The following is a 232,363-nucleotide window of genomic DNA, read 5'->3' as shown; positions in this document are numbered from 1 at the left end:
CATGGGAGGGCTCTGCTCCAGGGTCCTCCCTGCCCGGCAAGGCTTCCGTACATCCTGCCCTCCCCGGTGCCTTCCTGGCCACCTGACTCCAACTTCTGCTTCCACGGTCCCTTGGCTCCCGCAGGTGGTGGGCATCTGGGCCCCCATGCGGCTCTCTCTCATGGGGACAGGAGCGTTTAACGTAGGGCCCACCACAGGCCAGTACAAACCCAGCGTAACTCACTGCACCTGATGGTGGACGTGGACTTTGGGGGCCACACCCTGCAAAGCAACAAAGGCTACGATGCCTTTTCACCTAAAGGACCAACAGACGCCAGGTCTGGAGTAGTTCAAACTCCGCCTTCCACCTCCCCGGGCTATGGAGCCTCACCACTGAGGTCCTCGATCAGCAGCGCAGAAAGAAGGCCAGAGGCCACAACAGGCTTCCAAAATTAGAGGAAGAAGGGTGCCCCCAGGGCCACCAAGTGGTCGGCTTTGCTGCCATTGCCCAACAGCCTCATGTCACAGTACGGTTCCATTATAAGGACCCTGCTGGAGCTGCTGCCCAAGGTCAAAGGTCAAGCCCTCTTGGTGGCCCTCATCAGAGGGGTCCCTATTCTGGAAAGGACCCCTGAGGCAAAATGTGGGCCACTTATTCACTCATTTTCTGTCCTTCTCATTGGGAAGCCAAGCTTTACTTACAGGGCTCTGGAGTATGTTAGACACTCCCGAGATGTAGGAGGCTCAATTTCATTCCTAGAATTGCATCACACTCTCATTATGTCTTCCTCCACACCCAGAACCTTCCCACGGAACACACCGCCAAGGAACCCCGTGGGCTGTTTCCAGCAATCCTGACCTGGACAGTTGGCCCCGCAGGTTACTTTTGTTTTTCTTTCTTTCTTTCTTTTAATTTTTTTTTCAGTTGTAGATGGACACAATATTTTTATTTATTTATTTTTATGCGGTGCTGAGGATGGAACCCAGGGCCTCGCAGGAGCTCCACCCCTGAGCCACACAGCCCATCCCTGCAGGTTACTTTCTTATCTGAAACCAGCCTTGGAAGATGTCTTCCCCACACAGACTGGATGAGTTGCCTTCACTGTAGCCAGGTGAAGCCATCATGCCCGAGGCCAGGCACTGGGCTTCAGGGAAGAGGAATGACAGTTATGGGAGAAATCAGAGCTGTGAGTTAGGTTCCAAATTTGAAATCTCCCAGGGTAATCCTAGTAAAAGAAGCTGGTGGCCGCAGTGGCCCACAGTCTTTATGTGATTGACCTGAGCTTGCAGATTGCTGCTTGCTTCTAGGCTTTTATAAATAACCAGTGTTTTTTTATAAATAGCTCATTTTTAAAAAATCACATTCCCTACTCTTGGGTCTAGCACCCACCACCCCTCAGGAAGACAGGAGGAGATCAGGGAGGGACTGACAGCAACCTCAGAAAATATAGGCGTTCACACGGGCACACACTCACACTCGCAGATGCACACCAGACTCCCCGCAACTTCCATAGTCAGAACATATCCCCGACCTGCTTCGGTGTCTGGGGGACAGGTTCCAGGGGGAGTTTGTAGTCTTGTCTTTCAATCATTCTGCTACTTCGGCGTCTTCTGTACTGTTTGACTTCAATATCTGCTCTGGACTCTTTAAAAAATATATATCTATTTATTTATTTATTTATTGGTGGCTCGTAGGCGGAATGCCTGAAGCTTGGGGGTAAATGAAATTGCTCGCCCCTGAGGGAAGGCGAGAGAATGGGTGACCATTTCAAAAAAAAATGTGTTCTTCTTTTGATTTATTTTGTTTTTCTTTCAAGCTGCCTATCCCTAGAAATTTCTCAGGCAAACTGGAAAAAATGGTTGACTAAAGGTTTGAAGTTTGTCGGCCCTGAGGAAGAGAAAATTGATACAACAATTTTTTATTCCGTTTTTGTTTCATTCAGTTTCGATTTTGTTTTGTGTTATCTTATTGGGTTGCGTTATCTTTATAGTAGATTAAAACAAACTGAAAAGATGTTAAGTAAATTGTTAGAGGTTCAGAACATGGAGAAAGACATTTTAGATCAAGCAAAAGAGAAGGTCTCTCGAGCTAGTCAGACAGAGGAAGAAAATTTAAAGGAAAAAGGGTTGTTAGGAAAAAGGCCACAACAGGAGGCTGTTACTAACTCCGTTTTATCACAAGAGGGCGTAATTCAACCAAGAGCCCCACCGATAAAGACAGCTGAGTGGCCCTCAAACCCCGTAGTTGATAATTGGGATCCTGAGATAGGACCTCAAAGATTAGCATGCCCTGTACTTGAACAGGTAGGAGGGCAGCAAATTCACCGTGCTTTAGATTTTAAAACAGTGAAGCAGTTAAAGGAGGCTGTAACAACCTATGGTCCCCAAGCTCCCTTCACGGTAAGCATGGTCGAGTCCATTACTAACTTGGACATGACGCCAGCAGATTGGGCTAGCATGTGTAAATCTGTGCTAAATGGAGGACAATATTTGTTATGGAAGGTTGCCAATGAGGAATTTTGCACAGAGACAGCTAGGCAAAATGCAGCAGCAGGTTACCCTCAAAGAAATCTAGAAATGTTGTTAGGAAAAGGACCTTATGAGGGTCAGCGGCAACAAATTGAATATGATCCTGCTATATATGCACAAATTGCTGCAGACGCAGTTAGGGCATGGAAGACTTTACAAGGACATGGAGATTTACAAGGTCAGCTATCTAAGGTAATACAGAGAGCTAATGAACCTTACGCTGACTTTGTAGATAGGCTAATTCAAATGGCTGCCAAAATTTTTGGGGATACGGAACAAGCAATGCCATTAATAAAACAACTGGCTCATGACCAAGCAAATTATTGCTGCAGAGAGGTTATTAGACCATGGAGACATGAAGATTTAAACACATATATTAAATTATGTAGAGATATTAATGAACAAGGGCAAGTCTTGGCAGCTGCAGTACAACAGGCTTTAGATGTCAGGCCAAAAACATGCTATGATTGTGAACAAACAGGACATTTTAAAAGGAGTTGCCCCATAGGAGGAGGGTTTAACAAAACTAGGTATCAAAGAAATAGAATACCGGGTATTTGCCCATGATGCCGTAGAGGGAGACATTGGGCTAATGAATGCCGTTCTCAAACCACCATAGAGGGTACTCCCTTATCAAAAAACGGACAAGGACCAGGTATTTACCCACGATATCGTGGAGAAAGGCATCAGGCTCCATTGCCAAAAAACGGACAAGGGGGCCCAATGCTCCGGGGCCCACAACCACAAATATACGGGGCAGTGGAGGAACCCAGCAACAACATCAGGGTAGTGCCCAGGACACATTGTCCATTAAATCCCTCATCAGACAAACCCGAGGGAGCACAGGGTTGGACATCTGTGCCTCTGCCAGAGCAGTACTAACTCCAGAGATGGGAGTTCAAATCATTCCCACAGGAATAAAAGGACCTCTTCCCCAAGGGACAGTAGGCTTATTATTGGGACGTAGTTCATTTACATTAAAAGGACTTATGATAAGTCCTGGGGTAATTGATCCCAATTATGTAGGTGAAATAAAAATTATAGCTAGTTCTCCAAGAGGTATATCAGTAATTTCACCTGGAGATAGAATAGCACAGTTGTTAATAATACCCAGCCTATATAATAAATTTCCTAGTCATAGTGTAAAAAGAGGTTCCAGGGGATTAGGCTCCACAGGTGTAGATTGGGCTATGTTGTCTTTAAATTTAGATTCTAGCCCAATGCTAAAACTAATTATTCAAGGACACGATTTTAATGGGCTACTGGACACAGGTGCTGACCTTAGTATCATATCTAGCCAAGAATGGCCATTACAACAAGCCACTCAAACGCTTCGAGGCCTAGGAGTGGCGACTAATCCCCATAGAAGTGCAATGGTATTAGATTGGAAGGATCTTGAAGGATGTGAAGGAACTATACAGCCATATGTATTGGATCATCTTCCTATAAATTTATGGGGACGAGATGTCCTAGATCAATTAGGTTTGACGTTAACAAATAACATCAATCCTAATGCGCCCACTACTAGGGCTAGAAAAGGTTTTAGGAAAGAAAAAAGATTAGGAAAACAAGGACAAGGTATAGCAGCATCAATTCAAATAGATCAAGGAACAGACAGACATGGGTTGGATTTTCACAAAGGGCCACTGAGACAATCAAAATTACTTGGAAATCAGAAAGACCAGTGTGGGTTCCTCAGTGGCCCCTGACTAAAGAAGAGATACAAGTAGCCCATGATCTGGTCAAACAACAATTAGCGGAAGGACATATACAACCTTCCATATCTCCCCATAATACTCCCATTTTTGTCATCAAAAAGAAATCTGGTAAATGGAGATTATTGCAAGATTTAAGAGCCATTAATAATGAGATGGTTATTATGGGACCTGCTCAATCAGGGATTCCTCAATTGTCTGCTTTGCCAAAAACCTGGCATGTTTTAGCTATAGATATTAAAGATTGTTTTTTTTCAATTCGAATTCATCCCGAGGATAGTCCACGTTTTGCATTTACTATCCCTGCATTAAATCATGAAGGTCCTGATCAGAGATATGAATGGAAAGTACTCCCTCAAGGGATGGCTAACAGTCCAACTATGTGTCAAATATATGTTAACAAAGCAATCCAGCCACTTAGAAATCAAAATCCTGAACTACAAATATTTCACTATATGGATGATGTATTATTGGCACATAAAGATAAAAACATATTGCTGGAATGTTATGCCACACTTACAAACTTATTAAAAAATTATAATCTAGAGATAGCAATAGATAAAGTACAATTAAATTTTCCAATTAATTATTTAGGAGTTCTATTATCCTCAACCATGGTCCGTCCACCAAAAATTCAAATACAAGTAGATCAACTCAAGTCACTTAACGACTTTCAAAAGTTATTGGGAGACATAAATTGGATAAGGCCTTATCTAGGCATACCAACAGGAGAGTTGGGACCTTTATTTGATATTCTAAAAGGTCCATCAGATCCAAACTCACCTCACATGTTAACTCCTAAAGCAAGAAAGGCATTGAAAATTATTGAAACATATATGGAAAATATACATTTAGATAGAATTGATATAAGTTTGCCTTTATTATTTATTGTACTACCAACAAAAAATATTCCTACAGGAGTATTTTGGCAAGAAGGTCCATTATTGTGGATACATTTATCTTATTCTCCTAACACTATTCTTACTAGGTATCCTGAGGCTGTAGGACAATTAATACTCAAAGGAATAAAAGCAGTGAAGGGAGTGTTTGGAATTTCTCCCAATAAAATTATTACTCCATATACTATGGATCAAATTGATGAGTTAGCTAATGAGTTAAATACTTGGGCAATAATCATGTGTAAATCTAATGTTTCATTTGATAATCACTTACCATCTAATCCTTTGTTGTCTTTTTGGTCTAAGCATCCTTTAGTTTTTCCAAAAATGATAAGAAAAACCCCTATCATGAATGCTCCAAATATATTCACTGATGGGTCAAATAATGGTACAGCAGCAGTAGATACCCCTGATCAAACTTTTACATTTTTAGTACCCAAACAATCAGCTCAAAAGGTAGAGCTTAATGCAGTTTTATAAGCCTTTTTGATGTTTAAAGATTCTGTATATAATTTATTTTCTGATAGTCAGTATGTAGTTAATGCTATAGTATCTCTTGAAGATACTGGTAGGATTTCCCCTTCTTCTACTGTTTTCTCTTTGTTTTCCACTATACAAAGTCTAATCTGGGACAGAAAAGATCCATTCTTTATAGGACATATTAGGGCACATACACGATTGCCTGGAGCCCTTAGTTTGGGCAATGATTTAGCAGATAAAACTACACATGACATACATATTTTCTCTACACTAGAAGAAGCTACGAATTTTCATAAAAAAATTCCATGTTAATGCTAATACTTTACAAAAGGGTTTTAAAATAACTAAGGAACAAGCCAGACATATAATAAAACAATGTCAAAATTGTGTGACCTTTTTACCACAAGTTAATCTTGGAGTCAATCCTAGAGGACTGATACCTAACCATATTTGGCAGATGGACGTCACACACTTGCCAGAATTTGGAAAATTAAAATATTTACATGTTACAGTTGATACCTCTTCTGGATTTTTGATGGGCTCCCTTCATGCCGGAGAAAAAACTAAAGATGTTATATAGCTCATTGCTTACAAAATTTTGCCACTGTGGGCGTTCCTAAACAGTTAAAAACCGATAATGGTCCTGGTTATAGTTCTACCTCTTTTAAACAATTTTGCTCATCATTTGGTATTACTCATATAACAGGAATCCCATACAATCCACAGGGACAAGGCATAGTTGAAAGAGCTCATCAAACTATTAAAACATACTTATTAAAGCAAAAAGAGGGAATTGGAAAGGGGTATATATCCCCCAAAGATAAACTTAAAATAACGCTTTTTACTCTAAACTTTTTAAATTTGGATTCATCAGGACTTAGTGCTGCAGAAAGGCATATGTATCCAAAAAATGTACATAAGCCTAAAGTACTTTGGAAAGATATTCTAACAGGACAATGGAAAGGTCCTGACCCAGTGATTGTCTGGAGTCGGGGCTCTGTTTGTGTTTTTCCACAGGGAGAACAGCAACCGATTTGGATTCCAGAAAGACTAACTAAAATGATTTCTACAGATCGAAAAGAAGATGATTTGACTCAAATCCATAACAGCTGATATCCAGAACTCCAGCTTGGCCATTCTTACATCTGTGACAGTGATTAACCAGGATGCTTTTTTCAACATCTATTTTATTATTGCATTTTTCCACATCATAAGGTTCTATTTTATTTTTTGAGCTCATACACACCTAGGTTAATGTTTTTTTGATCAGTTTTATTTTTTGACTGGAGTTTTTAAACATTGCAATGGAGATTTCACCTAGGTAAAGCTACAAGGCCTTTATTATTATCTTATGTGTTGTACGTTTGTTTGCACATTTGTGTTTTGTGTTGTATGTCTGTGTGTGCGTATGTCCATATTTCATATATGAGGAGCGCTCACGAAAAATGGATCCAAATTATTATTTTTTTATTCACGTGATTTAAATGGCTTAATTTAAATTAGGTAAACAGCTGTTAAGGATTGTTTTTAAAGGTGGTTAACAGATCTGTTTGTTTACTAATTTAAATCAGGTAAACAGCTGTTAAGGATTGTTTTTAAAGGAGGTTAACAGATCTGTTTGTTTACTTTCACCTTTCCTTTTCATTATATTTAATAATTCTTTTTAGGATAATGTCTCTTTAGCATCATTGCCAGAATTCCTATCTTCATCCCAGTGCCAGTGAAGACAAACTACAGCTTCTATGATAGCTATCACAGTAAACTGTATAAACTGATGCATCAATGAATATAACTCAACAAGTAATGCTCAATCAAGGAGTCAACTTACTTTGGGAGGAAAACGGACTTTGGGAGGAGACGGACATATTGATAGATTCCTCCACTTTGAACTGCTCACAGAACTTGCCTGGACTATGTAACTATCGTTTGGTACAGCGAATTGTGGTAATGCTGGCATATCTTTGCTGATGGTGTCACCAGTGATGCAATTTTTCCAAAGGAGCTTTCAATTGGGCTTGGTGTCGTGGCATTTCTGTATCCTCCTCCCTTCTGCTAGTGATAATCTAAAATTTGGGGGCCAATGGCTATATGCTGGACCAGTAGTCAGTGACGGGTATGATCCAGTTGCAGTGGTATCAACCTAAGACAGGAGGTTGACGCCTAAAGGTCAGTTTTCCGATGACGGGTAAGAACCATATGTTGAATTGGACAACCTACCAGGCACAGTCCTTAAGCCACATTACTTGTTGTTTAATTAATCAGAAGGGGGAGATGCTGGGAGCCATCAGCCAAGTAGGTATGACAATTTCCTTGCCAGCATACCCCCATGTTTCTTTAGTGGAAGGACTCGTGGAAATAGGACATTTTGCAGCGACATGGCATGTAAGGTGACCTTGCTCTAGGACCAGGGCGGATCCGTGTTTAGGGTGTTCCCGGTTTAGGATAATCCGAGTTTAGGGTGTTCCCCGTTTAGAATAGGGCGTATCCTGCTGCCTGAGTTCCCCTTGAGTTCTCAAGGGATTCAGAATATATTTGGGAGACAGAAGCCCAGTGGGTGTGGATTTGGGCAGAGAACGTGGATTTCCCCAGAGCGTGTTTGTAGACGGCCGGTGTGAGATCAGGAATAAAGAATTGCTGTTTGAATCTACAAAGCTGTGAGTGGCTCGTGATTTGTGCCCAGCCAGACTGTGGCAATTTATTTTGGTTGTGGTAGAACACAATACCTTTATTTATTTTTATGTGGTGCTGAGGATCGAATCCAGGGCCCCGCATGTGCTAGGCAAGTGCTCTGCAGCTGAGCCCCAGCCCCAGCCCCGCTGTGGGCTCTTTTAACCAACCCCAGTTTTATAGGTCTTTGTAGAATGAAATCCTGCTGAGTCCTTTTTTTTTAGATGTTGATGGACTTTTATTTTATTCATTTATTTAAATGCAGTGCTCAAAATTGAACCCATTGCCTCACACATGCTAGGCAAACACTCTACCACTGAGCCATGACTCCAGCCCCTGCTGAGTCTTATTAGAATATAAATTCAGTTTTCCTTATGTGCAGATGGAGCTGAGTTCCTGACCAAAGGTTCAGCCCAGCAAATACAGCTCTTGCTCCTGTTGATCAGAGGATACCTGAATGGAAGACTGGACTTTCTCTTTGGGTCCTGCCCAAGAGGCATCTCTCTGCTCTGTGAGAAGGAGAAAATGGGTGGGATTTCTGTACGTGTCCCCAGATTTGTCAAGTGCTGATGAAGGACCTGCTTCTATGCATGGCTTTTAACAAGACTAGAGAATGACTGAGTCTTCAGATGATAGAAAGTGGTCAGCTGCCGTACATGGCAGTGTGTGCCTGTAAGCCAAGCAACCCTGAGGCAGGAGGATCGTGCATTCAAGACCAACCTGGGCAATTTAGTGAAACCCTGTCCCCCCCCCCAATTTTTTTTTTTTTAATCTAAGGGCTGGGGTTGTGGCTCAGAGGTAGAGTAGAGTGCTCGCCTAACATGCACGAGGCACTGGGTTCAATCCTCAGCACCACATATATGTAAAATAAAGATATTGTGTCCACCTAAAACTTAAGAATAAATATTTTATAAAAAATATTCGCTAGTAAAGGAGGCAGGAGGGGCAGAGGAGAGTCCCCAGCACAGGGGGCTTCGTGGAGCTACGGATCAACCTCCAATACCACCTAAAAAAAAAAAAAAAGGAAATCGTCATCTGTCAAACATCATCTTTCTTCAAAAGCATTAGTGTCTCGTTTACATAACGGAACAATCTTGGTTTATCTTGAGGGTATCCGGCCTGTGTCTTCATTTGAGATGGTGCACAGAGCTGTGCTGTTTTGACTGTTAGACCATTTTATCAGATTTTAGGATAATTGACCTTCCGCTCCCTCTTGGACCTTGGGTTTCAGAGAAGAGGCTTCTGAATCTCAATGCACTCCATTCTATTCTGGAGACATAGTCAATGAGGCAAGCGATCTGGGGACGTTTTTTCCTTCTCTTTAAAAAAATTCTTTTGTTGCAATTTTCCCCACTGCTCAGAAAACTGACACCCATGCCGACAGGTTACCTGCACTCATTCATAAACTCATTCATGCTTCACCTGCTCCCCAGAGCTGGCTTGGCCTGATCCCAAGGAACTTGGGGTTGGATAGGAGGCCAGCTTCCACCTGGTGGAGGTGCCCAGGAATGCGTGTGCTTCTTGTCAGGAAAGAGCAACAGTGATAGAGCAACAGGACCTGTTCCAGTGCCACTTCCAACTTACTAACGTTTATGTTCACAAATTATCCATCACAAAAAGAATCACAGTATGTTAAGTGAGACAAACACTGCTGGTCCCCCCTGATATGGACGCTACAAACATTGCTTCCATGGAGGCAGAGGGTGGAAGAGGAGCCTAGTGGGCAGGAGGGAGAAAGATGGGTAACAGGCGCTGGAGAGGGAGACCAGGCCCCAGTGTTCTGTGGGGTGGCTGCAGCTCCAGAAGAGTGTCACACACCACCTCCCAACAAGTGGGAGGTGTCTGAGGAGAGAAAGTGCCTCTCCCCGGCTGGACCCCACACGTCTCATACATGTATAGGATTGCCGTACTGCATTACAGAACTGCGTACAAACATCACGCTCTACTGACAGACAAGCCTCCCAGGACAGTTCTGGATGTCCTTTTGTTGGAATTCTCAACAATGAAAACCCGTTCATCCCCTCAAGTGCACATGGCACATTCTTCTGCAATCCTCCTGCCTCTGTCTCCTGGGATTACAATGCACCCAACAGTCCGTTCTCCTTCTCAGAATCCGTACTTGTGAACCTGCCTACTGTTAAAATGTATTTGTGACCCAAGATTAACACTTGAGACACTTTCTTGGTCATTCTCAGACACGTGCAGAGCAATGATGAACTGGAGTCTCTCAACCCTGCTGAGGTCAAAGTGAGATGGGTGGTGGGCTCTCAGGGAGAGGAAGAGACCCTCACTAGAGGTAGGCGGGATCTATGAGCATGACCAGCCATGCTTGTCTCTTCAGTTAGCTGAACAACATCTGAGCATGTGCTTGCACCAGATCAAGCAGGACAAAAACATAATCCGGGCTGGGGATGTGGCTCAAGCGGTAGCGCGCTCGCCTGGCATGCGTGCGGCCTGGGTTCGATCCTCAGCACCACATACAAACAAAGATGTTGTGTCCGCCGAAAACTAATAAATAAATAAATATTTAAAAAAAAAAAAAAAAAAAACATAATCCATTTAAATGTCACCGAATTCAAAGAACTTTACGGTGTGCCTGCGCTGACTTACAGCTAGACTGCTTAACCAGGAAGAAACCACCTGACCCCCAATATGAAGTGGTTGACAGAGAACTGATCTTCACGAACACTTGCCTCCGAACCTGTACTCTCCATCCTGGGAAAGCCCCATATGGAGTCAGAGAGCTCAATGCTGGGCTGGATGCTCATCTCTTCTCTGAGAGGCGAGGGGCATGTGCACCCTGCCTTTGGGGTGTGTATACCTTTGCTTAGCTAAACTTGAATTCATCTTTGCTTGCCTTGCTTTTGACACATCCTGAGATTCTTTTCAGTGGCCTAAGTCAAGAGCCCTCCAGAGGCCAGGAGCAGGGGCACATCCTCGTAATCCTAGTGATTTGGCAGGCTGAGGCAGGGGAAGATCCCAACTCCAAGCTAGTCTCAGCAACTAGGTGAGACCCCGTCTCAAAATAAAAAAATAAAAAAATCTGGGGATGCGGCTCAGTGGTAGAGCACCCCTGGGTTCAACCTCCAGGACAGCAATAAAAAATAAAATAAAATAAAAGGTCCCAGGTACAGAAGTGCTGTCTGCTGCTTCTAAGTACCAGAAGGCAGTGTGCGCTGGGGGCAGCATCCATATGCAGGGAAGCTTGGTTTAGGTGGGAGTACAGTGCTCTGGCCGCACCGTGAACCAACAACACAGATTTTAAAGGCCATCTTTACACAGCTTTGGCTTTGACAAGGTTATGTATTGATTCCCTGAGACGAGACGTTGTGCCAGGAGGCTGGAAGAAAGCTGACCCTGAGCTTCCCAGGGGCACTGGTGCAGCGTTTGCTAATTCCAGGTTCCCTGTACTGCCCCGTCCTACCGCGTCCATCAACTTACCATCATGGTGGCAAATGTCTGAGAAGGAAAGGTTTATTGGGGCTCATGTTTCCAGAGGTTTCAGTCCATGGTGGGTTGGCACCTGTTGCTTTGGGGCCTGGATCAAGGCTTCAGATCATGGTGGGAACACAGTGGATCAAAACTGCTCACCTCAAGGCAACTGGGAAGCAGAGCTGAGGAGAAGCAGGAAGGGCCATCCCAACATCCCTTTCCAGGATACCTCCAGCGACCTCACTTTCTCCCATCAGGTCCCACCTCTTAAAGGCACCATCCCTTCCCAAAAGCAAGAGCGGCTGGGACCAGGTCTTTAGCACAGGAGCCTCAGGGGATATTCAATCTCCTAAGTATAGCATTAAGTAGCTGTGAATAATGAGAGCCAGCTACAGCTTTAGCACAAACTGAAGGAATAGTTCATTAAAATGGACCCAGAAGCCAGGTACAAAAATAAACAATTCCAAATGGCCAATTGCAAATTGATTTTCTTTTTGTAGTGATCTTCCCAGGCCTCCAATCCTCCCACAACACAGGACCGGAGATTAGAAGATGAATTGTCCCTGTCAGAGGATAAAGCTGAAAAAATATGGTGACAGTTCCCTGCCCTTGACACAGGCCCACCCTGGCATGATGAAGGCCTTGGGCAACACAGTGGCATTTCTGGTGTCCACAGGCCTGGATGTCAGGGAAGCACCTTCTGCTGATGGTTATTGGACCAGTTGCAGAAACGCCCAGGGCACCTGGATTGCTCTATACTGCATTTCTCTCATCAAGCCGTGATTCTCAGAGGCTAATATGCAATGGATCACACAGGAATCTTCTTTAAATGCAGGTTCTGATTGGGGGGAGCTGGGAGGAGACAGAGGTCCAGCTTTGAGAATAAGCTCCCAGGCAGGGCCAATTTTGACACCAGAAAACTAGCTTTGTCCCTGAGCCTGCATAGGCTGGGTTTTCTCAAACTTGCACCCAAAAGATCCCAGCTGTGGCATCCAGGAACATGGGTCCTGCTCTTTCCTGCCCCTCAGTGCTGCTTTCTCTCCTGTTCTTCCCTTGAGGTTTCCCCTCAGCTTAGAGTGCTCTGGGTCCCCTCTTCACTCCTCCTCCAGGAAGCCCTCCTTGATCTCCCGCTCTCTGCCCTCTAGGACTCCCAGAAACAGACTGGGGATCAAGCCTCCACCATGGCTGAAAATGAGAACTACCTGGGTGCTTTGAACTGCCACACCAGGCCACACCCAGACCCATCAGACCAGAATTTCTGGATGGGATCCAACACTGATTTCTTAAGAAGTAGGTCACGGGTGTGGATCATGCACAACATGTATGAAGTGTTAACCACCTCTGATGGCTTCCCAGGACTGTTGGTAAAGGTCAGTATAATAGTTCACATCTCATACTCTCCTGCCTTGAAAAGGAAGCACTGCTGGGCATGGTCGCACATGCCTGTAATCTCAGTGCTTCAGGAAGCTGAGGCAGGAGCATCACAATTTCAAGGCCAGCCTGGGCAGCTTAGCAAAATCCGGTCTCAAATTTTAATTTTTTTAATTATTAATTTCTTTTTCTTTTCTTTTCTTTTTTTTTTTTTTTTTTTTGTACTGAGGATTGAACCCAGGGGTGCTTAACCTCATCCCTAGCCCTTTTTTAATATATATTTTATTTGGAGCTAGAGTCTTGCTTACAGATTTGCTGAGGACCTTGCTAAGTTGCTGAGGCTGGCTTTGAACTCATAATCCTCCTGCGTCAGCCTCCTGAGTCACTGAGGTTACGGGCATGCACCACCACAACTGGCTTTGTCTCAAATTTTAAAAAATAGTAATAAAATAAGAAGGACTAGGGGTGTAGCTCTGTGGTAGAGTGCCCCTGGGTTCCATTCCCATTGCCACCACCATCAAAAGCTCTCATGACACGGTTCTCTGGTTTCCTGTACTCAGCAGCACCCTGCTATACTTTGTCAGATTTTTGTCAACAGACTCGAGTTTCCTGGTCCCAATTTCAATTACCACTGAGAATGCTCTCTGACCACACTCTCATTTCTTCAATTTGAATCTTGCATCTTCCAGGCCAGAGATCCTCAACTGTCGGGGGGTGCATCAAAGCCACTCATGAGGTTTTATAAAAACATTGATGTCTACTCCAGAATTATTGAATTTCTCCATTTTGAAGTTGTTGGTTGAAAAAGATACATATGTGTCAGGGTAACTATATGTCCTGTGTTGAGATTTTTTTTCCTTTATGAAAGTATATCCAGTGGGGCATGGTGGCACACACCTGTAATCCCAATGGCTTGGAAAGCTGAGACAGGAGGATCTTGAGTTCAAAGCCAGCCTCAACAAAAGCGAGGCACTAAGCAACTCAGTGAGACCCTGACTCTAAATAAAATACAAAATAGGGCTGGGGATGTGGCTCAGTGGTCGAGTGCCCCTGAGTTCAATTCCCAGTACCAAAAAGAAAGAAAAAGAAAAGTATATCCATACACTTTCATAAATCAAATGAATATTCAGCAACTCCCGGGAAAAACAGGCTTAATCATTATCCTTAGAGACATTTTGTCTGAAAACTTTTTCAGGATAGGTTCATCAATGGAGTTTTTAAAGCCATGGAAACAACCACAGTTCCTCACTGGCTGCATTATTCTTATTATGAATTCTCATCAGACCTTTCAGACTGGAAAATTACCAGTAATGAATTAACCAGAGCCACTAGGTCTCTGTGTTCATAGCAGTCTCTGCCTCTCCCTCATGCCTACCAGAGTCCCCACAATAAGCCCCAGGTCAGAGTTGGTGTCCTCAGCAAGGGGGAATCTCAGGCCCTGCAAAGGCCTGAGTTCTTGGAACTATTGACTCCAAACAAGAAACCCTCAAGAACAGGTTTCTAGGCTGAGACTGCCCCAGTGACTCTTGGGAGATGGCAGTGGGCCAAATCAGGGCCCCTGGTACAGTCTTCAATGTGAAGCAAAGGGCTTTGTGAGATCCAAGAGCCAGAAGAACAGGAACAAACAGCACAAGACTAAGAACTAGAGGGAGATGATGAGGGGGCTGTTTGCCTGGAATATCCTATGTACTTCTAATGCTCTGTTTTCTGCATATGTCAGGAAGCTCTTTCTCATCTTAAAACTCTGCTTTTGTGGGGCCAGGGATGTGGCCCAGTGCTAGAGTGCTTACCATGCCCAAGGCCCCATCCTTAGCCCTGCATCCTGCGTAGGGGGATCTGGGTCTATGTCAACTCTGCACTTTCTTATTTTTCACCCACCTCGCTGAGAAGCCACCTATTTGTTTTCTTGGTTTCATGCCATGGAGCAGCCAAGGAGAGTGACCTCTATTCGGCCATCTTAAAAAACCTCAGAACAATGCTCTGTATTTTCCACTCAATTTTGCCATGAACCTTAAACTGATCTAAAAAATAAGGTATGTTAAAAATAGATAAGTAAATTCATATATATAAATCTATATGTAGTGTGTGTGTGAAAGAGAGAGAAAGAGAGAGAGTCTGGATCTGGTGAGTTAATGGAGCCTGTGTTGCTGGGCTCCTGAGACCTCTTGGCTTCTAGGGTTTGATGCAAAAGGAGGAGCCTCCAGAACTCAAAAGCTTTTACTTTTTGTGGCAAAATGTCTCAGTGCACAGGTCCAGCCATGAAAGCCATGCTCCCTCACACTGTCCAGTGTCCCTCCATACCCACCTCAGCAACATCAACTAAGTCAAACAACATCCAGTTCCTCACCAGAATGCCCCCCTGAAGGTGTGCAATCTGCTGTGATGACACTCAGTGTCCCCATCTCCAGTCACTTCCTTTCTGCAGGGGAAGAATCTGCACACCTGTGCTCAGCCCATCCAGCCACCAGCGGTTCCCACCCCCAGGTCTGCCTGTGGGCTGCCCCGGCCACATAGACCACATAGGCCACTTACCACTCCCAAGGTGACCCTGAGCCAAGTGCTTCATTGACCTGGAACAGGTTCAGAGACACTTAAAGTCTCTGCTCAGCATCAGCAGGGTAAATGTGGAGCATGTCGCAGGTTCCCTGCATAGTCTGGGGTCTCAAGTGTGTTTCTCTGCCAAAGTCCCCCCATCCAGCGCATGCCAGGACTCAACTAAGCTTTCCTGACACAAACTCTAAGTCACAACCCATGTGGGGATCTGGGGACAAAGGACAAGGACACAACCTTAGGTCACTGCTGAGGGGCTGAGGAAGGAGTCTCTCCCTGCAAGACTGTTGGGGATGACCCAGACCCAGGGGAAGTTGGGAATTGGGATCAGCCTGGGTGGCCATGGCACCAGCCACACTGGGAAGTTCTGGGGTGAGGGGCCCATCTCTGAGGTGTGCTAGCAGCTAGTTGGGGGCTGCCCACCAGGCCAGTTGGCCTGTAGTTTAGCTGCCAGGACCTCATGCTGCTGTGGGCAGGAACCAGCCTCAGAGTTGACAAAGTACCAGCAACACACCGGCAACAGGACAATACCATCATTTCTTTTCTGGGCCCTGCCTTTGGCATTTTACTCCCGTGCGTGCTGTTTTTTAAAGTCTTGCATTATGTTCCAGAGAAGAGTCAGATCAAAGCAAACAGCAGCAGCAGAAGATACACCCTGGTACTCTTTACACAGCACCCAGGTACGTGGCAAAGCAAACACGGCCAGAGCACACGGGAGAGGCCCAGAGACTGACATTTCCCAAGGGCCCTGAAGGTGTAGAAAACAGGGCCTGAGAGGCACTGATGCCAAAATGATGGGCGCCAATCAATGGGAAGTGGGCTGTGCTGTGCCATCCATAGCTGACGTGCCTGTTATAATTGGTTTCCCAGCCACCCTGCCTCCTCTATTAATTGCACACATTCCTCTTGATGAAAATGACAAGCTGGTGGCAGCAACATGGGCTTGACAGCAAGAGTGCCTTTCTATCTAAAGTCACACTGTGACCAGAGCGCCGGTACAGCAGAGCCCAAATGTCACTTCCCTTTCAGGAGCATCCGGATGGGCAGTCTGTCGGAGCCCCTGGTCAGCACCATGGTTCTACCCAGACACGGCCCCATTGTGACAGCTTTCCTCAGTCCAGTGCTCCTCAGGGGCTCGAGGCTGACAGTGTGGACGAGGCTGTGCCAAGAACCTCCAGTGTTCAAACCAAATGTCCAACCCACAGGTGAAGGAAAGATCAGTGGGCGAAAGCTCAAGGAGACACAGAATGTGAGGTGACAGAAGCGTCCCCCCCCCAGAGTATTATTAATCACAAAGGGAAGCATGTTGGGTGGCAGGATGTCCACAGCAGGAACCCTGGTTAAGTCTGCAGGTAGATAGATGGTGGCCTGTGATAGATAATCATCGCTTCCACCCTGTCGCTGTGCCTTTTGGGACAAGGTCCAGTGAGAGGCTTTATGGGAAATCTCTCTGGATTTCTTCGAAAATCTTCGCTAACTGTAAAATTCCTTCACAACAAAGTTTTTAAATGTTTAAATAAATAAATAAAACGACCCTGGCTGTACCCCACCTCAGCTCCCACATGCACGCCAGGGGGCCACTATGGAGACAACACATCATCTTCAATTGTCACTTGCCTCCCGCCTTTCGTCCCCGTAACTGTGAAATCAATAGCTACACCTTCATGGTACACAATTGTGCCCGTGGTATTTTAATGGCCTCCTGCACTGGAGTTTGTCAGCAGAGCAAAACCATTGATTTCCTGCCCATCTGTCCTGGGCACACATGGATAAGCTGCCTGCAGCCCGGGATCAAGGATCAGAGCCAGAGAGACAGCCCCTGGCCCTGAGATCCCCGCCGGGGGCTGCCCCCCGGAAGGGGAGGATAAGACACCCCCCTCTGCACCTCACTGGTGTTGTTATAGTTGAACTTCCAAGAGAGAAAGGAAGGATGCTTTCAGTCCCAGAAGCCTCTGGGAGGTTCTGTTGTCCTGCATCTGCAGGCAGCAGGTGGCTGGGAGGCTGGGTGGAGGCCAGCCTGAGCAAGTGTCTTGTTGGGGCGCGCGGCCTTCTCGAGGCACCTTCCAGCTATGACAGTCCTGCCTGATGACATTCTTAATCGCTCTTGAAGTAGAGCCTGTGTTCACATGCTGGGTAGGTGAGCAGAAACCGCACCGGGGACCTGGGGGAAGGATAGGGGAGTTGGCAAGACACAGCTCTATGCCCACGGCAACCTCATGCAGCAAGGAAGGGACTTGGCAGGAGCTAGCTGGGCCAACCACAAATATTTGCACAGGTGAACACAATCTAGGGAAGGTATCTACTCAGCCTCAAGAGAGAGAGAGGAGAGGAGGACCCCCAAGGAGTTCAGGCCCTGGCAGCAGAGGGGGAGAGCCTGCTTTACAATTGATCCAGCACACCCACCAGGGTGCCCCCGAGCCAGCCATGTGAGCTCTGATCCCATTGCCTGGCTCTCTCAGAGGTGCTCAGTGGCCTTGTGCACCCAGGACCAGATGCTGCCTTGATATGCCAAACCAGGAGGGCCTCCAGCCACCTTACTGCAACTTGCTGTCCCCAGGCTGTGTCTGAGCCAAGATCCCTAGCCAGTTACCCCCTGAATCCAAGGACCTGCTTATACCTGAGGTGGGCTTCAGTGCCTATCCAGCCCACAGAATAACCACACAAGCCCATCACATCCCCTCTCAGAAACTAAGGGCACTTGTCCTCTTCTTCACACCCCTCAGGCCTGCCCCATGTAGTGTGCAGTGTCCTTCCCTGGCCCATGAGTCTATGTGACTAATAACTGCCATCAATCTCACCTGTTCAGTGTCAGGTACCAGGTGGTCCACCATCCAGCTACCCCAGGAATGGAACTCTCTGATACCAAGTGGTTAAATGAGAAGTGATTGAAACAGGGCTTCATGTTGCTAAATCCGCTTGATTCCTGTGTTCTCAACCAGGGGTGACACTTTGCAATGTCTGGAGACACTTCTAGCTGTCTTAAATGCAGCTACTACTGGACCCTAGGAGTAGCAGCCAGGGATCCTCTAAACATCCTACAATGCACAGGACAGCCCACACCAAACAACTGTGCAACCCCAACCTCAGCACCCCTCCTGAGACTCCCCCAAGTGGATGCCAGAGTAGCACTCTCCCTCTGGAGCTCCTGTGCAGCCCCATGGCTGGCTATCTTGTCCCACCTCTAAATGCTGGGCTCAGGACTCAATCCTCTTTCCTTCTCTGTCCGCTATATACATCACTCCCTGGATTTATGCCAAATGTTTCATGGCTCAAAATACTCCCGCTCACTGTGACTTCCAAATTAACATCTCTGGCCAGGGCATCTCTCCTAAACTTCTTGAAGTCTGCGTGCCCCACAGTCCACTGGATGCTTCTGCTTGCAAGTGGCGTATCAAACTTAACATGTCAGAAGCAGAGCTGATCCCCTTGCACAGGCCCCCACATGTGCTTCCACAGCTTCCTGCCAGGGTCCCTGGCTGAAAGGAAACTGGGCACAGGACTGACCACACAGACACACTGAGGACAATCAAAGGACGTTTACTGTCAGGAACCTGAGAGGCTGCCTCGCACGGAGACAGCAACAGCAGCTTCCTTCTTAGAGTTGCCTTTTGTTAGCAGGGTCATGGCTAAGGGGTGGGGGGCTCTGTTAGTGGTGGGGTTAGTCTTTCTGGAACACAGGAATAGCAAGCAAGTTCCTGTTTCTCAAGAAAAGAAACGGGCAGTTTTCTATTTTTCAAAACAGAAACAGAAACAGGTAGTTATTTCTTAATAAGATCAGCATCTATAAAATGTGGGAAAGGATGATGGCTGTAGTTGTGCCAACACTGGCAACACCGTCCTCCCAAATGCTCAGGCCCCAAACCTTGGAGCCCTCCTCACATCTCTTGCTAAACCCCAAATGCAATCTGTTGGCCAATACTGTGCATCCCCCCCATACACACTTTCTTGGCACCCCCACGGCCCGCTGCCTGTCCATCTTGCATGAAAGTGGAGTCCTCCAGGAGTGGTCACACTTCCCACTCCCCCATGACCCGTGCTGGCTCCATCTCCATGACCCCAGTGATTCCCTAGCATCTGATGGGCCCCTCTCTGGGAGGTTCTTTCCCCAGATATCAGCATGGCTTGATTCCGTTAAGATTTTGCTTAGTGAAACATTCCCTGATGACTCCTTTTTGTTTTATTTTTATTTACTTACTTAGACTGGGTCCTGCTCTGTTGCCCAGGCTAGCCTCAAACTTCTGGGCTCAAACCATCCTCCTGCCTCAGCTTTCCAAGTAGCTAAGGCTATGGGTGTGCATCACCTCACCTGGTTTTCTGATGGCTCTTTTTCAAAATGCAACTCCTCCTAACCCTTTCTATGAGGCCAGTACCCTGCTTAAAATCAAATAGAGACATGACAAGAGGGCTGGGGAATGAGGCTCAAGCGGTAAGCGCACTCGCCTGGCATGTGTGTGGCCCGGGTTCGATCCTCAGCACCACATACAAACAAAGATGTTGTGTCCACCGAAAAGTAAAAAAAAAAAAAAAAAAAAAAAAAGAGAGAGAGACATGACAAGAAATGACTAACAAGCTGAATTCAGCAATGTGTCCAAAGGGTTATATACCATAACCAAGTAAGATTTATCCCAGGAATGGAAGGTTGGTTTAACATTAAAAATTAAGGGGTCTAGGTTGTAGCTCAGTGACAAGGCACTTGCCTAGCACATGTGAGGCACTGGGTTCCATCCTCAGCACCACATAAAAATAAATAAATTAAACAAAGGTATTGTGTCCCTCTACAACTAAAAAACAAAAAAAAATTAAATCTATTGGTATACTGGGCTCTGTGGCATACAATTATAATCCCAGCAACTCAGGAGGCTGAGGCAGAAGGATCACAAGTTCAAAGTCAGCCTCAGCAACTTAGAGAGGCCCTAGGCAACTTAGGGAAACCCTGTCTCAAATTAAAAAAATAAATAAATAAATAAATTTATAAAGGACTGGGGATGTGGCTCAGTGGTTAATCACCCCTAGGTTCAATCCCCAGTACAAAAAAAAAAAAAAAAAAAAAAAGTCAGTTGGTATAAAAAAAATTGTGGCTAGGATTGTAGCTCAGTGGAATAGCACTTGCCTAGCATTTTTGGGGCGCTGGGTTTGATTCTCAGCACCACATATAAATAAATAAAATAAAGGTCCAACAACAATAAAAAAAATGAATAAAAATAAAAACATTTCATTACAACTGACATAGAAAAACCATTTTTCAAAGTTCAACAACTCTCCTGATAAAACACCCAACAGCTAGGAGTAAATGGGAACTTCCTCAGCACAATACAAGGCCGTCTAGGAAAACCATAGCTAACACCAGACTCATAGGTGAAACACGGCACTTTTCCCCCTAAGATCAGGAACAAAACAGGGACGGCCACCCTTGCCACTCTTCTTTCCACAGTACTGGGGGATCAAGCCCAGGGTGCTCTACCACTAAGCTACACTCCCAGTCCTCCTTGAATTTTATTCTGAGATGGGTCTCACTAAGCTGCATAGGCTGGCCTTGAACTTGTAATGCTCCTGCCTCAGCCTCCCCAGTGGCTGGGATCACAGCTGTGCATCATCTTGCCTGGACGGACACTCCACAAGCTTTATTCTGCATTGTACTTGAGTTTCCAGTTAGCACAAGGCAAAAAAAAAAAAAAAAAAAAAAAGAAAAGAAAAAGAAAAAGAAAGAAAGAAAAGAAAAAAGAAACAAGTTATCCAGGGCCAGGCATGGTGGCACATACCTGTAATCCCAGTGACTTAGAAGGCAGAGGCAAGAGGATCCCAAGTTCAAGACCAGTTTTGGTAGTTTAGAAAGAGAGAAGGGGAGGAGAGCAAGAGAAGAGAGGGGGAAAGCAGGGGGAGAGGAGTGGGAGGGGAAGGAAAAGAAGTAGGGGAGGGGAGAGAGGAGTGGAGGGGAAGGGAGGAGTGGAGGGGAGGGGAGGGGAGAGGAGAGCTGGGCATGGTGGTCCACACCTGTAATCCCAGCAGCTCAAGAGACTGAAGCAGGAGAATTCCAAGTTCAAGGCTAGTCTTGATAATTTTGAAAGAAAGAGAAAAGAGGGGGCGGGGAGAAGGAGAAAGAAGAAAAGGAAGAGAGGAGGAAGAAGGAAAGGAAGAGGAGCCAAGCTTTCTTTTTTTGGTGGTAGTGGTACTGGGGATGGAACTCAGGGGTATCTACCACAGAGCTACACCCCCAGACCTTTTTATTTTATTTTTAAAATTAGGCAAAACCAGGCATGATGGTGCAGCCCTGTAATCCCAGCAGCTCAGGAGACTGAGGCAGGAGAAAGATCACAGTTTCAAAACCAGCCTCAGCAGTTTAGTGAGGCCCTGAGCAACTTAGTGAGACTCTATCTCAAAATGAAAAATAAAACATGCTAGGGATGTGGCTTAATGGTTAAGTGCTCCTGGTTCAATCCCTTGTACAAAAAAGAAAGAGAGGGCTGGGGATGTGGCTCAAGTGGTAGCGCGCTCACCTGGCGTGCGTGCGGCCCGGGTTCGATCCTCAGCACCACGTACAAACAAAGATGTTGTGTCCGCCAAAAACTAAAAAATAAATATTAAAATTCTCTCTCTCTCACACTCTCTCTTAAAAAAAAAAAAGAAAAAAAAAAGAAAGAGAAAGAGAAATAAAGAAAAAAAGAAAGAAAAATACTGGGAATGTAGCTCAGTGGTAGAGGGCCCCTGGGTTCAATATCTAGTACTGTGAAAATCCTAACCAGAAGCAATGACCCATACCTCCCAACTACTTGGGAGGCTGAGGTAGAAGGTTACCATGTGCCGCTTGCTTTCTGCCAGGCCAGCAGGAGGACCGTCTACCTTCTTCTACATCTGCCCTCTAGAGACCCCTTCTGTTCTTTACACAGGTCCCAAATTAGAGGCCAGCCTGAACAACTTAATGAGACCCTCTGTCTCAAATTCTAAAAAATTTAAAAAGTGAGGGGAATGTAGCTCAGTGATAGAGCACCCCTGCATCATTCCATCCCCAGTTTAGAAGGACGAAAATCCTAAGGAATCCATTAAAAATTGATTGGAAAAACAAATTCAGCATGGTTGCAAGATACAAAATAAACAGACAAAAATTTCGTATTTCCATATGCTCTCAATGAACATCAGAAAATAAAATTAAGAAAAATCTAGGGCTGAGGAAGTGGCTCAAGCAGTAGCACGCTCGCCTGGCATGCGTGCGGCCCAGGTTCAATCCTCAGCACCACATACAAAGATGTTGTGTCTGCCAAAAAAACTAAAAATAAATATTAAAATTCTCTCTCTCTCTCTCTCTCTCTCTCTCTCTCTCGAAAAAAAAAAAAAGAAAAATTATATTTATAGTAATAATATCAAAAAGAACAAATACTTAGGAAAAATTAAAGAAGTTCAAACCAGGTGTGGTGACGCATGCCTGTAATCCCAGCAGCTTGGGAGGCTGAGACAGGAGGATTGTGAGTTCAAAGCCAGCCTCAGCAAAAGCGAGGTGCTAAGTAACTCAGTGAGACCCGGTATCTGAATAAGATACAAAATAGGGCTGGGAGTGTGGCTCTGTGGTTGAATGCCCCTGAATTCAATCCCTGGTATCAAAAAAAAAAAAAAAAAAAAGGAGAAGAAGTTCAAAACTTTTTTATGTGTGCATGTGGTGCTGGGGATGGATTCTGGGGCCCCATGCCTTCTAGGCAATGCTCTAACACTGGCTACCTCACCAGCTGAATTATGATTTTTACAATGTGAAAGCAATACACGTTCAGTAGAAACTGGATTTAGAATTGAGATCTTTTCCAGGGCTAGTTGCTTTGGTGTCTGTGGTTGGCAGAGTTGTGGCCCCCCAAAGATGTCCATGCTCTAATCCCCCTGGGATCTGTGTATAGGTAGGTACCCTGCAGAACTCTGCAGATATGATAAAGATTAAGGATGAGGGAGTGGCCTAGATTATCCAGAGGGGTTCAGTGGAATCACGAGGGTCCACCTGGAGACTTGTTTCTGGCTGCAGTTAGAGATGTGACCTGGTTACAGTGGTGTAGGGCTGTAATCACAGTTGCTTGGGATCACAGAGAGGCCTGTGCTTGAGAAGGACTCAGCTGTCTGCTGCTGACTTTGAAGATAAGGAAAGCCATAGTCAAGGAGTTTTTAGAAGCTGGGACAGCCCTTAGCTGAGAGCCTTCAGGGAATCAGGGACCTCAACTCCAAAACCAAAAGAACCTGAATTCTCCCAGCAACCCAGGGAGCAGGGAAATGGACCTCCCCTGGATCCTCCAGAAGGGGCACTACTTAGAGCACCTCAGTTTCAGCCCAGAGGCTCCACCATGGGGACAGGGCCTTCGAAGAACCTTTTAGTTCTCCCTCTTGACCCACAGACCCTGGTTTTAAAGCATTTCTGTTTATAACAGGACAGGAATTGAATGTTTGTTTCAGCAGGAATAATACCAAGCTTATGATATTTAATAAAGCTGGGCTGCACCCAGGGTCTCATCCTGAGTGGTGTCAGCCTTCCCAGTTTCTTGGGGAAGAGTGTTGGATGGAAACCACTGGTGTGAGCTGATCTACCATCCCAGAGCTTCCTAGTTCTTCTCCACACCTCGAAATCCAGAAGCCAAATGCTGCACAACCTTGTCTGAGTTCTAACCCTCTCTTCCAGAACATTCTTCTTGGCTGGCTTGCCCTGTTGTGTTGGTTTTCTATGCTGCATCAGAAATGACCACAAATTCAGCAGCTCAAGACAATACCCATTAGATTATCAGAGTGCTGTGGGTCAGGAGTCTGGGAGGGCAGAGCAGCATCCTTGCCCAGGCCTCACAAGGCTGCACCAAGGTGGCAGCACAGTGGGGGGTTCATCTAAAGTCCAGGGTCCTCCCAAACTCACGGGCCGTGGGCAGAATCCATAGGGTGTGGGTGCGTTTGAAGGCCTGGGTCTCTGTCTACTTAAAGGCCACTGACTGGGGCCACTCTCAGCTCTTCCATAGGCCTCAAAAGGTCACCTTGCAGCTGCTTGCTTTCTGCCAGGTCAACAGGAGGACCGTCTACCTTCTCCTACTTCTGCCCTCTAGAGACCCCTTCTGTTCTTTACACAGGTGGTGTTCATATCACACAGAGCCATCCTTTTGCTGGGGAACAACTCAGCGGCATTCACTATAATCAGAGCACTGAGCTTCAGCCTCAACAGGCGGGGTCTGGGGCCCTGTCAGAGTCAGGAGCTAGCTACTTGATCCGGCTGAGGGAAAGCTGAGGGGCTCCCTTGCCTGGCCTACCCAGGGCAGGCTAAGGAGAGCTATGTAAGTGTGCCTTCTGTCCCATTTTGTCCCTTTGCAGGACAACCACATCATCCTGTATGTTCACCTGCCTGCTGTTTTTGTGCCCTATGACATTCTGTGGACTGACAGGGAGAAGGTATCGAGCTGATCAAACTGCAACAAGTTTACTTTTCCTTTTTCCATCTTTTGCCTATGTCTCCTACAGGCAGACAGCCAGCCAGACCCAGCCAGCCAGCCCCTAGGCAGTCCTCCTGAGCTAGACTGCCAGTCTCAACCTCTCCTAGCTCCAGAACATTTTCATCACCCCAAGAGGAGACCTTCTGTTTAGAACCCACCTTGTTGGTCAGACCCGTCCAGGAGACCCTTCCTTATGAGGAACTCAAGTGACCATTTGCCGAATCATAGGAGTGACATCCATCCAATCCATAGGTCCCTCCCCTCAGGGCCAGGATCTTAGAGGATATGCACACCAGAGTTTGGAGGTCCTGGGAGATCTGTCCTACACCTGTCCACCTGAGGGGCATCCCTCCCTCTGCTCCACGGGAGCCCCACACCGCAGCAGAAGAACCTGTGTGTGCCTAGTATGCTTATTATGATATTTAATAAAGCTGGGCTGCACCCAGGGTCTCATTCTGACCCTGCTCAGGTCCTGGCAAGTTCCAGGGAACACCGGCCATGGGTCCCGGCCGGCACTGCCAGCAGTAACAGCGTCTACCTCCATCTCTCTCTAACTCCCGCCACTCCTGACTGAGCACACCACGAAGGGGCTGGAGAGCTCCTGGGGGCCAGAGAGTCTACCTTGTCTTTTTGTTTTCCCCGTGCCTAGCCTGCTGCCCTCCTTCCTCCCCTACTGTCCCCAGTAGGACTGGACAGCAATGAAGCGCATGGCCCCTGCACCACCCCTGCCCCCACCCCCCAATCCAAGTCCAGACAGTGAAGCTAGGGGCCAGACAGTCTCCGGATGCTTCTCTCCCAAATTGGCATGTTTGGCAGGAGGTCCCCCCCCCCCCCCCCCCCCCCCCCCCGCCACGGGGCCGCTGAGACCCTCTGTGGGAGATAGCTCTCCCTGCGGCGGTCATAGCGTTTCTCTCCAGATCAGCTTCCCATCAGATATCCCGTCCTCCCTGGTGGGAGACGGAAGAGAGATGATAGGATCTGACGGTGGGAGGCTGCTCTCCCGCTGCAAGGGGGCCCAGCCAGGAGCGGTGGGAGCTGAGAGACAGTGAGAACAAGATCTCTGATTGTTCTCGATGGCCCGGCTGGAGATCTCGTTTTCCCCTTAATCAGAAGGCTGGTGTATGAAATCCTCTGGCAACAGTTTCATATTAACTGTTTTGGTTGACTGACTGTTTTCGTAAGGTTCTTCCAACAGAAATCACACACAATATGGCTCAGATTAAGCAGTATGAAAGGAATTCTCGACCTCAAAGCCGGAAGCTTGGCTTGGAACAGGAGAGGGATCCTTGTCTTATGTCCAGAAGCCTCAGCGGTGCCTGCTGTTGGGGATGGCTTAGACAGGTCCCATCATTCCTGAAAGTGGGGACAAATGTCCCCAGGCAGTGGGCTCAGAGGCAGGGATATCTTCTGAGCCTGGCTTACCTGAAAGTCCTCTGTGGCCTTGGTGGGCTCCTGCCCATCTAGTCTCCCTGGTGGCTGTCACACCATGTGTCCCTGAAATCCAGGACTCTAGCTGGGTTCTTAGCCAGACCCTGCCCACAGCCCATCTGGAGACATAGTACTTTGTCCCCTTGCCAGAGGGTAGGATCTAGAGGCAGGACCCCAACTGGCCTCCAGGATCCCTCAAGGGCTGCCTAGCCTGCCCATCTTCAATGGCTCAGGGCCAGCAAGGACTGCGTTCCCAGCTTGTCCCACATCTCCTCTGGACTCACTGTCCTATCTGGGGAGGAGTCCAGAGAGTCTCTGAAGTGGGTCACCACAGGACTTACTGCTGTTCCAGCCCCAGCCCAAGGTACCAGCAGCCTGCGACCCAGAATGAACCAGGGTGAGACAAGTCCCCAGGATGGGGCTGCATTCCACGGCTCAGTGAGGATCTGCAGCTCCACAGTAAATGCTCCTGGCCAGGCCTTGGATAAGGGCTGGTGTTCTGTGGTTCTCTCTGGTTCTGTATTTCTCTCTCTGACATCCATTAGTCACAGGCCAAACTAACAGCCACCTGTTCCATCTGCCCTGCTACCCAGAGCCCCACGTCTGACCTGCTCCTTATCCAACTCTCAAGAGCTCCTGACCCTGACCTGAACCACTCAGGGCCAACCAGGGATGCCAGCCCCACCCAAAGCCCCAGCATTATTCACACTATCAAGACCTGGGCTCCACCTTCCTGGTGAGACTCCAAGAAAGACCCAGGCCTCAGTTTCCCCTGCTCCTTTGGCCCCTATTGGTCCCTGGTGCCTCCCCTGTGGCCTAGGTGTTGTGCCTTGCCCCTCTCTCAGGGAATGTAATAAAATCCTTGTGGCCCTCTGGATCATCACTTAGTGAGCTCCATAAAGTAAGAATCCTGGGGGTACATTTTGAGACAGCTGGTTTGCAAACTGGCTCTCTGACTGGTTTCCTAATTGCAGGCCCAGGATCTTTACAGGACCTCCCAGGAGTTGGGAGGAGGAACAATATTTAGGCAGTTTCTAGAGAGAAATCTAAGTTAGGAAAATAGAAATATCACTCCAAATCCTAGCATGCCAGTGGTTCCCAAACATATAGACAGCTATGTGCTTACACCAACAGCCCAGCAGGGCCCACATGGCCCTGCACTGGGGTCACTCTGCCACCCGGCATCGACCCTGTATCCTCACTTCCTGAACTAAAGCCTCAAGAGTCTCTTCCCAGAACTGAGCAACCCTTGCCTGTCCTTCCTCCACCTGATGGCCAGTCTGCTGGAGGCATCTTGCTTAGAACCTCTGGTCCAGGTAGGTACTGCAGGGCCTCTGAGGCCCTGAGCCAACTCCCCTGGGAGCTGTGATGGTATGCTACCTTCCGCTTTGAGCCTTCTCCTTGGTAACAAGGATCCATTTATGTCCTTCCTGCCATTAGGGAGGGGGGACAAGTAGGGGACACGTATTGGCCAATGCTGGATGCTGGGGGGGGTGGGGCAGCAGCAGTCTGGAGGACACCCAGACCCTCCCCACCTCTGGGCCAGAGTGGTTTGACTTGCCCAAGGAAGCATTTTTGGATCCTGCCCAGCTCTGTGCACCAGGGTGATGCTCAGGAGGGGACAGAGGTATATTAGTCCCACTCCCTGTGAGAGCCAGAGGAGGAAACGTGACCCCACTAGATTTCTTTCTCTCTCTCTTTTTAACATTTCTTTCTCTTTGACTTAAGAGCCTTCTCTCTACTTTGAGCAAGATGCAGTGACAAGAACTGGACCCTTCTGCCTAAAACAAGCAAAGAACAAGACAAAATATACAAAGCTGTGGATACAACCCCAGGCAGCAAAGGACAGTAGCCCAGAGACACAGGGAGCTGTGAGGCATGTCCACTCTAGATGGCGCATGGACATGGTTTCTAAGCTGCAAGGAAGGGAGGGGAACCGAGGCCAAGCTGGTGGACTCCTGCCAATGAAGAGATGGAGTTGGGCAGCAGAACACCAAGGGTGACTAGAGTTTGTGATGGAGTACCAGAGGAGAGCCACACAGAGCCCCATCCTCTGCAGAGGGTCCCCAGATCTTGCACCAGGACAGGTGGAGCAGATGTGGAGAAGGCGTTCTAGGGAAGGAGCAATCTGAAGGGTCAGAAGGAACCTGGAAGAGCACACAGTGCTGGCAGGACCCGCTGCCGCAGCGGCACAGCCAGACTCTGCCTGTACATGTCCCTGCAGCCTCTGAGGGATCTGTGCCCTGAATCCTTTCTTCTGTGGTATCTGTCCCATACAGCTGTGTGCCTCCCTCATGAATCTTTCGTGTCCTAACAGAACTAATAAAGCTCTCCCAGAATCTTCTCTCCCAACACATCCCTGTGCTTCTGAGTTTTCTATGGAGGTTTTTTTTTTGTTTTTTTTTTTTTTAATGAAGTGAAATTCACACAACAAAATCAACCATTTTAAAGTGAACAATTCAATGGCATTTAGTGAATTCCCAATGTTGTGTGACCAACGCCTCAATCAGTTCCAGAATGTTCTCATCATTTTGAGAGGAAACCTGCAGCCACTAAGCAGCCACTCCCTGTCCCTCCAGCCCTGGCCACCACCAAGCTGCTCAGACTTTATGGATTGCCTATTCTGCACATTTCATACAAATGATTATACAAGATATAACTTCCCTGGCTGGCTTATTTCACTTAGCAAGATGTTTTTGAGGTTGATCCACACAGAAGCAGGCATCAGAACATTATTCTGGGGCTGGGGTAGCTCAGGAGTACAGCACTTGCCCCACATGCATGAGGCCCTGGGTTCGATTCCCTACTTGGAAAAAATCATTACATTTTTTGTAGCTGAATAATAGCCTATTGCATGCACACATCACATGATCACATTTAGTTTACCTGATCATTTGCTGATGGGCACTCAGGCAGTTTCCACCTCTCATCTACTTAAATACAGCTGCCAGGAACACAGGTATGTGAGTATCTGTCCAAATCCCTATCCTTAAGACTTTGGGTTGTATATGCAGAACCTGTCTCATAGCCAAGAATTTTCTTTTTTCTTTGTTTTTCTTTCTTTCTTACTTTTTTTTCCCCAGTACTAGAGATTGAACACAGGGCCCTATATATGAGAGAAAAGCATCTACCACTGAGCCACAACCCCAGCCCTTAAAGTCAGGATTTCCTCACCTAGTCCTCCATCACCTAACGTGCCTGTGTGTCCCCTGCTTGAGGCACCTGCTGCCCTGCCCTAGCACAGCTGGTGCTCTCAAGGTGGTCTCCTCTCTCAGGGAACCTCCCTCTGGAATGGCCCCCTTCCCCCTTGCTCCCTGCTTCCTGGTACCTGTCACATTCTGAATTTAGTGCTCCACTCTCCTAGTTGCTTGGTGGCTCACTTGGTCTCCCTGGCCTCTTGGTGACTCCAGACGGTCAGCACTGCCTGTTCATCACAGAGTCCCCAGTACTGTGGGCTAAGAGAATAAATGAACTTGTCAGGCCCTATCAGCTGCTGTTGCTGCCTGCCTTCCATTTCTCCAGACCCCTCAGCATGTCACTGACATCCAGAACCTTGATCCTGGCCCATGGGAGCCCAGAGAGACAAGGAAGTTCAGGAGCTAACCGGGAGCATGAGGCTGACACGCAGGAAAGAGAGAAAAAGAGTCAGTTCAAAGCCCAAAGGCCTGAGGGAGGCACAGAGGGAGTCGGGCCTCAGGAGCAAGGGGCTTCCTGCAGGGCTCCTGCCCATAGTTCCTGGCTGCCCAAAGCTGCCCCTAGGACAAGGTGGGTAAAAGGAACTCACAGGGAACCTTCCTCATCCCTGAGCCCCTACCATCTGGCCTGAAGAGTCAGCCCTTGACAATTTGAGAGGAAACTTCTGGAATGGAACGAGACACCAGGTTTAGGACAGCAGCACTTTCCCAGCTTCCATCGGAACAGAGGGCAGGGGCGGCTCGGATTAAAAATGAGGCACTGCCCAGACTAAAGTGTCCAGACCTTCAAGCATCCCTGCCCTGGTGAAGCCACCACAAATGGACCCCTAGGAAACCACAGTTCACCATCTCCTCAAAGGGGACAAGGAGCCTAGGGCAGGCTGGCAAATGGGAAGGGGCTCAGGCCTGGGGAGCCAGGAAGGCATGGGGGCAGGGGCTACAAGGGGATTCAACTCTTCTGAAGTCACTCAGTCCTTCTCTCACCCGTGGCGTGGTCCCCTCCTGCAGCCAGAGAATGGCCCCTGCACGAGGCTGGAGTGTGCACCTTGGGCCATGTGGAGACCAGCCACAAGGACCAGGAAGATCAGGCCTTTCCCAAAGTACCCCTGATTCTGGGGCAAAGGAACCCACAGGTGCTGCCCAAGGCAGACTCTCCCAGTCCAAGCTGCACCCCAGGGGCCCAGCTTCCTCTCCCTCCCCAGTCCTGCCCTTCACAGTCCCCAAGGAGTCCAGTGGGAAACAAGCCTGACAGTGAACATCATGAAGATAGACTCAGCCCTCTGAAAAACTGACTCCTTGCCTCATTTAAATAACTTCTCCTCAAGCCCTTAGTCCCATCAGCTCTAACCACAGGAGGCCAGCTGAGCCCTGATCAGAGGGGTCACCCAGGACCAGTGGCCTCAGGCAGCTCTTCCTGGAGGAACAGGTGTCAGCAGGCCCAGCCCCAGCCATGCTCTGATCCCAGGTTCTGCCTTGACCTGTCCCTGAGGTCAGGCACACCAAGGCAGGCAGTATGCCTCTTGGGATGGACAGCATGGTGAGGACCATTGCAGGAGTGCCAACAGGAAGGAGGAGGACGGGAAAGCTACGGGCACTTTCTGGGTCTCCTCTTCTAGAGGGGGCTTCCCGGTTACCAATGCAGCCTCCCAGTGGAGAGTATGATCCTGTTCCTCCCTGCTTCCAAGGCCAGGGCCTGCTCAGGTTCAGCGTCTGCCATGTTCAAGGACCAGAGCGAGAACACCACCTTCACTCAGCCAGCCACCCACTCTTCCTAGGACCCACCCTGGACCACATGTGACCAGGGAGGCTGGGGCTAAGCGAGGCCCCCTCCCCAGGCCTCTCCTAGGCCCCTTCCTTAACCCCAAGGCTGTGAGGACCTCCATTCCTGCCCATTCCCATCCCAGGCCCCTCTCCTGGTCAGGACAGGAAGAAGGTAATTGAATCAGCACTTCTCACCCGTTCTGGAACGTTCCAACATGCAAACCATGGAGCAGCTGGGGAAACAATTTAAGAACTTTAATTAAAGGCCGATGACTCCCCCCAAGGAGCCCTACCACCCCCACGCAGCTTGTAGGACCCACTACATCTGCACACAGTGTGTTCTGGAACTCAGCTGGGCACCTTGCACTGGGCGTAGGCCCACAGGCTGAGTTCCCAGTGGGGGGGACAAGAGGGACATCCAACCCACCCTCTCTCTTCTCTGTTTCCAGAATCTGTCCCTTGAGCCCTGGGCCCAGGCCTCAAAGCCAGGTAAACTAGTACTCCCACAACTCTGTGTCCTAGATGGGGAAAGTGGGTCACCTGGATAAGCTCAGCAGAAGCACGGCCACCTCTACCTCCATTCACACTCTCTGTGGGGACAGGCATTTCAGGCAGAGGGAACAGCATGTGCCAGGTCTATGAGGTTGGAAAGAGCATAGCAGGTGTGAGGAACTGGCCTCGGCCAGCAAGCAGGAAAGTAGGGCTGAGGGGAGCAGGCAGATGTGGGGAGAGGCCTCAAGGGCCTTCACAGCTGCAGGCAGGCATCTGGTCTTCATCCTAGAAGCAGTGGGGGTAGGGCTGGGATTGGAACATTTTAAAATAATGGAATCTGCCTTCCTCTGAGGACATCCCTCTAGTTGCCATTCAGAGAGCTCCCTGTAGGAGAACAAAGGAGGGGGGAGATGGTGTGGGCCCAAGGCTTCCAGACACAGCAAGCTCAGCACGTTCAGGGAGAGGAGGGGACATAGACACCACACTGAGCACTCACTGCCTAGCAGGGCCTGTCCTGCTAGGGTTCTGTCCCTTCCTTACCTGGCCCCTGTAATTGCCCAGCCCTTTCCCTCACCACATCAGTCTCGAGTCTGGGGAAAGCTATGGGTTCATCTCATTCACATCTGGGCCTACATCTGCCCACCACGCTGGAACTGCACTAGCCCAGCAAGTGCCAAGAGGGGAGCCTATAACCACCCCCAACCCTGCCAGGGGTGGAGGGGCCTGGAGACAGGTCCAGCCTCTCAGCCCAGCTCCACTGAGCCCACAGAGTAATAGGAGCAGGGGTGTGGGAAACCAACCTTACACGTGACTAAGTCACACTCCCCGGCTGGGTGCTGAGGCACTCAGTCGCAGAAATGTGGCAGAGCTTTCCCCACCCTTCTTGGGTACGAGGATCGGTGTCTCGTGCATGGGTGTGTCTTGCTACAGCCCCATCGGTGAAGCTACGCTACCTGTTCCTTTGTAATATAACCCCTTGCCCTGTTTAGGATAGAATCTTCCATGGAAGTACCTTGTGTGTGTCCCCTTCTCTTACTGTGCCCTTGGGTGTGGCCTACCCAGGTGTCAGTCAACCTGCTGACAGTGAACATCATGAAGATAGACTCAGCCCTCTGAAAAAACCTGACTCCTTGCCTCATTTAAATAACTTCTCCTCAATAAAAAGGGTCAGTGCGTGCTTGCTCTCTCTCTCTCTCTCTCTCTCTCTCTCTCTCTCTCTTTCTGCGGACCCTTAAGGTCAGAGGAGCTGTCACAGCGACCCCAAAGAAAAAGGTATTGTGTCTCTTTGTGTGGTTATTTCATGCAGCCCAGTTAGCCCAGTTTAACTGAAGTAACCCCTGAGCCTTTTAGTCGCGAGAACAGGAAACCCGGCACAGGGGTCTCTGATAGCTAGAGAGAGACAAATGTCCCCATCTACCTCCCCGTTCCACTGAGCCTCTTGGAACATCAATATGAACTGACCCTGTGTCCACAACATGATGGGATCATGTGACAAAGACAGAGGATGTGGTGACTGGTGTAGCCACTAGCTCACAGTGAGTTTTGCCAGTCCGTCAGGGAGGGACAGAGGCTGACAGACTGCCCCTCAAACCATCCCTCACTGCTTGTATCCCTGGGACCCAGGACACAGTAGCCCAAGTAACTGAGAAGTAGAAAGGCCACATCAGGGCCAAGGACAGGCCATGAGATCCAAGGAGCAGCCTGGTGTGCCAAGAACACAACCAGGCCCTGTGGCAGGTCTGGGACAGCACAGGCATGCTGGGCATGGGCCCAAGCAGCCCCAAGGTCATTATCAGGGCAGCTGGTAGGCACCTGGCAGCGAGTAAACGGCCAGGAGCAAGTGAGAGTCATTACCAAGGGGGCCTCACATTCCCTGGAGAGGGGTGGACAAGCCTCCCAGTCTCCCTGGTTAGGAGTGGGCAGCTGGGCTGCAGATGGGCACTGATTCCTGTCCTGTCTTGGGGGAAGGGCACAGGATAAAAGCAGCCGATCTGGCTGGGGCAGTGAGGGCCTAGGGGAGTGGGCGGGGTCTTGTGGGCTGGGCTGCACTGGACCAGCTTGGCTGAAAGCCATCTCCACTCACCACCTGGCAGTTCCAGGAGGCTGCCAAGAGGGAGCAGCCCCAGGCACTGGGTGCAGGATCAGCTGGGGTTGTGGGTGCAGCACACAGCCGGCCAGACCCCACTTCAATCCTGTCCACCACTGAGGGGAAGCCCTGCTCTTGGAGACATGGAGACAACCTTGCTCATCCTCCCAAGATTGAGAAGAGAGGCCGACTGGAGCCTTCAGAGCCACCAGGGTTAAGCTGTGCGTCACTAGGCAAGCCTTAACCCTCTCTGAGCCTCATGTACTCATCTGTGACATGTGACCAAGTGCGTGCCACCTTCAAGAACTCTTAGGGAGCAGGTTTGGAATGACACCTGAGCAGTCAGTGCCTGTAGTTAGCTGTGTGAGCACTTCCCATCTCAAGACCAAGTGGAAGATACCCATCCAGACTTTATTCCTTAAATACTCTTCACCTAGCACGTGGAGGCATCTGACCAGATAGGCAAACATAAATACAGTTACTGAGTGTCCAGGACACGTCTGCCCGGGTCTTGCTCAGTCCCAGCCAAAGTCCTGGCTGGTCATCTGGTAGAACTTGCGGTTGAAGGGCCGGTAGAAGTCCTGCAGGCGCTGGACCACAGCCTGAGGTACACGGGGGTGGGGCCTGCCCTTGGACTTGCCCAGGCAGCGGGGGCGGCTGCTACCCTGGGCCTTCTTGAGGCAGGGGAAGCCCTTGGTGGCATTGAAGTAGAAATGCTTGTCCGTGACAACCCGTTTGAGGCCCAGGAAGTCCTGCACGCGCCCGACCTCTCCTGCCGGATCGCTGACCAGGCGCTCACCACTGACAAAAAGAAAATGGGACAAAGGGAAGTAGCGCAGCCAGTTCTCCAAGTGCTGGGCATAGAGGCCAATGCGAATGGCGCTCCAGGCCGTGTCCACGGGGCCCAGGCCATGGCGGAAGGCCAAGGCGCGGAAGCTGGGCAGGCCGGGGGTCTTGGAGAGTGTCTGGGCGTAGTCAGAGATGGCCCTGGTCACTGGGTTCCGCACCACCACGATCAGCTTCGTGTCTGGGGACATGCTGTGGATGCGGCGGGGGGCCTCCCGTGTCACAAAGTAGCTGGGGGTCTTCTCCATGGTGATCTGGCCATCTAAGGTACGTGGCATCAGGCTCCTGGGGACAATGGGAAGAGGGGTGGCCCGAGTAGGTGCTGTGAAGCCTTGTCCCCAGGTTAGACCTGAAGCTCACCCTCCCTCCCACTCAGACTCAGTTCCTGAAGAGCTGGACGGGAGGTGCACTGAGGGGGCCCAGGGAAAATAGGATGATGGTCACTGGGGAGAGGGTAGCCAAGGAACTCCTCATCAGCCATTGGCCATCCTGGGCAAGCTCTAGGACCCCTCAGCCCAAGTGTCTGCTCCTTCAAGGCCTGGCAACCCCGCCCATCAGAGCTGCTGGCCCCCACCTTGACATTGCTCTCACCCCAGACCAAGTGCCCCTGAGCTGGCCAGCCTGGCCTTGTCGCCTGCAGGCCTCTGTGCTCCAATCACTTGAGGTCACCCTTTCATTTGATGGCTGACAGCGTCCCTGAATTAGGTCATCAATTATTGTTATTGACAAGAGTCGCTGGCAGGGGGCCTCTCCCCCATGCCCTGTAGTTTAATTTTACTCTCCCCCGGCCTTCAGTCACCCACCTGGGCCCAACTCAGAATGCCAAAGAGCCACCAGCAGAAACCGAACATTTGAGAAATTAGTGACATGGCAGTGACCCCCCACCCTGGGGCTTTCCAGACCTTGCAGGGGTCCCAGAGTGCCAGGCCAAGGACTCAGCACTTCTGAGATTCCAAGATTCAGAGGGAGTCAGCTGACCACAGCCCCCAGACTTTCCCAAACCAGGGGGAGCCCATCCTAAGCCCCCAGGCTGGGCAGGCCCAGGCACCCCAAGTGGTGTCCTGAGGCAGCGCCTGCAAGCCAGGTAGTGCAGGGTGAGGTTGGGCAGGGCAGACCAGGTCAGCTCAGCAAACAGCTCAAAAGGGCGGGCTGGGAATTAGGTCAACAAAGAGTCTGTGCCAGGGAGGAGACACCTCTGCCCAGCCCTGCCCAGCCCTGCTCCCACCAAGAGTCCCGAGGACTGGTCCAGCCAGGAGGGGGACACACAGGGCCAAGTCCAGTCTCAGCCAGCCTAACTGACCCACAGACCTGTGTCCTCTCTCTCTGTTCAGATCCCTGGGGACACTGTCAGGCCGACACAGGTGCACAGAGCCCCACAATGCAGTTGCCTGGGGTGGAACAGGAGGTACGTACATGTGCCAAACAGGCAAGAGGGAGACCCAGGATGCCAGGCTCCCCAGCACCAACCATAGCCAAAGCATAGTTGCGTGTGCAGCATGCGGGGAGCCACCCCATCTCTCAAAACAAGGTCCAGGGTACAGTTAGCCAATAGAAATCACCAGGGTTTGTGAGCAAAAACCATCCTCACTCTACCCTAGTTCTATTTGATAGGCAGCACACTGAGGCTCAGAGAGAAAGCAGGACATGCTGAAGATTGCTGACCCTCAGCCCTCCTTGAGGCCCACCTGGGAAGGGGTATCTGCATGTCCTCTCCTCCCAGAGCCCCTGACTCCCACCACCTACCCTGTATGTCTGGGGATCCTTTTGGAGACAGCACCGACTTCCCCAGGGAGAGCTCCAAGAGACCCTGGCTGCAGTCTGCCAGCCAGGGCCCTCTCGCCCCAGGGGGCGGTCATAAGAAGGGGAGTGTCCCCTCACTCAGCTCACTGCGGGGAAGGGAGGACACCAGACCTCACCAGAAGTCACTGTCTGGAGCCCCATTCCTAGCTCATCCCCTCCCATCTTTGATGTGTCCTGATCACACCCCATTCCCCACACCAAGTGATTTCAGGGCCCCAGCCCTTTTGCTTCCCAGACTAGATACCTGGTTCTGAACATCTCTGACTCTTCTCCTGTGGAGGCCTGGAAGACTGCTCTCCCTCCATGCTTTCTCTTCCAGGCAGTTGGAGAAGCAGGACTTCCAAGGGGGCAGTAACTCCCAGACCCCCTGTCAAGGAAGGGAGCAGGAGGACTGGGGACAAGCACTTCCTAGACTCACTCCCACCACAAGTCAGCTCTGAGATGGGAGATCTTTGGGATCAATGATTTCTGAGGCCTCCCTGGGCCTCATGGTGGGGTAGGGGATGAGCACTTCGCGGGGTGGGGGAGGATGTGCAGAGCAGAATTCTGACCGTCCATGGCAAACTTCTGACAGGCGGTTCAGAGGACCCTCCCTCCCTGCTGAGCCCACCTCATCTGGTCTGCATTTCCCTGTGGCTTCCACCCAGCCCTGGGCCACTCTCCCTCCTCCCTTCTCAGCACCCCCACCTTTGTGTCCCATACCTCGCCTGGGAGATCTAGCAGAGTTTGGGACCCAGTGGAAACCAGTTATTGTTCTTAACCTGATGCCAGAAAGTACTGGGGGGTTTGTCCTCAGCCACAGGATAGGGAGGACTGGCCCCATAGAAGCCCCTTCCTCCCTACAAACACATACCCCCTCTGCATTCACTGCTTTTGCATCCCAAGAACTAAGGAGGTTCTCCCTGGAATCCCTCTGGCTCCTACCTGCCCCCAGATGGAGTTCCTGGGGTATCTATGTGATTCCAGCACCTGCCAAACAGTGGGTGCTCAATGATGAATGAACAGGAAGCAGATCCTGTTTGAGTTTGGGGCTCTCTGGGGCCATGGTGCTCAAGTATTCAAAAGATGAGCAAATGGAGATCCAGGAAGGGAAAACAGTGTGACCAGGGCTGGGGATGTGGCTCAAGCGGTAGCGTGCTCGCCTGGCATGCGTGCGGCCTGGGTTCGATCCTCAGCACCACATACAAACAAAGATGTTGTATCCGCCGATAACTAAAAAATAAATATTAAAATTCTCTCCTCTCTCTCTCTCTCTCCCCTCTCTCACTCTCTCTTTAAAAAAAAAAACAAAAAACAAAAAACAGTGTGACCATGGGCAACCCAGGACCCATTTACCAAGGCTAGGGGATGGCCAGGGTCACTGTTGGGGGTAAGTGTGGCTAAGTTCTCAGTGGAGCAGTGTCCCAGAAATTCAGCTGGAGGAATTGCTTCTCCTACCTCCCCCAACCTGCACCTGGAACAGGGCCCTGGGGGAACTGGGGGGCTCCACCCAGGCCTGAGTCTGGGAACACTGGGGGAAGGGTGGACGTTTTCAGAGCTTGGGGCCTCTTCATGATGGTCCAAAGAACAGACCAGCACCGAGGCTGCGGCACTCGTGAGCAGAACGGCGCCATGTTTGCACACCTCAGCACACGGCCACGCCTGAGACACTGGGACACCCCTCTGAATCAGAGGGGTCAGTGCTGGCCAACCCCGAGGGACAGCCCTGGATTAATGAGACTGTGGCCACAGGACCTGACCCCTCCACAACCTTCACTGGAGGTGGGTTTTTTTTTTTTTTTAAACAGAGAATTTTTAATATTTATTTTTTAGTTTTTGGCAGACACAACATCTTTGTTTGTATGTGGTGCTGAGGATCGAACCCAGGCCGCATGCATGCCAGGCGAGCGCGCTACCACTTGAGCCACATCCCCAACCCCTGGAGGTGGGTTTTTAAAACGAGGAAGTAAAAAGTCTCTTCTCAGCAGGGTCACACTATCCTGAATGCCCCCCACTTCTCTCCTAGACATGTCAGTCTCCCCAAGATTCCCCCTAGGGCTGAGGGTATGACCCCCACCCTGGGGCTGGTCCCTGCTGCCTCTCAGACCCCTTGCCCTCCCCAGAACTTCCCCCCAAGCAGAGCTAATGCCAGGGCACACCTGGGTGGGCCTTGGGATCCTGGCGCCTTGAGAACCTCTCAGCACCTACCCGTCCTCATCTCACCCTCTTGGCTTCTCCTCAGTTCCTCTTCACCTCACAGATCCCCTCAACTCCTGTTAAAGCTCATGGGGCCAGTGGTGGCCATGAAGTCTGTGCGTCATTAAAAGGTGCTCCCTTGACCTCTGGTCTCTCTCTCCTTTCTGCTCTTCCTCCCCTCCCTGCACCAGGAATGGGCCAGTGGTCTTTCCCTGGAGCCTGACCTGGGAGGATGCCCAGAGATGGAACACCTTCCCTCACCATGCCCAACTTCCCTAGCACCAGGCCAGCACTACCCTTCAGAGGTCAGGAGCCAGCTCCCCTGTTCTCTACCACCACCACCCCGCCCCACCTACCAGTCATCTCAGTGCAAAAGGCAAACAGCAAATGCGTGCTGGAGGGGAGGATCTAGGAACAGAGAAACTGGTGTGCATATGTGGGTCCAGACTGGGTGCTGCCATCCCCCACTAATTCTCCAGGTGACCTAGACTGGGCCTGCGCTTGGGGAAGAGGCGAGAGCCCTCTGTGAATCCTCATTATCCCACAGGAAGGGACAGGGAGAGTTCTGGACACAGCCACAGCTGCAGGAGGCAGAGGGCAGGGCCTGGCTCTAGCCTCCAGTGCCAAGCTCAGCAGCCTGCTTCAGCTGAGGCAGGGAGCTCCCCCACATTCCACTGCCGCACCCCAATTGGGGTGCAGGGCAGCTACAGAGCCCTGTGCAGGAGACCGGGTCCCAATCCCCCACCTGGACAGGTACTGGAGGGCAGCACTCTCCTTCCTACATCCAGACCTAACTTTCTCCAGACCAAAGACCAAAAAGCCCCCTAGGGTGAGAGCACTTTTTAGGAGGCCAGAGGGAACTTGGAGGCCCTTTCTAAGTTAACTGGCCAGGAGATGATTGGCCATGCATACCCAGAATAATGATTGGGGGACAGGGTGCCACTGGACTCTAAGATCCCACTGCCTGGATATGGGATCATACACCCATCTACCTATCCCCACCACAATCATGTGAGTCCCTCCACAGACTCCAATAGGGCTTTCCCGGAGTTTTCTAAGTTCCTGGGACCCGTGACCAGGTACCACCTTTTCTCTGGGAGCTGCATCCATGGGGTCAAGCTGGAGCCCCCAACAGGCTGGTCTCAGTCCCAATGTCCCAGGACTCCTCCTGTTGCGTTCCCTGTACGGCACCAGCTGGGGCGCCCATAGAAGCTGACAGGCAGATGGGTAGGAAGCTCACCGATACCAAGCGAGTCCGCGATCATAGCACCTATCGAAGAAGTGGGGCTCCGAGCCCAGAGCACGGACGTCGGGGTGCAGCCGCAGAAACTCGAGCAGGGCGCGCGTGCCACCCTTCTTCACGCCCACAATGAGCGCCTGCGGAAAGCGCCGGAGACCCGAACCGCTGGCCACCGGCAGACCTGGCGCTCCAGGGCGACGGGCAGGACTGGTCAACTCTATGCGCGCCGGGGCCAGGGCCGGGGCACGGGCGGCTGGCGGGCAGTGGCCGAGGAGGGCGCAGAGGCAGTAGGCGCCGAGCACCAGAGCCACCAGCGCCAGCAGCGCGCGGGGCGCCCTCAGTGGGGGCCCCTGCCCAGACCCGGTGCCCTGGCCGTCCCCGGACCCGCCGCCCAGGCCGCCGCTACCTGCCATAAGGCCGCGCCACACCCAGGACCGGGAGCCGGGGCCGCAGGCAGGCGCACATCCCGGCCCGCGCAGCGCTCAGCCCGCTAGCGCCCGGCTTCTGCTCCGAGCCCAGACGCGGGACAGCCGGGGCGCGGGCACAGGGCGGGACCTGGGGCGGGGCCGGGACGCCCCTCCCCTTACCCCCGGCCCGGGCTGCGCCTGGGACACATAGACACCGGTGGACTCCCGGTGCGACCGGTGGCCACCGGGGCAACCCCGACGCGCCTGCTTGGAGATCCTGGCTCTAGCAAGCTTGGCTTCACTCCTGCACTGGGGGTGGGGAGGATGCGGCGCAGGGGAGGGACGCAAGGTAGTGACAGAGCTTCTCAGTTGCTCAGGACTCATTCTTAGAAGGCCCATCCTGGCCCCTCCCGGGCAGGGGCAGCAAGTACATGAGTTGACCTCTGGGCCCCGGGAGCTGGAGCCTCATCACTGGGCCATGTGGACCAAAGAAGTGCGAGGATAGCCCGGGAGCCCACCTGCAGAAGGAGAACAAGTCAGCCAGGCAGTCTAGTGCCCGGAGGGGTTTACCAGAAGTCAAATAGCCTGCGATGCACCTCGAACTTGCAGCTGGCAGTGGGCCTAGCCATCCAGCGGGGCTGGAACCCTGCCTTCCTGAGAGGGCTAGACAAGTCAAGTTAGGGACAGGCTCAGAGAAGTCATGTGCTCTTTCCAGCAGCCTAGTGAGCTGACTCAGTCTCTTCTACCCAGTCACAAGGTCTGTCTGCCCAGCCTCATCCACCTGGTGGTCCCCAGATGTCAGTAATCCATCTGGAGAGCTGGCAGATTGGGTCCCTCTGGAGGCATGAAGAATTTGAGAAGACCTGCAACAGGGGCAAAGGGGAAGCCCAATCCTGTCCAAGGAGCTCCCTCTGAGGGTGGAGTGATCCAGGGAGCTCTCAGAGCTATGAGAACTGTTGGCCCAGACGCTGCAGAGCTTCACAACCACCACCTTCACCAACCTCAGGCTCACCATGCAAGGAAGGTGGGGGACAGGATCAAGGCTCAGAGAGGGTGAGCAACTCACCCAGGGTAGCAATGGAATTGGGCCTAGGTCCTCCTCTTGCCTCTGCTCCAACCTTCCTGGCCATAGGGTGGGCACTAGCCCCCAACTCCACCCCACCACCCAAATGCCCAGGCTCTCTCCAGTCCTTTTGGAAAGGCCCTTGTCCTGGGTTCTGCTCATTGATAAGCATCTGGACAGGCCCTAGTAGCCCAGGTAGCTTCTGAGAGGTAGAGGCCTCCATGACCTACACACATGTCCAGGGCAGCCCTGGTAAAGGGGACCACACTGAACCAATGGGCTGAAGACCACTGATTGGGCCCCCAACTCAGGTTCCAGATGCCAGGGCTGCACCTGCTTGTTAGGGCAAGCCTCGGCCAGCAGCTCCATGGGCGGGTTGTTGGCACAGCCCTGTCTGGGGAGCATGTTAGCACATGCATGATCCAAGGAAGTTCTTCTTCTGGTCTAGCTTAAAACGGGATGTGTTCCAGACTGACTGGTTCTCCTCAGAGCCCTCTTGAGAGGGCCCCACCATACCCTGCAGCAGTTACCATGCAGGACTTAATTCCCACATTTATTCTCTGGTGACCCTGTATCTCCCTTCCCAGCACTGGGTAGCCTTCCCCACTCCTGCCTTTGATTCTGTCCCTCCCCCGCCAGGATAGCTTTTCCTCAATCCCCTCACCTGCTGAGGATGGAGACGTCCAGGACGCATTTGGTCAGAAGCCAGGAGGTGGAGGTCCGGGCACCAAGGGGTTGGAAATGGACCTCTCCTTCCCCACTCCTGCTTGGCTTTCTGGTGAGGAGTGGGTACAAATCTAGGGATGCCCAGGATGGCAGCCCTGGCACGTTTGTTCAAGCTATCCCCAGCACCAACCCAGAGCCCACATCCCATGGACTCAGTAAGTGGTGTCTGAAGGCAGGTAGACAGGGAGAGGTCAGGGAAGGGTTTCTGGAGATGGTGACCAGGTGAAGAGGAGAGAGCAGGCAAAGGAAGGAGAGGGAGCTTCAGGCCTCCCTTAGAGGCCTAGAGTGCACCTGAAATTGGCCTCGGCCTGCCTTGCTCTAGCAAGGAGCCTCCAGGTCCTTCTTTGTAGAATGGAGCCTTTACTGAGTGCAGAGTGTTTTTAGTAACAGCTTTAACGAGGTGTGATCCACAGGCCACAGGATTCAGCCTCCTAAAGCATGGAAGTCAAGGGCTTCCAGTACATTCAGTGCTGTGCAATCACCACCACAGTCCATTCAGAACATTTTCATTACCTCCCAAAGAAATCCCATACCCTCTGGCAGTCACTCCCTATTCTCCCCTCCTCAAAACCCCCTGGCAACCACCCAGGTGCTTTCTGCCTCTATGATTTGCCCATTCTTTGCCAAATCTGTCCTTCCATGCCTGTCTTCTGTCACTGGGCACAAATGTTTTGCAGGCTTTGTTCCTTTTTTGTGACTAAATATTATTCCTTGGTATAGACGGATGAAATTTTGTTCATCTGCTCAGAAGTCAAAGGACATTTGGGTTGTTTCTGCTTTTGGGTTATAATGAACAATGCTAGTATAAATAGTCATGGACAAGGCTGTGTGTGGCATGGACATGTGTCCCATTCCTCATGGGTATATATGCCTAGGAGTAGAATTCCTGGGTCTTATGGGAACCCTATGCTGAACCCTTTAGGAAGAGTCCCTTTGAAGGTGAAATTGGTAATTTCAGGAACTTCCTCCCAGGGTTCCTCAGACAGGGCTCCCTCCCTCCCTTCCCCCAGGACTTCTCAGCAGGTTCTCCATTCTGTTCCTGCCCTGCATTGCTCTCAAGGCCCAGCTCCTGCTCCCTGCTGAGTCACTTCTGCATGACCTGGGATGGTGGGTCCCCCTCTCTGAGGCACAAGGCCCTGGGAGGATCGCTTACCTCCTGCTCTCTGGCTGTATCTCCTCTACCCAGAAATGCCCATCAACAAGTTCCTTCTGCCCAGCTGATCTCCCTGGGGGACCCGCATCTTTAAGAGTCCCTCATGGCCCAAACTCGTGGACCCCCTGTCAAGGTAGAATGGTCAGGCAAATGGTGGATCTGTCCGCCCTCCATACCCTGGCCCTCTGACACTGGAGGGACAGCATGCAGGTAGTCAGGCCTGGTGTGGTGGCTGGGAGGAGGGGACTTGGAAGGCGAGGGGACAAGCTGCTCAGGCTGTAGCCAGCAAACACCTTCCCTGGGGGAGATGACATGGGCCAGAGCCAAATGGAAAGTCGGGGAAGTGGAGGAAGGGGTCCTGGGGAGCAAAGTCATGCTGGAGGGAGACCCCGCTGGCCTTGCAGACCGTGGGCACCAGCTGCCCAGCTGTACCTGTGCCACCTTCAGACTGTTTATTTCTTGTGGGTGATTTTGCTCCTCGTGTGTCTCCAGCTACCCATGAGCTCGACAAGGGCAGCAATTGGTTCAGTGGTAACTCCTTTGGAGGCTCCACACCTGACCCTGGCGAGGACCATGAGCACTTGTTGAGAGACCCATTGAGTGTTTGAGGCTATATGTCGGTCTGAATCTGGTTGTGTCCCTTTCCCACACCTTTCTCTTTCCCAGTCCGTCCCTCCCCAGGGTGGACACCCCAGCCTGGGGCCCCACATCAGCAGGCCAGGCATGTAAGCATCTTGCCCCACTCCGGCATGGGATTAATGACACTGTGCCTCCCTCTGTGGGGGACCATGGGGGGGCACACAGTCAGGAGCGCCAGGAACTCCCTCCCCTAGAACCACACCCTTCACCCCCCAGACCCACTCCCGCAGTCTGCGCAACCAGAGCCTGTGAGGGGAAAGGAGGGAAGGGGCTGTGGCCAGAGGGCGGGCCCAGCTGTCCTTGATTTGTGTGGGGTTTTTCCACTTTGGATGGTGGATTGCCGGAGCACATAGAGGATGTGGTTCCCTTCTGGGAAGAGGCCCCTAAAACAGGATGATCCCCCATCCCACCCATCCCAAAGCCCCGTGTTCTCGGTTCACTGTTCTCGGTTCACTGTTCTCGGTTCACTGTTCTCGGTTCACCCTAGTGGCCTAAGCCAGGCAAGGCAGACAGGAACCGACAGGGACAGGGCACTGTTAACAGCAAGGGCTTTAGGAGCCTTCTTTGCCCCTTTCAACAGGTGATCTCACCACCCCTGAGAGCCCAGCTCCTATCAATAAGGATGCGGAGGGCAGAGGACATGTGACAGTGACCACAGCACTAGAAAGAACACCCAGAGCTGCTCCCACCCTAGGGGACCTAAGTACTTCACATCTGTCTCTCTTAGGCACCAGATCAGAAGGGAAGGGCTTCCCTGGCCTTACTTGCCAGAACCTGGTGTCTTGATCCTGCTGACTCAAGGACACTGTGAAAGAGAAGGGTCATGCCACAACAAACCAGATTCCCAGTGTCAGACGGAGATATGGAAAAAAGTCCTTTGGGCAGGAGTAGAGAGAAGTGAGAGGTCCCCGTCTCAGTAGTCACGGCCAACGGTCATGCCTGCAGGAAATCCACCCATAGCTGTAGGGTTTGCCAGAAGGAACCAGACCCCACTCCTTCAGAGGGTTGGCTCTAGCCAGCTTCCAGTGATCCTCCCTGATTTCCCTGGTTCTTTCTGGAAGAAGCATCACAGATCGAGGGCCATTTGCTACTGGTCCCTTCGTCTCTAGGGCAGGGAACAGGTGCCCACAATTCATAACTGTGTACCTACCAACCTGGCCCAGCTCAATTTATAACAATGTAGCCATCTAAAAAAAACTTTTTTTTAGTTGTATAGGAACACAATGCCTTTATTTATTATATGTGGTGCTAAGGATGGAACCTAGTGCTTCACACATGCTAGGCAAGGGCTTGGTGGCACTTTGCAGAAGAGGGGCAGATGACACTGGGAGGAGAGAGGAACAGAGCCAGTGGGTGCCAGGGCCCTGTGGCCTCAGCCTGTTGGCCCTGGGCTCCCCCACCTCAAGGTCCAGAGGCTTTCTAATCTCTTAGTCCAGGGGTTCTTTGTGGGACCTTGGAACTTGGGCCCATGGAGCCCCTGTGTGCCTGGGGAAGAGTTAGAGAGGGTAGAACCACTGGGTTAGAGAGAAGACACATGTGTGTACTACCATTCTCTCAGAAGGGGGTGATGGTCAAGTTTGAAGGGGCCAGGAAGTAGTGGGGGTTGGGCATAGGACCCTGGGTTCTGGGTTCTTCCTAAGCACAGAGCTGGACATGATTGGCCCAGTGCCTGTCTGGCTGACTGTTGGCGTGAAGATACTTCCCCAAGAGATTAAAGATGGAGTGGGGTACTCCCTAAGGGTCCTGTTCTTGGCCAGACTGGGCTTGACCTTCAGAATGGGCTCACTAGCCCTGATATTGGCATGTGGTGCAAGTCAGTGCTGGGGCTTTCCACTCTGGGGGAAGGTGACTGGGGCCTGGCTGCAGGGCTTTCCACCTGCACCCACCTGTGCCCATCTGCACTTGCACAGACACACACAGGCACACCTGCTCCTGGGTCCTCTTCAGAGCATGGGCTCCTGAGCCTGCCTCCAGGCTTCTTGCTCCTTGTGGACATGTTCACAGTAGCCTTTCAGTACATGGGGATCATCCCAAGAGCACAGCAGGACATACCTGGATATAGAGCACCGGTGGCCTGATGTGGGACCACTTGGATGATGCCCAGCCTCAGACGCACAGGTCTCGGCCTTCGTCCCTGGCACTGCCATATTGGGCGGGCGTGGACGAGGGGCCGAGACACTTGCGCAGCGACCACTGGGTGCCTCCAGGCACTCAGCCGCTGGGTCCCTGGGTGGGGCTGGGCGCTGCAATCCCGGCGAGTGATTGGAGCCATCCTGCGGCGCCCCCAGCGGCGCTAGAGAGAACTGCAGCCCGCTCCACCTCCAGTGCCTGTGCACTCAGTCCCAGTTCACGGGCCGTGCGGAGCGAGCGCGCCCCCTGCCGGTAGGCTGTAGACCTGCGCTGGATGGGAGTGGGGGATATGAAGGCCCTATCTGGTTTGGCGGTGACCTTCGCCAACACTTCCGGGTTCCTCTTCTTACCTTTCCTCCCTCTCCATGGTTAGGAGGTTCCTGCTTCCTTCCACCAGCCCCAGGCCACACCCCACCCATTTGGCGGGGAAGGAAAACCTGAGGTGTCCAAAAGTCCTAAGCACTATCACTTCACTCACTCATTGTGCAAATGTCTACTGATGCTTATCTGAGCCGACCTGGGCCCTGCTCCCGTCAGCTCCCACTGTCCCTCCCAGGCTACCCACCCACCTGGCCCAGGCCTGCGGGCTGCAGTTGCCGTGGCTGGCAGAGCACCCACCCTGACTCTAAGGCTGTTCCCCCAGGCTCTGCCTGGCAAGGAAGGGGCAGAGGTGGGGAAGAGGGCCCTGTGCTCTTGTCTCTCCAGAACTGTGGTGACTAGAGGTTGTGGTGCAACCCAGGAGGAGGAGGGGGACAGTATGAGAGTGACTCGTGATTCCTGCAGGATGCTAGAACTAGAAAGGCTGTCTTCCCTTGCCCAGCCACTCTACTGACACACTCTGCCCATGGTCAACACTGTCCTGGGTCCCGGTGTCGTCGGGCTCACTCTTGTGTCTCCTCCCTTCCAAGGATCTTACTTGCCGGCCCCCACTGAGCCTCCCCAGTCCAATCTCCCTGCTCCCTGACCCCCTTAACATAGCTGTGCAAATGAGCATGGGGCAAATGGTGTGCAGGCAACTCCCACCTTGGCTCTCCATCCCCAGCTGACAGGCCTGTGTGCCACCAGTCTGAGCATAAGGAAACAGTCCTAGGAGTTCAGCCTGGACTCACTGACCCAACTTATAGGAGGACACCCACCTGCTCTTAGGCCCAAGTCCAGTCTCAGGGACATGATGCACCAGAATGCAGAGCTGAGGGTGCTGGGGAAATTGAGCACAACCCAAGATCCACACTAGCCCTGGGGTCCAGGCATTCCTGCCAACCACTCAGCCCACTGCCTCCACCCCTGTGGGAGTCTCCTTCAACATGCCTGCTGCCCTCAGGCTGTGCACAACAGGCAGTCACAGCCTTCCTAGAGCCACTATTTCTCACATAGGGTGTAGGAGAGAGGGGAGCCACGTATCCCCAGAGGACCTGACTGGCTACCTAGCATGACACACTGACTCTACATTAGGGCAAACAGCCCTGGCCTGGGACAGAGAGGAGACTTCAGGGAGCAGAGTCCTGTCCCAGGGGCTGGGCTGAGCAGGTGGAACAGGTGAATAATGTAGGCTGGCTTCTCCCTCTTCTACCTGTGTGCACCTGCTGGTTCTGCCCCTTCCCCTGCCGGGGGGCGTGTGCCCTCTACTGATTGTGTCTATTCATACATTCCAGAACTAGAGAAATAACCACAGATGGCCCACTGTGAGAAAGACCAGAGCTTACACTCTACTGATCACCCAACCTCCTGAGCCCCTACACTGGCAGTGACATTGGGGCCTCCTAGAATTCACATCAGTTCAGAATTAGCATCAGTATTCAGTGATTCTCAAAAGGTCTGAATACTTTCTTTTCCAAAGTGCATAGACAAAAAGTTGTGGGTCCTCTTAGAGAAGGCTGAGAGAAAGATTACAGGATAAATTTGGGGGGTCCTTCCTCAAAGGGACCTAGGCTCCCCTTCAACTAAGAGGTTCTGCATCTATAAACCAGCCCCAGCCTAGAGATTGATTGACAGAGGGGCATTACTCAGTTCCAATGACTGCCATTGCACTTAAGCTTTCCCAGTCTGGAAATTTAGGCGTAATACCTGACCCAGAGAAGAGCGACCCATTCCCACATATTACCCCAGGCACCTGACAATATGAGTTAGAAAAGCCTTAGTTCTTATGGAGCATATCATCTCTCTCATGGGGGCATTTTGTACCTCAGCCTAGGACAGGTCTCAGGGCCTTTGTATGTGCTGTGCTCACTGCCCAGGAAGCAACTCTCTTTGATTCTCTCACCTGCCACTGCTGGCTGAGATGACCCCCTCCTCACAGTCCTTCTCCCTGACCACTGGGCAAAGGGGCAGGCAGTCCCCTAGTTGCCCCCTTCACACATTCTAGCGCCATTACTCTGCTTTTCTTGCCCACATGAGCACCTGCCAATTAACTTACTACCGTTTGTCTCCTGGGTTTCCGTGAGACCTTGAGAGCAGGGCCCCGTTTTCTCCTGCTCACAGCTGCATCCCCAGCACCAAGCACTAAATATTTGTGGAATAAATGAAAAAAAAACCAACTGTGCAAAAGCCTGACATCCAAGTGCTTGCATCCTTGATGTGGTTACCGAAAGCAGTGGGCTGGGGATGTAACTCAGTGGTAGAGCAAAGCCCTGGGTTTAAACCCCAGTGCTGAAGGAAAAAAAGAGACAGCAGGGCAGGTATCATTTATTTATTGATTTCTTCCTGATTACTCCAGGAAGATAGGGAGGTGGGCTTAAAAATCATCTGCCCTCTTAGATGGCAAGAGCTTTTGAATTCATACAGTAAGGTGACCACATTTGGGTCTGAACTGGAAGGACTGACTCCAGGGCCCCAGCTACACTGGTGAAGCAGTGAAACAGCAGCCCCTTTCCCAAGAACCAGTGAAGCAAGCTCTACCACAGATTGGGAAACAGGGTCCAGGCATCTCACCAGGAGATGAAGAGTCAAGAATCTGTCACATCAGCCTGCGCTCCTAGTGGGTCACAAATCATCACCACCCTGGATGGCTTAGAAGGCTTTTACCAGAGCAGATCATAGAGTCACCAGGGCTGGAGCTATAGGCCAGGGCAGCCCTTGTTTGCATTCTTCCTCCCAGGACAGCTTGGGGAAGAGGGGCACAGCTTAGGTGAGGACCAGGGCTCCACAGACATGGGTCCAGACAGCCAGGGAATGGGCAGAAGGTCAAGAAGAGAAGGTAGGGGGTACAATGACATTCAAAGACAAGATAAGCCCAGAGACTGTGAGCTGGAGGTCAAGGCAGCCAGCAGCTCAGCCCGACCCCCAAGGCCCATTCTGGCAGAAGACTGGACTGTTGCAGACAAGTGCTTTGCCCAAGGCTGTCCAGCCCAGAACTCAGGCCGTGGGTGCCTTCCTGGTGTTGGTCAGTCACTGCCACTACCTCCCTGTTGAATTTCCAGGGTTCCAATGCCAAGGTGGGATGCCAGAGTGTGCCCATGGTGCACATACATCTGGGGTAGGTGTGGCAGCTCGCCTAGTGCCCCTCAGAGGCAGCACTTTCTTTGCCTGAAAGGAAGGAGAGGATAGAAAGCCACTGTGAAACTGTGCCTCAGACACCAGCTGAGCTGGAAGGCCCAGAGGCCTGGGCCCTGAGAGTCTGTTTGACAGGGGACAAAGATGATGAAAGGACAGAAACACCACTCAGGCTAATCATGCACCAGGCCCTCAGAGGGTGCTCGTTTTACCCCATTGTGCTTGTGGTGTGGCATATGCTAAAGACAACAGCCCAATTCCACAGGGTATGAAACAGAGATGAAGGGAATGGCTTGGGTCCCGGTGACAGCCAGGGAACACTGAAATGAGAACTAGAGTGTGGGGAGGAGATGGGCAGCTGCATCTGCAGACAGACTGCTGAGGCCAAGGTTCCCTGTGAGCAGGTGAGCCGCAGACAGAGGAAGCTGAGCTGGCAGAATGCACAGCCAAGAACACCACCAGCAGTGGCACAGGTGTCCTGAACTGCACCATGTACCAGGCCCGAGGGTTCTGCATCCCATGCAGCCATTCTTTTCGACCCTGGGAAGGAGGCTCTGCCATCACAGGCACTAAACAGAGGAGGAGGCAAACTTAGAGGCTGAGAAGCAAGCCTGAGATCACTACCACAGGGACATGCAGCACATGACCCAGGTCCTCAGCTTTGCTGGCCCCAACTACTGACTATAGCTATAAGAAGGGCCAGGACTCCAGAGAAAACCCTTTGTCATACCCTCCCACAGATGCCCCCTCTGGATCACACAGAGGGAGCTAAAATTTGCAGCCACTTTTTGGGCTGACCCTGGGAAGGTTGTGAGCAGTGTGATTTGGTGTCCCTGATACTTTGCCATAGAAAGTGAACAAGCAGGGGCTGGGGATGTAGCTCAAGCGATAATGCGCTCGCCTGGCATGCATAGGGTGCTGGGTTCGATCCTTAGCACCACATAAAAATAAAATAAAGATGTTGTGTCCACCGAAAACTAAAAAATAAATATTAAAAAAAATTCTCTCTCTCTCTTAAAAAAAAAACAAAGAAGGAAAAAAAGAAAGAGCAGACCTCCGCAGTGTGTGTAGTTGTCCTCCAGCTGCAGAAGGTCAGCTTACCTTTAGGGATGAACTTCAGCGAGCTACTAAATATTCAGAATCGGGATTGCCCAGGCTTGGGGCCATCGTTCAGGAATTCATGGCCCAGACCATTGCCACATCTGCCACAGGACACCTGGGAAGCCCACAAAGTAGCCATGTCAGTTCTGGCCCATCAGACAGCCCTGGTGCAGGCCAGTCCTACTGTGGAAGGCTGACCTTCGTCCTGGGGCCTAGGTAGGGAAATTGCCCCAATGCCCACATTCCACCAGGACACTAGGCTTTCCCCAGGTATGGAGTGGCAGTCCCCTTGCTGAGACCAGAAGCCTCAAATAGTCAGCCTGGAATTCCCAAGAGTTGTGGGGAAAGCAAGGAAGGAAGGTGTGACTGGTTCTCTGGCTCTCCCTGAACATGCCCCCAACTCTGGTCACTGTCACCCACCTTCAAGGCCTGAGGTCGATTGTGCTCCACATGCTTGGCCACACTGTCAGCGTGGATGGTCTCAGTGAATGCTGGCCATGGGGATGAGTGTGCGTACTTCGCATGGCTGGAGAAGAGCTCATAGCCACACTTGGCACACACATAGATGCCTGGAGTGTGGAGAAAGTAAAGGCAGAGAAATCTCAATGGCCACATGATTTGGAATCTTTTAACATTTCCATTTTATGGATGAGGAAGTTGAGGCTTGGTACTGTGGTCATCCAGTGAGGTGTGTGGCCAGGAAGAAGCCCAAGCAATCTGAGAGGGACAGAGCACTCACCTCACCACACCCTGCAGAACCCACAGAGAGGGGCCTGAGTAGTCAGCATGACCACCTGGCCCCACTCCCATTTCAGGCAGCTATCCTACTACCCAACAAAGCCCTGAACTGGACACCCACCCACTGGCCTGCTCTCCAGGGAGGAAGAAGATAGTCCCGGAGAACAGGCCTCCAGCAGACAGGGAACTCAGAAAGATAGGGGCCGGGAGGACAGATTTCAACCCATCCCCAAAAGATCACTTTGTGGTGGAGAGGGCAGGGGCAGAGAAGTTTGCAAAACTGACTTGCAGATTATTTGAAGAACTCAAAACAGGAAACTCCATGGGTACTGAATCACTCCCCACCTATCTGGGGACAGCCTCCCCTGAAGTCTGTGAATTATTCAGCCTTTACCAGGAACTCAAGCAAGAAGCAAAGAACTAGAAGATGCTATGGAATGGAGTTTCCCTTGGCAGAAGACAAGCGGGGTCTCATAGCCAGAGGGTCTCAAGGAACAGCTTTGCCCTCATGGTCCTGTGTCACAGCTGGTCCCATAGTGCTCAGTGTCATAAGCCAGTCCCCTAGAGGATTAACACTCAACAGATCCCATACCAGGGAGGCCTGTGCCCTAGTCTTTCCTGTGGATGTGTTTTTACCAAATTAGTCCATTATCAAGAGTCCAACCAGCTAGATGAGAACTTACCAGGGCCTCTCACAGCCTGGGGCCAGGGCTGAGGTTGGGGTATGCCCCAAACTACGGCACCGATTTAGTCACTTGCCAAATTTCACTGACAGCTGCCAAAAACTTCACCCTTGGATGCCCAACCCGGAAGGCATGGGCAGGTGGGGGAGGACACAGACGGGCACATTTTTATTCAGTGCTTGCTCACTCACCAGCCGAAATGGGAACCCGAACTGCCTTGGGCTAGATAGATTTTCGATCGAGCGGTTCAGATGACCAGTATATCCCGGCCTCCTCACCACCCGCTACACAGCTGGACCCACGGCTTCCCTCAGTTCTCCCCTGGGGTCCTCCTACTCCCAGGACCTCCGGGGTTCCTCCTCCTCGACCCCCTTTGCCTTCGATCGCTTCTCATCAGCTGCCACATATGTCCCATTCCCGGACTCTGACTCCACTGCCACCCGGAGCGAGGGGACTCCCCTTCTTATGCACGCCCTCCACCCCACTCCCTCCCGGCAGGGGCGACAGGTTGGACCTGGCTCAAAGTGGTTCTGGAAAACCTCGTTCCCGAAGAAGCTGCAGAACGACATGGCACCGCCGGGACAGCCTAAAGCTTGCAGCCCGGGACAGCCTAAAAAGCAGACTGGAGGGAGCCGGCCCGCGCCCGCCTCCCCTTCCGGAGGACCATTCACTCTGCAGCCGCCCCAGCCCCGCCCCTAAAAAGGACCAATCAGAGGGGCACCAGGATTTCGCCCGGCCCGCCTCCCGATGCCCCGCCCCTTCTCGAAGACAGGCTGGATCCTGTCTTCCAGCAGGCCTCGCCCATCAGTGTCTCCTACCGACCACTCCCCACCGCTTCCCAGAAGCCCCGCCTCTGCCGCGCAAAGCCCCGCCCCGTCCCGTCCCTAAGGCCACAGGGTCACAGGGCCTCAACGGGATCTTGGGGACTCCAGGGGATCTTGGAGACTCCTGCGACCAGGCTCCAGAGTGGGATGGCGATGCACCACGGACCCGCATCCCCTCGCCATGTCTCCAGAGCTAAGCCCTGAGCCATCGACCGGCCCTTCCGGCCTTTCTCGCGCCCTCAACTTTCTGAGACACTGGGAAGAGTTGACCCCCGTCTTTATTGGACAGAAGAGGCAGGTGGGGTGTGTGCATCTCAGGCCCACGTAGCTTATAAGTCTCCCGAGGTCTCTGACTTTTCCTTTTCCAGATGCTTCTTCTGAGGGCCCTGAGGAGGACAGGAGGATTGTTAGTCACAGGAGTCTGCCCAGGGATACCGTCCAATGGCTGCCCTGCTGACCCTAAAAGCCCTCCTGTGGGTAAGGCAGGGAGATGCCCTGCCAGCTCCTTCTGCACCAGTTTCCCTGGCCCAGAGGAGGAGAAATATGGAGTCTGAGCCCCCAGAGAACATGAGGGCTGAGCTCACCATGAAGGCCCTCTTCTCCTGGGCTGTCTGAAAGCGGCCGTGGCCAAACTTAGAGGTGGTGTCAATGAACTTGAGCTCAATATTCTCCAGGGCCCTGCGGCTGTGATGCACGAGGAGGGACTGGAAATGGGTGGGAGAGGAGGGGTCAAGGCCAGAGGGTTCCCATCCCCGCCCTTCACCTTAAATGCACACCAGGAAGGTCTTGCTCACCCCACTCCAGTCAGACCCCCACTTTCAGCTCCCATCCCCCTACCCCACCTTGAGCAGGCTGGAGGATGGAACAGGCTAGCTGGGACAGCCCATGGGGGACAGGACCTCCTGTCCGCATGCTGTGCTGACCTTCCTCAGCGTGATGACCCGCTTCTTGGTACCAGCAATGCAACCCTTCAGCATGACAAAATCGTTGTTGACTTCCCCATAGTGGGGGAAACCACCCTGTGGGGGATGCAAGTCAGAGACCAGGCTAGTCAAGGGGTGCTGTATTAGGAGGTGGGTGTGGCTGGGAGTCCTAGAATTCCTACACACAGGGCTGTGATTGGAAGGAGCCCCATGCCCAGCCCCCAGGCGAGGGGGTGACATCCTCATCCTGGATCACTAATCAGGGCAGCATCTGAGGCACATGCTAAGTTGTTTTGTGTCTTAGCTCATTTAGTGGTCTGCATTTTTGTGGGGAGAACTGAAGCTCAGAAGGTTGGAGTCTCTTGCTGCAGGCTCTAGCTGCAGCCCCTTGGGCTGGGCTGGGCTCAGCTTCAGTCCACAGCAGCACTGCTGCACCTCGTCCCTGTGAAGCAGCCCGAGTGCAAGCTCCTCAGAGGAGGCTTGGAGAATGAAGGAGACTGCAGGGATGGGGGCCACCAAATGGCTGCTCCCTAGTCCACTGGGCCCACATTACTGCCCACCTGGCAGGGCCATGTGTCCCCATCTGCCCGTGGGAACAGCATCCCACTGTGGGGCACAAACCTGAGCTCCTGACTGCCCCCTACATGCTCCTTGGCCAGCCTGGCCTCCCACCTCACCAGGGGTGTGATGGACTTGTCAGTCACATCGTAGCTGGTGGATGCATTGTTCTTGACCAGCTTTCCGTCTTCCATGTGCAGCCCTCTGCCAATACGGTAGATCTGCCAGGAGAAGAGGGCAAGAAGCAGGCTCTGGAACCAGGGGCATGTCCACATCCACCAGCACACGTGCTCAGACCCAGATGGGGATTTAACCATGCAGGCAGTGTCTGGGTCACGCACTCACCCACTGAGGTCTCCCAAAGCCATGGACATACCTTCTTGTTGAGCTCAGTGCGGTGGTGGTAGCCCTTCTGTCCAGCCCGTGCAATGGAGCAGCCCACGCGGGCAGGGTGCCAGGCACCAATGCAGGCCACCTTGCGTAGCCCCTTGTGGGTCTTCCGAGGCAGTTTCTTGGTATGCCAGCGGCTTGTGACCCCTGCAGGTAGGAAGGGCTGGTGGCTGAGAAGCCAGTATGGCCCCCACCACGCAGCCTTTCCTGGAGACAATATCCCCTTTTGGCCCTACCTTTGACACCCCGGCCTTTGGTGACAGCAATGACATCAATGACCTCACTCTGGCTGAAAACACTGTGCACTGGCACCTGCTTCTCCAGCCGAGCCTGCGCCCAGGCCACCTTTTCAGCCACCGTGCCGCCGTTCAGCTGGATCTCCATGATATGGGCCTTCTTCTGCCGGAAGGGCAGCAGCTTCATCTGCAGGCATGGTGCAGCCTTCAGTTCCCAGAAAGGCACACTCCCTACCCACCTGCAGACAAGGCATGGCCAGCCAGGGACCCTAGGTCTTTCTGTGCCCGGCTATATGCTGTATGCTGTACACTGTGGGGACAGCATGGAATGAGGTCGAGTCCCACACCCAGGGAGCCACCATCTAGTTGGGAGACAGATAAGCCAAGTCAACTATTGGAGAGGGATAGGTGCTCGGATAGACTGACATACTTCAGGAGGAGTTGTCAGGTAGGGCCTCTCTGTGAAGATCATATCAATAATCTTTCCATTAGGCAAAAATCTGAAAGTTTCTGGGGCAGAGAAAATATCATGGGCAAAGGCCCTATGGCAGGAACAAGAGTTGGTGGGACAGAAAGAAGGATGTGGCCAGAAGGTGGTAAACAGGGAGGGTGGCAGGTCCACACAAGTTGAATAGGAAGGAACTCAGCCTTTCTTCCAAGTGATGCAATCAGTCAGCAGCATCGGCTGATGCTTTGTGACCCAGAGACTATGGGGACACACAGACCAGTTAAATCACAACATAGTGTTCAACAAATATTTGTAAAGCACCTACTGCATATGAGGCTCTGTGTGGGCCCTGGGGCCTGACAATAAGGCAGGTGAGGCTCCTGCCCCATGGCCTCTGCCCGAAAGAGCTCAGGTCTGTTGATGGAGATGGGCATTAACCAACAACTCACCCATGAACTGTGGGTGTGAGAGTACCTGGGGAGAGCATGTATTCAGTGGGCTGTGGGAGGCTCTGGAGTGGAAGGGCAACCTTTCTCAGGCCTAGAAGAAACTTCCTTGAAGGTAAAACACCAAGAACTATTCCAGAACAAGCCAGAGGGTGCTGGTTACCTGTCAGCCACCAAGCCAGAGCCCAGGGAAGAGCACTAATCACACACAAAGTGTCAGAACCCAGAGGGGGCAGCCAGCCCTCCTAATTGGACATTTGATGGAACACTCAGGCCCTTCAGAGAACTTTGGGGCATGGCTAATGCCCCCACAGCCCCTGGGAGGGCACTGACAGTCAGTGCCCTAGCCCTGGCTGCAGGTGTCCAGCCAGGAAGTCGGGCAGCCCTTGGCCTTGTGCCTGAGACTCTGGGTATTTTTAGGCTGACATTTGTCACAGCTCCTCAAAGCTGGAGGGGAGGGGGGCCAGGGGTGAGCTCTGCTGGGTGGGGTGGGGCTGACCTGGGAGTGGACAATGACCCGAATGACTCTGCAGTACTTCTTCATGGCGGCAAAGTCCTTCTGGAGCTGTTTCTTGCCGTCAGTATCCCGCCATCTCTTGCAGGCCTTGGTGAAGGCTTTCTTCTTGCTTTTGTGCCTGAGCCCCATACAGGAGGTGCTCAGAGGCTCCAGCCAGGGTGGCCCCCAGCAGTCCTGCCCCTACCCCACCTGCAGCTCCCCAAGTAGGAAATCTCTTCCCTGAAGCTCCTGCACTAGGTCCAGTTGGTCTGAATTTAACACAGGCTGTCCCCCTACCCCGGCCTGGCTTTCCTCCTCTCCCTGTAAAGCAGGGTAACTCCCTGCCTCCCTGTGGTCCAGGCACCTGGACGCCAACCCAGCTGCCCCACTTCTGTGCTGCTGATCCCACTTCCAAATCAGGCACCATATCCCAGCCCTGGGCAGACATCACTTCTAACCCTCAGCAGAACTCTGGAAGGTGGAAATTATCATCCCTATTCTATAGAGGAAGAACCTGGAATTCACAGAAGTTAAAACTCTTAGATTGGGGCAAATTTTTACTGGAAACAGTGAGAACAGGACAAATAGCACTTTCTGGCCACTTGCTCTGTGCTAAGCACTGGGCACATTTCATTAGCCCTGAACTCACAGCCACCCCACAACACAGGGACCACCCAGCCCCATCTTACAGCAGAGGAACTCAGAGGTCAGCCTCTCTGGTCCCACAGCCTGCACTGACCCTGGGGCCCAAGCTCATCAACTCCCACAGAGCCTCAGGGCTGGCTGGTGCCTGTGTCTCTAAGTTCTGGTGCACAGGACTTAGTGCATGGAAGATCCGAGGCCTGAGAGTACCTTTCTATGCACAGGAGCTTCTGGGTTGGCTGTACCCTTTTCACCTTGGCTGCTCCGAAGCTCAGAGCAACTCTGATATTCCATCAAGTTAGCCCTGTAATTAACCCTGGGTATTATAATATTTGCTTCCTTGTTTTCCTCAATCCTGATTTCCTCTCCAGACCTTTAAAACATACTCATCCCTTACTGTAGTGAAGCACCTGCAGTTTCCTACCTTCTACTCGATGTTGACACCTCTCCTCTTAGCCACCCACCCTCACTGTTCCAGCACAGAGCTGGGCATGGCCCTCACCAGTCCTTGTAGAAGCGGCGGCGGCACTCATCACTGAGGTGTTCTGCAAATATGGTCTTGAAGCTCCTCAGGCCTCGAGGGGTGGCCACGTAGCCTACCACGCCCACCACAACCAGGGGTGGTGTCTCCACAATCGTCACTGCCTCCACTTCCTCCCGTTTGGAAATTTCTAGATGAGACCCAGGGACAGGATGATGAAGGAGACTTCCTGAGGCCCATGGGGAAGGGAGCAGAAGAGATGGCCACACAGGGTGGGCCAGGACAGCATGTAGCCAGTGGTTAGGGCAGCTTTCCCGCAAGGTGGGGTTGGGCCTTCTTATTTTTAATAATTTAAATGTATTTTTATAAGTTCCAGCAAGACCTAGAAAAGTCCATGATTGCACAGATACCACTGTCTAGGCTACCATGCAAAAAAAAAAAAAATATATATATATATATATATATACGTTTTAAGAATATTTTAAAGGAAAGAAGGAATAGAGGGAGTGAGGAAGAGTGAGGAAGAGACCTGGGGGGGGGCATGCATTGGTACTTAATGCCACCTAAAAAAATTAAGGTACTAAGTTTTGTATTATGCATACTTTGCCAAAATAACAAATAAAAGAGGGCCAGGTGTGATAGCACACATGCCTGAAACCCCAGCAGCTCAGGAGGCTGGGGCAAGAGGATTACAAATTCAAGGCCAGCCTCAGCTAAGAATTTAGTGAGATTCTGTGTAAAATTTTTAAAAGATTAAAAAGGGCTGAGGACTTATCTCAGTGGTAAGTTGCCCTGGGTCCAATCCCTAGTACAAAAATAAATAAATAAATAAGAAGGTGGGGGATGGAAAACAGATGGGTGTTGTCAGGAAGGGGCAGGAGGAATATGACTGCACAGGCCACCCAAGGATCCCTCAGGGGAGGATTAAGTGGTGGGTGCCCAAATTTACCCAGGGGACAAAAGTGTATACTGTGTACCTGTTTGAGTGTGCTAGCACATGCAGAACCAGAGAAACCTAGTCTGTGGGTGATCATGTCCATGTCAGTATGGTTACTTCTTACCACTGCCTGTGAATCTATAATTATCTCAAAGCAAAACAAAGAACAGTCGGGCACAGTGGTGCACGCCTGTAATCCTGGCACCTGGGGAGGCTGAGGCAGGAGGATCCTGAGTTCAAACCCAGCCGAAGCAACTCAGTGAGGCCCTAAGCGATTTAGTGAGACTCTGTCTCAAAATAAGATATAAAAAGGGCTAGGGGCTGGGGTTGTGGCTCAGCGGTAGAGCGCTCATCTAGCATGTGGGAGGTCCTGGGTTCGATCCTCAGCACCACATAAAAATAAATAAATGAAATAAATGTATTGTGTACAAATAAAAAATAAATATTTTTTTTTAAAAAAAAGGGCTAGAGTTGTGGCTCAGTAGTGAAGTGCCCCAAAGTTCAATTCCCAGTATAAAAAGGAAAAAAAAAAAAAAAGAACAAAGTATACATATACACAGCTATATGAATATACTAAATAACAGTTGATAATATGGTCCACACATGGCCAAAAAAGTACAGATGTCCTGGCATGGCCTTGAGTCCAAGTTCCTTCACCTCAAGAAGACTAATTGGACCAGCTTCTTTCTTTCTTTCTTTCTTTTTTGGTGGGGGGGGGGGGGGCGGTTACTGGGGATTGAACTCAGGAGCATTTAACCACTGAGTTAATCCCCAGCCCAGGCTGGCCTGGAGCTTGTGCTCCTCCCGCCTCTGCCTCCCAGGTCTCTGGGACTACAGCCTATGCCACTGTGCCGGGCTGGACCAGGTTCTAGCGGCTCAGTGCTTCAGTGTACTCACTGTAACTGGAGGCAATGGCAGCACCCACCTGAGCACTGCCCGTGCCCAGGGCCTGATGAGGGGCAGCGTGAGCCCATCACAGTCCTGACCCTGCCTCCCTTCAGCAGGGCCTCATCTTTTCTGAGACTGTAGCCGCTCCTGGGCTGTAGGAGCAACCCCTGGCTCCCAGCCTCTGAAGGTTCCCCCCGACCCCCACCCCCACACATCCCCTGAAGTGACTCACTGAGGCCTGGCCGGTGCACCTCACGCAGGGTGTGGGTCATACCCGCCTTGTAGCCCAGGAAGGCAGTGAGGTGCACAGGCTGACTGGGGTCATCCTTTGGCCATGTCTTCACCCTGCCCCGGTGCCGCCGGCTCCTCTTATGGGGCAGGAAGCCCAGGTGTCCATGCCGAGGGGCAGAGAACTTCCGGTGGGACTAGGGGCAGCAGAGTGAAGGGTGGAGATTGAGGGATGGGGCCTCCACACCCTCATCTGCCCGCCCTGGTGGGCTCAGCCTGTTGGGATCCAGGAGGGTTGGGCAGCACTGAGGCAGAGTGCTCTGGGCACACGAGGCTACTGCCATCTCCCATCTCTTGCCCCTTCTAGGCCCAGGAGCCCAGCCTTGGCCCCTTGCTGCCTTCTCAACTGCCCATATTACAGCCCAGAGAACTCTCCATGCTTGGGGGAGATCTGGGGGACGCCCACCTGCCCCCCTCCCCAGGAATGCCTGCTTATTCTTTGTTCAGGTTCCAGCCCCAGCCCACTGACCATGGTGGCTGATTCCGGAAGGCCAGGATGGGGCGTCCCCACCAGGCGCCAGAGGTCGAGTGGCAAGGCCAGGACACGTAGCAACCAGATCCCAGATCCCAGATTTAGCCCCTGGCACCAGCTCAGTCTTCCTCTGTGGCCAGCAGGGTCTCTTGTGCCAGAAGCAGACTGGGGCGGAGTATCAGACAGGCAGCCTGTGATGGGGACACCTGGAGCCAGGGCTGGCATCCCATTCCTCCATGTCCTGGCACTGAGTCATGACGCTCCCAGGACAAGACCAACTTGGCTTGACAGGAACAACATACCTTAGTTGGGAGCTCCTCTAAGAAGAGCCTAGATTGTTGACAGTTTTTAGGTTTCCTGTCCTGAGGGCTATTAAGACTGAGCTGGACATAGGGGTGCAAGAGGTGGACAGGGAGGGTTGACCACATGCCCATCAAGATAGAGATTCCTTACCAGCTATCTGAGCATCCCTTAAACCAATCAAAAATGACACATAAAGTTAATCATGTAAACTAAGGCTGAGTACCACTTCCTTAGAGCTGTATGGAAAATCCCTAATTCCTTGTGCATAAGAAGTATTTTAATATTTAAGTATTTAAATACTTTCCTGCCACCTCCTTTCTCCTCTTTTACACCATCTGAATCTTTTTTTTAATATTTATTTTTCAGTTTTTGGCGGACACAACATCTTTGTTTGTATATATGTGGTGCTGAGGATCGAACCCAGGCTGCATGCATGCCAGGCGAGCGCACTACCGATTGAGCCACATCCCCAGCCCCCATCTGAATCTTTTTGTTCCCTGGAAAAATATCTATTGTCCCTTTCACCTTGAATAGAATGATTCCACATGAATGTTCCCAAGAGCTTACAGACTTTAACATTATATTAAATAACATGGGGGGGAAATACAGTTTTAGTCCTTATTCTCCAACTGATTAGTTTATTTCATAAGTTCTATTCATTTTCTTTATTATTTTAATGAGCAGTTTAGCTTTTATTTGTAGAACTGTAATTGATTCAAACAGCCAAAAACAGCATAGTAATTATTTACAAATTTTATTAAAATTTCAAACAAGTAATATTATATGTATTTTTAAATAAAATATGTCCATTAAAAAAAAGATAAAGTTTCCTGCTGGGGGTGATTGTGCACACCTGTGATCCTAGGGAGGCTGAGGCAGGAGGATCATAAATTAGAGGCCAGCCTGGGTAACTGAGACCTTTTCTCAAAAATATGGAAAGGGCTGGGACATAGTTCAGTGGTAGAGCACCTTGGGTACTGGGAAAAAAGAAAGTTTTGAATGAAAAGAGGTTGATATTTAAATAATTTCTTTTTTGAGGAGGTATTTTTTGTTGTTTTTTTTTCCTTTTTGAGACAGGGTCCCACTATGCTGTCAAGTGATCCTCCAGCCTAACTCCTAAGTAGTTGGGACTACAGGTGTGTGCCATTGCACCTGGCTACCTTATTTTCCAATTTCAAGATTCTATGGTCATAAAGTTCTTCTGGGAATTGAACCCAGGGGTACCTTATCCCTGAGCTACATCCCCAGTCCTTTCTACTATTTATTATGAGATAGCATCTCACTAAGTTGATGAGATTGGCCTAGAACTTTCGATCCCCCTGCCTCAATCTCCCAAATTGCTGGGATTTCAGGTATGCACACCACCATGCCTGGCTATCATTATAAAGTTCTTTTTTTAAAATATTTATTTATTTATTAGTTTTTTGGTGGATACCACATCTTTATTTTATTTTATTTTTTTATGTGGTGCTGAGGATCGAACCCAGCACCCTGTGCATGCCAGGCGAGCGTGCTACTGCTTGAGCCACATTCCCAACCCCATTATAAAGTTCTTTAGCTGCAGAATCACAAAGTTCTCTAGGTGTAAGATGTCCCTAAGAGAATGTGAATTTTGCATCACTAGATGCCAATATTCTAGCATGCTACCAAAATACAGTCTTTGGGTCGGAATGTCTGTGTTTCTAAGAGTTCATAATCTGAAGATTTAACATTTCCAATTCTAGATTCTGTGGGTCCCTAGCTGCTGGCTCCATGTCCCTGGCCCCTGCCTCTGGACAGGAGATGACTAGCACCCTGCCTGAATAGCCAGCCAGGTGTGCACATTACATATAAGGCCATGGTGGCTCTGGTCAGTGCCACCATGGTCATGGGGCACTACAGTGCTCAGAGCTGACATGGAACCAGCTGCCATAGGCCAGAGTGCCCTGTGCCCATGATGGGAGCCCCAATCTCTATGGGTTGGGCTGGGGGACAACTCATTCCTCCTGCTCTGCCCCAGGGAGATCCCCAAACTCACTGTCACCAGTCCATTCTTGAGGGACAAAGACAGCAGAGCCCAGAGAAGGTTGATAGGGACTGGGCAATCCAGAAAAGATTCCTGGAGGATCAAGACTTTTTATACTCTTTGTCGATTTCTTGAATTATTTGTTGTGTGTGTTCTACCAGTCGATGTTCTCCATAAAAGCCAGGTCGTGTTCACCTCGTTGCTAGCACCAAGTCTAGCCTGCAGTAGGTTCGGGAGAAATCATTTCTTTGAGTTTGTTGCTCTCTGCCTGCCTCGGGAGCGATGGCTCCAGACCCCACGTGGGGGCGCCCGCGGCCAACCACAACATGTGGTGCTCGTCCCGCGCAGGCGCAGTGGTCGCCCTGCGCGCAGGCGCAGCATCGTTCCACGGCGCCCCGCGCAGGCGTATTTGCCCCGACGACCTCCGCAGGGTTATCTGTACCCGGCACCCAGCTAGCGGAGTCCTGTGCGCCATGCCCGACACCTGGGACAAGGACGTGTACCCCGACCCCCCGCGCCGCACGCCGGCGCCCTCCCCGCAAACCTCGCTGCCCAACCCCATCACCTACTTCACGAAGGCCTTCGACCTCCTGGTGGACCGGCCCGTGACCCTCGTGAGAGGTACGAGCTCGGGGTTCTGCCTGCTCGCGGGGACCCCGGTGCCCCATACCCGAGGTCCCCGAGCTCCGCCGCCTCCTTTGGCTTCCCCACTACTTGGCGGACCATTCCCCGGGACCTCCCCCGCCCCCGCCCCCCGGGTCGCTCCACCTTTCCCCGGGACGCCACTCCCTTGGCTGCGCCCTGTGCCTTCTATACCAGGACCCCTCTTTGCTCTCCGCCTCCGCCGCTTGAGAGGCTCCCTTAGTCTCTGGTCTCCGTCATAAACCGGGGTGTGTGTGTGTGGGGGGGGTGCTTGCTCTCGCAATCAACTAAGTCTTTGGGCCTGTTATAATCCCAGGCCCCTGCAATGCAAGTGACAACTGGTTGTAGTGTAATGGCTGAAATGCCCAAATTCACTATCTCTGGTCCTAATTAGAAAATGTTTCATGCAACTCTTTGTGGTCCTGTTTGCCAGCCCTCTGGTCAGCAGCAAGCGCTTGCTCTGCCTTGTTACAATTAAGCAGCTCATTCGTTCAACCATAAGACATTTGAGGTACATAGCATACTCAAGTGGGTTTTCTTTTTTTTTTTTTTTTTTCCTATATCACGGTCTTCCAAGTTCTGGGGATTACTGGTTTGGGGGTTGTGTGTTTATTTGGAATTGGGGATTTAACCCAGGGGCGTTTTACCACTGAGCCACATCCCCAGCCCCTGTTTTGAGACAGAATCTTGCTAACTTGCATGGGGCCTCGCCTAGTTGATGAGGCTGGCTTTGAACTTGTGATCCTACTGCCTCCGCCTCCCAAGTCCCTGGGATTACAGGTGTGCACCACCATTCCCAGCAGGTTATTTAATTTTAAATTATATATATACATATTTTTTTAGTTGTAGTTGGACAACTACAATTTTTATGTGGTGCTAAGGATCGAACCCAGGGCCTTGCACGTGCTAGGCAGGTGCTCTAGGCTGAGCCACAACCCCAGCCCCAGGTTATTTGTTTTTAAGGCAAAGAGGTCTTGCTATGTTGCCCGTGGTTTGTTTTGGGGACTCAAGGACTGAACCCAGGGGCCCTTAACCACTGAGCTGCATTCTCAGCACTTTCTTTTTAGACAAGGTTTCACTAAGCACCTGGTGTTTTTTATTCCTGGATGCATGAACTGTTTAGTCCTGCTGGTTGAAGCTACCAGTGGAAACTTTAGGTCATTGCAGGAGTTCTGTTGGTGCCTTCTTGCCTAGAGTGGGGTTCCTGGGCTGTGGGACAGGTGGACTTGTAGAACTGGGTTCTGAATCCTGCCTTGTTCAGTCTCATTGGTGAAGACAAAGGGTTGCTCTGGTCATAACCTGTGATAATGCAACTGGAGATATCACCACTGTAAATACCTTCACCTATCTATCTAAACTGACAATTATCTGGTTTCCTTTCTACAGAGTTTATAGAGCAGCAGCATGCCAAGAACAGGTATTATTACTACCACCGGCAATACCGCCGAGTGCCAGACATCACAGAGTGCAAGGAGAAGGATATCCTGTGCATTTTTGAGGCGGAAATGCAATGGAGAAGGGACTAGTAAGTGTATAGCAGGGAATGTTGAGAAAGTACAAGACCACTTCCTACTGTCCCATCATTTCCTGGGAATTCCTTGGGATGGCCTCATCCAGTGGTAGATCTCTTGGGGTTGGCTCAGATTTTGAAGACAAGGCTTTCACTCAATCCTTTGGGTACTTGCTCCTTTTTAGCAAAGTTGATCAAGAAATTGTGAACATCATCCAGGAGAGGCTTAAGGCCTGTCAGCAGAGGGAAGGAGAGAGCTACAAACAGAACTGTGCCATGGAATTGGAACAGTTTGCCCAGGTGGCCAAGGCCTACCAGGACCGCTGTAAGTTGAGCCCTGCCCACCCTTTTTTGCTTGTTTTTTTCTTACCCAACTTATTAGCCAATCCATCCACCATCTCCTTCTCAGATCATGACCTGGGAGCCCATTATTCTGCCAGAAAGTGCCTGGCAAAGCAGAAGCAGAGAATGTTGGCAGAGAGAAAAGCTGCTAAGGAGGCTGCTGCTGCCTGAGGCCTCCTAACTTGCTTGCTGCATTGCTGAAATAAAGTGATTTAACTCTACTTCTGGTGGTGTCATTATCCCCTTCGAAATTCCAGCTACCAGTTTATATGGAAGACAGAACCATTTATTAATGGGTTTCATTCATTTTATTATTTTTGTATAAAAACCCTATGTTGTAGCCACAGCTGGAGCCTGGGTCCTCTGTACAGAGACTCTGGTATGGGTTTTCACAAGATGGTCAGTGAATTCCTACAAAGAAAAATCAACAGTTATGTAGTGGGAACACCATTCTCCTACAAAATTAAGGTGTTTCTGTCCGTCCAAAAAACCTGTTGATAAGGTGGGCCATGATGTAAGAACAGTAAAATCTCATTAGCTAGACCAGAAATACCTGATAAGGAGACTTGGTGAACACAGTCTCTTTCCAGAGATCAGGGGTCAAATAGCTGTATGTCTTGGAGATGGCATCAAAGGTGGCCTTGGCTTCAAAACAAACAACAGAAGAGGGTTAGTGGCTGATAGCAGAGAAGCCCTCCACCCCCTACAGAAGCTGTTGCACTCCTAGGAACAGAGAGGCCACTTAGGGGCAGATCTGTCGTGCATTAGGAGGGCCTTCCTCTCTCTCCCTTAAAAAACGCCAAGCACACACTGCACCTGTGATTCAGCGGAGCTGAGAGAGGGTTCACTGCTGATTCCTTTGGGGGCCACCTACCAAAATTGCCCAAGGTGGCAGTGCAGCCCCTGGCAGAAGTGTAGCAGTCATCAATACCAGCCATCATCAGTAGCTTCTTGGGTACAGGAGCTGAGACAATGCCAGTACCTCTGGGGGCAGGGATGAGCCGTACCAGCACAGAACCACAACGTCCTGTCACCTAAGAAAAGCAGAATTACGTAACAGGGCCAGAGGGAAAATATGCTCCACCCAGGCCCATCAATAACCATCACAGCTTACCTTGCAAGGGACAGTGTGAGGCTTGCCAATCTTGTTTCCCCAATAGCCTCTCCGCACAGGAACGATGGAGAGCTTGGCCAGGATGATGGCCCCTCGGATAGCAGTTGCTACCTCCTTGGAGCATTTTACTCCGAGTCCAACATGACCGTTGTAGTCCCCAATAGCTACAAATGCCTGGGAAAAAACTATGTTAGGCGGCTGGTGATTCTCCACAACATCCATACACACTACCTAGGTCCTGTTGTGCCTCTCAAGGAAGAAAAGGCTACTGTGAGGCCAATCCAAGGTCCAGAGGGGCTCTTTCCTCTCTCTCCCCTGTACGAAAGTCACACGGGCAAAACTTAGTGTGACCATGCAGAGTGGGGAGAGTTTTGCCCAACAGCCAAGTGCATGACAACCCTGATACCTTGAATCTGGTTCGCTGGCCAGCACGAGTCTGTTTCTGTACAGGCATGATCTTCAAAACCTCATCCTTGAGTGATGCCCCCAAGAAAAAGTCAATGATCTCAGACTCCTACAAAAGAACCGTTGTGCAAAAGTTGAGTGTTTAGCCCTTGATTCATCTAGATTCCAAGTCCGAGATGGCATCCTTTCCTATAAAAGCGAAGCCACCTCACCTCCGGCCATAACCCACGTCAAAGGTGGACACCCAAAGAAGCGCAACCACAGGCTCAAAGTGCAACTCTCCCAGCCCCTACCAAATTAAGCTCTGGGAGGTTGGTCATTCAGCGCAATACCTTGATGGGCAAAGAGAAAAGATAGATCTCCTCCAGGGACTTGATCTTCATGTCCTTGACCAGGCGGCCCAGCTTGGTGACCGGGATCCACTGCGAGGAAGGTGCCAGTCAACAGGGATACCTTCTCGGCGCCGTCCCCAAACGCGCCCCGCCCGCCGCCCGGGCCTACCTCCTTGTCTTCGGCCTTGCCTCCACGAGCACCGCGGCCACGGCCCCGGCCCCGTCCACGGCCGCGGCCGCGGCCTCGGAGACCGCTGCCGAAGCCTCCGCGGAAGCCGCCGCGGCCACCCATTCCGGGGCCCCCGGGACCTCCGGGACCTCCCGCTGCACCGGCGTCATCCGCCATTTGCTGCACCAAGAGACAAGAACCAGCCAATTAGCGGGGAGTTGCCTCTGTAGCGGCGTGGGAAATCCAGACACGGTGCATCGCATCTGAAGATGCGATCGTGAGGGCTCGGCCCCGGCCATCCGATGTTCGCGGATTGCCGCGTCCCGCCATAGCTAACAAAACTACTCACGTGTTTTTCCAGGGAAGAAGAAAGAACCCGTCTCGGAAGGCGCTTTTATAGCAGGCCAAAAACCGCGAGATCTCGGGAGCCTCGCCTCGAGTGGCCCTAGCACCGCGAGGCGACTACGATTGGCTCCGCGGCGCCCCGCCCTCGCCGCACTCTGCGTGCGCCTGCGCATCGGCTCTTGCCGCGACCCGGGCATGCGCGGCAGGCGGCTGGGCGGACTGGTATAAAGGCATGCGCCTCCGTCCCTCGGCCTTTCGCCGATGCCGGGAGTGTGTGCTTTCTTTCGTTTTGGTAGGTCCGATTTGCTCGCCTGTCCGCAGGTAGCCGAGAGACCGGCGTTGGTTGAAAATCACCCTCGGCGCTGGCGGTAGCCGTGGATGAGATTCGGCGCCCAGAGCCTCCAGGGGCCTCAGCTCGCCGCCCACTACTAATGTGGGAAGGCGAAACCCAGGCCCCGACATCCCCGCTGCGGCTACTCGCGCGGTTATATCCCTGGCCAATCATCCCTGACCCCAACTTCTCTCTCCGCAGGACACGGATCTCCCGGAGAACTTGAGGCCGACACCGCCAGGACCTTGGGGGGTCGTGGGAGAGATCGGTGGTCCCAGCGTTTCAAATAAAGCTGTTTAACTCGGGATGTGTGGACGTTCTTGAGGTCTCCTACCTGCCGGAAAATCGAGCCCTGGTAGTGCGTTTCTTCCCGGGCTAGCCAGACTGCTTTCGGATACCACAAATGGAGGGCTTAGGCACGTGATTCTTAAGTGTCAGCCTGATTGGGACTCCTGGTCTGTCTGCCTGTGCAGTGGAGTGAATTTATCAATCCTTAACAGTGGTGCTCAACCTACCTACATGAGCATGTATCTCTAGGTCTTTTTTCAGGTCTGCACAGATGATAAACACTGGAAGGGACCTAGCTGGTTCCCAGTGATTTAGTTCTCAATGCTATGGAGAACCAATTGATCAACATCTGAAGACCCTAAGCTTTTGGAGTTCTCAGTGCCTGGGCAGCACAATCTAAGAAAGGTGCAGCTGTCCCTGTGATCCTACTGACCTTGGGGAAACGACTCTTTTTTTTTTTTTTTTTTAAGAGAGAGGAGAGAGAATTTTTTATATTTATTTTTTAGTTATCGAACTAAACATCTTTGTTTGTACGTGGTGCTGAGAATTGAACCCAGGCCGCACGCATGCCAGGCGAGCGCGCTACCACTTGAGCCACATCCCCAGCCCGAAACAACTCTAAATTAGAGTCTAGGTTCTCTATGCAAACCTGCTCTGGGACCAGATGTCAGCCTCGACCAACATAGCGGGTCAGTGGGTGTCCACACCTGAGTTAGGGCTGCCCTAGTGTTTACATTCACTTTGGGCAGTACAGGGCTACTTGCTTTCCCAGCAGGCCCTGGACCAGAGTTGGTTTTGGGTTTTTTGTATATGTTTAGTTGTAGATGGACACAGTACCTTTATCTTACTTATTCATAATATGGTGCTGAGAATCAAACGCAGTGCCTTACATGCTAGGCAAGCGCTCTACCACTGAGCCACAGCCTCAGCTCTAGACCAGAGTTTTGATTGGCCTGAGCTGAACAATGCCACTGTGATGTCGGCCCACACCTGCTGTGAAATGGAGGCTCCCAAGCCCCGGGCATCAGTGGAGCTGCCGTCCAGATACAGATCATGGTAAGCCTAAGGCCCTCATTTTTCCAGCCCTAAGATTTATGCCAAGCTATCAGGGATTGACCCCATTCCTCAATCAGAAATGCTGGGCAGTGGGTTACAGCCCCTACAAGGAATGAGGAAACTTCTGGGTCAAACTTAGAGCCATCTCTGCTTCTCCAGCTAGGGATTGGTGGTCCTGGGGAAACCTTGACCCTCATGGCTGTCTTCTACATGAAGAGAGTTCTCATGTGGCCTACCTCCCCACCCAAACACTTGGGTATGTGGAGTGGGGGCCAGAACCTGGTGCCTGCCAGGCTCTGATACAGGTTTGACCTTTGCAGAGTGGCGGGTATGATCTCAACCTCTTTGCCAGCCCTCCCGACTGCAACTTCCTGTGCTCCGTCTGCCATGGGGTTCTCAAGAGGCCAGTAAGGTTGCCATGTAGCCACATCTTCTGCAAAAAGTGCATCCTCCGGTGGCTAGCCAGGTGCCACTGGGAACCCAAGGGACTGGGGGGGCAGGTGTGAAGCCACTCCTGTGGTCCAGAGCCCAGACTTTTCTAATTCTGCTGAACACTGGGTTCCAGTAGCCACAAGATGCTAAAATGTGTGGGTCTCCTAACCCTGTAGTGTTAACAGGTCCCAGCCTTGTGGACCCCCTTATACCTCTTCCAGCTAGAGAGACCATTTGGGTCACCCCTTGAAAATCTGTCCCTACGGTCATGTCACTCTGCTTCCTTCTCACCTCACACATACTTGCCTCTTTCCAGACAAAACACCTGTCCATGCTGCAGGAAAGAGGTGAAAAGGAAAAAGATGGTCCATGTGAATAAACTCCGGAAAACCATTGGCCGCCTAGAAGTCAAGGTAGCTCAAAGTACCCACTCCCATCACCCTTGGGTGGGGCAAAGCCAGGGCCAAACATGCCATCTTCAAAGAAAACCAAGTGCAGCCCAGGCATCAGCAGACCTGGTTAAGTTTGAGTCATATACTACTTACCTGTGTGGTCTTCGGCAATTTACTTAACTTTTCTGAGCCCTTGGAGCCTCAACTATAAAATGGGGATTCTAGAGAATTTTCAGTGAAGTGCCAGGTGTATGGGCTTTAGTCTCCAACCCCTGATTTTACAGATGAGGAAACCAAGGTTTAAAAAAAAAAAAAATGCCCCGGGTTGGGAATGTAGCTCAGTATTAGAGTGCTTCCTCAGCATATGCGAAGCCTGGGTTCAAACCCCAGCACCACTACCACCCACACAAAACAAAAAGTGTGGCAAACATACCAGACTAACCCAGCTATACAGGTCCCTGTTCAAGACTCGGGCCTATGGCCCTTCTCTAAACACCGAAGTTCTTCCCACCTACCCATCTGTTCTGGAAGCAGAAAAGCTTGGGAGGTTCCTAGTCTCCTGGTTCTTGGTCAATTGTCAGATACCAAATGGGAGGAGAGGGTGGGGGCCAGGGAAGAGCCAGCTGGCAAATTCCCAGCCTGGCCTGGTCTGGCAGGGCCCAGCTAGGTTCGCTCACATGGAGGTCTCTCATATCCCCAGTGCAAGAACGCTGAGGCTGGCTGTTTGGTGACATGCCCCCTGGCCCATCGCAAGGGGCATCAGGACTCATGCCCCTTTGAGCTGATGGCCTGCCCCAACGAGGGTTGCTCTGCGCGAGTGCCACGTGGGGACCTGGCTGAGCACCAGCAGCACTGCCAGCAAGGTGGTGAGCAGCTTTGCCTCTTGGGCTGCGGGGCCACCCTGGGCCCAGCTGAACGTGCACGCCACAATTGCTACCGAGAACTACGCGAGGCCTGGAGCGAGCGCCAGGAGCGCAGCCGGACTCTGCTGCTAAGTCTGCTGCGGCGTGTGCGCCGGGTGCACCGCACCACCAACCTCATCCGCCGGCAACTGGCCCAGCTAGGCAACTTCCTGGAGGAGGATGATGCCCTGCTCCTGGGCACTGTGCAGGAGGCTGAGACCACCCCAGTGGGCAGTACTGACGCTGAGGTGTGGGGGTCACAGGGCCAGCGTGCCTTGTAAATACAAGGGCAAATAAATGCTGAGCCCAGGCCGGGCCTATCTCACCGCCTCTGTGCCTGCTAGCCTCATACCCTGTGCCCATTCCCCAGGCCCTCTTACTCTTAGTTCGTCTATTTCTTTTCTCTAAATGTCTCTTCTCCCAATCTCAACTCCAGTTGCTTCCTATCAATTTGTTTTACCAGTTTTGTAGCCTGTAGCATGAATGGCTCAAAATGGTTAACTCAGTAAAAGCCAGTTCCTCAGTAGCTCAGGAGGACCTGCACCCTCTCTGCACTCCAGTCCTTTAAGAATATCCTCTGGGGTTGGAGATATAGCTCAGTGAACTAGCGTCGGGAGGCCCTGGATTCAATCCCTAGCACCAGTCTCCTGTGCAATGGCTCCCTTAGCCACACTGACCTCTGCACCCCTAAGCAGTGGCTGTCCCTCTGTCCGAAACACGATCTCCAAAAAAACTTCAATTGCTCCGGTGCCCCCTTCTCAATGAAGCCTTCTGCACTGCCCCCATTTAAAACTGCACTTCTGCCCTCTGCCTAATCCCTTGCTAACCTACGTTTGCAAAACCCTAGCCTTTAAACTGGTGTAATTATCCCCTTCTTCCCAGACCAGCTCTTGCCCCCACTGCGGCCCACTGGAGAGCTACTGCAGAGCAGAAAATTTTTCTTCCTGGGGTCTCCAAGGGCCTAAGGCAGTGTTTTGCATACAGAAGGTACTCAATAAATATTTGAATGTCTCTGGAATTACCCAATTAGTGCGTTTATCCGAAGCACTTATATGGATTGAGTCCACAGTGCAGAAACTGGCTCTTGGCTCTGGCTCTATCCAAAAAAAAAAGGGGAGGAAACACTTTGAAATGCCTGCCCCACTCGCTAAGTTGCTCAGGCTGGTCTCCAACTTGCGATCCTCCTGCCTCTGCCTCTGCCTGAGTCGCTGAGATTACAAGCATGTGCCACCGCGCCCACGCCATGGAAGTTTCTTAGTCCTCAATACCAAAAAATAAACTTCCATAAATAGGCAACGTCACGGGCAACCGGAGCACACTACCTATTTCCTTTGCCGGGGCTGCGCCCCTCCACACTCCACCCTTTAGACCGGAAATTCGCCGGCTTCCGTTTCCGGACGCAGCAGCAGCAGCTACTGCCCACGGCAAAGATGGCATCTGGTGCCCTGTGCTGATGGCGTCACAGTAGTCGCGGACGGTGACACCATCAGCAGCGCGACGGGAGTGAGGAGTGGCGCGCCGGTCTCCCTCACGCGGCGGCGGCGGGTCCTGGCGGCAGGGACGGCGGCGACATGGCTGAGGCCGCGTCCGGAGTGAGCCGCTTCAAGGCGAAGTAAGCCCAGCGCGGGAGACCGGTTCGCTGCCGGAGTAACGGAAGCGTCCACGGCGGGCCGAGCGCGCGTTCGGGTCGGAGAGGCACCCTGCCTGTGGAGTCGCGGGCCAGGCTGCGGTGGTAGCAGCAGGACGGTCGGCACCGCCTGCCATGGGGAAGGGCGGCAGACCCGGCGCAGCGAGCGTCGGGTATCTAAAGAGGAGCCAGTTTCAGGGGCGTGGAGTGGGGACGAGGCGCCCCGCGGGGAAGGGGCAAGCTGAGCGCCTGTCGGCGCAGGGCCGAGTGGTCACGGAAGACGGGAACCACCTGTGGTCCGGCTTCTCCCCGGAGCCGGAAGACAGGAGGTGGGTGGGTCCGCGGTGCCGGGGTCCCTGAGTCCGGTTCTCATTCAGTTCCCCAGCTTGTGCTGCACATCTGGGGAAACACAGCTTCAAGGCACAGATCATTTCCATCCGTGCCTCAGGATTGAGTTGTGACAAGCACCAGCAAAGGAAAGGCTGTGTTGGCAGCACTTCTGTTGGGGGATATCTGGGTTCAGAGAATAGGATTGGTTCCATCTTGTCAAGCTGGCTTCCCAGAAGGGAATTTAGCTGCGTGTTGGAATCTGGGGGGACCCTGGTCATATGCAAGAAGCAGAGGACCTGTCCCAAGGGCTGGGCCAGGAGAATGAGACAGCAGTGTGGACTGTGAGAGGAAAAGTTTGCAGGAGCAAGGTTTGGAAACATGTAAAGAAAAAGGTTTTAAGTAGGGCTGTGACATAATCGGTTGTTCTAAAAAATAACGTATCACCAGACACAGTGGTAGACTTGGAAGGCTGAGACAGGAGGATTGGAAGTTTGAGGCCAGCTTCAGCAACTTATCAAGGTTCTGAGCAACTTAGTGAGACCCTGTCTCAAAAATAAAAAGTGGTGGACTCTGGGTTCAATCCCCAATTCCAAAAATGATGATGATGATGATGACAACAACAACAACTGGCATCAGGGCATGGTGGCCACCAATTCAGGAGGCTGAAGCAGGAGGATCACAAGTAACTCAGGGAGACCCTGTCTCAATAAAAAGGGCTGGGGATGTAGCTTAGTGGTAGAGTGCCCCTGGGATCAGTTCTCCCAGTGCTACAGGGATGCAAGAATAACTGGCAGCATGATTGAGAGAGTAGGTAGGGTGCCCAGAAAAGAGACTGGAACTGCTATCCAGGGGAGTCTGCAATACCTTGGACCAGGGTGGAGGCCCTAGAGAGGGAGGAGGCCGTAGAGAGGGAAAGAAGAAGACAGCATGAGCGAGGTCACAGAAGTGATACCTGCCTGGAGAGTGAGATCAGGTGAGGCTGGACCTACAGGAGGGATCCAGGATGGAGAAGGGGTGTGCTGAACTTCAGGAGTGAAGACTGGAGAGGTGGCACCCTAGGTCCTACAACCCACAGGGGACCCCTAAGGCCCCTACTTAGGAGACTGGGCTGCCTAGTTGCATTCACCTGAGTCAGGCCCACCTCTCCATGCTGCAGGACCCCATATGGATCACTAATCAGCGCTGGGTCTCAACCTATCTGTAACACAGGGGTAGGAACACCCACCCACAGAAAGATGCCCAGGAGTTCCACAAGGGAAGGGGTTTGGGACAGCACCCAGCACAGGGCTAGGCACTGGGGGCTAAGGGGGTGGCAGTTCTTTACTCACCTGGTTCTCTTTCCAGCTATGCTATTGAGCGCAAGATGGAACCTTTCTACAAGGGCGGGAAAGTACAGGTACCAGCTCCAGGGACGGGTGGGGTGGTGGATGGGGCAGGCAACAGGTGCCCAGCATTGCCTTGATTGAGACCCCTGTGTCCAGCTGGACCAGCCTGGCCAGCACCTCTTCTGCATCTGTGGTACCAGAGTCAACATCCTGGATGTGGCCTCAGGGGCTGTACTAAGGAGCCTGGAGCAGGTAAGGGCAGGTAAACAGGTGGGAGGGGGAGGTAAAAGGGGCAGCCCTTTCTCATGGTGCTGTGTGCTCTTGTGCTTTCCCTCAGGAGGACCAAGAAGACATCACTGCCTTTGATCTCAGCCCGGATGATGAGGCACGTGGGGCAGGGGTGGGAAGTGAGCTCTGTGGCCTCCCTCCCACATTGCATTTGGACAGAAAGCTCACCTGCCAGCTGAACTGCACATTCCCCAGGTGCTGGTGACAGCCAGCCGGGCACTGCTGCTGGCTCAGTGGGCCTGGCGAGAGGGCAGCATTACCCGCCTATGGAAGGCAGTACACACTGCTCCTGTGGCAACCATGGCCTTTGATCCCACCTCCACACTGCTAGCCACAGGTAGGGCCTCAGCTGGGCAGGTGGGCTAGAGGGCACAGGGCAGGGGCTTTGGACACACCAGCTCCCTTACTTCAAATGTTCCTGCAGGTGGTTGCGATGGGGCTGTGCGTGTCTGGGATGTCGTACGGCACTATGGGACACACCACCTTCGGGGCTCTCCTGGAGTTGTGCAGTGAGTTGGGGCAGTGGAGAGTGGGTGGACAGAGGCACCACCTTTGGGCAGCACAGCTCACCCATCCCCCACCTGCCTGCAGTTTGGTGGCCTTCCACCCGGATCCCACTCGCCTGCTGCTCTTCTCCTCAGCCGCAGACGCTGCCATCCGCGTGTGGTCACTGCAGGACCGCTCGTGCCTGGCTGTGCTAACTGCCCACTACAGTGCTGTCACCTCACTGACCTTTAGTGCTGATGGCCATACCATGCTCAGGTCAGTGGCAGACCATGCAAGCCCTGGGAGGAAGTGAGGGCTCAAGACAGTGGGAACTGAGAATGGACTCTGGAACTAAAGGGGCTTTCTCTCCACAGCTCTGGACGTGACAAGATCTGCATTCTCTGGGACCTTCACAGCTGCAAGGCCACAAGGACTGTGCCAGTGTTTGAGGTGAGGGTACCTATAGAGAGGGCTAGTGAGTTGGACAGGGGATTGATGGGGGAATGGCAGCAGTCTTTGACCCAGCTCATCCCCAGAGTGTGGAGGCTGCTGTGCTGTTGCCTGAGGAGCCAGTTCCTACACTGGGTATGAAGAATTCAGGCCTGCATTTCCTGACTGCTGGTGACCAAGGTGTGTGGGGCTGGCCACAGGCTGACCACAAGAGCTAGGGGAGGCCTGCAAGACTGATAGCAGCCCCTCTTCCACTGCACAGGCACACTGCGCGTGTGGGAGGCCTCTTCTGGGCAGTGTGTATACACCCAACCACAGCTGCCAGGCCCTGGGCAGGAACTGACCCACTGTGCCCTGGCCCGCACTGCTGGTCTACTCCTCAGTGTCACTGCCGACCACAACCTACTACTCTATGAGGCACAGTCCCTGCAGCTGCAGAAGCAGGTGAGTGCCTGCCCCTGGAGCCCAGGGCTGGAGACACCAAGCAGCTCTCCACTCCACACAAGTCCCAGCTTAACGTTCTTGCCTCCCACAGTTTGCTGGCTATAGCGAGGAGGTATTGGATGTCCGGTTCCTTGGGCCCAAGGACTCCCACATTGTTGTAGCTTCCAATAGCCCTTGCCTAAAAGTATTTGAGCTGCAGACATCAGCCTGCCAGATCCTCCATGGCCACACAGGCAAGTGGAGCTCATGATACTGGGTTTGATTGCCTCCTCACCCTACTGCCTTTTTGCCATATTGACTTCTGACCACTCTTCCCACCAGACATTGTCCTGGCCCTGGATGTTTTCCGGAAGGGGTGGCTCTTTGCCAGCTGTGCCAAGGTAAGGCCTCCTGAAATGTGGAGGTGCAGGGGAAGCCAAAGCAATAGGACCACGGCCCAGCTTCTTTCCTCAACTCTTCCCATCCCAGGATCAAAGTGTCCGAGTCTGGAGGATGAACAAAGCTGGCCAGGTGGCCTGTGTGGCCCAGGGCTCTGGGCACACACACAGTGTGGGCACCATCTGCTGCTCCAGGTAGTGGGACAGGGCTGGATCCAGGAATATTAGAGGAGATGGAGGCTCAGGCCTACTAATGGGGTTCCATTTCAGGGAGGGGAAGGTGGTGGCTTTGACCTTACTCTGAGATTCTATGCCAGAAGTGGAATAGAGATCAGGTCCAGAGAACCCCAGGTTAGGGGCAGGGAATTCTCAGTAGTAGTCTTGGGACAAAGTGGACCAAGGAGGGAGTGAGTGGAGAATGAACGAACGAGGTTCAGGTGGAGAAAGGGATCCAGCATTTAAGACTGGGGTCCATTTGCAAGGGGAGGACTAGAGGTATTTGGGGCAATGCCCTGGGACCACCTCTACTCTGGGCCTTGGGTGTGGCAGGCCAGACCTGTGGTGTGCTGGCAGACAGTGCTGTCCAGCCTTAGGTGTCTCTCCTCTCCCTGCTGGGCTCTAGGCTGAAGGAATCCTTCCTAGTGACAGGCAGCCAGGACTGTACTGTGAAGTTATGGCCCCTCCCAGAAGCTCTGCTATCCAAGAGCATTGCCCCAGATGGTAGCTCCATCCTCCTGCAGGCCCAGGCCACCCAACGCTGCCATGACAAGGTGACCACATTGGACCCTGGGTGGAGACATGGTTGAACCCTTGCTATGGTAGAGGTCTGAGCTGCTGCCACATGCTCTCTCACCAGGACATCAACAGCGTGGCTGTCGCCCCCAATGACAAGCTGCTGGCCACAGGCTCTCAGGACCGCACAGCCAAGCTGTGGGCTCTGCCACAGTGCCAGCTACTGGGTGTATTCTCTGGCCACCGGCGTGGCCTCTGGTGTGTCCAGTTCTCACCCATGGACCAGGTGCTAGCCACAGCCTCAGCTGATGGCACCATCAAGCTCTGGGCATTGCAGGATTTTAGCTGTCTCAAGGTAAGCAGTGTCCCCTGGTAGCCTGGACCCTCCCATCTGTTGCAACCTCACATCCTTCCCGCACCTCCCCACAGACATTTGAGGGGCATGATGCTTCAGTACTGAAGGTAGCCTTTGTGAGCCGAGGCACACAGCTGCTATCTAGGTGAGACACTGGGCACAGGTGGGGTGGGGCAGGGTGGTAGGCAGACCCCTACAGTCAGCCCTTCCCAATCCCAAACCCAGTGGTTCTGACGGGCTTGTGAAGCTTTGGACTATCAAGAATAACGAGTGTGTGCAGACACTGGATGCCCATGAAGACAAGGTTTGGGGGTTGCACTGCAGCCAGCTGGATGACCGCGCCCTCACTGGGGCCAGCGACTCCTGTGTCATTCTGTGGAAGGTTGTGGGCCCTAAGGGGCAAGGGTGGGCTGGGGGCCATCTTGGGGGCTTGTCTGACCCTCATCTGATCCCAGGATGTGACTGAGGCACAACAGGCGGAAGAGCAAGCCAAGCGGGAGGAACACGTGGTTAAGTAAGTAGGGATCCAGTCCCAGCACCCCTGCTCTGTGGCACAGGGAAACAGGCTAGGTGGGTTCACTCCAGTGGGAACTCAGGCCCATGCCTATTGACTCCACCTTCAGCCCCAGCCAAGGTCCCTGAGTGGCCCTGTCCTTCCCTTCACCACCAGGCAGCAAGAGCTGGACAACCTGCTCCATGAGAAGCGGTATCTGCGGGCTCTAGGCCTGGCCATCTCCCTGGATCGGCCCCATACTGTGCTAACTGTTATCCAGGGTCAGTACCTGCTGCTTCAAGGACAGGGGGCAGGAAATGGGACTCCAATGACTATTGATTCCCTTTTTGGAACTTGAGTGTCCTCCTCCCATAGCCATCCGCAGAGACCCTGAGGCCTGTGAGAAGTTGGAAGCCACCATGCTGAGATTGAGGCGAGACCAGAAAGGTCCTGAGCAGGCAGGAAAGGGCCAGTTGGGGGTGGCCTGCTGGGCAGTGGCAGGAGCAGGGCAGGGTAGAATGGCTTGGGAGGCAGAGTGTGACTGTCCCTGATGCCCACAGAGGCCCTGCTGCGCTTCTGTGTCACCTGGAACACCAACTCCCGGCACTGCCATGAAGCCCAGGCTGTGTTGGGTATGCTACTGCAACACGAACCCCCTGAAGAGCTGCTGTCCTACCAGGGCGTACGTGCTGCACTGGAGGCCCTACTGCCCTACACTGGTATGTGGGCATGGCCAGGGCCAGGGGTGGTCTTGTGGGTGCCTGGACCTTCTGACCTCCTTCTGTCCTCCCCAGAACGGCACTTTCAGAGGCTTAGCCGGACTCTGCAGGCAGCCACCTTCTTGGACTTCCTATGGCACAACATGAAGCTATCCCCTCTCTCTGCTACCCCCACAGCCCTCTGAGACACATAAAGATGTACTTTTCTATCTTGCTTGTGGATCTGAGTTGTCATTTCCAAGGTCCCTGGTTATAACCTTGACTAACCAGGGATGCACTTTAGCCCCTGATGGCCTCAACCCATGAGCCAGATCCTCTACTTCCTCAGCAAAGAGAGACTGGATTGGGACATTCAGAAGTTTTTACTCAAAGGAAATGGGAAAGTGGACCCTCTTGACCTGCCAGATTGGGAGTCCCACCCTTACTTATCCAGTGCTGGGGAACTACTGTCAGCCACTCTGGGTCTGGATCATCGTACATGTCTCCTGGCAGGGTCATATACACACTCAAGGAGGGCCCAGGGGTCCTGGAACCCTCCCCAGTGCCCTGCGGGTAATGGTACAGCAGCGGCTCTGGATGGCACTCAATGGCGGGCGGGTGGGCACAGCAGGGGGAGTAGTAGTGGCCTCTGCGGTGTCCTCACCAAGTATCCCTGTCCCACTCAGGAGTGAACCCAGCCCTTCAGGCTGCAGCAGCACTGCTGGGAGCAGACCGGTCTTGCCACTATATCTGTGAAGGAAGACAGGGCTTGGTCAGGGAGTCCGGTATCCCTGCTACTCTGGGCCCACCAAAGTCTTTCCCCTGCACACCTGCAGAGCCACCAGCCACGGTCTGAAGTTTGTAGCACACGAACTCGTGCCCCCACAGGCACTGAGAGCTCATCATCACGGCTGCCTTCATAGGCACGGGAAGCACAGAACTGGGTCCCTGGGGATGAGTGTTATTTATGGGTCACTGAAGCTGCAGCAATCAGAGTCCTACCTTCCTGTGGGCTTAGCTGTGGGCACCAGGCACACTCTGGGCCCTCGCCACACATAGTCCATCATTGGTGGGCCTGGGGGAAGAGAATTGGGCTCATACCAATGGTTCCCAGGGTCAGGCCTGCCTCTTTGTCCTGGCCTAGGGCCACCTCCTCCAGGTAGGGAGCTGGAAACCAGGCTGTCTGTAGGTCCTCATTTTCCACCAGCCACCAACCTGCATGAGAGGTGAGGGAGGGGATCAGATCCTAATGTCCACTCAGATTCAGAAGGCCATGGGTTCCTGTTGGCCCTACCTGAGGGGTGTCGCAGCAGCACATCCAGGCTTTCCTGGGCCCCTGCAAGGAAAGGCCTGCCCTGTGTATCCTGGGTGCAAAAGGGCTGCAGGCAGCGAAGCCTCTGAGCCTCCAGGCTGTGGATGGCAAGACTGTTGGCAGGTTGTGATAAAGGCTCCTCTGGGGCAGGCAGGATCACCAGGCTGAGAAGGGTAGCCCAAAGGTTGAGTGGTGGGAATGGGCCTGACACCCTAACCAGTCAACACAGCCTCCAGGCCTGCCTCTTCAAGGACTTGCCAACATGGGTGTGTGGGGGGGGAGGGGGGAGGTTAGGCACCTTTCAGGAGGCAGCATGGGCTCCAGATCCAGGGGTTGCGGTGCAAAGAAATTGGTGAGTGCCAGGCTCCTAGATACCCGCTCAGCAGTGGCCAACAGCGCTTGTGCATAGGTATCCAGCAGCCGCAGGCGTGCTAGGCCGCGGCCTGTGCGCCCCCCTCGAATTAGCAGTGGTGTGTCTGTGGGCACAAGAAGTATACGCTGTGGTGTCCCGTCCTGCACCAGGCTCTGCCTTCCCCGCTCCCCTGGGACCCTTGCAGCCTGACCAGGAAGCCTAGGAAGAATGCGGTCAGATCTCCGCAGCAGGCCTGCCTCCACCGGAAAGGTGTCCTTGAGGGTCTTCTGCAGGGAAGAGGGAGACATGAGACTACCAGAGCACAGTCCTTGGTAAGTTGGGGGTCCCTCTCGGGGATCACAGGGCTGGAAGCCCAAAACAAGCAGGAAGGGTCTCTGGTGGTTGCCTGGAGGCCTCGTGCCCAGGTCACCTACTTGGAGCTGTCTGAACTCGCCCCAGCTCCTGCGCACAAAGGTGTTGCTGCCGTCAGACCAGCGAACGGAAAACGCGAACGTCTGGGGAGGAAAGGTGGGTACCTCGGTGGTTGGACCTGACACCCCCATCTTCTCCCCCTTAGGACTAGTGGAGACCCAATGCCGTACCTGGAGCCGCTGCACCTGCACCAGAGCCACCGCGCGCACAGACAACGGGTGCCGAGGGCTAGCCATTACTGGCCCCCCTGGCGTGATTCCGGAGTGTGGAGAGCGAGAGCAGCTGAGGATCGAGAGCAGCTGAGGATCGGAGGATCGCGCGGCCTACCTGACCTTCAGGGGGCTCCAGCAGCCGGAAGAATGGCTTGAGGGGAATTCCCGCAGGTGCTCTCAGCCTGGTCTCTGCAGAGCTGCCACGCCTCTCCCCAGGTCTTTCCGCTTTCCCGGCTGTCTCCCAAGCCCAAGGCGGGAAGGAGGGTGGCCAGGGGAGGGGACAAAACCTGAAAAAGGGCGTTGGAGGGGCTAGGACTGCCACCTGGCACCCTCCCTCCAGAGTCTGACTCATCAAAGTGCCGCCTCCCCTGGCCTCTCCCCTCCCAGGGTGTACCCAATAGCCCTCTCTTTGAGTCACCTGTGGAGCTCTGCAGTTGTAGTCTGGAACCAAGGACCCGGTGCTTAGGACTTCAAGTGCATTCTCTGGCTTAATTTTAATGTGGGAGAAGGAAGGGTCTCCATGTTCCCAAGTCAGAAGAGGAAACTTAAGATAAATGAATAATTACTATGAGTTTCTCTGAATAGGTTTAGGGAGGGACGACCTCATAAGCCAAAGCCCAGGGGTTCTGTTACAGTGGGGAGACTTGGGGCAAGATAAAGAAAGTCCATCTTTTGGTGACTTCACTTGAGTGTTGGGGAAGTGGTCACCAGGACTGTTTTGAGAGCCATCTCTGAATCCATGTCACAACTTACTGTAAATATCATCTCTGTCATCAGGCCTATTTCCCTATCAGCTGGGGTGGAGGAAGCCCTATAATCCCTGGACAGAGGGCTCACCCAGGAACCTCACCTCTCTGGGCTGCTTCCTTATTGTGGAGATTTCCGGAGCCTGACCCACTCTGAAGCACAGAGGTTCTTCCTGGTGCTGGCATCAGGATTCCCCTACTCCAGGCCCTCCAGAGATTTAGTTTCTGGGTTATCCCTCTATGAAACTATTTCGGCCTCAATAAAGGGTCTTTGTGTGTCCATCCCACTAGGGCTCTTTTTGAACCCCTGGAAACTTCCCTAGTCTTAGCCCAGGCAATGAATATGTGACAGTGGCAGAGTGCCTTGAGCTCGGCTGTCACCCTCCCTTCAACCTCAGCTGAGGGCATGCTGGCCTGGTGGGGTCCAGGGTAGGATAGCTCCTGCTCCCCTGAGTAGGATTCCAGCTTGACATGACTACAGCCATCTTGGTCATTAACTCCATCTTTCCTCCCCCACAACACTGTCATATATTCCAAATCCTACAGGATTAATGAAATCATTAAAATGGACAAAACTAGGCATGGTGGCACACATCTGTAATCCCATCTTTGGGATTATAATTCAAGGCCAGCCTAGGTAACTTAATGAGATCCTATCTCAAAAAAAATTTAAAAGCCTGTGGATGTAGCTCAGTGATAAGAATGGCTCTGGGTTCAATCCCCAGCACCAGGAAAAAAACAATCTGTTTCCTGCCAGGCACTTAGGCCTGGACTATCTCTCTCTTTTTTTTTTTTTTTTTTAAAGAGAGAGTGAGGAGAGAGAGAATTTTAATATTTTATTTCTTAGTTTTTGGCAGACACAATATATTTGTTTGTATGTGGTGCTGAGGATAGAACCCGGGCCGCACGCATGCCAGACGGGCACGCTACCACTTGAGCCACATCCCCAACCCCCCAGACTATCTCTTAAATGCTTGAAAATTTTTGAGACAGCCCAGATACATTCAAGTTGGACTTGGGTTATCTTTGCTGTCTTAGATATTAAACCCTTTCCTCTGTCTGAGGATGTGGGAATCCTCCTGTCGCTTTTTCTGTCAGTCCCTAACAAACTTCACTTTGTGAAATCCTGGATTTGTCTCTCTCCCACCCAAGAACTAAGCAGGCCTGACCCCACTTACCTTCCTAGATTGGAGATCAGGTACATTCATGGTGGTTCGGCCATAGATTTGTCTGCTTCTTTCTTCAGTCTCAGCACTCTGTCTTTAGTAACCAAATTTTTCAAAAACATCCTGGAGGGCTGGGGATGTGGCTCAAGCGGTAGCGCACCTGCCTGGCATGCGTGCGGCCCGGGTTCTAGCCTCAGCACCACATACAAACAAAGATGCTGTGTCTGCTGAAAACTAAAAAATAAATATTAAAAAAAAAAAAAAAAAAAAAAAACCATCCTGGAACACAACAGAGAAGTTGGGGAAGTGTGGAGTATTCACAGCCATTGACCTTGAGGGATTCTGAGGCCCTCCTTCTGCACACTCCCACCAACTTTGGACCCTCTCCCCTTTTTCTTCCCTATAGCCCCTACCTTCTCTCATTTGGATAACTACAACAGCTCCCATCACTGTGGATGGCAAGGGGTCCATCACCTCTAAGAAATCCATTCTCCACTGGGCATCATAGCTCATGCCTATAATCATAGCAACTCATGAGACTGAGGCAGAGGAACTTAAGTTCTAGTCCAGCATGGGCAACTTAGTGAGACCTTGTCTAAAAATAAAAAAGGGCTGGGGATGCAGCTCAATAGCATAGTGCCCTTCAATCCTGCAAGACATATTGTGAAATAAAAAGGGCTGATGGTGATGTAGCCTAGTGATAGAGGACTCTAGGTTCAATCCCCAGGACCACCAAAAAATAAAATAAAGAGGATGATGAGGAAAAGGAGGAAGGAAATCCAATCTTTGTCAAACAGACATGAGTTCAGATCAAAGTGCCCTGCACCGAATCATCCAGCACCTTCCCACTGGTTTTTAAAATAAGTCTCAATTCCACCACAGCCAACAAGAAACCTGGTTGACCCTGGCCCACCAGCAGATTTCCTTCAACCTCCTCCTCCCTAGAGGCCCATTCTGCTGGCCTTTCTTCTGCAAAATGCTAAAATCCCAGGCTTGTCCTCGAAGGGGCTGCTCGGCTAATTTCTCATTGGTCAGGCCTCTGCCTAAGGGTCCCCATCTCAGGGAGGTTTTCCATATTTCCCACACAACATGCATGGCCCACCACACAGTTTGCAAATGAACATTTATTGGTGTGACTCTTTAGAGTTTTTCCTGTCTTGGTCACTAAACTGTAAGCTAAGAAGGTTAGGAACAGCACCTTGTTCTGGATCCTGCCGGCTCCTGGATCAGTGCTTGGGATAGAGTAGGTATTGCAGATACTTGTGGAATGAACAAATGAACGCATGGAGATAAGTTGCCAAGTTGTTTTAACAATCCCTCTTGCCTGCGCGGTCGCACTCCTGAAATTTCGGGAGGATCGCAGGCTCGAGGCTGGCTTGGCCAATCTCTGGAGACCCTATCACTAAATGAAAAGGGCAGGGGTACAGCTCAGCGCTGGCGTGCAGGAGGGCCTGTGTTCAATATCCAGTACAGCAAAACAAAGCAACCTTTAACCAGGCCGTAGGATGCGGAGGACAGTAGGCAGGCGCTTCCGGACCCGCGGCCGCGGCCCAACACCGCATCGCCGGGGCCCAGTGGCCCTGACGCTGGCCGAGGCCCGGGCCCCAGCGCGCCGCCTCTGTGCGGTCACGCCCCGCCACGCGTTGCCCGGCGCCAGGCCCGGCGGATGGGCGCCCCGCTCGGCCGAGGGCACAGAGCCTGGCCGCAGGCACGCGGGACGGTCCGAGCGAAGCGATGGGGGCGACGCGGGCCGCATCCCAGACCTCGCCTGGGCCCCAGTCCGAAAGCTCAACGCGGCCGCGGCTGCGGCCGCGGCGCGGCTTCCACACTACACTGCTCTTCTACTGGAGGAAGCGCGAGCGCCGCCACGGAAGGCGCACGCCAGTCCCGGGCCGGGGAGGGAGGCCCAAGGGCGCCAGCAGAGCGCGGACGCCTAGCCCCGCTCAGCCCTCACCCGCCGCTCCCTCCCGCGTCCCGCCCCCCGGCTCCGCGGCGCCCGGCACCTGCCCCCCTCCCCCCTCGCCCGCCCCCGCCCCCGCCTCGGGGCCCGCCCCCGGGCCCGCCCCCGGCACCTCCCCTAGCCCCGCCCCCAGCTCCTGCGGGCGCGCGCTGTCGGCGGCGCGCGCGCTGGCCTGGAGGCCGAATTGGAGGCCCATCTGGAGGCCGGGCTGGCCCGGCAGGCTGTGCGCGGGCAAGATGGCGGCGCCCGGGGAACAGGCGCGCTTCTGCCGCGGCAGCCTCTTCTCCTTCCTGCCCGGCGGCGCGCGCTCCGAGGTGACGGACGACCTGGCGACCGACGCGCGGGGCCGCGGCGCGGGGCGCAGAGACGCTGCCGCCTCGGCCCCAGCGCCGGCCGCGGCTCCCAACCCGGAGTCGCAGGACGCAGGGGGCGCTTCGCGGAGGCAGCGTTGCCGGGCCTGCGTGGACTTCAAGACGTGGATGCGGACGCAGCAGAAGGTGCAGATGCCCCGCGCGACCTCCCAGCCCTGGCCTTTGGGCCCACACCTTGTTCTCGGGTGCCTCTGCCAGACCTCGAGGGCCCAGGGCCCGCGGCGTGGCTGTGCCCAAACTTTGCCCCCACCCCCAGGTAGACCTGAACTTTGAGCTGTCAGCAGCAGGAGGGCCGAATCAGCTGCAGGGCTTCTGTCTGGAGTCTGGGCTGCTGGCTGGGGCTGAAAAGGAGGGAGCTAATTTCTTTATTTTGCGTTGCTGGGTTAAGAACCCAGGGCCTTGCGCATGCTATGCCAGTGCACCACCGCTGAGCTGAATCGAAGGGGGAACTTTATGGGCTTCTGGTTGGGGTAGAATGAACTGACCTATGGTCGGCCTACTTCTGCAGCGGGACAGCAAGTTTAGGGAGGATTGTCCACAGGATCGCGAGGAACTGGGTCGCCACAGCTGGGCTCTCCTCCACACCCTTGCTGCTTATTACCCGGACCTGCCCACCCCAGAACAGCAGCAAGACATGGCCCAGTTCATACATTTATTTTCCAAGTTTTACCCGTGTGAGGAGTGTGCCGAAGACATAAGGAAGAGGTGAGTTTCCACAGCTGCTTGCAGGCAACAGTGCCTTAGAACTGAAGCTTGGGCCCCCTGGCTGATGTCATAGAGAGGGGCCTAGGAAAACAGGGCAGAGGTGGCAGAAGGTTGCCTACGAGCTGGTGCTACTAACAGGGAGGGAATGTGTCATGTGAGCATTTCCTTTCTCTAAAGCCAGACTGCCAGGAACTGCTGCTGGATACAGCTGTGTCAGATTCCTGGGAAGGGCTTCCGTAGGGCCTGTCCCTTGCCCAACACTCCTGGATGCTCCCCCAGGTTAGCTAGGTTGCCTAACTTCAGGAGCTGAATTGCTACTTTTAAGACTTTGAGAGCCTAATGCTTTTGCTTCCAAGAGTCACATTTTCTTCACTGAGGCCCCCAAGAGTCTGAGCCTGTTCCCCTGTAGGCATTTCTAGGCTAGATGTGTGGGGCATAGCTGTCCTTGCTGTTTGACACCTAAACAGTTAAAAAGGTGTATTGCTGATTTGGGGTATCAGGCCGCAGGTGCTAAGAAACAGTTTTGCAGTTGTGCCTTGTCCTGCGCTTCCACACACTGCCTGGGGTCAGAGACACCAGTGAAGCGGCCTTATTATTATAAGATTGTAAAATTACCTAGTCTGTGCTTTAATGTCTTCCTCTAGGCTCTTTGCCAAGCTCCTTGGGTGGGTGTGGGAGCAGCCCTGGAAATCCACTGCATTCAGGAAACCTCTTGGTCAACTCTGTTCTCAGAATTCCTACCTCTTGGAGCATGAGGGCACTCCCAAATGTAGCTCACAGCAGTGCCCCACCTCCTCTCCCTTAGCACTGACAGCAGAACAGCCACTACCTCCTTACATCCTTCCTGTGCTCCCTCTTGCAGGATAGGCAAGAACCAGCCAGATACTCGCACCCGGGCAACCTTCACCCAGTGGCTATGCCGTCTGCACAATGAAGTGAACCACAAGCTGGGCAAGCCTGACTTCGACTGCTCGCAGGTGGATGAACGCTGGCGTGACGGCTGGAAGGATGGCTCTTGTGACTAGAGGATGGCCAGCCAGAGCCCATGGAGTGGCCAGACAGGGCCTATGGGCGCAGCCTGGCTGGTTAGGGATGGAGTGCTGATTAAAGTGCCTCTGAGCCGGAGCTTGTTGTGTTTCAGTTGGGTGGTCCCCAGGATGTAGCCCCTCGAACAAGTTTAGTATACAAGTGAAGGTGCTTGCTGCAGGCACCCCGTGGCCTCCCCCTGAGGCCCCATGGAGCTGCAAGTAAGGGGGTCAGGAGCAGCCCACACTGCCCCTTGCCATTCAGGATACAGCCTCCCATCCACTCCAAATTCTGGACCTAGTCCCCACACAGGAGGGCAGTGGGTCTGATAGGTTCTTTTTCCTGCTCTTGGAGGCCAGGCTGTTGCCTTCCCACTGTGTGCTGTGGACACCTCAGAGCTGTGGCCTCAGTGATGCTGTCCTGTTGTAGGAAAAGGCTTGAGGCTGAGCTCAATTCTATGCTCAGTCCCCACAGGGAAGAGCCCAGGCAGAGTTTTTCTCAGATTCCATCACTGGGGATCCTGGGGACAGCTTCCTCGGAATGAGACCAAAATAAAATGCTGGAGAAATGACTGAGGACTTGGTGTCTATGTGCTTTGTGCTGGGGTTTATTGGGGGGGGGGGGCAGGGCCTGCTGTTGCCTCCCATGCTCAGGTGGGCCCTCCTGACTGTCAGGGAGAGGTTCTGAGGTGGCAGCAGGCCAGAGTTATTACAGGAATAGCAGGGAGGCCCCAGTAGCAGGGGCAAAGGGAGCCAGAGTAGCTGAGGAGCAGTGAGGCCAGATGGCATAGTCTTGAAGAGCCCCAGTCAAGATGTGGCATGTACTCCCAGCCCCTATGACAAAAGCTCTTGGAAGGTTTAGACATGAGAAACGGCATAGAGTAATGTGCCTTTTGAAGTCCTGGCTGCTGGGCTGGGATAAGGCAAGGAAGTAGGTAGGAAACCAGCTGAAGGGAGGCTCCTTAGAAAGGAAGAGAATGCTGGATATATTGGAAGGTAGAGCCAGAGAATTCCCAGGGTGAGAAAGGAGCTAGAGGAGATGTGCTTCAGGTTTTGGCCAGGTCAGCTGGAGATGCTCAACGTCAGTAAAATGGAGATGGCTAAGAGTGTGGCAAGTCTTGCGTGACCTGGTCCCAGCTTTGGGCTTCCCTGGATCTGCTCAGCGCCACCCTTGGTTTCCAACTGGAACAGCCAGACACCAGATCCAGTAATCATAAGCCTCAGGCAACTTCACCTCTGAGGGCCAACTGTGGCATAGTCTTCTGTGCCTTCAGGGGAAGAGATGCTGCTGGTTTCTGAAGGTACTACCCAAAGGCCAAGGGTCAAAGGAGGTGGGAGATGTTGCTCCTCCTTCTTCTGCCAGGCATGGAGCTTCTCTGTCATTTGCCAAGGCAGCAGAGAAAGGATATATGCACATGTGCTGGGAACCAGTTTCAGGTTTCCTGCTGAAACTATGGTCAGCTCAGGACACTTATGTGCCATTCTTCCCTGCCTCACTTCCCCTTTTCCCTAACTGACCTCCCTAGAATTTCACCTCCTAATAAAATGTCAGTTTGCCTCAGACTGTTTTCAAGGGCATCCAGGCCAAGACAAGTGGAACCTGTGCAAGGGCAGGTTCTGGCTTCTAATGGCACTTGAGAGCTGTTACAGAAAAGGGGCGAGTACAGAGGGAGAAAAGTCAAGGAACACACCTTGTGTCCCTAAGGCTCAAAGGTCACAGGTCCAGCAAGAGGAGGGGTCCAAAAAGGGCTGCCAAGAAGGGCCTGTGATGGTGGGGATGTAACTAAGTAGTAAAGTGCTTGCCTGGCATGCCTGTGGCCCTGGGTTGTATCCCCAACACCCCAAGAAATGGTCCCATGACGTAATGGGAGCATAAGAGGAGGATGACTTTAAGAAGTGCTTCCTGGCTGGAGGTAGTGGTGGTGTAGACCTGTAATCCCAGTGACTCAGGAGGCTGAAACAGGAGGATCTCAAGTTCAAGGTCAAGTCTCAGCAATTTAGAGAGACCCTGTTTTGAAAAGAAAAAAAGAAGTGTGCCTTGGAGGGAGGGACTGGAAGAATCAAATTTTCCCCTAGGATTGGCAGATGGAGGTCACGGACCACCTTCAGTCCAGATGTAGTTGGAAGCTTGATTATATTCGGTTTCAGAGGAAAAGGAAAGACAGGTATTGAAAGCAGAAGATAACAACTCAAATTACTGCTAAAGGAAGCAACTGGAGGGAAGTGGGGACAAGAGCTGAGAAATGGCATAGAGTAATGTGCCTTTTGAAGTCCTGGCTGCTGGGCTGGGATAAGGCAAGGAAGTGGGTAGGTTCTTTTCAAAAAAGTACAGCATGTTTGGGTGCTGACACAAGCAATGGAAGAAGATGGGGAAATAGAGAACACAGGACTATTTGCTGCCTGCCAGTGAGGAGAGTGGGACTGGATGCAGATGCCAATCATTCAGCACAGGTGTCTCCCACAGGTCTGGATACAGTGTAACATCCAGACACAGTGGCCCACAGTGGCCCACACTGCCCTCTGAAGAATGGACTAATACTCCTACCTCACAGGATGAATGAAGCACTTGGCACTGTACCTGCTCAGCACAGACTGCTTATTCCTGATCCTGGTCCCAGAAGGCCAGAAACAGGTGACTGGGAGGCTTTTCCATGACCCCCACTGCAAACTTGATTCTCCATAAGATTCTAGACCCCCTAACAGGAGGGTCAGGAGGGAAGAATGGCCTCTGCCATTAGGGGGTGTTTGTCCAGGGAAAGGCACCCACTCAGGCCAGCAACATAGGAGTCATTCAGGTTCCCGCCAGGCTGGTCTGGAAGGAACACAAGGGAAGGAGCCCTGTCATTGAGCTGGGAATCTGTGGGAGACCTACTAGGGGCAGGACAAGGAGGCAACAGCTGGCCTGAGCCCCACTTCTGCTACTTCTCCATGCCCTCAACTCGAGTAAGTACTTCAGTGACAGGTCAATGAGGGAGACTTAGGTGTCAGGAGGGCTCTTGCAGAAGGACAGGAGCAGAGATGTTCAACACCCGGGCATGCTGGCCGTCAGCACTGTCCTCCAGGCAAGCTCTCTTCCCTGTCAGGGAAGCTAGAACCTTCAGAAAGAGAAGCTAGGTGCCAATGGTGGGGGCAGGTGTCTCGCTAAAGGACCCCATTTAACTATCTCTGGTCCTCTGGGAACAGGGCCAGGGAGTAAGATGGGGGGCTTCAGTTCCCCCTTCACACTCACCAAAGGTCTCTCTGCTCAGAGGACCAGGGTCAAATCCTTGTCCTTTGGCTCATCCTCCCAGCCACTGCAAAATCTGAGACCAGTGCCAGCCTCCCCTTGCCCCATGGGAACCTGGTGGTCAATCCCCAGAGAATGTCTCCAATTCGGACCGGGTCAAGCAAGTAAGGGTGGGCGGTGCGGACGCAAGCAAGGGCTCAGTCCTCGCGCGTGGACGCGGTGGGGGGCGGCTGGCTCGGCCCCGCCCCGCGCGCCCCCGTCGTGGCCGGCGCGCGCTCCCGGGACTCGGCAGCAGCGGCGGCGGCGGCTGCGGCAGCAGCAGCAGCATCCGTAGCATTAGCATCCTCGGCAGCAGCCGCGGGCGGCCTCGGACTGGACCCGCCGGACAGACGGACAGAGGGTGCCAGGGGCGCGGGGCCGCCGAGGCCAGCCATGGAGGGCGCCTCGTTCGGCGCTGGCCGCGCGGGGGCCGCCCTGGACCCCGTAAGCTTTGCGCGGCGGCCCCAGACCCTGCTGCGGGTCGCGTCCTGGGTGAGTGGCCCCTGCCCAGCCTCCCGCCCTGGTCTCGGGCCCCGCCTCTACACGCGTCCGAAGTACCCCCACCCAAACCCTGCCCCTCGCCCCTCACCCCTCACCCTCCTCCGCCTCCGGCCCCTCCCCCCCCGCCGCAGGTTGGGGTGACGTCACCGGGCTGGGCGCGCCCACCTGCGGGCGGGGGAGGGGCTGGTAGAGACTGAGGGACCTTGAGAGGTCACCGCCGGTTGCCCCCTACCCCCGATTTCTCCATCGGTCTGACTCCAACCCCCTTCCTCAGCCTTCTCTCGGTTTTTCTTGTTCCCACGACCTGGAAGTGGGCACAGGGGTGGGAACGAGCTTTGCCAAGGGGCTTGAGCGCTCAGCCCGGGCTTGGCTGGAAGAAGGGGCTGCAGGAGCCTCCCTCTCCCCCCAACACACATCCGCCAGGCCCCCTTGAAGGGACCCGACACTTCTCAGGCCCCAGATCCAGCTGTGAGTTGAGGGAGGGGTTACTAAGGGCTGGGGCAACCGGAAAGGGCTCTGCACCTGGAGGGCTTCCTGGAGGTGGTGCGGGAGGAGCAGCTGGGGGCAGTCTAGCCCACTGGGGCATGCCTTGCTGCTTCTCACCCTCTAGAGAAGAGAGATGGGAGGTGGGTGCCGAGTTCTGGTCTTGTCCAGCTGGCGCCTGCCGCACCTCCGTGCCTGTCTTTGAGGAGGGCGGTGCCCGGGGTGGGGCAGGGGCCCCTGGACTTCTCGGTGGAGAGACTGACCAGACCAGAAAGCAAGAACCAGGCTTCTCCCCGGCTTTTCCCCCTCATCAGGTCCCTCAGAACTGGGGTGGGAAAGGAGTGAAATGATGAAGTTGAGAAGGGAGATCTTTTCTCGAAAACTCAGGCTGCCCAGAGCCCAAGAACAGTGTCTGATTTAAAATTATGATGGTCTACCTCCTACCTGCCTCTCCCAACTGGTGGGCAGGAGGAGGTCCTGAAGTTGGACTGAACCCCAGAGGTCAGTGGAGTCACCCTTTGAGCCCAAAAGCTCATCAGTAAAATTAATGATCACAGATGGGGGCCTTCCTCTCTCAAGTGCCCACTACTGCTGGAACAGTGTTCTTGTACTGAACAAGACCAGAACTCGGCACCAGCCTGTTTACCCCATATGGCCTGCTAGAGGGCAGGCCTCACTGTGGGGCCAGCTGCCCCTCTAGCTACAACCAACCTCTCCTGGCTCCACTCCTCCCTATCCCTTCTAACAAATGAAGCCCTGGAATCAACATCCAGGTAATGGCTCCTGTTTCCACACTCTCAAGTGGGTTCTGGGGAGCCCCATCCTTACAGAGAAGCCGGGTTGTGTCTCAGCCCTGATTCTTATGAGCCATGTGACCCTAGTAGATAAGTCATTTCACCTGTTGGAGCTCAGTTTCCCCAACTATAAAAGTGATAAGGATAATGACACCTTGGTAGGGTTAGAAAATTCAGTGAGCAAAGGTATATAAAGTTGCACTTTTAACACAGTGCCAGGACTTATTAGATGCTCACTAATGGTTCCTGTAGCCAGTAATTACTAAATTCGTGAGGGGTGGGAAATATGCGCCCCATGCTTCAGGGGAAATGCTGGAGCAGGCCTTGAGGTGTGGTTGCTGGTGGTGGGTGGCAGAAGCCCAGGATCTGGGCTGTAGGAAGGGGCCTGGCACAGGGCCTTCAGAGCCTTCGGCTGCTTATAGGTGTTCTCTATCGCGGTGTTCGGCCCCATTGTCAACGAGGGCTACGTGAACGCCGACAGCGGCCCGGAACTGCGCTGCGTCTTCAACGGGAACGCAGGTGCCTGTCGCTTCGGCGTCGCGCTGGGTCTCGGGGCCTTCCTCGCCTGCGCCGCGTTCCTGGTGCTCGACGTGCGCTTCCAGCAGATCAGCAGCGTCCGCGACCGCCGCCGCGCAGTACTGCTGGACCTGGGCTTCTCAGGTGGGCATGGCCTGGCAGAAAGGGCGTGGCCCGGGGTGGGGAGAGCCGCTCCCTGAGGGGTGGGCCTTGCTCCAGAGCAAGGCTGGCTGCTGGGGGGGCGGGGCTGGCGGAGGGTGGTGGGCGGGGCGGTTCCCAGGTGAGCGGAGGCAGGACCTGAGGTCCTGTGACCCAGCGCAGGCCTGGCGAGGCGCCGCCTGACCCCGAGTGGCCGCCCGCAGGGCTCTGGGCCTTCCTGTGGTTCGTGGGTTTCTGCTTCCTCACCAATCAATGGCAGCGCACTGCGCCCGGGCCAGGCACGGTGCAGGCGGGGGACGCAGCGCGAGCAGCCATCGCCTTCAGCTTCTTCTCCATCCTCAGCTGGGTGAGTGCGGGCCTCGTGGGCTGCGGGGCGGGGGTTGCCCCGGCAGGCCCCGGCTGACCCCTGCCAACCCCGGCTCCCCGCCCAGGTGGCGCTCACTGTGAAGGCCCTGCAGCGGTTCCGCCTGGGTACCGACATGTCACTCTTCGCCACAGAACAGCTGGGCTCTGGGGCCGGTCAAGCCTACCCTGGCTACCCGGTGGGCAGCGGTGTGGAGGGCACCGAGACCTACCAGAGCCCACCCTTCACCGAGACCTTGGAAACCAGTCCCAAAGGGTACCAGGTGCCCGCCTACTAGCGTCTGACAATCCCGGACCAGGGCCCAAAGGCCACCCCACCAACACAGGTCCCAAGTCCTCCTGGGGCCTCTCTGGAGTCCTAGAGGCCCAGCACCAGGGACAGAAGGGGTGGCCACTGTGGGCCTCGCGATCCAGGAGGGGATAGAACCCCTGGAGTGCCTGGGCTGTCCCCATCAAGTTCTTGTAGGCCTAAGGTCCTGAAAAGGAGACAATGTGGCCTGGAGTGGACTGTCCTGGGAGAGAGGTATTCCCTTCATGGACCAACTGACCGGGAGCTCAACTGTCCACTCTGAATTCAGAGGTCCAGCTGCCCTCCACAGCTCAGTGCAGGGATTGTACAGGACCAGGGACACTGGCCCATCCTGAGTCCAGGGATGGTGGCTATTGTTCTGCATTCCAGGTCCCTGTAGGTAGTGACTGTTCTTGCTCCTATTGTGGTGGTTTGTCATGTCCAGAGCCTCCCTTCATTTCCTCTCACAGGCTCACTAGACCAGCCTAGTCCTGTCTGTGTTGTGATTGTGGTCAACTCTACAGGTTTCATCTCATAGTGCTCCACAAGCTGCACCTCTCTCTGTGGCCTCTGCCCAGGTATAGGAAGTTCTGGTCAGGAAGGCACAAGAAAGCTATGTATGGAGCTGGGTACAAACCCTTTAGCCCAGGAGTAGGAACAGGGTACCTGGGTGCTGGGCAAAAAAAAGCATCTCACAAGGAGAGAGGCTAGAGGTCACATATGCCACAGTGCCCCTGGAAACAGCCATTCCTGCAAACTGATTTACCCTGCGTCCTGGATCAGACCCTTCCTTCCCACCCTGCACCCTATGTAAGGCCCAGCCCCAGATGGGGGTCCTTGTGTGTAGCTGCCTATTCACGCATTGCTTGAAGCTGGCTTTTCACATTAAATCAAAACCACACGCGTTGCCATATTTCATTCTTACAGACAGATGCCTCCCTCGGGAGTTGCAGTTGAGTGACAACCCTGTACATTGTAGCATAGACCAAATTATGTGTGAATATTTAAGTGAACATGTTTACAATTTTTGTATATATGGATCTCTCCCTTCCTCTTCTGAAAGAATAATCCATGGTTGTGTATTTTCGGTGTCTCATGTTCTGAGTGCAACTTCTTTACAATAAAGACTGTAAATGCGTTGACCGTGATCTGGTTGCTCCTAGAATCATTACACTCCTGGCAAAGTTTCTAGCCCCTGCCCGTCTTGGTGCCAGGACTGGGGGGTACCAGGACTCAGAGGCTAGGAGGGAGCAGGAGGAACAGATTCTGGAGTCTCAGGCCCATGCCCCTCCAGTGGATCTCACTGGTCCGGGTGGAAGCCTGCTGTTCACAGCAGTCTCTGGAATGCTGGGGTGCTAGGGAGATTCACCCTTTTCTTTCTTTCCTTTTTTTTTTTTTTTTTGAACCAGGAATTGAACCTAGGGGTTCAATTGTGGTCACATCACAAGCCCTTTTTATTTATTTTTGAGACGGGTCTTGCCAAGTTGCTAAGTGCTGAGGCTGGCTTTGAACTTGGGATCCTCCTACCTCAATCTCCCCAGCCCCTGGGATTACAGGACTGCACGTGCCTTATCCTTTCTTATAAAAGCAGTATTTTCTGGGACACAGGTCCCTCTTTGAAAGTGGACTTTACTGCTGAAGCTCAAGTTCATTTCCATGTCTTCTCCACACCGTCTCTCTCCCCCATGCCTCAGAAATTTGGCCTATATTGCATGTGCATCTGTGTGAGTACACGTGTGTGTGTGTGTGTGTGTGTGTGTGTGTGTGTGAGAGAGAGAGAGAGAGAGAGAGAGAGACAGACAGAGAGAGAGAGAGAGAGAGAGAGAGAGAGAGAATACAGCCTAAATTTTATTTATTTATTTTTGGTACTGGGTATTGAACCCAGAGGCACTTAACCAATGAGCCACATTCCCCAGCACCCCCCCCCCAACACACACCACTTTTTTTTTGTTTGTTTGTTTAATCAGAGATTGAACCCAGAGGGGTTTAACTACTGAGGAACATCCCCAGCCCCTTTATATATTTTTTTTAAATATTTATTTTTTAGTTTTAGGTGGACACAATACCTTTATTTATATTTATGTGGTGCTGAGGATCGAACCTAGTGCTTCATGCATGCTAGGCAAGTGCTTTGCCACTGAGCCACAACCCCAGTCCCCCTTTTTTATATTTTATTAGAGAAAGAGTCTTGATGAGTTGCTTATGGCTTCACCAAGTTGCAGTTCTCCTGCCTCAGCCTCCTGAATTGCTGGGATTATAAGCATGCACCACTGCACCTGACCCTTTTTTAAATAAATAAATAAATAAATATATATATATATATATATATATATATATATATATATATTAGTTATACATGGACACAATATCTTTATTTTGTTTATTTATTTTTATGTGGTGCTAAAGTGTAATTGTTCTGAAACTAGTGCCTCACATGTGCCAGGCAAGCTATGCCACTGAGACACAACCCCAGCCCTACCTGACCCCCACCCCCTCTCTCTCTCTCTCTCTCTCTATATATATATATATATATATATATATATATATATATATATATATATATATTAGTTGTAGATGTTATTTCTTTATTTTTATTTGGTACTGAGGATAGAACCCAGTGCCTCACACATGTGAGGCAAGTGCTCTACCACTCAGCTACAGCCCCAGTCCCCCCCCTTTTTTTTTTTTTTTTTTTTTTTTTTTAATTTTAAGACAGGGTCTCACTAAGTTGCTTAGGGCCTTACTAAATTGCTGAGTCTGGCCTCCAACTTGGATCCTCCTACATCAGTCTCCTGAGTTGCTGGGATTATAGACGTGAGCCAGCACACCTGGCACTGCTTTATTTTTAAGAGTACAGATCAATGGCATTAATTAAACTCTCAGTGTTGTGCACCCATCGTCACTGTTTCCAAACTTTTACATCACCTTACCAGGAGCTCTGTACCCATCAAACAGTCACTGTCTAGTGCCCTTCCCTGCAGTCCCTGGTAACCTCTAGCTTGCTTTGCATCTCCATGAGTTTACCTAGTTTATTCTCATTAGGTGGGACCATAATATTTGTCTTTTTTTGTGTCCAGCTTCTTAAGTGTTGTTTCAAGTTCCCGTGCTATAGCAGGTTTTGGTGCTTTTCTCCTTTTTATGGCAGCGTAACATTCTGCTGTATGGATGGACCCTTTGTTTATCCGTTTGTTGAGCTCACTCAGGTTATTTTCATCTTTAGGCGATTAGGCTGTTGTGAATAGTGCTGGTGAGCGTATCCATATCCATTGAGTTTTGTTTTTAATTCTTTGGGGTATAGACCTAGGAGTGGAATTATGGGGTCATATGGTAACTTTTGGATCAATGGTACACTTTTAAATAAATATCTTAGTATTGGGCTTATTGATTGATTGCAGTGCTGGGGATTGAACCCAAGTTCTTGCACATGCCAGGCAAGTGCTCTGTCACTGAGCCACATCCCCAGCGATGCTACCCTTTTGAAACCTGCCTTTCTTTTTTAATACTTTGTATGTGCATTCAAAAAAAATGTACCTTTTGGGGGTTTTATCAGCATACCATGTTGCACACTTTTTTTTTTTTTTTTTAACCTCCCGTGTGTTTTGGGGAGTGTCTGCTTTGTCACATTTAGCTGTGGCCCATCCTTCTCCAGCTCTATGATAGGTCCTCACCCTGTCTGCTCACAGATGGTTGCCAGGTGCTCCCAGCATTTTGCTTGTCTGAAGACAGTGCTGCATGGAGCTCCTGATTTGCTCAGGGTCATTGTTTCTCCAGGGTTTATTCTAGAAGGATCCCAGTGTTCATGGCCTCTGAGCACTTGCTCTCTCTCTCTCTCTTTTTTTTTTCTTTTGATACCAAGGATTGAACTCAGGGCACTCAACCACTGAGCCACATTCCCCAGCTCTATTTTGTATTTTATTTAGAGACAGGGTCTCACTGAGTTGCTTAGCACCTCACTATTGCTGAGGCTGGCTTTGAACTCGAGATTCTCCTGCTTTAGCCTCCTGAGTCAGTGGGATTATAGGCGTGTGCCACTGCACTTAGTGCTCTCTTTTTAAATATATATATTTATAGATGGACACAATACCTGTATTCTATTTATTTATTTATTTGCAATGCTGAGGATCAAACTCAGTGCCTCACACGTGGCTAGGCAAGCACTCTACCGCTGAGCCCCAGCCCAGCTGCTCTGTTTTATTTTAGGATCTTAAGGTGAAGAATACCATCTCAAAAGTTAGGGAAGACATATGATGGAAATAAAGACTGTATTACTTGCAGGTTCTGGGGGCACAGCATGCCTAAAAGCCATACACAGGGAAACCAGGGAGTGTATGGAGAGAAGGAAGTGTTCCCATGGGCCAATGCTGTCATTAGGGGTGGGAGTTCTCCCCATAGGTATCCTGCAGTGAGGTTTAACCATTGGCGTGGGTTGCAGGTCACACAATGACTGAGGTGGAAGTTGTGGCATTCTGCACTGTCCATATAGGGACTAAGGGTCAGTGGGACTGACAGAATTCATCTAGCTGTGCCCCAGGGATGAGGTCACCAGGGAGCAATTGTAGGAGGCAGATACCTGGATGGATGATATTGAGGGTCTCAGGTGGGGCAGGAAGGTGTAGGACTGGAAAGTGTGACTCGCTTCTGGTCTGAGGAAGTCCAGGGGTGTGTGTGCTGGGGACTGAACCAAGGGTCTTGCAGAAGCACCCAGGCAAGCGCCCCACCACTGAGCTACACCCAGCCCCGCTGGATGTAGCTACAATGAAAACTAAGGTAATGTAAACAAAAGCTACAGCCACCTCTTCCCAGCCCCAGGCAACCCCTGCAAACTCTGGGGCATCCTGGTGGCCTGGGTGCAACCATCTCCTGGTATGTTACGTTCCTTGACTTTCATTCTGCCGTCCTTGTCATATGGGAAAAATTTTTTTGGAGGTAGGAGTCTTCCAGTGTTGCTCCAGGTTGGCCTTGAACTCTTATGCTCAAGTGATCCTCCCTGCTGGGACTGTAAGCCACTGCACCTGCTGTTACAGAAATTCTAACTGTGGGTGCAAATCTCATTTTCATGGTTTGATTATTCACAGCCCTAACAAGGTTGTTCCTAACCCCCCCAGGGTCATCTCCAAAATTGCCCTTTATTATTATTATTATTATTATTATTAAAGAGAGAGGAGAGAGAGAGAGAGAGAGAGATAATTTTTTAATATTTATTTTTTTAGTTATTGGTGGACACAACATCTTTGCTTGTACGTGGTGCTGAGAATCGAACCTGGGTCGCACGCATGCCAGGCGAGCGCGCTACCACTTGAGCCACATCCCCAGCCCCTTTATATATATATATATTTTTTTAATATTTATTTATTTATTTTAGTTTTCGGCGGACACAACATCTTTGTTTGTATGTGGTGCTGAGGATCGAACCTGGGCCGCACGCATGCCAGGCAAGCACGCTACCGCTTGAGCCACATCCCCAGCCCCCCTTTATATTATTTTTAATGTTGTTTTACAAATGTTTAGTTTTTTCTCCAAACTTTTTATTTGGAAATAAGTGTAGATTCACTGAAAATCAAAGGGGGAAAAGAACAGTGAAGGGAGAGGGAAGGAGGAGAATCATGAACTGTAGTCAATTTCCTGCAAGTAAGAGTTTGTCAGGATGAACCCAATTGCTATGTATAACAAATGTATAACTATAAGGCAGAAAGGAAGGAAGGAAGGAAGGAAGGAAGGAAGGAAGGAAGGAAGGAAGGGTGAGCACAGTGAGTTCCTGTGCTTTTTTTTTTTATATTTATTTTTAAGTTTTGGGTGGACACAATACCTGTATTTTTTTTTTTTTTTTTTTTTTTAATGTGGTGCTGAGGGTCAAACACAGTGCCTCATGCATGCTAGCTGAGCTCTGCTCTACCTCTGGCCACAACCCCAGCCCCTCCTGGGCACTCTTTGTCCAGTTTTCCATGGGAGGATCTTGTTCTGCTGCAGTGTAGTCACAGAACCTGCTGCTGACCTTAGCAGTCCAGAGAACTGGTACTGGTGGCCAGTCTTACAGGGACTCATCTGCGTTTGCTCATGCGAGTGGTTCTGAGCTGTTTTCTCAGCTATATAACCACACCCACATTCAAGGTACAGCACTGGTATTATGGCCCAGCTCCCTTGAGCTCCCCTCCAGAGTCCTGCTTCCCCTCTGCCCCAGCCCCTGGAAACCACTAATTTTATGATTTTAAGAACATTACATGAATAAAATCATACAGCTGGTAACCTCTCGAGATGGGCTTTATTCACCCAGCATAATTCCCTTGAGCTCCATCAAATTGTGTATATTAGTAATTTGCTCCTTTTAATTGCTCAGTATTCCATGGCAGGGATGTACACAACAGTTCAGCAGTTCGCCCATTGAAGGGTGAATTGGGTTTGTTCCAGTTTTGGCGCAGTTACAGAAAATGCTGCTATGACAGAGACAAGGTTTTGCATAATTGAGCATAAGTTTTTATTTCTCTGGGATATATGCCCCAAAGTGCAATTGCTGGGTTGTACAGTAAGTGCATGTTTAGTTTTAAAAAATGGAAAACTACTTTCCAGCTTCTTTAATTCCCTCTAAGCTTTTTTTTTTTTTTTTTTAAGAGAGAGAAAAAATTTTTTTTAATATTTATTTATTTTTTCGGTGGATACAACATCTTTTTATGTGGTGCTGAGGATCGAACCTGGGCCGCATGCATGCCAGGTGAGCGCGCTACTGCTTGAGCCACATCCCCAGTCCTTTAATTCCCTCTAGAATGTTAATACATGTACATGCCACAGCGTCTGAATGGAGAGAGATGAAGTATGTCCCCACCATCCCTGACAACAGCTCCCCTGTCTTGGGGGCCCCATGTGTCCTGCCAGGGACAGCTTGTGCATATAAAGCAGGTATGTATGTGCACATTCCTTTTCCTAAAATGTTAAAATTTGGGATCTTCATATTTAGAACTCTAATCTACCTTTAACTTAGCTTATAACTGCTGTTTTTATCACAATTTTTTTAAAAAAATTTTTAGTTGTAGATGGACATAATACCTTTATCTATGTATCTACCTATTTATTTATTTATTTTTGTGGTGCTGGGGTCAAACCCAGTGTCTCATGCATGATAGACAAGCACTCTACCACTGAGCCACAGCCACAGCCCATCATTACAAATTTATTATCCACTGAAGAAAGGCCAGTTATTTCTTTTTTTTTTTTGAAAATATTTTTTTATATGGACACAATATCTTTATTTATTTTTATGTGGTGCTGAGGACCGAACCCAATGCCTCACATGTGCAAGGCAAGTGCTCTGCCGCTGAGCTGTAACCCCAGCCCAAGTCCAGTTATTTCAATCTCAGTAACTTAAAAGAGCATCCTTCCCCACTGATTTATAATACCAGCTTTCCCCAGTGAAGGATTTTATAAATGCATGGATCTGTGACTGCATTCTCACTGTTCTCCCAGTCCCTCCCTTGTTGGTATAGCAAAATCATACTAAATAGACCAATGTACATTGTTATCTTGATATTTTCTAGACCATGAAATCCATTTCTGTGTAATTTTTTTTTTTTTTTTTTTTGCACCACCATGCTTGGCTCTGTGTTCTTTTTTAATCATCATCATTGGAGTCCTGATATATCCAGATGTGGAATTTTAAGTATTCATCCTGCTCAGTGCTTGGTAATTTTTCCCCTTCTTCAGTATTGGGAAAGCTGTCATGATCTCTCCAAAGTTCCCTTTCATCACTCTTTCTAGAGCTGAGCTTCCAGAGCCCCATTCCATGGGCTCTCCTTTCTCCTCAGTTCCATTCTTTGCCATATCGTCCTAGGGAGACCTTCCCCAACTGGTTCTGCTTGCTTCTGAACCCATCTCTTGGAATTTTAGTCTTAAACACATTTATTTTCTAAGATTAAGATTCCTAATTGCTGGGCCAGGGATATAGCTCAGTTGGTAGAGTGCTTGCCTCACATACACAAGGCCCTGGGTTCAATCCCCAGCATCACACACACAAAAAAGATTCCTCTGGCTGAATGAAACACAGCTAAGACCCATCTTGAGCAGGAATTTTTTTTTTTTTTTTTTTTTTTTGAGGGGGAAGATACCAGAGAGTACTTAACTACTGAGCAACATCCCCATCTCTATTTTATTTTGAGACAGGGTCTTGCTAAATTGCTGAGACTTGCCTTGAAATATTGATCCTCCTGCCTCAGCCTCCCAAGTTGCTGGGATTACAGGCATGTGCCACTATGCCCAGCCTAAATGTGTCTTCTTGTTTAGGTTTACCTTTAATAGCTTTTTTTTTTTTTTTTTGCACTGGCCTGTGGATGTAAACTTCAAGCCCTTGATTTTTTCTTTTTTGGTGCTGGTCATAACCTAGGGCCTCATGCATGCTAGGCAAGCACTCTACCACTGAACTACCTTCCCCAGTTGGAGCCATTCTTTTTTTTGGGGGGTGAGGAGGGGTGGTGGATACTAGGGATTGAACTCACTCAGAGGCATTCAACCACTATTTTGTATTTTATTAGAGACAGGGTGTCACTGAGTTGCTTAGTGCCTCACTTTTGCTGAGGCTGGCTTTGAACTCATGATCCCCCTGTCTTACCCTCCCGAGTGGCTGGGATTACAGGCGTGCACCACCAAATATAGCTCAAGCCATTTTTTTTTTTAATATATATTTTTTAGTTGTAGATGGGCACAATACCTTTATTTTATTTCTTATGTGGTGCTGAGGATTGAACCCAGGGCCTTGCACATGCAAAGCGAGTGCTCTACCGCTGAGCCACAACCCCAGCCCAGCTCAAGCCATTCTTGAAGATCAGTTTCACTAGGTATTCGAGTGTTCCATCAAGCCATGATTGGTCCTGGAAGGTGTGGGCCATACTGGACCCCCAAAATAGAGCTGGGGTTGGTGGCATCTTCCTATCAGCAAATCCCGATAACCTGCTCTCCCCAGTAGGACTTCCTCTACATCTGTGCTCAGTAGCCGGCCTGAGTCTGAGTGCCCCAGCCTCAGGGTATGCTCAGAAGGCAGAGAAGCTTGGGACACCAGCCATGTGCAGTACTGCAAAATAAATTTATTTGAAGATAAACTGTCTTATAAAAGGTCAGAGGCAACTTGAGATCCCAGATTCAGCTTGTCTCATACAAAGATTCAACTTCAAATAGCACAATTTTGTCTGCTTTTAATCCTGAACACTCTTGAATTATGAACTGTTCACACGACACACTCAATATCCAGCTCCAGCACCGGGGATCCACGGCTTTCAGCTTAGGCTCAGCAGGGCCCAGTCTGGGCCACCAAGGCCTCTGGCTGTGACCATAAGCACAGGTACTGACATCCCAGCCCTTCCCTCCCCTGGCACTTTCCAAAAGCACAAGAATACAAACCAAGAACAGCCCACTGCTGAGCAGGGAATGGAACTTCTGCATGATGGTGTGCTGACAGCACAGGGTGGATGTTCCTGGTGACCCCCTGGGCAGGCCTGGCCAACCAAGAGGCTTGAGCAGCAGCCTCACCAGGGCCTTACCTGGCTGCCTAGCAGCCAGGAGGAGGAAGGAAGGAGAAAGAGGTGCACAGGTGTGACAGCTCCTGACTGCACTGGCAGGAGCTACGTAATGATCCTGGCAATGGCTTGAAGGGAAGGGAAGTCATCGTCCCGGGCAGCGTGCAGCGCCTGGTGGCTACTGACGTCGCCGTGTGCAAGCACCTGCTGGCAGGTGGGGCACACACAGCAGTCCAGGCCCACTTGCTGGGTGCTGGCCTGCCACGCGCTCTTCTTGTTCCTCTTAGATTTGGTGCCTGGTGGCTTCTCACGGCTGCGGAAGTCCGTGTGTGCAGACAGCAGCTCCTGCTGCTTGGCTGTGTCAGGCAGCAGCACCAGCAGCTCACTGAAGATCTTCTGGAAGTTTTCCCCAAGCAGGTCTCGGCAGCTCTTGTAGTATTGGGCTGCAGATATCATCCCCTGCCACCCAGAGAACAGCAGCTGGTGGCTTCCACCCAGGCCCAGGTCCAGATGAAGACAGCCTAGCCTTGTCACCCCCTCGCCCACCTTACCTGTCTGAACTCCCCAGAATGGCTCTTGAACTTGCTGAAGCGAGTCTCGTCGCTCTGCACAAAATTCTTGATAGACTGGATGAGCTGCAGGTTCCTCTCCCGAAAGTTCTCAGGGACCAAATAGGCCCGTGGTGTGGGTGTCAGCCTGGGTCTGGGGTCAAGACAGGAGGAGGCTTCAGCTTTTCTGGTGGCTGGGGGAGGTACCCTTCTGCCAGCATCCCCGTGGCAAAAGGCCAGGCAGCCCAGCACACTTACGCTTTTGTGGTGGTGGTAGTGGTGGTAGTGGTGGGGCTGGGGACACAGGCTGGGTGGGGACTGGGCAGGAGGCTGGAGAAGCCAGGGGGCGGCTTGCTGACAGGAGGCGCCAGGCCCGGTGGGGGCGGGGGTGGTGTGCCCTTCAGGAGCACCACAGTGTTGAAGCCTGCAAGGTGGCACAAGATCCCAGGACATGGCCCTTGCTGGCCACACTTCCCTCAGACTGCCTAGCCCACTGGGTGAGCCTCCTGTCCACAGGCCACACCTCCCCCTAGAACAGGCCCACACATTGTGGGCTCACTGAGTAGCAACCCTGGCCTACGTCAGCTCATGGGCTTTCAGCATGACAAGGCCCATTTCACAGGAAGAAAAGGGACAAACAGGTTAAGTAGTGACTTGTGGCAACTCAAGGTGACCTGGGTCAGGGATGGTGCATCTACAGCCAGACTGGGCCTAGATAGCTGGACAGCAGCTCACAGGCTCTCTGCAATGGGCAATTAGGCATCTGCTCTACACCTCATATCTGACTGTGTTCCTTGCCTCCAGCCTGATGCTACTACCCTGACCCCTCCCAGATACCCAAGGGATTGGCCAGGGCTGGGTGCTCATACCTGGGGGAGGAGGCATCCTGGGTGGACAGGGGCCTCCCAGCGCTGGGAAGTCTTCCTGGGGCGTGGGGCAGGGAAGGGGCCCCAGGGGCCTTGGGAGCCCCGGGGGTTCTTTGGGGGTGCTTCGTGCCGGGGCTGGCCCCTCTGTGTGTCCATTGACGATGACAGCTACTGGCCCTTCTGCTCTACTCACAGGAGCTTCAGGGGCCTGCTCAGCCCCAGGAGGCTTTGGAGTACGGTCAGAGGGCAATGGTGGGGATGGTGTGGCACCAGGCTTCTCAGAGCCCACCTTCTTTTTCTTGCCAACCTTGGTGGAAGTCTGCATGGAGGCTGGCCCCAGCAGAGAGGCAGCTGCCCCAGTGGGCATGCTCCGCAGCTCCTGGGCACCAAGGCCACTGCCCTCCTCCTCTGTAGGGGGCAGGCCACCCTTCCGTCCACCCCTGCTCCCCTTCCCAGCCTTCCTGGAGATCTGGCTGCTCCCGCCAACAGCCTGGGCCCCTGAAGTGGGTGGAGCCCCCTTCTTGCTGCAACTGCTATTCCAGGCAGAGATGAGGCTTGGTGGGGCGGTGCTGGGCTTGGATGCAGAGGATACCAGGGCAGGGAAGTCCTCCTCCTGGAAGGTGTTTCTGCCCCTGGCAGGACCAGGGTATACCAGCGCTAGCCCCACAGAACCTGCAACTGCTGCTGTGCAGCAGGAGGAAGTAGAAGCACAGAGACTGGGGAAGTCCTCATCCTTGAGCTTTGGAGTAGATAGCAGGAGGGTGCTAGGTCCAGGGAGGGAAGCGGTGGTTAGTGACTCAGCAGGTCCTGGCTGGCCCTGCACTGCCCACCACAAGTGCCGCTCCCCGCCCCCCTGCTGAGTGGACCCTATTGAAAGATTCAGGACCCCCAGGACCTCTGGCTAAAGTCCCCCAATCCCAGTTCTCATACACACCTTGGAGGGGTAGGCCCAGGGCCTGGGCCTGGGCCTGGGCAGTCTTCTTGGCTCGCAGGACCATTTGTCGAGGCTTCCTTGGGGCCTAAGAGACAGGAAAGGACACCATGTCAGGATGTAGGGGTGGCTCTGAAGGAATGGAGAACACAAAATGCTTACCCACCCCCTGGGAAGGGCCCTCACAGTACTGGGCTCCACGCTGGCCAGGAGCTGCCTGCTCCTCTTCTAGGGCTGGGCCTGCCAATAGGCTGGCCTGGCTTACCTGGGCCTTCACCCTGAGCCCGGGTTAGGCGCCGGGGGCCGCGGGGCTCCTCAGGCCCCCGGGCTGCCGCCTCTTCCTTCTTAGGCCTGCCAACCTCCTCCCGGTCCTCACTCCTGCGGATCTCCTCTTGCTGTGCAGCCACTGAGGCCCGGATGGCGGCTGCCACTTCTCGGTCTTCTTCTTCCCTAGGATGGCGAGGGTGGCCTCAGGCTGGGTGAGGCCCAGGGGCAGCCTGTTGTAAGGGTCCCTCCTGGCCCAACTGTGCTGACTTCCTCAGTGACACAGGCCCTTTCACCACTTCCACCACACCTGTTCTGGGTGTCTCTGGCTAACACTGAAGGGAAGAGAAAGAAACTGCTCACTGAGGATGCTGAGTGGACCCTATTGAAAAATTTAGGACCCCCAGGACCTCTGGCTAGAGTCCCCCGATCCCATGCCTACTCCCATCTGGGCTGCCAGCCATGGCCACCACCTAGGGATGGTGGCAGGAGGAAGTCAGCGGCACGCAAATCCTCCCACCTCTTGTACCTCCAGCTTCCTCGGCGGTTCTGTTGGGCTCCACGCCCGCTGGCCCGGCCCGCTCGACCCTGGCGGTTGTACCTGTCCACCTCCTCGTAGTCTTCACCACTGACGACCCCTGTGGTCAGCACAGCCTGTCAGTATCTGGGGCCCTGGCAGGCAGCAGGACTGAAAGACCTGCTGTCCAGGCCACACTGAGACCAATGCTTTGGCCTAGATGGCACAGGCTACCCCAGTCCCCACAGTTATGGGTCTGGGGATAGGCACCTCCAGCATGCAGTGCCAAGTCATGCAAACAGCACAGCGAGAGAGGCCCATTCCCCACAGCCCAAGGGCAAGATCCAGAGGGTAGGACTGAACCATAGCGACCTAGAGACCCCAAGGGCAGCAGCTGTCACAGTGGTCTCACGTGCTCAGGAACTGTGGGTGAGTGAGGCTATAGATGCTTAGTGGGCATGTCCCTCATCCCCAGCAGAACCATGGTGAGTCAGATGGGAACCTGGGTCTCAGGCCTCTAGAGCAGGTGCCAGGCCCTGTGGACCACCCTAGGGCACCCGGGCCAAGCTGGAGTCTGCAGGCGTCTGACTCACCCTCGCTCCGTCGTGAGTGCCGTGGTGCAAAACTGAACTGCAGGTCAATCTGGCGGTTCTGGCGCGCCTCAGCACGGCTGCGGCTGTGGCAGGCAGTCCGGTGCGCCTTGAGGTCGATCTCAGTGCGGAAGGCATGGGTGAACTGCTCTGTGCTGCAGCGGCCCTCCTCACACAGGAAATGCTTCTCCCGGAAGTGCTCGCGTAGGTATGCATAATCGCTGCCAGAGACAGGGAGCAAGGGGAGTCAACAAGAACTCCAGTAGCTGAAGGCACTAGCCATGCCCAGCTGGGCCCAGGGGCACCTTTGTGTGCCCACCTGTAGTAGTCCTGGGCCCCATCCGAGTCACAGAAGTGACAGAAGTAGTGGTCTCGGCGCAAGTGCTTCAGCAGCTCATCATTGTCCAGGTAGCGTTCATCACAGAACTTGCAGAGTGGGTGTCCACGGTGTGATGTGTCATCAGGGTCCCCTTGCATGCGGTGCCGAGCCAGGTCTTTGCGTGAGTACCACTTGCGCTCATATGTGAAGATCTGCAGAGAACAGGGACTGGGCATGGGGTGGTAGCTTGGCCTACCTCTTCCTGCTGGCTAGCAGTGGAGCAGCAAAGGCAAAGAGCAGGCCCCAATGGCCCCAAAGTCCCAAGCACCAGGGGTTGGCAGATCCAAGGACCCAATGGGCACTCCTCCCTGCCCAGGCAGCCTTGATGCTCTGGGAGGTCAAGTTGTCCTGGGTTGCAGCAGCCAGTGAGGATCCTGCGTAGCTGTCTGGCCTCCATGCACCCGCCCCCCCAATACCAGGACAGCCCCATTCCCAGGGCAGGCACACCTTGAGGTGCTTCAGACACAGCTTGCAGCAGAAAAGCTCATGCTGCTTCCGCATGTGCTGCTCCAGGTCCCCGAAGAGGCCGAAGGGCGGCAGCTGGGGGCACTGCGGGCACTCATGCTGCAACAGCTGCCTAGGGAGACACCAGAGCCACCCACCATGCCAGGCACTCATTGTTGCTGCCCAGAGCAGGGCCACTCACCAGGCCCCTATCTAGCAGTCAGGAAGACAATGAGCCTGGAGTACAATGCTTAATTCCAGCCCTGGGCCAGGGAGGGGACCACTCTCAGGAGTTTTAGTGCCAAAGATTAGGAATTTACTTGCATGCACTCTTATGGCCCCCAGGCAGCAGAGGCTGTGCCCACCCCTGCCATCTTCACTGTCAAACTAGGTGGGGGATTTGGGAGCTCCCTCTCACAGGACAGGACTCTAAGTTTCAGAAAGGAAGCAGTCTACCCAACATCATTCAGCTGACCCCTGGAGGACCTGGCCCTGACATCAGCTACACCTCAGGGATGTGAAGAGAACAGGAGGGAAAAAGCCACCCCCACCACAAAGGGCCACACAGACACAGGGCAGCTGCAAACCATCTGGCTAAGGATGCCTCACCTGTACAATGCAAACACCTTTCCATCTGCAAAGTAGATGTCATATTTCTTCTCATGCTGCAGCTGGTGGATAGGGATTGTGGCAAAGGTAGGAAGCTTCTTCCCAAAGACCACCTACAGACAAAAGTGAGACGGTGCTAAGCAGGACCTGGATAGGATGCCTGTGGATGCAGCAGACAGGGGCTAGTCCTCAGGGCCCAAAGCAGGCAGCAGGCTGGGTTCCCAAGCTAGTCCTAGCCTCTTCTCCCATCCCAAGCCACCCAGGATGCTGCAGGGACAATGACACAACACCCAGATTCTCCACCAGGAGGCAGCACAATAGCACCCTAGAGCAACAGGGACAGGGACTCAGGAAGGCTGAGCATTGAATAGCTGTGACAGGGAGCAGGAAAGAATAAGTTCCAGACAGTAACTAAGGAAATAATGAAAATTGCTGGAGTAGGATGCAACAGTGTCAAGGCCTGGTCATCCTCCATCAGCAACCCTCCCCCATGTTTCCATAATACCAAGGGGAAAAGGGTTCCCAGGGGACTGACATGTCAAACCCACCACCCTAGCCACAGCCTCAAAGCACCTGCCTGTCATTAGGGACTGAATTGGGAACAGGGAAGAGCTGGGCATGGTCAGCAGGTTGGTGTGGAACCTCTGCATCAGGCCAAGTCTCAGGGGTTACCAGTACCTGCTAGAGGACTCCTCTCCTCTCCCTTCCTGTAAGGGCTGGGGGCAAAGTCACTGGCCTTATGGTGCTCCACAGGCCTTCTGCACCAGACTACAATCAGATGGTGAGACCCTAATCCCCAGTTCAACCAGCGTGGCCCAGTCCTCTACAGGCTTAGGCCTCTCTCCCTGACTCCCTGTTTCCTTCATGAAATCCCTATGGTGAGGACCCTTAGTGGTCCACTCCCATAGTGACTTTTTTTTTTTTTTTTGGGGGGGGGGTACCAGAGATTGAGCTCAGGAGCACTTAACCACTGAGCCACATCCCCAGCCCTTTTTGTATTTTATTTAGAGACAGGGTCTCACTAAGTTGCTTTGCACTTCAATAAGTTACTGAGGCTGGCTTTGAACTTGCAATCCTTCTATCTCAGCCTCCTGAGTCACTGGGATTACAGTGTGCACCACTGTGCCCAGCCCCACAGTGACTCTTGCCATCACACCCCTCTCTGAGTGTCTCTTCTCTGCCACTGCTCCCTGAGCCAGGTGCTGGTTATGCACCTCAGCCTAGCCCTGATAACACTGAGCCTTACCAGCACCTGGGAGACATTACCTTAGGAAAGGCCACATCAAGGTCATCCCTGTTATGTTGGGGTTTAACTAAGGAAAATGTTTGGGACCAGAATGGACATGAACTCCAGGCAGCTCAGAAATGTCAGGGAGAATGAACCCCATGCAGGCTCATGGCCATATACTGCCACCAGCACTAGGGTAACCAAGCTGGTTCCCTGGAAAGTTTGGGGGAGAGCCAGAAGAACTCAACTCCACTTCTGCCATGACACACTTAAAGGAGAGGACACCAAGACCAGGTCTGCCCCACTACCCCACCTATCCTGGGGAACAGGAGGCTTTTCTTCTCCTTGTTATATAGGGGAAAGCTGGGTGGGAGCCTGATTCTGTGTCCTCTGCCATGTGCTGAGCCCAGGTTGGTGCCTTGTCTGCAGATGGCCTCTTGCAACCATCTTTAAGTGGTAGTCACAGATCCATCCCAAAGGCCCAAATCACAAAAGCTGGAAATCACAGCAGGGTCCCCTTGTATCTCTAGTTTTCTCATTCCTTGGCAGGTCTTCAGGCTCTGTGTGGGAAGGTCCCCAGGCCCTGTGCTGGCTGGTGTCCTGCAATCTGCCTTGGTGCAGCTGGTGCCTTGCTCTGCCTTCTAAATGCTCCCAGGCTACAACTCAAGGCTACATCTCAAGACAAGTACCCACTAAGTGCAGGTGACCATGGGTCCCCAAGATGCCGCTCAGACAGAATAAGAGCTCCTATGAATGCCTGCGGGGACTCCGGGACACCAGGCAGGGTCACACCCTCTCAGCTTCTTGAGGCAGCACACAAGGCAGATCTAGAAGTCTTTATCTCCAACAAGGCAGCCAGAAGAGCAGCCCAAGGAAACTCCCTGAGGCTGCCAAAAAGCATCCACGCCCAACAGACATAGCAGAGAAATTACTTCCTTCCCCAGCAGAGAGCCGCGCCAGGACGCCCCCGTCCACTCTGGCACCCTCCTCAGTTACACATTCATTTCTGTCCTTGATGGCATCTCAGGCTCCTATGGAAGAGCCCCATCTGCCCTGGCATTGTGGGCACCCTTTCTAAGCAGCCAGTCTCTATTGCTGTTCTGTCAGGGTGCTGCCTATGTGCTGATGGCACCAGGGCACACTGGGGACTGACTTCTCTATCCTTGCCATGGTGCACACCGTGGCATCCATGCCCTAAAATGCTGGCCCTCGGCACACCCATAAAACACCTCGGTGGATAGCCTCTGAGGCCAGGAAAGGTGCAGGTGGGGAGAGGCAGAAAGACCATATGGCAGCCTGGGGCAAGATGGGACCAGGAGCCCAACAGTGCCCTGTGTGAAGGCTCTGGGGTAGAGGGACTGCAGTGCATGTACAAGGATATCAGGCCCGTACCACCTCATATCACTCAGGTCACAGGACCAAGTAGCACAAGAAAGTGAGTGGTGGGTGTCGAGACCCCTGAGCAAAGTCTGCATGCAGGGTCCATTTGCAGAGCAGGTGGGGGCAAGCACTAAAGATCCAGCAGAACCCAGAGTGTTCAGCTCTCCTGACCAGGCTGAAAGACGGGGAAGGGGGCACTAGCTTGGCTCATGGACTGGAACCACAGGAAAAGGCTTGAGAAAGGAGCCGTGGGTAATTCGAGCCCAAGGTTGGAGAATAAGGGCTAGCAGATCTGGAACCACATAGCCACAAGGAAAAGCTAGCTGTGGTTAAGGCTATAGGAAAGAGATAGGAAGAACTGCCACGCCCCCACCCCAACAAGCAGGGAGATCAGGATTGGCCCTCCAGACCTGATGAGCGAATGATGGCACAACAGTGCAGCTGGTGTGGCCAGAATCCCCATCTCTAGCAGATGGGGAGGAGGTGGCAAGTGTCTGAACAAGGACAAGCACAAGGGCACAGTGGCTAGGCCAGGGAGGGGCAGGAATATACCAGGGATCTAATCTGCAAGACCCTCCATCCCTGCAGATACTTGACTGAGGCCAGGCTGGGGTCGAAGGAACAAGGAAACTAGTGGGAGATGACTGGCCTGGGGCTTCAAAGGGAAGGAAACAAGGCAGGGAGATGGCAGCTCTAGATCACCCATGGGAGAGGGTCAGGGGTGTGAGGACAGAGGTCAGGCTAGTCCTAGAGATGAGGCTGGGCCATTCTGGGGAGCTCTGGGTGGGCTATGCAATAAATGACTGAGGAGAAGCGGGGGTTTCTGGACCAGAGTGTCTGCCTGGGGGCCTTGTGACTCCTCATTCCCAGAATGCAGTGGGCATTCATTAAAGAATGAAGAGAAACCTAGGCATGGTGGCACATGCCTATAATCTCAGCACCTCAGGAGGCTGAGGCAGGAGGACTGCAAATTTAAAGTCGGCTTCAGCAATTTAGCAACGCCCTAAACAACTTAGTGACACCTAAATAAACTATAAGAAAGGGCTGGGGAGTGGTTAAACGCCCCTGGGTTCAATCCTTACTACTAAAAAAAAAAAAAAAAAAAAAAAGTGAAGAGTGGACAAAAGGACACGTGATACAAGTACAAACAGGAAGAAGCATGATGAGGGACCAGCCCCCGGAAAGGGTAACCCCAAGTGTAGAAGAACGAAAAGGTGGAGGCTGCTGGATATCACTTCAGAGACCACCTGAAGAGTCCAAATCCTCAAGGAGCCCAGTTGGGGACAAGAGCAGGGCTAACCTTACAGAGAGGCCAGGAATGCAGAACTACAAGGAGGAGCACTAACAACTGAAAAGTATAATCTGAGTCATCAGGTCCTGCCTGCTGACCTGGGCCTTGGGGTAAACCTGGGCTGGCCTTTAGCCCTTCCCTCCCATTTCCAGCCTGTGAGATGGGGGCGTGGCAGCACTGGTGGCCTACAGGGGCCATTAGGACTCCTGTAACAACACCAGCGACAGGACAAGGTGGAGAGTGAGGCACAACTGCAGGAAATGGCCCATGAAAAAGGTGCATCCAAGGAAGGACAAGAACTCAGGGAGGGGCTTCATCACCCACAAAAAGCTGGGCTTCTGCTGTCTCATCAAACAGCAACCCACCTCAGTTTCCACTGCAAGCACCTGCCACACACCCAGATGACCAGTAGCTGACAGGCTGTGCTGCATCTGCTCCCTGCTGCTCCCAGTAGCCCCCCTCCAACAACAGGGATTGTACATAGAAGGTAAAGATGCCCAGAATTAACCAGAAAGTCAAGCCTGCTGGTTTCACATAGCAGTTAGGCTTGCTTTCCTCCCAGTTTTCACAGACTTAGTCCCAAAAGGGAGGCCAATCAAGAGCAGAGTTCAGGGGTTTAGGGACATTGTGGGATTCCTGAGCAGGCCCAGGACACAGGACATACTCAGAGGATAGGGCTGAACTAAGCAAGGAAAAAGGAAAGGTGAGGGTGAAACTTCTAGTCCACGAGTAGGTAGGAAACAGGATGGATGGAGAAGAGAGGACCAAGCAATCTGGACAGTGGCATCAAGCAGCAAAGTTCCCAGGACCCTCCCCCACCCCCCAGCAATGTGGGGCAGACCAGAGGAAGCTCAGGCTCGCAGAGGGGTACCCTGTGCCAAACCACACCCAGCCAGGGCCTGCTGACAGCTCATGTCAATAGCCCCTGCCACAAATCTCTTGAAGGGTGTGGGGCCCACAGGAATGAGAGGACAGATGCTGGCTTTAGTGGCCATATGTGGGTGTTCATTCACTTCCAAAGACCAAAGCAAGGCTAGGACCTCATGTATAAAGATCTGCACAGTGCCTTCTTTCCTGGAAGGAAGCTACAGGAAAACCTGGCCAAGACTGGGAAGTATCCTCTGAGTAAGCCACAGGACAAGGGTTTCCCTGACTCTTCCTGCACCCCAGATCTTTCCCCATCTGTGTCTGTCTCTTTCCACCACATTAGAGACTAACAGTATTCCCCAACGCTTTTTCCAGTTGGGCAGAGTAGGTGTCTAGGGAATTGCTCATTGGATTCCAGCATCTCTTTGGTTCCTTTCACATAAATGCATTTGTTGTATTTTTTTTTTTTGTAGTATTAAGAGATTGAACCCAGGGCCGCATCTATGCTAGCAAGTCCTCTATCACTGAGCTACACTCCAGTTTTTTTTTATTTTGAGACAAGGCCTCATTCAGTTGACCAAGCTGCTTCAAACTTATAATCCTCCTGCCTCAGCCTCCTGAGTAGCTGAGATTACAGGTATGCACCACCAGGCTGAGAAAATGCCTTTTTTAAAAAGAACCTATCCTCAACACTGCTGTCTCTGTGTCACTTTTAAGGAAAAGAAACTCAGATTCCCTGGCAGACGTCACCAACTGAAGCCTTCCATGAACAAACCAGGGGAATTTCACAATGCTGAAAGCAAACAGATCTCTAAGGGCATCAAACTAAGGGAGGTCCAGCCGGATGCTCCCAGACAGCAGCTGGCATTTCTGGGATTGTGGGGAAAAGCCGCATGTGGCCTCTGACCCCTCCAGGGCTTCCAAGTCTGGACATAGTCAGAAACATCTCCCCTCCACTCTGAAAGAAAGCCTCAAAGCTGGAACTGGCAAGAAGGGGAAAACTTCCTAGCTCTTTTATCCCCAACAGCCAAGCATCGGGAGGAGTCAGGTCACCTCCACTCTACAAATGAAAAACGTCCGTGTTAGAAGTTGGCTTCGGATCATCAATGGGGCCCATAAACCCAGCGAGGTTTTAAATGCCCATAGTTCACGCCTCTGCTTCCAGGGTCATTTGCTTGCAGGAGCCTACCCCTGGAGGCTCCCCCTGACTGTCTTCACTCCATTAAGACTTGCAGAGGGCTAACTCCCATAGACGGATGGGTCAGGGCGCTCTCGACCAGATCCTGCCCCAACCTGCGGACGGGGTAAGGGGGGGAAAGTACCCAGGGTCGGTCCCCACGGGGATCGCTATTAATCCCCGCGCTCGGCCTCCGCCTACCTCCCACCAGACACCACAGTCAGCCGGGTGGTCGCGACCCCGCCCGGGCGGCACCCAGGCCTCCTCGGGGAGCGGCGGACAGCGGGAAGGCAGAGCCCTGGGGCCGCCCCTCCCGCCGCGCCTCGCCGCACGGTCCCCGGCGCACCTGGCGCAGCTCCTCGCGGCACACCGCGCAGTAGCGCTGCTCGCACAGCACCCGCATCTTGGTGGAGCAGCGGTAGCACACCGGATGGTCGCAGCGGCCCAGCGCCGTGGCCTCCAGATCCCCGCAGCACAGCACGCAGCTCCCGCCGCCCCGCTCGGGCGGCGCCGCCGCCGCCGCCGCCGCCTCCAGGGCCGCGCGCCGTCCCTCGGCGCCCGCCGCCGCCGCCATGGCCCGGCTCCGGCCCCCTCCCGGCCGGCGCGGCGCGGCCTGGCTCCCGGCGGGCCCGCCCCTTCCGGGTGACGTCACCGCCCCGCCCGGCAACCGCCCCGCCCGGCGGAAGTGCGCGCCACAACTTCCGTCTAGACCAGGCGCCCGCTAGAGCGTCGTTCCAGCGCCGGCCGCTCTAGCCAGCGCTGGCTGCTCGGAGGACCTCTGCCCGTCGGTTTTCCCCACCTGGGGTCCCAATGCAAGAAACGCCGAGCGTGTTTCACACCAACCACGAAGAGTGTTTTAGTGTAAGTATCGCTCAAATACTGATGGGTCATACTTGTACTAAAGTATTAAAGCCTGTGTTTATTTGAAATCCAAATTTAATTGGGGGTCCTGTGTTTTTATTTAAGTCTAACAACCAGGGCTTAGCTCTGGCTCAGAGGCGAACGCTTACCTAGAATGCCCAGGCCCTGGGTTAGATACCCAGCAACACAAAATAAATAAATTAATTAATTTGGTAACCTTGTCAGGAACCCACCACCTCTCTCCAGCAGGAACACACCCAAGCTTCTCACCTGGCACCCGCCCCAACTTCCTAAGCAGAGGCAGATCCGTATTCAAAAAGCCAGCCCATGGGCTGGGGATGTGGCTCTAGCGGTAGCGCGCTCGTCTGGCATGCGAGCGGCCCGGGTTTGATCCTCAGCACCACATACACATACAAAGATGTTGTGTCCGCCGAAAACTAGAAAATAAATATTGAAAAATTCTCTCTCTATCTCTATCTCTCTCTCTCTCTCTTTAAAAAAAAAAAAAAAAAAAGCCAGCCCACTAGAGAAGGGATATCATGTCCTCTTGGTAGCTCTTCACACCTAGCAGGGCTTGGGGCCTAGTGCAGGGAATGTTTGAATGGATGGTGGCAAGTCCGGGGCTTCAGGTTTCTGCATCTGTTTTGGGGGGCCTCCTCCCTGCCTTTGCAATGAAGGGAGGCAGGTCTAGATCCGAACTTGCCAAGAAAAGAGCAGCTGTGGGGGAACGAACTCGGAATCCGACAGAAATGGTCTCGGAACCCCAGTTCTGCCACTTCTGAGGTCCTCTGGTGACCTTGGTTGGCTCACTGAGACCAATAACTTCCTCATTTGCAAAGTAGGTTACCATACCAATTAAACCAGGTGGAATGGCTGCATGCAGATGCCATCTCACCTCCACAAAGCCCCGCTAAAAGGACAGTGATACAGTCTAAAAAGCTATTAGTCTACCAGCACAGAGAAGGATATAAACACATTTTTATCTGGGGAACCCTAATGAGAAGTTTCATTCAGAACTATGGAGGCGGGCTGAAGTGGGGGACTGCAAGCAGGAGTATATGGAAGTCTATGCATTGAGCTGGGAACCTGAGCCCTCCTCCCAACCTTCTCTCTGTATCCACCTACCCTCAATAGGAGAGGGTTAGGATTAGGGGAGGATTTTATGCTGGAGAAATGGACCAGCTCCACCCATTAGAAAAGCTGCCTGGTACCCATCTACTGACAGCAAAACCCACCATTCTGCAAGTTCTGTCCCCACAAAAAGTACTTTCATTCAGTATTGTAGGGTTTCCTCAAGTGTAGAGCCAAGGCCCTGCAGACTCATAAGGAAAGCAGAATGCAGAGTGGAAGACACTACCAAAACAGACAGACCTAAAGAGATAGAGGAAACCCTCAAAAGAATGTGTGTGTTGTTTTGGTACTAAAGAATGAACGCCAGATGTGCTTTATTTTAAGCGAGAGAGGATTTTTTAATATTTATTTTTTAGTTTTCGGCAGACACAACATCTTTGTTTGTATATGGTGCTAAGGATCGAACTCCGGCCGCAAGCATGCCAGGTGAGTGCACTACCGCTTGAGCCACATCTCCAGCCCCCACCAGATGTGCTTTAACACTGAACTACATCTCCAATCCCTGCCTTTTTTTTGTTTGTTTGTTTGTTTGTACCAGGAATTGAACCCAGGGGCACTTAGCCAGCAAGCCATGTCTTATTAGAGACAGGGTCTCAGGGCCTCCCTAAGTTGCTAAGGCTGAGTTTGAACTTGCATTCCTTCTACTTCATCCTTCAAAATTGCTGGGATTACAGACATGTGTCACCATGCCCAGCCCTTTTTTTTTTTTTTTTTTTTAGGGACAGGGTCTTACTATGTTGTTGAGGGCCTCCTTGAGTTGCTGAGGTTGCCTCAAACTTGCAAACCTACTGCCTCAGCCTCTTGAATCACTGGGGTTACAGGCATTATGCTACCATGCCCAGTATAAAGATCTATATTTGAGGGCTGTGGCTGTGGCTCAGAGGTAGAGCACTTGCCTAGCATGCGTGAGGCACAGGGTTCGATCCCCTGAACCACCTAAAAATAAATAAAATTAAGATATTGTGTCCATTTACAACTTAAAAAAATGTGTGTGTGTGTGTATGTGTGTGTGTGTGTATTTGAGGGCTGGGGTTATAATTCAGTGGTAGAGCACTTACCTAGTACACACAAGACCCTGGATTCATCCCCAGTGTCAAAAAAATAAAATATAAAAAAATAAATGGGGTTGGGGATGTGGCTCAAGCAGTAGCACGCTCGCCTGGCATGCGCAGGGCGCTGGGTTCGATCCTCAGCACCGCAAAAAAATAAAATAAAGAAGTTGTGTCCACCGAAAACTAATAAATATTTAAAAATTCTCTATCTCTCTCTCAAAAATAAAATAAAATAAAGCAAGAGCCTGTGTCAAATAAATAAATAAATAAAAGTCCTGGGATGTAGCTCAGTGGTAAAGCACCTTAGGTTCAGTACCCAGTACCAAAATAAAAAGACAGATGACAAAATAGATTTCTTCATGCATCACATCCTCACTGCAGAGCTCCTGCTCAGGGCCAGATACTGTGCAGAATTCCAGCCACCACCCCTTGCTTGCTTTTCTCCCTACCCCAGTGCCTTTATTTTATTTATTTATTTTTATGTGGTGCTGAAGATGGAACCCAGTGCCTCACAAGCACCAGACAAGCTTTCTACCACTGAGCTACAGCCCCAGCCCCACCCCTTGGTTTCTAAGAGGGGCTGTTGTGTGAAGGAAAGAAAAGGAGCCCCAGGGGATTCTGGCTCCTATGGGCTACTCCTCCTCCAGTGGAGCTTTGGTTCCAAACCCTTGGCAGGGGAGCATAAGCCTTTGTCACTTAGCCCACTGAGCTTGAGGTAGGACAGGGCACAGAGCCTCTCCTCCCCTGCACTTCAAACTAGGAGTGTGATCTAGTGCTCTTCTCCCTAACCCAGCCCTGGGCTTCCTCTATCTGCCTTTGCACACCCCTGCTGACAAGCACCCACTTGTTTGTACTCTCTGTGCACCCTGATATTTTCACTCCCTGAAGCCATAGACACGACAGAGGAGCCAGTTGCTGGCATCCGAGCCTCGGCAAGCGGCAGCACACTAAAGCTGTCATGCTGCAGCGTGTTTTTCCCTTGTGTCACACTTTGGTTTTGAGATTTATCCACACTCCTTTTTTTTTTTTTTTTTAAACCAGTAGATCCAGCATAAAGCACAATTGATGTTTTCATATTGATTCGCGTTCCTCAGGCCACCTCCAGGGGGCGCTCTGGACCCTCCCCAGCCTGACTGCAGTTCCCCTGGGTCCTAGAGCGGCAGCGAGAGCTGGTGCCTAGGGATTCCGGCAGCCAGGCTCCGACCAGCGTCGTGCCGCGCTGCCCGCCCACCTCACACTTAAAGCGGTTTTCAAAGTTGAGGGGCCACCTGGGAGCTCGGCGGGGCGGCGGGGGCTGGGAGCTCGCCTGGTCCCCGCGGTCCCCCTGCATCCTTTATCAGCGCCATCGAAGCGTTTTCCCTGACAGGTTGGGGGTTGGCCAGCCTTCGCAACAGCAGCAGTGGACCCTATCCATAAGCAACTACTGGGTGCCAGGCATGGTGCTAAGACCCACAACTGGATTGTCAATGCGACAAGATGACAAGGTGGCCACTATTACTATCCCCAGTTTCAAAGGAGGAAACAGGAAAGGTTGTGGCACTTACCACCCCCACCGCCATCACCATCAAACCTGGGACAGCTTCCAACCTAGTTAACTAGGCTCCAGGGCCGGGCTCTGAGTGGTTCTGGGTGGCCTTTGAGGGGAAGGCTGCTGGTGGGGATTGCCAGAACACCCCCCTCCCCTGCCTTTGGCTCCTGCTGCCTTAGAAGTGGGCACCTTCCTCTGTCCCACTCAGTCCTTCTGTGCTCCTTTTGATATGAATCCCTTATTCCCCCAAATTGAGGCTCTCCGCTAGAGGTCTGGGTTGCAACTCATTCCTTCCAGTGTTTGCCAAACAGATAATCTTGGACAAGTCATTCTTCTTCTACCTTCAATTTCTCACTGGTAAAATGGAATTTATTATAATGACACCTCATCGCACTGACTTTTTGGTTGGTTTGTTTTTTGTAGTGCTTAGGATCGAACCCAGGGCCTTGCACACGCTAAGCCAGGGCTCTGTTGCTGAGCTACATCCCCAGCCCACTCATGACAATATTTGAAGGTCAAAATAAGGTATTTGATGATCTCAAACAAGATCCCTGGGTATCTGAGACCTAGGGGGTACTCCTGAATTGCCTGGTTGCCGTATTTTGAGGGCTGATTTACCCTGGACTGGATGTCAGGAAAGACCACAACAGGCTGTACTCTCTGGGAGGGGTGGGTAAGACCAGCTCAGGCAGGCCTAGACCAGGACCATTTCAGTAGAGTCCTGAGGATGCACAGAAGTTTGCCAGGTAGAGACAGAAGGGAAAGCTGTTCCCAGCACAGAAAAGGGCAAATCACGGATTGCTGGCTAAACAAAAAGCATTGAAATTGACTGGAGTGGTCTCAGGGGAAGAGATCTGTGACCAGAGAAGAGGCACTGGAAATGGGCAAGACTCTTTCCTGCCCTGTTCTGGCTGAGGGTACCAGGAGGGGCTGCCTGTTCATCCTTAGGGAAACTAAAGATTTCAGGAATGCTTGATGTGGCCAAACTTGGTGTTTCCAAGCATTGGTCTTGCTACAGAGAGGAAATGGGTTGGGGGAGATTTGAGAGCTATATTAACCAGGACAAGGACAAGTCTCAGAGAAGAGCTGCAGAGAGAGGTCTTGAATGTCTCCAGTGCCCATTACTTCACTTTCCTGTTATCTATCCCATGAAACTCTGCCAACTTCCTTCTCTTTACTCTGCTAGTGCCCCAAGTGCAGGAGCTCTGGCCAAGGGGGCATTCCTTTGTCCTTGACCCCCAGCCTTGTGCTGAGGCTCAGAGTTCCCTGCCATCAGTCGCACTCCTGGGCAGAGGAGGTGGAACAGAAGTGATGGAGTAAGCAGGGGCGCCCCCAGTGGGGCCTCAAGAGCAGTTCTAGCCAGAGTGTCACTCAGTGAGATGCTCTGAACAGCTTGGACTCCCTCTTCTCCTCCCCCGCCTCGTGCCTTTGGGGATCCCAGCAGGTACCTCGGGGGCGGGCCCAGGCGGGGCCACCCAGCGGTTATAGTCGCACCCGCGCCTTAAACCAACTCCTTGCCTCTAGCCTCCTGCGCTCCTTCACTCCAGACCACACACAGTTCCTCTTCGCATACAGATCCAGACTTGTGTGTTGCGGGTCCGCCCGATTGGGCGGCAGTCAACCTGAGCGCCCTGGCGTGGTGCCCGGAGGTGCGGGGCCGGGGGCTGGGGGTTCCTGCTATCCGGCCGCTGCTCGCGTTTCTGCTGCTCCTGCTCCTGCTCCTGCTCCCGCTGCCCGCCGGAGCCTGGTACAAGCACGTGGCGAGTCCTCGCTACCACACCGTGGGCCGCGCCGCGGGCCTCCTTATGGGGCTGCGCCGTTCACCCTACCTATGGCGCCGCGAGCTGAGACCGGCTGCCGGGACCCTCATCTGGGAATCCCTCACCCCAGGCCCCACGGCCGGTAACGCTGACGCTCTCCTCCGGCTTCCCTCGCGGGTACGGGAGCTGTGGAAGGCGCGACGCAAGAGCTCTGGGGCTGGGCTCCCGGTCCGTGCGCCCCAGAGCCCGCACATCCCTGAACTCGCGCCCGAACGGAAGCTGCGTCTGGACCTCCAGTCCTGGGCCTCTGCGGAGTCGGCCAGGTAAGTGCGGAGAGGGAGGAGGCCCGAATAACAGACCGCGAGGGGAGGCTTGGGAGGTCTGAGTCCAGGTGCCCAAGTGAACAACCCGCGGTTCTATTCTTGGTTCTATCCCCGACTGCGCTCCAAAACGGCGTTTGCGAAGCACTCTACCCTGCAACCTCAGCAGCAAGTGGAGGGTGCTTGGCCCACTCCTCAGAGACCTGCCTTTTTTTTTTTTTTTAGACACTTTGGAGAGATGTCTCTGGTCCCGCCGTGGTCGCTGCAGAAAACTGCCTTCGCCGGCCCCCGCCTGGTCCAGAACCACCCTGACAGTATTCCCTACCAGCGGCGACCCCGCGCCTGACCCAGGAGTAGACGCTGCTCTTCCAAGGCACGTAGCTCGAAGCCAGCCAGGTCAATAAAACCAACTTGATATCTGCGTCCCCGCTTGTGACCCCTTCCTCGCGGCTGTGTACTTTGCGTCTGCTTCAGGGCGCACATAGCTGTGCCCACGCTGAGGCAAATGTCAAGAGCCCTCTCCAGGGCCAGGGAAAGCCCCTCCCCGACCAGCTGCAGCAATGTATGTCCTTGGGGAGAAAGGAAATGAGGGAAAGCAAGGCAGAGATTTTGCCGGGGTCTGGGTCCCCTCCCCTGGGAGTGTTCCCCTCCTATTCAGGGATGGAATCATCAGACCAGGTCCCACTGACCTACGGCTTCCTATGCCTGGTGGGGAACAAAGCAGACCTGCGTGCCTCACCCCATCCCTGAGGTGGAACGGTGGGTGAATCTGCTCAGCAGAAGCCCCACCAAATGCCCTTCTATCTGCCCTCTGGCCAGGCTAAAGAGAATGTCTCTCAGCACTGTGGGGTCTGCCTCCAGCCCAGGCAGCATGCCCATATTTTGCCCATCTCCCCACCTTACTTTTAAGCCTGGATCTCCTAAAACTCACTCCCTCCCTTCAGCCAAAGGCTTCCAAAGGGTTAGTAGGAATCTCCATGATTTCCTCCTAGGGAGGAAAGACCCCACCTAAGCTAAGCTCCCCCACCCACTCTCCTCAAGGGCCTCTCTGCCATTTACCGTCCTCTGCATTTCCAGTCAGAGTTCTCCTTTCCAGCCTCCTGCCTCCTCTTCGACATGCTTCAGTCTAGGCCCTGCCCCCCACCTCAAAATGCCTGGTTCATTATGCCTGATGCCATCTGTCCTTGGAGCTTGCTTTTGGCCATGTTGTAGGGTGTCCCCTGGGACTAACCAGCAAAGATTGAGGACAGGTGGCTCCAGGTCTGGCACCTTGCTCTGGCAGTTCCTTCTGACTTCTTGGGTATATCCTTCTCCCTACTTGGTCCCCAAATGTGGGTGTTCCTTTTTATTCCACTCCCCAGTTCTTATTTATTTATCCCAACTATATTTATTTATATCCATTTCACCCAGATGGCTGAATGAGGAGCAGCTAGGGCATCTCCCACTTGGAAGGTTCATTTTCCACGTTCACCTCAGGGATGGGGTGGGCAAAGAGGTCTGCATTGCCCCCCCCCCAAGAATCCATGGGTCTATAATCAGACCCTGGGATCTGGTCTGATGGCCCCTGAACAGGAGGGGAACCCCTCGAAGTGCTTTCCCAGATTCTCTCCTGGGGGAAGAGGCCATCATGGACCCAAGAGGTGGACCTACTCTCCTCCCTCCAAGCTGACTCCCACACTCCTGCCCCTAGTCCTCACCAAACCTGATCTTTCAAAACATGAGTGTACTGACCTTGTCTTCCTGAAACACACAGAACACCAAAGGCTCCCACTGCCCCTGGGACAGTATTCATGTTGGCCCTGTACCCAGGTTCATTGGTCCCTCTGCTTCCCTCCTTCCTGCTCCAGCCTGCAGGAACCCTGGGTAGACTGCAGAATAGCCCAGAGCTCCTGCCCTGAAGGAAGACTCCAGGGCCCCTGCTGGGGCTAAATACTTTTCAGGGGCTGCTCCAATCTGGGCCTCCCTTTCTCAGGCTAAGGTACACAAATTCCGGTTTCCCTGGGCCTCAGCAATATTTACCCAATACTTGCCAATGTCTAGTGCAGAGTGGTCCATAAATATTTGGTCACAGTTCTGGGACAGTTGGTGAAGTTGTCTAGAGGTACCCTGAGTCAGATAGGTGGGTACAGGTGCAAGGTGTAGGGGCTGACAGAGGCCAGGCTTCTCTGCCTATCACTCCCCATGGCATGCACACTAAGGACCCTGAAGTAGCCAGCCCCAGGGCTGATCCCGACCCTGTAGAAAGATGACCCAGGGTAGCCTCCCGGACGATGCAATCCCACATATTTCCACCAGGTGGCGCTGCGCCGTTGCCGTAGCGGACCACAGCCTCCCACCCAAAGCTAGGGGTAGAGCCCGGAGGGGCGGGGCCCTGGTGGGCGGTGGAGGACGGCCTCGCCTCTGTGGCAGTGAGTTTCCTGCCCTCCCTTTCAGTCCCTCCTCCCTCTTCGGTCCTTGCTTAGTCTGGCCTCCTCTCGCCCTCTCGCGTCTGGATGTCTGTTTTTCTCCTTCCTTCCGTTGAGCTGGTCCCGCCTGCAGCACTTTTGGGACCCAAATAGAGGCGTGGTGTAGTCTGAGAGAGGAGGCCCGGTGATGTTTGCGGGACCATTAGTGCCCATTAGGGAGCAGCGCCCGCTCCGGAACCTCTGGGCCATTATCCAACGTCAGACTAATGGCTCACCACCCAAACAGGGTCACCAGGCCTCTGCCCACCGCCATTCCCTGGAACCCCTGCCCACGTCCAGCCTCCATCTCCAGCATGTGGGAGGAGGAGGGTTTACAGGAGGGAAGCGGTTTCTATGTTCAGAGGAGGTTCCCTTGCCCCAGAAGGTGTGCAGGGATAATCCCCACCCCAGAAGATAATCCTCACTGACAGAGAAGGGCTGAGAGGTGGGACATACCAGCTTGCTCTCTGCCATGGGGACCCTCCTGGGTAACAGGTAGGGTGGAGCCAGGGATCTCCCAGGCCCCTAACCATCCCTGTGTGTGTGTGTTTTCAATTGAACCCAGGGACACTTTACCACTGAACTACATCCTCAGCTCCCACCCCTTTTAATTTTTTTTTTCTTTTTTACTTTTTTGTTATGGGGATTGAACTCAGGGGCACTAGACCACTGAGCCACATCCCCAGCTCTATTTTGTATTTTATTTAGAGATAGGGTCTCACTGAGTTGCTGAGTGCGGAGAGCACAACATTCCCTGGGAGGGCCAAGGAGCCACCCAGCTTCCAGGATTAGGGAGGGGCTGCCACCCTGTTATTTTAACCCTCTTTTTTTTGCCTCAGAGCATATCCTGCCTGGCTTTGAACTAATAATCCTCCTGCCTCAGCCTCCTGACCCGCATGGATTACAGGCGTGTGCCACCGCACCTGGCTCATTTTTAATTTTTTTGAGACAGGATCTTGTTAAGGTGCCCAGGCTGGCATTGAACTTGATATCCTCCTGTTTCAGTCTCCCAAGATGCTGGGAAGTGTGGACCACTGTGCTCAGCTTGTGTCTTGACCTCCATCCTATTTGCGGCTAGGAGACAGATCACCCCACTCCTTGAAGAACTAGCAAAATAAAGTTCCTCCCTATGGTTCAATCCTAGGCTTCACCCCCCACCTCCCTATCACATCTTCTGAAACTCCAGACCCTTTCCCATTCCCACCTGCAGGCCTTAACTGTGCCTTTCCATCTCTCCTCTCTCTTGCCTCTCACCTCCATTACAGTGCCCTGCTGGCTTGAGTTTTGCCTGGAGAGGAGGCCTAGGAGGATTCACCATGGGTCATCCTTCCCTATCTTTGCTGTTCCAGGATGTCCACTCTCTGTGTATCTCACTTATTCCTGTTATCCCTGAGATATGGTCAACTCAGGTCTTCTCTGGCTGCCTTTCTTTATTCTGTCCCTGATTTGCGGGGCACCTGCTTCCTTTGTTACCCATGCCCTTTGTTGCCTAAGATGTTTCCTTGTTATTGTGACTTTCCTTGTTGCTTGTCAGCTCCCTTATTGTTTTGGGAACTCTGATTGCAGTGTCCTGTGATTCATTCTTGTTTTTTTGTGCCCCTGTTCCCCATCTTCGGTCACAGGCTAGAGGATTCAGCTGAGTCCTGGGCTGCAGAAGGCCAGTTAGGTCAGCGAAGGCCAAGATTGATATGGAGTCAGCCCTACTGAGGATGGAAAAGGTCTCTGAGAGACCCAGGGCCTCTCCTGACCTTTCCAACCCTGTGGCCTGGTGGTTTTCTATCTGCTGCTTCCTTTCACTCTAGTGTGGCCACAAAGCTAAGGGCTGCCAAGCTATAGCTAACCAGACCTGGCACCATCCTGACAGGTGTGGTGTGGGGGGTATATGGTGGACACACTGCCCATACTCATCCTCATGGTCTCCAAGAGCAGCAGCACCATATGGGTCCAGGAAAGCCAGTCAGAGGCTAGGCAGGCAACCTCTGCACAGGCAGATAGATGAAGGTGGCTGGCCAGGCTGGAGCCCATGGCAGTGTCAGCCAGGAATTGCAGAGGAGGGTGAGGGTAGAGAGCCTCTCTGCAGCCTCAGCCTAAGTGGCTTTTAGGGGTAGTTGCTGGGGTGTGGGCACCCAAGGGGCCACAACCCAGAAGCTGCTCAGAGGCAGGCCCTATGCTTAGGTGGGGGCTGGGGATACCAGCCAAGGGCCCTGGAGAAAGAAGAGGGAGAGGCAAGGACTAAGCTAAGCCTGCTTCTCCTGGCCACATGGGGAATTGTCTGGGCTGGCTGAGCCTGACTTCTGAGAACCAGGTATGTGAGGGGCTGTGGGCTGAGGAGGGTCTGACTATGAGTGAGCCTGGGACTCAGCTATTTTCTTCTGCCAGAGAAGATGCTCCTTGGTGAAGTGTGTCTCACAGTCACAGGCCCAAGTGGAGCTGGGGACCCTTGTGTGGATCTCTTCCTTCATCAGACCTCAGTTTTCTGGTCTGTAAAGTGGCCTGGGTCCCCTAGGGTTTTTCAGGTAAACTGCACTCTGAGAATCATAAGGAAGCATATGAGTGTCTTCCACAGCTTATTACTTTCCTGTCCAGGGAAGGTGGAGGGCTGGGGCAGGGGAGAGGAGACCTGCCTGCATTTGCTTAATGTGGGCAGCTGACCAGAGCCCCTGAGATCAGAGGCCAAAGTCCTCAGTGCAGTTCATGCCAGGTCAGCAGGAAGGCAGCAAAGACCCTCTGTCTCAGCCAAACAAACTAATGTCCCCCCAGGCAGGGAACGTGTCAGGGGGGTGGGAGTGTTTAACCTACAGCAGTGCAGAGAGCTCAACATTTCGGGGGGCCACTATCCTGGGACTCTGCTGGGCAAAGGCAATCCTGGTAGAAGGAAGGACCCAGATGGGCTCTAGACTCAGGGAGCAGAGAGGGAGCAGGCACTGGAGGTCCTGTGGGGTGGGGAGGAGAGAGAGGGAGATAGCCCGTGCTCTCTGGTCCCTTCCTGGGATCCCATAGCCTGGTGACTCTTTCTCTAAGCTGCTTCCCATTGCAGGAGGCTGCCTCAGTGCGGCTGCACACAGGTGTCCAATAAAGGTCCCTGGAAGAGAAGGCGAAGGTGCTGGAGTTGGGGAGGGTGCTCTACTGGGGACCAGAAAGGAGGGGTCCGAGTGATTCCAGGAGTGCCTGGGGCCCGGTCCGACAGGACACAGAGGCAGGGACCTAGCCAGCGAGTCTTGGACCAGGGCGGGGGCAGCCGGCAGCGGGTGGCGGGGGCGGGGAAGGGGCGGGCGCGGGGGCGGCGCCGCAGCCGGAGCCGGGCCGGGCCCAGGCTGGAGCGGGAGCCGGAGACGGAGCCGGAGCCGGAGCTCGAGGTGACCAGAGCAAAGCGGGAGCCGCTGAGGCTGCCTCGGGTCCCCAGCGCCCCCGCCCGCGCCTCAGCGCCCAAGCCCGCCTGCCTGCCGGCTGCAGGCGGCTGGCGGTGAGCACTGTGGCCAGCCGGGGCGGGCCGGGGGGCAGCGGGCGCCATGGCCGCGCCGGAGCCGCTGCGGCCCCGCTTGTGCCGCCTGGTGCGCGGCGAGCACGGCTACGGCTTCCACCTGCACGGCGAGAAGGGCCGCCGCGGGCAGTTCATCCGGCGCGTGGAGCCGGGCTCCCCCGCGGAGGCGGCTGCGCTGCGCGCTGGGGACCGCCTGGTCGAGGTCAACGGCGTCAACGTGGAGGGCGAGACGCACCACCAGGTGGGTGCCCGCGCCCCGCCCCTGACCCCTCCTGGGGGGCGCGTCCCTGCCATGCCGGCCGGGGTACCAGCCACCGACCCTCGGCTCCGCGCCGCCTGCTACGGGTTCCCTGGGTTCCTGTGGGGATCGGGGACGTGGCCTGGCGGGCCTCTGGCTGGGAAGCTCAGTCCTGCACCGCGGTGGAGGGGCATCCTGGCAGGGAGGGGCCGCACTGCGTCTGCTCGGGCTCTTTGCTCTCATTCCTTTGCTCCTTCCGCTGGTTTTAGCTTCAAGTGCTATGTGTTGGGGGCTCAGGCACCTTGGGGTGACTGGGCGCGAGTACTTTCCTGTGAGAGTGTGCGTGTGTGTGTGTGTGTGTGTGTGTGTACGCGCGCGTTCGAGCAGGTCTCTAGGGTCATGCATATGTATGGAACGTGTCTGTGAGTGTACACTGGGGAGGGAGGGGGTATACCTGTGTGTGACAGTGCTGGGTGAACATGCCTGAATGCCAGGTGTGTGTGCATGCACGCACATGTCTGCATGTCTGGATGTGTGTCCCCAGCAGTGTCCACAGACCGTGTGCCAGAGTGCATCCTGGCCAGCTGCGTCTGGGCCCAAAGATCTAGGCCCTGGTGACAGCACATTCCTTGGCTCCCTGGAGGATGTTTTGTCTCCAGTAGGGGTCACTGCTGCAGCCCCTGCCTCCTGCAGCTGGAGGAAGGCTAGGCAGGCAGGCTCTCCTCTGAAGGTTCTGGCCCTAGTGTCTCTTTATCTCCCACCTCAGACCCTGGCTGGAGTGCAACCTCCCTCTACTCGTTTTGTTTGGGGTCCTCTGTGTCCCTCACGGGGCCTGTGTATGTGGCCAGTCCTGGGTTTTGGAGATAACAGGCTGGGACAAGAGCTTAACTCCTGTCTTCCCAGGGGCCCTGTTTATCCATCTACCTGGCATCCTGCCTTCCACTCAGAGCATGAAGTGGATATGGCTATTTGCCAAAGAAGGGTGGATGTGAGGACTAGGAGTTTGGTCCAGACAGCAGAAGAGGGGCTGGCAGAGCTGGCACCCTGCTTCTGTTTAGCACTCACTGACACTGTGGCCCCAAGTACCTGCTCATCTGAAGTGTCTGGGGTGCTAGTCTCTAAAAACTTCATACACACAGAACCATGTTGAACCCTCCCTACTGCCTCAGAAGGACAGAAGGGTTAGCTGCAACCCGCATTTTTTTTTTTTTTTTTTTTTTTTGGTACCAGGGATTGAACTCAGGGGTGCTTAATCACTGAGCCACATCCCCAGCCTCCCTTTATTATTATTTTTTTATTTTGAGACAGAGTCTCCCTAAGTTGCTGAGGCTGGCTTTGACCTTGAGATCCTCCTGCCTCAGCCTTCCAAATTGCTAGGATTACAGGCACTTGCCACCACACCTGGCTTGCAACCCTTGTTTTACAGATGAGGAGACTGATGTTCAGGGATGTGGGTGACTCATCCAGGTTGAATGTTAGGAAGCAGAAGATTGCCGGTCCTCCTGCCTCTCTCTGGATCATGGGGAGAGAGAAAGGACATTGGGGGGCCTGGTGAAGATAGGCCTGGATCACACCTTCCTATGTGTCAACATTTGCTCAGTGAGCAGTGGGGGGCATCATCTGTTTGCCCCCAGATGGTGAAGGGGGGTAGGGTTGTTTTCCTCCCTCCCCCTGTGTCAGTGGGTGTTCCCCTTTTCCCCAAGGGTGCACACTGACACCCTGCATGCTCCATGGCTACCTGTGGGTTCACCATAATTCACAGGCACCCACCTACACGCACAGCTGTAAAACAACACCTGTCCCACAGGTGCACCTACCCCTGTCCCTCTCATCTGCTGGGGCTGAGTTCTGCTTGCCAGGATGTGTGTGGGTGCCTGAGCCAGAAACCCAAGTCTGCACTTCTCCACAGGACCTGCAGGAATGGGTCCATGGTCATGGTCTGGAGGGGGAGGGAGCCCTAGAGGCAGGGCTTCATTCCACAATTCACAAAGAGACAGAAACAGGCCTAGGCACATCCACAGTGGGACCAAGGGAGACACCTCCCTCCCCCAAACCCAGATAGAGAGACAGACTTTGAAACAGACGTACGCATGCATATGCACAGATGAAAATCTGAAACTCAGCTGCAGTCTTTGTTGCTAATTCTCCCCTCTAGCTGCACCGTCCCTCCTGGAGATGACCCTGGGCTGAGGGCAAGGCCCTGGGTGGACACCAAGCTCTTTCAGCCTGGGGCCTCATGTCAGGAACCCTGGGAGTAGAGGGAGGAGGCTGCTGGAACCTGGGGGTGGGGGGTGGAGCCCACTGGCCTCTTGGTCCAGCCACCCACCCCTGGCATAACGGCCTATGAGCCAGGGCCAGCCTGTGGTGCCACTGTCCATGTGCTGCCCAGGGTGCTGTCCGCTGACACATTCCCACCCACCGTACAGGTGGTACAGAGGATCAAGGCTGTGGAAGGGCAGACACGGCTGCTGGTGGTGGACAAGGAGACGGATGAAGAGCTCCGCCGGAGGCAGCTGACCTGCACTGAGGAGATGGCCCAGCAAGGCCTTCCACCTGCCTGTGACCCCTGGGAGCTGAAGTCCAACTGGACACGAGCAGGCAGCCTCAGCTCTGATGCTGGCCAAAAGGTAAGGTAGGCTCTGCTCCCAGGGCCACACCAGCTTCTCCCAGGGCCACCATCTTGGCCTCTTAATGACAGCCCTTGCTTTTTAAAAACAAAACAAAACAAAACAAAAACAAACAAGAAACCCCTTTATTTTATTTATTTATATGTGGTGTTGAGGATCGAATCCAGCCCTCACACATGCTAGGCAAGCGCTCTTCCGCTGAGTCTCAGCCCCAGCCCGCAGCCCTTGCATTAGGTAACCTCCACAAGCCTATTTTTCCTGCCTCTTGAGGCCTCTGCTCCAGTGCCCACCATCTGTGCCCCTTGTGACTGTCCTCTAAGCCCCTCAGGCTATTGCTTCAGCTATCAGCCCTCTCCCCTCCAGGCCGGGTGGCTGAGGGGCTCTGGAAGCATTTGCTGGCATATTCCTGGCTCCTGTGTGCTCAGCTCTGTGCCTGTATTGGGTTTGTCCTTGTCCTGCTGAGAAGTCCATGTGTGCTGTCAAGGCCTGTAGGGGCTGGCCTCCTTTCTGGCTGTGCCATAATTGGAGGAGTGAGAACACATTGACCTGGGGACCAGCCTGGATGGGGCTGGGGTGGGCATGGGACTGGGGCTGGGGCAGTCTGCTCAGCTCTGAGCAGTGTTGTCACCTCTGGTGCTGATTTCTGGTGGGGCCTCACAGAGAGTTTCTAGGGTTTACCCTCTCCTCCCCTCCTCCATATAAAAGAGGTCACCTAGGAGCCCCCATGCTGTTCCCTGTGCCCTTACTGGGTAGCACCTTCCCCTCATCCCTAACCCTCTTCCAGGCCAGGAGACCTGGGAAAGAACAGGAGAAGGCCTGCTCCCCCCCTAGTAGCCACCAGGAGAAAGGCCTTTTAGAAGCCCTAATATTATTGTCCTTCATTCCCTCACTCTTTTTAAAAAACAAATCCTTTTAGGAGATTTAAGTTAGGAGTTTCCTGTGTTCCCCTTTAAGAACCACTGGCCCGGTTGGGGGAGTTATCAGGGATGAAGTTTCTGGTAGTGAAGGGGACCTTGACATCTGCCTTTTCTCTTTTCCAAATGTCTCCCACTTGAGCTGGCTGTGCCCGTGAGCTGCACCCTGTGGGGCCTGGCTTGGAGTAGGGAGATAACCTTCCTAGTGGAAAGCCTGGGCAAAGGCCTGGGCAGGGGACCCATGGGATGCTCTTGGTTCTCTGTGACTTGAGGGCAAGTGCTTGAGGCACTTAAGTCTAGACCTTGTCCTGGGGCTGCCCATGGTCAAGTCTTTCAGGAGAGTCCTTGCCTATGGCTAGCTGGCACTACAGGGGCAGCATGGTCCTAGGCCTGCGTTTTTTCCAGCTGAGGACTGGAGCCTCCCTCTTTCCCAGGCCACCTTCTCCCTCCTCCCTCCAGAGGAAGCTCCCCCCCCCCCCAGGCATTTGTCCATTGATTTAGACACAAATGGCTGAGTTCACCTTCCTGTGGAAAAATCCACCCTCTGGCCTTATCTGGAGGTGGGGTGGCTGAGGCACCCTGTCCTTGGGTGGGACCTTCCCCCTTTTTGCTATTTCAGGCTCTGGGGGCTGCAGGAAACCCTAGGAGGGGGCTTCCTCTGAATTATTTTTAGAGAAACAAAGGGGGGTGCAATAGGCAGGTCCTTCTGTAGATGGGGCAGCCTGGGGAAGAGACTCCAGGAGGTCAGGGGAGCCCATGGAAAGGTCACCCCCTGGAAGGAAGAATGGGGCCTCAATGTGACCTCGGCAAGCCAGGCTTAGAGACTGCCCACTTGGGTTGCGTGCAGGGAGCCTGGGAGGGCACTTTACCTGCAGGGGTTGGTGGCAGAGGGACAGACCTGGGAGGTGTGTGTGCATCTGCTCTGTTGCAGTATAGGGTCCCATACTGGTTCCCTATGTGAGGCAAGGGCTGCTCATACCCTTTCTGGGACTCAGTGTCCTCTGTCCTGGGCCAGGGCAGGGGAGAACACTGGTGTGGTCTGTCCCTCCCTTGGGGTTGTGCAGGCGTAGTCAGTGGTGACTCAGCTCTGGCCACATTGGGCCGGGGGTGGCTGCAGCTGCAGTGCAGCTGATCCTAGCAGTGACGACAGGGACAGCCCCCAGACAGGACAGCTAGTGGTGCCAGGGCCAAGGAGGCAGTGACAGACCCTGGCCCTCTGCCTCCTTATCCCCAGCCATGCCCCAGTGCCCTCTTTGGAGGACTTTGATGGCAGACCTTGTGAGGATAACTGGGTCTTGCAGGTGGCTGCAAGGTGCAGGATGTAGTACCTATAAGAGAGCTTCTGGGCTCCTTGGGTCCTGCTGCTGTCTCTGCTCCTGTGAGGCAGAGCTGGCCTGTCTTCTGTCCCCCTCCCTTGCATCTCTGCCTCCCCATCCCTGGATCCTGGAGCAGGGAAGGGCCACCCTTCAGTCCTCCTCCCTTACATCTCTGCCTCCCCAGCCCTGGGTCCTGGAGCAGGGCAGGGCTGTCCAGCAGCTTCCTTCCTTCCCTTCTTGGGACGGAAACACAGCCGGGTGAGGGAGCGCCGGGCTGGAGCCTTGGCAGGGGAGGGGGCTTGGTTACCACCCCGTTCCCCAAAGTGACTCAGCCCCCATGTCCCCACCCATCCCTTGGGAACCTGGGCCGCAGCAGGAGATAGATAAGTGGGGTGGCAGCCTGGGCTGGCTGCAGAGCTCAGGCCACTCCGGGCCAGATGCCGGCTGCCTGCCACTCCTGTTGTGCCTCTCATGGCCCGCTCCGGGAATGCCACACCACCCGCCTGGGCCCCAGGAGCCCCTCCACAGAGCCCACCCTGGGAGCTTGTGCAGGTCAGGTGGGGTAGGGGCAGGGCTGGGCTGTGAAGACCCCAGGTGATGGAAAGGGGACTTGGGGACCTTGTATAAGTAGGCTGAACCTTAAGCAACAATGGGGGCCTTTCTCTGCCAGGATTGGTGAGTCATCATCTAGGGGAGCACAGCCTGGCTCCCAGGGTACCCCCATGTCAATCTCTTTGTCTGGTCACAGGGTTAGTGGGGGGACCAAGGTTTGACAAGTCCCAGTTTGCCCAGCTCTGTGGTCATCAGGCTTGGAGCCTGTGGGAGCCAGAGGGCCTGGCGGGAGGGAGGCGGCAGGAAGCGTGCAAGAGCCAGGGCAGGGAGGAATGTTAGCAATGCACCCCTCCCACTTCTCTTGGCCCCCCACACTTGCTTACTCTGTAGCCACTCCCCTCCACCCTGTGGGCTGCCAGCTGGGGCCCCCTGATTGCAGTCTTTCTACTTGAGGGTCTGGTGCCAAGACTGATGCCTCTTGAACCTGCTTCTAATGAGAGGAATTTAGGTTAATGTTAGAAGGAACCTCTTGGCCTGAACAGTGAGGCTGATGTTCTGGAGTGAGGCAGGGGGATGGCCAGAATGGCCCTGAGAACACGGATGTGGCCTCATGGCCCCAGATACCCGGCCAAATCCTGCTTCCTGTTTGGGGGCCTTGAGAGACCCCACCCTGCAGAGGCCGTGGGAAGAGGCTGCAGGGGCCAACACCATGGGCCCTGCATTTGTCTGTGTGGGAGGCTGTGTGTCCATGAAGCGGATTTATGAGTGAGATTGGGTGTGATGGGCTGCATCCTGAGTTCCCATTCCACACACAAGTCATGTCACACTTCCATGCTCTGCCTGCTCTGTCCTCCTCTGCACCCTGGCCTATTGGCTGCTCCAGATTGTGCTCTGACAGAGTCCCTGAGGGGCACTTCTGTGGGGAAGTGTCAAGGTCCTGACCCAGAGCTCCATACCTGTACCTTTGGATGTGTCTGGGAGAGAGGATGAGTCTAGGTGGTGGGGTCCTAGAGATTAAGAGGTCTCACATCCCTGAATTCAGTCCATGTTGCCCAGATGGGGGACTGAGGAGCAGGTGGTGGCCATACAGTGAGGATTCAGAGGGTGAGCAGGAGATCCAGACTAGGGGTCTGGCCAGACTTTGGGGCCAGGGAAGGGATCCTGAGTGGGTGTAGGCTGGGCAGGAGGAGGGTGTTCAGAAGAGGGAAGACAGCATCTTACTCAGAGACAGACACTCCCACAATGGGAAGCTGCCCAGACAGACGTTCCCAGTCAGACTTGGGGTTCAGTATGAGCTCTAAGGCTGGGCAACTGGAGTGGTCAGGGGTGGTCCGGGCTTCAGTGGAACAAGTACCTAAGCCTTAGAGACCTTCCTTGTAATCTGAGGGGCACTCCCTTCATTTTGCAACCAGCCCTAGTCTGTTCCACGGTTCCTAGCATGCTGGGAGGTGGAAGGTGGGGGAAAGACCCTGGTGAGCACCCTCTGGCCACCACACTCTCACCTGAACAAGTCCTCAGAAACCGGAGCTGCTACCCGCCCACTCACCCCGGCCACCTGCCATGTGTAACTGAGCACCCGCAGTCGCTGGCCATTCAGTGCTACAGTCACTGCCCTGGCCCCTGGCTGGGTCTGGGTGGGGGATCATTGGATTGGCCCCTGCCTGCATAGCCCCTGGCCCCGAGCCCTACTGCAGGATGCCAGAGGTAAAGTGAGGCAAGGCCCTTTGGTGGTGGCGGGAGTTCCCTGGGTGTATCCTGAGTGCTTCTGTATCACTGGCAGGGAGGCAGGCCCTGGACTTCACCTCCTGCCCCAGTCCCTTCTTCCTGGGTTCTTGTTGGGGGCGGGGGCAGTTGGGGGCAGCTCAAGTTTGTGCTGGAATGTGAAAACAAACAGCATCACAGCCACAGCCACCGCAATCAGCCTCTCAGAGGTCAGGGAAGAAAAAGCAGCTTTCCAGGCTTGGGGGCAGGGAGGGAGCCAGACGAGGACTGCGGGCACAGACATCCCATCCCACAGGCCTCTTCCTCCAACTCCAGTCAGTGTGCAGGGCTGCCTCAGGCTGATGGATTTTCCCAAGGACTCAGCAAGGCAGATCTGCCATCAGAAGTCTTCACATTTGGAAGCTTTAATTTCGCCCAAGATCTCTTAGCTAGAGTTCAGTCACAGGCAGACTGAATCACTGAGGCACATGGAATGTTGTCACTGAGCTGTGGGGCTTGCCATGGGGGCATGATGCTGAGTTCAGGACTTGACAGTGGGTGGGACCCAATGGGCATTTATGGGGGCTGAGAGGCTGGGGCCAGAGCCTGATTCTGTGCGCTGTGTGCCCTCAGGATATCAATGGGGCTCCCAGAGAGCTGCGCCCTCGGCTCTGCCACCTGCGAAAGGGACCCCAGGGCTATGGGTTTAACCTGCACAGTGACAAGTCCCGGCCTGGTCAATACATTCGCTCTGTGGACCCAGGCTCACCTGCTGCCCACTCTGGCCTCCATGCCCAGGACCGGCTCATTGAGGTACCATGCCTGAGGCTTCAGTGTGTTTCTGAGTGCCCTTGTCCTTGTATGTCTGCATGTCCCTGTGTGCGTGTGTCCCTGCCTGGATGCTAAGTCCTTGCAGGAGTAGGGGAGACACTGGGAACCTGAGCTGGCACTCCTCTTGCTGGCTCCGCTGGTGGTGGCTTTGATGAATATTTGATGGCACACTTGGCTGGGTGTGGGGCTGGCAGGGCCCCTCAGGCCATGCTGACCCTGTCATGGTGGCAGGTGAACGGGCAGAATGTGGAGGGGCTGCGCCATGCTGAGGTTGTTGCCCGCATCAAGGCACGGGAGGATGAGGCCCGGCTACTGGTGGTGGACCCTGAGACGGATGAACACTTCAAGCGTCTGCGGGTCACACCCACTGAGGAGCATGTGGAAGGTGGGCCTCTGCCCTGGGGTGCAGGGTGTGGTCCGTGTGGGGACAGACAAGCCACTGACATGCTATCCCCACAGGTCCACTGCCATCACCAGTCACCAACGGGACCAGCCCTGCCCAGGTGAGAGGGTGGGTCCAGGCAACCACAGTGGTATCTCTGGGGCCCCAGGCCTGATGGAGGCCCCCTCCCCTGGAGATTTCTGCCCTAGAATAGGTGTGGTTGTGAGACCCAAGTCTGGCTCAGGCACTCCAGCTTTAATGCGCACTGAGGATCCCTTCTTGGGTCAGCGCCATGCCCTGGTCACATAAAGAGTGCTGGCAGGTGGGTACCTGTGGTCCAGGGCCACTGTCCTCTGTGTTCCCTCTCCCTGCACTACCTAGCTACTGAGTCATCCCTCAGTTCCCATTTCCTGGGAAAGTGGTCCTGGCTTCACCCCTGGTGACACTTGTGGAGGTGATTCCCACACCACAGCTACCCTTCCCACATAGTGGCTACCTGCCTGTTCATAGCTGGGGTACCCAGCACTCTGCCCAGTGGTAGAAACAGCATGTTTCCAAAAGAGGAACAGATGCAGCTGTGGTGTGTGTGCAAAGTGTGCACAAGCATGTGTGTGGCTCCCTGGGTGGGGTCCCTGAGGCCATGATTGCCCTTGGTTTCCCAGCTCAATGGTGGCTCAGTATGCTCATCTCGAAGCGACCTGCCAGGCTCGGACAAGGACACTGAGGTAACTCTGTTACCACGCTCACACAATGGGGTGCCAGAGGCCTTGTGGGTGGGTGTCTGTGGAGATATCGGCTTGGGCAGTGGGGCCACCACTTTCAGGAAGGCCTGCTGAGCCTGCTTCCCCACCCTACCAAGCAGCCTCCGGCTTGAGCTCCCTGGGAAGACTGCCCAACTGTGGCAACAGTCTAGGGCTTACTGTTGGCACCCTGCCCACCCTCAGGACGGCAGTGCCTGGAAGCGGGACCCCTTCCAAGAGAGTGGCCTCCACCTGAGCCCTACAGCAGCTGAGGCCAAGGAGAAGGCTCGAGCCACACGTGTCAACAAGCGGGCACCGCAAATGGACTGGAACAGGAAACGTGAGATCTTCAGCAACTTCTGAGTCCCCTCCTGCCTATTTGGCCCCTGGGCCTCAGGCCCCATCCAGAGCTCCCCAGGCCTCAGTGGACTGGAAGGTGGTCTCACCACCTCCAGAAACCAACCTGTGCCCCAGTGAGTCCCTTCCTGCCCACTCCCCACCAGGTGCTGGGTCCTGCTACAGCAATATGGGGGAAAGACAGACAGTGAGAGAGAGAGGGCAGAGTGTTCGTGGCTGAGGGCCTTTGCTGTCCTGCCCCGGGGCCTGCTGACTGGAAGGAATTCATGTTTTTGCTTTTTTTCCAAAAAGATTTCCAGCTCCACATGTTTCCACTTAATTCCAGAGTCCCCTTCCCCCGCCCCCCTTGGGACTCACTCTCTAAATAATTGCAATAAAACAAACCTTTCTCTGCAAAACATTTCCTCCCCATCCCCTCAGCAGCACCATCCTGCGTGGGAGCCCAGGGACTTCTAGGGGATAGAGTCAGGGGGTTCCAGGCTGTGCTTATGCTGGTTTTGGGGAAAGACTGGGGAGCAGGATATGCCTATGGGCGCTGCCTGTTCTGCCTCAACCCTACCTTCCCTTGAGTGGGGGAAGTCAATAGGCCAGGCCCCCCACCCAGCCATCCCTGCATTGTCCCATCCTACCAGGAGTGTGGAGTGCAGGGCCTGGGCTAAGGGGCCCGAGGATAGAGGCCCCATGCCCCCAGGAGGGTGGCAGGGTGGCCTCTGGACAGGTCCCTCTTCCTGTCCCACAACTCCCAGGCCTGGGGAATTATGGGCATGCAAAAGCTGCTCCTAGGAAGGACCCTGGGCTTCTGGGCTGGGCCCCAACCTGGTGCCCACTCCCAGGGACATCCTGTCCACTCTGCCCTTTCCTTGGTGCCCTGGACCCCTGAACCAACTGACCAGCCCCGCTCTTTGCCTTGTAAGCCATAGCGCACGTGCGCCCTCAGAATAAACAGGACTTGCCTCGATCCCGTGTCTTTCCTCAGTCTTCGGTTGTAGGGTGGAGTGAGGCCCATTCTAGGGGACTAAGAGGCCAAGGTTGCTGCTCTGAGTTCCTGCTCCCACTTGGGGCCTCCATACCTCTAGGACCTGTATTAATTCCTGTGGCACATTCTGGGCCCATGCACCCCCCCACCCCCGACCTGGCAAGGACCAGATTCCCTTCACCTCCTATTAGGACATCTGGGCTTGCGATATTCCACGGATTCCCCTTTGCCTTGCACAGATCCCTCCACCTCCAGCAGGTACACACAGGTCAAGCCTTGGGCTCTGGGCTCAGGTGGTTCTGTATGTGTGGTGGGGACCTTGCAGAGGCTCCCAGGGAACACCTGTTTCAGGAGCAGGCAGAGTCTGGGTAGAGAGGCCTGCAGCCCACGGGTGAAGGAATGTGCAGGCCACAATCCACCTCCCCAGTGGCTTCCCAGCAGCTGACTACAGCTGGCACTTACCTCTTCCTACCTCCTAGGTTCATGTACGCTACTCTCCCTGCCCCCACTAAGTACAAAGCATGGCCTCCCAGGAAACCCTGCTTCAGACATGCATATGTATGCATCCACACGTTCTTTGGGCTGCTCTTATACCTCAGGGACAGAAGTCAGCCAGACCCCAACTGCAAATACTTCCCTGCTTTATTTCACAGGCTGCACCCCACACCCCCGAGCAAGATAACAAGGCACTTCACAGATAGAAGCCAAAGCAACACAGCCCACAGCCCTCAGAGGCCCTGGGCAGTGGGGCACAGGGCCTGGTTGAGACAGGCCTGGCAGCGAGGGTGGACAGGCAGACAGGTCTGCTGGCCAAAACCCACCAAGAGCCCATTGATCTCGCTCCACAGTTCCCTGTGGGGATAGAAGCTGGGTTAGCAAAGAGGGAGAGAGACAAGGCCCTGCCTACAGGGACCCCACCCTGCCTTACCTGGGCAGCCACTCTTCCAGGGCGGCTCGGGTTGCCTCTGGGGACTTGGTCGGCCTCTGGGTCCATCTCAGTCGGTTGGCGATTCTGTGCACATGTGTATCCACTGCTACTTGGAAATGGGGTGGGGTGAACAGGGTCACACTCTGCCAGATGGATGGCGCCCCTTGTCCCTCCCCATATCCTTGAAGGCATCTTTTGGCTGAGCCCCCAGGCCTCCAAGCAGGGGTGGGGGACTACAGAACCCTGGCTTCAGGTATGAGAGCAGCTGCTGCATCTTGGCTGCCAAGCTGGACCTGGAGTTCTCTGGAAGAGTGTGGGTAATTCCTTCAGGCATCCTTCCCATCACTGGGAGTGCCTAGGGGTTCTCTGCTTTGGGCTGACCCATTCCCACCAATCCTGGTGTAGCTGGGAAGGTGGAGTGGTATCTTCTTTGGGCTATGTATCACCCCAAAATGGTAACAGCTAGCTGGGGGTCAGACTCTGCACCAAAAGATCTACCAGTCTCAGCTCAGTAAATCTTTACAAAGCAAAGCTGAGGCTGGGCAGGGTTCTTACTCTGAAGTGCTCTCTAGGGTTGTAGCTCAGTGGTAGAGGCATGCTTAACATGCAGGAGGCCCTAGCACACTAAACAAAACAAAGAAACCAACACAAACTGTGTGTACTCTTAGCCTGCAGCCTCCCCAGGACCAAGGGCTGACCCAGGAAAGGCCCTGCCTTTCCGCCTCTGCTTTATCTCCCTGTCTAGGCACTGGCTGCAGGCACCAGGTGGCATGGCAGTGGCTTGGCTCGGTAGGCTGGCCTGAGGTCACTGCTGTAGAGCCAGCACTTGCCACTACATCCGTCAAGGACAGAACAGGGAAGGTAGCCTGATCTACTGCAGCTGCAGTCCACCTGGGCTTCAGCTCCTGCTTCTGTCAGCTGGCCACTGCAGGGGTTCTGCCCAGCTCCAGGTCTCTACCCAGCTACCCTGGCAGCAGTAGCCATGGCCCTGCTTCTCCAGGGCTTTGCCAGTGAAAGGCAATCCCTGCACCTGCTCCCTTGCCTTACTGCTAACTGGCTGGGGGGCAGGCAGAGCAAAAAGGCTAAGGGCTCCCGTCCTGGGGTTTTTCTCCTCTGTAAGAGAGGTGACCATGCTCCTTAGGACACGGCATGCAAGTCTTTGGTGTATCTGTGTGATTAAGGAGGGCTACTGCTTTACCAGCTTTGAGTCAAAGCCTCAGAGAGGCCAAGTACTTGACCTGAGATTGCTCAGGTGGGACAGGCACAACTAGAACCTGCTCCTGGACCCCATGGCTCTGGCTTTTCATTTTAAAATTATTTTATTTTTTACAGTGCTGGGAATTGAACCCAGGGGTGCCTTATCACTGAGCTACATCCCCAGCTCTTTTGATAGGATCTTGCTAAGATGCCCAGGCTGGCCTTGAAGTTGTGATCCTCTCCCCTCAGCCTCCTGAGGGTTACAGGTTTACATCACACTGCACCTGGCTCCCAGCCTTTAAAAATTCTGAGACAGGAGGGGCTGGGGATATAGCTCAGCTGTAGAGTGCTTGCCTCGTATACAGAATGCCCTAAATTCAATCTCTAGCACCACACACACACACACACAAAATATATATTGAAGGCTGGGGATATAGTTTAGTTGGTAGAGTGCTTGCCTTACATGCACAAGGCGCTGGGTTCAATCCCCAGCACTACAAAAAATAGAAAAAAAAAGTTTTGGGTTGGGGTTGTGGCTCAGTGGTAGAGTGCTTGCCTAGCATGCACAAGGCACTGGGTTCGATCCTCAGCACCACATAAATGTAAAATAAAGATATTGTATCCATCTAAAGCTTAAGAATAAATATTAGAAAAAAATTGAGACAAGATCTCACTAACTTGTTCAGGTTGGCCTTGAATTTGAATTTGCAATCCTATTACTTCAGTCTCTCAAGTAGCCAGGATCACAGGTATGTACCACTAAGCCTGGCTGGCTCTGGCTTTTTAACTGCCTCCCCTAAAAGGCAGGTCAGGTCTTCCTGCAGGGAGGGTGGCATTCTGACACTCCTGTTGTCTGCTATTCCAAAGCAGTCCCTGTCTGGGCCATGGGCAGAGGCCCTTCCCCCATCTAAGTGCACTACTCCTAGGACACGGGCAGCTGAGGACAGTGCCCAGATAAGCTCAAGTATCTGGTGAGAGGTGGCAGTGGCACTGGGAGTTGAGGTAGGGGTGGGGACAGCCACACTCCTGCCCAGGCCTGACTCTTCCAGGGGTTGCTGATCTCCAGCCTCACCAGGTGGTAATCAGCTCCCAACCAAAGCTCTGGGCCCCTAGCTACCCTCTTAATCTCCAGGGAGTGCTGGGAGACACTGTCAGCTTAGATACCTGCCAGAGGATATTCCTCTGGGCTGGATAGGAGTTCCAGAGAAGCCTGGGGTCAGGGGTATACAGAAAGGGTGGGTCAAACCCTGGTTTCTGGGCAGGTTGGCCCCGTTATTATGCAGCTGCATGAGTCCCAACTCCCTGGGCAAAGCTTCAAGAAGAAAGCAGCCCATGCTGGGCACAGTGGCATATGCCTATAATCCCAGCAGTTCAGAAAGTTGAGGCAGGAGGATCACGAATTCAAAGACCCATCAGCAATCTCTGATACCAAAAAAAGGAGAAGAAAAAGAAGAAGAAAGCAGTTCTGGGGTGGTGGTTAGGGTCCACCTTGTGCTTCCTTCTCTTGGCCTGGCTTATCCTGCCTTACCCAAAGCTCTCAGCTGCCATCTTCCCAGGACATCTTCTTAGATGCTCCCAGCCCGGGTCAGCTTCCACAGCAAATGCCATGCCCCAGGAGTGCTACCACCACAGGTGAGGCCTTCCTTGCCCACTGTCCCTAGCCTGTGGCTATCTCCAAGGGCCCCTTACAGAGTCTAGCACATAGTAGGTGCTCAGTAAATGTGAGTTCCTACCATAAATACCCACTGCTGGGTGGCTTAGCACAGCAAACACCTTTCTGACCCTTTGGGTTTTCCTGGATGAGAAGGCTAGAGCTCACATGGATTGATGTGGGGAGCCCAATAGCAGCCAGCCAACCTAGAGCTGGCCCCTCCCTCTTTGTGGCCATGCCACTCACCTATGCCTGATATGGTGCCCCAGGCCACAGCCATTGCCAAGTGTGCCATCTTGGGCCCAACACCTGGCAGTGCTACCAGCTCTGCCACAGAGGCTGGGATGTCCCCATCATAGTGCTGCTGCAGGATGGCGCTGGTCTGCTTGATGAATTTTACCTTGCTCTGAAAGATGGCAGGGAAGGATCAGCCTTGGGGGTATGTGCAGCCTGAATCGGGAGGACAAGACCCTGGGGAGACCCACAAGTGCCCAGAGCTGCCTGTCACCTGCCCAGGACCCATGTAGAGGCACCTGCTCCCCACCTCCAGGTGGGAAGGAGCCAAGGGCAGTAGCAGGTAGGCCCAAGGCAATCCTAGCCCCTACCTCCCACCCACACAGGCCAATGATATATGTGTGTGGTCCAGCTTGTGTCCCTCTGTCTTGGCACTCCCTTCAGAGGCCTGGCCAGGCTGAGCAGGCCAGTTATTTCCAGGAGCTGGGCTTGGTAGCACCTGGGTCTTTAGGAAGGAGAGCTAGTGCCTGGGGCTCCCCCACCAGCTGTCAGGCCAGCTGGGTGGTTCCCATCCTGAGTAGAGAGGGCTATTTAAAAGCTGTTTGACAGACTGCAGCCCACACCAGTGCCAAAGGGAAGCAGCTCCACCCACCCACCACCCAGTGTTCTGTGGGGTGGGGGAGGGTCTCTTTGGAGATCTGGAGAAGGGGGTGATTCACTCAGGGAGACTTAGAGTAAACAAAAGAGAAGGCGAGGAAGGGCAGGGCAGGCAGCTGGGTGGGGAGGTAGAGGAAGGAAGCGGGGGCAAACAGGAAAGGCCAAGGAGCCCCAGGGACAAGTCACCAGCCCCATGGTCCAGCCCCCCCTACCCAGCAAGTCTGTGGCTTAAGGGGCTCTTGTGGCCAGTGTCACCAAGCCCCTTTTGCCCTAATCTGGGCTCACCCTCCAGAAGCCCACAGGGTAGATGAGCTCGCCCAGTGTGCTATCATCTGTCTGCAGTATGCTGTCCACTGTGAGGCCCCGGGCCCGCAGCCGCTGCATGGCACCTGCAGTCACCTGGTCTTTGGTTTGGCTGGACAGCATTAGCGACAACAGCACCTGGTACCTCCGCACCTGCTTGTGAAATGACAGGGACAGGGGTAGTGGAAGGTCATGGGAGCACCCCTGAGGCCAGGCCCTACCAAGTCCTCTACCCACCTTTATTTGTTACAGGGTATATGTGATACCTATCTTGTTACCTATAGCACGGGGAGAATAACTATCTGCCTGGTAGGGCCAGTGTGAAGATCAAATAAATTATCAAATTATCAAGGTAGTTAGAATTATATCAGGTGGATGGTCACTACTCAAGAATGACCAACTATGATCATTATTGTTATTGCTTTGTTGAGAGCAACACTATCCATCTTATAATTAAGCAAACAAGATCAGAGATTCAAGTACCAAAGTCCCCAGGCAGCAGAGTAGGGATCGGAACTCCAGCTGGGCTAAGGCCCCAGGCACCAGGTCAGTGAAATACAGGGAACTTTCCCTCTCTCACATCACCATGCACCCCTGTGAATCAGCACTGTGCCCAGCAGAAAGCAGAGCACAAGGCCCCAAGCCATAGGTATCTCTGACTAGCTGAGTGGCCACAATGAAGCAGGTGATGCTGCCCTATGCTCTGGGTTACCAGCTAGTACATTACCCAGGGAACTTCCTGCAAGGGAGGGTAACAGCCAAGAGCTGCCAGATCTCAGGCTGTCCCCTGCCAGAGGTGTGAGAGGAAACAAGCATCTTCTTTGCTTAGAAGAGAGGGGAGTCACTGAGTAGATGAGTCCCCTGCCTACCTTTGGAGGAGCGCTGGGGTCATAGCAATGCTCAGCCCCTAGCTGGTCCACAGGTGCATCCTTCTTGCTTCTCATGGTGCGGATGTTGGCTAGCTGCTGCTGCCATCCCTGGGGTTCCCAGGCAGAAACCTTGAGGGGCTCAGCTCCCTCACCTTTCTCACCATCCAAGGCCTCATAAGCCACTTGCAGCCTCTGTGTCTTCTGCTGACACTTCCCAGGCCTGTGTTTTTTTCTTCCTTCTGCAAAAAAGTGTCACTCAGTTCCTTGTGCAGAGGCCACAGGTGAGGATATCTTAAGGGAGCTGCCTATCTGCTGACTCCCTCCTCCTCTAAGACAGTGAGGGTGCTCTGCCCTCTGCAGGCAGGGCACCACAGCCTAACAGTGCACACACATTAGCACAACAGGAACAACCTTTACCCTGATAACCACAGCATGTCTTTTTTCTTTTGGTGGCACGGGGGATGGAACCCAGGGTCTCATGCATTACAGGCAAGCTCTCTACCACTGAGCCGCATCCCTAGACTCCAACAATGTCTTCTAAGCTACATCCAAGAGAGCTTTCTAACGCCCAAATTGGAATGGTGTCACTCCCTTTTGGAACTCCTTTGCACTCGTGCTGAACTCAAAAGCTCCACCAACCTGGCAGGCATCTTAACCTGCCTGCTCCCACAGCACAAGTTCCCCCTGCATGCCTCTGCCCCAAAGGGTCTCCTTGCCTGGACTACCCCTGTTGCCTGTGGGAATCCTACTCTGGCCAATTCTGCAGAAGTCCCAGCGGGAGAAATGCAGGGGTCTATTAGTCTAGCTGAGTCCCCTGCTTGGCACATAGTAGGTCCTTAATGGCTACAGGACAAATGCCACACTCTTTCCTGTTTCCTCTGAGTCACCGTCCAGCTGGGGGACAACACTTCTGGCCAGGTGTGTTCTTGGCACCTAGCCTGGTTGAGAGGAAGCACGTCGGAGCACCGGTCCGCTATGCTCTACATTCATCCACATACACGTGGAGCGTCCTTGGGAGGCAGGGCGGTGGGATGGGAACGTTCTCGTTCGGGACCAGGTTGGGAGGGGGGCGGATTCGCCCAGAACCCAGTCCTGTGGACCCCAACCTCTGGGCAAGGGCTAAGATAGATTCGCAGGGCCACACGTAGGGTTTGCAGGCTTGGCGATGTTATGGGTGAGGGTCCTGCCGCGCGGCCCGAGATCCTAGCCTGCAGCCCTGGTCCCCTTGCCCCCTTCTCCTCCCGCGGCGCTACCTGCCGCCACTTCTCGTCTCGGGATTGACGCGGGCTCCTCCCCACCCCCGCGTGGCCTGGTTCGTGGAGAGCGACTCCGGCTGCGCGTCAGCATCCTCAACCCTGCGCTCATGCCGGACCCTGCTGATTACCCTTCCAGGGGGCTCCGCGACCCAGTCACGTGCTCGGCGCGCCCGGAACTACGGTTCCCGGCAAGCCCTGCGCAGGCCCGTGGAGTGTCCCCACCCCCGGAAGTGCGGGTCGCGCTTCCGGCGGCGGCTCCGGGGCCGGGGGTGTGCACCCTTACTGCCGCGGGCGGCCCTGCGCGTGAGGGGCGCGCGGGGTAAGTGGCTCGGGGCGCCCTGATTCCTTTTCGGCCCGCGGTGTGGCCGGTCCGCGGCGGCCGCGGGCCCCGCAGCGCCCGGGCCTTGCCCGCGCCCGCCGCAGCCTGGCACCGGGGCTCCAAGCACACCTTGGCGTTAAGTTATGGCGGTGCGAGCGGATCTCCTTCTGGACGTCCCCGCGAGACGGAGACGGAGAGCCGTGGCAAACGTCCGGACTCCTGGATGCCGCGGCACTGCCCTCGCCCCCTGCACCCAGGCAACTCGCTAGACCAAGCCGGCCTCTTTCAGGCATATTTGTGACCGGGTCAGCTGGGCTGTGGTTGAGTTGACCTCAGGGGCTGTAAAGAGGAAGGTTATGCCCACTAGAGACCTAGGGTCTGAGCGTCCGAAGGTCTGCAGCAGGGCAGGTGGGCGGAGCTGTCAGTCAGGTGTCTCCAGCTTTTGTTTCTTCTGCACAGACGAGTCATCTCGTGCGCCCTTGCCCACCATGGCCAAGCCAGCAAGCAAAGATTCAGGCTTGAAGGAAAAGTTCAAGATTCTGCTGGGACTGGGAACACCAAGGCCAAGCCCTAGATCCGCAGAAGGCAAACAGACCGAGTTTATCATCACAGCGGAAATCCTGAGAGTGAGTGAGCTGCCTGCCCAGTAGGAAGGCTGGGTGGCCCTTCTCCATGTTCTGAAGGAGATGGGTTGCTGGTGACCTTCTGCACGGGGCCACTCTGGAGTCATGTATATGTCCTTCTTCAGGACACAATGTCAGGATCTCGGTGACCTGCTTTTGATTGTTTGTGTTAGAGATGCAAGAAAACCCAATGTAATTGATGTGTCCTGACTTCCACTTCACATTCACAGGTAGTTAGGGATATGGCTAGGGATTAAGTGCTAATTTGTGAGTTCCTGGGAGAAGTAGGTCGTTATTTTATTTTTTGGGGTGTGTGTGTGTATGTGCGTGTGTGTCTTGGGGGTTGAATCCTAGCACATGCTAAGTATACCTTCTACTGTTGAACTACACCCCCATCCTCATCCTTAATAAGATATGTTTGAGTTCCCCAAACACATGTCTGGCACCATATTTGCCCATAAGTAAGTGAATTTTTGTACTTGTAAAATTTCTTACTCAGAAACACCTAAAATGCTCATTAACTGGTAAAGCATATAAATAAAATATTGTACATTCATATAGTGAGGTGTAATTCAGCAGTAGAAATAATAGAACACTGACTGACATGCTACAGCATAAATGAACTTTGAAAACATGCTAAATGAAAGAAGCTAGTCACAAGAGGTTCCCATGATGTGTGAGTCCCCTTACATAAAATGTCCAGAAGGTAAGGAAGTAGTGACAGCAGTTTGGTGGTTACTAGGGCTGAGGGGAGGAAGGAATTGGTATGTACTTTTCTTCTGGGATGATGGAAATGTTCTGTAATTCGTGGAGATGCTTATAAGCATTGAGAATGTACTGAGGCTAGAGTTGCACAGTTTAAAATTATTACAGTGGTGTATCTCCATAAAAACTTTGCTCTTATGAAAAACAAAGTTGCCCATTTAAAAAAAATGTTTTTAGTTGTAGGTGGATACAATATTTTTTTAGATTTATTTAAAAATATTTTTAATTGTAGATAGACACAATACTTTTATTTTATTTATTTTTATGTGGTGCTGAGAATGGAACCCAGAACCTCACACATGCTAGGCAAGTGTGCTACCACTGAGCCACATCCCCAACCCTATTTATTTTTTATGTGGTGCTGAGGATGGAGCCCAGTGCCTCACACTTGCAAGGCAAGCGCTCTACCACTGAGCTACAGCCCCAGCCCCAATGTTGCCCCATTGTTTGTCCACTAAGGTAGAATAGTAAGCAAATCCTGATTTCGTAAAGATCTGCAACAGATCTTCAGGCCGGAAAGTGCAGTTCATAGGATAGTTTTGTGATTGACATTTAAGGAGACCCGTAGTCTGAGTGCTGGCCCCTTTTCTTTCTTTCTTCTCTCAAGGAACTGAGTGTTGAATGTGGTCTCAACAATCGCATCAGAGTGATAGGGCAGATCTGTGAAGTTGCAAAAACTAAGAAGTTTGAAGAGGTAAGTTTGTTTCAGTTGTGGGACTGAAGAGATGCATGTTGACCATTTTGAAGCCTTGAATTTTCTTTTACTAGGAGCATGGTTGATAGCTAGCTTTGTGATGGTAGGATTTTCACTATTTTAGGGAAACTTAACTTGCAGTTGAGTGATAGAGCTGAGCTTTTGGAAATGTCCTGAGTATAACCCTGAGAGACTCATCATGATGGGAGGCAAAGGGAATAGGCTTTTCCTTTTTTAATGTAAATGTGTGCCTGCTCATTCTCTTGGGTAACACTCAGAAGAGGGGAAGGTGAAGGAATGCTGGGAAAACTGTGGGTTCACAGAGGACATGTTAAGGCACCCTGGCTTGGAACCTGCTTGGGAGAGGTGACTGGTTGGTGGCAACAGGCAGCTGCACAGAACTAACATAGCCAGCTTTATTTTGGACAGACATTTCCAGGCTCTTCTGTTGCCGTGGACAGAGTGGGTGGTTGTCATTCTGGGGATCAGGGTAGTTGTAGAGCACACTTTGCCCATTGTTTGTGTGTGACTTAGGGACTCATTTGTAGAGGGAAGTGACAGCTACATCTTCAGCAGTTTATCTGAGACATGTAAGCTGCACATCACCAAGTATCAATGTAAAAAGCAGGCATCCTTGTTCAGAAAGTTGCCCCTGGGAGTATGGAACATCATGTGTATAAGCCTAAGAGGCTGGGATGATCCACAGGCTCAGTGACTGTGTTGCAGCTCAGGTTACATTGTTAGGAGTATTGTGAATGTGACATATGCAGTGAGGGTCTCAGTATATCCTGAGTTGGTTGAGATATTTGTCACAAAGCATCTAAGAAAGGGTTGAGATGTGGCCTAGTGGCAGAGCACTTTCCTAGCATGTACAAGGCCCTGGGTTCAATCCCTTGTACTGTGAAAAAACAAAAAATCTTAAGAGATGTTTTAGCTCCCCACTTAAAGGGAGAAAGCCCAAGAAAGTGAGTGAGTGGTCTGAAAACTCTGGTGAAGGGAGTAGAGACATGGTTCACATGGGAAGGAAAGGTAACATTTGAGCTAGCTTGAGCTTGCAGGCAGAGGCTAAATCTGGGCAACTCTAGGGACAGGAGTGAATTCCCCATGGTGGTGGAAGTCAGTGAGGAGTAGACTTCAGGAAGCCACATGGAGTTCTTCCTTAGCAGCTCCAGTGGGCAGCAGGGCAAGGGAAGGGTATGTTGCTGAATGGACCACCAGTGGTGGGTTCATATGGAAGAAAGCCATGGGGCAGAGTTTCTGGGTCAGGCACAGGCCTAGGGCACACCTTGTTCTTCTGGATTTGAAACTTCTGGTGATAGCCCTCCAGACTGAGCAATTCTACAAGAGTCTCCCTGTGGGTCTTGGGGAAGTCAGGACTTTTCCTAGCCTGCTTGCTGCCCTCCTTTCACCAGCCTGCAATCTGGGGTCTCTTAGAGGGACCTGCTTGAGTGTGAAGTGTCTCTGAGGCCTGGGGTACTCATAGACTGCAGGAGATACATAGGATGTGGGCTGTTGAGGAGCTGGTTCTGAATCAGGAGGCTGTTGTTCTGCTTTGTCCTTTGCACGGTGCTGTTCTTGCATTGAGGGCTAGGTTCTTGAAGATCATACCATTACCACTGTCCCCTTTTTGCTGGTGGCAGCATGCAGTGGAAGCACTCTGGAAGACTGTTGCGGACCTGCTGCAGCCAGAGCGGCCACCAGAGGCTCGACACGCGGTGCTGGCTCTGCTGAAGGCCATTGTGCAGGGGCAGGTAAAGGGCAGTGCTGGACTGGCTTGTATGGGGGATTTCATCAGGCTGCCTGATGTTTGGGCTCCTGTCTTTGGCAGGAACACGAGGTATGGGGTCTGGGGATTAGCAGGGGTTCTGGGGCTAGACTGTACATGTGGGCATCCCAGTGTCACCACTGATGTCTGTGAACCTTGCCAATTGCGGGAGCCACCTAAGCCTCCACTTGACATGTTGAGTGGAGATGGTGGCTATGCCTTCCTTTGGATGTTCTGGGGATGAAACAGAGCAGTTCATCTGGACACAGTTATGTATACATAGGAAGCTGAGACAGGAAGATTGCAAACTGGAGGCCAGCCTCAGAAATTTGTTAAGAGCCTATCTCAAAAAAAGGGGGCTGGGAATGTAGTTCAGTGGTTAAAAAAATCCCTGGGTTCAAGATCCCTCTATTTAAAAAAAAAAAAAAAAAAAAGCAGTTCATGTAGACTGTTAGGAGCAGTAATTGGCACAGCCAGTGTTATTTTGCTTCTGCCCCCCAGTCCCCTGGCAAGGGCCATTCTCCCTGCTCATGGTGCTTAGCTGTGCGGTTCTTGGCTGGCCCTTGGGCATCCAGTCATTTTGCTATCTAGTGATTGCTCTCTTCCTTCGTGACTTGACTGCTCAAAGAGGCACCTCTACTCTGGCTGCACATCCTCTGAGACTGTAGTGCCTTTGTCCTTACAGTGTGAACGCACACATATCTATCCCGGACCATGAGCTGGGTGAGGGCAGGAGCTTTGTTGTCCTTGCTGTGTGTTTGCAGTATCCAGAGCCTGATGCAGTAGGGAGGCGCCACACACTAGTCAGCTGCCTACCAGTGCATCTGGTTTGCTGCCTGGAGCCCACTGATATTGCTAGCCCATCTCTTGAGGTGTTCCTGGGGGAAGGAGCACAGATCAGGCCCACAATATTGGTGTCTGCTGTATTTCTTGGCTTCTTGGTAGCTGTGTGGGAGGCCCTGGCAGAGCTCTGCTGACCTCATGTTTTTGTCTTTAGGGTGACCGTTTGGGGGTCCTCAGAGCCCTCTTCTTTAAGGTCATCAAGGATTATCCCTCCAATGAAGACCTCCATGAAAGGCTGGAAGTTTTCAAGGCCCTCACGGACAATGGGAAACACATCACCTACTTGGAAGAAGAATTGGGTGGGTGCCACACTGGGTGTAAGGGTTCTCTGACCTTGTGATTAAATCTAACCTGGGATGAGAAGGGATCTGGGCCAGGAGGCATGCTGTAGTTCTATGAGATGGTTCCAGGGGGCTCACCTGGGTCTGGGGTCTCCAGGGGAACTTTTTGGACATGTAGACTCCTGGGCTGCACTCCAGACCTGCTGACTTGAAGCCTTTGGGAAGTGGGGGCTCAGAAGGTTTCTTCAAAGCTGGCAGGTGGTAGGCCATGTCTGTAATTAGGAGAGAGTGCTGCCAACCTGGTCTCACCCAGAGCACCAAGGTCCTGTTTCTTGCTCACTCTCAAGCCTGGCTTGGGTTTTCACCACCACTGGTTTACCTCCCACTGTCCTTGCCCACTTCCTCCTGTCACTCTGTCAGTAGAGGTTTTGGTCAGACTTTATGTCCCCATTGTGGGGAGAAGAGAACAGAGTGGGAAATTCGTTGTTCTGATGCCCAGAAATGGGCCTCAGTGGCTGGTCTGCCTCCAGAACAGGTGCTGACATGTTTCCAGGAAAAATGGCTGGCGTGTGCATGTGTCTCCTTCCAGAGACACTTGGTGGGACTGGGGGATGCCCAGGTACCCGCCTCCTGAACATGTGCCCTGTGTTGTTTATGCCCCCTAAAGTGAGGTTGGGCACTGCTGCCTAGCTCCAAGGCAGCCTGGGAGCTGGTGAATCTGTCCATGCACAGCTGGCTTGCTGAGGCCCAACAGAGCCTTCTTAGGCCTTGTAAGGAGGTCTGCCTGTCACTGCAAGGGGACTGATAGTGTGCTGCCCAGCAGTAATGGGATTCAAACTCATTTTCCTGAGAGGGAAATGAGGAGGAACTATGTCCTTGGCTTCTCCACAAACTACTCTCTTCCTCTTCTCTCCTAGCGGAGTTTGTCCTGCAGTGGATGGATGTTGGCTTGACCTCAGAATTCCTTCTGGTGCTTGTGAACTTGGTCAAATTTAACAGCTGTTACCTCGATGAGTATATTGCATCAATGGTTCAGTAAGCAAAGAGTTTAAATGAGGTCTGGGTTGAAGTCCAGTGGTAGGGCATTTGTGTAGTATGCACAGGGCTCTGGGTTTGGTCACTAGCTCCAAGTAAAAATGAAAAGAGAAGAGCTTAAGTGTCATTCTGCACTTGGTCCCACTCCTTTGGCTCCAGTCTGGCTCTGCAGGGTGAGTCAAGGGGAGGAAGCCACTGAACAAATGGAGAAGCAGGACGTCGACCTGTCTTCTCACACTGTTCCTGTGCTTTGGTTATTCTCCTTTTGTTGTTAGTTTTTCAGAACATCTTTGGTGTCCACAAGGACATGGCTTTGTCTCATTCGTATGAATACTCAGCACAGGGCATGGGGCTCGCACAGAGCAGGCATTCTAAGGGAGTATGAGCTGCTTACAAACCCAGTATCTCAGAGTGGCCAAAAAATGAAAGCAGGCATTTGGCCTTCTGGAAATGTACTCTGAACTGACTTTGGCACTTCTTCCACAGCATGATCTGTCTGCTCTGCATCCGGACTGTGTCCTCTGTGGACATAGAGGTCAGTGACTCCCTTCCCCAGGGAACTGTTCATTGTACCCTCCTTTTTGGGGGGCTAAGACTCTGGGGTCAAACCCTATGTGTCACTCTGTCTGTGTGGCTCCTGGTGGCTTGATCACTTTGAGCTGCAGTCAGGACAGTGGATGGCATCTGTTGTAGAGTCATAGCTCAGATCAGGGTAGGTGGTGTCGATGGCCCACAGTAACAGGAGTGCCTCCTGGATGCACACTTGCTTGCAGTATGACTCTGAGGAGGCTTTTAGGGCAGTGGGGCAGAGTGTGGGCATTGGGGGGCACTGGTGTGACCCCTTTTCCCTCCTGTAGGTCTCCCTGCAGGTGCTGGACGCTGTGGTCTGCTATAACTGCCTGCCGGCTGAAAGCCTCCCCCTGTTCATCGTCACTCTTTGTCGTACTATCAACGTCAAGGAGCTCTGTGAGCCTTGTTGGAAGGTGGGGTTCTGAAACCATGGTCCTGGAAGATCCTTCTCAGACAAGGTCCCAGTCCCAGGACATGTCATGACAAGGCAGACCATTTTGTTTGCAGTGAATGACACCTATTTTCAGGGTGATACAGTGGTGGCCCATTAAGAGCAGTTCAGTGGCATTTTCCAGGCAGTTGAGCTGAAGCCAGGCTTCAGGTGGTATTTCAATGGGGCTCCTACCTCTGTTTATGAGAGTAAGCTGCCTACAGAGCCCTGGCTGCTCAGGGCAAGCAGAGGGCTGGGGGCTCCCCTGTCAGGGCTGGGGCACATACCTGCGAATCCTCTGATGTATGTTTTTCCCTAGCTGATGCGTAACCTCCTGGGCACCCACCTGGGCCATAGTGCCATCTACAACATGTGCCGCATCATGGAAGACAGGCAAGTGTGGGCAGGCCTGGGCAAAGGGTGTGCTGACACTTGTGGCATAGACAAAGTTGGGGCTTTTCTGGTTCTTTTGGGTGGCTGTTGCAGGAGCTTTCACTCAAGCCAGGCACATGGTGCGTGTTCTCACATTCTCTCCTGTTGGACAAACCAGAAAGTTTGTAATTGAACTCAAAAGCCTCTGCCTCTACCTACCTGTCTCCATTGTGACTCACTCCCTTACCCTGTTACAAGATTACACTTGGTGTGTTAACCTGACATCTCCCTCGTCCCTACAGCCAAACATCACAGTCCTGCTGCTTCTGCTCCCTTGAGGTAGTTCATGTTGAGTGCTGCCCACTGGGCTCCCACTCCCACCAGAGCTCCCTCCTCATCTGTTCCCTTATGTCCATCTTGCTTTCTGAAGTACATTCTTCACATGGAGCTGAGAGACCTTTTTCTTTTTTTTTTCCCATGGAAAACAAGGTTTAAGTGTTTGGAAATAATAATGATTCAGCAAGCAGTTCTATCAGGAAATGTGGATTTGCTTTTCTTCTCAATAATGTTATAGCTGTCATTAGCCAGAGCTCAAGGAGGAAGACAGAATTTCTTGTGTCTTGTGCCCTAACATGGATCCACTTGGGTACTTGGAACTGCAGGACAGAAAATGTTCATGCATTTGGGTTTCCCTGGTTTTGGAATTTATGCACCATCTGTCAAAAAGCACTATAATGGGCGGGGGTTGTAGCTCAGCCATAGAGCGCTTGCCTAGCACGTGCAAGGCCCTGGGTTCGATCCTCAGCACCACATAAAAATAAATTAATAAAATGAAGGTATTGTGTCCAACCACAACTAAATAATAAATATTTTTTTTTAAAAAAAGCACTATAACAATTCTCTTCAAGTTGGGGGCGGAGGGTTGGTTCTGGGGCCTGAGAGACCTTTTTCTAATAGATTTCACTGTCACCTTTTGCCTGAGACTGCAGCGCTCCCAGGATAGCTCTTCTCCTTGTGGAGCAAGGTCCTGGTTGGCCCGGGCCTCCCCTTGTCTCCTCCCGCCTTTGCCGGTGCAGTCATCAGCTTTCTGGTTTCCCTGAGTAGCTTTTGCTGTATAGTACTTTGCTTTGCATGTGTGTGATTCTTTGGTCTCTGTCTCCCACTAGACTGTGGGTGTCATGAGCTTCTCTCACCCTGTGTCCCTGTACATGACATGACCAATGGCCCGCGGCGTGATCAGCAGTACTTGGCTGTTGAAGGAGTCATGAAAGAGTTATAGTTGCTGCTGGCCTGTGTTCCCTGCCCATTTTCTGGCCCTTCCCCAGCTGAAGGGCAAGGATGGCTGGGGACCTTGCCAGAGCCCAGGTCCCCCAAGGCCTCCCACCAGGCAGGGACCCTGCTCACATCTGTGTTTCTGGGGAATGCTTTCAGAGCCTATATGGAAGATGCCCCACTGCTGCGAGGAGCTGTGTTCTTTGTAGGCATGGCTCTCTGGGGAGCCCACCGACTCTATTCTCTCAAGAATTCCCCAACATCTGTGTTGCCATCTTTTTATGAGGTAATGGGGTTTCTGTGCTACAGTGAGCTGGCAAGAGTGGGCACACTCCTGTCAGGCCTACCCATGTATCTGGCTGGGGCTGGGGTGAGGGACACATCCAGTTACTTGCTTTTCACCTGGGTATGAGATTTAGGGCCGTTCAAAGGTTTTGATCTCAAGCAAACATTCTCTCTGATGAATTTCATCTCCTGTAAATTAATACTGGAACTGATCAGTGTTGCCCCTAGGATAGCAATCCTCTTGCCAGTGACAGTTCTGTTTTGTCAAGGTGGTAATATTACCTTCTCTCTGGGTGATGCTGTTGACATAATCATTCACAGCACTTCCTGTTTGTGTTAGCTTTTAATTCTCATGACTCCCTGGTGAACTGGAGCAATTACATGATCCAAATATCATAGTGCAATGTTGCTCTGCATCATAGCCAGGTGCAGCCTGTAATCCCAGCCACTTGGGAAGCAGAGGTAGAAGTCTTACAAGTTTGAAGCCAGCCTGGCAACTTATCTAGAGCCTGTCTCAAATAAGCTGCATCTCCTCTGGTTACAAAGAATCTCCTGATCTCATATCTTCAGACTTTCTGCTTTGCCTGCTTCTGTTGGTGGCAGCGGTGCAGGGTATGTTCTTTCCTCATCATTTGCACTGGAACTGAGGTAGTAGCTCTCAGTTTCTGTCATGCCAGTACACCAGGACCCCAAATTCAAAGTTACTGTCCAAGTCAGGCTCTTTGAAGGCAGGGGCTTCAGGGCCCTGTTTGGGTCCCGACTGTATTGTAGCAGTGTTAGCAAAACGAATGTCCTTTTGGGATCCTCACTTGCTGCTCTGATTGTGACTGCATGGCGAGACACCCAGGTGTCTTAGACTCAGCTCCAAGGATGACACAGGTCAGTGCTTCCCATGCAATGAGAAGCAGCTAACCTTGCATGCTTCCCTGGCCCCACATTCCAGGCCATGACCTGTCCCAATGAGCTGGTGTCCTATGAGATCGTGCTGTCCGTAACCAGACTTATCAAGAAGTACAGAAAGGAGCTCCAGGCTGTGACGTGGGACATCCTGCTGAACATCATCGAGCGGCTGCTTCAGCAGCTCCAGGTAAGACACGAGTGAAGCTAAGGGCCAAAGAGGACTAAGACCCTAGAGGGGCAGGCTTGTCACCCAGAGGATGATGTCCTATGTGTTTGGCCCCTCTCTGGAGTCTCAGAGCCTGCTTTGGCTGTGTATGCTGGTGGTTTCAACCTGTCTTTCAGTGAAGTGAGGTCTTGTTTTTCCAGATTTGTTCTGCCTTTCTGGCCCCAGACAGGAATGTGCAGCGGGTGGGCTAATGGTGCTGACTAAGAAGGCAGCTTGTTTCTATGGCCTGAGTGGGCTGGAGGTGGGTCTCAGAGGTTCTGGATATTGGCCATTCCTGTGGTATGAATTTGAAGGATAGCATTAGTAAGCATGCTGACTTTGGTGCTAAGGAGCACAGCAGGGCCACACAAGTGCTGCTGCATACAGGGTCCATGGGAGATGAGGCCAGCAACTAGGATGGGCCTTCTCCCAGGCCTGGAGCAGTGGAAGGAGGGATGGGGCTTGGCTGGGCCTGAGTCGAGTCTCAGTCGAGTCTTTGCTGGTGAATCACTGCCAGGTGGCATTTCAGCCTGGGGTGGTGCACAGAGGACACATCCCTTGGGGCTTCAGGCAGTACTGGAGCCAGCCTGGTACATAATTATAATCCCAGAGACTTGGGAGGATGAGGCGGGAGGATTGCAAATTCAAGATCAGCCTCAGCAACTTAGTAAGATCCTGTCTTAAAAATAAGGGTTGAATTGCCTGGGTCTGTGGCTCAGTGGTATAGCACTTGCCTAGTATGTATGAGGCACTGGGTTTGATTCTCTGTACAGCATATAAATAAATAAAGATCCATTGACAACTAAAAAATATTTAAAAAAATAAGAGTTGAGTATTAACTATTTTGGGCTGGGGATGTGGCTCAAGCGGTAGCGCGCTCGCCTGGCATGCATGCGGCACTGGGTTCAATCCTCAGCACCACCTACAAATAAAGATGTTGTGTCCGCCGAAAACTAAAAAATAAATATTAAAAAAAAAGTCTCTCTCTCTCTCTCTCTCTCTCTCTTAAAAAAAAAAAAGTTGAGGATGTAGCTCAGTGGTAAGTGCCTCTGAGTTCAGTGTTCACTCTCCAGCACATGCACAAAAAAGAAGGTGCTAGAGCCTGGGAGAGGTGTGTGGGAAGTTGTAGCTGCTCTCACCTCCTGCCTGCTCTTCTCCTAGGCCAGGCTGTGTGAGTCCAGCCAGGATTCCCCTGGGGGTAGGGAACAGGCAGGAGCAGTGGCTGACCATGTCCCAGTGAGGTTGGGAGGGTCTGGATGTAGCTCTTCTGGAGCTGAGGACTCCAAGGGCACGTCCTGAGGGCAGCAGAAGTCAGTCTGTGATGGTACTTTGATATTGCAGAGCTTGGAGAGCCCAGAGCTCAGCACCATCGTCCATGACCTGCTGACCACTGTGGAGGAGCTGTGTGACCAGAATGAGTTCCATGGCTCACAGGAGAGATACTTCCAGCTGGTGGAGAGCTGTGCAGACCAGAGGCCCGTAAGACACCCCCTTGGGGCCTACAGGGGTTCAGGCAAGAGTGCTGTCGGGCAGAGGTGTCACACTGAATTTCCCGAGTTTCAAGGGCTTCTGCTTTCCTGGGATCTGTGCCCGAGCAAGGAACCTGCCCGGTGTCAAAAAGTGGAGCAAGCATGGGCCTGTTAAAGAGCTCAATGTTCGCCTGGCCATTAGTTTCCCCCATCTGTGTGGAGGACGGTTGCTCCCAGAAGGCAGTCGTTTTGCCAGAACAGCTTGTTGTCAGGTCTTTTTTTTTTTTTTTCCTTTTTAAAAAGTTATTTATTTTATTTTTTAGTCAACATTTATAAGCATCATTTATAAAGGAGCAATTCATACACTGTGGAAAACTTTTGCAATACACAATTTGCAATACACGTACTCGTTTATAAAACATAGAAAGGCTGGAAAACTCAACAATCAGTAAATAATGCATTTTAAAATTAACAAAACACATAAACAGCTATTTCATTGAAGAGAATAATCAAGTGGCAAGTAAGTATGAAAAAATATCCAGTATTATTGTTAGAGAATTTCACATTAAAACCATAGTATGGTATATTTAAGAGTTTGTCTATGGTTCACCTCTCTCCCCCTTTCTCTGTATACATACACACACACATACCTATAAATGCCTATGTATGTATGTTATATATTTCTTAAATATTCTTTTAGTAGTAGATGAACACAATCTTTTTATTTTTAAGTGGTACTGAGAATCGAACCCAGTGCCTCACATATGTGAGGCAGGCGCTCTACCACTGAGCCCCAGACTCAGCACCGCTTTTGGTTTTTTATTTACAAAATTAAAAGTGTTAACAAACAATGAAATAAATCAGTTGCTGTGTACCATATGCTAAATGAGAGAATGAACATTTGCAACAAAAGCATTCCATGTCAGAGCCTGACAGGACTATTCAACCCTTTTTCCAAAATACTACATCATCAAACCTATCGTTTACTGTTGCCAGGTCTTTCTGTGGGTTTTGACAGGAGTTTCCTGCTACCAGGAGGTTTTTGTCCTGTGTGGTTCCCTCACCTGGGCTGTGAGTGGCTGGTCTTTCCTGAACTGACTTGGTTCTTCTGGGCCAGCAGCCTGGTGGCAGGCTGATAGATCCTTTGTAGGGCAGAATGGCTCTTTGACACTGGCTTTGTCTTTTGACAGGAGTCCTCCCTCTTAAACCTGATATCCTATCGAGCTCAGTCCATCCACCCAGCAAAGGATGGCTGGATCCAGAATCTGCAGCTGCTGATGGAGAGGTTCTTCAGGTAGTAGCGTCTCCGTGGCCCTTCCTGGGGCCTGACTCTGTATCACTATTCCTGTGCCTGCAGGGCCGGGGTCTTAGACCCCTGGGAGGTCAGAGCTTTCCTTTCTGGTTCTTGAAAGCAGTGGTTCTCGATGAGTGGAAAAGGTTGGTTTCACAGGGTCCTCTAGTGAGGCCTCCATGTGGTGGTCTAGAGGCAGAACCCTCTTTGTCCCTTTCCTGGGTCTCGGTCTGGATGTTATTGAACCTGGGTTTTGTAGAGAGAGTCCAAAGCTGGGTCTGCGTGCCCATCTTGAAGGGATGGGCCCAGTGCTCCTGGCCAGTCCCCAAGCCCTTTCTCCTTCTGCAGGAACGAGCCCCGCAGTGCTGTGCGCATCAAGGTGCTGGACGTGCTGTCCTTTGTGCTGCTTATCAACAGGCAGTTCTATGAGGTGTGTGGAGGCTGCAGTCTGAGACCTGGGGGCCTCTGAGACTGGCCCCAAGGTCTCCTGGGACTTCCTGGCCTCTGATCCCCTCTGTGGCAGGCTTTCAGCTGCTGTTGCTCCCTAATTCTGGCATTCGTTCATTCACCTGTGGGTCCCAGCCAGGCCTGTGCTGAGTCCAGAGCCTGTGGAGTGGCTGGAGAGCACAGACCTTGAGGGGGTTTCCTGTCTGGATATCAACTCAGATCTCAGAAGCCTTCAAAGAGTTCTGGTCTGAGTTCAGAACTCTCGTGTGGAATGTTTTCTTTTTGTTTTTGTATTCACTTCCACCACTCATCTCTCAGCCTGCTTGCCAGTCTGTTCTGAGCCCTGCTGGGGCTCTCCTTTTGTGCCTGCCCTCCATTCAATCTTATTGATATTGGTGGTGGCACCCTACCTGGAACATCAGCACATGCCAGCATGTGCTTTCTTGCAGATGCGCTCCAGGCTGAGGCCGCCCTCCCTCTATGTGGCTCACATGGTCTTCCCCGGCCTGCCTATCCTCCCTTTTCCACTTTTCTTTGCTCTGGACTGCCCCTGCTATCTCTCTGCCTTGTAGCCCCACCTGCCCCTGAAGCAGAGCTCCATGTTCCCTCTTCCAGGAAGCATCTCTGGGTTCTCAAGTCCCTCTTAGCAGAATCTTTTTTTATTTTGAGACAATTCTCTTAAGTTGCTGAGGGCCTTGCTAAGGTGCTAAGGGCCTCGCTAAGGTGCTGAGAGGTTGGTTTTGAATTTGTGATCCTCCCGCCTCAGCCTCCTGAGCCTCGATATGCACCACCTCCAGTAGCATATTTTACCTGTATTTCTGAAGGCTCTTGTCACACTGCCCCCTACAGTAGCACAGTAAGTCAAGGTTTCCCTACTCACAACTTACATGTGGCCTTCCACAAAGGACATATTTTTTGTGTGTGAGGATTGAACTCAGTACCTCATGCATGCTAAAGGTGGTATCCTGACATAGAATGACAAGAGGCAACCCCTCTGAGCTGAGGGGCTGGGCAGTCCCCTGGGAGCGGAATCTGGAGGCCCTGACGACATCCCAGTGAGCTCTGCTGCAGTGCCTTGGAATGCACAGCACTTATGCTGCAGTACCTTGGAATGCACTGCTTGCAGGGCCAGAGGTTCACTTGTTCCCTCTGTGCCTGGTGTAGGAGGAGCTGATTAACTCGGTGGTCATCTCCCAACTTTCCCACATCCCTGAGGATAAAGATCACCAAGTCCGAAAGCTGGCTACCCAATTGCTGGTGGACCTGGCGGAAGGCTGCCACACCCACCACTTCAACAGCCTGCTGGATATCATCGAAAAAGTGAGAGCTGCTTGGGGTCCTGGACTAGGTGCCAGGGGTACCCCTTTATTGCAAATCCCTGTAGGCAGAGGCATCCCCTGGACCCTTTCTCCTATGCATTGTGATTGGTGGCCATCTCTTGTAGGCAGGGTGTTCCTCACAGCACACATGGGTGGTATCAGCAGGTCATACTGTGCTGCCTACTGATTGGCAGGTCTCCTGCCCAGGGCCATGGATAGGGCTGCCTTGTGGCTTCTGGGGAGCCGGGCTGGGTGAATGAGGTCTCACGCAGAGCCCAAGAGCATGGTATGGGACTGTGGCCTTTCCTATTAGTTTGGAAGTGCCTTATGATCTGAGTGGTCACCTGGGTTGTATAGAGTGCATCTGTCCTGAGAAGTTGTTCATGGTAGAAAGTGCTAGATCTGATGGCGACTGCTTCAGGGAGCCATGAGCTGGGACTCACAGTCCTGATCTCTCTAAAGGTGATGGCCCGCCCCCTTTCCCTGCCTCCTGAGCTGGAAGAAAGGGATGTGGCTGCCTACTCAGCCTCTCTGGAGGATGTGAAGACTGCAGTCCTGGGGCTTCTGGTCATTCTTCAGGTGGGTGCTCTGCTAGTGGCCTCTTCCAGGAGAGTGTCACAATCAGCTCTTATCCATTATAGTTGGAGACTGTTCTTTAGAGGTGTGTTTCCCAGGAGATCTGACCTCCCAGGGTCACAGAGGTATGGTGGTTACAGCAGGCATAAGGTCCTGACTGGACAAGAGGCTGCAGGGGTGAGGTAGGGGTGAGTTCTGTGTTGTTTGTACTGTGTACTATCTAGTCTGTGTGGAACTGCCACAGTCTGGGCAGAACCACCTCCTGTCCTTGTCCAAATGCTTGCCCTTGTTCCTGCCACAGCAGCTGAGAAGAAACCAGCTGTTTTGATTGGCAGGATTGTTTTCTTGGGAGTGATTTTCAGGTCCCTACAATGTTACTTCTACATGGTATAGAACTTGTTTATAGGGAATAGTTGAATGGTTTTTCCCATATCCACAGAACTGGGCAGTCATCGTCACAATTTTAGAGTGTGTCCTTCACCTCTGAAGAAACCCCATCCCTATTACCTGTTAGTTGCCATTCCTCCTGTAGCCCCCACTTTCTGTCTCCCATGGATTTGCCTGTTCTGTGCATTTCACATAAGTGGATCTGTTTCTTTGTGGCCGTCCTAGGTAGTGTGAAGTGGTGTCTCACTATGGTTTTATTTTTCCCTGAAAGCTAATGACATTTATCATCTTTTTTTGTATGGTTATTGGCTAGTTTCTTTTTTAGAGAAATGTCTGTTGTGAGCCTTTTTTTTTTTTTTTTTTTGGTGGTGGGGATTGAATCTAGGCCCTTGGGCATGCAAGGCAAGCACACTACCAACTGAGCTGTATCCCCAGCTCCTCTTTGTCCATTTTTTTTTTTAACCTTTATTTCACTTATTTATTTTAATGTGGTGCTGAGGATCGAACCCAAGGTCCTGCATGTGCAAGACGAGTGCCGTACCACTGAGCCACAACCCCAGCCCTGTCCATTTTTTAACAGTGCCATTTGTCTTCCTATGACTGACACGTGAGAGTTCTATGCTTTCTGGGTGCAGGTGCCACATTAGGCAGATCACCTGATTTCCTCATGCCACTTCTGTCCCTGGGCATGGTGCTCAGGTGCTCCTGCACCCCACAGGCTCCTGAGCATCTCTGGGGCCGTGGCCTCTCATGTCTCTACACAACTCTCATCCCCACATGTCCCCTGCCATACCCTCATGTCCCCTCACCCCATTTTTCCTCTCATTTCCCTACATATCCCCTCTTGTCCTTACATATCACCTCAGGTTCCCCAAATGTCCCCAGACTGCCATTGCCTAGGTAGGACAGCTTTCAGGCTTTTCTGGCTACTGCACCTTGATTAGTGATTTTCAAGTCCCTACAATGTCACTAGTATCTTTGCCAGTGTCATTATTTCATAAGGTACAATATTTGAATCTGTTAGCTGAAAATTTTCTAGTTCATAAGGTGCTGGCAGTCAGTTAGGTTCCTGCAGTGCTTGGTGTAGTGGACTTTTATTTTCTGGCATGCAACTTTAAAGCAGTGTCTGGTATCATCTAGTTAGCTCCTCTTAGGATCTCATCCATGTGGGCCCATGCTATGTGCTGCCTGACCTATTGGGAAGGGGAGTGATGGCCTCATGGCCTGGATGAGCTGGAAGCCTCTGACCTGCAGAGGGAAGGCAAAGTATTCCCTTGCCCTCCCTTGGGAATTGCCCTAAGGCCCAACACCTGGCTTCAGGCCTGAGCTGTTTCCTGGTTGAGGCAAACTGCCAGACTGCTTTTCTTTCTTTCTTTTTTTTTTTTTTTTTTTTTTTAAATATTTTTTTTAAAGAGAGAGAGAATTTTTTTTAATATTTATTTTTTAGTTCTCGGCGGGCACAACATCTTTGTTTGTATGTGGTGCTGAGGATCGAACCCGGGCCGCACGCATTCCAGGCGAGCACGCTACCGCCTGAGCCACATCCCCAGCCCGCTTTTTTTTTTTTTTTTTTTTTTTAATATTTATTTTTCAGTTGTAGTTAGACACAATACCTTTATTTTATTTATTTTCTTATGTGGTGCTGAGGGTCATACCCAGGGCCTCGCACATGCTAGGTGAGCACTCTACTGCTAAGCCACAACCCCAGCCCTGTTTTCATTTCTTTTTAAAAAAATAATTAAAAACCTCAGTGAAGGGAGACTCCACCTTCTACCCAAAGGGCTTGGCTGAGACCCCATGTCCCTCCTGGCATGGCTCGGGTGTTTTTGTATCAGTTGCTCGAAGTGGGGACAAGTCTTTGTGTGTTCTGTGGGAAGGAGCTGTGGAGTGTGAGTCATCTTTTAAAGAACTACAGTGATAGGGCTAGGGGTAGAGCCCAGCTGATAGAACTCTCAGCTGGTGGAGTGCTTGCCTCCCAAGCACAGGACCCCAGGTTCAATGCCTAGCAACACACACACACACACACACACACACACAGAACTGCAGTGATGGTTTCCAGGCAACTGCTGCTTACCTCCAAGGCTCAGAGATCACAAAGGCCCCTTAGGTGCTTGTGCACCTGCAGCCTTTGGCCCAGCCTTGCCACCCCATGCTGCTGGCAGCACCGAGGGCTCTTGCCCTGGCCTCGCCTGTCACCTGTCAGGGAGAGCTCAGGGTCTCAATTGCTTGTGTTCCTGTGGGATGATGGGCCCAGCACTTAGGGATAGTCCTGCAGCACATACACCTCTCATGGGTCTACCTTCATTAGTCTGGCTTTACCTTGCAATGTCTGGATTCTCTCTTTGGCACACAGGGAAGGGGTTTAGTTGAAGCTGCATGGTATCCTATTGGACAGGTTTTCCTAAATTACCAACCAGTTCTCTGCTGATGACACAGACTTGGTTGTGTGGAGAGACGACCTCTCGTATGGTGATGGTGGTGGTGAGGGGCATTTTTGGAAAGCATGGCAGATGCTGCCTTCAGCCTGCAGAGAGGTCATCTACCTCACTGGGGTGCATCTTCCTGGCATGCTCTTACCCTTGTGGTGATTGGTACCTTCTCTCCACAGACCAAGCTGTATACCTTGCCTGCCAGCCATGCCATGCGTGTGTATGAGATGCTTGTCAGCCACATCCAGCTCCACTACAAGCATGGCTACTCCCTGCCCATTGCCAGTAGCATCCGGCTACAGGTACAGCCAGGCTGGTGTGGGTGATTGATTACCCAGAGGCCCAGAAAGCTGACTCAGACTCAGCAAATATGGTGCCTGTGGGCTGGAGAGATGGCAGGTGGCCCCAGGAGGGACCCTCTGCAGGCTCTTCTCATCTTGGCACCCACTGTGGCCACAGCCTCCCCATGATTCTCTGCCCTTTCTTTGTAGTGCCTGTGTTTCTGTGGTTTATCACTCTGAATCAGGTGGTACCCTGGGAGGATGGCAGAGAAAAAGAAGCACCCTAACTTCCTGGGTTGCATGTGGCCCTGATGTTCCTGGGGCTACAAGATCTGTCAGTGGCCTGCAATATAGGGCATGGGCTGGACAGAGGGAGGTTCAGGAGAGGGCTGGGCTAGTCGAGCTGCTCTGACTTCGCTCTCTGGATGTCACACCAGGATGAACGGAGGTCACTGAGATGGAAGCCCTGACCCCTCCAAGAGCATCTGCTGGAGAGGGTGGCCCCATGTCGTTTTATGGGGGAAGCAACAAGACCCTGAGCAGAATTTATGGCATTTGGGGATGCAGGTCACTACCCCAGGTGGCCCCATCTGCTGTGGGGATGTTTGCTCCAGGGGCTCTAACAAGAGTTCAGGCTCAGGGTCCATGGGTTGCCGGGTCAGAGGGAAGCATATCTGCCCTGGCACTGGACTTCTGGCTGAGGCAGAGGTGTGGTTCACTCCCTGGCAGGCCTTCGACTTCCTGCTTCTACTGCGGGCTGATTCGCTGCACCGCCTCGGGTTGCCCAGCAAGGATGGGGTTGTGCGGTTCAGCCCCTACTGCCTCTGTGACTGCGCGTATGTGCCCATGTCCTGGAGGGTGTCAGAATCATTGGGTTGGAGGGGAGCTTGTGCTGTCTGTCAAGAATGGGTGTGTGTCTGAGGGACCATCCCAGAAGGGGTTGTAGTGGTGGGTTGGGTCGGGGGGACTGTCTGTTCTAACCTGTATGGCAGGGTATGACCTCAGTTGCTTGTCCCAATTGCTTGTGCAGGGAGCCAGAGTGGGGCTCTGAGAAGAAGGCCAGCGGCCCCCTTTCACCTCCCACAGGGCCACCTGGGACTGTCCCCTCTGGCCCTACCGTGCGGCTTGGCCACCTGCCCTACTCCCTGCTCTTCCGTGTCCTGCTGCAGTGTTTGAAGCAGGTGAGAGGGGCCCAGCTTCAAGCTCTGTTGGTTCAACTGAGCTGCTAGAGGAGTTGCTCTGAGGGCTCCAGATTCTTGGAGTCAACATACTTGGGAGACCTTGGGAGCTTTGCGTGTGTCCAGGTTTTGGATGGGTAGGCACAGCACTGTAACTATAGATCTGCATGCTCCTTACAGGGAGGAGGGTGCAGTTGTGTCGGGGAGCATTTGCCTGGCAGGCTGAGGCCAGTCTTGAAAGGTGAGGAAGGTTCTAGTGGCATGAGTAAGCAGGGCTTGGAAGCAGGTAGGTGTGGTTCTGGGTAGCAGGTTGTGCTGGACCAAGATGCAGAGATGGGATGTCAAAAGGCTAGTAAGGGGATGGATAGTAGGGTATAGATTGGCAGGGGCTGGAGAGAGGGGTGGACCTGGGGTATAGGTGTTGGCAGTGAGGTCCTATAAGAGACTTCCCAAGAGTTTTCAGCACTCTGCTTGGACTTGGCTCTGGGTAGTGGCTGCTTCCTCAAGGAGGTTAGGCTGGAGGCTGCAGCTTATGTCCTCTTGTTGCCCTGGCCTTGGGTTGATGCTGGTTGTGTGCCAGGGATCGTGGCCTGTGGACTTGCTGCTTTCCCGGTCAGCTGTCATCGTAGTTTCTCTTCTGCCACACCTTCATTGTTAGGGAAGTTCAGCTGGTGCTCAGGGTGCGCACTCTTGAGGCCCTGGGTACAGTGCTGTAGGCAAGTGGTACCTGGGCCATGTTGGGCAGATGTGGGGAGAATAGAGCAGAGATGTGGAAGTCCTGAGGTTGGCTAAGGAGGGAGGAGCTGCTGGCTCCCTGCTGGGCTCTGCTTACCTGGTCTCTGGAGGGCAGCCGCTACAGAGCAGGCTGACAGCCACTGGGGTCTCAGGGGCAGAGGCCAAGGCTTGCCAAGTCCCTGTGTGCTGAGAGAGTGTACTGTCCCAGATGCAAGTAGCCTCAAGCACTGACCTTTCATCTTCTGTCTCCAGTGTCCATAAAGCCCTACCCTCTCCCTGACCCTGCCTCTCCCTCTAGGAGACCGACTGGAAGGTGTTGAAGCTAGTCCTCAGCAAGCTGCCTGAGTCGCTGCGCTACAAGGTCCTCATCTTCACCTCCCCATGCAGTGTCGACCAACTGTCGTCTGCCCTCTGCTCCATGGTAATCCCACCCAGCAGGTCCTGTGCTGACCCCTCCTACGTCACACACAGTGGACCTGGTATGGTGAGGTGGGGGCCACAGTCCAGTCTCCTTTACAGGACAGCAAGCCTCTGGCAGGAGTTCATGCCATCCACAGCCTACCAGGCAGACCTTGGTCTCCTCAGGCCTGGGGCCCTTGTGTGCAGTGCACACTATGCCTGGGGCCTGTGGGACTGTGGGAGTGCAGGGGACCCGTTCTACTCCCAGTTTATGGGGCATCAGAGGTCCCTGATTAAGGACATGTTTCTGAGTATTTGTCCCTTCTCCCCTCTTCCCGTGACTTTTGGGTCAGCTTCTGCCTCTCTCATGTCACAAGCAGGTCCTTACCTGCTTCTCTGAAAAGGCAGACCCTGCCAAGAAGAAAGCAACTATTGGCCCAGGCTCTGCTGGGCTCCCCAGCACCCTCTGCCCCACTAGGAGATCTGGCCACTGGGCAGGGGGTTCATGGTAGGTTGTCTTGGTCATTAGCTCTCAGGTCCAAAGACCCTCGAGCGGCTCCGAGGCACCCCCGAAGGCTTCTCCAGAACCGACCTCCACTTGGCGGTGGTCCCGGTGCTGACAGCTCTGGTCTCTTATCACAGCTACTTAGACAAAGCCAAGCAGGTGAGGGATGGTGGGGGAGGAGTACGATGGTGTCTGGGACTTGAGATCCTGTCCTGAGCCAAAGAGATACACTGCCTCCTTCATGGACTGGCTGCTAGGCCAGAGCCAGGTGAGCTGGCTCTGTTTCCCACTTTGGCCATTTGTCCCTGTCTGCTGGCCAACCTGAAACTACAGGTGTCTGAATCCCTGGCGTTTCTGAACTCTCTGGGGGGTCTGGGCTTTAATGTGGCCCTTGGGTATGCCTGTCTGGCCTCCTCTCCCCAGTAGCCTCTCTCCCTTCCAGAAGCATTCCCTGGCCTGTCCCTGCTGTGACTTTGGGAAGGATGACTAGGCCTATTTTGAACAGTGGGAAGGGCAGGCTGGGGCCCAGAGCTTCAGCTCCCTCTGTACCTACAGTCAGTGCAGAAAGCACACACAGCGCTCTTCTGGCCTGTGCTGCTGCCATCACCCACTGTCTCAGGAAATGGAAACACTGGAGAGGTCAAGAGCCCACTCGAGGTCCTTGCACCTTCACCTCAGGCTCAGGCCTGCCTCCCCAGACCCCAGATTTTTCCTGTGATGCTATTGGGAGCTCGCACTGCATTCTCCTTTCCTCAGGCTGAGCTTGGCAGACCTGTCCCAGGGTGTGCTCTGCCCCTTCTGTGTGGCTGCCTGCCATTCTGGCATTACCCCAGAAGGTAGCTGGTAGCCTCACTGCGTCAAACAGCACCTCCCCTTGGCAGCATGGCCAGCCTGTCAGGGGGACCAAAACCAAAGGGGCTTTGGGCATAGCATGTCCTGGTTTCAGGATGGGTTGGGGAGCCAGATCCTGCTGGACAGTGGAGTGGGGTCAGGAAGGACCTGATTGGAGCAGCCCACTTGTGCAGGCTGCCTGGGTCTGCTCGGCTGGTGGCTGGCTCTGTCACAGTCATTTGGGGACCATATTGAGTTTTGCCCCCAACCCCTTTGGAGCCTCCCAGAACTGGCCAAAGAGATGAGGCCTGGGGATGGACAGGATGGACAGGCCTCCGTCCCTGTGGGCAGGGCCTGAGGCGTCTTGCTTCCCGTAGCGTGAGATGGTTTACTGCCTGGAGCAAGGCCTCATCTACCGCTGTGCCAGCCAGTGTGTGGTGGCCCTAGCCATCTGCAGCGTGGAGATGCCCGACATCATCATCAAGGCGCTGCCTGTCCTGGTGGTGAAGCTGACACACATCTCTGCCACGGCCAGCATGGCTGTGCCGCTCCTGGAGTTCCTGTCCAGTGAGTGTGTGCGGCCCCAGCTGTGAACCCATGTGCTCAGTGCACATGTGGGCAAGCATGCAGGGTGGACCCTCGGTTTGGGTTGTGCCTACTGTAGTGCCTGATGCTGACCCCTCCCAGTCCCTGTCCCCCTGTGCACAGGCTGGCCTGCCTTGGGAACCTGGCCATGGCACATCCTGCCAGCTGCCTAAGTGGCCTTGGAGAGGCTGTTTCTTTCCTCCCTTGACATCATTGGAAAAATCTCCCCAACAGGAGATTCCCTTGACAGCCTCTGTCCGTCAGAGTACATACCACAACTGGGTGTTGCCACATCACCCCGCTTTGTCCACTCCACTGTTAGATGATGACTCCCGGGAGTTCAGGGTGCCTTGTCTGCCCCTTCCTGCCACCTTGTATGTATCTGGCCAATAGCAGGCCTTAGATGTTGGGGAATCAGAACAGAGTGTAGGACCAAAGAGAAGACCTCTTGGACCACATAGGGGCTTTCTAGTGTATTCTTTTTATTTTATTTTGTTTCCTACCCTGTGAAAACATAAAGACTGTTCTTAGCTTGTGGGTCATATGGGTGCAGACTGTAAGCCAGGTTTGGCCTGAGGACTGTAGTTTGCTGGGTTGGAAAGGAGAGCCCAGGCCAGCATCAGGAAGATCATGTTCAGGTGGCCCTGGCCTTCCCTGTCTTGGATCAGAATGGCTATCCTGGCTTTTAGAGATAAAGCTCAAGACCCTAGTGATACTGCCAGTGGCCATGGTCTACCTGTAGGCTGGCCTGGGCTCCCCTCACGGTGGTCCTTACATCGCAGCTCTGGCCAGGCTGCCCCATCTCTACAGAAACTTTGCTGCAGAGCAGTATGCAAGTGTGTTTGCCATCTCCCTGCCGTACACTAACCCCTCCAAGTAAGTGCTGGCTCCCAGGCCCTCCCGCTCCTTGCCGAGGCCTTGGCTCCTCTGCTTCCACCTGGCTGCTGCCCTCAGCCACCGCAGGGAGTACCAGGGCTGACCCTTTCTTCTTGCCTCAGGTTCAACCAGTACATCGTGTGCCTGGCCCATCATGTTATTGCCATGTGGTTCATTAGGTGTCGCCTGCCCTTCCGGAAGGATTTTGTCCCTTACATCACTAAGGTCAGCCCATGGAGTAGGGGCCTTTGTCTATTAGTGCCAGGATCCACTTCATCTGTGGTAGAGCAGGGACATTGGCAGGGGAGAAGGAGGAGGGGTTCATTCTGCTGAGCCTGGCTCACTACCCACCCAGATATGGACAGGACAGTGGAGCTGCCACCATCTTTTGAGTCTGTAGCTTGCCCCAGGCCTCCCATAACACCACCTCACAGCTTAAGTCTGTCCTACTCCAGGGCCTGCGCTCTAACGTCCTCCTGTCTTTTGATGACACCCCCGAGAAAGATAGTTTCAGAGCACGGAGCACCAGTCTCAACGAGAGGCCCAAAAGGTTTGGGTGTGCTATGGGTGTGCCTGGTGTTGGTGTTGGACGGGGTGGGATCCCTGTGACCACTGCGGTGTATTTAGCTGGGGCTGACCAGCTGCTTCTAGGCCAGTAAGTGGGTGTAGGAGCTGGGGTTGAAGGTGTGCCACCATATAGGGTCTGCTGGGGCAAGATGCCCAGGATTTGAGAGACTAGGCAGGGCCTACAAGGACCATTAATGCCTTACACTCACCAGGCTGGCCTGCTATGGCCTTTGGCATTTTAGATCCTGGGGATTGCCATCTTGGCCTGCCTAGGTCACAAGTATAGATGGATTTGCTGAGTTGGGGATTGGGGTGCTGGCTGTAGGTGTCCAGATTTGGGTCTCACTTCATCAGAGAAGCCCAGGGTCATGTCAGGGCAGCTGTGACTCAGCCTGGGCAGGGGAACCCTGTACACCCCCGGCTCAGCCCTGTGGCCTCTGGTTAACCCAGCCTGCAGCCAGGGCTGCTCTCTTCCTCCAGAGCTTGCTCACCTGGGGGCACGCTCCTCTCTACCATCACGACCGCTTATGCCAAGTCTGACAAAAAAGCTGTGCTAGGCCTCTGTGTTCTCGTCTGCACTTACTGAATGGCTGCCTCGCCTGCCCTCACTTCCTGCCCAGGCTTTCTTGGCTCTCCCTATGTGGGATACGACACTTTCCAGTGCGACTTACACTTAGAAGCCACTTGCTCAGGCTGCTGGGGCTGGGGCAAGGGTGTGAGTTTGACTGTCAGTGGCCAGAGTCTCCTCTCTGGGCCTGGCCATTGTGGCCTTGGTGCCTCCTGGATCCCAGAGCTGGGTGGGGACACCTGGTCAACACAGCCTGGAACCTGCCGTGCGGGCGATCCAACGTCCTTTGTTTTGGTATCATTGTGAAACCTTGCTGCTCTCAGTCGCCTTACGAGTTGTATTTTTACGCGTTTTGTTTTCTGTCTCTTCCCTGCTAACTGTCCTTTGGCATGGTTCTTTTGTTCATCTCGCGGGATCTCTCCATCTTGACCCTGTGGCCTGGGACCTTTCCTCCTCACCCCTCCAATGGCTTGTTTTCCCCTTCCCGGGAGCTGGGCTCTCTGGGGCTTGGGGCTTCCTTCCTCACCTGGTAGTTTGAGGATAGCCAGAGCCCCCAAACAAGGCTCGAATAACTCCCCACCTGTGAAAGAACTCAAGGAGAGCCCTGCAGCCGAGGCCTTCCGGTGCCGCAGCGTCAGTGTGTCTGATCATGTGGTCCGCAGGTAGCGGGGCTGTGTCGGGAGGGGGGCACAGACCTGGAGCTTGGCCCGTGAGCATCCGGGTGGCGGTGCATGGGGCTGCTTGCATGACCTTGTTGCCTGGCCAGGGCTAGAGGAAAGCCTGACCCTGGCCCAAGGGATCCCGGTGGCCAGGGGTGGAAAGGTTGCATTCTGTTCCTGAGACCTGTACAGCATGGGCCGCTGCATGGCAACCTCAGAGGCCTGTCTGGGCACCCTGGCCAGGGCAGCTGCTCTAGAAAGTTGGGCAGCCAGTGGTAGCCTCCACAGGCTTGTCCCCAGAGGGCAAGGGGTTTTTCAAATTAAAGCAGGGCCTGTGCAGGTTCAATAGAGACATTCAGTTTTGAGTTTGGCTTTTTCACAGTCCGTAGAGTAGACTTTTCTTCTTGGACTTCCTTCTGGGAAAGGTCTACTTTCTGTGATAGCTGGAGGGGAACTGGGGACTTTGGTGGAGGGGTGGTGGGCAGCTTGGGAAGGGCAAGTCAGCCCCCAGGCGTAGCCTCAATTATTTCTGCTGGCCAGACCCAGGGGCAGGCACAAGCTTTCAGAGACTGGTTCTAGGCAGCTGCCTACCTGTGGTTACCCTGCTGGCCCAGGCTGCACTTAGCAGAGGGGATGCCTGTGTCCACCTAGAAGCCCCTCCTGGCCTCAACATCCTGGGCTCTGGGACCTAGCTTCTTATTAATGCCTGCTTTGGCTCCAGCCACAGACCAGCCTCTTCTGTTGGGTATTTGGCCAGGAGTTGGGAGATGGAGAGGCATTCTGTGAGGCTCTTGTCAGCTCTTTTTTAGCAAGTCTTTAATGTGGCTAAGGGCTGTGAAACTTGTGACAGCTAAACCTACATAAGCCCTTCCCCTGGTCCCTGGGGTGTGTGGAGTGCTGGATTGGCCCTGTCTCTCACTGAGCCCAGCCCTCCTTATCCTAGATGGAAGTAGTGGCTGTGTGGGCAGAATGCAATCCTGCTCTGTTCCCCATGGTCTTTGACTCTGCATGATTAAGCTGTTCTGCTACAACCATGACTAACTCTCCTATGTGCTCGGGCAGAGGGGATGCCTGTCTCACCAATCTCTCAAATTTCTGCTCTGTCCAGAGGGCCCAGGTCTTTCTTGCAAGGTGTTTCCCTCCTCCCTGGGATGATGTGGTCCACATGGTTTGCAAAGCTGCGGCTCAGCTGGCCGCTGCACCTGGTCCTGATGGGGTCTTTTGGAGCGAGGCCCTTTTGGCCTATGCATGCATTGAGCTTTGCCCCTGGTGGTAGGTGTCTTGGCCGTTCCTGGCACTCTGACCCTGGCCATGACTTCTTCTAGCAGGATACAGACATCCCTCACCAGTGCCAGCCTGGGCTCAGCAGACGAGAACTCCATGGCTCAGGCTGATGACAACTTGAAAAATCTCCATCTGGAGCTCACAGAAACGTGCCTGGATATGATGGCCCGATACGTGTTCTCCAACTTCACGGCAGTACCTAAGAGGTGTGACCTGGGTTCCAGGGGTGGGAGGTACAGCCTCAAGCCACACCATGATGACAAGTGCAGCTGTGCAGGCCATCAGGGCCACTCTGGCCTTCAGGAGTGGTTTGCCCTGAGGCACCTCTGGGAGCCCCGCTCCAGGCCAGCTGGAAGGCGACATTATTTTGCTTTCAGGTCTCCAGTGGGAGAATTTCTCCTGGCAGGCGGCAGGACCAAAACCTGGCTGGTTGGGAACAAGCTTGTCACAGTGACGACCAGTGTGGGAGCTGGGACCCGCTCATTGCTGGGCCTGGACTCGGGGGATCTGCAGGCCAGCCCAGAGTCAAGGTGACTGCTCCTTCTCCCCCATGTCTTGCTAGCCTGGAGACCTGGGGGAGTCCTTGTTTACCCTGTACATGGACACTTCTTTCCCTAGCTCCAACCCTGGCCTGCACATGAGACAGACAAAAGAGGCGCCTGCTAAGCTGGAGTCCCAGACTGGGCAGCAGGTGTCTCGCGGGGCCCGGGATCGGGTGCGCTCCATGTCGGGTGAGTTCCCAGCTGCCTCCCTGGTTGCTGTTGTATGGGGAGGGCAGCACCCTCTGCATAGTCATGAAGTGAGGCCCTTGTGGCTGAAGGGCTTGCTTATGGTGCTAGTGTTTCGCATGGCCCTGGAGCAACTCTGGGCCTTGCCTAGCTCACCCCAGAGCTGTTTCTGCTGTACTTGAATGGGCCGTAGTCCAGGTATGTCAGGGACCCCTTCAGCTAACCTGGGCCCACTGAGGTTAGCAACCTTAGAGGGCCAGGCCTGGGGCTGAGTGCTACCACTGCAGCCCCCTGTAGACATTGGCCTGGTGCTTCCAGTCTGACCAGACCCTGGGAGGAGCTTCTAGCTCTGCACTAGTGGATTTGTACTGGGCAGGTAGTCACCAGCCCTCCCACCTGGTCCTCTGCAGGGGGACATGGCCTTCGAGTTGCTGCCCTGGATGCACCAGCTTCCCATATCCCAGGAGGCTGCACTTCTGCAGGACCACAGAATGTACCAGCTACAAAGCCGGAGAAGGCCACTGTGGGTGCCCAGGTTCCAGCACCAGAGAAGACGAATCTGGCAGCCTATGTACCCCTGCTGACCCAGGGCTGGGCCGAGATCTTGGTCCGAAGGCCCACAGGTACTGAGAGGCCAGGTGGACTACTCTGATCAGGCCTACTTTGAGCCTTGGGTCCCCCTTGGAAGGGGCCCCATCCCCACATAGTGGGATGGTTACCCTATTGCTGTGGCCACACAGAGCAGCAAGCCCAGGGCATCTGGGCTAAGAGATTCTGAAGCTGGGTCTCCAGAGGCAGTGTGTCCAAACAGGCCTGTTCTGGGTTGCACAGGCTGACATGGCAAAGCACCAAACAAGGCAGCCTGCACTGCAGAGGTTTGTTTTCTAGTCTGTAGGCTGGAAATTCAGCCAGCGAGCTGGCTCCTTCTGAGGCCTCCATCATGGACTTACAGATGTTGCTTTCTCCCTGTGTCCTCACATGGTCATCTCTCTACACATCTATATCCTAATCTTTTTCTTTTTTGGTACTGGGGATTGAACCCAGGGATGCTTAACTATTGAGCCATATCCCTAGCCCTTTCTTATATTTTACGTAGAAGCAGGGTCTTATTGAGTTGGTTAGTGCCTCGCTGAGTTGCTGAGCCTGACTTTGAACTCATAATCCTCCTGCCTCAGCTTCTGGAGCATCTGGGATTACAGTTGTGCACCACCGTGCCTGGCTCTAATCTTATGAGGATACCAGTGAAGCTGGAATAGGACCCGCTCACATGATCTCACTCCTTACACATGCTGTTTCCACATGCAGTCATCTTCTGAGGTCCTGTGGGTTAGGGTGTGATGTGGAATTCCGAAGGGATGTAACTCTTCCCATAACAGGCATCTCAGCCAAAAGGGCTTAGCAGAGGCCTGGAGCCCAGGAGGTGGTAGAAGAGGACATACAGTGCTGACCTACAAGGCTGTGGCAGGCTCCAGTTGCCCTGCAGTGTCCCTGAGATTGACCTAGAGTAGCAGAGTGCTTGGTGTCCAGCAGGGAGGACATGACCACAGCCTAAGTACAGGCATGTGCCGTTGGGGATGGCACACGTGGAGGCTGCCCAAGGGGATGGCCAGTGAGAAGTGCTGGTCTGAGACTTGAGGGATGCTGCCCTGCCTTACCCAGGGAACACCAGCTGGCTGATGAGCCTTGAGAACCCACTTAGTCCCTTCTCCTCGGACATCAACAACATGCCCCTGCAAGAGCTGTCCAACGCCCTCATGGCTGCTGAGCGCTTCAAGGAGCACCGTGACACGGCTCTGTACAAGTCATTGTCAGTGCCGGCAGCTGGCACGGCCAGGCCCCCTCCTCTCCCACGCTCTAATACAGGTGAGCTCTGGCAGGGCTACATGCAGGCCGTGAACTGCCTGACTGGGGCACGCGGTTCCCTCTGCTGAGGCCCCCCATATTGTTGTACTCGCGCATCTTCAGGGTATTGCAGGTGCTCTGGGCCCTGATGTTGGGAGCAGGCTCCCATCTGTTGAAGGGACCCTGTTTCTTAGAAACTGATTCCTGCTGTCTGCCGCTCAGGTGCTGCTGGGGATGGCAGTGTTGGGAATGGGTAGAGCTCAATGGAGCTTGGCTGGCACCCTGTATAGGAGGCCCGGGGACCAGGGCTCCAGGAGACACCACAGGCGAACACACATTTGCTTGGTTGGGGTTGGGGTGCCTGAGCCTGCCAGCCTGTGTGCTCCAGGCCTGTTGGCCCCATTCTATGCTGCACCCTCTGGCCTCCCTCATGTGGCCACAGATAGTACTTAGAGGCTAAGGATGTCTGCTGTCAGGAGAAGTTGGGGAGCGCTGCCCACCCAGAGGTCCCTGCAAGCTGCCTGGAGAGCCGGGAGCCCGAGTGCGCTGGCCCCGGCCGCCGCTGGCCCTCCCCTCTCTCCTCTCCAGGCTCGGGGTCTATGCCTGTCCTCTCTGCTCGGCCTGTGTGTAATCTCTGCTGCTGACGTGGCCGCTCACGTGGTTCCCTTGCAGTGGCCTCTTTCTCCTCCCTGTACAAGTCCAGCTGCCAAGGACAGCTGCACAGGAGCATTTCCTGGGCAGGTATTCGCGCATCCCTTTAAGGAATGATGTTTGCTGCAGAGCGCCGTCTGCTGCAGAGACGCTGTTCTCATCGTCCCTCATCTGGCCACCCCTCCATGACCCTGTCAGCCTCGCCGCCCTCGGGAAGCAGGGTCCCGACTGCATGAGGACACCTGTGCAGATGCCTTGCTTTGCAGTGGGAGCCCCTGACTTGTGCCCTTTGTGCCGAGCCCTGCTCCACGCTGCACGTGGCCTCCAGCAGGTGGGGTGGCCTGGTCTCTGGTGCCAGTGGGTGGCAGCTCTTGGGTACCAAGTTTGGCCTTAGGGCCCAGCTGAGCTGACCTTGCCCTGGTTCATGGTGGCCTGCATCTGCCTTCGTCACAGCTGGCCAGGGTCCCTGCAGACTGGCAGGAAGGGCAGTGTGCAGTGAGTGGGCTGCCGTGTGTGGACTGCTTTGACCCTTGGCTGCTTCTCACCCACGGGCTGCCCTGATGCTGTGTGGAAAATGCTGTCTAGGGACCTTGGTCCCTCACTCCTAGCATACCTGCTGTGGGCCTGGCTGGGACCTGAAGGCAAGCCTCTGGCCTCACAGTGGGCTCAGTCTGTCGATGGTGCTGTCCCCCACATCAGCCTCTTCCTCAGGTCCCAAGTCCTGGAGAAGCTCAGCCTCTTTCCTGGATCTCTGGGGGCTGGTCTCAGGGATTGCACCCCTCCCAAGCTGAGACCATCTTGAATGGGGCTTCTTCCTTGTCCTGCCCTCACCTGCCCACCTTGCTGGAGATTCAGAGGTGGCTTCTGGTGGACACCTGGGTGGGCAGAGCTGGTGCCCAGTGACCCCTGTGATCCCATAGGAGGCCCCAGTGCAAGGGTCCAGCGACCTCTCCCCATCTTGCTCCATGTTGACAGCAGCAGGCAGAGCCCTGTCCCTTCTGGTGGGGAAGAGCCTGGTATTCTGAGGCCACATGAGTGCCAGGGCCTGACCCAGCCCCCAGCAGCCCCTTCTGTGTTCTCTCAGACTCTGCTGTAGTTCTGGAGGAGGGGAGTCCAGGCGAGACTCATGTACCAGGGCAGCCCCCCGAGTTGGAGGATTTGGAGGCAATGCTAAGTGCAGACAGGCGTTGCCGGCGCTCTGAGACTTACAGCAGGGTGAGTGTCACGGAAGATGCCAGGACAGAGCCCTGCACCAGGGAGGTGGGGGGGGGGCACCTGCAGGTGAGAGTCAGCCTGCACCAGACCTCCTGGCCCCACACTAGCTCGCCCTGTGAACCTGGCAGAATTTTATGTTTCTCATCTGAAAAAATAGCTAGCTATTCCACATTCCTCCTACTTGGGGCCATCTGAGTTCCCTGTGGCTGTCTGGGGTGGCCCCCATTTGCAGTGCCCTTGGTCCATGGGGTCCCAGATCCTTTGCTCAGTATGGGCCCAGGGGTGTGTGGGGACCATAGATGCGGACAGAGGCCTCTGGAGAAACCTGACCAAGGTCCTCTTCGGGGTCTCACAGTCATCCTCAGCCTCCAGTCAGGAGGAGAAGCCCCACACTGAGGAGCTGGCTGCGGGGGGCATCCCAATTGAGACAGCAGTCTCCTCTGAGGGTGGCCGGCCCTCTGTGGACCCCTCCTTCCAGCCATCACAGCCCCTGAGCAAGTCCAGCTCCTCGCCTGAGCTGCAAACACTGCAGGACATCCTTGGGAACCCTGTGGACAAGGCTGATGCTGGCCGGCTGAGCCCTGAGGCCAAGGCCCGATCCCAGTCTGGGATCCTGGATGGGGAAAGTATGGCCTGGGCAGCCCCAGGTGAAGAGGGCCGGGCCCCTACCGTACCCGAGGGTCCTTTGCCATCCAGTTGCCCCCGCTCTCCCGGTGGCCTCCGGCCCCGAGGCTACACCATCTCCGATTCAGCCCCATCGCGCAGGGGCAAGAGGGTGGAGAGGGACACTTTGAAGAGCAGAGCTGCAGCCTCCAGTGCTGAGAAAGTGCCCGGCATCAACCCCAGGTAGGCCTCCTCCCATCCGCAGCTCCCAGACAGTGCCTGGGGACAGGGTAGCTGAGTCACCCCAGGCAGAGCAGGCCAAGGGCAGGTCCTGTTGACTTCCCTTGGCCAGTTAGGTGCTGGACCTCTGCTCTCCCAGGGGTGGCCCTGAGCCCCAGCTCCACCCTCACCACCGACCCCTCCCCAGCTTCGTGTTCCTGCAGCTCTACCACTCGCCGTTCTTTGGTGATGAGTCCAACAAGCCCATCCTTTTGCCCAATGAGGTAGGCTCACCCTCCTCCCCAGGAAGGTCCCTGCTCTGGGCAGTGGTGGTCAGAGCCCAGTTGGTAGCAGGGACAACCCACCCACATAGGGCACTTCTATCGGGTGGGCAGGGCTGTGGGGTGGCCCCTGGCCAGGGCTCAGACAGGCTCTGTGTGGCTGCAGTCCTTCGAGCGGTCAGTGCAACTCCTTGACCAGATCCCTTCGTATGACACACACAAGATTGCTGTGCTGTATGTGGGCGAAGGCCAGGTGAGGCTATTGGGCTGGCAGGCCCTCTCGGGCTGGGTGGGCTGTGGGCTTCCTCCTGGGGCAGTGGGGGAATCTGCACCCTCTGCCCCCTCCTCTGGGTACTCCCTTGTCCTCTGATGGTGTTTGTGGAGCCCTGTGCCAGGCACTCAGCTGTGAGGCTCATGTTTAGGCATGTGGTAGGTGAGTCGTGAGGACTGTGGGGAGAGGTTCAAGAACAGAAGGTGCAAAGGCCTCTGGAGCGGTCTGGCCCCGAATGAGCACAAGAAGGTGGCAGGAGCTGGGGTGCCGCCTGTCTGGTAGCCTTGGTGGAGTGGGTGGGGTGTGGGGCTAGGCTTTTGGGTGGGGATGGAACCCAGGGCTCCTGCATGTTAGGCAAGCAATGTAGAGATCACTGAACTACAGTCTCAGCATTCTGGGTGTATTTTGAAGAGAGCACTAACCTAAAATTTGTTGGCCCGCTAAATATGGGATGGGAGAGGCAGGAGTCCAGGGTGGTACCATGCCATCTGGCTGGGTAGCTGCCTGCATGGAGTGTGGACAACAGCAGAGCTCGGGACCCTTGACGGCTGGGCTGGGTGCCACCCCGCTCCTCTGGCTCTCCCCACAGAGCAACAGCGAGTTGGCCATCCTCTCCAATGAGCACGGCTCCTACAGGTACACAGAGTTCCTGACAGGGCTTGGCAGGCTCATCGAGCTCAAGGACTGCCAGCCCGACAAGGTGTACCTGGGTGGCCTGGACGTGTGTGGCGAGGATGGCCAGTTCACCTACTGTTGGCACGATGACATCATGCAAGGTGGGCCACACCTCCTGTGCATGAGTCACTCCTGAGGGCTGGGTGGTGCAGCACAAGGGCTGGTGTGCAGGCAGTGGCTGAGCTGCTGCCCTCAGCGGGGAGCTGTGTGCCAGCAGGGGCATGAGTTTGTGGCTCCAGTAGGCCCTCAGCTGCCAGAGAATCCAGGGGCTGCCTGGTGGGAGGCACGGGAAGCTCCATTGAGACCCTCTGACCCTAGCCCTACACCCCGCATTGTACTGCCCTGCCTGGGGCTGTGCCTACCACCCAGTCCAGCCTCACTTGCCCACAGCTGTCTTCCATATTGCTACGCTGATGCCCACCAAGGACGTGGACAAGCACCGCTGTGACAAGAAGCGACACCTGGGCAATGACTTTGTCTCCATCATCTACAATGACTCTGGGGAGGATTTCAAGCTGGGCACCATCAAGGTGAGTAGGGTCCTTGTGTGTTGGGTGCCCAGGCAACACCTGAGTTCTGTCACCTACATCTTCCCTCTTGGACAGGTCAGAGACCAAGGTGGCAACACAGCTGGGATGGGGTGCCCAGGCCCACCTGAGGGGTCATGGCTGGGAGTAGGTTATGTGGCAGCGTGGAGGCCAGGCCTGCCTGCTTTGTCTTCATGGCAGACCATGGGGCCATGTTGGTGGGCAGTGTGTGGGGGTACTGGAGCTGTGTGCCTGTGGATCTAAGTGCTCCAGCATGTCCTGAGGTCCGGGTCAGGTCTGGAGTGGGCTGGGTATGGCTGTCCCCAGGCTGGTGAGGAGCAAATTCAAGCACAAAGGCAGGTAGCAGAGTGTTGCCATCAAGGTCATGAGCCTCTATCACCAACAAGCCTGGTACTGAGGTCAGTGAGGCAGGAGTGGCCCACAGACATGCTGCTGACAGGATGGCCCTTTCCCACTTCTGGGCAGGGCCAGTTCAACTTTGTCCACGTGATCATTACACCCCTGGACTACGAGTGCAACTTGCTGTCACTGCAGTGCAGGAAAGGTGAGGCTTGGGGATAGGTGGGGTGGCACAGGGGCCGAGCCCGGTGTGAGCATCTATCTCCCCAGACATGGAGGGCCTTGTGGACACGAGCGTGGCCAAGATTGTGTCTGACCGCAACTTGCCCTTTGTGGCTCGCCAGATGGCCCTGCATGCAAATGTGAGCGAAGGCAGATCCCGGGGCGGGATGGCAGGCACGTGCCCTAGATGGGGGCTGACCACCCTGCCTCCCGGCCCCAGATGGCCTCACAGGTGCACCACAGTCGCTCCAACCCCACCGACATCTACCCCTCCAAGTGGATCGCCCGGCTCCGCCATATCAAGCGGCTCCGCCACCGGGTAGGACGGATGAGGTTCCCTCAGAGATGTGCTGACAAGGGTTGGGAAGTGTGCCACCCCTCCTGGGCTTGCTGCCAAGGCCCTCTTTCCCCCTCAGATCCGTGAGGAAGCCCACTACTCGAACCCCAGCCTGCCTCTGCTACAGATGCAGTCCACAGCCCACCCCAGAGTCCAGGCTCAGGCCCCAGCTGAGGCCACAGCCACCTGTGAGGCAGGCCAGCGGAAGCGCCTCATCTCCTCAGTGGACGACTTCACAGAGTTTGTGTGAGGCCAAGCATGTGCCCAGGGCTTGCTGTGGCCAGGCTTGTGGCCACCTCCTCCCTGTCCCCCCACAGGATGATGGACAGTGTTCTGTATACATGAAAATAAATTGGCCATGTGTCCCCGGCGCTCAGACTCAGGTGCAGGTAGCAGTCAGACAGCTCCTTTATTTGACTTTGTCCATTTTGTGGGGTTGGGGGCAGGATTGAGGCTATACCTGCAGCTGTGGCCCCAGAAGTGAGCATGCTCAGATCCTGGGTCTCTTGGGGACAGCCCCTTCCACATCAGTGGAGCCCTGGTGCGTTTCACACCCAGGCCTCCACCTCACACACTCATACTATCACACGCTCACCTCCCCAGTCCTGGGAGCCAGCCCCAGTAGGGTCCTTTCCCCTGCCTGCCTGTCGCCCTTCACTCCTGCCCTTGCCTAGACCGGACACCGGCAGGCTGGGTGCTGCCTTGTCACCACCAGGCCCTAGGCAGGGGAGTGAAACAAAGGGTGCGGTGGTCCAGGGCAGCTGTGCCCCAGACTCTGACCCAGCCACAGGACCTAGCTTCAACCACTAGGTCCATCAGCCCTAGTGAAAAATAGTGACATAGAAAAACACACATTTTAACCCTGTATAAATTACTAATGGTAGACGCATGACGGGGGGCGGGGCACTGGAGGTGAGTGCGCTGCGGGGGCGGAAAGGAGAGGTAATAACTTAGGGGCGGACCACAGGAGGTGCAGCTCAACTCTCCTGAAAGCCTGGATCCTTAGCGAGGGGATATGGCTGCCCAGGGGTGGGCCGGGCACAGCCTGCTGTACCTGAGGACTGGGGGAAATAAGTTAGCGACTCAGAGCCAGGTTCTCGCTGGTCCAATGCTGCTGTTCCTGCAGGGAGGGGCCCTGGGTCCTGGCTGGTCACAGCCTCTTTAAAGTGCTGAAGCCCAGAGACAGGCAGACCCACCCGCCTGCTCCCTGGGAAACCTGTGTGTAGCTGTTCTGCCCGACCCGAAACCCTGAGGGTGGCAGAAGATAATACTGAGCGGTGTCCACCCTGGCTCCAAGGGGCCAGAGCAAAGCCACAGGCCCTGCCCCAAAGAAGGGGCATGGCCCAGATTTCCTGGGGCTAAGGACTGCTAGGGTGGACCTTGTTTTTAGCCCACAGGCATGGCCTGCTGCGTCCTATGGCCAGGTCCATACCCCGACCTGGCTGGGCAGGGTGGCTGGGCAGGAGTGGCCTGGCGCTGGGGGATGGTGAGGTGGGAGTCCTGCTGCTCCTGTGGCCTCGCAGGCTCTGCAGCTGCTGCTCCAGCTGGTAGACATCCTCCGTGGCCTGGTTGAGGCGGTCAAACTGGGTCAGCAGGGCCTCAAACACAGCAAGGAGGCGGGAGGGCTCTGGCTCAGGCTCCCCCCGTGGCCCCGGGTGGCCCAGGCCCACACTCAGCCCGTCCTGCTGGCTGGAGGCAGTGGAGGGGTGTGAGGCACTGGAGCCAGCGCTGGGTGGGGGTGCGCCTGGGAAGGACTTAGAGCCCCGGGAGGAGCGCGAGGGCAGTGGTTCCATTCCTTCAAAGCGAACCTTGTGGCGGAACTGGGGGCGGCACAGGGGCTCGGTCAGTCCGGCTGCACCCTGGGCTCGCGGGGCCCAGGGTGCGTCCCTCTCCCCCCCACTGGGCCGTACCCACCTCTTTGACCTTACTGAAGCCCATCCAGAGGCGCAGCCTGCGCAGAAACAGCTCCACCATCTCGTAGTCCTGAGGCTCCCAGGCTGGGCGGTACAGCTCTCCCCGCAGGGCATGATAGCGCCAGTGCAGGAGGACCGCGCCCAGCCTCAGGGCGCCCCACAGCCGCAGACCCCAGAGCCCCACACACAGCAACGGGGACAGGGTCCAAGAATCAGCGGGACACAGGATGGGGCCCCGGGACCCTGGGCACAGCACTAGGAGTGTCCGGGCCACGTTCAGGAGGGAGTCCATGCAGGAGACCAGCTGTGGGGAAGCAACACCAGTGAGGGAGTGAGGGGGTGGCCAGGCCAAGGCCCTCCCGGAGGGTCCCTAGCACAGTCACCTACCAGAACAGCCAGCTGGGCATAGGCCACGCCGAGCACAACCAGTCCTAAGGTGGCTCCTGCAAGCTCCGGCAGGGCGCGGCAGAGCGTCTTGCCAAAAACTGACCACTGTCGAACGAACCGTAGCTGCTGCGCAGCCTGCAGGTAGGGGGCGTCAGCCTGCGGCGCTGGGTCTGTGCCCAGCCCCGTGCCTGCCTCTCCCGTCCTCACCTTGACCAAGAGCAGGAAGAGCAGCGAGGCGGCCAGGCCTCTGGCAACGGCACTCAGCTGTGCGACTTGGTCGAAGCTTGTGAAGTGGCGCGGGCGACCGCTCACAAAGCGGGCCCACTGGCGGTCAGCGGCACCCAGCTGGGCCAGGCGCACCAGCGCCGTGGACGCGGTCAGCGCCACCAGCAGCCACCGTGCCCAGGCCCCAGGCCGCACTAGGCGAAGGCAGCCCTGTCTGCGCCAGGTGCGCACCTCCGCTACTGAGAAGTACATTGCGAACAGCAGCAGGCACACCTGTGGGTGGCCGCAGGTGAGGTTAGGGGCCTGTAGGGGAGGGTCCTGCGGGGAGGAGCCTGCAGGGGAGGGGCCGGCTGGGAGGGGAGGGGCGGGCCAGAACTGAGGAGACCCCACCCCTCAGGTGGAGGGGCCAGGCCCAGCCCTGCCAGGGAGCTGCCTACCGAGGTGAGCAGGGGCAGCGACAGTCCGGAACTGAGGCGCCGGAGTGCAAATGGGCGGATGCTGAGGGCCGCCAGGGCGCGGCCAGCGGTGGGGAACTCGAGGCGCAGCGTGATGGCGGCATGCAGCCCCACAGCTGGGCTGTAGCGCGTGAGCTCCACGAACACTGCACGGCTCCTGCACGGAGGGATAGGTCATGCAGAGAGGGCCTGATGAGGGCAGGGGGCGCGACGCAGGATGGTGGGCGTGGTCATTGCATTTGGCCAGTGAGGAGGCCTCCCAGGAAGACTAGTGACAAAGCCACGGAGAGCTGACTGGGAGGGAGGCTCAGAGGCCTGCAGGGGAAGCAGCTGCTGGGACCAGCAGTGCCCACCTGCTGTCCAGCCAGTTGTGCAGCTGCAGGAAGCCCAGCCTCGCACGGCTCTCCTCAAGACTCAGGCCCAGCTCCTGCACGTAGCCGCCGCTGTCGTACACGGCACAGTATCCCCAGTACCAGGCACTGTGGGGAGGACCAGTATTGGAGCCATTTCAGCCTGCAGGCACCTGGGAGCCAGCGGCTGGCGAGGGGTTCCTCTAAAGGCCCCCTCCCACCTGCAGGGGCCCCAGGGCCCTGGCTCTGCTCACCCCAGCATGTCAGGAGCAGAGTAGGTCCAGGACTCAGAGTCGTTGTGGGCTCCACTCTGCCAGCCAATGCCATGGTCACTGGTGCTGAAGCCTCCTGCGGCTGAGCACATGGGCACTCCTGAGCCCAGAGGGTCTGGGCAGAGTGCTAGAATGCAGAGGACCCCAGGTCGCGGTCACACCCCAAACAGGCAAGGTCACTGCTCTACCAGCTGGGTTAAGCTCCTATGCTGCCTGACCTCCCAGAACCTTCCCAGAAACCCAGGAGGTAGATAGTGTCCTCTCTTGTTTTACAGAAAGGAAGCTGAGTCAGGATGAGGGTGAACATCACACAGCTAAGCTGTGCAGCTGAAATATGGCAGCCACAGCTGTATGGACGGAGCAAGGGTAAGTATGGACGGAGCAAGGGTAAGTGTGGACGGCTCCACCTGCCTCACCTTCTTGCAGCCGCACTTGCCGCAACCGCGGGGGGCCCAGCTCGGGGCTGGACTGGTTCCCGTGGACGTAGGGCAGCAGCACATGGGACATCCATGGCCAGAACTCATCAGACCTGCCATCAGAGGAAGACAGAGTCACACTCCAGCCAGTGGCTTCCCTGTTCCACTTGGCCAGAGTCCCAGAAAGCTCTATAGCTGCAGCATGAGAGGAAAAGGCTAGAGCATGGTGCCTTGTCTGTCCTAGGGCTGTGCTGTGCACCGTGGCACGCATAGCAGTCTCCCTGGTCTCTGCTCACTGGACACTGGTCGCAGCTCTTTCATTGCTCACAACCAACATGTACCTAGATATTTCCAAATGTCTTCAAGGGGCTGGGCTGATCTAAGCAAGATCAAAGTTGGTCTTGGTGGGCATCAGTGTCACCTTGGCCCAACAGACAAGTGTGTGTCCTGGGGTGTCCCTACCGAGTGATGGCCAAGAAAGCCCGGCTATCCAGCTCCTGCTTGATGGCACTCTGCAGACGGTAGGCATGGCCGTGGCACGAGACGTCTCCATAATTGGCCAGCAGCGTCACCAGCAGGAAAAGCATGTACACCAAGAGGCTCTGGGGACAGGGATAGTGTTGCTGTGAGCGGATCCCAGGCCATAGCATCAGGGCAGGGGTTTAGGATTGCTGGTCAGCAAACCATCCCTGGCCAGGGTATCTGGCACAAATGCCCCACCAGGGCCTCTCCTGGAGGCAGACACAAGCAACTGAAGAACAAGGCTACTGCGCCCAGGGCCCTATAAAGCCAAGTGGGAGCAGGCATGGTGGCCCACACCTGGAATGCCAGTTCTTGGGAAGCTAAGGCAGGAGGATCTCAAATTCGAGGCCAGCCTCAGGAACTTAGTGAGACCCTAAGCAACTCAGTGAAACCCTGTTTCAAAATAAAAAATAAGGTGCTCGGACATGGCTCAGTGGCTAAGTGCCCCTGGGTTCAATCCCTGGTACCCCCCATGACCCACCAAAAAAAAAAAAAAAAGTGAATGGGAGCAGGGATTTGGGATGCCCAGCAGCATGGAGGGGGGCTGGTCGGTTTAAGGGGTGAGGAGTCAAGGCAGGAGCTGCAGCACTTCAAATGCCCACCAGAGGGCATTCTGTGGTCAAGAAAGGGGGACATGCATGTGCTGGCCAGGAACTAGGAGTAGGGGGATGGAGAGCAGGTGCTGCTGCTGAGGCCTGAGCTCACCCTCAGCATGCCATGTAGCCTCTTGACCTTGCGGGCTTCCTCCTTCGCCAGGAAGAGTGCAAAGCCATGGGGGGGGCGCACCCGGGGCACTCGCTCGCTCACGGGGGTCACAGCTGGACTCTCCACCAAGGTGTCGTCTTCATCTGGGTGCAGCCGCTTGGCCACCAATGAGAAGTAGAGGGCTTCCAACAGGACCTGAGGTGCGGGTGGCATCAGCCAGCCAGCAAGAGGCCGGCGGCCCCACCCATCCAACCCACTCACCTTAAATGGCTCCACTCCCTGCCAACCCACTCACCTTAAGTGGCTCCCAGCCGAGGAAGGAAGCCAGGAAGCTGGAGCTGCTCGAGAGGAGCCACATGACGCTCACGTTTGGGGGGAAGCTGGCACCGACCCACCCTGAGACCCCCACAGCCACAGCCACCAAGAGCAGGCTGAGCCCGTGGGCCAGGGAGGCACACCATGTGGGCAGCAGGTGCTTCCGCAGACCCTCCGATAGTCCTGAGGACAGAGATAGCTGTGTGACTGCACGCCCAGAGGGAGGGTATGGAAGGGGTATCTGACCTATGAGCGCACCTGTCCTGGAGAACCCTGCCAACGGGGGCTGTTGCCCAGTCAGGTCCGGGCTGGGTGGCTGCTTCTCTCCCAGCCTCTGCAATGTCAGTACTTCCGTCTTCTCCCCTGGAGCACTGGGCCTGAGGCACAGGGCAAGAACCATGGATTCTGCACACCTCCCAGGCAGGGGCACTGCCATGGCCCACACTCATCTGCTGGGCAGTTCCCAAGCCTCTCCTAAGTCAGGTGGGTGTGGTGCTGGGAGCTCAGAGACACCATGGCCACTCTCCCCTTGCTTCCTGCTTACACACCCACTGCCCAGCACATCCTAGGGAAGCCCTCATCCCTCCGAGACGGGAAGCAGGGCTAGTTGGTCTGGGCTCCCACTGCCCCAACCAGACCCATCTCAGGATGACCTCTCCCTCAGGAACGAGCACTCACAGGCCAGTGAGCAGGTCTGACTCTACATGGGCATCTTGGGCAGGAGCCAGGCTGCCGGCCCCTTCAGCCAGGACCCGGTGGATCAGGTCTTCGTCTAAAGGAAGCAGGACACAACAGGCAGGGTTGGACACTCAGGGTTCAGGCCTTCCCTCCTTCCCACCCTGGCTCACCTGAGGCTGAGAAGTATTTGGAAGGTGAGGAGGGGCTGATCAGAGAGAGGCCATCCTCCTCTGGGCCTAGTCCATGGCCCAGTTGGCCCCGAGCCAGGCGCTGCAGGGTGCTGCCCATGATGGATGGGTCGCTGAGCAGGTCTGGCCAACTGAGTGTGCCTTCGCTGGACGGCCAGCACACTAGGCTGTGGGGTGACACGGATCAGCAAGGGTTCAGGCAGGGGACACACCTCTGCATCTACTTGAACCAAGCCTAGTCACACACACAGCTACGCAGGCACTGAGCACAGGGGCATGGGTAACCTGAGCAGACCTGTGGGGACAACATGACAACACCAGAGACCACACATGCTGGAAGACGGCACACAGACAGGCACAGCCAGCCTAGGCCAAGGCTCACGGTTCCTCTAGGCAGCCCTACCTTTTAGAATCATCCAAAAACAAGTCGCCCTTCATTCGCCCAGCCAAGGCCTGTTGACAAGTACACAGATGCCTTAGAGTGCAGGCAGCCTGAGGCAGCAGGACCCCAGCTCAGGCACGGCCTCCACCTGCCACAACCCCTGCAGTGCCACGACCCCTGCAGGAGTCTCACCTCAGCACGGAGGCCTGCAAAGGTGAGAAAAGAGCTGTCCAGCACAGAGGAGTCCAGACAGCTGTCCACATCCAGAGCCTGAGGTCCTGTGGGGGTGGGGCTCAGGCCCCCAGCCACCTGCAAGGAGACCACAGGTGGTCAGCAGGAGCCAGCTCTGGCCCCTGCTCAGGGGAGCAAGATAAGCCATCTCCCAAGCAGACATGATGATCCAGACCGGTATTGTGCAAGAATGTTTAGAATGATAGGCATGTTCCAGACCTACACCATCACGGTAGACTCCAGCTACATGTCACCCTTAAGCCCTTGAAATATGACCTAGTACAACTAAAGAAATGAATCTTTGGGGTTGGGCAGGTAGCTCAGTGGTAGAGTGCTTGTCTCACATATGCAAGGCCCTGGGTTCAATATTTAGCACCACACTAAAAAAAAAAAAAAAAAAAAAAAAAAAAAAAAAAAAAGCTTTGATTTTGCTTATAGTACTGTCCTCTAGCCCTGGGGCAAACGCCTTGGCCACAGTGCCCCTCGCTGGTTCGCTGGTGCTGCAGGCTCCATGTGCACTGCACTGCTGAGGAGCAGGGGTGTGCCTCTGTAAAGGACAGTGCAGCACTTTTCTTTCCTTGTGATCTCCTTGTCTGGCTGTGATGCTAAGACAGTGCTGGCCTCATGGAAAAGTTAGGAAGTGTCCCTTCCTCTTGTTAGAGGAGTTTGAAAAGCACTGGTATGACTATTTAATCTTTAACTGTGCAGAATTCACCCACGAAGCCATCTGGCCTGGCTTTTGTTTGTGGATGCCACTTTGGCCTCCTCACTCACTGTGATGCTCCACCTACTTCTTGGGGCTGCTCTGGCAGTGCCTCCAGTTCTGCGGTAGGTCCCCTGCTCTTCTCTGCCTGGGGCAGGCAGGACTCATGGTGTTCTGCGACTGTCCTATAAATTTCCATGAGGTGCATGACAACGTCCCCTTTCATTCATGATGTGGCAATGTGAGTCTTCTCTGTCTTCTTTTTGGTCAGTGTAGCTAAGATTTTGTCTATTTTGTTGACCTTTACAAAGAATTGGCTTTTGGTTCTCTGATTTTTTTCCCCTTTGGTCACTGCATTGGGCAGCATAGTTCTCAGCCCAACAAAGGGGCTCACGCTCTACCCTGGAGCTCTGAGCCCCGGCCCCAGCCCACCTTGCTCCGGGTCATCCGGAAGAGGAACAGAATGGCCAGGTAGACAGGGTAGACGACAACGCTGGACACCAAGCCAATAGCAACTGTGTCAGCACTGGGTGGGATCAGACTGGACATAGGTCCCACACTGTGGCAGGAGAGAAAACCCAGGCTGGGTTAGGATGGGCAGTGGGCCCAAGGCACTGGGCGAGGGAAACCATCCTGACCCACAGGCACCCACCTGTAGGTGGCGTCTCCCATGACCCCATACCACACAGCATTAGCACCCAGGAAAAGGCAGAAGAGGAGGACACAGCAGGTGGCCCTCTGGACACGAGTGAAGCGGCTCCGAGGTGGCCGGTCCCACATGGAAAGCCAGATGTGCTTGTCAAAGAAACCCCGCTGCAGCTCGGCTACAAGCAGGCGCTGGAACCGCCACAGGGCCGCCTCACCTGGGAGGAGACACAGCAGGCTGCAGAAAGCCCCCAGCCCCGCCCGAGGCAGCAGCATCTTCACCTGCGGCTGGCAGCCTCACCTGCAGCCAGCACTTCCTTCTCCACAAGGCCCCCGTTGGACTCTGTCTCCACAGACAGCCAGTCATTGACCAGGAAGAAGGTGCTGCGGCCATTCTGCAGGTCCCTGACAATGATGTGCTGCAGGAACCAGGCGGGGCTGAGCCCTGTGGAAGGGACGGGATGAGGTGAAGGCTGCGGGGTGCTAGTGGGGACAGGGCATGGCAGCACCGCCCCAGACCTTTGTTGTCATGCCACACTCTGATTTTCCACACGTCGCCCAGGCTGTGCGGGGTGGCGATCTGGAAGATGTCCAGGCTGTTGCGGTGGAAGGCTCTGTCCCCATCCAGGTGCCGGTGGCCACTCCGGCTATCTGCCCCATACAGCATGATGCCCACATGGGCTGTGGTACCTGGGGATGGGAAAGGTGAGCTGGGTCTGCTGCCCACTGCATACGGAACCAGGCAAGTTATCCAGTCACAAGCACGGGAGCCCCTGTTCTGCAGTTGTGCTGTTTTTCAGTGGCACCTGGGATTAAACACAAGGCCTTGCACATACTAGGCGAGGGCTGTACCACTGAGTCACATTCCAGCCCTTTCTTGTATTTTATTTAGAGACAGTGTGTCATTGAGTTGCTCAGGGCCTCACTAAGTTGCTGAGACTGCCTTTGAACTCTCGATCCTCCTGCCTCAGCCTCCCGAACCACTGGAATTACAGGCATGTGCCACTGCACCTGGCTAACTCATGCGAGTTTTGAAAAATGGATAATCAAAGACAGAATTAGACAACACCAGTGAGAATACAGCTAAAAATGAAAAATGGCAGGCCACAGGTGTCTATCTGGGTGGTAGGGGGTATGCCTAGCATGCATGAGGTCCTGGGTTCAATCCTCAGCACCCAGAAGAAAAAAAAATAAAGAAAGAAAAATGGTAACACTGAAATTCAAATCAAAGGACATCGGAGCTGCTGCAGGGGTGGCCAGAAGGAGGCTGTGCTGCCCTATCCAACACTCGAGAGGCGACAAGTGCCAGACCGACTCCCCCAGGTCAGGGAGGTGGTCAGAGGAGGTGGCTGTCCCAGCAGGTCAGGGACTGAGGAAACCTCCCAAGGAATGCAGGGAGACAGTGCAAAGTACCAAACACCAGGAGAAGGGAAACGCTGGAAGTCGGCAGGCCTCAAGTGTGACACTCGCCAGGCACAGAAGGGCTCACTCCCGAGGCACACAAGGCAGAAGGCTTGCATGAGGCAACAAGCACTGGAGCTCGCATCAAGTCGTGTGCTAAGAACACACGCGTTTCCCTGTGTGTCCTGACACATGTGGAGCTCACACTGGTGAACCTACTGCATGTGTTTTGAAAGAAATTTCAAAGGTCACAGAACAACCTTCATTGGTGGCTGAACTCATGTTCGCCGTCTGCCTGAGCCCACGCTTGCAGCCCCACAATGCAGAGCAAGGACCACCCACAACTGTCCTACGAAGGACGACCAGGGTCTGTGAGGTCACCTCAAGCCTCCACGAGCCAGCCCGCTGCGCAGCACTTGGGAGCCTGAACACCTGCAGAACACCCATCACCATGATCACTGCAGAAGCTGCCAGAGCCTGGGATGGCGGCTGGGGCCCAGAGCGGGCAAGTCCCAGATTCCCATCCACTGTCGTCCCCCCTCACCTGCTCCTCGGCCCCAGCCAGTCTTGACCAGGATTTCATACTTGAAGTGGCCTCCCCTCCCACAGAAAGGGATGATGCGGGCCCGGCCAACATCCAGCTGGTCCAGCTTGCGCAGGATCACAGCCATGACCACGTAGGTCAGCAAGCACACAGTGCAGGTCAGCAGAACAATGGAGTTCACGCCACTGGCCGGCTCCTGGGAAGACAGAGCCGCCAACCCAGGGGGGTCATTCACAGGCCTCCCCAAGGATAGAGCTGGAGTCCACTCAGCCCTCTCACCCTGCAGAGACCAAGGAATGGGCCACTCACAGGAAAAGTGAACTGGACACGACTGGGGGGCACAGAGAGGCTGGCACCAAAGGCAGTCAGGTGGCGGGTGAGGCAAACAGCCTGGTGGGGCGAGGTTTCCTCCAGGGGCACGAGCCCCTCGGTCCTCCACATCATCTCCTCCTCGCTGAAATACTGGCACAGGGAAGTGTACAGGCCCACGGACACCTCCAGCGCTGACCAGTGGAAGTGGTTGGTTAGGTTCAGGTAGTAACTCCCGCCTGGGTCTCGGGTCCTGCTAAGGACAGGGCAGGTATCACAGCCAGACTCCACTGGGTTCCAGGATCCAGGCCTGGAATGTTCTTGCCTCAGATGCTGGGCCTGGCCAGTCACCCAGTCTTCTGCTGCCACTGATTCTTGGAGAGCCCACGTGACCTTGGCCAATACAGACCAAACCATGTCCATCCTGCCCCAGCCCACTCCAGGCCCCATTCTCTCCAGCCCGATAGAAGGTGCTCACCCCGGGGCAATGAAGAAGGTGTAGGGCCTGTGGTCAGCACCCCGGAGCACCTCCAGGCTGACCCTCCTCCTGGCTGAGCAGTTGTGTTCATTGGGTTGAGGCGCCGAGTGCAGGTAGACTGCCAGGTAGGGCTCGGGCTCCTCAGACAAGTGGCGCTCTGGGGGTAGTGTGCATGGCACTGGATGCCCATCCAGGAAGCCTGCCCACCCTGGGACACCCTCTGAGGCCTACTGCCACAGGGCCTGAGAGTTCATCTGAGCATAGGGCTGCAGAAGCCTCCACACTGGAGCAGCCTGTGCTCCTGCATTGCCCCAAATGCCCTTCAAGCAGGCCCCACATAGCAGGAGGCAGACCTGAACTGCACCCACAAGCTTGAGAGTCTCTCTTCCCCAGGGACAAGGCTAGGAGGAAGGGAAGCTGGGCCACATGCTGCCCATGATACTCACCGCTGAGTACCACATAGGTGACCTGCAGGTGCAGCCCCGCCTCAGGGCTGCTGCTGTCTGGGGTAACCACAACACTGACTGAGGTCTGGGGCTGGACGATGGCAGAGCCTGCAGGGGCACGGGGACTCTGGTCTGAGTTGTTAGGCACCTTCACTGTGATGGCACGCTCTGTGGCCAGCCGTTCGATGGGGATTTGGGCACCAGCCTGTGTCTGGAAGGCCATGGAGGCCACCTTGGTAGAGACAGTGTAGTTGCTGATGTAGCCAAATGGGAAGGGATTGGAGTCTACAAGGAAGATGAGCTGCACCACGTCACTGAGGTTGGACAAGGCCCCGCTGAAGGCCTCCGGGATGGAGAAATGGCAGCTAGGGCCCGAGGTGTTGCCGTAACACAGCAGGCTCAGTGGATCTGAGCGCTTGCCCTGGGCCACAATCTCCTCGCCCACCAGGGTCAGTGGCTCCTCGTTGAGCACACGGGAACGCATGAGGATGCGCATGAGAGCCGAGGAGAGGTTGTAGGCCTTGGACGCCACCATCAGTGAGGGCGGCTCAGCCCCCAGCTCTGAGGGCTGGAGGCCCTGTGCCTCCGAGCTGGCCAGGTGGATGAGGTCACCTGTAGATGGGCACAGGAGGTTGGGGACCCCGGCGCAGACTGCTGGAGGCTGGGGGAGGGGAGGCCCTTGCCCACACCTGTGATGTTGAGGATGCTGTCTGCGATGGTGGTGGGGGTCACAGTGCCCTCGGTGGTCTCTGCCTGCAGGATGCGCATCATCCCCTCCAACTTGTGCAGCGTTGTCTTCAGACAGGAGCGGCACACGAGCTCTCTGCTGGACACCTGTGTGGAGGCCAGGCAGAGTCCAGGCCCACTCTGCCCACACTCAGCAGGCTGCCCACTCACACGTGCCAGCGTGCAGGCAGCCTGCCTCCAGGTGCCCTGGCTCAAGCTGTAGCACCTGCCCAGGCCTGAAGCACCAAGACCCTCCCTGCTGTGTGTGAATCTATGGACCCTCCCACCCCCGGGGAACATCCAGGCTCCTCCTGGGACCCACGTAATGTGGCCCTACCAGCCACCCAGAGTGTCTTTTCACACAACTGAAAGTTAAGGCAGATGCTGAGGCTCTGGTCCAGCCACACAGGCCACAGAGCAACAGGGCAGCCTCCATCCAGAAAGCGCTCTGCTGCCCTATACTCTTGAGGACTTGGCCCTACTCTCCAGCCTCTGGAGCCATCCCCTCCCCACCCTGGCAGATGTCTCCTGCCCTGCTCACGAGTTGAGACTTGGGGCAATGAACACCTATGGGTAGACACCACATCAGATGGGCTAAGTAAGTGGGGTGTGACCAAAGGTCCAGGAGGAAGGCACAAAGGAGAAACTTTGTGCCAGCCACTCCCTATACGTGGACTATTCTTTCTTTCTGGGCCACCCTAAAGGACCATCAAGGGAACACTTCGCACTTATGCTGGGCAGCAGCAGCAGAGGAGTGGCACAGGCCAGGAAAGGAGCTCCTAGGCTGGAGATCCAGTATGCACAGCTAATGCTACCACAGGGCCTGGGTGTTTGGAGGGCACGCTGCTCCTGGCTACCCTACCATGCACTGGGCCAGCGCAGCAGTGATCTGCTGGATGTCATCCACAGTGTTAACGCGAAGGGACACCAGGGTCTCTGTGATGTTCTTGCGCACCTGGGCTCGCAGCTGCCGTTCATGGTGGGGTTCGGCTGAGATGTCTGGGGCCTGCTCATACTGGAATGAGTGGGGAGCACAGGGGCTATTAGTGGGGAGGTACCCAGTCACACACGGCTCTGCACTGGCTGCTGTGAGTCAGGGACTCAAAGCCCAGAGTTGTCTCCTCAAGGGCAGAACAGGGCATGTGCAGGTCACCCTGCAGGCTCGGCTGGACCTGACAATGGGGAAGGCCTGGCATGTGCTGGCTGCTGAGAGTAGACACTATCGTTTCAAGGACTTTAGGGGACTGGAGATAGAGCTCAGTGGTAGAGGATTGCCTAAAGTGCACAGGCCATGAGTTCAACTCCCAGTATTACACACCCACACACACCCTCTCAAGGACAGCAGGGATTTAGCTAGTTGAGGGTCCAAAGATGAGATCTTTGTGAGGATGTCACGAGTTCTGGCCCCATAGAGCAGGTGCTGGGGGATCCCTGTTGGCCCACCCCACTGACCTCATTGAGCACAGTGATGAGGGCCAGCGAGTACTCAATGACGTGCTGGGGGTCAGCTTGCCTCAGCAGCCCAGGTAGCACAATGGCGGTCAGGCTGTGCAGCCAGGGGGTGAGGCCCACAGAGCTGCTATTGGGCTCTGGAAGGACAATGGCCAGAGACCTACAGGGCAGAGGTGCGCCATGAGCCAGTGACATTCACCACATTCCCCCCACCCACTGGGTCCAGCTCACCTGTTGAGGGCAACCACTGCGGCGCCCAGCTGATCCTGCACTACCACAGCCAAGTCGACTTCAAAGTGAGGCCGGAAGCCAGGTGGCAACACAGCGGCATAGGCTGAGAGGCTGCCCTTATAGACGCAGAACTCCTCACAGTGGCCCTGTCGACAGCGCCGCAGTAGCAGGGCGTACACCAGTGGGGCACCCGCATCCTCCGCATCGCGCCAGCCTGCAGGGTGCACAGCGTCAGCAAGGTCTCTTGCCCGCCCTTGGCCCGCCCCCAGGCCCGCACTCACCAGCGCACTCGAAGTGCACCTTGGTGGTGAGCGCGCGCACAGCCTTCAGTGGGAAGAGTCGGCAGGAGCCCCCAAGCGGCGGGCGGTTGGGCGAGAGGCGGATGGAGGCACAGCCCTCTTCTTCACCCGAGCTGCCCAGCACGCTGAGCGTAAAGATGTAGCCCTCACCGTCGCGCAGCACACCCTGCCGAACTACCAGTCGCATGCCAGAGCTGCCCGTGGACGTGGTCGTCTCGTTCAGTACCAGCGTCTTGTTGCTGAAGGTGCGTGCGGCCCAGCGCTGCAGGACGCAGCGAATAAGTCTGGGTGAGAACAGGGCCAGGGCCACCGACAGCCCCGCCCACCGCCCTGCCTCCGCTGCTCACCCCTCGCTTGGAGCCGCTGCTACAGTTGTCGCAGCGGCCCTCCAGGTATACATAGGAGCTGCGGCTCACTTCGTACACTGCTTGCGCCTTGCAGGACACGCACTCCAGAGACACAATGGGCACCCGGCCGCTCCGGATGGATACCTGGAGGCGGGCGGGGTGGGGGGGGTGGGGGGTGCGGGGGGGCAGTCACGGAAGACCTCTCAGGTCCAAACTAAGGAAAGCGCAGAGATGGAGGCTTTCCATTTCCCAGTCCTGGGAGGGGTTAGTCCACTAAGGAGCAAGAAGCCAGTGGGGCTTGCCTGCAGCCCAGGGGCTTGCTAAGACTGGCAGGTGACACAACTAGAGTGAACAAACCAAGGCATTAAGCAGTCCACACAATGCTGTGCTCCTACTGCCCTGGGCAGGGCCTGGGTAAGACAACCCAGCCAGCCTACCTGCCTGGTATGCCCTCTTCTGGAGATGACTTTTCTGGGTAGGAGTGTCTCCTGGGCAGGCCAATTGAGAAGGCCTGGTGGTGGGGAGACATCTCCCCAGGATGCCCCAGCACACCCCACTGGCAGGACCTGCCCCACAGAGTGGCCACCACCTGCACTGTGGTCCTAACTTTCCTGGCCAGGGCAGAAGGCTATGAAGGCAAGAACTGGCCCCTTCCATCCAGAAGCAAAGACATGTACACCCTGGGTACAGTGACTGCCTCTACAGCAGGAGGCAGACCAGTTTTTCACTGTCTGCTTTTTGCACCAGCTGGCACAGAGCCATTGTCTACAGCACACCAGAGCTTGCATGGCCCTTAAGATCTCACGGGGAGCTGCACCCTGGTTTGGAAGGAGGCCATGTCAAAGGGGGATATTTACTATCAAGCCCTTGAAAGAAAGGGGAGTAGAGCTGGGCACTGTTAGGACACTGTCTAGGCTCGGTCCACTGGGACAGGGGCATCACCCACCGTCTGGCTTGCAGCCTCCTCCTTCCGGCCCGCCTTCCACACTGTGAGACTGAAGGTGTACTGCACACCGGCCACCAGGCGCTCCCGAGGGATGGTTACTACGCTGCTCCCACGGGGCCCAAGGTTCAGCAGACACCCACTGGCCTCACTCTGCAGCCCACAAATGAGGGAGACAGTGAGGTATGAGACCCACATCCAGCCTCAATGCAGACAGGGCTTGGGGCTTTCCTGGCCAGTCCAGGGCAGGGAACTATGAGGGCAAGAGCTGGTCCCCTCCTTGGTCCCATGCAGGAACCAAGGCCCAGTCCAAGACCATGTGGAGTGCTGGGCATTCCCTGGACATAGCACAAGTCTGAGGGGCAGAGAGGATGTATTGCCATGTGGCTGACCTGAGTTGAGGCCACACAGGCCCAGAGGAAGTTTAGTGGTGTCTGGTCACCATCCTCCAGATTGGGATCGTAGGACTTGCTCCCATCCAGCACGAGGTCCTGCGTGTCTGACCACACACGGTAGGAGCCACCTTCAATGATGGGCACCAGGCGTTCAGCAGCCACAGTCACATTGGCCTGAATGCTCTGTGCCAACGGCGTGTCCCCAAATGACACCACAAACACGAAGCAATAGTGGCCCACAGGAAGTGCCAGCCGTGGCACTACCAGCTGGGGCCGGCTCATGTCCACACCAGGCAGGGCCACTTGTGCTACACGCCCCAGCCGCTGGCAGCTAGTGGTGCGATATACCTCCCAGCGGTACTCAGTCTGGTAGGTGACACAGTCCCGTAGGTCAACGTGGGCCTCCAGGTAGTTCCGTTGGGAGCGCCGCATTAGCACCTGCAGGGGCAGGGCTACATCCACCTCGGGCTCCCTGCAGGCCAGAACCTGGACAGTCACCGTGGCCTGTGCCACAAAGAAGCTCACCAGGTTGGAAGCATTCACCTGTACTCGGTAGTCCCCAGGCTGCAGGTAGGAGTGGTCAGCCCAGGGCTCCTCTGTGTCCTGCACTGGAGCCCCATCCCCAAAGTCCCAGTGGTAGGCCACTTGCCGGGGGCTCGGGCTTGTGGCAGCCTCAAATCGGGCTGAGCGGCTGGCAAAGCAGCGGCCACTCCTCAGCTCCACGTGCTGAATGACATCCTGCACCTCCACAGAGAGCGTCATGTTCACGCCGCCCAGCTCATTGAAAGCACGCACCTGGATCTCCAGCAGCCCCGCTGCAACAGGGGTATAGGTGACATCACGGCCTGACAGAATGACCAGCGAGTCACCCTGAACCTTCTGCAAGGAGAAGTACCAGGCGTAGGCAACTCGGGAGCCCCGCTGCACCCGGGCTGTGAAGTTCTTCTCAGTGCCCGTGGCCATGCCTGGCTCGCAGCAGTTGGGCACCTGCAGCCCACCAACAGCCTCCAGCACCAAGATGCGCACCTGCGCCTGGGCCCGGCTCACGTGGTTCTCAGCCTGCACACTCACCACGTGGTCTCCAGCCTGGGAGAAACGGTGGGAAAAATGGGGCCTGGGGAGAATCTCAGGGGTGGCCCCACCAACCTGCAAGTGGAAGGCGACATCTGAACCAGCGGACAACAGGACCTGAAAGTGGACCAGCTGCCCAGGTGGCACCACTTTGCTACTGGCCCACAGAGCCAGGCCCACAACAGGCTCCTGCACTGTGAGGCTGTGCTCAGCCACAGCCCAGCTGACCGCATTGGAGGCATTCAGCCGGATGGAGAAGGCACCAGCATCTGGGAAGCTCACGGCAACGTGCGGGCTATGCTCACTGCCACCCGGCACAGTCCAGCACCAGCTTACATTGGTGCCTGTGGCTAGCTGCCCCCAGAAGGACACAGTGGAGCTGACTGCCACAAAGCTGCCCAGTTCACCAGCCCTGATGCTGAGGCCACTCACAGGCACCTGCACAATCACCTCAATGGTGGCATTGGCCAAGCCCAGCTGGTTCCCAGCTGTGACCCTGACTGGGTGCAGGCCGGCTATGGGAAAGGCAAGGATGACAGACGGCTCCAAGGTCTCCCAGCTCAGCTCTTCCTCTAGAGTCCATGTGTAAATGACATTGCTACCACCAGTCAGCCTGGCACTGAGGGTGACGCTCGTGTTGACAGCAGCTGGGTTGGGGGAGGCGGCCACAGCCAGCCACCCCACAGGCTCCATAAAGTCCACAGTGCGGTTGGCCCAGGCGCTGCCCAGCATGTTGGTAGCCCGCAGCTGGATGTGGTAGGTGCTGGCTTCGAGTGCAGTGAGTGAGAAGCTCTTACCACTGCCCGTCAGGGATGGGCTGCCATCCCGCTGGGCGACCCAGCTGTAGGAGATGTTGGTGCCATCCCTCACCATGGCATGCAGCTGCAGCGTGTGGTTGGTGGGGAAGCAGCAGCTGCCCCCTCCACCTGCTATCTGCAGCCCCTCGATGAGCTGCAGGACATAGATGAAGATGCTGTCTTGGGCAGTGCCCACCTCATTCTCAGCTGTGACAATGATGTTGAAGGTGCCCACCGAGCGGAAGGTGTAGGAGATGGTGGGGCCCCCGGGTATGGGCGTGCAGCGGTCACAGAGCACCCAGGAATAGCACACGTCGCTGCCTGACTCCAGCAAGGTGCTGAAGCTCACGCTGCCGTTCAGAGGCACAACTGTGCGGCTGGCATTGACACTGAGCCCCCGCACACGCCGTTTTACTGTGACATTGAGCTGGGCCTCGCTACGGCTCACCTCATTCCAGCTGGCCACCCTGACGGTGAAGTGACCTGTGTTGTTATAGATATGGGTGACCTCGGGGCCCTCAAGCTGCCTGCCATCTCCCAGCTCCCACAGGGAGGTGGCAGGGCGCCCATGGCCCACAGTGGAGAACAGGTAGGGCTGCTGCAGCTCTAACACACGGGAGCTGTTCACTTTGATGCCAGTGACCACTACAGGCTCCTGTACCTCCACGAGAGCTGAGTCATTGGCAGCAGAGACATTATTGTACACAGTGACCGTCACCAAGTAGGAGCCCACATCTCTGTAGGTGAATGTCATCTCAGGGCCCCCAATACGGACCTGGGCATTGTCTTCAATGCCAAAGTCCCAGGTGTAACGGTAGGGGAATGGGGGCCAAGCAGAGGCTACCAGCTGGGCTTCGTCCCCAAGCTGCACAAACTGCCTCTCAGGCTGCAGGGTGACATTGTCCACCTCAGGCTCCACACAGACACTGGTGAAGTAATGTGCCTTGTTCACATGGCTCGACAGGACCAGCACCAGGGGAAATGTGCCACTACGAGTGAAGTTGTGTGTCACTGTCGGGTGCCCCTGGATGGTCACATTAGAGGAGCCATCTCCAAAGGTCCAGTCAAAGAGATAGCGAGCAGGGTCCCCAGTAACATGGGCTGTCAGCTGGGTCTCGGGCTGTGTGGGGAGGCAGGCCATGGGCTCTATGCGTAGCACCTCTAAGACAAAGACCTGCACAGGCAGGCTTTGGCTCAAGTGACCCACAGGGCTGGCTGCTGCCACTGTCACCGTCATGTTCTGTGCCTGCAGATACACATGCTGCACCGTGGCCTCAGGGCCTGTCAACACTGTGCCATCCCCCATGTCAAATGTCCACGTGATGTTGTCACCCATCTCCACAGCGGCGCTGACGACCACAGGGGCGCCTTGCTCTACAGCCGGGCTCAGGTGCACACTCAGGCCACGCAGCTCCTGGAAGACATGGACCTCTGCCTGCGCCACCACCCTGCTCACCGTGTTGTTGGCCTCCAGGCAGATGTGGTAGGTGCCTGTTGCCATGTAAGTGTGGCTGACCACTGGCTGGCTCTGCATCAGGACAGGGGAGCCGTCCCCAAAGTCCCACACATACAGGACACCACCAGGGGAGGGCAGAGGGTGCGGGTAGAAGGTACCAGGCTGGCCGGCCACCAGGGTGCTGCTGCTCATGCCAATGACCGTGGTGGGCAGCGCGTCACGCACGCTCACAGGTACCACTTGCGTTAGGTTCTCAAAGGTGTTGGACACGAGCACTGTCAGGTTGTACTCCCCTGTAGGACAGACCTGAGTGGGACCTCCTTCTCACAGGACTTCCCCACCCAGTCCTGGTACCACACGCACAACGCTCCTCAAGATGTAAACCGCTGTGCCCTTGGGCCAGCTGGAGGGGCCCCACAACAAGTTGCACGTGGGACCCAGCTCCATGAGGCAGCAATGAGGGTAGGAAGAAAAGGGCACCTCCAGGCACAACCGCAGAGGGGAGCAGGAGCACAAGGAAGGGAGGGCGTGCAGCCTGCGCCACATGCCACTGGGGGCGCTGCTGCATGGGGCTCTTGATCCCAAGAGAAGACTGAGAGCAGGGAACAAGAGGGTCCCATTTCTGGCAAATTCAAATCAGGGCTGCCTCAGGGGCCACCCACCCCTCTTTCACTCCAGTGAGGTCCCCAAGACATCAACCCAGGCAGGATCACGGTAGGGTGATGGGGATGGTCCCTGGGAGTGTCATCCCTGAGAGGGTCTGCCTGAGGCCAAGGTCAGTGGGGCAACAGCCCCATCCTTACCTGGGATGGCATAGGAGTGCGTGGCACCGTGTTCCACAAGCACCTGGGCCACTGTAGGGTCTGGAACCTGGAAGGACTCATCGTATGGAGGCTTGAACTGACCAAGAATCTGCTCCCCATCCCCAAAGGTCCACCTGTCAGGGGAGTAAGCTGACAGTAAGTGGGCCAGAGAGGCAGGTGGGCAGGGCCAGCCACTTGCACAGTGTGGGTACACACTTCCCCTACAGTGGTTCCTTCCTGGCATCTTCATTCAAGGTACCCCAGTACTCTGCTTCATAAGTCTCTCACCCCTCCCAGGTAACCCTCAGAGGTCCTATGTACCAGCATCCCAAAAGGAGGAGGAAGGCTCAAGACAGCAACCCTATCAGGATGCCCAGGCAAAACTAGGTCCTGGGTAAGAACCCGGCCCCAGCGCTCTCAGGCACTGACCCCAGGGCTGTGGCCTCCACTAGGCCCAGAGGCACTCACAGGAAGGCCACCTCCACAGCGGAGTCTACCAGCACACTCGCCACCAGCACAAGGGTGGTGTTGGGGGGCAGCACAGTCGGCACTGCAGACACCCTCAGGCCCCGCATCCTGTTCATGCGCTCCACTGTGACATTGTAGTTCACGGTGACATTGCTGACGTGGTTGGAGGCTGTTAGCTGTGGAGACAGGCATCAGTGGGTGGCAATACACACAGACCCACAGGCGAAAGGCCCTCAGCCCTGACTCAGCGACCCCCCCACACTCACCCACAGCCATGGCGGGGTCCTCGCAGGGTGGCAAGACAGAGCAGAACAGAAGGCAAAGGTGAGCACCCAGACACCCTATGACTTGAGTCCCCCTCCACCCACCCCCACCTACTGAGAGCTTGAAGATGGCGGCGCTCTGGTAGATGACGTTGAAGACAGCGTTGTGGAAAGTCAAGGACTGCTTATCATCGATGGTCCACCGGAAGACCACATCTGAGCCAGCCTCCACCACAGGGGTGTATCGCTGTGGGAGGAACATGGCGTCACCAAAAGCTGTGACCCCTGCCCTACCCTGGGACTGACTCCCTCTCAGCCCCCATTTGTGTTCTCCAGAAGGACCTGCTGAAGACCAACATGCTGAACCACCACGGTCCCTGATGGACACTGAGTGGCTTCCGACCAGGGAGGGGGCCTTCCTCTATGTGCACCCTTGTCTGGGTGGGGGGTGTCATAGGCCACACTCACCACTAGGACGCCCTGCAGCACACGGGCCTCGGGGCTGGGCATGGCTCGGAGGCCTCGGATGGGCTCCTCCGCTGTCACCCTCAGGCTGAGGTTGGCCCGGCTGGCACCGTTCTGAGCCATAAGCTCCAGCACATGCTCCCCAGCACTGAGCCCAGGCAGCACCAGCACTGAAAACAGGGTGTTATTGGTCTCTCGGGTACAGCTGGGCTCAAGGGTATCGGCCACATCGGGGCAGGCATCCTCAAAGGGTGCACTGACGCTGCCCCCAGGCCAGCGAGCTACAGCTGTGGCATTGGCACCAGAGTCCAGCTGAAGCACCAAGACCGAGCCATTGGCTGGCACATAGAGGTGGCCATCATGGGGGGCAGGGTGGATGACCCGCAGCCCAGTCACAGGAGAGATCACATCAAAGCTGCAGGACAAGTTGTGCCTAGAGACACTGTTGCCCACTGTGGCCCAGACCTCATAGTGCCCAGGATGTTGTAACCCAGGGTTTGGCCTCAGGCCCAGCAGTGGGGTGAGCCGCTCTGTGGCTGAGAACAGTTGCAGAACACAGGCAGGACCAGCTCGAGCACCCTCCAGCTGAGTAGGCAGGTGGGCCAGCCAGTCAGAGGCATTGGTGGAAAGATACAGGGTCTCAAGGCCAGGGCGTCTGGGCACCGGGGGACAGTGTAGGAAGGCACCTGGGCCAGCATCATGCTGTAAACCAATGAGGTCACCAGGGAGCACAGGCACATCCTGGTCGCAGAGAGTGACCTAGGGGAGAAAGCAGGGCTGTGAGAGCCCACAGGGAACACTGGGCCAGGGCGTCAGGCAGGGCTCCCAACAGGGCACCTTAGCACTGTCAACTATGCTTCCAGGAGTCCTGCACCCCAGGATCTCATAGCAAGGACAAACAGGGCAGCAGAGACAAAGGGGACTTGCATGGGAATGCAGCAGGGGTGGGCTGTCCGATAGAAAGACCCTCCTCAGAGGACTTGAAGGATGGGAAGAAGCTGGTCACCATGAGCAGGTAGGAGTCCTCCTCAGAAGACACAGCAAGGGCAAAGACCCTCATGGGGGGACACAGGCAGGTGCAGAGGAATCCATACTCAAGTGTAATGGGCAGCTGAGGGGAAGGCAGCTTAGGCAGCTGGTCAAAGGCAGAGAGACCCGAACAGGAACACATACCGAGTACTGTGTGGGGGGACCTGCAGGCACGGAGAAGAAGAACTCCCTCCATAGTGTGTAGGTAGCCTTTGGAAGCCTGGGACCTGACAGGGATCCATTAGCACAGGCCCAATCATGGCAGGAGGCATCCAGAGGCATGCAGACATTGGCTTCAGGGCACCAATGTCCCTCCAGCATATACTTGGGGACCAGATCAGTCCTGTTGTCATGCTCACTGCTATTTTCCAGGGGCCCTGCAAGTAGATGAGAGGCGTTGGAGGACATCCCACCCACCTACCTGACCTGGCCAGCCAGTGTCCCCTACTACTACCACTGGCCCACTGCCACAAAGCCACTTGCCACTGACCTGGGTCAGACCTCAACCCAGAGAGCCCCTCCCCTAACCTGCCCTTAGACACATGCAGAAGTCTCCAGCCCTGCTCTCTGTCCACCCAAGGGCTGGGGCCAGCAAACCTGAGCGCTCAGAGAGGGCCTGAGCTCCCCAGCCCCACCACCATCATTAAGCCCCACCTGCTGCTCCTGAGGGCCGGTACACCTGCAGCCGCAGCTGGGCAGGCCTCCGGAGCTCCTGGGTCTCAAACTCAGCTCCAGTGAGGAAGGCTTCACGGCTCAGGCTCAGGCCAGGAAACACCATGACCTGCAGGGCAGGGGGCACCTCAGTGCCAAATACTGACCCTGGGGTCTGGACTCCACGAACCCAGAACCACCAGGGTGAAGAAAAGGAAGCTATTGGATGGTCCTATCATCCTCCCACAGAGGAAGCCATTAGATGGTCCTGCACAGACCTCATTTTATGCCACTGGGAAAAAAAACAAGGTCAAAACCATCTGTGAGCAGCAGGGTCCCTAGCATGGTCTTAAAAATCCATCACCCTTTAGCTGGGGCTGTGGCTCAGTGGTAGAGTGCTCACCCAGCACATGTGAGGCACTGGGTTCAATCCTCAGCACCACATAAAAAAAATAAATAAAAGGTATTGTGTCCAACTACAACTAAAAAAATATTTTAAAAATTCTGATTAAAAAAAAAAATCATTCACCTAGCAGGGCAAGGTGGCCACGTCTGTAATCCCAGCTATGGGGAAACTGAGGCAGGAAGATCAAAAGTTGGTGAGACCTTGTCTCTAAATAAGAAAAGCTCAGTAGTAGAAGTACTTCCTGGGTTCAATCCCAAGTACTGCAAATAAATGAACAAAACAATATAATGTAAAAACATTCACCCAGAGCAGGGCCAGCAGGTGCTCAGAGTTCTCCCAGACCAAGGAATCAGGCGCCTTTCATCTCTGCACCCCACAGATCTCCAACTGTCTATGCTGGGCACAAACCACTTTAGGAAGGCCCTCACAAAGCCAACTTGTTGTTTTTTTTTTTTTTTTTAAGAGACACAAAACAGGCTCAGGCAATACCCCCGAGATGCAGAGGGGTTCTAGTATGCAGAAAGGCTGACCTACCTCCACAGGCTGCTGGGGGGCTAAGAGGACTTCCTGCTGTGCCAGCAGACTCAGGGGTCCCTGCAGGCCCCCACCAGGCACTCCCATGAGGAAGTTCTCAGCATCCCACACGGGGCCTGGGAATGGCAAGTATGCAATGAGGTGCTGGTGCCAGGCCAAGGGGACAGCTGGAGGGACATCCAGGGTGGGGCCACCTGGGTCTGAGCCACCCAGCAGCTCCTCCCCCATTCCCTCCATGTTTGCCTCAACCCAGGCACAGCAGCAGGTGCTCAGCACACCAGCACACACCCAGCACACACCCAGCACCCAGGAGCAACCATGGGAGGGCAGCCCCAGTCGTGCCCCAGCATCCTGCGCACCTCCAGGCCGCAGCTCACAGACGTAGCTGTGTGGAGCTGAGCACAGGTCAGTGTTGCACTGTCCTGCGGGTCCCAGGCGCACACAGTGCTCGGCAGTGGCTGGGTGCGGCTCCCCAGGCAGCCAGTTCTGGCAGCTCTCAAGGCTGAAGGCTTCACCCTGAGAGGCCGGGCCAGCCTCTGCCCCCTCCACAGCCGAGAAGCCAATCCACACATCCAGGCTCCTGCAGGCAGATGGCAGAGAAGGCGGGCACTGAGAGGGCGCCCCCATTCTCCCACTGGGGCATGCTCCTCACAGTGCTAGCAGGGTCCTATCACCATCTCATTTCTCACACGTGAAACTGAGGCTCCAGATGTGACCAGGCAAGCAAGGCCTAGGCCCACAGCAGCAGAGCATCTACCCAGTGTCCATGTCCATGGGGCCAGTGGGCACAAGTGAGGGCCCCTCACAGAGCTCCACCTCAGACCTGACTGAGGGCCATGAGCCACCCCACACCTTGCTCTGCAGGGAAGACCCAGGTACAGCATTTGGGGACAAAGACAGTCTCACATCAGACCCAAAGTGAGCTGCCACCTGAGGGATCAGCCAAGGCAGGGAGCCCCTCCTGAAGGCAGGTCTGCAGACGCACATCCAGACTTGGGCAGAGGGAAGCCAGTGCAGTAGGATATACTCACACACGCCTAGACACACACGAGCATCAGAGGGTACACCAACTGGGAGTCGTGCTATAGCCCCAGCACCAAGAGCTGATGCTGATGCCCATTAGCCAGATGACCTTGGGGAAAGGCTGTGATCACTGTGGGCCCGATATTCCCTTCTGAACTCTGAGACATGCAGAGTATTGACATAACAGGAGCCCTCCCGCTGTCCAGCAGGTGGATCCCTAGGAGAGGTGGGGTCTGGCCTCACCCCTACTCCAGCCATGGCAGATGTGAGCTGCAGAATAAGGGCCTGGCCCACTGTGACTGGGAGGTACACGTCCCCACAAGACTGAGGAGGGCACAGGAGCCAAGCATGCTCTCCCTGGGGGCAGCACATCATGGCCCTGACCCTTCCCAGGAGAGGAGCAAGCAGAGAGGCTTGAGAAGCAGAAAGCATAGTCTCTATGGTAGGCCCCAAACCAGCCCTCTTGGGAGGATTCAGTGTCCTGCCCTGCAGGGCTGGAGAGACTGGGGTCCTGGTCCCGGGTCCCACAGTGTTTATGAAATCCACTCCCTTACCACCATCCATCTCTGGGGGGCAAGACAGGGCCCTTCTTGCCACCCCCACCTCTTCTGAACTGCTTCAGGCCTGGGCTCTGCCTATACCCCGGCACTCTAAATCCCCTGCCCACACTGCATTATGGCCTTCCTGGGGATGGGTACAGGCACCTGGTAACCTGGGAGACCAGGAAGTGCTGAATGGCAGGACTGTCCACCATAGCCAGGGCGGCCCCAGCCCAGGCCCGGCACTGCTCCTGCGCCTGCAGCCAGGGCATCTTCTCTGCCACCAGGCGGTAGCAGTGCCCATTGCCAGGGAAGACCTCTGTGTCCGAGGGGCAGAGCGGGTGCACCACTGGGGGACGATGGGCAGAGAACAGGGCATCAACATGTGCCAAAGGATGGGAAGAAAGAGACAGCAGGGGTGACCCAGGCCCAGCAGAGAAAACACCTACCTCGGCTGGGCTCCTCACCCAGGGCCAGGATGCTATAGGTGGCCTGTAGGGCTGAGCCTCCACGGTTCCGGATGCTAAAATGAAGGCTCTCATCACTGAGCACAGAGGATGGGCACACGAGCTTCAGGGCAGCAGGGGCCACCTCCACTTGTACCTTTGTACTCAGCAGAGCCGAGCCAGACCCCAAGGCCAGCACAGCAGTCACGTGATAGTACCCAGGTAAGACGTAGCGGTGGGTGGTGGCGGCACCAGCCACATCCACCTTAGGGGAGCCATCACCAAAGTCCCAGCATGTGGAGCTAATAGGCAGAGGGGCAATAATGTGAAAGGCTGCTGGCTGGCCAGAGGCCAGGGGTCCATGGGGCACCACCAGGGTGGCCCCTGGGGAAGCTGGGAAGATATGTTGGAGGAGGATGGGGACCCTGCAGTTGGGGGTGGGGAGTGGCAGAGGACTGGAGCACAAGGACTGGCAGGCTGCAGAGGTGTTGGGGGCCTGGGCTGCCCCACATAGGCACTGGCCCTGTTCCAAGAGGGCTGCAAGGCTGTGTCCGGCTGAGAAGCAGAAGGCACTGCAGGACTCAGGTGCCAGTGGGCCCTCGCGGGCAGCAGAGAAGGCCACCACTGCCACAGTGCCTGAGCTGTTGTCGGGGAGGCAGGCGACATAGTCCTCACCTGTAACAGGCAGACACACTGGTCCCAGGGCCACTTCCTCCTGCCATCACTGCAGACTTGCTGCACCTCCCTAGACCCCAGACCAGACCTCCCATAGCCAAACCCTCCCTGGAGAGGCCTGCCCAACCCATGCCCAGGCACTGTGTCCCCACATGCACCTTTTCCTGGGCCCTCTTGGCCAGGGTCCTGGTAGTAGGGAGGACAGGGCCCTTGTGTCCTGCCTGCACTCACCACAGCTGCTGTCCAGCAGGGGCATGCTGAGGAGGGGCTGGCCAGCCAGGGGGCCAGGCCCAGCACACGTGGCTGCCTCAGGCTGGACCACGTGAACATGTTGTTCCTCCACCCAGTGCCTCAGCCACGCCAGACCACAGTCACACTCAAATGGGTTCCCGCTCAGGTTTCTGCAGGAGAGCGGATGGTGAGGGGACCAGGCAAGGAGGGGCTACCCTGGCAGAAAGCTCCCATTGCCTGCAGCAGGTGAGCAAACTGCCCCTGGAGTCTGCTCTCAAATTTGGGGGGTGAGTCAGGTCAGAAGGGCAGAGGGGATATTGGGGGTCCAGTGTCGAACTACTAACATGCACCAGAACAAATCAACTCACATTTCAGTTAAATTAAATAAATTAGCAAATGTTCCTTCTTCTAACGTAGAGATCCTGTTGTTGCTTATGTCCCTGGAAGAAAGAAGAGATTAGGCGGAGTGACGGGAGCCCTGTAACCAGATGGCAATGGGCAGCAGCCACCTGTCCACCCTAAGGAGTCCCCAGCATGCAGGAGGGGTGAGCACAGCCAGCGGGGACTCACAGCTCCACCAGTGCTGAGAAGTTCACCAGGAGCTCGACATCCAATGCCTGGAGCAGGTTGTGGGAGATGTCGCTGAGGAGCAAAACACATGGGTGAGGCAGGAGCCCTTGACTGGCCACAAGGCCATCTGGTCCCACCCCTAGGAGCTTCCTGCAACTCCAGTTGCAGCCTCCCACCCTCCAAATTCCCATTCCCAGGGGCCAGGAAGGGGATTTTCTGATGGAGGACCTGAATGAACACATGTCTGGGGAGACTAAGGAAGGAATGCTGGGGGCCAGAGCCCTCTGCACCCACCTCAGCCCCACAATGAGTACCACATAGTGCAGTCACACACAACTGCAAACCCTGCTCTCAAATTTGGGGGGTGAGTCAGGTCAGAAGGGCAGAGGGGATATTGGGGGCCCAGCATCTAACATGCACCAGAACAAATCAACTCACATTTCAGTTAAATTACATAAATGAGCAAATGTTCCTTCTGTACCTGTACCTGGACAGGTACAGCCCCTTCCATCCAGCCCCTGCCCCAACCTTTCCTCCAGAGCCAAGTCCCTCCACCAACCCCTTGCCCCCAGCCTAGCAGGGTGGTCCCTCACCACCAAGAGCTGACTTCTCCACCCTCTACATGGGCTTCGGAATGCAAGCAGCTGCAGGGGCCCAGCTGCTGCCATTTATCAGTGGAAGGGAGACCTCAGAACGTTCCAAGATACAATGAGGGCACAAAGGTGAGATAAATGGGGAAGGGCCCTGGCGGATGACCCCACATCACAGTAACAATGATGGCCCATGAAACTTCAAGTCCAACACGAACAATCAAAAACCCTGACTGTATCAACAAGATAACAGAGAGGTTCATCTGTAGGCATCAGCGAGAATCATCAAGAAACAAGGCAATGAAAGTCTGTGCCTATGCCCTGGAGTGGACAGACTAACCCACAATGGGGAAGAAGCCACAGAAAGGCCTGACCTGCAAGAACCTGCAGGTCAAAAGGTCAAGAGCAACTGAGGCACAACCACCACAGTTGGAGCTGACTTCAGCACTCAGAAGTCCCAGAACAAAGAGCACCAGAAAGTGAGCCAGGTGGTGGCTGGGCAGGAGGGCACAGAGTATTGTGGCCCAGTACCCAGGAGGCCAAGACAGGAGGGTCACGAGGTTACAATCTCTAGGCTAGCCTCGGCAATGCAGTAGACCCTCTCTTAAAATAAAAAAGGACTGGGATGTAGCTCAGTGAGAGTGCCCCACGATTCAATCCTCAGTATTGGACTAAGGCAGGGATCTAGAAACAACTAACAAAAGCATATATGGTCACAGATGTAGAAGAAACATGCCATCTTCTCAGTAATTAGAGAAATACCAATAAAAATGATAACGCAAAAGCATTCTTTTTCTGTCAGTTGAGAGCATATTAGATCCAGTCTTCGGCTCAGGTGACCCAGTCAATCCACCCTCACTGACACCAGCAGCCACATCACTAGGCCCTTTGGGCAGTCTAGCGCAAGCACCACTGCCTTTCAGTTATCCCATTCTTTTTCTTTTTTTGATATTAGAGATTGAACCCAGAGCCACATCCCCAGCCCTTTTTGTTTTTTGAGATGTCCCACCCCCACCACTGCAACCCCAAGTGGCTGGGATTACAAGCGTGCCCAGGTGTCCCATTATTTTTTGGGGGGTGTGTGGTACTAGAGATTGAACTCAGGGACACTCAACCACTGAGCCATACCCCCAGCCCTATTTTGTGTTAGAGACAGGGTCTCACTGAATTGCTTAGCATCTTGCTTTTGCTGAGGCTCGCTTTGAACTTGCGATCCACCTGCCTCAGCCTCCCAAACCACTGGGATTACAGGTGTGCACCACTGTACCCAGTGGTATCCCACCTCCCCTCAAGCTTTTGGTGCCTTTGAGAACTCACAGGTGAGGGAGGGGGCCACAGTCACCCTTGCCATCTACCTCTGGGGTACTCTTTAGGTTCACATATTCCCACTGATCCAGTGAAGCTCCTGGGACAGGGGCCCCAGGACAACCCTGAATGACAGACACCTCTGGTGGTCTGGCCTATGCAGCTTGGGTCCCCCACCAGAGCTTCTGCTCCCCTAAGTGCACTATTTGCCACACAAAATTACCTGGTGCCTCTCAGCAGTCCAGCCCTTCCCAATGACCGCCCAGCTGCTGAAGCTGGAAGCCAGGAGTCCGCCTTTGCCCTTTCCTGGCCCTGGCCCAATTCAGGGCTCCACCCGCAGCACCCTCCTGGGGCCTACTGGTCTCCTTGTTGCTCTATCCAAGCTCCCAGCGGACAGGCAATGGCTCTTTCTACCAGGGGGTACCTCAGTCAGGCCCAAGCCAGGGCATCCCAGTGGCAACGATGAGGACAGCAGAGGGAACCTGTACTCTGACAAACCAGGCTTTGGCCCCAGCAGAGACAGCCCAAGCAAGGAAGTGAGACTGAGAGGAGCACTGGCTCCTCAGACCTGGTGTCGTGCACCACCATCCCACCTGGCAGTCCACCTGCCTCAGGTGGCTTCTTTCTGGGACCTGCCTGAATCTACCACCAGGGTTCAAAAAAGTAACAAGGGTCTTGGGGACCCTGCTTGGCTGAGTTCCCCCAATCCAGGGAGTGTGGCAAAGCAGGGAGTGGGCAACAACTAGGAGCTGCGCCCCAGTCTCTGCCCCATGGTGGCACTGTCAAGAAGTGGTAACATGCAGGCTGTGGGGAACAGGGGACACTGGAGGGACAATCAGGGCCTGCATTCAGCCCACTGCCCACTGGCCTGAGGTCCTGACAGTAGCTTTTCCACAGCTGTCTGCTACAGCCATCACTGACCCAGGGGAATACCAAGGCCTGGACAGTCCCATGCCCCCACACTCCACAGGCTTCCCCCACTCTCCCTGGATAACGTCATCACAGTCTGATGCCCCGACCCCAATAATCGGGTTCCCTGCAGGGTTCAGAGAAGGGAAACAGTGAGCACCCTGGCAGAAGGGAAACAGAAGCAAGGGCACCAAGGCTGGTCAGATAGCAGACACCCTGGCCCTTACCCAACGCTGGGAGGATGGGAGCACCCAAGAAGTATGGGGCCGAGTGGGGCCTACCTTCTAGGCCATCTGGATTCTCCAAGGCCAAAGCACACAACTTCTAGAGACCCCACGGCTAAGCTGGAAGGCATCAGGTGAGCTGAAAGAGGGAGCTAAGCTGGGGACTCACACAAGGGGACAGGCAGGTGCCCATGTGAGCATAGACACGTCACGTCCCTCAGCCTGGCAGGCTGGGCCCCCACTTCCCACAGCATTGGGGTACTAACTCCACAGTCTGTGACAGAGACTGAGGTGCTCCCAGGCCTGGCCTGATCCCCCTGCTGTCACAAGATAGACAGTAATGCTGGGTGTCCTTCACACCTGGGTTCTCCTCACATTGCCATCCAGATCAGATGTCCCTGGGGCTGGACCCCAAGCTGCCACCTATGGGTGCACCTCTAGATGTGGGGCACCAGCCTCGCCTGAGTTTATATCCATGGACTCACACCCACGGGACAGGTCTGTGTCAGGCTCCCGATTTTCCTGCTACAAGAACTTGGGGGACTTCCTCCACCACCCTCGCCAAGCTGTTCCCGGGCTGCACAGAGGATGGGTGGCGCTGTCAGGTGGGCGATGGGAGCCTCTGGAGAAGTGGGAGACTGTGTGCGAAGGCGGGCATGCTGGGGAGGTGGAGGCGAGGGAGCCACTTAAACAGTTTCTAAATAAGGACAATTATTTTGAGAGGAGGATGCTGGGGACTTAACCCGTGGGCGCTATACCACTGAACTATAACGCCAGACCCTTTTTATTTACTTATTTTTATTTATTTATTTGTTTATTTATTTATTTATTTATTTTAGTTACCAAGGGACCTCTATTTTATTTATTTATATGTGATGCTGAGAATTGAACCCAGTACCTCACACGTGTCAGGCAAGTACTCTACCACTGAGCCACAACCCCAGGCCCCCTAGACCTTTTTATTTTGAGAAAGGGTCTCTATATTGCTTAGGGTCTTGCTAAGTAGCCCAGGCTGGCCTTGCATTGCGATCCGCCTGCCTCAGCTTCCCAAATCACTGGGATTACAGGCGTGTGCCACCATGCCCAACAGCTGTGGACTGATGTGAGGGCCAACCCCTTTCCAGGGCTATAAAAACAAAGGCCCCAGATAAACCAGAACTCTGACCTGCAGCTGAGTGGCTCCAGTTTCCTCCTCCAAGATGGAGAGTAGCCCAGGTGCCCGCTCCCCAGTCTGGATGCCGGGCAGGGTGTGGGGGCCAGCAGAACCCCCAAGGAAACATCTGCACATTCCAGGCACATGTGGTCAGTGGGCGGGCGAGTGCCAGGTCCGGCACCCCCACCCAGCGCTGGCCGCCGTGCTGGAAACAGTGCTCAGGGGGAACAGCTCCGAGGGGCCGCCTGTGGACATTATGTAATCAGCTCTTCCAGAGCCAGCCACCTCCTCCCTCTGGCAGACCCAGGCAGTGCAGGGGGAGGCAGAAGGCCCCCACTCTCCCCCAATGCTCCTGGAGGAAACAGACTCCCCTCAACCCAGCAAGGAAACTCCCAGAAACATCCTCTCCCAAGCCAGAGCAGAGGGGTGAGAGGCCGCTGTCAAGGACCCACACTTGGCTGGCAGAAGGGTCCTGGCCCCCAGGCTGGCCTCCCTAGCGGCTCCTTCCTGTACTAATGGACTTTCCTTCCAGGAGCCCAGCAGCCAGAGCCAGCGTGGGTCTGACGCCCTTACTGTTTTCATTCCCTTTGCTTTTTGTTCCCTTCTATTTATGGCGAGTGAGGCTAGCTTCCAGGGCCGGAAATGATGTTTAAATTGATGAATTCGAGTTTAGGAGAGAGCTGCAGAAAATCACTTAGTGCACACAGGCAGTGAGGTGGGCAGGGCAGGCTCTGGCTATGCCCCCCTGCTTTTCCAGGGAGACTCACCTCTATGCTGCCCCCCCCCATGACCACCTCCCACCTGGCTCCAGATGAGGGCCTGGCAAAGAGTGGGTGCCCCATCTCTGGGATGAGGGAAAGGCTACGAGGGCAGGCTGCAGGGGCAGCCCTCTGATGGCCAGGACCAGGGCCAAGGAGCAGGAGGAGAGCCCACGTGTTACAGGGTGTTCTGTGGCATCTGTCTGTCCTTACAGGGCCCTAGTCACTGGCACCAAGTACTCCACAATTGAACTGTCACCAGAATGAGATCCTGGGGGGAGGGAGTGACAAGGCCTATCCAGGATCCTCCCAGAGCCCACAGGCAGGGACAAGTCTCAGAGGTGAAGGAAAAGAGATGAGGAGTGGGGACATGTCAGGGATCCTGTGTGTGGGAAAAACAGTCCAACCCCGAAGAGGGCTGTTATAAGAGCCACCCACCACGCAGGCACTAACAAAGCAATGTGGATGGGGGGACAGGCAAGGAGGCCCCACTTACCCTAACCTGCAGTGGGGACACTGGAGACCCAGCCTCCCTGCAGCCACCTCTGTGCCCACGTGATCTCTGTGAGCAGTGACTCAGCAGCACCAGGATGGCACCCAGCTGCTCTCAGCCCACCACAACCAGCAGTAGGAGTAGGAGCCCAAGCAGCCCCGCTCTCCTGGGGGAATACTGAGGCTCAGGGCCTGTCTCCTTCCCCACACCACCCAGGAGACGTCCACAGATGGCCACAGGCCAGGTTGTCCAAAGGGTCGGGGTGGAATGAGTAGGACACTGTGCATTAGGCAGGTCCTAGGTCTAGCCAGCTGTCCCATCACTCATTGAGGTACAGCCAATGGCAGGCAACAGCCCAACATCAGGGCTACAATGCACTATGAAGGCTCAGGATCCCCAAGGCCCAGATGTCACCCTTGCCCAGAGTTCTGGCCTCATTCCACATTGCAACCAGGAGAGCTAGCTTCTGCCCCTGCCTGGTGACAAAGCCCTTCCAAGGTGGCCTCCTAGGATCCAACCTGCCTTCAGAGAACAGGGGTTACTAGAGTCAGCCGTGCCAGAGTGAGGCTCACAGAGGTATCAAGGAAAAAGAACCCACAGCACCTTGGCCCCAAGTGCAGCCCCCTAGCACTGGTGCCTGGGCACATGGGCCTTTGGCAAGGATGGCTACCAAACCAGAAAGAGCAAGGTATTCCCAGAAAGGACATGAGCTGCATTTTCCAGCTGCATCTCGTCCTGCAGGGATATGCACACACACCCTGTGGCGCCCCTACACACTGGCCTGCCCACAGCTGCGCCCACGCTGGCCAGCTGGAACTGCACAAGCAACTGCATCAGGCCAGGCAGAGAGCAGAGCCCAGATGGCCGCCACCCCAGACAGCAGCAAGAGAAGCGGGATGTTTTCATTCTAGAGTGCTAGGCAGGTCGACTGTCTGAGCTCCTGCTGCTGGTGTTGGCCACCACAGTGGAAAGGAAAATGTGTCTCCATCCAAAATGGCTTCCTCAATTGAAACTCAACCCTGGCCAGGGTCTCCCCACTTCCTGCCCACCCAGCAGAGGCACCCCAGGATGGGGGAGCACAGGTAGCAGTGTAAGTACTCCTTATCCCAGGGAAAACCCATGGTGATGCCGGCAGAGGTGAGACCCATATCTAACAGCAGCCACCAGATTAGTAGTCACAAGATGGTGGTCAGAAACTCCCAGTTCCCTGGACAGGCAGAGAAGGTGTCACAGGAAGCCTACATGGAGAGGCCCTGGTTGCTAACTTTTGAAGGGGGAAAAAAATGCAGGTAGAGTCTACAGAGAGCTTGGAAGAAGGCAAATAAAGCTCACATGTACCTGGCACAACCATCCCCAAAGTTCCCAAAGGCCCAACAATGTCCACCAGACACACTCAAGGCTGGCACTAGGACCAACATGCCATCGTGGGCAGTGCCATATCATCCTAGGGCAGAAGAACAAGGTGACTGAGAAGGTAGGTGCCAATATAATCCCACCCTCATATCTATGCACTTGACTGTGTCAAAAAAACCCACAAACACAACAGCTAAGATAAAAACTAGGGAACGAATGTCACTTCAGTTGAGGCTGAAGGATCCCTGAGCCCAGGAGTTCAACACCAGCGGGGACAACATGGCGAGAACCACTGCTACATAAAAACAAGAGGGAATGCACCAGGCCCCTGTGCTGAAGGCCCCTCTCAGACCAGACCAGGGAGGTGGGACTTTGGTCTCCGAGGGATGCACAGGAATCAGCCTGCTTAGACCGGTCTGTGCTTATTAATTTTACTTTATTTTTTGGTGGTATGGGGGGCTCAAATCCAGGGCCTCATGCATGCTGGCAAATGCTTTGCCACTGAGTTCATCCCCAGCCCTGGTCTGTGCTTACACCATGTGCTCCAGCATCAAGTCTAAGCATTTGGCTCAGGCTCAGCCTCCTGGGTTTGCTTGCCTTGAAGCAGGGCAGGTCCTAAGGTATGTATTCTGGTAGCTGGTACTTGAGGACAAGGGAATGGGTCCCCAGAAACAATGGAGAATAAGGCTAGGAAGGCTATCTGAACAAAGGGTATGGTGATTATTGTGGCTGCAGTGACTGGGCCCTACCGATACACCATATACCCTAACCTCGGAGGCCTACAACCAAGGTGTATTTAGCCATGATGCTCATTTTACAGGCAAGGAAACTGAGGCTCAGAGAGGCTGTAGGACTCAACCAAAGTCACACAGGAAATTGAGGGGCTGGAAGTGAACCCAGGTCTCACACCAGACCCTCATGCCTCTCTCCTGAACCCAGAAAAAAGCCAGGGGACCACAATAGGGATGAATGGAGACCCAGAAGGGAGCTGTGGGAAGGTTGAGTGAAGTGCCCCTTAGCAAGTCCTTCCACATGACCAAGACCCACTAGGGAGGCCCCACCACCTCCTCTCTCTGTCACCTATGAACCAGGACGTTACTCCAGGGCGCACTGGTCACATTGCCTCTGCCACAACTCACCAGCTATAAGACTCTAAGAAGTGACTCCACCTCTGGAAGCCTCAGTTCCCTAGTCTGTAAAATAGAACTAAGAGCACCACAACAAGGCACCTGAGAGAAAGGATGTAAAGGGCCCAATACAGGGCTCAGCATCCGGCACCCACAGAGGAAGAGGCGGGAGCATGGCCCCCTGGGTACTCCCTTCAGATCCTGTAAAACTTGGACATAATCCTCATCCTACAGAGCTCACCCTTTAAGTATGTAATTCAGAAGCTTTCAGTATATCAAAGAGCTGGTGCAACCATAACCATTGTACATTCCAGAACATTCTCATCACCCCAGAAGAAACCCCACACTCCTTGGCTATCATCCTTACCACCCTAACCACCCAGATGCAGGCAGCCATTACTGTTTTCTGTCTCTGGATTTTCCTATTCTGCAAGTTTCATATCAAAGGAAGAGCTGGGGATGCAGCTCAGGTGAGGCTTGCCTTGCATGTGTTGTGGCCCTGGGCTCACCCCCAGTGTCACACACAGAACAAGGTGTCATAGAACATGTGGCCTGTGAGGCTGGCCACTTTACCAAGCACCATGCTTTCAGAGCCCAGTCCACACTGGAGCAGCACAAATCTGTCCTTCCAGGGTGAACAAATCCTTCATCTGGAGAGACAGCCTTGGTTTTTCCATTTGTCTGCTGAGACACATCTGGGGTGTTTTCCACCTTTTGGCTGCAGTGAATAATGCCATGGAAAACATGTGTCCAAGTCTCTGTGGGACACGTATTTTAATTTATCTTAAGTAAAGTAGCTAGGTCCTAGAAAATTCCACATTTGACTGAGGAGCCACCAGACTTTTCTACAGGGCCACTGTTTAACATCCCCAGCAGCAGTGGACATGGGTTCCAATTTTTCCATGTCCTTACTAACACTTATAATCCCATCTTCTTGATAACAGTAATCAAAAAACAGTGGGTGTTGGGGCTGGGGATGTGGCTCAAGCGGTAGCGCGCTCTCCTGGCATGCGTGCGGTCCGGGTTCGATCCTCAGCACCACATACAAACAAAGATGTTGTGCCTGCCGAAAAACTAAAAAAATTCTCTCTCTCTCTCTCTTTAAAAAAAAAAAAAAAAAAACAGTGGGTGTGGGTTGGGGCCGTAGCTTACTTGCCTGGCATGTGTGAGGCCCTGGGTTCAATTCTCAGCACCATATATAATCAATAAAATAAATGTCCATCAACAACTAAAATATATATGTATATATGTGTGTGTGTGTGTGTATGTGTGTGTATATGTGCATATCTGTATATATGTGTGTGTATATGTATGTGTATATATGTGTGCATGTGTATGTGTACATATACATATGTGTGTATATATGTTAGTGTATGTGTGCATATATGTGTATATGTGTGTATGTGTATAGGTGTGCGTGTGTGTATATATATATGAATGAAATACCAAATTTATAAAAACAAAAAAGTGGGTATGAGTTAGTGTCTCACTGTAGTTCTGATCTGCATTTCCCTGATGATTAGACGTGGAGCATCTTTATTTTACTTTATTTTTTTCAGTACTGGGAATTAAACCTAGGGGTACTTAACCACTGAACCATATCCCCAGCACCTCCTGTTTTCTTGCTAAGTTGCTGGGTTGGCCTTAACTTGTGATCTTCCTGCCTCAGATCCCCAAGCAGCTGGGATTACAGGTGTGCATCACCACATCTGGCCCCAGCCCTTTTCTCTTTTTTTTAATTTGTTCTTTTCAGTTATACATGAGAGTAGAATATATTTTGACAATATTATACATACTTGAAGTATAATTTCCCAATCTTGTGGTTGTACATGTGGAGTTACACTGGTCATGTATCCATATTTCAGCATGGAAAAGTCATGTCCCATTCATTCTACTATCTTCCTATTCTCACCTCCCTCACCTCTCGACCTTCCCTTTTGTCTAATCCAATGAACTTCTATCCCCTTCCCTTACTATGTCTTACATCCACATACCAGAGAGAACATTTGGCCTTTCATTTTCGGGGGTTGGCTTATTTCACTTAGCATGATAGTTTCCTGTTCCATCTCTTTACTGGCAAATGCTATAAATTCATTATTCTTTATGGCTGAGGAATACTCCATTGTGTACGTATACCACCAGCCCTTTTTCTATTTTGAGACAAGGTCTCTAAGGTGCAGAGGTTTGGCCTCAAACTTGTGATCTTCCTGTCTCAGCCTTCCAAATACCTGGGAATACAGGTGTGGTCACCATGCCCAACACAGTGAGCATCTTTTCATATAGTAATTGGCCAGTCATATACCTTCTTTGGGAAAATGTCTGTTCTGAGCCTTTGCCCATTTTTTAACAGTGCCTTTTGTCTTTGTGTGACTGACACATAAGACTTCTGTGCTTTCTGGATGCAGGTACCACATTAGGCAGATGCCCTTCTGATGTCCTCATGCCACTACTGTCCTTGGGCATGGTGCCCAGGTACTCCTGCACGCCACAGGTTCCTGAGCATCTCTGGGGCTGCAGGCGCACCAAGGCTCATCCCTTCACATCCCAGAGTGTTGCAGAGGAAAGCAGGGCAGGCTACAAACGAGAGGTTGCCTCACCTATCAAATGGATACCATTCTCCCACTTCTCCTAGACTAGGCAACTATGTTTAAGAGTCAGTTCTTATCCACATTTCAGCAAATTTACATTCCACATCTAATCAGGAAGGTAAAGTTGCCCTTATATTCACATTCTGAATTCCCAGGTGTGGCTTCACATGAAAGCTGAAGCTCAGAGATTTGAAGCCAGCAACATTTGCAGGACACAGTCCTTCCTATGCCTCCACACAGCAGCCAAAGATCTTTCTAGAAGACACTGGCCATGCTGCTTCCCTCCAGGACCCTTTAATGCCACCCCCACCTGCTCCCCCCCTAAAGGCCCTGCCTCCTGCTCCTCTATCACCCTAAACCTCAGGTATTCAGCAGGCCTGTTCCCTTGTGTGGGACACTCTCCAGAGACTGATACACAAGTTTGAGTCTTAGCTTCAGTGTCACCTGCAGCTAGGGTCTTTCTGAGCCCCCTCCCCATCATCTGTGATTTGTCCTTGTAGAATCAATGCACTTGTCAGTTTAAGGTGGACTACCCTGTGACAGCTAAGTCTCACAGGAACAGGCCGGCACCTAACAGTGGTCTCATCTATCCTGGCACAGGGCCAGGCATGCAGTAGCCAGGCCCTCCATCTGGTGAGGGCTCACAGAGGCTCACAGCTCACACAGAACTGCCTCAGGCCTCTCTCGTCCCAGAGAAACAGGGATGAGAAACAGGAGCTTGAGGACCCTCTGCTGCTCTCAAGCAGTAGTATACATGCAGGTGCAGTCTAACATCAATTCACACCAGGTCCAAATCTATCCCAGGGGTCTGCTCACAGATGCCCACCTTCCCTCAGATCCCTATCCTGGCCACAGACACCAGGAGCTGAGCTTCCCCAACCCCTACTCTCCTATCATTTAGAAGCACAAGAAGGTAGGGGCCACATTTTAGGTGCTCCCAGCAAACAGAAGACCTTCAGTATCCAATATTCTAAATGAGTGAACCAAGTCCCTACTGAGTCCCTGGTATTACCCTTTCCTAGTCCTGACACATTCAGAGGAAAACACCAGATGCAGGTGAGCCACTGGCCAAAACTGGCAGCACACATCACTCAAAAAGTAGCCTCCCCAAGGGGCTGGGGACATAGCTCAGTTGGTGGAGTGCTTGCCTCTCAGACACAAAGCCCTGGGTTCAACTGCCAGCACCACAAAAAAAAAAAAAAAAAAAGAAAAAAAAGAAAAAAAAAAGAAAAGAAAAGTAGCCTCCCCAAAGCAACCACACCCAAAGACACCCAATAGCTCACACCTAGAGCAGCGCTTTCTTTGAAGGTAAAATGGTTCACCTTGTAGCCACTGGCCACAGGAGACTCTGAAGTATTGGAGATAAGGCCCTCCACACCACAGAGCTCTAGACCCAACTATGAGCTTGCAGGAGACACAGGACAGACACACCCAACAGCACCACAGAGTGATAGCTCAGAGACAGTAAGGAACCCAGAGCCATAGGAGTTGTTTTCTTCTATAAATTGCAGGAGGGAAAAAGAGGTGGAGGAGGACCTAAGCATCAACAGAGATTTAAAAGTTTAATTTACCACAGTGGGCAGACTTATCTGGACTAATTCAAACTATCCAAAAAACTAAAACAAGTGAAAACTTGAACACACTGGACATTTACTGGGATTGAGGATCATTTGGTGTTTCAGGCATTTGGGGTATTGAGATGCATTCCCAAACACCTTCAGATAAAAGACCATGACACTGGAAACTGGCTCAAACACGGGGGTGGGGGAGAGAAGAGCGAGGGACCCATCACCCTGTTCTGCCTACTTTCCTTTATAACAAAGCTTTCAATTCTCCACTGCAGAACTTCAAAAATAGCACAGCAGCAACATTTTGCCAGTAACGTCATCGTTTTTTGAGCTGCCGCCTCCCAGCAGTGTTATTTTAACCCCAGAAAGGCTGGAAGGCTATGGTTTTGAAGCCAAGGCCATCATCCCACCTGGATACAGCTGTCCTGCTTCACCTTAGGCTGGCCACAAGCCACAAATGGAGGCACCTGACCCCCCCCTCCCCAAAAGGCTGCTGGTGACCAAGAAAAGTGGGCACCAGGAGGCTACAGTCTGTCCTTGACTTCTCCCAGCTGGGCTCTCTCCTTTAGAGAAGGTCCACATATCTCCCTGGAGTCTGCAGGGCTGAGAACCCACTGAGCATAGACAGTGGCCTGGGGCTCCAGCAGGGGACCTCAACACCTTCCCTAAGGTCCCAGTTTCCCATGCATGCCCCCTCATGAAGCCCTCTGGAAATCTCCCAGAGGAAGCTTGAGGGTTCAAAGAAGGTGGACTCATCTCAATTCCCCACCCACATGAGGTTACCCTGATGTTCCATCACACACTAAGAGGGGTAGCACCCTGGGAATCTTGCCAGCTCAGGCCCAGCCAGGCCAACTTCCAGAAAACTCCCTCTCCCCAAACCCAGGAAGAGAGCCTAAGGCGAGCACCAGGGCAACAGCAAGCTCCACTGCTGTGCGAGAGTATGTGGTGCTGCAGGTTAGTCCTTTAGTTCCTGGACAGCTCCTGGGAGGCCAGCACAGACACACCAGGGCTGGAGAAGCAGGAATAGCCAGCAGGCGCTGGGCCTGACCCTCCAGAGCAGCCACTAGAGACAGAAGTACCCTCACTATGCCACCACCCATCCAGAAACAAAGGGTGGAGTGGATCTGACGCAATTCTGTGGGTACTGTCAGCAGGCAGAAGGGGCCCATCTGCAACAGAGTCAGCTGCGCCACAAATGCTCCAGTGGTCAAGGAGCACAATGTCAGGCCCAGCATGGCCCCCAACCACAGGTCCCAGTTATCCCTAAAGAACTCGCTTTTCCCCAACTCTTAAGACCACCAAACAAAACCCCAAGGACACATGGCCCCCTATTAACGGTGACCCCCAGGCTGAAGTGATCCCTAAGTATTACAAAAACAAATGCCATGGCTCAGCCCAAGTTTAACAGGCTTAGGAATGTTACAAGCTCCTTGGGGGATTCTAGGGCTGAGGTGCCTGGAAGTGCCCAGGAAATCCAAGGGGTTGGGATCAGCAGGCCCTGAGACTCTCCCCAGCCCTGAGAAGAAATATTTGCAATCTTAGCCCTCTGCACTCTTCTCAATCCAATCTTGGGTCCTGGGTACCTCCCAGGTTCAAACCCTGCTCTGCCATGTCAGGGGTGTGATACCTTGGACAAGTGTGGTCACATCTCCAAGCCTGTTTCCCCATCTCATAAACAGGGATTTTGACTGTACCTAACCCCAAACGGTTAAGGTAAGGGATAAGTGCAACATCCACAAGACCTTGGCATAGTCCCTGGCTCAAGACAACCTTTCTGTAAAGCTGCCTATCATCTGCTTGTTATCATTTCTTCCAGATGCAAACCTGACAAGGTCCCTTCTGGGGCAATTCCCCCACTCGAAACCCTGAATGAAGCACCTGAGACTCTTCTAGACCTCAGTTCACCCAGGGTTGAGTCCTTATCCCCTCACATTTCTCCTATGGTTGCCACAAGTGGCCAAGTCCAGCCTCCAGGCCCTGGCTCATACCATTCCCTCTCCTCTTCCTCTGGACCCACATCCTCGCCCTTTCTTAAGAGTTGGGCCAGTTCTTAAGCATATCAAATCCGGGGCCAGTTCTTAAGCATGTCAAATCCCGGTCCAGAAGCTGGCCCTGCATGCTCCACAAAATCTCCGCTTCCCAGAGAATCTCCCAGCCCCAGCTGCATCCCAGTTAGCCTCTAATTAGCGCCGTTTCTTTACCATGACTTCCCACCATGAGTTGCAAGCTGCCATAGGCCGTCAGCTTGCATTTGAGGAGCTCCAGGGCGAGGGACGTGTGTTTTCACAGAAGCCGAGATTCTGGACTCCTCGGGGCCACGCCGGCCGTGGCCCCAGGTTTCCCTTACCTAACCTCGCCCTGGCAGCGGCCAGACCCGCTGGTCTAGCCACCGAGCCCGCGCCGCGCCCATACCCTGCGAACAGCGGGCTCCAGCCGCAACGCGATGCTCGGGCCAGGCCGCCCAGCGCCATGGCAACCGCCCGCCCACGGCTACTCACAGCGCGGTGGCGTCCACGGGGATGCGCAGCGCGGGCCCGAGCGTCCGCAGCCCGCGGCCCGAGCAGTTGACGCGGCAGGCGGTGTCCGGAGCAGGGCCGCAAAAGCAGGGGGGCGCGCACGGCCCGCAGCCGCGCCCGGGGGCCCCCGCCAGCGCCCCGAGCCACAGGCCCAGGCCCAGGGCCAGCGCTAGGCGGGCGGGCGCGCCGGGAAGCATCGTCAGCGCAGCGCGCGCATGGCCCCGGCGGCCCGAGGCCCGCCTGCGCGCCGGCGGCCACAGCTCAGGCGGGGCCGGTGGACGACATGGCGGGGCGCGGGGCGGGATCCGGTGGCGGCCGCGGCCTGTCCACTGCGCGACGCCCGCTCAGCGATGTGAGCCAGGCCGCGGTGCGGATGCTCTGCCGCGCGCTCGCGCTGCACTGCGGGCCTTGCGCAGGCTCCTCCTCTCCTGGCGCGGCGTGGGACGGAGCTAGAGAATGCCCCACCCCGGTCTGCGGCGTCGGCTCGGAGAGGGGCGGGCTGCGGGGTCCCGCTCCTGCGGCGGCGGGGAGGGGGCGGTGGCGGGAGGTTCCACCCCTGGCGCCGCAATGCGGGCCGCAGGCACGGCTGGACTGGGCGTTCTCAAGCTCCGCCCCCTGACGCAACGTGTCTGGGCAGTGCGCGAGGGGCGAGCTCTGTGATTTCGCCGCTCGCCGAGGGCTCCGCTCCTCCCCGCCCCTCCCAGCACACGGGTCTGCGACACTCGCGGCCTCTGCGGACGCCAGCGCGCACCCCGGCTCCCAGCTGTCCCCAATCGGCAACCACATCACTGAAAACAGCAAACACAAGCTGCACGGCCTGCGGTTTCTGCTACCGTAAGCCTCCCCGGAGCCCGAGAACTCGTACTGCGTCATCTCGTGGAGCTCCGCCGGAGCTGTCAAGGAGGAGGAGGCAGAAGCACCGAGTGACACCAAGGTGGGTCTCACCTGGCGCGGGTGAAGCTCAGCCCCGCAGGTCTGGCGTCCCCAGCGCAACAGCCCACGCCTCCGTGACGGAAGCTGCGGCGCGCCCTGCAGCGCACACCGGGGCTGCGTTTCGGGCTTCTTTCTCCTTGCTTGTCTTCCCACCGCTGCGAAGTGGTCTCTGCACAGGCTTTGGTCTCCGTGTGTGCAGGAGTTAATTACAAAACTAATACACTCGGGCTAGGATTGTGGCTCAGCGGTAGAGCGCCCGCCTAGCAAGGGCGGGACCCGGGTTCGATCCTCAGCACCACATTAAATAGATAAATAAATAAATAAATAAATAAATAAAGGCGTTGTGTTGTGCCCATCTACACCAAAAAGTAAATATTAAAAACAAAACAACAACAACAAAAAAAACTAGTACACTCGGTACAGAGAAGACTCCGCGAGCTGAACAGCTTGCACAAGCCTTGCAAAACCCACCCGGTGCCAGACACAGAGAACCCCTGGTTGAATGATTCCATTCATAGGGCATATCTAAAATAGGTAAATTGTAAAGACCCTGGGAACTTGGTGAGGGTAGGGTTCCTCCTAGGACTGAGGCATGTTCTGGATAATGCTTGCACACACTTGTAAAATACAATAAAAGCCACTACATTGTGTACTTTAAAGTGTGACTTTTGCCGGGAGCAGTAGCACACGCCTGAAATCCCAGCAATTCTGGTGGCTGACGCAGAAGGATCACAAGTTTGAGGCCAGCCTCAGCAACTTAATTGAAGACCTGTCTCAAAATAAAACTTTAAAAGGGGCAGAGCACCCCTTGGTTCAATCCCCAGTAACATACACACATATGTTATGTGAATTAATCAATTTTTAAAAATAATAAAAATGTTCCACCACTCGGCCATGCTTCTGGGCCTATGTGAATGCCAATTGAAGCTGATCTATGGAAAGGCTAAGTATACACATAAGTGGGTCCCCAGACTCCCCTACCTGATGCCCTGTTACTAAGACTTCGTGCTAGGCTTCTCACTGTACCTTAAAGATTCCCTGCACCCTTCTCGGTGCCTTAACTGCCTAGATGCCTTTGCTAAGTCCACAGGTGATAGACCGGCCTCCTGTTGCTACCAGCTGGGAGAGCGCCTCTGAAGTGAGTCACTGGGGCACACTGCAGCTCCACAGTTCCCTTGGGCATGTGATGACACCATGCCTCTTTTTTCTTATCTCTATAATGGAACTGTCAGTCCTATGTCTAACTTTCCTGCCAGACAGGGACAGGGACTTTAAAATTAGACCCAAGGAGAAATTTCTAACAGAGAAGAATGGAGAATCCACAAAATTTTTAACACAGAAGCTCTTGAGAATGGAATTTGGAAACTGTAATGACTGCCTAAGCCAAGGTGAGGGTGGTGGGGAGGGGCAAGAAGCAGGAGACTCAGACAAAAGGAGCCCCAGGCCTGGACGTGGGTGTATGGGAGAAGGGAAGGCTGAGATGTTGCCACCACTCATGGTTGGGCGCTATGAGGGATGCAAGTGCCTCCTGCTGGGTGGGGATTCCTGAGGGGGGAGGAGAAACATGAAGGGAAAGATGAGGCCACTTGAGAAGGTTCCAGAGTACAGCAGGAGACACCATATGGAGCTGGGGATGAGGGTGAGCACACTTGGGGCAAGTGGAAGACCTGGAATAGGAAGTCCCAGAAATAGGGAAGAAATGGGCCTTGGGGGGAATCTAAGCAAGAGGACGAGAGAAGTAGGAGGAAACTGAAGCTGGTGTGTGTGTGTGTGTGTGTGTGTGTTGTTCAAGGAAAAGCTACAAGAAGTCAGCAGGAGCCTGGACTTCAGGAACAAAATAGGGGCTGGGTATGATGTATCTGTGAGCCCCTGTCTGGTTCTGGTACTGCCACATTCCACAGGTTCAGATGTGACCCCCTCTTTGGGTTTTCCAAAACTCTCTACAACCTCCTACCTCCTGGCCCTCCTCATGTTGCTCCCTTTGCCTGGGATCTATCCCACCCACCCCTAGGCACTAGCTCCACTCAGCTTCCTCCCCCAGTAAGCCCCCAGGCCCCTTCTCATGTGCTCCTTCAGGTCCACAGCCCTTCAGAAGACATGCATTACCAGAGGTCTCCTGCAGGCAGAGCATTTGTCCCAAGTCTATCAGTGCCCCCCGGTGGACAGGGCTCCCCAGGATCGTCCTGTCCCTGGCCCCTGTCACCTGCATATTGTTAGTGGCGTGGTGTTCACCAATGACCTTTACTGAAGGCACATTGAGTGAACGGTTAGTAGGAAGCCAAATGCTGATAGATTGGTGACAAGTGAGGAGTCAACCCACTGTTTCTAGAAGCTGAGCTATGAAAGAAGAGAGGCAAGGGACAGGAAAGGACACCATAGTGGCAGGGTTTTTGTTTTTTTGTTTTTGCTTTCTTTAATATGAGAAGGACTCAGGAAGGCTTGTAGGCTAAGAGAAGTGTGCCAGCACAGAGGGAGAGGTGGACAATGGAGACAGGAGTGGGGTTTGATGTTGAGAGCTTCCTGAGTGACAGGAAAAAACCCACATCCTTCACTTCCCCACCCATTCATTCATTGCCTAATTCTACTGAATTCCAAGAGCTCTTGGAAGTGGAGCTATTGTTATCCCTGTATTAAATGAGGTAACAACACAGAGAGAAATTGAGAAATTTGCCAGGTTGCACAGCAGGTCAGTGGCAAGGCTGGGATTATCTTCTAAACCCAAGGTATTACTTGCAGTCAAATGACAAAGGATTCAAGGACTCAAGATGAGAGAAGAGACACCTACACACACACCAAAAAAAAAAAAAAAAAAAAAAAAGTGGTGCAAAATGAGCAAAACAAATGAAGCTAAACAATTGTTTGAAAGTGGCTGTGGAGCCGCATGCAATTGTTTGGAAAGGATTTCTGAAACAGCAAAGTGATATGTTTAAAGAAGATTATGGATGGACTGGGGGTGTAGCTCAGTGGTAAAGCGCTTAAACAAGGCCCTTAATTCCATCCCCAGCAGCAAAAAGAAAGAGAAGAAGAAAATTGGTTACCCGTGAATGCAATTCCAGACTATTTCAACAAGCCCTGTGGTAAGACAAAGGAAATAAAACATGCCAAAGATCTTGTTTAGTTCAGGGAAGGAGGCATTGGAGAAATGTTTAATTCTTGATAAAAAAAAATATAGTCTTAAAGGTTTTTAATTAACAGTTAATGATAACCATTAGCATCAAAGAAAAGGGAAAACTAGAAGGGGAAACAGAAATAAGAAAACTTGATCAGTTCAGTAAAGGATTTTAAAAATAAATGATAATCAGGTACACTTCTATTACCCAATGACTTGGGGAGCTGAGGCAGGAGGATTGCAAGTGTGAGGCCAGTCTTGGCAACTTGGTGAGACCTGTCTCAAAATAAAATATATTTTTTAAAAAGGGCCAGGAATGTAGCTCAATTGCAGACAGCCTCTGAGTTCAATCCCTAGTACACTCCCCACCACAAGAAGAAAGGAGGGAAGGAAAAAAGGAAGGAAGGGAGAGAGGGAGGGAGGAATGTATTCATTTAAAAAATAATAATAAGATGACCCTGTGGCTCAGGCCTATAATCTGTAATCCAAGTGATCTAGGAGGCTGAGACAGGAGGATTACAAGTTCAAAGCCAGCCTTAGCAATTTAGAGAGGCCCTAAGCAATTTAGGGAGACCCTATCTCAAAATAAAAAATAAAAAAATAAAAAGGGTTAGGGATGTAGTTCAGCGGTTAAGTGTCTCTGGGTTCATCCCCAGTACCAAACAAACATACAAAAGCCTACAAAATAAGACAGTCCAAATGAAACCAAGTATGTGGGTAATCATTACAACTGTAAATGAGGGCTGAGGATATAGCTGCTTGCCTTGCATGCACAAGCCCTGGGTTCAATCCCCAGCACCACACACACACACACACACGAAAAAAAAAAAAAATGTGAGTGAGTTAAATTCTCATATAAAAGGACAAGAAAGCTAATGTTGACAGGAAACACTAAATCCAGGTAAACTCTGTTTACAGGGCTACAGCTAGAACAATCCTGAAAATAAAAAGACAACGAAATGCAGATACCAAAAAAGGTAAGGGTGGCAGTATTAATACCTTGGGGAAAGGAATCAAATGGAAAAGAAGTTTTTAATTAAAAAATCCAATAACATCTACACAGAATATATAATGAACCATTGTGTTCTCAAAAATAGGGCTAATTTGATCTGCAGATATTTGGCAAGGTCAGGAAATGCTTGTGCAAGAACGTGGCCTTAGGCAATACCACCCCCTAGAGGTACTGCTTGATCTTTTCACCTGTTCTTGGCACCATGGTTTTTGTTTAATTTTTCATACCAAGTATTGAACCCCAGAGGTGCTTAATCACTGAAACACATCCCCAGACCTTTTAATTTTTTTTTTTTTTTGAGACAGGATCTCACTAAGTTGCTGAGGCTGTCTTTGAACCTGTGATCCTTCTTCATCAGCCTCCCAAAGTGCTGGGATTACAGGCATGTGCCAAGGTTCCCACTTGCACCAATTCTTGAACCTAGCCTACCACTGAGACTCCCCCAAACCAGAGACTCCCACCTGGGTATAGAGGCCCCAGATCTGTCTACAGAGTGTTGTTTTATTTTCTTTCTTTTTTTCTGTTTGTTGTTGTTGCTGTTGTTGTTCTGGAAATTAAACCTAGAATGCTTTTCCACTGAGTGGTATACTCACCCCTTTTTAATTTTTTTTAAAAATTTTGAATCAGGGTCTCACTTAATAGCCCAGGTTGGCCTCAAACTTGTGATCCTCCTACCTCACCCTCCCAAGTTTCTGAGATTACAGTTGTGTGCTACCACACCAGGCTCCTCAGAGGACCTTGGAAAAAGGCTGGACATCCTAACGCCTAGATGACAGAAAGGTAGATGTGATAATGACAGATGTGTTTCTCATTTTTTAAAATTTATTTTTTCAGTGCTATGAATTGAACCCAGGACTTCATATGTGCTAGGCAAGCACTCTAGGCCTGAGCTATATCCCCAGCACTTTTTATTTTGTATTTTGAGGCAGAGTCTTGCTAAATTGCTAAGAATGGCCTCCAACTTGCAGTCCTTCTGCCTCAGCTTCCTGAGTGGCTGGGATTACAGGCATGCACCTGGCATGCCTAAGTTTTTGAAATCTACTTAGGATGGTTATGATTTAAGACAATACAACCTATAAAGACTGAACCAAGGGCTGGGGATGTGGCTCAAGCAGTAGCGTGCTCGCCTGGCATGTGCGCAGCACTGAGTTCGATCGTCAGCACCACATACAAATAAAGATGTTGTGTCCACCAAAAACTAAAAAATAAATATTAAAAAATTCTCTTTCTCTCTCTCTCTCTCAAAAAAAAAAAGACTGAACAAGAAATTAAAAATCTAGGGGCTGGGGTTGTCACTCAGTGGTAGTGCACTTGTCTCACACATGTGAGGGATTGGATTTGATCCTCAGCATTACATAATAAATAAATAAATAAATAAATATAAGACATTCTGTCCATCTACAACTACAAAAAAATTAAAATTAAAAAAGCCAAATAGACCAATAACAAAAAAATAAAGAAGAAAGAAAAGATACTGAAAACATATCAAAGAGCCATGAAAGGAACAAATTCTTTTTTTTAAGAATTTTTTTGGGGGGCTGGCATTGTGGCTCTGTGGTAATGTGCTTGCCTTGCAAGCGTGAGGCCCTGGGTTCAATCCTCAGCACCACATAAAAACAAATAAAGGTATTGTGTCCAACTACAACTAAAAAATAAATATTAAAAAAAAGAGGGGGCTGGGGATGTGGCTTAGGGAACTAGGGATGTAGCTCAAGCGGTAGCGCGCTCGCCTGGCATGCGTGCGGCGCTGGGTTCCATCCTCAGCACCACATACAAATAAAGATGTTGTGTCTGCCAAAAACTAAAAAAAAAAAAATATTCAATGCTCTCTCTCTTAAAAAAAAACATTGAAAAAAAGAATTTTTTTTAGTTGTAGATGGACACAATAGCTCTATCTTATTTATTTGTTTTTTATGTGATGCTGAGGATCGAACCCAATGCCTCACACATGCTAGATGACAGAAAGGTAGATGTGATCTTTCTGTCATCTAGCATGTGTGAGGCATGGGTCTTGCAGAAGCTCATGCAGAAACCCTGTTCATTCTCTGCAGAGGTGAACAAGAGCTCTACCACTGAGCCCTAGCCCCAGCCCAGAAACAGATTTTTTATTAAATGTTTATATATATATATACACACACACACACAGATATATATGTGTATGTGTGTGTGTGTGTCTATACATATCTTTATTTTGTTTATTTATTTTTGTATGGTTCTGAGGATCGAACCCACTGCCTCACATGTGCACTCTACCACTGAGTTACATCTCCAACCTCAAAAAGAACAGATTCTTTTTTTTAAATTAATTAATTAATTTTACAGTAGAACCCTTTTTTTTTTTTTTTTTTTTTTGGTACTGGGGATTGAACACAGGGCCTTGTGCATGTGAGGCAAGCACTCTACCAACTGACCTATATCCCCAGCCCCCAGAATGCATTTTTTAATAAATATTTTCCTTAATTGTAGATGGGCACAATGACTTTATTTTTTTTTTTTTATGTGGTACTGAGGATCAAACCCAGTGCCTCACACGTGTGAGGCTGGTGATCTACCACTGAGCCACAACCACAGCCCAAAGAACAAATTCTTAATCCAGATTGAGTGTGTGTGTGTGCGTGTGCACACACACATGAACAACCTAGGAATCAAACCCAGGTTCTTGCCCATGCTAGGCAAATGCTTTACCAGTCAGCTTCACCCAAGCTCCTATCCCGAATTTTTTATGAGCAAGTAGATCAAATGTGGAAGGAGCAGGTAATTGTAACTTTATTTATAGTCCAAGAGAACAAAGGATCACATCTCAGTGTATTTTATGCATATGTATGCGTAAATATAAAAAGTATTTATTAGCATGAATTTGATACCTGAAATTTTTGATACTGGAAAAAGCACAGAAAAATAAACTTCTATTCCAGTGATCTTTAGCCACAAAACCCTTGCTTCAAAAAAACCCCAAAAGAGAATACCTGAACTGTGCTGTGTAGACTGAATAAGGGACCCAAGAATCCATCCAGGTCATAATCCCCAGAACAAAGGCACATTCCTCTAAATTGCAAAAGGGACTTTGCAGAACTGAAACAGAGAGGCTATTTTGGAGTACCAGGTGGGTCCTAAATAAGGGAATCTGAGAGAGATTTGAGAAAAGAAGGAAAAGTCCTGGTGACAGTGGAAACAGATTGCAGTACTGTGGTGACAAGCCAAGGGAAGCTGGAAGCTGCAAGTGGCGAGGAGCAGATTCTCCCAGGAGCCCTGCCCACCCCTTGACTGTGACCCTGAATGACTGTTGGCACTTCTGTCCCCCTGACAGCAAGGGAATAAATGTAGGTTGTTTTGTGCCACAGTGTTTGTGGTAAGTTGTTACAGTAGCAACAGGAAACTATAGACACTGTCACCAAATCTAATGATGATGATTCCTGAAGAATGGAGCTGGGTTCTCAACCTCATCTTGTGTTGTTGATTTGCCCACCAAAGTCACAGGTTGTTTGTAGCTGGGTGCAGTGGCCTGTAATCCCAGCCACGTGGGAGGCTGAGGCAGGAGGATTGCAAGTTGCAGGCCAGCCTGGGCAACTTAGTAAAACCCTGTCTCAAAATAAAAGATAAAAAAAAGCTGGGGATGCGACTCCATGGTAGAGTGGCCCTGGGTTCAATCCCCAGTACTTACACTCACAAATCATAAATTGATTTTATAATTAAGAAAGAAGAATAAACACAAATGAAGCACTTGGCCCAGTCCAGAGCAGCAGCAATCAGTGACTCTTATGATTATACAGGGGTCTGTTTTAAGCCAACATCTATACCTGCTATGAGGCCAAATAAGTCCTTCAGAGGTTGTGAGAGCCTGGAACCATGAGCCCCACACTCGGCCTCCTGCAATAGACAAGAGGATCCTGCCAGGAGATGGCAGCCAGTACTGCTGAGACCCAGCCCCTGGCCACCACAACCTGCAGGAGGTGAACAGGGCTTCTGCATGTGGCCATGTCTGTGAGGGAGTGTTCCTCTGCTTTGGCATCACTTGGAAGGATGGACACCTACCCGTTACCATTTGCCCACAGGGCATCAGAGCCACCAAGGTGAGTGGGCAGCTGCAGGGAGGTGTCCTTCTAGAAGCATGACACTTGTGTGGCCCCTGCATGCCTCTGGGACCAGCATACCTCTGACATAATCTTCTTTCTGGGGTGACTCAGTCCTCTCTCTCTCTCAAGTGGAAGTCACATTCATGCTGTTGCAGTGCCAGTGACGTCTCCATAGCAACATTCACACGGATGTCATAGAACATAAGGTGCTTGAGCTAGAAGGGCCTTCTGAGATCAGCTTTGCCTGCCCCCACACTTCACAGAATGGGGAGCAGGCTCAGAGAGAGGATACCACGTGCCAAGGTCACACAGCAAACCAGGGGCCCAGGTGGGGGGGCCCTGCTCTTCGGGTACTGTTCCACAGGACTGTCTTTTGGGGAAGTGCTCTAGGGGAACAAAGTTTGGGGACTTTGCTACTATTCCAGCTTGCTACAGGACTCTGAAGTTCAGTCTGTCGTGCTCAGTCAGAGAGCTGTCCCTTTAGTACCTGGGGAGGGGTAGGAACAGGCAGTAAGGTGTCTGTTCTCAGGAAACTCACAGGTTAAGTGCAGAGGCAGTGCAGCCCCCAGGGAACCACTGCAGAGCATCTGGGGAGCAAGTAGTACACGCAGAAGGAGCCAGGGAAGAACAGCCCCCAGCAGAGCCTGGAAAGTCAAGGAGATGCTCATTCCTGCTGGTGCCTCTTCTCCCAGCACAAGGGTCAGCCAGAGGACCTAGCTCTGTGGGTAGGCGGAAAGCAAGGGTGAAGCTGGAGGGTTTGGAAAATGGGGCCACTAAGAAAAATTGCCTGGACCCAAACCAGGAGTCCCAGGAGGTTATCATGGATGGCGATTCATGACACTTGTTATTCTAGGACAAGGTGCTCAGACACACAGAAAGACAAGTCAGAGGGCACAGTGTGGGAGCTGGCAGTCATTGTGAGGTGACTAGGAGTCTGAGTTATCAGGGTGACAGGAGTGAGGATCCAGGAGTGAGGCCTCAGGAAGTTAGAACATGGACATGGGAAAGGTGGATGTTGATACCCTTTCCAGGGACACATGGTCCTCACTTCCCCCCTGTAACTCAGCTCCAGACCCTGCCTCAGGGGCTCATCCTGGCCTGCAGGGCTCTTCTCTCCAGTTCTGAAGATCCTGGGGATCTGGACATCTCCAGGTCTGACCAAGGCCACCCCACCCTCCCTTCCTTTCCCATGAAAATGGCCCCTTCTCTTACTTGTGATGGCAGTCTACTCTAGTTATTTATGTATTTACTTTTGGCACTGGGGATTGAACCCAGGGACTCTTTATCATTGAGCTAAACCCCAGACCTTTTTATTTTGAAACAGGGTCTTACTAAGTTGCTGAGGCTGGCCTCCAATTTGCAATCCTGCCTCAGCCTCCCAAGCTGCTGGAATTACAGGTGTGCATCACTGCTCCTGGCTTGCTCTAGTTATTTGTTGCTGCATAAAAAAACATCCCCCCAATAATCTGCAGGATGGGAAGACTCATCTCTTCTCTGTATGATGTCCTCTGAGGCTGGGGCATCTACCACCAAGCTGGCTTCTTCATTTACACAATGAGCAAATGAGTCCCTTTTCACTGGGTTTCTCAGCAGAGTTAATTGGGCTTTCTCCCAGCAGGGCATCCAGGTTCACAAAATGGCTATTTCAGGAGAGAAGAAGGTTTGGGTCCAGAGTCATTCTGCTATGTCTATTGGGCAAAGCAGTCACAACTCTTGCCCAGATTTTAGGGCAAGGGACGTAGACCCTCTCCCTCATTGTGAAATACCAAAGGAACTGTCATCTCTAATTTACCCCAGCAAGCTGTCTCTACCTCATGGACTCTGTCATCCTTTCTCACCTCCAGACATGCAGACCTATATCTCCTGGAGTCCTCTCTGCCCTAGCACCTCTCCCTTGGGCCACTGCAATCCATCTTCCTGCCTGCAGGCTCCACCATCCATCCCCTCTGCCACTCTCCCCATTCCTGTAGCAGAGTGTTCTGTCTCTGTTGCTGTGCTCAGGAACTATGCAAGGCTCTCTACTTCCCTTTGAACAATTTCCAAGCTCCTAGGCATAACTTTAAAATTTCCCGTACAATCTGGCCTCTCTTACCTTACCAATGTCCATCTACTGGCATTCAACCTGGGCATATGCACTCCCTCCTCCTGGTGAGTTTAATCTGTCCTCTCTCCACTTGAATATCTGCTTCACCTTCAAAAGCCAGTGCAAATTCCCTCTCCTCAAAGCCTTGCTCTTACTACATGATCACACCAGTCTTTCTCTCATTGCACACTGATACACATCCTGCCTTAAGTTCTTGTTAGCAGGGCTAGGGATGTGGCTCAAGCGGTAGCGCGCTTGCCTGGCATGCGTGCAGCCCAGGTTCGATCCTCAACACCACATACAAAGATGTTGTGTCCGCCGAAAACTAAAAAATAAAATATTAAAAAAATTTCTCTCTCTCTCCTCTCCCCCCCCCCTCTCTCTCTCTCTAAAAAAAAAAAAAAAAAAGTTCTTGTTAGCAATGAGATGTCCTACTGAAGTTAGACCCCTGTTTCTAATTCACATTTCTTTTACCAGTTTAATAACTACTTATTGAAACGAAGAGCCAGCTGCCAGAGATATGGCAGTGACCAAGACAGGCTGTTTCCTATGCT

The 232,363-nt window shown here is 53.6% G+C and overlaps 16 protein-coding genes and 3 non-coding genes across 44 annotated transcripts; 9 read left to right on the top strand and 10 right to left on the bottom strand.

Annotated features, from left to right (window-relative positions):
* Window positions 1-34,532: 34,532 nt before the first annotated feature.
* Window positions 34,533-40,491, bottom strand: Hs3st6 (heparan sulfate-glucosamine 3-sulfotransferase 6). Of its 3 annotated transcripts, none has more exons than XM_076840669.1 (2): window positions 40,079-40,491; window positions 34,533-35,148 (listed from the first exon to the last, which is right to left on the bottom strand). In XM_076840669.1, the coding sequence occupies exons 1-2, from the start codon at window positions 40,489-40,491 to the stop codon at window positions 34,533-34,535; spliced, it is 1,029 nt and encodes a 342-aa protein (XP_076696784.1). The 3 variants fall into 3 exon arrangements, with proteins under 3 accessions (XP_076696784.1, XP_076696785.1, XP_076696786.1); XM_076840670.1 differs by having other exon boundaries at window positions 40,109-40,491; XM_076840671.1 differs by lacking the exon at window positions 40,079-40,491 and adding an exon at window positions 36,908-36,921.
* Window positions 40,492-48,873: 8,382 nt separating this feature from the next.
* On the bottom strand, window positions 48,874-53,186 carry Msrb1 (methionine sulfoxide reductase B1). Its single transcript, XM_076840204.2, has 4 exons — window positions 52,722-53,186; window positions 51,207-51,355; window positions 50,787-50,901; window positions 48,874-49,718 (listed from the first exon to the last, which is right to left on the bottom strand). The coding sequence occupies exons 1-4, from the start codon at window positions 52,774-52,776 to the stop codon at window positions 49,687-49,689; spliced, it is 351 nt and encodes a 116-aa protein (XP_076696319.1). The 5' UTR covers window positions 52,777-53,186; the 3' UTR covers window positions 48,874-49,686.
* A 105-nt stretch (window positions 53,187-53,291) lies between these two features.
* Rpl3l (ribosomal protein L3 like) lies at window positions 53,292-60,478 on the bottom strand. Its single transcript, XM_076840203.2, has 10 exons — window positions 60,234-60,478; window positions 59,709-59,901; window positions 57,673-57,841; window positions 56,532-56,667; window positions 55,139-55,325; window positions 54,889-55,049; window positions 54,632-54,733; window positions 53,955-54,050; window positions 53,616-53,735; window positions 53,292-53,417 (listed from the first exon to the last, which is right to left on the bottom strand). The coding sequence occupies exons 1-10, from the start codon at window positions 60,459-60,461 to the stop codon at window positions 53,361-53,363; spliced, it is 1,449 nt and encodes a 482-aa protein (XP_076696318.1). The 5' UTR covers window positions 60,462-60,478; the 3' UTR covers window positions 53,292-53,360.
* A 2,446-nt stretch (window positions 60,479-62,924) lies between these two features.
* On the top strand, window positions 62,925-65,259 carry Ndufb10 (NADH:ubiquinone oxidoreductase subunit B10). The gene is made up of 4 exons (XM_076840429.1): window positions 62,925-63,165; window positions 64,573-64,711; window positions 64,882-65,021; window positions 65,106-65,259. Exons 1-4 carry the CDS (start codon window positions 63,018-63,020, stop codon window positions 65,207-65,209), a joined length of 531 nt encoding a protein of 176 aa, XP_076696544.1. The 5' UTR covers window positions 62,925-63,017; the 3' UTR covers window positions 65,210-65,259.
* Window positions 65,260-65,323: 64 nt separating this feature from the next.
* On the bottom strand, window positions 65,324-67,272 carry Rps2 (ribosomal protein S2). The gene is made up of 7 exons (XM_076840428.2): window positions 67,059-67,272; window positions 66,890-66,979; window positions 66,559-66,666; window positions 66,153-66,326; window positions 65,913-66,072; window positions 65,592-65,683; window positions 65,324-65,449 (listed from the first exon to the last, which is right to left on the bottom strand). Exons 1-7 carry the CDS (start codon window positions 67,233-67,235, stop codon window positions 65,369-65,371), a joined length of 882 nt encoding a protein of 293 aa, XP_076696543.1. The 5' UTR covers window positions 67,236-67,272; the 3' UTR covers window positions 65,324-65,368.
* On the bottom strand, window positions 65,749-65,880 carry LOC143385518 (small nucleolar RNA SNORA64/SNORA10 family). The gene has a single exon (XR_013089473.1). It is a non-coding gene; the product is annotated as a small nucleolar RNA SNORA64/SNORA10 family (small nucleolar RNA).
* Window positions 66,389-66,522, bottom strand: LOC143385519 (small nucleolar RNA SNORA64/SNORA10 family). Its single transcript, XR_013089474.2, has one exon. It is a non-coding gene; the product is annotated as a small nucleolar RNA SNORA64/SNORA10 family (small nucleolar RNA).
* Window positions 67,273-67,604: 332 nt separating the features above from the next.
* Window positions 67,605-71,260, top strand: Rnf151 (ring finger protein 151). The gene is given in 7 exon segments (XM_076840587.2): window positions 67,605-67,695; window positions 67,936-68,089; window positions 68,920-69,078; window positions 69,399-69,544; window positions 69,827-69,923; window positions 70,603-71,063; window positions 71,065-71,260. Coding segments are annotated over 5 exon segments (744 nt in total). The 5' UTR covers window positions 67,605-67,695; window positions 67,936-68,089; window positions 68,920-69,075; the 3' UTR covers window positions 71,102-71,260.
* Window positions 67,742-67,867, top strand: LOC143385536 (small nucleolar RNA ACA64). The gene has a single exon (XR_013089489.2). It is a non-coding gene; the product is annotated as a small nucleolar RNA ACA64 (small nucleolar RNA).
* Window positions 71,261-72,228: 968 nt separating the features above from the next.
* On the top strand, window positions 72,229-78,644 carry Tbl3 (transducin beta like 3). 4 transcript variants are annotated; one of them, XM_076840438.2, is made up of 22 exons: window positions 72,229-72,416; window positions 74,106-74,157; window positions 74,243-74,338; window positions 74,424-74,471; window positions 74,570-74,711; window positions 74,799-74,883; window positions 74,966-75,136; window positions 75,235-75,310; window positions 75,397-75,490; window positions 75,573-75,754; window positions 75,846-75,987; window positions 76,076-76,134; window positions 76,223-76,326; window positions 76,754-76,901; window positions 76,988-77,218; window positions 77,293-77,363; window positions 77,444-77,600; window positions 77,674-77,732; window positions 77,889-77,992; window positions 78,087-78,158; window positions 78,272-78,430; window positions 78,506-78,644. In XM_076840438.2, exons 1-22 carry the CDS (start codon window positions 72,376-72,378, stop codon window positions 78,613-78,615), a joined length of 2,403 nt encoding a protein of 800 aa, XP_076696553.1. In that variant the 5' UTR covers window positions 72,229-72,375; the 3' UTR covers window positions 78,616-78,644. The 4 variants fall into 4 exon arrangements, with proteins under 4 accessions (XP_076696553.1, XP_076696554.1, XP_076962153.1 ...); XM_076840439.2 differs by having other exon boundaries at window positions 72,229-72,604; XM_077106038.1 differs by having other exon boundaries at window positions 72,229-72,760.
* Window positions 78,645-78,791: 147 nt separating this feature from the next.
* Noxo1 (NADPH oxidase organizer 1) lies at window positions 78,792-84,228 on the bottom strand. 3 transcript variants are annotated; one of them, XM_076840451.2, is made up of 10 exons: window positions 82,642-84,228; window positions 81,136-81,261; window positions 80,676-81,004; window positions 80,508-80,588; window positions 80,285-80,360; window positions 80,020-80,197; window positions 79,704-79,885; window positions 79,511-79,624; window positions 79,240-79,357; window positions 78,792-79,159 (listed from the first exon to the last, which is right to left on the bottom strand). In XM_076840451.2, the coding sequence occupies exons 3-10, from the start codon at window positions 80,739-80,741 to the stop codon at window positions 78,937-78,939; spliced, it is 1,038 nt and encodes a 345-aa protein (XP_076696566.1). In that variant the 5' UTR covers window positions 80,742-81,004; window positions 81,136-81,261; window positions 82,642-84,228; the 3' UTR covers window positions 78,792-78,936. The 3 variants fall into 3 exon arrangements, with proteins under 3 accessions (XP_076696566.1, XP_076962134.1, XP_076696565.1); XM_077106019.1 differs by having other exon boundaries at window positions 80,285-80,588; window positions 82,642-82,863; window positions 83,828-84,228; XM_076840450.2 differs by having other exon boundaries at window positions 80,285-80,588.
* A 552-nt stretch (window positions 84,229-84,780) lies between these two features.
* Gfer (growth factor, augmenter of liver regeneration) lies at window positions 84,781-87,262 on the top strand. 4 transcript variants are annotated; one of them, XM_076840257.2, is made up of 3 exons: window positions 84,781-85,086; window positions 85,502-85,665; window positions 86,528-87,262. In XM_076840257.2, exons 1-3 carry the CDS (start codon window positions 84,826-84,828, stop codon window positions 86,688-86,690), a joined length of 588 nt encoding a protein of 195 aa, XP_076696372.2. In that variant the 5' UTR covers window positions 84,781-84,825; the 3' UTR covers window positions 86,691-87,262. The 4 variants fall into 4 exon arrangements, with proteins under 4 accessions (XP_076696372.2, XP_076696371.2, XP_076696374.2 ...); XM_076840256.2 differs by having other exon boundaries at window positions 85,469-85,665; XM_076840259.2 differs by having other exon boundaries at window positions 86,533-86,685.
* Window positions 87,263-90,348: 3,086 nt separating this feature from the next.
* On the top strand, window positions 90,349-93,049 carry Syngr3 (synaptogyrin 3). Its single transcript, XM_076840685.2, has 4 exons — window positions 90,349-90,447; window positions 92,156-92,393; window positions 92,612-92,754; window positions 92,840-93,049. The coding sequence occupies exons 1-4, from the start codon at window positions 90,349-90,351 to the stop codon at window positions 93,047-93,049; spliced, it is 690 nt and encodes a 229-aa protein (XP_076696800.1).
* A 9,056-nt stretch (window positions 93,050-102,105) lies between these two features.
* Window positions 102,106-114,219, bottom strand: Znf598 (zinc finger protein 598, E3 ubiquitin ligase). Of its 2 annotated transcripts, none has more exons than XM_076839908.2 (12): window positions 113,992-114,219; window positions 107,703-107,815; window positions 107,097-107,226; window positions 106,590-106,801; window positions 106,274-106,491; window positions 105,684-105,801; window positions 105,165-105,349; window positions 104,903-104,987; window positions 103,972-104,732; window positions 103,361-103,526; window positions 103,106-103,256; window positions 102,106-103,013 (listed from the first exon to the last, which is right to left on the bottom strand). In XM_076839908.2, exons 1-12 carry the CDS (start codon window positions 114,217-114,219, stop codon window positions 102,660-102,662), a joined length of 2,721 nt encoding a protein of 906 aa, XP_076696023.1. In that variant the 3' UTR covers window positions 102,106-102,659. The 2 variants fall into 2 exon arrangements, with proteins under 2 accessions (XP_076696023.1, XP_076696024.1); XM_076839909.2 differs by having other exon boundaries at window positions 105,693-105,801.
* Window positions 114,218-120,643, top strand: Npw (neuropeptide W). Its single transcript, XM_076840875.2, has 3 exons — window positions 114,218-114,287; window positions 119,793-120,300; window positions 120,523-120,643. Exons 1-3 carry the CDS (start codon window positions 114,218-114,220, stop codon window positions 120,641-120,643), a joined length of 699 nt encoding a protein of 232 aa, XP_076696990.2.
* Window positions 120,644-126,056: 5,413 nt separating this feature from the next.
* Nherf2 (NHERF family PDZ scaffold protein 2) lies at window positions 126,057-136,838 on the top strand. 3 transcript variants are annotated; one of them, XM_076840389.2, is made up of 7 exons: window positions 126,059-126,463; window positions 128,887-129,087; window positions 134,204-134,383; window positions 134,633-134,786; window positions 134,861-134,904; window positions 135,446-135,508; window positions 135,728-136,838. In XM_076840389.2, the coding sequence occupies exons 1-7, from the start codon at window positions 126,251-126,253 to the stop codon at window positions 135,884-135,886; spliced, it is 1,014 nt and encodes a 337-aa protein (XP_076696504.2). In that variant the 5' UTR covers window positions 126,059-126,250; the 3' UTR covers window positions 135,887-136,838. The 3 variants fall into 3 exon arrangements, with proteins under 3 accessions (XP_076696505.2, XP_076696504.2, XP_076696506.2); XM_076840390.2 differs by lacking the exon at window positions 135,446-135,508 and having other exon boundaries at window positions 126,057-126,463; XM_076840391.2 differs by lacking the exons at window positions 126,059-126,463; window positions 128,887-129,087 and adding an exon at window positions 131,557-131,869.
* Window positions 136,839-137,480: 642 nt separating this feature from the next.
* Window positions 137,481-144,126, bottom strand: Nthl1 (nth like DNA glycosylase 1). Its single transcript, XM_076840417.2, has 6 exons — window positions 143,949-144,126; window positions 142,696-142,934; window positions 141,809-141,979; window positions 140,879-141,038; window positions 137,785-137,890; window positions 137,481-137,708 (listed from the first exon to the last, which is right to left on the bottom strand). The coding sequence occupies exons 1-6, from the start codon at window positions 144,058-144,060 to the stop codon at window positions 137,585-137,587; spliced, it is 912 nt and encodes a 303-aa protein (XP_076696532.1). The 5' UTR covers window positions 144,061-144,126; the 3' UTR covers window positions 137,481-137,584.
* A 60-nt stretch (window positions 144,127-144,186) lies between these two features.
* On the top strand, window positions 144,187-179,005 carry Tsc2 (TSC complex subunit 2). 10 transcript variants are annotated; one of them, XM_076840380.2, is made up of 42 exons: window positions 144,187-144,270; window positions 144,730-144,896; window positions 146,266-146,352; window positions 147,993-148,103; window positions 149,115-149,259; window positions 150,159-150,276; window positions 150,763-150,811; window positions 151,134-151,259; window positions 151,596-151,669; window positions 153,080-153,206; window positions 154,149-154,292; window positions 155,652-155,789; window positions 156,970-157,073; window positions 157,419-157,500; window positions 158,682-158,837; window positions 159,299-159,415; window positions 162,408-162,530; window positions 163,239-163,345; window positions 163,540-163,690; window positions 164,721-164,843; window positions 165,351-165,485; window positions 166,535-166,724; window positions 167,525-167,618; window positions 167,741-167,843; window positions 168,074-168,168; window positions 169,287-169,415; window positions 170,741-170,902; window positions 171,074-171,226; window positions 171,315-171,427; window positions 171,835-172,047; window positions 173,084-173,287; window positions 173,939-174,007; window positions 175,002-175,132; window positions 175,488-175,978; window positions 176,163-176,238; window positions 176,402-176,488; window positions 177,096-177,282; window positions 177,572-177,711; window positions 178,195-178,273; window positions 178,339-178,430; window positions 178,511-178,609; window positions 178,707-179,005. In XM_076840380.2, exons 2-42 carry the CDS (start codon window positions 144,759-144,761, stop codon window positions 178,875-178,877), a joined length of 5,433 nt encoding a protein of 1,810 aa, XP_076696495.2. In that variant the 5' UTR covers window positions 144,187-144,270; window positions 144,730-144,758; the 3' UTR covers window positions 178,878-179,005. The 10 variants fall into 10 exon arrangements, with proteins under 10 accessions (XP_076696495.2, XP_076696494.2, XP_076696501.2 ...); XM_076840379.2 differs by having other exon boundaries at window positions 170,738-170,902; XM_076840386.2 differs by lacking the exon at window positions 165,351-165,485 and having other exon boundaries at window positions 170,738-170,902.
* Window positions 179,006-179,017: 12 nt separating this feature from the next.
* On the bottom strand, window positions 179,018-220,836 carry Pkd1 (polycystin 1, transient receptor potential channel interacting). Of its 4 annotated transcripts, none has more exons than XM_076840375.2 (46): window positions 220,582-220,836; window positions 206,013-206,084; window positions 205,811-205,882; window positions 205,443-205,612; window positions 204,540-205,211; window positions 204,256-204,439; window positions 202,888-203,108; window positions 202,529-202,644; window positions 201,592-201,718; window positions 201,082-201,314; window positions 199,912-200,667; window positions 199,559-199,690; window positions 199,181-199,356; window positions 198,713-198,846; window positions 194,583-198,202; window positions 194,194-194,343; window positions 193,248-193,391; window positions 192,883-193,162; window positions 192,602-192,815; window positions 192,371-192,530; window positions 191,781-191,933; window positions 190,882-191,026; window positions 190,193-190,804; window positions 189,747-189,903; window positions 189,269-189,524; window positions 188,960-189,155; window positions 187,534-187,704; window positions 187,316-187,459; window positions 187,022-187,232; window positions 186,802-186,928; window positions 185,628-185,744; window positions 185,457-185,506; window positions 185,036-185,220; window positions 184,866-184,959; window positions 184,446-184,564; window positions 184,168-184,370; window positions 183,873-184,067; window positions 183,108-183,247; window positions 182,646-182,758; window positions 182,212-182,356; window positions 181,961-182,086; window positions 181,590-181,764; window positions 181,135-181,425; window positions 180,928-181,062; window positions 180,542-180,844; window positions 179,018-180,447 (listed from the first exon to the last, which is right to left on the bottom strand). In XM_076840375.2, the coding sequence occupies exons 1-46, from the start codon at window positions 220,794-220,796 to the stop codon at window positions 179,986-179,988; spliced, it is 12,873 nt and encodes a 4,290-aa protein (XP_076696490.2). In that variant the 5' UTR covers window positions 220,797-220,836; the 3' UTR covers window positions 179,018-179,985. The 4 variants fall into 4 exon arrangements, with proteins under 4 accessions (XP_076696490.2, XP_076696492.2, XP_076696493.2 ...); XM_076840377.2 differs by having other exon boundaries at window positions 182,212-182,311; XM_076840378.2 differs by having other exon boundaries at window positions 182,212-182,305.
* Between the last annotated feature and the right edge of the window lie 11,527 nt (window positions 220,837-232,363).

The sequence above is a fragment of the Callospermophilus lateralis genome, chromosome 19 (genome assembly GCF_048772815.1).
Source record: "Callospermophilus lateralis isolate mCalLat2 chromosome 19, mCalLat2.hap1, whole genome shotgun sequence".
Classification (NCBI taxonomy): Eukaryota; Metazoa; Chordata; class Mammalia; order Rodentia; family Sciuridae; genus Callospermophilus; species Callospermophilus lateralis.
This window is presented reverse-complemented; position numbering and strand designations above follow the sequence as displayed.

Coding starts and splice junctions, on each gene's coding strand:
- Hs3st6 (XM_076840669.1), bottom strand. CDS start 40,491: ATGGCAGGTAGCGGCGGCCTGGGCGGCGGGTCCGGGGACGGCCAGGGC. Junction 35,149..40,078: donor CGCGGACTCGCTTGGTATCG/GTGAGCTTCCTA, acceptor CATTGTCCCCAG/GAGCCTGATGCCACGTACCT.
- Rpl3l (XM_076840203.2), bottom strand. CDS start 60,461: ATGCCAGCCCTGGCTCCAGGTGTCCCCATCACAGGCTGCCTGTCTGAT. Junction 54,734..54,888: donor GCACTGAGCTCAACAAGAAG/GTATGTCCATGG, acceptor TTCTCCTGGCAG/ATCTACCGTATTGGCAGAGG. Junction 54,051..54,631: donor ACAAGTCCATCACACCCCTG/GTGAGGTGGGAG, acceptor CATCCCCCACAG/GGTGGTTTCCCCCACTATGG.
- Ndufb10 (XM_076840429.1), top strand. CDS start 63,018: ATGCCCGACACCTGGGACAAGGACGTGTACCCCGACCCCCCGCGCCGC. Junction 64,712..64,881: donor ATGCAATGGAGAAGGGACTA/GTAAGTGTATAG, acceptor GCTCCTTTTTAG/CAAAGTTGATCAAGAAATTG. Junction 65,022..65,105: donor CAAGGCCTACCAGGACCGCT/GTAAGTTGAGCC, acceptor TCTCCTTCTCAG/ATCATGACCTGGGAGCCCAT.
- Rps2 (XM_076840428.2), bottom strand. CDS start 67,235: ATGGCGGATGACGCCGGTGCAGCGGGAGGTCCCGGAGGTCCCGGGGGC. Junction 66,327..66,558: donor GCCAGCGAACCAGATTCAAG/GTATCAGGGTTG, acceptor GTTTTTTCCCAG/GCATTTGTAGCTATTGGGGA. Junction 65,450..65,591: donor TCACCAAGTCTCCTTATCAG/GTATTTCTGGTC, acceptor TTTTCTTTGTAG/GAATTCACTGACCATCTTGT.
- Tbl3 (XM_077106038.1), top strand. CDS start 72,567: ATGGGGAAGGGCGGCAGACCCGGCGCAGCGAGCGTCGGGTATCTAAAG. Junction 72,761..74,105: donor CCGGAGCCGGAAGACAGGAG/GTGGGTGGGTCC, acceptor TTCTCTTTCCAG/CTATGCTATTGAGCGCAAGA. Junction 77,993..78,086: donor TGTGCTAACTGTTATCCAGG/GTCAGTACCTGC, acceptor CTCCTCCCATAG/CCATCCGCAGAGACCCTGAG.
- Noxo1 (XM_076840450.2), bottom strand. CDS start 80,741: ATGGCTAGCCCTCGGCACCCGTTGTCTGTGCGCGCGGTGGCTCTGGTG. Junction 79,886..80,019: donor CCCATGCTGCCTCCTGAAAG/GTGCCTAACCTC, acceptor TACCCTTCTCAG/CCTGGTGATCCTGCCTGCCC. Junction 79,625..79,703: donor GCTGCTGCGACACCCCTCAG/GTAGGGCCAACA, acceptor CCTCTCATGCAG/GTTGGTGGCTGGTGGAAAAT.
- Gfer (XM_076840256.2), top strand. CDS start 84,826: ATGGCGGCGCCCGGGGAACAGGCGCGCTTCTGCCGCGGCAGCCTCTTC. Junction 85,087..85,468: donor GGATGCGGACGCAGCAGAAG/GTGCAGATGCCC, acceptor CTACTTCTGCAG/CGGGACAGCAAGTTTAGGGA. Junction 85,666..86,527: donor GCCGAAGACATAAGGAAGAG/GTGAGTTTCCAC, acceptor TCCCTCTTGCAG/GATAGGCAAGAACCAGCCAG.
- Syngr3 (XM_076840685.2), top strand. CDS start 90,349: ATGGAGGGCGCCTCGTTCGGCGCTGGCCGCGCGGGGGCCGCCCTGGAC. Junction 90,448..92,155: donor TGCTGCGGGTCGCGTCCTGG/GTGAGTGGCCCC, acceptor GGCTGCTTATAG/GTGTTCTCTATCGCGGTGTT. Junction 92,394..92,611: donor GCTGGACCTGGGCTTCTCAG/GTGGGCATGGCC, acceptor GGCCGCCCGCAG/GGCTCTGGGCCTTCCTGTGG.
- Npw (XM_076840875.2), top strand. CDS start 114,218: ATGGCCCGGCTCCGGCCCCCTCCCGGCCGGCGCGGCGCGGCCTGGCTC. Junction 114,288..119,792: donor GGCGGGCCCGCCCCTTCCGG/GTGACGTCACCG, acceptor CTTCGCATACAG/ATCCAGACTTGTGTGTTGCG. Junction 120,301..120,522: donor GCCTCTGCGGAGTCGGCCAG/GTAAGTGCGGAG, acceptor TTTTTTTTTTAG/ACACTTTGGAGAGATGTCTC.
- Znf598 (XM_076839908.2), bottom strand. CDS start 114,219: ATGGCGGCGGCGGCGGGCGCCGAGGGACGGCGCGCGGCCCTGGAGGCG. Junction 106,802..107,096: donor TGTGTCTGAAGCACCTCAAG/GTGTGCCTGCCC, acceptor TGTTCTCTGCAG/ATCTTCACATATGAGCGCAA. Junction 103,014..103,105: donor ATTCTGGGGAGTTCAGACAG/GTAAGGTGGGCG, acceptor TCTGGGTGGCAG/GGGATGATATCTGCAGCCCA.
- Nherf2 (XM_076840389.2), top strand. CDS start 126,251: ATGGCCGCGCCGGAGCCGCTGCGGCCCCGCTTGTGCCGCCTGGTGCGC. Junction 129,088..134,203: donor GCTCTGATGCTGGCCAAAAG/GTAAGGTAGGCT, acceptor GTGTGCCCTCAG/GATATCAATGGGGCTCCCAG. Junction 135,509..135,727: donor GCTCGGACAAGGACACTGAG/GTAACTCTGTTA, acceptor GCCCACCCTCAG/GACGGCAGTGCCTGGAAGCG.
- Nthl1 (XM_076840417.2), bottom strand. CDS start 144,060: ATGAGCGCAGGGTTGAGGATGCTGACGCGCAGCCGGAGTCGCTCTCCA. Junction 142,935..143,948: donor GAGACGAGAAGTGGCGGCAG/GTAGCGCCGCGG, acceptor ACTTTTTTGCAG/AAGGAAGAAAAAAACACAGG. Junction 137,891..140,878: donor GGGCACCATATCAGGCATAG/GTGAGTGGCATG, acceptor ATTTCCAAGTAG/CAGTGGATACACATGTGCAC.
- Tsc2 (XM_076840379.2), top strand. CDS start 144,759: ATGGCCAAGCCAGCAAGCAAAGATTCAGGCTTGAAGGAAAAGTTCAAG. Junction 153,207..154,148: donor TGTTGCCATCTTTTTATGAG/GTAATGGGGTTT, acceptor CCCACATTCCAG/GCCATGACCTGTCCCAATGA. Junction 168,169..169,286: donor CTCAACGAGAGGCCCAAAAG/GTTTGGGTGTGC, acceptor CTCACCTGGTAG/TTTGAGGATAGCCAGAGCCC.
- Pkd1 (XM_076840375.2), bottom strand. CDS start 220,796: ATGCTTCCCGGCGCGCCCGCCCGCCTAGCGCTGGCCCTGGGCCTGGGC. Junction 184,068..184,167: donor TCGGCTGGGAGCCACTTAAG/GTGAGTGGGTTG, acceptor CCCGCACCTCAG/GTCCTGTTGGAAGCCCTCTA. Junction 182,759..183,107: donor GCTTTCTTGGCCATCACTCG/GTAGGGACACCC, acceptor CTCTGATGGCAG/GTCTGATGAGTTCTGGCCAT.